Source organism: Pelophylax lessonae, assembly GCF_965119305.1.
Source record: "Pelophylax lessonae genome assembly, chromosome: 12".
Classification (NCBI taxonomy): Eukaryota; Metazoa; Chordata; class Amphibia; order Anura; family Ranidae; genus Pelophylax; species Pelophylax lessonae.
In genome coordinates this window covers 177,937,303-178,225,660 of record NC_138779.1, presented here as the reverse complement: position 1 = coordinate 178,225,660, position 288,358 = coordinate 177,937,303, and the positions used below count along the sequence as shown (strand labels likewise).

Below are 288,358 nucleotides of genomic sequence, written 5' to 3'. Positions count from 1 at the left end.
TGCAGAGACCAGCGTGCGTGCCCCCTTTAATGCAGAGATCAGCGTGCGTGCCCCCTTCAATGCAATGAACATTGGGCTGTGCCCCCTTCAATGCAATGAACACTGTGCTATGCCCGCTTCAATGCAATAAACACTGTGCTGTGCCCCCTTCAATGCATAAACACTGTGCCCCATTCAATGCAATGAACACTGTGCTGTGCCCCCACAATGCAGAGTTCAGCGTGCATGCCCCCTTCAATGCAACTGTGCTGTGCCCCCTTCAATGCAATGAACACTGTGCTGTGCCCCCACAATGCAGAGTTCAGCGTGCATGCCCCCTTCAATGCAACTGTGCTGTGCCCCCTTCAATGCAATGAACAATGTGCTGTGCCCCCTTCAATGCAATAAACACTGTTCTGTGCCCCCTTCAATGCAATGAACACTGTGCTGTGCCCCCACAATGCAGAGTTCAGCGTGCGAGCCCCTTTCAATGCAGAGCGCCACAGCATTGTCCCCAATCACTGCAGAGCGCCACAGCATTGTCCCCAATCACTGCAGAGCGCCACAGCATTGTCCCCAATGATTGCAGAGCGCCACAGCATTGTCCCCAATGATTGCAGAGTGCCACAGCATTGTCCCCAATGACTGCAGAGTGCCACAGCATTGTCCCCCAATGATTGTAGAAAGCCACAGCATTGTCCCCAATGATTGAAGAGTGCCCACAGCATCGTCCCCCAATGATTGCAGAGTGCCCACAGCATTGTCCCCCAATGATTGCAGAGTGCCACAGCATTGTACCCCAATGATTGCAGAGTGCCCACAGCATTGTCCCCCAATGATTGCAGAGTGCCCACAGCATTGTACCCCAAAGATTGCAGAGTGCCCACAGCATTGTCCCCAATGATTGCAGAGTGCCACAGCATTGTACCCCAATGATTGCAGAGTGCCCACAGCATTGTACCTCAATGATTGCAGAGTGCCACAGCATTGTACCCCAATGATTGCAGAGTGCCACAGCATTGTCCCCCAATGATTGCAGAGAGCCCACAGCATTGTACCCCAATGATTGCAGAGTGCCACAGCATTGTACCCCAATGATTGCAGAGTGCCCACAGCATTGTACCCCAATGATTGCAGAGTGCCACAGCATTGTACCCCAATGATTGCAGAGTGCCCACAGCATTGTACCCCAATGATTGCAGAGTGCCACAGCATGGTACCCCAATGATTGCAGAGTGCCCACAGCATTGTACCCCAATGATTGCAGAGTGCCACAGCATTGTACCCCAATGATTGCAGAGCGCCACAGCATTGTACCCCAATGATTGCAGAGTGCCCACAGCATTGTACCCCAATGATTGCAGAGTGCCACAGCATTGTACCCCAATGATTGCAGAGCGCCACAGCATTGTACCCCAATGATTGCAGAGTGCCCACAGCATTGTCCCCCAATCAATGCAGAGACCAGCGTGCGTGCTCCCTTCAATCCAATGCACTTACCTCTTCTTCGTCCTCTTCTGCGGCGGCGGGAAGGTGAGCGGCTTCTCCCTCGTCTCGGCCTCTCCTCTGCGGCGGGAACCGGCGGGAAGGTGAGCGGCGGTGACGGTGAGTGACCTGCGTACGCACCGGCACCGCCCCCATTGCGACGTCAGCGAGCGGATGTCCTGGATGATGATTGGTCCAGGCTGGAGACTGGACCAATTATAGCCAGGATATCACGAAGGTGGGGGTGGCCAAGCGCTCTTTCCTGCGCCCAGGTTACGCCCCCAGAAGGCAGCCAATCGGCGCCTCTTCTGGGTCGTAAACCCCACCCCCCCTTTAGCCACCACATAGGCCGGCGAACCAATTTTTTTTTCATAACTTTATTGTTCTTTTTGTCATTTTTTTTTTCCTTTTTTTTAGGGAGGGCAGCGCCCTGGCGCCCCCTATGCGCGGGCCGCCACTGGGTCTAACTATTTAGGGGTCATATTACTTGAATTGACTTATCTACAGAGTTCATATAGTTCTTTGGGACTGCGGTGTCAGGGTACAGAACAGAGTGGTATGACATAAAACTGGTCCCTTCTCTTGGCCTGTATCCATAGATCTCAAACCAAGCAGAGTTTGTGGGTTTTGTATGAGTGTGTGTATTATACTGCAATCAGTTGTCATTCACTTAACCACTTAAGCCCCGGAGGATTTGGCTGCTCAAAGACCAGGCCCTATTTTATGATTCGGCACTGCGTGATTGTAACGGACAATTGCGCGGTCCTGCGACGCTGTACACAAATTAAATTGATGTCCTTTTTTCCCCACAAACAGAGCTTTTTTTTTTTGGTGGTATTTGATCACCTCTGCGATTTTTACTTTTTTACCATGTCTCAAGAAAAAAGAACGTTCTATGCCACATTCCAATTAATACTAGAACAACAAAGACATTTCCTTCCAAATGTAATTCAGAACATACAGTAGTTATGTTAGTGATACAGATTCCACCCTTGAATACATGAATAGTGTTGAGCGAACACGGACTGTATTATTCGTGTTTGTACCGAATAATTGGATTTTTTGTACCCGAACACGGACACGGACACTTTACTGTATGTTCGGGTAAAAATCCGTGTTCGGTCGTTTTATTTCTGGGTTTTGCATGCTTTGGCGCTCTTTTCATGTCGGGCTTTCAACAGCCAATCAACAATCGTTTAACTGGTGTGCCTTAAGCCATCCCAGCCATGCCTGCAAATGTCTCAGTAGCTGTGATTGGCCGTCTGAAGCATGTGACCAAGTCTTTATAAGTTCCAGGCAGCCGCAGCGTCTTCATTCTGCTGCTTAGATCAGGGACAGAGCACACATCAACGTGCTGGCTGCTGATTAGGGAAAGACAGGCAGGAAAAAACCATTTGTGTCCGGATAGAATTGAGGGACAGGTCGGAGTGTTTAGGCAGGGCGAGTTGTAGGCATTTTAGGGATAGAGTCTGCTGAATTATAGGGTCAGTGTCTTCTACAAAGTACAATCGATATTGCTGTGTGGGGGGTGGGGTGACTCTGCACTCAATCCTGATCTACGATCTCTTCTCAATCCTGTTAGGGAGAGGCTGCTGCTGCTGAATTTTAGGGAAACTGTGTTCTACAAACTACAATCGATATTGCTGTGTGGTGTGGGATAGGAGATAGGCAGGTGTCAGTGATCCACATCCATTTTTCTGTGTGTGAGCTGCAGTGAACACAATCTTTTTGGGCTGCAGTGAACACAATCTTTTTGGGGTGCAGTGAACACAATCTTTTTGGGGTGCAGTGAACAACCTCCTTTTTGGGGTGCAGTGAACAAAATCTTTTTGGGGTGCAGTGAACAAAATCCTTTTTGGGGTGTAGTGAACAACATCCTTTTTGGGGTGCAGTGAACACAATCTTTTTGGGGTGCAGTGAACAAAATCCTTTGTGGGGTGCAGTGAACACAATCTTGGTGGGGTGCAGTGAACACAATCTTTTTGGGGTGCAGTGAACAACATCCTTTTTGGGGTGCAGTGAACACAATCTTTGTGGGGTGCAGTGAACACAATCTTTTTGGGGTGCAGTGAACAAAATCCTTTTTGGGGTGCAGTGAACACAATCTTTGTGGGGTGCAGTGAACACAATCTTTTTGGGGTGGAGTGAACAAAATCCTTTTTGGGGTGCAGTGAACAACATCCTTTTTGGGGTGCAGTGAACAAAATCCTTTTTGGGGTGCAGTGAACACAATATTTTTGGGGTGCAGTGAACAAAATCCTTTGTGGGGTGCAGTGAACACAATCTTTGTGGGGTGCAGTGAACACAATCTTTTTGGGGGGCAGTGAACAAAATCCTTTTTGGGGTGCAGTGAACAACATCCTTTTTGGGGTGCAGTGAACAAAATCCTTTTTGGGGTGCAGTGAACACAATCTTTTTGGGGTGCAGTGAACAAAATCCTTTGTGGGGTGCAGTGAACACAATCTTTGTGGGGTACAGTGAACAGAATCTTTGTGGGGTGCAGTGAACACAATCTTTGGGGGGTACAGTGAACACAATCTTTTTGGGGTGCAGTGAACAAAATCCTTTGTGGGGTGCAGTGAACACAATCTTTGGGGGGTACAGTGAACACAATCTTTTTGGGGTGCAGTGAACAAAATCCTTTGTGGGGTGCAGTGAACACAATCTTTGTGGGGTGCAGTGAACACAATCTTTTTGGGGTGCAGTGAACAAAATCCTTTTTGGGGTGCAGTGAACAACATCCTTTTTGGGGTGCAGTGAACACAATCTTTTTGGGGTGCAGTGAACAAAATCCTTTGTGGGGTGCAGTGAACACAATCTTTGTGGGGTACAGGGAACAGAATCTTTGTGGGGTGCAGTGAACACAATCTTTGGGGGGTACAGTGAACACAATCTTTTTGGGGTGCAGTGAACAAAATCCTCTTAGGGTGCAGTGAACACAATCTTTGTGGGGTGCAGTGAACAAAATCCTTTTTGACGTGCAGTGAACACAATCTTTGTGGGGTGCAGTGAACACAATCTTTGTGGGGTACAGTGAACACAATCTCATACTTCTGAAGATTTGAGGTTGCTGCCTGTTCCATACTCCTCCTCCTACTGCTCAACCATCCTTTTAGGGGTACAAACAATAGTAATTGGGGCCTAGTGTGGTGGTGTACGTGTGAGATACATACACTTTCTTTTTGATCATATTTTCTATTCCGCTATTCAATTAAAACCTTTGGGGATCAATTAAATTGCGTGATAGTCTGTGTCGGTACGTGTGAGATCCACCTTTCCAAGTTTTTGGGGTTCATCTCATACTTCTGAAGATTTGAGGGTGCTGCCTGTTCCATACTCCTCCTCCTACTGCTCAACCATCCTTTTAGGGGTACAAACAATAGTAATTGGGGCCTAGTGTGGTGGTGTACGTGTGAGATACATACACTTTCTTTTTGATCATATTTTCTATTCCGCTATTCAATTAAAACCTTTGGGGATCAATTAAATTGCGTTAAAGTCTGTGTCGGTACGTGTGAGATCCACCTTTCCAAGTTTTTGGGGTTCATCTCATACTTCTGAAGATTTGAGGGTGCTGCCTGTTCCATACTCCTCCTCCTACTGCTCAACCATCCTTTTAGGGGTACAAACAATAGTAATTGGGGCCTAGTGTGGTGGTGTACGTGTGAGATACATACACTTTCTTTTTGATCATATTTTCTATTCCGCTATTCAATTAAAACCTTTGGGGATCAATTAAATTGTGTGATAGTCTGTGTCGGTACGTGTGAGATCCACCTTTCCAAGTTTTTGGGGTTCATCTCATACTTCTGAAGATTTGAGGGTGCTGCCTGTTCCATACTCCTCCTCCTACTGCTCAACCATCCTTTTAGGGGTACAAACAATAGTAATTGGGGCCTAGTGTGGTGGTGTACGTGTGAGATACATACACTTTCTTTTTGATCATATTTTCTATTCCGCTATTCAATAAAAACCTTTGAGGTTCAATTGAATTGCGGGATAGTCTGTGTCGGTACGTGTGAGATCCACCTTTCCAAGTTTTTGAGGTTCATCTCATACTTCTGAAGATTTGAAGGTGCTGCCTGTTCCATACTCCTCCTCCTACTGCTCAACCATCCTTTTAGGGGTACAAACAATAGTAATTGGGGCCTAGTGTGGTGGTGTACGTGTGAGATACATACACTTTCTTTTTGATCATATTTTCTATTCCGCTATTCAATTAAAACCTTTGGGGATCAATTAAATTGCGTGATAGTCTGTGTCGGTACGTGTGAGATCCACCTTTCCAAGTTGTTGGGGTTCATCTCATACTTCTGAAGATTTGAGGGTGCTGCCTGTTCCATACTCCTCCTCCTACTGCTCAACCATCCTTTTAGGGGTACAAACAATAGTAATTGGGGCCTAGTGTGGTGGTGTACGTGTGAGATACATACACTTTCTTTTTGATCATATTTTCTATTCCGCTATTCAATTAAAACCTTTGGGGATCAATTAAATTGCGTGATAGTCTGTGTCGGTACGTGTGAGATCCACCTTTCCAAGTTTTTGGGGTTCATCTCATACTTCTGAAGATTTGAGGGTGCTGCCTGTTCCATACTCCTCCTCCTACTGCTCAACCATCCTTTTAGGGGTACAAACAATAGTAATTGGGGCCTAGTGTGGTGGTGTACGTGTGAGATACATACACTTTCTTTTTGATCATATTTTCTTTTCCGCTATTCAATTAAAACCTTTGGGGATCAATTAAATTGCGTGATAGTCTGTGTCGGTACGTGTGAGATCCACCTTTCCAAGTTTTTGGGGTTCATCTCATACTTCTGAAGATTTGAGGGTGCTGCCTGTTCCATACTCCTCCTCCTACTGCTCAACCATCCTTTTAGGGGTACAAACAATAGTAATTGGGGCCTAGTGTGGTGGTGTACGTGTGAGATACATACACTTTCTTTTTGATCATATTTTCTATTCCGCTATTCAATTAAAACCTTTGGGGATCAATTAAATTGCGTGATAGTCTGTGTCGGTACGTGTGAGATCCACCTTTCCAAGTTGTTGGGGTTCATCTCATACTTCTGAAGATTTGAGGGTGCTGCCTGTTCCATACTCCTCCTCCTACTGCTCAACCATCCTTTTAGGGGTACAAACAATAGTAATTGGGGCCTAGTGTGGTGGTGTACGTGTGAGATACATACACTTTCTTTTTGATCATATTTTCTATTCCGCTATTCAATTAAAACCTTTGGGGATCAATTAAATTGCGTGATAGTCTGTGTCGGTACGTGTGAGATCCACCTTTCCAAGTTTTTGGGGTTCATCTCATACTTCTGAAGATTTGAGGGTGCTGCCTGTTCCGTACTCCTCCTCCTACTGCTCAACCATCCTTTTAGGGGTACAAACAATAGTAATTGGGGCCTAGTGTGGTGGTGTACGTGTGAGATACATACACTTTCTTTTTGATCATATTTTCTATTCCGCTATTCAATTAAAACCTTTGGGGATCAATTAAATTGCGTGATAGTCTGTGTCGGTACGTGTGAGATCCACCTTTCCAAGTTTTTGGGGTTCATCTCATACTTCTGAAGATTTGAGGGTGCTGCCTGTTCCATACTCCTCCTCCTACTGCTCAACCATCCTTTTAGGGGTACAAACAATAGTAATTGGGGCCTAGTGTGGTGGTGTACGTGCGAGATACATACACTTTTTTTGATCATATTTCCTATTCCGCTATTCAATAAAAACCTTTGAGGATCAATTGAATTGCGGGATAGTCTGTGTCGGTACGTGTGAGATCCACCTTTCCAAGTTTTTGAGGTTCATCTCATACTTCTGAAGATTTGAGGGTGCTGCCTGTTCCATACTCCTCCTCCTACTGCTCAACCATCCTTTTAGGGGTACAAACAATAGTAATTGGGGCCTAGTGTGGTGGTGTACGTGTGAGATACATACACTTTCTTTTTGATCATATTTTCTTTTCCGCTATTCAATTAAAACCTTTGGGGATCAATTAAATTGCGTGATAGTCTGTGTCGGTACGTGTGAGATCCACCTTTCCAAGTTTTTGGGGTTCATCTCATACTTCTGAAGATTTGAGGGTGCTGCCTGTTCCATACTCCTCCTCCTACTGCTCAACCATCCTTTTAGGGGTACAAACAATAGTAATTGGGGCCTAGTGTGGTGGTGTACGTGTGAGATACATACACTTTCTTTTTGATCATATTTTCTATTCCGCTATTCAATTAAAACCTTTGGGGATCAATTAAATTGCGTGATAGTCTGTGTCGGTACGTGTGAGATCCACCTTTCCAAGTTGTTGGGGTTCATCTCATACTTCTGAAGATTTGAGGGTGCTGCCTGTTCCATACTCCTCCTCCTACTGCTCAACCATCCTTTTAGGGGTACAAACAATAGTAATTGGGGCCTAGTGTGGTGGTGTACGTGTGAGATACATACACTTTCTTTTTGATCATATTTTCTATTCCGCTATTCAATTAAAACCTTTGGGGATCAATTAAATTGCGTGATAGTCTGTGTCGGTACGTGTGAGATCCACCTTTCCAAGTTTTTGGGGTTCATCTCATACTTCTGAAGATTTGAGGGTGCTGCCTGTTCCGTACTCCTCCTCCTACTGCTCAACCATCCTTTTAGGGGTACAAACAATAGTAATTGGGGCCTAGTGTGGTGGTGTACGTGTGAGATACATACACTTTCTTTTTGATCATATTTTCTATTCCGCTATTCAATTAAAACCTTTGGGGATCAATTAAATTGCGTGATAGTCTGTGTCGGTACGTGTGAGATCCACCTTTCCAAGTTTTTGGGGTTCATCTCATACTTCTGAAGATTTGAGGGTGCTGCCTGTTCCATACTCCTCCTCCTACTGCTCAACCATCCTTTTAGGGGTACAAACAATAGTAATTGGGGCCTAGTGTGGTGGTGTACGTGCGAGATACATACACTTTTTTTGATCATATTTCCTATTCCGCTATTCAATAAAAACCTTTGAGGATCAATTGAATTGCGGGATAGTCTGTGTCGGTACGTGTGAGATCCACCTTTCCAAGTTTTTGAGGTTCATCTCATACTTCTGAAGATTTGAGGGTGCTGTCTGTTCCATACTCCTCCTACTCCTCATCCATCCTTTTAGGGGTAGAAACAATAGTAATTGGGGCCTAGTGTGGTTTTGTACGTGCGAGATACATACACTTTTTTGGATCATATTTCCTATTCCGCTATTCAATAAAAACCTTTCTAGGGCAAGATCTTAAATTACAGAAATATGAGGAGACCGTCAAATAAGGGCCGTGGCCTGGGTCGTGGTGCTGCTGGTAGAGCTCCTGTTGCAAGGAGAGGACGTGGTCGATCTGTGCCAGCTACACGCACAAGTGAAACACCTTCCTCAAGTGTGAGTAGGCGACAGAACCTGCATCAGTATTTGGTAGGGCATCATACGCCCCTAGAAGTGATGAGGCCAGAACAAGTGGAGGCGATAGTAGATTGGTTTGCTGCTGACAGTGCCTCCAGTTCCTTCACATTGTCTCCCACCCAGTCTACTGCAGAAAGGTCACAGTTGGCACCTGCAGCTGATGTCCAACCGTCTTTCACCTCACCCCCTTGCAAATCAGGCAAGCAGTCTGAGCCCCAAGCCATACAGCAGTCTCTTCTTCTTTTTGATGACTCTGTCAGCAGGGTTTCCCAGGGCCATCCACCTAGCCCTGCCCCAGAAGTGTAAGAGATTGAGTGCAGCGATGCCCAACCACTTATTTCTCAAGATGAGTACATGCAAGGATCATCGCAGCACGTCTCCGATGATGACGAAACGCAGGTGCCAACTGCTGCGGCGTTCAGCATTGTGGAGACCGACAAGGAGGGCAGGGGTGAAGACTGGGTGGAAGATGATGTGGAGGACGATGAGGTCCTCGACCCCACATGGAATGAACGTCATGCAGGTGAACTGAGTAGTTTGGAGGAAGAGGCGGTGGTCGCACAGAGCCACCAGCACAGCAGAAGAGGGAGCAGGGTGCAGAAGCGGAGCGGCCGTGCCCAAGACACTACGCCCGCTACTGCCCAACGCAGCAAGGGAACGAGCGCACCAAAGTCAGCTCAAAGGAGTTCTCTAGCGTGGAAGTTCTTTAGAAAATGTGCTGATGACAGGACACGAGTGGTTTGCACCCTGTGCAATCAGAGCTTGAAGCGAGGCATAAACCTTCTCAACCTGAGCACAACCTGCATGATCAGGCATCTAAGTGCAAAGCACGAGCTGCAGTGGAGTACACACCTTCAAAACCAAGAAACATCTCTGGCTCATCCTGCTTCCTCTTCTGCTGCAGTCTCGGCCGCTCCAGCCACATCTGTAGTGATACCGGCACCTGCCACCCCGCAAACAGACGATCTGTCAGCAACACCACCACCTGGGTCACCAACAACCATCTCCACAATGTCCCGTGGAAGCGTTCAGCTTTCCATCTCCCAAACACTTGAGAGGAAGAGGAAGTACCCCCCTACCCACCCGCGATCCCTGGCCCTGAATGCCAGCATTTCAAAATTATTGGCCTTTGAAATGCTGTCATTCCGTCTGGTGGAGACGCACAGTTTTAAAAACCTTATGTCGGTGGCTGTCCCACAGTACGTCGTGCCCAGCCGCCACTACTTTTCCAGGCAAGCCATCCCTTCCCTGCACAACCAAGTGGGGGAAAAAATCAGGTGTGCACTGCGCAACGCCATCTGTGCCAAGGTCCACCTAACTACCGATACGTGGACCAGTAAGCACGGTAAGGGGCGTTATATCTCCCTAACGGCACACTGGGTAAATGCAGTGGCGGATGGGCCTGAGGCGGATAGCAATTTGGCGCATGTCCTTCCACCACCGAGGATTGCAGGGCGCTTCAGTTTGCCTCCTGTTCCTAACTCCTCCTACTCCGCTTCCTCATCCTCTACCGCCTCCTCATCCGGACAGCGTAACACCTTCACCACCAACTTCAGCACGGCCAGGGGTAAACGACAGCAGGCAGTTTTACAACTTGCCTGTTTGGGGGACAAACCACACACCGCGCAGGAGTTGTGGAGGAGCATGGAACAGCAGACAAATGAGTGGTTGCTGCCAGCGAGCCTCAAGCCCGGCCTGGTGGTGTGCGATAACGGGCGAAATCTCATAGCAGCTCTGGGCCTAGCCGGTTTGACGCACATCCCTTGCCCGGCGCATGTGCTGAATTTGGTGGTGCAGAGGTTCCTTAAAAACTACCCCGATATGTCAGAGCTGCTGCAGAAAGTGCGGGCCGTTTGTGCGCACTTTCGGCGTTCTCACCCTGCTGCTGCTCGCCTGGCAGCGCTGCAGCGTAACTTCGGCCTTCCCGCTCACCGCCTCATATGTGACGTGCCCACAAGGTGGAACTCCACCTTGCACATGCTGGAAAGACTGTGCGAGCAGCAGCAGGCCATAGTGGAGTTTCAGCTGCAGCACGCACGCATGAGTCGCTCTGCGGAACAGCACCACTTCACCACCAATAACTGGGCCTCCATGCGAGACCTGTGTGCCTTGTTGCGCTGTTTTGAGTACTCCACCAACATGGCCAGTGGCAATGACGCCGTTCTCAGCTTAACTATCCCACTTCTATGCCTCCTTGAAAAAACAATTTGGGCGATGATGGAAGAGGATGTGGCACAGGATGAGGAGGAGGATGAAGAGGTAACATTTCCAAGGCTTTCAGGGCAGTCATTCGCAAGGGGCTCCGAGGGTGGGTTCCTGCACACACAAACGCCAGGGACACAATTGTCCAGCAGGGGCACAGTTCTGGAGGATGAGGAGGATGAGGAGGAGGAGGAGATGGAACCATGTTCACAGCAGGGTGGCACCCAGGCCAGCTCATGGCCATCACTGGTGCGTGGCTGGGGGGATACAGAGGACACGGACGATACACCTCCCACAGAGGACAGCCTTTCGTTGCCTCTGGGCAGCCTGGCACACATGAGCGATTACATGCTGCAGTGTCTCCACAACGACCGCCGAGTTGCCCACATTCTAACTTGTGCTGATTACTGGGTGGCCACGCTGCTGGATCCCCATTACAAGGACAACGTACCGTCCTTAATTCACTCACTGGAGCGCGATCGCAAGATGCGCGAGTACAAGCGCACGCTGGTAGACGCCATGCTGCTGGCATTCCCATCTGACAGCGGGGCCGCAGTGGAAGCACAAGGCAGAGGAGGAGGAGGAGGAGGAGGAGGAGGTCGCCAACGCAACCAGGGCACCGCCAGCACCTCAGAAGGCAGGGTTAGCATGGCCGAAATGTGGAAAAGCTTTGTCAGCACGCCACAACAAACAGCAGCACCAGCAGCTCAGATGGAACGTCTTAGCAGGAGGCAGCATTTTACCAACATGGTGGAGCAGTATGTGTGCACACGCCTACATGTAGTGAATGAGGGGTCTGCCCCCTTCAACTTCTGGGTCTCCAAATTGGGCACATGGCCTGAGCTTGCCCTTTACGCTGTGGAGGTGCTGGCGTGCCCTGCAGCCAGTGTATTATCTGAACGGGTATTTAGCACGGCTGGGGGCGTTATAACAGACGCAGCCGCCTGTCCAGAGACAATGTGGACAAGCTCACGTTCATTAAAATGAACCAGGCATGGATCCCACGGGACTTTTCCGTACCTTGTGCAGAATAGCAATGGATACCGACCTTACCCACCCATTGTTCCATTTTTGCTCTTTCTCACTCTTTTGGGGTGTACCCTCATTTAAAATTTGTGAAAAGAAGCAGTGTTGGCTACCTCGTCCTCCTCCTCAGGGCCAGATTAACTTAGGGGCTATTGGAGCTGCAGCTCCAGGCCCCTACCTTTTATATAGGCCCCGGGTTGGCCATATTCACTGTTACCGCTCTTCTGTCACTTGTAAACACAGAAGTCTGGCTTCTATGCTCGCTTCCCCAGGCAGCACCCTCAGAACCTCCCCACACAGCGCGAAGGCCGGACAAGGAGGGACAGTTGCCGATGCATGGATGTGTTTATGGGCTTCAGAGACAGCATCCCATGTTGAATTAGGCATGCATGGCTGCACTCTTCCTCCTCTGGGTGCATGGCAAGGCACGGCCCTTAAGGCCCTTCAAAATCCTCAGCACCAAGCCCATGATGCTCTTAATCCGGCCCTGGTCCTCCTCCACCGCCGCTTCCACCTACACCGCCCATAGGTGTGCGCAGCCTATTGCATTAAGGTGTGCACCCCAAAGTTGAAATACACATGCATGTGTTTGCCAGCAGGGAGAGTAATGTGTCGGGGCCATGTACCTGTAGGCAAAGAGAAATAGAGCAGAGCAGGTCCGAGGGAGATCTTTCCCATCTCCTCACTGGCAATGCTATGTGTCCTAGGTGATTAGGGTGTGCCCAGGCACACCCGGCACACCCTGTGCGCATGCCTATGTCACCGCCACATCCACCACCTCAACCTCCCTCCTACTCCATATGGGCCTCGTCCTTCAGAGATGAAGAAGAACATTGTTTTATTTTTCTGTTTTTTTTTTGTTGTTTTAAGTTATTTCCCTATCCACATTTGTTTGCAGAGCACTTGCCATGCTCTTAATTACGTTTTGCTGCCATTTGCAGCACTCTAGCCCTTTCCTTTGGTGTTTTAGAGCCATTTTAGTGCCTTAAAGTTCGGGTCCCCATTGACTTCAATGGGGTTCGGTGTCCGGGCAAAGTTCGGTAAAAGTCCGGGACACGGACCCGGACTTTTTTTTAAAGTTCGGCCGAACCCGTCGAACACGGACATCTAGGTGTCCGCTCAACCCTATACATGAATGGATATGTAAAAAATCATAAGGCATATATCACCACAATGTTTATTTATGTTATTCATATTTGTACAATTGTAACTTTATATGCATGTAACTTTTATGCAATGATTGTTTCACTCCACAGCGTTTTAATGTGATGTAATAAAATTTTGTTTTATCTAAAAATGTGTTATTGGTTATAGTGCAATGCCTTCAAAGTTCCCTATTTTCTGGAAAAACGTTTCTTAGTCCCAGGAATGCACTTTTTGTTTTTTTAATTAAGAAAAAAAAGAAAAAAAAAATCATCTTTGTGCTAATGCCTGGTAAAAACAATGAGAATATCAGACGAATGATCGTCTTTTTTTTTTTTTTTTTTGCATGCTAGTCTCATATTGAAAACAAAGTTTACTAAAGTTATGAAAATTTCCTTATGGCCGAATAAAAATTTGGAAGTAATGAAATGTGTTGTAGTGTATTTTCAAATCACAGCTGTACTGATTAAACTAAAATTGTACGATCTGGTATCGTACAAGAAAAAAATGTTGTGCTTGCCCCATTCGGATAATTGCACATGAATGGTGGGGACTGGCTTTTGAAAGCTGTGTACGAACAATCAGATTATAGTAACAATCGCTTTGAAAGCAGTATTTTTCATACAATTTTCTGATCATACTGTATATCAGATCCTTCGAGTCTATTGCATTAATGATCTGTAAAGTGGGACTGGCGCCATCTAGTGTATATAGACCTTATTTCAATATATAGTAATGTCAAAGATATAGACCAGGGATCTCCAAACTTCAGCCCTCCAGCTGTTGTGGAACTATACCTCCCATGAGGCATTGTAAAACTGACATTCTCAGACATGACTAGGCATGATGGGAATTGTAGTTCCTGAACAACTGGAGGGCCATAGTTTGGAGACCCCTCATATACCTTCCTTCTAAGACGGCTCTTTTGAAGATGAAAACAAATCATATGCTAGATAGAAAGGTCGGTTCACTACATCCGGGCCTCTGCCCATTTACAAATCACTGTATGATGTACATAAAAATGCACCTGTAGGGAAAAAAAAGTTAGGATATATTCTTACCTTTCCCCCCCAGCTTTTGCCGATTGCAGGTCGGTAAAAACATGCACCTTCATTCAAGCGAACAAGGCAATGCTGTAACTGCACGCATTGCAGATTGGTGGGTTGGAAATTTGAGGGTTAGAACAGGTGGTGACGTACATATCACCTCCTCACTGCCTGTCAAACAACCTCTAAAAAAGGTATCCACCACGATCTACAGCCTGAAGGACCTTTCCACTGAAAGATTGGTCTTGGCTGGACATGAAAACTATCCTGTAATATTTGGTAAGGGTACTGAAGCTCGACCAGGTTGCCACCTGGCAGATCTTGTCTGGCGTAACTCCTGCTTTCTCCACATATAAAGATGATGAGGCCCTTGTAGAATGGGCTGTGATCCCCGGTTGAGATTGGTAGATGTAAGAGATGCTAGTCTGATCTAACTGCCAGCTCTGGGGAGCTATTGAGGCGAACCACTTCCTCTGTCCATACTGATATCAAAGATTTAGGAAATGACCACTGACTCCACTGAGAGGTTCTACTTATAACTACGAGTAGCAGGAAACCCCTAATTAAATCGGTTTTATGAATCATACTGAAATTAATTACTCTGTGGGCCATTGGAATAATGCTCCATGCGCTTTAGACAATAGGGACCAAAAACCCCCTACAGCGGTGATCAGAATGCCACCCTGACAAAATGGCCACAAAAACCATAATTATGATGCCACTTGGTTTGCTAAGTGTCATTGGCCCCTGGACCACCCAGGCACCATCCAATGAGCAGCCAATCAGGCACTGTAAGCATGGATATGCTGCTTTCCATCCCTAGTTGGGTCTGAAAATAGCTAAGAGATCACCCATACCTGAATCAGAGTGAACTACTGTAAAGGCTATAGAGACTGGAGCATAAAACCGTATAGTAGAATTCCATGATACCTAGACCATAATTACCACTGCAACTCCTGATGTGTCCAAATAACTAACTAAAGCATGGACTAACAAACAACACTCTTGACCATCAGTGTAGAAAGGGATGACCAGGAAAACGCTCTGACCACAAAAGACACAGAAACTGCAAGACTGCCAATCAGTTACTACGGATATGAGCAATATGTAAGAACAATCAATCATTGCATATGCAATATAACTGTCCCCTCATCTGAATGCAAATGTCAGGTGTTCTTCCTGTGTATTAAGTCCGAGTCCAATGACTCTAGCACTAGTTATGATACTGGTATTGCACATGCTCAGTTGCTCCCCATTTTATGCATTTTTAGGGACTGCCGAGATTGTAGACCAATCTGCTGACAGCCTTAAAGCAGAATTAAACACCATTATCCTTTACCACCAAGGAAGCTGCTTCTGTCTGATCTATAATGGTCAGGCTGCACATACGATGTCATGACACCAGCCATTTGATGGTTTAACAGTTTGGTTGATGCAACCAGCACATGTGACAGTTAGCAATCCAGGCATTCCAGGAATGTACTTTTTAGAGATCTAAAAATCGATGGGATTTGCTCCGCTTTGGGCCTCTTTCACCCTTGTGCAACCTAAAAGTCGCATGATTTTGACTGGACTGAAGCAATGCTTGTGTAATCTTGAAGTCTATAGACCTCAAAACGCATCAAGGTCGGGCCACAGTAGTGCAGGGACTACTTTGAAGTTGCTGCAACTTGAAATTGCACAGATATGAATGGTACTCATTGGAAATAGAGTATGACTTGTCATGTGACTTGCAATCCCAAGTCACACAAGTGTGAAAGGGGTCCTATGATTCACTTCTGCTCAGGGGCCATATAAAAAGATTATGGATTGACTATATTTTAATCTAGTGCCATAACAACCCAAGCCAGGTATAAAGAGCAGCCTAAGCAGAGGGCCTACATGACTGGGTTTGACAGTCTAGGCTCAGCAGAACAGGGGTTAATTGGGAAGGAGTGAGAAAAATAGATAGGCCTTACCTGATTCATGGAGAATGGGGTGGGGCAGGGTGTGTCCCTGATGGTCTCTTGGTGGTTGGTGGTAGGTGGTGCTCAGGGCATCAGTTGCAAGGGGACAGCGCAGGTTAAAAAGATTCCTGCAGGAGAACAAGACACAGAAATCAATGAAAGAACTGGAGAGCATGTTGGTCAGCGTCAGAGCAGTGGCTGTCCCCAATGGCTGCGCGCCCACCTGTCGGGTATGCTGCATGGGTTGGGGCAGGTGACTGCTACATCTGCTCCTGAATGCCAACATGCTAGGAGGTCACGGTCTCCTGTGCGCTTAAACCCAGAAATGACCCTGAGGGGTGGCTGCCGAGTTGGGAGCCCCCTTAGGGACCCTTCAGGCCCCATCTGCTAAGAGAAGGCCTCCCTCTTCACCAGGTGGGGCTGGGAGGAATCCCCTTCACAGACTGGCCCCGGGTGGGAGAGTCATTTCTGCTTTAGTTTTCTTCCCTCAGTCACCATCCAGGCGGGACCATGCGGCCAGCTCAGCGGGTGTTCTGCCCGCTATCAGCTGGGCCCAGGGGGGGAGTGTGGTTGATTCCAGCCTTGGCCTTGAGTCTGGGGTGGCCAGGGCTGCTAGAGGGAGAAGCGGAGGTGCTGTGGAGCTGACCACCAGCGAGACTGCTCCAGAATGGGGCCCGGAGCACGGCTGCTGCGGGGGCCCAGGCAGAGAGCATGGCAGGGGCGGAAGAGTGATGCAGCGGCTTGGGCTAATGAGCCAGCCACTGCCGATGATATCATCAGACGGCACCTGGAGTCTGTACACCTGATTGTCAGCCAGGCTTCAGCGGTGAGAAGCGACAGGTCAGAAGGGAAGCTGACGGAATCGTAAGATTGGGAGGTGGCCACAGAAGAAGATTCCTTGCCAGTGCAGAATGCGGGGGGTTCAGGCATCCGGATATATGGCTGCGAGGACAGAGGTCTTGGGATAGCCTGGTAAGTCTGCTGTGGGCAATTGTTTAACTGTTCCTTTTCTTAACCACTTTACCACCGGAGGATTTTCCTGCTTTACATCCAGGTCACTTTTTGCAACTTTAACTGACAATTGCGCGGTCATGCAACGCCGTACCCAAACAAAATTTATGTCCTTTTTTTCCCACAAACAGAGCTTTCTTTTGGTGGTATTTGATCACCTCTGCGCATTTTATTTTTTTGCGATATTAATAAAAAAACAGCAAAAATTTTGAAAAAATAACAATATTTTTCTAATTTAAAAAAGTTATCGCAGCTACTAACTACGGGAAATTTATGTCATTTTTATTGTTTTTTTTTTTTAACTAGTAATGGCGGCGATCTGCGATTTTTTTTTGCGGGTCTGTTTTTTTGCGGGGATTTTTTTAGGCGGACGGATCGGACCCCTAACTGAAATTTTTGACACTTTTGGGGGTACCAGTGACATTACTACAATAATCAGTGCTATACATATGCACTGTTACTGTAATAATGACACTGACAGGGAAGGGGTTAACTTCATTGGTGATCAAGGGGTTAACTGTATGCCTGGTGCTTACTGACGTGTGTGGGGGGAGGGAATTGAGTGACACAGGCACAGATAACAGGTTCAGCTATGCTGAATCCTGTAATCTGTCCCTGCCTGTCACAGAGGAGATCCGCCTGCTTTGTTTACACAAGCGGGCGGATCTCCACACTCGATCCCTGACGATCAGGGAAGAGCGACATAGGTCTACGTCGCTGGACGATAACGAGCCGCTCAATGTGAGCGGTCGGCAAGTGGTTAATGTTTTGTCTCCACTCCAGTCTATAGGGGCGGGGGATGGAGAGATGGGGGGTGAGAGATCAGAACTTAGGGGGGTGCCTGCTCCTGGGGGGGGCCAGCAGGTGGTGTCAGTGTCAGCGGCCGCGGGGAGGGAGGGGCTTATGGTAAATGTACTGCACGCGTTTATGTCTGGCTTGAGTGAGGCATCGGCAAGCTGTGTTCCAGGTGCATCCTCGGAGGCATCAGGTTCCCGGACAGGAGCGTGGATAGGGTCTAGGGCCTCACCTGGTTGGTTAGGGAATGGGTCCTGCGTGGTATACACCCCAGGAACCCTGAGCCAGGATGGCGGGGTGCAGACGCATCACCCGCTTCGACAAAAGGCGGGCAGGTTCAGGTTCCAGCAGCTGGGGCGGTGGAGTTGCCACCCCCAGCAAAAGCAGTGGATACTAAGCAGGCTGCGGGGGACTCAGACAGTGTGCGTTTAATGGATTCAGCTCACTGCGAGGTGTACGTGTGCTTCGAGGGCCTGCAAGGTGCGCATCTTAAACAGGAGGGGAAAGAGAAGATATGGAAGGGTGAGTACGTGGAGATATTTTTGCTGTTGCCCCTGAAAAATTTAACTTAGATAAAATTAAGCGGGACAAGAGTATAAAAGAGGAAGAGGAGAAGCTGGCTTCAAGCTTTTAACTTTCCAGCCAGTGTGATAGGCGAAAATTTCCCAGAGCTTGCTACGCACTTTTCTATTACTTGGATTCCATTAGCGAGGCTCAGCGGGTGTATGGTGGCGTGGCCTGGCTGAGGTATGACAAGCAGTTCAGGCAGCGTAAGGCGGTTAGGCCCTCGTTAGGACATTAGCTTGTGGATGAAACTCATGACTCAGACATGGGCCCTTAGTGCTCCCTTTCAAGGGAGGGCCGGGGGTGGGACCTCAACCTCGTCATCCTCGGCCACAAAACGTAAATGGTTCTGTTGGCAAATTAACTAAGGGACTTGAAAGTTCGGGGGTCCTGTCGTTTCCGTCATGAATGCTCTGGATGCGGAGGTTTGCATTCCTTAGCCAAGAGCTTCAAGCAAGGAAAAGGTAAGTCCCATCGAGCCTGAGAGGAGGGAGAACTGCGGTGAAGGTGGAAAAGCTGTCATCCATCTCTAAGTAGGTATCCCAACCGTGAAGCGGCGAGCCTTTTGCTTCGGGGTTTTTCAGAGGAGTTCTTGATTCCTAGTGCGCTGGCCAACATCTCTCCAGTCCCGTGCAACTTGAAGTTGGTTTCTGAGAAATTGGCTAAGGTTTCTTTAGGGAGAGTGCCGGGTCCTTTCTCATTCCCGCCAGTGGATGATCTCGTTGTTTCTCAACTGGGGGTGGTTCCAAAAAAGGAAACCAATAAATTGAATCTCATACACCATCTCTCGTACCCCAAGGGTGATTTGGTCAACGATGCTATTGACAGGGAACTGTGCACAGTGTTCTATGCATCGTTTGATAGAGCAGTGGATTGGGTTTGCAAGTTTGGTGCGGGGGCCTTTTCACAAAAACTGACATCGAGACGGCCTTTAGATTTCTGCCGGTTCATCCGCACAGTTTCCGCCTGTTGGGATGCATCTGTGAGGGTCAAAATTTTGTGGATCTCTGCTTGCCCTCGGGCTGTTCGTTGTTTGAGTCGTTTAGCTCATTTTTGGAATGGGTAGTGAAAGACGTGTCGGGCTTGCATTCCGTTATTCATTACTTGGCTGATTTTCTGGTAATGGACCCTGCTGGTTCTAAGGTATGCTATACATTGTTGGCCATGTTTCAGCACGGTTTGAGGTATTTGGAGTACCATTGGCTGAGGACAAAACCGAAGGGCCTACCATGGAATTAAAACTTTTGGGTATTGTCCTCGATACGATGAGATTGGAATGTTGGCTGCCATTGGAAAAGGTGCAGGACTTCTGGGAGGCTGTCGCGCTTGCTATCAGTAGCAAAAAGATAAGCTCGAGTTTACTGCAAGTTGAACTTTGCCTGCCGCATCATGCCGATGGACAGTTTTTTGCAGAAGGCTGGCGTCGGCTACGTCAGGGATCAGGGCATCGCATCATTGTATCAGACTGAACAAGGAAAATCAGGAGGACCTCAGGGTGTGGCTCTTGTTTCTAGAGGACTACAATGGACGGTCCTTAGGGATAGAAGCGACTGTGTTGGATTACGATTTGGAGTTGTATATGGACGCGGCGGGTTCCAGTGGGTACGCTATGTTTTTTCAGGGTCGTTGGAGTACAGGCCATTGGGCGAATTCTTGGAAGGAGGGTTCTTTACTGGGCAATCTAGTGCTGCTGGAATTTTTTCTCATAGTGTTGGCAGTGGAATTGTGCCATTTGGAGTTCAAGAACAAGAGGATCCACCTTCATTGTGACGATATGGGGGTGGTGTAGGCTATTAATAACATTTCTGCGTCCTCTCGTCTGGTGGTTCGATTCCTTAGACATTTCGTTTTGAAGTGTCTGTGCCTAAATTGTTATGTCTGTGCTGTGCATGTGCCGGGGGTGGATAACGTTGTGGCTGATGGGTTATCTCGCTTTCAGTGGGACAAATTCTGTATGTCGGCATCAGAAGCGGAGCAACGTGGAATACCTTACCCGGACCGTCTGTGGCACATTTTGTAAGGAAGAATGGGCAAAGATACCTCAAACAAGAATTGAAAGACTCTCGGTTGGCTACAAAAAGCGTTTAAAAGCTGTGATACTTGCCAAAGGGGGCAGTACAAGATATTAACTCTGCAGGGTGCCCAAACTTTTGCAGACACAATTTTTTTGTTTTCTGTAATTTTGAAAGTGTCAATGATGGAAATAAAATCTAACTTTTGTTGACATATTATAAGAATGTCTAATCTGTAATTTGATGCCTTTTGGAGATTTTTCCATCTTTCCTTTGCTTCTTTAAGCACATTAATACAAATTTTTACCTGGGGTGCCCAAACTTTTGATCCCCACTGTATACAGCTGTGTAAATTTCTCTTCTCTGAGACCATATGGTTGCACACTCTGTGGGGGTCGGTTTCAAAAGAAATGGGAGATGTGAGGTGGGGGGGGTTGAGGAACAGGAAGTACTTGACCATAAATGGTAGTGTCTTAAAAGGAACCTCTTCCCCCCCCCCACTCTAAAGGTAGTGTCCCTACCTGGGTGGGTGGATGTGGGGCAATAAAAGAGGCCAGCTAGGGTCTCATTCTCTCTCTTTCCCTTCTAACCTTTGGACAAGATGGTAACGTAATGTACAGCTTCTCTGTGTGAGGTAATTATTTTGTCTTGTGTAGTGTATCTCTATTGTTCTGTGTAACGTTTGTCCATTTGCAACACTGTATTTATAAAGATCACTGTTTTTAAGATTTTACCATCTACGTTATATTTGATTATTGATGATTAATTCAAAGTACCTTTTCTGTAAAATAAATTAGATCTTTATTTTTTTAGCAGTTATCATTCATTATTGATTCTAATAGTAATAGCCTCAACAGCATTGGCTAGATTATTGTATAGACAAAAGGTTATAATCACTTATTAGATTTATTATAAAGTGAATAAGTGAAGTGGTAGAAAAATCACCATAACCGATGGTGCCCCGTCTGAGGACTTTCAATGTTTGTTTCTTATATGGAAGACAGAGCTGATTTATGAAGTGCTAACTCTATAGACGCTAAGCATTTTTTTATATCTTTGTTTGTTTTCACCTCTGTCTCCCTTATAACCCAGACTAGAAAGTTTTATAGAACTTTCATGTTTTTTCCTTTTGTCTGTAATAATACTTTGATGAGACTGATATGAACAGTATAATTAAAATAAAATTGTACTGAGAGTGAATGAGAAAACATCCTTACTGATCAGTTGTGCCTTATTGCAGGAGGGTGTAAGTGTGAATGATAAAAGCTCTGATTGAAGTCTTGGAGGCAGTGGCTATACAATCGGTGTTTTTCTGCCAAAAAGCAGTTTCAGTTGAGCCTTGAATGAGATTAGGTCAAGACACTTCCCAATCTTCGTGATTGAAACGCAACTGTGGGCCTAAGTCACACTGAATAAATGTATGGGTTGCTACAGTGCATTGCGAAAGTATTCAGCCCCCTTGAACTTTTCGACCTTTTGCCACATTTCAGGCTTCAAACATAAAGAACTGTAATTTCTTTTGAAGAATCAACAACAAGTGGGACACAATCATGAAGTGGAACGAAATTTATTGGATATTTCAAACTTATTTAACAAATAAAGAACTGAAAAATTGGGCGTTTGAACTATTAACAAGTTCGGGAAATGTCCAGGCTGATTTGAAGGACTATAGTCAGGATAGGGAAAATCCGGTTCTGACAAGTAGTAGAAAATCAGCAACGGTGACAGGGGCGGGGCCTGTCAACCCAGTCATTGGCCAGAGATAAGCTACCTCTTGGGGACAACCGCTTAAGGTTGGGAAATCAGTTCAGGGTCCAGTATCCATAAGGATGGTAAACAGTATTAACTCAACGAAGGAGTCTAAGTGTGGTAAACCCTACCAACTGACCCCAAGGGAAAAGATGATCAATAAATATGGACCCTGGGTGGTACGATATATTAATGATTGGGATTGCTGGACTGGAAAGAAGTATTCTAAAAGAGGTACATTTAAGGTTAAAGCATTAGAGGAGCTGTGGTATGCTCATCACAAAAAGATGACACACTCAAATGAAAGAGATGCTTGGAGTATATGGATGCTAGAGACATTGAACAGGGCAGAGGAAGTAAATGCTTTTGATTTGGGATTTAAGGAGAAATCTTTCCTAGCAACAATTCAATATAGGGACAAGCAGAAACTGTCACACAAGTCAAAACCCCAAGGTGGTGGCAGTTATGAACAGGGGGACAATAAGCAACTGGCAGGACTTGGGCCTTGTCATGCAATTGCCCAGTCCTTGTCAGCAAAGTGCTCAAGCGCTGATCTGAATTGTCACCTTTCAGTAGCTGACAAAAAGGAGAGCAACAAAAAAGAATTTCAAACTTACCAAACCGATTTTAAGGAATTGAAAGGAAGGAGTACAGGTTATAACAGAAAATATGGCGGTATTTGTGGTGTCTAGAGTTTGTCTTTAACCTAGCTAATTGTGAGAGTAAGTTTGGTCCTGAGATACTGTATATATGTTGTGTCGTCTGATATTCGTTGTCACAGGTGCTGACAGCCCACTGAACCCCCTCCTTTCTGGCCAGATCTGTGAGTATAAGGAGAACTGTATTGTCATGCAAATTAACTAAGCCTGGTAAATCATAAAAGTGAAGGGTGCGATCTCTGTAATAGTGAATTGAGATGTATATTCACTAACATGTGTTTGTTTTCCAGAGAAACAGTTCTGAAGAGTGTCATTGTGGTGAGGTATTATGATTTGTGAATAAATGGTATCACTTATATTTTTTTTTACGAGCTGCTAATTTTTGACCATGGTGAAAATGTTTTTTTTTTTTTGGAAGTTAATGGTATACCATAAACAAAATCCACATGGTAAATTATTAGTTTGAGCTCAAACAGTTTTTGGTCTTTGAAAAAGTGCACTGTTCCAAAATAACTAAGAAAAAAATGTTCAGAGTCTTTCTTTATGGAATGTAATGTATTGTATAATTGTGTGTTTCATATGCTAATGTTTTGTTACATGTACCTAACCATCAGTTTATTTTTAGGAGGAAGAAAAAAAAAAATAATAATTTAATGTTTGTTTCTAAATTTTATTGGTGTTTTATCCTTCAGATTCAATAATTGGGTTTCATGGCTTTCAGAACCAAAGGAGAGCACAGCCTTCAGAGGCAACTTTATATAAAAATGTTTTCTTCTTTTTCCTGGTTTGTCACATATAAATGTTTTAGTATTTCATCACCATTATTTAGATGGGGCTTCTGATGTCAGTCAGTTTGCCTGTGTTTGGTTCTAGACTGTGTGTGGTGTATGCCTTGATTTGACATATTTAGAGCCCTGGTATTAATGAGTTTCTTTCCTCAACTGACTAGCAAAACCAACTAGCTAAAGTCTGCAATTCCCTATTACCACTGACAATATGATTGGTCATCTCCAGTCTTACTTAGTTTCTACAGATGAAAATTGATTAGGACTGCAGTGGATAATTGTCACTCTAACACCTATATTAGGTTAAAGAAGTGTTCAGAATCTCTATCAGTGCATTTATTGGTAAGGGTGTTTTGGTATTGTCCAGCGTTTAAATTGGAACAGTATCAAAGATCTATCATAGATCAGTTTCCTTTATGCCCAAAGTTCAGCAGTCATGCTGGTACTTGTAGCTTCATTGCCTGTTATCCCACAAGACTTGTGTTTAAGACTTCAACCCCCACTGTTAATTTAATTAGACACACACCCAGACAGTTCTGTCTTTCCAAACTTCGCTCATTGCCTCAAGGTGTTGGGCTAATGTGACTTTGTGCCTAGCAATCTCTCTGTGTGTCCCCAAGTGTAATTCAATCCTTATTTCCTGCCCAGTATCTCTGTACAACTATCTGCTCTTAAAGTTTCCTGTTTGTCTGTTTTTACGTGGCTATTCGTTATTGGCCATCTGTGCCCAGTAGCAGAAGTTCCTTGAGTTGGAAACACACTATTCAATTTTTGTTGTTCAATTTCTTTTGGATTTTCCTTCAGATATGTAGTATGAGGGCCTACAAGGGGAACCACAGATGCCCTCAAGGAAGTGTCCATCAGGGGTAGGAGGGAGACATTAAAGTCACCTCCTAGAATCAATTGGCCTTCAGTAAAGTCCAGGAGGTTGTTTATAGCTTGAGTAATAGACATCCTGTTGACTATTAGGGGCATACATGGTAGCAAGCGTCACCAGAACTTCTCCTATCAGGCCTTTAGCATACAAGAAATGGCCTCTGGGGTTGCAAAGAGTGGCTTGGGAGGTCCACGGAAGATTGCTAGAAAGCAATATTGAGACCCCCTTCATCGCTAGTCGAGTGATATGCAACAGGGAAGAATCTGTTTTTAAGAGCGGGGATTTTATCACTCCTAAAATGAGTCTCTTGGATGAAAGTTATATCAGCATGAGAGTGTTTCAATCCAGTCCGGAGCACCTGCCATTTTTTGGGCGTATTGAGACCTTTCATATTTTGTGTTGCAATTTAGTGTATCGACCTATGTGGGGGAACGGTGGAAAAAAGGCCATCGAGCAGACCTCCCAATCCGTCTCCACCAACCCAGCTAGTAGCATAGACACATAATGAACCGTAATGGTGAAAGTGAAAGGTGCGCAAATTATGAGTGAAAAAAAGGGGAAAGCAGCACTAGATAAATACAAATAATGGTGAATAAAACAAATAAATAGTGCGCTAACAATATAAATTAATATAAATCAATAAATGTTTAAAGTGAATAGTCTCTTGCATGTGTCAATGTGAGTACAAACAATAAATAGTCCTTTAAGCAAGTCCGTATTTAAGTGAATTATCAATTAGACGAATGAGAATAACACAAGTCTCTCAAATGATGTGAAGCAAATAAAACTTCATAACTTGGGATAAGCAATCCGTGCCAAATGAACGTGCCACTGTGTGCAGGTGATCGTATTTCACTTAAAAAATACTTCTTATTACCAGGGTGGCCCCTTACCGCAAAAAACTTCTAGGTTGGCATTCAAATGGTGGACATTATGTGATTGTGAAGTGATGACACTCAATGGTAAAGATGGATGCTTACGAAGAAGGTACCCAATTAAAAAAAAAAAGGGGAGGAAGTCCCCCTTTTTTTATTGGGTACCTTCTTCATGGAATTTGCTCCTTGCAACATTGGAACCTCATCACTGCAAAGCGGATCAGCTTCCAGGATTCTTTGCTGGATTTCCTGTCTTATAGCAGTCCATGCTCATGTCTGGTAAGCATCCACCTTTACCATTGAGTGTCATCACTTCACCATCACATAATGTCCACCATTTGAATGCCAACCTAGAAGTTTTTTGCGGTAAGGAGCCACCCTGGTAATAAGAAGTATTTTTTATGTGAAATACGATCACCTGCACACAGTGGCACGTTCATTTGGCACGGATTACTTATCCCAAGTTTTGAAGTTTTAGTTGCAATTATTTTTATTGAGTTTTAAACAGAAACAAGCAAAAGCAAAACATATAAACAAAGCGAGTAATGGTCCAACTCACATAACAGTGGCATACAATACAACAGAGTGCCATACCCACACAAAATGTTCACGAGATGCAGGGAGGGGAGGTGAGAGAGGCAAGAGATCGGGAGGACCCCACCCAGCCAGGGCCCAGCACGAGCCGCCCCCCGGGTCTCTCACACATGGCCCATGGGCACCCCCACCAGACCCCTGGTGCAAAGCCCCCCAACCCCCGCCCCCCAGGCAATGACCTACCTTTCCCCATCCCCCACCAACCCGCTTTTGCCGCTACCAGGCATATCTGTCAGTTAGGCTAGGTGAGAGGACAAGATGACAAACCAATAGAAATAAAACATAGCATTTAGGTAAGCTTAATACTACGTCAGATTAAAGTGGAAGAGCATGTATATAGAAGAAAACATCAAAATTAACCGTATTGTTGTCCCCGATTAGAATACTAGGATAGCCATAGTTCCCATTTTTGGCAGACCTCGCCAGCTCTGTTCATGGAGGAGGCGAACAGCAGTTCATAGGTGGCGTGCATGTGGGTAGTGGAAATAACTTCTTTAATGTCAGGGGCAGTGGTTTGTCGCCAATGTCTAAGGATGGTAAGACGGGCAGCCAAAAGGATATGAATAATTGGGATCCTTGACTGTATACGAACCGTGTCAATCCCCAGCGAGCACAGAGCCACTGCGGGAGACAATGGCGAGGGAAACCACCCACCTGGGATAGGATATCCGAGATCTTGCTCCAGTACGTGTGCACCATTGGGAATGCCCATAAAATGTGAAACAGAGACCCCACTTCTCCACAACCCCTCCAGCACAAGGGGGAGGCGTGGGGGGGAAATCTAAATATACGCTGTGGAGTCATGTACCATCGCAGATTAATTTTTTGAGTCATCTCCCACAAGTTCGCACTCTTAGTGGCTGCAAACGTGAGGGAGATAGCCCGTTGCCATTGCTTATCCTGGAATGCCGTCCCAAAGTCCTTTTCCCAATCTGAGTAGGGAGTAGACTTGAGAAATCTATCCTTGTTATGTATTGCATTATAGAACAGGGATTTGCCTTTCATTACTGTTGTATCAGTTGTTAGGAACAAGTTTTGAAGTTTTATTTGCTTCACGTCATTTGAGAGACTTGTGTTATTCTCATTCGTCTAATTGATACTTCACTTAAATATGGACTTGCTTAAAGGACTATTTATTGTTTGTACTCACATTGACACGTGCAAGAGACTATTCACTTTAAACATTTATTGATTTTTATTAATTTATATTGTTAGCGCACTATTTATTTGTTTTATTCACATAATGAACCGTAATTAACAGAACAAAACAAGGTAGTAGCTTGAAATATGTCAGTCTGGGGAGACTACCCAACTCCATGCAAGTGCCGAGCTCTACTCGCCTATGGCCAGTCATCCCTAACCCCCCGGACAGAGGGAAGTGATGAAGGCCGTCTAATGGTTAGGCAAGACATTTAAACCCATACTTCATTTAAGCTAGCAGACAACATGAAAACACATAGGACATGCAGAGGCAACAAGTCTTGGGATCTGGTCAGGGACAGCAACTAAAACAGTCCCCAACCCTCTCCCAATGACACATCTAACCAGCCACATATGTGCAGGTAAAGCCAACCAAGTGTGCGGCACCCAATGGCTAACCCACCCGTAACCAGCAGGGTCTCCTCACCTCCCAAACCCACTGTCTCTGCCACAATGATACCCGCCCTCCCCTGCCATCCATCTTGGACGAGCTGTGAGAACTGGCCCCTAATAATATAAGCAGGGGGGCATTGAGATAATGCTAGGCCTATACTTTTTGATACATTTCTCCAGTTCTCTATACCAGCCTTTTTCAACCAGTGTGCCCAGGCACTCTGGGGTGCCTTGAGGTTTCTTCAGGGGTGCCTTGGCAAAATGCCTAAAAATTGCCCAAAAATGATATACCAGCCAGCAGGTGGATGAAGCCTGCCTTTTAGTTACATAAAGCCAAAGATTTTCATTGTACACCATTATAACCTTCTAGCTGCCGGTGTACTAATGACCAATAGCATCATCAGTTGATAAGGAGGATGTCAGTTGCCTGCATAGCATCCTTGTTTGGCCCTCCCCTGCCTCTCTCTGTCAGCTGTGGGGGTCACATTAGCTGAGTGATGGAGAAAAACTGAGGGAGAAGAGAAACATTGGAATACTAGTCAGTACCAGTGTGCAAAAGTGTATTTGCTTTGGAAGAATAAATCACCTCTAACATCGGGTGTCCTACTTTGACCTGTGGACATTGCTGCATTATGTAAAACTATTAGAACAATTTTTACATTTTAGAATGGGGTTCCTAAAGACTGTCTATAATTTTTAAAGGGTGCCTCAAGATTGTCCATAATTATTAAAGGGTGACTTGACTGAAAAAAGGTTGAGAAACACTGCTCTATACTGTAGATTAAAACCAGTAACAAATGCTACCTCATTCCTATTCTTTATACGTCTTGTGGGCTTAGGTAGCTCCTCTCTCTTTATAGAGAAAACTTTATTTCTGACCTCCACCAGATATTTCTCTTTGTACCTTTTATCTTGGAATCTCTGAATTAATTTATACGTTTGTGAAATGAAATCTTGATTATCACTACAATTCCTCTTGATGCATATACATTGGTCTTTGGGGATTGCTTTAACCCAACGGGAATAATGGCAACTGCCTGTGGAAATATAGCCATTACAATCCACCTCCTTGAAGTGAGTTCTGGTGTTAAACCTATTACCATTCCTGAATATTTCCAAATCTATAAATGGATGATCACCCTATCAGTATTTCCTGTAAGTTTGATTCCGTATGCATTACGGTTTAAACTATCTAGGAAGTCACCGAGTTCCTGTTGGTCACCCTCCCATATTATAAGGGTATCGTGAATATATCTTTTATAATATTTCAATTGTTGGGGTAGATTTGAGAAAATTTACATAGTTACATAGTTAGTCAGGTTGAAAAAAGACAAAAGTCCATCTGGCTCAACCAATAAAAAAAAAAAAAAAAAAAGACAACAGTTGTTTGCATTATTTTCTTTTTTCATCATATATCTTTTCTTAATAAAGTTGTTTTTTTTTTATATATATGAATAGGGGAATTTGTGCAACACTTTTTAGTAGATGTTTATCTATTTCATTTATCAACTAAGTATGAGATTTGTTGTAAGAGAGTCACGAGCCAGAGGGCTTAGATTGCATCCTGTAAAAAGATTACAATGATTTGTGGTATATAGGACCTGATGAATATATACAGTTGTGCTCATAAGTTTACATACCCTGGCAGAATTTATGATTTCTTGGCCATTTTTAGAGAATATGGATGATAACACAAAAACGTTTCTTTCACTCATGGTTAGTGTTTGGCTGAAGCCATTTATTATTAATCAACTGTGTTTACTCTTTTTATGTCATAATGACAACAGAAACTACCCAAATGACCCTGATCAAAAGTTTACATGCCCTATTTCTTAATACTGTGTGTTTGCCCCCTTTAACATCAATTACAGCTTGAAGTCTTTTGTGGTATTTGTGGATGAGGCTCTTTATCTTCTCAGATGGTAAAGCTGCCCATTCTTCCTGGCAAAAAGCCTCCAGTTCCTGTAAATTCTTGGGCTGTCTTGCATGAACTGCACGTTTGAGATCTCCCCAGAGTGGCTCAATGAGATTGAGGTCAGGAGACTGAGATGGCCACTCCAGAACCTTCACTTTATTCTGCTGTATCCAATGATAGGTCGACTTGGCCTTTTGTATAGGATCATTGTCATTTTGGAATGTCCAAGTACGTCCCATGCGCAGCTTCCGGGCTGATGTTAAGGGAACTCGCTATATGGATGAGGCACCCTTCATCGAATTTTTCCCCATTACACCTTGACACGCCAACACATCACGTGCAGTCCACACTATACTCAGGCAGCCTGAGTTCATCGGTCACAACCAAAGTATTTGTTAGCTATAAAAATGTTTGTACAAAATGTAGTAACACGAGTAAAGGCTCCTGTTTGTAATAGGGTGCAGGGCCAGACTACCCTTGGGCTGCTGGGGGATGTGGCCTTTAAGAATTTGGCAGTGGCGGGATGCAGATGCAGCCATAAGAGTGTACTCTCTTGGCCAATGTGATGCCGCCGGAAATCTCATATCCAGCATCTTTTTCCTTCTGAATGGTGCATGCAGGAGGCTGTTTGACATCCTCAGGCAAGTCCTGGGAGTGCAATCTAAATGCCAGGGTAAGTCTTGGGTGCAAGTCCTGTGAGTGCAATGGGGTAAGTGCTGGGGAAATCCTATGAGTGCAATCTCTTTGCTGATGTAAGTCCTGGGGCAAGTCCTGTGAATTGGTATAAAACTTGAACCGAGGCTGGTTTTTATCCCCCAGTCCAGCACTGGTATGGTGTGATGTCCCAGTGTTATGCTCATAAAAAGGTGCGATTTTATCAATGTTGTGTTTGTAATGAGGTGTAATGGCCTGTGTTGTGCTTATCATAAGGTTCGATGTGCCTCTACTATGCTTGCAATATGGTGACAAGCATTCCTCTGGCACGTCACCATCATCATCCCCAAGTCTAAATATGTTTACTGAGTTAATTTTCTGTTCTTACTCTACTTTATAATATAACGTTATACTATAATGTTTTTTTGTTAACCATTTTTTGCTTTTCCAATACCAACATTCTATGCTATTTTAAATGTAATGTTTTATTGTTAACCATTGTTTGCCTAGCAGGTTTCACCCATCAGCTGCAACACTGATTTATATATTTTGACTGCAACAGCATTTGCTCTCAGCATATATGGAAATCTATGATAGCAGCGCTGTAGGAGGTGATTTCACCAGCGCAGAGAGGAGAGAAGAAGAAAAGAAAAGAGAAGAAAAGAAAGACAAACCAAAAAAAAAAAAAAAGCATACAGTATCTCACAAAAGTGAGTACACCCCTCACATTTTTGTAAATATTTTATTATATCTTTTCATGTGACAACACTGAAGAAATGACACTTTGCTTCAATGTAAAGTTAGTGAGTGTACAGCTTGTATAACAGTGTAAATTTTCTGTCCTCTCAAAATAACTCAACACACAGCCGTTAATGTCTAAACCGCAGACAACAAAAGTGAGTACACCCCTAAATGAAAATGTCCAAATTGGGCCCAAAGTGTCAATATTTTGTGTGGCCCCATTTTCCAGCACTGCCTTAACCCTCTTGGGCACGGAATTCACCAGAGCTTCACAGGTTGCCACTGGAGTCCTCTTCCACTCTTCCATGATGACATCATGGAGCTAGTGGATGTTAGAGACCTTGCGTTGTTCCACCTTTCGTTTGAGGATGTCTCACAGATGCTCAATAGGGTTTAGGTCTGGAGACATGCTTGGCCAGTCTGTCTACCCTCAGCTTCTTTAGCAAGGCAGTGGTCATCTTGGAGGTGTGTTTGGGGTCATTATTATGTTGGAATACTGCAGCCCAGCCTCCGAAGGCAGGGGAATCATGCTCTGCTTAAGTATATCACAGTACATGTTGGCATTCATGGTTCCCTCAATGAACTGTAGCTCCCCAGTGCCAGAGGCCATTACACTCCCACCAACATGCTTGACTGTCAGCAAGACACACTTGTCTTTGTACTCCTCACCTGGTTGCTGCCACACATGCTTGACATCATCTGAACCAAATAAGTTTATTTTGGTCTCATAGGACCACAGGACATGGTTCCAGTAATCAATGTCCTTAGTCTGTTTGTTTTCAGCAAACTGTTTGCAGGCTTTCTTGTGCATCATCTTTAGAAGAGGCTTCCTTCTGGGACGACAGTTATGCAGACCAATTTGATGCAGTGTATGGTCTGAGCATGGACAGGCTGACTCCCCCACCGCTTCATCCTCTGCAGCAATGCTCACAGAACTCATACATCTATTTCCCAAAGACAACCTCTGGTTTCAACACAGAGCACGTGCACTCAACTTCTTTGGCCCACCATGGCAAGGCCTGTTCTGAGTGGAACCGGTCCTTTTAAACCGCTGTATGGTCTTGGCCACAGTGCTGCAGCTCAGGTTCTTTGCAATCTTCTTATAGCCTTGGCCATCTTTATGCAGAGCAACAATTATTTTTTTCAGATCCTTAGAGAGTTCTTTGCCATGAGGTGCCATGTTGAACTTACAGTGACCAGTATAAGAGAGTGATAACACCAAATTTTTTACACACCTGCTCCCCATTCCCACCTGAAACCTTGTAACACTATTGAGTCTCATGACACCAAGGAGGGGGAAATGGCTAATTGGGCATAATCTGGACATTTTCCCTTATGGGTGTACTCACTTTTTTGCCAGCAGTTTAGACATTAATGGCTGTGTGTTAAGATATTTTGAGGGGACAGCAAATTTACACTGTTATACACACTTTACATTGTAGCAAAGTGTCATTTCAGTGTTGTCACATGAAAAGGTATAATAAAATATTTACAAAAATGTGAGGGGTGTACTAACTTGCAAGATACTGTATATGGCATAGCATAGGTGGTGAGGTGTGGACACAGAGGGAGAATCTCAACAATGCTTTGACATAACACTTTTTCTTGGCAGAGATTTCTTCATCCACATCGATCAATGCAAATGGAGAAATCCGTTAGGATCCCTTTTGTTCAGCCCACAGGCTGCATGAAAGATGGGGAAAAACCTACTATATGCCCAACACACCGCCTTACGTGGTACACACACACACACCTTAGGATGTCTACTTTCCAAAGAAGGGGTAGTTTTGGGGGGGGGGGGGGGGGGATTTGTACTGCCCTGCCATTTTAGCATTTCAAGAAATGAGGCAGTCAGAAAGTAAAAGCTGCGTAAATTCCAGTATATACACCATAGTTTGTAGATGCTATAACTTGCACAAATAAAAAAAAAAAACGCTTCAGATTTTTTGTCAAAGACATGTAGATTAAATACATTTTGGCCTAAATGTATGATAAAATAGTTTTTTTTTTTTTTTTAAGTAGTAGAAGTGTTCTATCAAAAACCAGAAGTGATCAAATACCACCAAAAGAAAGCTCTATTTGTGGGAAAAAGGATGCAAAAATATTTTTTGGGTACAGCGTTGCATGACCACACAACGTAATAAAAGTCCCGCAATGTCAAATTGGAAAAAAATGGCCTGGTCATTAAGGGGCAAATCCTTCCAGTCCAGAAGTGGTTAAAATTTACATATTAAAGGAGATGTACAGCCAAAACTAGTTTGCCTGTACATCTCCCCCTCCCCCCCCCCATGGATCACAGGAGTGCAGTTTGTTCTGCACTCCTATGACCTGTTTTCAGCAGAGAGCAGGCTGAAGTCTGCTCTCTGCAGACATAAAATTGGTCCAGGCACCGCACCACCACAGAGTCGGGATCCGCCAGATCCCTGGACCGACACATGTAGGTGGGAACGCAGTGGACTCTGGTCACCAGAGACCCCCATATCAGTTCCCCTTTTAGAGCATGATCTGCAGAATTCCCCTTTATGTCAGAGTTCCCTTGTACTGTAAGGGGGAATCCTGCAGACTCTGATCTGATGTAAAGTAGAACTCTTTGCTGGCTGGGTTATATTAACTTGAAATTAGTGTAAATGGAGAAAAGTGATTTTAGCAATGTTTAAAGTTAAACCAAAGTCAAAAGCCATATCTACACATTTATAGTTTAAGTACTGATATTTACACAGAATACAGGCATTTTAGGTACTTTTTGCATGTCCAGGGGGGGGGGGGGTCTTGGGCGAGTTCCCACTATCCTCTGCCCCCCCCCCCCAGGACCCAACCCCTGCAGTACCCACATGACCAGCATTACCCACCAGCAGTAACTGTTAGGCTGCAAAATTAAGTAGAAAAGGTATGTGCATTAGCGTGTGTAAATTGTTGCAGTGTTTAACTAGTTGTGTTTTGTCATATGTCATCTCCTTGTTCATACATGAATAAGGACATGACATTTTCTGGCTAAGTCATATGTGCTAGGGGTGCAACTAGCCCCCAGCACATAACTAACTATCCCAGCATGTGCAGTGTTTCTGACTCCTACCACCATGACCACTTCAAATCACTGAAGTGGTCATGGTGGTTAGAGTGTTCCTTTAATATCTCAGTAGTATACTTATTCCATTTGATCATCCTCTAGTTTTGTTGTGCAGGGGGGGCACAGCAGCAAGTGCCACCTCCCTGAAATGAGGTTTTTGCAGGTTGGGATGGCCATCCACCTAGGCAAGTAGTATTAAAAAAGTAGAAACCCATACTAAATTCTACACCACACTTTAAAGATCATTATCTGATCGAAATACAGTAATCCCCCGCTACATCTCGGTTCAGTTTTTGCGGTCCCGGTAATTCGCGTTTTTTTTGTAATGTTATTTTACTATATAAATCATTAAAAATGAAAGATTTGTGTTTTTCATAGCTCTTGCTCTGTCTCTAAGTATCTTTTATGTGTTTAAATGAGTTTCTATTGTTTTAAAAGTGTGTTTAAAGACCTTAAAATGCTTCTACACATACAGTGACAGTAAAAAAATCATGCCTACAATGCATTTTAATAGGGTTTTTCTATTTCGCGGAATTTCACTTTTCGCGGCTGGGTCCGGAACGTAACCCCCGCAATGGAGGGGGGTTTACTGTAATGAGCCAACTAAGCAATTATGAAATTCGTTGCAACCCCAGATTTGAGGTTGATAATGCAGATTGGGAAAGCATTGTATATAGAGCTTTGCCATTTCATGTGTACAAGTTGAAGTGATTTCATATAGCACGGAGGGCTTTGAGTGACTGCTGGAAGCCTCAGAAACTTTCAATTCCCTTTTATACAATTTTTTTAATGGGACAGGGAGGCTTAGGAAACAAAATATGCTACACATGTTCTTAGTTTCCCTTTTTACAAGGTGGAGAACTTGTATATGGACATCACCTTTAAAAATTTACAAATTATGATTGAAATTGATTTAAACAAGCAAAAAAGTTTCTCATGTGGGGCGCCGATACAGCTCCTTACCAATGGCACTGGAGACCCTAGGTACGCCTCTGACCCCCACATAATACCAATGGGGGGGGGGGGGGGGGAACACTTTCTTTACACTCATGTTGAAGGAAAGTCATCTATGGGCTGCTTAAACTAAACGTAAAGTCTTGTCCCCCCCCTGTAAAAATACTTACCTGTTCTGTTGCAGTGGTTTTCCCAGATCCTCTTCTCTGGTCCCTCTTGTGCCCCCACAGCAAGCAGCTTGCTATGGGGCACCCGAGCCAAGTCACAGCTCCCCGTGTCCATTCAGACATTGAGCCCCAGCCCTGCTCCCATCTTCACTAGCTGACTGATTGACAGCAGTGTGAGCCAATGGCGCTGCTGTGGCTCAGCCAATCAGGAGGGAGAATCTTGGGACATCACTGGACAGAGGGACCTCAGGAAAGTGTTGGGTGGGCTGATGGGAGCTGCTGCACAAAGGCCTTTTATCTTAATGCATAGAAGTTCTCCTCCCTCCCCCTGCAGTCTTCTGGGACACCGACAGGTCCCAGAAGATGGTATCCACCAAGCCAGGATGTGCCGGGTGACTTGCATGTGTGCAGTGGGCACCCGGCTGTCAACCTGCAAGCTGTTAAGGCGGGTGCCCATAGTAAAGATGCTGACGCCGCTGAGGGAGGATGAAGACAGCTGGGATGAGCTCACCGCTGGACTGTGGGACAGGCGACTGGCGTTTTTTTAAAAAAAGTCAGCAGCTACACTTTGTAGTGCTGGAACTCTTCTTTAAACAAGGACAGTGTAATGTTGCTGTGTTCCAGTCTGACATCTTTAATACAAGAAATTCTAATCTCCCAAAGTGTAGTAGAAGTCCTAAATCTTTCAACTTGAACAATATCCCATCTCAACCCAAGTCCAATGGAAGCCAGCAGACAAGTGTTGAAGATCACATGACAGTGAAAGACTGGAGAACCATAGAGTATACCACCACTACAACTCCCCTTGGTTGGAAGATTTAACATGTACACAAGCAAAAAGACAATGAAAGTTGTATTCCTCTTTTATTGAGGCGAGATTTAAAAAGGGGGTAAAAATCTGACAATTAGGGTACCCATGTTTGTCAGGCCTGGGCCAAAAAAAAAAATGAATTAAAAAAAGATTAAACAAACGTTTACTACCACATTAGGAAGTGAACCAGTCTGCCTCCTAATGGGTGGCGAGTTTCCAATTTCAAGCTTCTTTTGCTGATTCTTCGATTCTTGTAAGAAAAAAAAAAAAAAGTTGTCTTTTTTTAGTAGTGTATCACACCATTGAGCAGGTGGGCTTCGGCTTCATTTAGTCTATAGTCTTAGTATTTCCGGTATTTTGCCTGGAAGTCACCGGTATTCAGGCGAGGACGAGGCAGATCCCCAAATGGCTGAGTGTTGTCATGAGCCAGAGCCCTCATGCTGGCAGCAATCCGGTCTAGATCTGGAGATGGAAACTGAAAAGAGAATTCAGTTAGTACAGCAGGTCTCCAATGTGGGCAACATTAGATGTTTTACAAGCAGAAAAGGGTTATGCATGATTACATATACCAATTCCACACCGATTGTGGAGCAACCATATGTGACCGAGGGAGAGAAAAAAAAAAAGTTTATCAAAATATGATCCTGCATTTGTAAAGCAAATCTTATGTAAAAAAGACTAACGAGGGTGGACATTACAGTAGCAATCACACTTAGATGTCTGTGCCAGTTACTCTACAAAAAAGGGACCTCAAGATCAGCAAAAAAGCAGGCAAGGTCTGCAAGCTTTGCTGTTAAGAGGTCTGACTTGCACAAAAACCCTACACACCACAAACTATTCTGCAAAGCCGGTGCAATACCAGGTGTAAAGGCCCGTACACACATACCGATCGTCGGCAGACGAACGATCTGCCGATTGTACGCTTGTTAGTATGATGCCTCCGACAGCTGTCAGCGCACATTCTGCCGACAAGAATCTGTCATGCAAGCATTAAAATTTTTGTATTGCCGACACCAGAGCGGCCGATTGTTCGCCAGTCAGTACAGAATTCAGCCGACAGACCACAGATTTGCAAGACTGGGCATGCTCAGAAAAGAAAAAAAAACAGGGAAGTTAACCATTACATGACATCACTTCTGCAGTCAGCTGTAGTCGGCGGACAAATTTCTTGTGCTGTCTTTGCACTTTTCAACAGACACCGACAGCCCGGGGACAAAAGACGGCCGATCGTTCGCCAACGATCGGTACGTGCCTTTACACTCATTTGTTCGGGGCAGTCAAGTGATTATCACATCATTTATAGGTGATCTGGTTCACAATTGGGTCAGGCTTCTGATCCATATGCCCCAGCCTTTTGTTAAGGTGCATCATGTACAGGCATGTCACTGCTGGCTATGCAGTGACAAAAAAATGAAGGTGAGGGCTTGTTCACATAATGCATTAGCATGTAAAGCACCATCTATCTTTTCAGGGCTGAGCTGTATGCAGGCAGCTTATTCGTGAATGGAAGGTGGGGCACATGCTCACCTGCAGCTCAATTCTAACATGCATGGGTACATACACATACCACTAATGCAGTCCATATGCCTCCAGGTTCATGCACCCATCCATTTACGCAAGCCTGCATCTCCATTGTCAAACATGCTGCCTGCAGCTCCATGCTACTTGGAATAGGATAGATGGCCCCTTTTAAAGGCGGCACAGTGGTGTAATGGGTAGCACTTTCACCTAGCAGCAAGAGGGTCACTGGTTTGAATCCCAACCACACTACCTGCCTGGAGTTTGCATGTTCTCCCATGTGCCTGCTTGGGTTTCCTCCAGGTACTCCGGTTTCCTCCCACTCCAAAGACATGCTGGTAGGTTAATTGGATCCTGTATAAAAAATTAATTTGTCCCTACTGTGTATGCATGCGAGTTAGGGACCTTAGATTGCAAGCTCCTTGAGGGCAGGGACTGATGTGAATGTACAACGTATATGTAAAGTGCTGCGTAAATTGACGGCGCTACACAAGTACCTGACATAAACTGATCCCTGAAAACGAGTCATGCACAAGCCTAATCATATATGTCAATTCTTGTTATAGACCATTTTAAAATGGAAAAAACTGCTTCCTGAGGCTTTGCATATTTGAGGTGGGAGAAATGCCCCCACACACCATCACCTTAGATCACACCTAAACCAAAAAAAAAGTCAAGTGAGGTCCTCCAACTGCCCAAGTACCAGGTGGTATTAGTGACAGGTTATTGATAATGGCTGCCCTAATGCATGAGCCAAGTTGAAGATTTATTTACCCATCCCTACAGCCCTTTCCCATATACAGGATAGAGGGGTTAAGCAGCTTTGAGAAGAGTACATATGGGATGATCTGAGGTTCACCAGGTTACTAATGGAAAGGTCATGGGAGGGAATGGTAAATGTCAAAACTACAGCAATCAATGCAAGCTTACGGCATGTGAAATAACTATTTCAGCCCTAGATGGGCATTGGCTTCTGTTAAAAATACATTCAAATGTTTAGACTTGACAGTAGATTACAGAATGTGTGTGACATCATTGTGCACTAGTACTTAAGCTAAAGACACCACCTTAGTGGTTAGTAAGGTTACAGAAGGTAAAGTGCAACAATGGTATCCAATATAACTCATCAACCCCAATCTTCTACACTGGTGCCAAATTGTAAGAAATACATTAAATATCATGGAACCATTAAATATCATGGAACCATTAAATATCATGGAACCATTAAATATCATGGAACCATTAAATATCATGGAACCATTAAATATCATGGAACTTGTCTTTACTCTCCACTTATACTGACCTTGGCATTTTCATCATCAGAAGATTTGTAAGTATGTCTTTTCTCTTTGAATCCCCACACAGGTACAGTGACTGGCAGAGACTTGGCATACTGCTGGAGATTGCGTTGTGGCAGAGGTTGCCCAGGGGCATCCTCAGTTAAACTTCCATCTGTAAAAAAAGACAAGATTTACACACCAAGTTATGAAACAATTTACACAGTGGTTTAAACCCTAGTGTAATAGCAAATATAATGAAAAGCTAGATTTTTTTTATAAGCCACCAGTTTAGATGACCCCGCATTTACAGAAACTTTTGGGGGGTGGGAAGACCTATCCAAGTAGGGAGCAGCATTACACATGCCCTTTTCAGAAGCTTCACTGTAGCAGAGCTCCTGGAACTGATCAAGATCTTGATGCTTGGACAAATACTTGGTCCCCTGTGATGGCTATCCTTCCACTGACCCCAGGTTTGTGCAGGACACTAGGGGGGGGTGGTGGTCAGGATATTGCTAGAGGGGAACTCCCTATTCTACACACCCAAAGCGTGTAGAATAGAATCATTAGCAGCCCGTAAAAAGATGGCCTGTCCTACATTTGACCCAACAGGTGTAAACGCCAACCTAGGACAAAGGATTCTGATGGAGGTCAAAAGGTTCTAGATTGGCAAGGCAATATACTTGGTAGTCTTGTCTCACGCAGAAGGACATTGTCACAGGCATTTAACCACCTGACAGTATTCCACCCCCCCCCACAATAGAGCCTTTTGGTGGCATTTAATCACCTTTGCCTATAGGTTTTTGCACTATAGGTCAATATGTATCCTGCTACATATGGTAAAAGAAATCAAGGAGCTTACTCCTGATTGGTTCATGCAAAAAAAGTATCTACAAACTATGGGATACATTTTTACTAGAAATGGCGACTTGGAGCAGGACTGCGATATTGTGGTGGACATTTTGGGGACCAGTGACCCCTATACTGACAGGCTGAGAAGGGGCTACAACTATTGATCGGCCAATTTTTACCGCCGATACTTTGGTCATCGGATATTGGCCGATTTGACATTTAAATGTCTACAGGTACTGTGATAGAGGACTCTGGGGGGGGGGGGGGGGGGGGGGTCTAAAACAGTGGTTCTCAACTCCGGTCCTCGGGACCCACCAACAGGCCAGGTTTGCAAAATAACTAAATTACATCACAGGTGATCTCATTTGCTGCTCAGTGATTGCAGTATTCTAGTCTGCATCCCCCAAGGTAATACTTAAAATCTGGCCTGTTAGTGGGTCCCGAGGACCGGAATTGAGAACCACTGGTCTAAAAGACCTCAACCCCTCTGCACTTAAAAGCATTCAAAAACGCCAAGTTTGGCTGTTTTGAATGCTGTACGTTTTTTAATTCGGCGCTGACAGTACCCAGAGGTGATGTCATGACATCACTTCCGGGTACTCGGCAGCACCGAATTCAAAGAAATGGGACACCCGTCAGACAGCGGCGGTGCAGATGGAGACCTGGTCAGATGGCGGCGGTGAAGGTAGGATGCCCGGGTCTCCCAGTGGGACAGGAGACCCGGGAGAGCTGTGGAAGGGAGGGGACGGGGGACATCCCCTCCCGCTCCTTGGGATTGACAGCTGAGCCGCATCGGTCGTTGGCTATGGACCCCGGTACAAGCACTTTGCCAAAATATCGGCAAATCAAAAAAAGGCAGATTCCGATATATTGGGCAAAGTGCATATCGGCCCTCAATATATTGGCTTGGCTGATAATCGGTCGATCACTAGTTATAACATCTAGGGCGATCAAAGGGTTAACTGTATGCCTAGCCAGTTTACTGTGGGGGGGGCACAACTTCCATCCCATACCAGTCAGAATGGCATTCTGCCTTGTTTACATGGGAAGATTGTGGATGTGCCTTTTCCTCCTTATGTGGCGGTGGACAGGTCCTGCACCCCCTACCCAAAGTGTTGGAACACCCCCCCAGCAGTAGAACTGCTATAGGGTAGACCTGAAGTGGTTAAGGTGTGCTGATAGACAGCACTTACATATGCTATACATTTACATCAGTCCCTGCTCTAGAAATAGTTATGTCCACCTCACATACACAAGCCAGAGCCAAAATGTACCTAATGGTGTCTGGAGGTGGGAGAAAACCCATAGAGCATGTCCTGGTTAGGCTTCAAACTGGCACTAGGAAGTGGCAACCACTAAGTTACTACGGTGCATACCCAATATTCATTAAAGGCACAGTATGAAATACTCAACCCCCCCCCCCCCCCCCAAGCCAATGCATTAGCCATTAACTCATGCAGAAAGAGTAAGCAATACCCTTTGCCAGATGGACACATCTTTAATCATGTTGGGCAATATAGGAGAGGACTTAACCCCCAAATTCTGCATTCCAGCCAATACAGTGGACAAATCAATAGATCAAAGCCTCTGCAGTCTTACCATCTGTACTTTCTTCTGGGTCAGATTCAAAGAAAGGTTCACAGTCTTGGCTGTTTTCTTCATCCATCATAAAGAGCCCTGCAGACACCAACAAACAAAAGTTATAAAATAGTGCCACCTAGTGGAGAACTAGTATATTACATTCAAGAAATTTTGCAATGATAGCAGAACACCTCAAATAGGACACTTCGCTTTCAGTAAACTAAATTGGTAAAATCTGTAATTTTTGCATCTCTCCACATAGGACTGTAACAAACATTCATGGACAGATGCAAAAGTTAGATTTAACAAAGTTAGTACGTTTTCTGAAATTAGACAACCCTGTTGGCGAGATCCTCATTCAGCAGATCAGCCTGCCTGGAACCAATTATCAGTTCTATGCAACATTTAGGTCCCATGTCTGAGGCTTACCACCACTTAACCAGACATGAAATCTGAACAAAGCATATCCCTCTAGTGTGTACTTATCAACCCAGAGCACCAAGTTCATTTCTGTCTGCTGCTTCATTCTGAATGAATCACTACCAATATTTTGGTGGGTGTCTGGGGAGGGAAATCAAGCTGATTGACAGCTTCAGCTCTGTTTGCAGGTGTCCCTTCCCTCCAATCAGCTCACCTCATTGAGCTCTCCACCCCCTTTCCTGTACTCAGACACGCTTCAAAACTCTATACTTTGAATGGATTTGAAGACAGCAGATAAACCGGTACAACTTCTAGGATTTGTTTAATCAACTGAGGCCAGTCACTTCACTAGTTATATGCAAGGTTTACAACCCCTTTACACCTCCCTGTCTGGCCTATAGCAGAATGTTGGCTGGGCAGTGGCTTTAAGATCCTGACTAAATGTCATCTGATGTCCTTCAAGTGTGTGCGCAGCACGTCGATTGCTGATGAGCTGTGTCACACAGACAGTGACATCAGAGTAAAGAGCTGATGTAGGCTCTACCATGTGATTGGGTGTGTCCAATCACATGTAAACAATGCTGTTTTTGGCATTTCCTTTCCTCTGAACTTTCAGTGTGAGGAAAGGGAAAGCAGATAACGCTTTCCAGTTACAGGGGGACATTTGCACTGACAGTATAGAAAAGTAAAAAAATAAAGCCGAGAAGTTTGTCTTTAGCAAAAAAATATAAAAAAACCTTTGGTATAGCCTGCTGGATTCACTTGTGATTGTCACTAGCAGCTGCTATACCTGCAAAAAGGGCCAGCCTGAAGGGATATAGTAGGACTAAATTTTCTGACTACAGTTCACTTCAACAAACCTGTTAAATTAATAGTGTAACATGCGCACACCTGCTAGAGCACAGGTACAAAGACACACCCTCTTGTAGCTGAGATGAGTCCGATCTCACTGTCACCAAATAGATTCCCTGTGTGCAATCCCATTAGATAACCTGCATAGCTTAGTTATCACAGTACAATAATGGCAGCGATGACACTGGAAACATTGTTACAAATCCTTTAACCCCTTTACAATCGCGCTATAGTCAAACCGCTACAACACTGCTACACATTGCTAGGAGCAGTGCTGCATCTTGGCTAGGCCAACAAGGCCCAGGCCTAGGGCGGCACTTTGTGCAAGGTGCAGCTTTTTTGCTGCCCCCTGTAAAGAAAAAAAAAAAAAAAAAAGCCTCCTCCTGGTTCCCACACAAAAAGGGTCTCCGCCGGCTTGCGCTACACTTTTAATATAGTGCCAGTCTTATCTGGTGAATTGGGCCAGAGGGCAGAGTCCAGGAGGCAAATCGGTGTGGCACCCCCATAAAGCGGTCAGTGATGAGGATGCACTGATGGGCAGTAATGAGGCTGCACAGATGGGCAGTAATGAGGCTGCACAGATGGGCAGTAATGAGGCTGCACAGATGGGCAGTAATGAGGCTGCACAGATGGGCAGTAATGAGGCTGCACAGATGGGCACTGATAAGACTTGTGGTCTGTGGTTCACAGATGATAGGGCGGGTCGTAAACAGTAAAGGGCATGGCCTTTACATGAAGGGGTGGGTCATACGTAAATTAGGGGGTGCACAAGTCTAGTCAGGCCTAGGGCAGCACAAAACCTAAATATGTCACTGGCTAGGAGGGAGTCATGGCTTACATTGGCAGATCTGTGATGGCCATGTCCTTCAGACACAGCCGATCACAAGTCGAGGTAAAGAGCCAATTACAGTGGCTCTTTATCATGTGACTGCAATATAAACAGGATTTACTGGTTATTGGCAATCTCTCCTTACGCTGACAGTGCATGAGTGGAGAGCCAAGTGGCAAGCCACAGGGGACATCTACACTAGGGATTGACCGATTATCAGCAAAGCTATAGAGGGCCGATATGCACTTCCAATATACAGGAATCGGCCACCGATATTGCAGGAAAGTGCTTGTACAGGAGTGATGCCTGCAGCTAGAGGCATCACCCCGGTACTGGTGTCCATAGCCAGTCTTGTAATGACAACCGATGCGTCTAAGAAGCCGCTAAGCTGTCATTACAAGGAGCGGGATGGGACCCAGATGAAGTCCTTGGGACACAATTCCTCCCAAATGCAATATACCCTACGTACAGATTCATGGGAATGGCTATAATAATGCTGGGTGCTGACCACCAGCTAGAAACCAAAGAATCTGAACGGAGAAATGTCATCAGCACACCAAGGATTCCTCAGAAGGGTCCAAAACTTTATTCACGTGGTCCATACATGGCAACGTTTTGAGCATGCAGGACCCCCCTTCGTCAGGCAAGTGACAGTCACTTGCTTGACAAAGCGGACCTGCATGGCTCCAAAACATGGTCATATGTGGACCTGTGACTAAAGCTTCAGACCTGAGGAATCCTTGGTGTGCGTTAACATTTCTCCATTCATTGCTCCCATTGATGGGGCATCATTCCTCCTGCTAAAACAGTCAGTCAGCATTTACTCCCAGTGATGCCAGGATGTTTTCTACTCACTGACCAGTGCGGCCCCCCTAAAGCATGAAGGACAGTAACTTGCCCTTTCTGTAAAATGTTTGGAGACTCCTGATCTAGAGTGAGGCAAGTACCATAGCAGAGGTGTTGCAAGTCTGCTAAAGGTTTGTAGAGAAGGTCCTTACCCAAGGCTGGAGAATAAGAGCTAGAGTAGCGCACCACTGATTACAGCTGCAATGCTTTGCAGGCTCAAATGCACCTTTTTTTGAATATGGACGCTTTATTGCAGAAGGTTGCATTCTCATTTCGGTTACTAACCTGGAAAAAGCCTACAGTGGGCACATCAAAACTTTTGGACCACATGGGGTGCACCCTTCAGTGATTTCATAGTTCACTAAAAGACGTTCCAGCTTTTCACCAGTTAAGTGACTTCTGTAAATGTTGCTGCCTAGTACTCCGTCTATTAAATTAAATGGCTTAACCACTTAAGCCCCAGGCCTGTTTTTCACACTCGGTGTTTACAAGTTAAAAATCATTTTTTTTTGCTTTGCTAGAAAACTACTTAAAACCCCCAAACATTTTTCCCCCAGAGAATAAAATGGAGATTGCAATATTTTTTATAACACTATTTGCGCAGCAGTCTTCCAAATGCCCATTTGGAAAAAAAAAAAAAACACTTTTTTTAATTAAAAAAGAAAGCAATAAAGTTAACCCAATTTTTTTCCATAATGTGAAAGATAATGTTACACCTTACACCGAGTAAATAGATGCCCAACATGTCATGCTTCAAAATTTCGCACGGAATGGCGACAAACTGGTACTTAAAAATTCCCATTGGCGACATTTAATTTCTACAGGTTGCCATCTTAGAGTTACAGAGGAGGTCTAGGTCTCAAATTATTGTTCTTGCTCCAATGATCATGGCGATATGCAACTTCACATATGCATTTATTTCTGCGTGTGAGCCAACAGGGACAGGGCACTTCAATTTTTTTTAAATAGTAAAAAAAAATTAATTTTTATTTCCATTACAAGGAATGTAAACATTCCTTTTAAAAGAAATAAGCATAACTGGACCTCATTATTGAGAGATATGGGGGTCAAAAAGTCCTCAGATCTCACAAGTACACTAAAAGATGGAAAGAAAAAGACCTTTAAACCGGTTGCTAGGCAACGTTTGCCGTTGCTCCGGTGTTCCGTGAAAAAAGCATACCCATAAAAATTCCATACCCTAGTCACTTCCGGTGCTCATATGTCAGCAAACAGCTGAGGAGCTTACTAGTGCGCATGCTCGGAGGGTATGGAATGTTCACGGTAGTGTGTTATAACGTTACACCGCATCTGCTGGTTACATTAACATCTCCGCTGCAACATGAATCATCTCCACTCCTACCTCTGTCACTTCCTCATCTTAGCTACTAAATGTAAAAGCGGATCACGGAGCCAAGTTCTCCGCAATTTAGATTTCATACACCCGCCGCCACTTTTACATTTAGTAGCCAAGATCAGGGAAGTGACAGGGGTAGGAGCGGGGATGATTCATGTAAGAGCTGATGCGGTGTAACATTACACACACTACCGTGAACATTCCATACCCTCCTCCGAGCATGCGCACTGCTCCATTTCCTTTGACAGGAAGTGACGTGGGTATGCAATTTTCACGAGGTATGGTTTTCTCACGCCACACCAGTCCTCCCAAGACCATAGAGTCGAGTGAAGGCAAGCTTGCCCTCCTCGACATCCTGTCTGAGGATCCGGGACCGGATTGTTTTCCCTGCTGCCGGCAGGTCCGGTAAGCGGGGAAAAAAGTACTGGAATGCGGCAGGAGGGGGGGCACGTCTTCCGCTGCCCCGGAAGGGTGATCCCGCTGTGATTACACTGCTGGGACCACCCTTATCAGAAAGCTGACTGCCCGCAGTTTAAAAAAATACCAGGGTTATGGCAGCTATCTGCTGCCATAACACCGGTATTTAGGTTTAAACTGCCAACGTAAATAGTCATTGGGCAGTTGTTTAAAGTGTTTAAGCCCCCCAATTGTTATTGAACAAAATCTGCCAGGTACTCAAAGCGGAGTTCCAGCCTCAAAGCGACTTTACACGATCTGCTTGCTGTACTGTCACTGAAAAATTGGATAATTACATTTTTTTGATTTACTTACCTTGTTAAAGAAAATATACTTCTCCTCGGCCTGCGCCATCTCTTCCTGCATGCATTGACTCCTGGGAGCCGAACGTCATCGTGCCTGCACCGACCCTGCTCGTCACTTCCGGTTCAGGCGCGTTATTCCCTGCTGAACAGCTTCTGGGCATGCCCAGAAGCTGTGCAGGGATGACGCGCCTGCACCGGAAGTGACGAGCGGGGCATTCTGGGAATCTGACATCACCGAAGAGGACGTTCGGCTTCAGCTGCCCACACGAGATGGCAGCGCTGGACAATAAATTTTCAAGGTAAGTATTTCTTCTAAAAAGGCAAGTGAAACCAGGGACAGTTCAGAGGCTATAGTTTCTGAAATGCACTAGCCCTGACTGTCCCGGGGGTATTTTTATCTAAAAAAATTTGAGGGCAGAAATCCGCTTTAACTCCAAGCAGGTAACAGTGCTTGCTGTTGAGCAAGCGCTGAGCACTGTTACCTGCTTAGAGTTTAGTACCTGGCAGATTCTCATTGTGTACCTTATTGGTTTACACAGCAGCTCAGTTTTTTGTATAAATTACTGTTTGGCATGAGTGGGTATATAATTACACACAACTTTTTCCCCAATTGTTATTACCAAAGTGTTATAATCTTCTTCGATTAAAGGGTCCAGTTCTCCAGTGGTCCTCAACTCCGGTCCTCAGGGCCCACTAACAAGCCAGATTTTAAGTATTACCTTGGAGAGATGCAGACTAGAATACTGCAACCACCGAGCAGCAAGTGATATCATCTGGGATGTATATCAGTTATCTTGCAAACCTGGCCTGTTAGTGGGCCCTGAGGGCCAGGGTTGGGGGGACCACTGCTCTAGCCCACTTAGATTTACTCCACCTCTGCCCAAAAGCTTTGCACAGCCATTGTGAATTCCTGTAATGTGTCCAACATGTATGGAAAGATTTTCTATGATATTCTGCACCAGCTTCTAGCGGTCAAAAAAGGTACACATTTTAGGGAATGGATCACTAGATTGAATCAAGGATCATAAATACACTTCACACATTACAAGCTTTACAACAGCTGTGTGAATGCTTAGACATTTGCACAGCATCTTTTATTACACCCAAGGCCCCTTTCACAATGGTTTGCTTTAAAACTGCCAGTAAAACACTGAGTGCTTTTGCTGTGCGGTTTTTAAAGGACACATGACTCAGACGCTGTTGAGGAGCTTCCCATTTCAATGGGAAGGCATGTTTAAGGCTCCCAAACATGCTGCAAGCAGGGATTTTTCACTGCAAGCACACCAGTGTGAAAGCATTTGAGCTTTTCAGGTGCTATTAAGGCAAAAGCACTCAAGTGTGAAAGGGGCCCAATACAGAGCTGCCGTTTTGAGATCAGCAACTCAAAAAGTACCAGAGCTACTGGACCAGAAAAAAGGATCACATTCATATCGAGTTTAGTAGCCCTGGTATTCCATGACAGCTTTCCTTTTGAACAACGCAGAGTCCTAGGCTACCATTGTTTAGCTTCACATTAGTCATAGCCTAGGGCAACCTCATCTATTGAGAAGCAGTGGTCTTCCATGCTGGGCTGTGCCTTTCCAAGCAGCTTCAAGGGTTATTGCCTTGGAACCATTTAGCAAAGGATGCCAATTAAGACACAAGACCCATGCCAGTTGAGTGAACAGCCAACCAGGTTTGCACACCTTGTGTAAATATTCAGCATCCTCCAGAGCCTCACCTGTTGAGTCACTTGGATCACTGTCTGCCTTTTGCAGGTGGCTCTGCTTGTTGTAATCATAATCATCTTCAGGTGGATTCAGAGGCGGCAGCGGCTCAGGCAGTTGAGCCGGGGGTTTGGGTTTCTCATTGTCCTCCAGTGCGGGGAAGCCCTCCTTGCCATAGATAGAAGGGTAGCTCTTAGAGTAAGAGTTCTGTCTACCACTAGTGGTCTCTGTGTTGCTCTTGCTGATTGGTAGTGGGCTGGTAAAAGAAGTGGTTTTATGCACTACAGCAATGTCATCAACGTACCGCTGAGTGGCCTCCAGGAGCACCCCATTGCCATGAACATGATAGCCATAAGGGGGCACAATCTTTGATTTATAAGCAGTTATTAGCACAATGTCATTTCCAGTCTGTCTACGGTATTTGTCCGCGGCATTAATCAAGGCTTCCCAGGCCTCCTTGTGGTTGTCAGCCATGTCAGTCATGATTGAGATCTATCAAACCCTGTGAATGGAGAACAGATAGTCTGTTATTCAATTGAAATATTCTAAAACAGGTACACAAAGCATGTATAAAAAGGTTTACACGTCAGCCACGATGCAACAAATTTCAAAGTGCACTAGCCAGCTGAAAGCTCTGTCAGGCTTTCAGTTTGGGATCATTGAGGGCCCAGAAACACTAAAAGACAACCCAGGGTTTCCAGTGTGCAGCAATATGGCACTTAAAGTACTCCTAGATTGGTATATTTGTAATCCACCCAACACCAGGCTGAAGACCTAGCAACTATTACTATCATGGGTATCAGTTTTAAACAGGTATAAGTGTCCCCATACAATTCTTTTCAGGTTCTCTGCTCCTCCCCTGATGGAAGCCCAATTTGTGGAAGATAGCCGTGACCTCAGTTGCCATAGCCTTTTTAGCATGTGTGCCTAGTACAGGGGCAGGTCAGCTAGGTTCCTACAAGGGTCCCTCCCCCGGTTATGCCACTGGTTGCTAGTCCACAGGCATCTGAGGCAGTCATTGGTTTCTAGGATGCAGGTGGACAGGCTACAGTCTTACTAGTTATGCTGCAGCGGCTGACTATATGGATTGGCCAACATGTACCCAATCAGGCAAGTCCTTGCACTACATAGATTTTACAGGGTGTGGCCAATTTGAATCCGTAAATTCCTCCATGAGATCTACTAAAACCTGTAGACTATAAGACCGTATACATATTTGATGTATTTAGTTTTGTCCTTGTATAGTTTTAGTAAATCTAAAGACTGTATTAAGGTTGAACAATCTGAATATATAGTGTATGGCCAGTTTTTATTGGGACCACATCATTTTGTTTGTGCAGCTTTAAGTTAGATCTCCCAGCAACTATGTAGTGCAAGAGCAGCTCCAATACAAATTAGTTTAGATTTGCTAGGTCTTGCGGTCACCCAACACATTACAGCCTGACTATACAATCTCTGTACAATCAACTTTAGACATATCAAAACATGAACACCTACCTAATCTGACCCATTTGTATTAATGAAACAGGTCCTTGCATGACAGTCTTCGTAAAGGTGCATATCCTCTAATAAATGTACAATCACCTTTTGATATAATTATGTAGTGGAAGGACTTACCTGATTGGATTGATTAGGTAGGTCCTCCTACTCCACAGCTTTGGTAAACCTAAAGTTGACTGCACAATATAAAGTTCTATTGATCATTTTGGGGATCCCAAGGAACGCCACACATTACAATCAACTTTAGCTCTACCCAATACAATAAACTAACGAGGGCATGTCTACCCACCCTATTAATTAAAATTCAATCATACTACAGTCCTCATTCGCACACTGAGCGCAACTTTGAAATTACCTTGCACGATTTGAACCAGTTCTGGACCGCCCACCGCAGGTATACTGTGGCAGGCAGCCCCTCCTGCGCAAAACAGCAGTGGTCGTGCGACAGGTGCTGGGGCGCGCTCATGCCCCCACTTGGCAGCAGGGACAGCGGTGCACAGGGCTGGCGGTCGCAAAAGCCGCCTGCCACTCGCGATCGCTCCCTGCTGAGAGAAGGATGGTCAGCTGTTATACACACAGCAGACCGTTCTCTCTGGAATGATCAGAGCGTCTGACCCTTCTATAGTAGGATCACAGGTCTCTATGGTCATTTCAAAAGCCCATCCCCAGGTTTAAATTTAACCCCTTCCCTGCCAGTGTCTTAGTAAGTGCATATTCTAATCACTGATTACTGTAGCAATGTCACTGGTCCCCCCCAAAAGTAAAAAATGTCAGGGGTCTGATCTGTCCGCCGCAATGTCGCAGTCCCGCTAAAAAAATGGCAGGCCACCGCCATTACTAGTAAAAAAAAGACAATTTTCCCCTAGTTCATAGACCCGATAACTTTTGCACAAACCAATCAAAATACGCTTTATTGCAAATTTATTTACCAAAAATAAATACAAATTGGGCCAAAAAGGATGAAAAAAATTAGATTTTTAAATTTTTTTTTTGAAAGGTTATACAGTATAGCAGAAAAAGTTTCAGAATTGTCGGTTTATAGCGCAAAAAAAAAAAACAGGAGATCAATACCCCAAAAGAAAGCTCTATTTCCGGGGAAAATTTATTTTGGTACAGCGTTGCACAACCATGCAATTTTCCATTCAACGCAGTGCCAAATCGCAAAAAAAAAAAAGCCTGGTCATTAAGGGGCAAATCCTTCCAGTCCAGAAGTGGTTAAAGTCACATTTCAGTCTGACTTGGGACACCTGTGCGGATTCATGCACAGATGAATATTGAAGATGCCCCTGAAGTCACTAAATGTTGTACAGGAACTACTTTTGGAAATCTGTGCGGTGCTGTAAAGTCAGCAACGCACAGATTGGGACTCATTGCCAGCAATAGGCTGCGATTTCACCTGTCAAATCGCACCGATGTGAACATGTGCTCATATTTGTTAGATCTAAAAGGATAATTTTACAATCAGATGTCAACAGGTGTTGTGAGTTTATGGCTGTCCAGAAGCTATGCAATCCAATTGTACAATCCCTTTTAAATCCACAGCTATGTTAGTGCAAGGTCCTGGGATTTGATTCAAGTCAAATGTATTGTCTAGATCAGTGGTCCTCAAGGCCCACTAACAGGCCAGATTTTAGGCATTACCTTGGGGAGATGCAGACTAGAGTACTGCAATCACTGAGCAGCAAATTATATCACCTGGGATGTATTTCAGTTTTCTTGCAAACCCGGCCTGTTAGTGGGCCCCGAGGATCAGGGTTGAGGACCACTGCTCTAGCACAGTGTTTCTCAACTCCGGTCCTAAGGGCCCACTAACAGGCCGGGTTTGCAAGAAAACTGAAATACATCCCAGGTGATTTGCTGATTGCAGTACTCTAGTCTGCATCTCCCCAAGGTAATACTTAAAATCTGGCCTGTTAGTGCAGTGTGCCCAGGAGGAAAAAAAAAAATCCACATTGCGATATCTCTCCCCCCCCCCCCCCCCCAACGACATATTGCGATATTTATACCCGCCTCTTCCTGGTGTACATGGTACAGTCTCCTCCCCCTTCGTATTAGGTACCTTAGCAGCCTCAGCCCAGGTGCACTCCCTCCGCCTCTTCTGTTTGTCCCTCACGATCGGGCTGTGAAGTCGGTTCTCCCGGAGGGAGGGGGAATCTCTCTGGATGAGGGCAGACGGACATGTGGGAAGTGGGGGCAACGCTGGGAGTTGTAGTCCTCTCCACCAGGCAGCTCCTTCGCACCGGAAGCACACTTCCAGTCCCCCACAATACAGCGAACCAATCACGTCGTGAGTAGCGGCACAGCAAACCAATCAGGTGTGCAGGCATGCGTGATTGGTTCCCTGTGCCGCTGCTCACCGCTCAGTCCGGAGAGCTGCAGGATGGATGTGGGGGCTGTATTCTACCTTCACTGAGTCCCCAATATCACATGATCCGGCGATGTGACTATCACCCACGGCACGATATTCAATGTTACATCATTCAGCCCTAATACACACTATACAACTTATTTTGGTAGATTTCCTTTAGATTTACCTTCAACTATGTAGTGAAGGGCCGGCCTGATTGCATATGAATTGAAAATGTCTGACCTTATATGGTTTTAGTAAATTATAGGAAAACAATCTAAAGAAAGTTGTATAGGGTGCATCCAGCTTAAGGCTGGGTTCACACTGGGGCAGCTTCAAAGTCACCCGACTCTAAAGCCACCCAGTGCAGCACAACTTCTCTAATAGAAGTCAATGCAAGTCACCCCCAAAGTAGTACAGGAACCTTTTTCTAAGTGGGAGCGGCTTGAGTTGCTCCAATTAGAATGGTTACATTGCACTGAATGGAGCGCGACTTGTCTGACAGCAAAGTCACCTGACAAGCTGCCCCAGTGTGAACCAGGACTCAAAGATTGAATTAGATTTCCCTGTGTATGGCCATCCTAAAGACCATACAATCTCAGTAATGAAACAGTAAAGTTGTTAAGGCAGAAGTATTCTACATAAGAGCAAAAACATTCTGCAATCAGCTCCCACTAAATACTTACCTGAGCCCACTCAATCCAGAACCTCTCATGAACACAGTGGCTCTCGCCCCATCAGCTCAGACAGCAGTGTGAGCCATTGGATCCTGCCAATCACAGCCAGGGAAAGGAGCAAGCATGCACAAGCCACCGCCATAGCTTGCTAAGGGGGGAGGGCCACCGCCATAGCTTGCTAAGGGGGGAGGGCCACCGCCATAGCTTGCTAAGGGGGGAGGGCCACCGCCATAGCTTGCTAAGGGGGGGAGGGCCACCGCCATAGATTGCTAAGGGGGGAGGGCCACCGCCATAGATTGCTAAGGGGGGAGGGCCACCGCCATAGATTGCTAAGGGGGGGGGGGAGGGCCACCGCCATAGATTGCTAAGGGGGGGGGGGAGGGCCACCGCCATAGATTGCTAAGGGGGGGGGGGGGAGGGCCACCGCCATAGATTGCTAAGGGGGGGGGGGGAGGGCCACCGCCATAGATTGCTAAGGGGGGGGGGGAGGGCCACCGCCATAGATTGCTAAGGGGGGGGGGGAGGGCCACCGCCATAGATTGCTAAGGGGGGGGGGGAGGGCCACCGCCATAGATTGCTAAGGGGGGGGAGGGCCACCGCCATAGATTGCTAAGGGGGGGGGGGAGGGCCACCGCCATAGATTGCTAAGGGGGGGGGAGGCCACCGCCATAGATTGCTAAGGGGGGGGGAGGCCACCGCCATAGATTGCTAAGGGGGGGGGAGGCCACCGCCATAGATTGCTAAGGGGGGGGGAGGCCACCGCCATAGATTGCTAAGGGGGGGGAGGCCACCGCCATAGATTGCTAAGGGGGGGGGAGGCCACCGCCATAGATTGCTAAGGGGGGGGGAGGCCACCGCCATAGATTGCTAAGGGGGGGGGAGGCCACCGCCATAGATTGCTAAGGGGGGGGGAGGCCACCGCCATAGATTGCTAAGGGGGGGGGGGGGGAGGCCACCGCCATAGATTGCTAAGGGGGGGGGGGGGGGAGGCCACCGCCATAGATTGCTAAGGGGGGGGGGGGAGGCCACCGCCATAGATTGCTAAGGGGGGGGGGGGAGGCCACCGCCATAGATTGCTAAGGGGGGGGGGGGGAGGCCACCGCCATAGATTGCTAAGATGGGGGGGGGAGACGACCGCCATAGATTGCTAAGGGGGGGGGGGAGGCCACCGCCATAGATTGCTAAGGGGGGGGGGGGGGGAGGCCACCGCCATAGATTGCTAAGGGGGGGAGGCCACCGCCATAGATTGCTAAGGGGGGGAGGCCACCGCCATAGATTGCTAAGGGGGGGGGAGGCCACCGCCATAGATTGCTAAGGGGGGGGGAGGCCACCGCCATAGATTGCTAAGGGGGGGGAGGCCACCGCCATAGATTGCTAAGGGGGGGGAGGCCACCGCCATAGATTGCTAAGGGGGGGAGGCCACCGCCATAGATTGCTAAGGGGGGGAGGCCACCGCCATAGATTGCTAAGGGTGGAGGCCACCGCCATAGATTGCTAAGGGGGGAGGGCACCGCCATAGATTGCTAAGGGGGGAGGACCACCGCCATAGATTGCTAAGGGGGGGAGGACCACCGCCATAGATTGCTAAGGGGGGAGGGCCACCGCCATAGATTGCTAAGGGGGCCAGATCAGGGCTGCTCTGTGCAACACTATTACATGTTAGGGCACCTTTACCAAAGTTGGAATGCAAGGACCTACCTGATCTATCCAATCAATCTCTAGTTAAGCTGGTCACTGCACTATATACACTACTTGGTAGATCTAAAGCAGATCAGATTGCAACAAGTGTTATGAGCTTCCAGCTGACCATCCAGTCTCCATTAGATCCACCATCACCTCTGGTAGTATGAAGGCCTGGCTGCTCCAATACCAATCTGTTGCAATAAGTTTATAGTCCTATTCCAAGCTAAACCAGAGAGAGATTGTACAGTGTATGGAGGGGCTAACACCAAGTTCACCCCACGTTACTCGTGCATTATAAAGTTTGGGCAAGTAATGCAACTAGAAACTCTTCTATTGCAGAACTAGAAGTCTTAGCATTCCCACCAACAAAGCGATCATGCAGCAATGTCTATAGACACAGATCGCCCGATATTAATCGATGGGAGATTAAGGCAACATCCCCCACAGTTGGAGGAGTGCAAAAACACAGCCAGGACTATGAGGGCTGTGCAGAACTACAAGCCCCAGCATGCCCCTAGGATAGCCGATCTGATCGGCCGCCACCATTACCAGTGCAATCAAACCTCCCCCATGCCCGGTAAGGCTGGTCGGTCCCCGTGCAGTACCTGGCTCTCTCCTGCAGTCCTCACTCTCAGCCCCCTGGGGTCGCACAGCTACAAACGTCACACCGCCCTGTCCTGTACACCGCGCACTCCCCCCCTTTAAACCCCCCTCAACTCCGCCCCCTTCATTTTAACCACGCCCCCTCACCCTGATAGCTGCTCGCTGCAGGTGATGAACACAGGTGTCAGAGCAATCAAGTTCTAATTCAAAGCCAAGTCTCCATGCAGCCAAGTTTTTCCCCAATTTCTTACATTGCCCATAACAAACATGGCGCCCGCTGCCTCCATTATTAAGCACGGCGTGAATGCAAAAAAATGCCACCGCCACGGGAGCGTTTGACGGCGGTGTTCCGTGAAAAATCCATACCCGTGAGAAAACCATACCCTCGTCACTTCCGGTTCCGCTACGGAGGGTATGGATTTCTCACGGTAGTTAAACTTGCGGCGCTTACATTAAAACATCTCATCTGAAACGTAAATCATCTCCGCTCTTCGCCCTGTCACTGCCCTCATCTCCGGTAATAAATATAAAAGCGGATCACGGAGCCGCGATCGCCGTCACATTTACATCTCATACACCCGCCACCGCTTTTATATTTATTACCGGAGATGAGGGCAGTGACAGGGCGAAGAGCGGAGATGATTTACGTTTCAGATGAGCTGTTTTAATGTAAGCGCCGCAAGTTTTACATTAGACACAGTGCCGTGAGAATTTCATGCCCACCGAGCATGCGCACTTGTCTAATTCTTTAATGTTCCATCACGTATCCGGGGCTCTGAGCATGCGCACTGCTGCGCTGCTCAGCTGTTTCAGCCCGGAAGTGACGAGGGTATGGTTTCTCCACGGGGTATGGTTTTTTAACGTTACAGCGGCACAGCACGCCTTGTGACAAGTAGTCAGTGTGCCCTTAGCTGTCGAGGTTACGTTTCAGAGATATTGGTGCACTAGAAGCAAGGGAGAAAGGGGTTGCCCTTAATAAAGATGGCGGCGCCAGGCAGCAGCTGTTCTTGCATGTGTGGGAGGTTGTTGACACTTTCCAATGCTGTGGTGTGACCAGCTTGTTTATTGCATAAAGTGTGTTAACAGAGGCAGAGCCATAGCAGACGTGTTTGGAGGCCGACCTGTCAGCGCACATGTTGCTCAGTCATTCTAGTTACCTCAGAGTTCCCTCACATTAATCACCTCACACACACCTGTTCACCAGGCCATTTTATTACTTTTTGCACACATGAGAAAATATGCAATTTTTGCTAGAGATTAAACCTTAAACATTATATATTTTCTAAAAGCAGAGACCCTGGAAAATAAAATGGTGGCAGTTGTCGTTTTTATGTCACATGATATTTCCGTAGCTATTTATCAAACATATATTTTGGGGAAAAATACACTTAAAGTGGTAGTATACTGATTTTTGTGACTTTTACCTACAGGTAAGCCTATAATAAGGCCTATAATAAGGCTTACCTGTAGGTACAATTAATATCTCCTAAGCCTGCACGGTTTAGGAGATATTTGCCCTGCATGCAGCCGCTGATGCTAGCGGCGAATGCGCTCTGAAGGTGCGGCGGACCTTCAGAGTTCCTTGCCGGAAAGTTAAATCGCGGCTCCGGTCACTCACAGTGCCGGAGCCGCCGAACCCGGAAGAGACGCAGAGGGATCATGTCCGCTCCCACAGCGGTGTCCGGGGGTCCGTGTCGGGGGTTCGTTTTAAGGTATTTCATAATGAGCTAGTATGCGATGCATACTAACTCATTATGCCTTTGTCTTGCAAGGTTTTTTTTTTTTTTTTGAGTATACTACCGCTATAAAGCGGAGTTCCACCCAAAAGTGGAACTTCCGCTTTAGGTAGTGCTAACCCCCTGACATGCCACATTTGGCATGTCATTTTTGGGGGGGGGGGGGAGCGGGTACCTAGTTTTGACAGGTACCTGCTCCCACTTCCGCTCGGAGCGCCGCGGCGCCCTGAGCCGAAGTTCTCCTCTCCCCCTCCCTCCCTGCAATCTTCTGGGACATGTCAGAGGTCCCAGAAGATTGCCGGCCAATCACGACGGGTAGCGCAACTCGCGCATGCGCAGTGCATACCCGGCTGTGAAGCCACAAACTGTCACAGCCGGGTGCCCACACTAGTGATGCCGGCGCCGGAGAGCAGAGAGGGAGAAGAGCGAGGCTTCGGTCGGCCGCATCGCTGGACCGTTGGACAGGTGAGTGTGTTAGGCTGGAACTCCACTTTAAAGAGGAGTTCCGGCCTCAGATGTCAAATTTAGATAAAAAATACCCCCGGAACAGTCAGGGCTAGTACATTCCATAATGGATAGCCTCTGAACTGTCCTGGGTCGCACTTACCTGTAAGAAGAAATACTTACTGAAAAGTTCTTCTCCAGCGCTGCCATCTCAGGTGTGGGCAGCTGAAGCCAACGCGATCCTCTTCTGCGGCCTCTTCGGTGACGTCGGAGTCCCACAATGCACTGCACCGGGCCCCGCTCTTCACTTCCGGTGCAAGCGCGGCATCCCTGCGGCATGCCCAGAAGCCGTTTAGCAGGGAATGCCGTGCCTGCTTCGAAAGTGACGTGCGGGGCCGGTGCAGGCGCATTGACTCCTGGGAGCGATGACGTCATTGCAAACCGGAAGTGACGGCGTGGGCCGCGGCCGCAGAGGGAGGTAGTGGAAGGAAGGTGAGTATATTTTCTTCCATATCAAGGTAAGTAAAGCAAAAAAAAATTATGATTATCCAATTCTTTTTCTGGTTACTTAGAGCAAGCGGATGTCAAATTTTAGTTTTGAGGCTAGAACTACCACTTTAATGTCTTGCCATGGCCCCATACATGGAGGGCGGGTACATTTCATGCCCCTCCCTCCATTTTCATTCCATTGCTTTTTTTAAGTCTGGGTTCGGTTTCGAGGTGTCGTTCATAGAATATAAGCTGGGTTCACACTGGTGAATGCTGAACACCGCATGTGATTTGCACCAAAAATGCACCGCATTCCTGTGCACGTCACATGTGATGTCTGTGCAATGCGATTTGATTTATTTTGTATGGCTCAAACTGTATCACATTTGCAAAATATAACTTGCACCGTTTAGGAGATATTTACATTGCATGCACCCGATGACGTCATCGGCGCGCCACCCGTGCCGTTTCTTCAGAGCCCTGGGCCGTGACGGGCGGCTTCCGCATGCATGCGTGGGAGTAACGTCATGTGGCTTCAGCCAGTCACAGAGCCGAAGTTCGCAGACCCAGAAGGAAGACGGGTGAAGATGGATGCGGCCTCCAGCGGGGACGACGCGGGCTTCGTTTGCAGGTAAGTGTCACATAATGTGCTAGTATGCAATGCATACTAGCACATTGTGCATTTGCTTTACAGTTAAACAAAAAGATTTACTTCAGCTTTAACTGGTTATCAGTTTAGAGGTAACCATGAAATATGGCTCGTCCTATGCTTCATATTTGAATTGAGGTTACAAGGGTGCTTTAAAAAAAAAAAAAAATATATATATATATATATATATATATATTTTTACCAATTTAATTTTTTCTTTAACAAGCCCTTGTGTGATAGCATTGGGCAGGGGATAGGTCCTCTTATTGGAGACTTCAGAGGTCTATGAGACCTCTAAGGTCTTTCCTGCTCTTCATTGCAGCCAATCAAGCAAAAACTGTGCTTGATTAGCTGCTTTCTTGGCTTTAGTAGCCAGGAGTTGACAGCTTAGTTGGAGGTGGGATCAGGGAATGGATGATCCTTATTCACCTCCTGCTGTTACTGTGAGAGCCATTTCCCATGGTCCCATAGCGGAGGGGGTGGGGGAGTGGGGCACACCTTCAGAGCCCCATTGAAGTGGTCTAGAGCCTCCTGGATTACTTTTCTCTGAAAGCCCTTCAACACGAGCCTGCTTTAGCATCTTGTATAATGCACTATTTATAAACGTATGTATTAGACAAGGGGGGAGTGAGAGAGGGGGAGGAGAGTGAGAGAGGGGGGGTGAGAGAGATGGGGGAGGAGAGAGAGAGAGAGGGGGGGGAGAGAGGGGGGAGAGGGGAGGGGGAGAGAGGGGGGAGAGGGGAGGGGGGTGAAAAAGGGATGGAGAGAGAGAGAGGGGGGAGGGGGAGAGAGAGGAGGGGGGAGGGAGTGGAGGGGGGAGAAAAAGGGATGGAGAGAGGGGGGAGGGGGAGAGAGGGGAGGGGGAGGGAGTGGAGGGGGGAGAAAAAGGGGAGGGAGGAGAGAGAGGGGTTGAAGGAGGAGAGAGAGGGGGATGGAGGAGAGAGATAGGGGGGGAGAGGGGGAGGGGGAGAGAGAGAGAGAGGGGGATGGAGGGGGGGAGAGAGAGAGAGGGATGGAGGGGGGAGAGAGAGAGGGATGGAGGGGGGGGGGAGAGGGAGGGGGAGAGAGAGAGGGGGGAGGGAGAGATAGAGAGAGAGGGGAGGAGAGAGAGAGGGGGATGGAGGGGGGAGACAGAGAGAGAGAGGGGAGGAGAGAGGGGGGAGAGAGGGAGAGGGGGGGAGGGAGGAGAGAGAGAGAGGGGAGGGAGAAGAGAGAGAGGGCAGGAGAGAGAGAGAGAGAGAGGGAAGGAGAGAGAGGGGAGGGAGGAGAGAGAGAGGGGGAGAATGTTAAATCCTCCTTCACTTTGAATTATGGGCAGGGCCAGGGAGTCACGTCCATAACATCACTGGTTGCTAGATGCCAGGCGGCTCTAACAACCAGTGGCCAATAGAGTCTTAGGTGGAGGCGGGAGGGGCTTTATTGCCGCCCCCCTTCTGCAAAGTGCCGCCCTAGGCCTGGGCCTTGTCAGCCTAGGCCAAAATACAGCACAGGACAGGGGTGATAGCTCTCCCTTACTCTTTCCAAAATTAAAAAAAAATATATATATATATATATATGCCTTTAGTTCAATTTTTTAAACACAATCATCATTCACACGTTTTGCACGACCATTCAGTGTTTTCACACGTGAGTCACAAGAAGACTGATGACACACAGAGAAGAATCATTCTTGGCAGACGTCTCTAGTTTCCAGTTTTGAAGCTGCATCCTTACAAAAATGTCTGTACCTGGAAATATCCCCAATTTCTATATTGGAGGAGCAGGGTCATGAAATCTGGAGAATCCCGGAACATTTGCCGTGTGGGATGTTCCGGCGAATATTCCGTATACTACGCCTTATAAACTGTCCAAGTGTACCCTGAAGACTCCTGTCTGTGTCCTACATACATTTCTAGTCATGAGGCCTCATTCACTCCAGGCAATTCTGCGCGTTCCTGTGCGATTCACATGCGGTTTAGTGCAGTACGATTCAAATCTATTCATTTCAATAGGCTCAAACTGCACTCCACTGCACAAAATGTAATGCTTGCACTACCTTTGGAAAGGCACTGCACCTGGAGGGCATGGTACTCCTATACATGCGATCCGGGGCAGACAAACGCCCTGCGCCTTTGGTCTGCATTTGGAGTGTTGTTAACGTAACTTTGATCCCCACTGCTGTTAAATGCAGGGTGGGAAACGCGCACTGAACGCAGGTTTCCCGCACCCCCGCTCTGGTGTGAACGGGGCCTTAAAGTAGCCCAGAAGTGCAACGTGTTTTTAAAATTTTGGAAAGAGTAACGCTGGACAGACACAAGTAGACTTTCCAACGAACATTCGTATGCAAATGTGTGTGAAAATGACATTCGATCACTTAATGAATCTCTGAATTTGCTTCAAAATTCCATTGCTTTTAACATCCAATTTTAGAGTAAAAAGAATTTACTGAATGAAAGCCACATTCACAATTAGAAATTTGTTTGCTCCTTCAAATTTTATTTTCAGCGCATGAAATGACCCTACTAATGATTCGAAAATCAAATGAATGTTCTTAAACCAAGAATTTCAAATCAAATCTTCAATTTTCGGGAAACGAGTCAGTGGGTTTAGTTCCACTTTAATTACGACAACCCTCTACCACAAGAGATTTCACTGGGGATCTGGGAAGAGAAAGACTACAAGTCCCATCTGCCACCATGGCAGAGAGATTCACAGATCACAATGGAACACAGGTGGCCAGGGCCGGGCCAAGCTAAGAGGTGGGCAGGAGGGGCGCTGTGGTATCATGTGAGGTGGAGGGGGCACCACAAGGAGGTTGAGGAGAGGGGATTTGTGTTGTGATGGGGAATTAGGGAGACAGCAGGGGATGAATTGTCCTAGGAGGGGAAATTTGGGGAGGAGTGCTAGGAATGGTAAATTGAAGGGATGTGTGTTGGGAGGGGGGATAGGGGAAGGCAAGTTGTGCTGGGAGAGGGAATTTTGGGGGGTTCATGCAAGAAAAGGCAATATGGTAGGGGGTATTTGTGCAAGGAGGGATTTTTTTTAAAATTTTATTTTGGGGGGGGCATTTTTGCTAGCAGGGATCATTGAGGGGGGGGGGGGTTGTTCTAGAAGGTGAAATTTGGGGGGATTTGTGTTCGGATGGGCGATTAGGGATAATTTGTGCTGGAAGGGGGGATTTGGAGTGGGGGGGAGAGGGTTTGTGGTCAGAGGGGAAATTTGAGGGGTAGAGGATTTTTACTAGGGGGAGGGATTTTTTTTGGAGGGGGGGGGGGGCATTTGTGTTAGCAGGGACGGCTGGGGGGGGGGGGTTTGGGGCAGAATTTGTGCTAGAAGGTGGAATTTGGTGGGATTTTGGTTCGGATGGGCGATTAGGGAGAATTTGTGCTGGGAGGGGGGATTTGGAGTGGGGGAGAGGGTTTGTGGTCAGAGGGGAAATGTGAGGGGTAGCGGATTTTCACTAGGAGGGGAGATTTTTTTTGGGGGGGTGGGATTTGTGCTGGGGGCATATGGGGAATGAGAGTATTTGAGGTGGGGGATTGGTGGGGAAAGATTTGTGTGGGGAGGGGGATTTCCGAGGGAGACAGATTTGTATTTGGAGGAGAGGGAATTAAGCATGCAGATTGGTGATTTTTTTTGTGGGGGGGGGGGGGGTGGTTTGCTGACACATGATGCTCATACATCTTGGGGGGAGCACAATTTGATATGTTCGCCCTGGGCTCTAGTTGACCTTGTCCTGGCATTGCAGGTGCTGTGACATCACTGTGCTTGTAGTCCAATGTTTGTTTCCTTCAGCAGACGATCCGCACAGACCTGGGGCTCACATGTAAACAATGTAGGAACTTGCATACTGCACCCGGGACGCACTGATCATGGTTGCAACGCTCTGCAGGCATCAATGCAAAAATATAATAAATGCACATTTATTTTTAGATCCCCGATGTATATGCATTTATTATTTTCCTCAGAAGGTGAACTATGTCTTTTAATAGAATTTACTGCAAAGTCCGGTTCACCGCATTTCAAAAAGGATTCGCCAAAATGCAGGTGAATTGAACCCAGGCAGATTCACTCATTATTATTTGGGTCCTTTCACATGTTTTTACTGTGTTATTACCTTAATACAAATACAAGAACAATATTTCCCTTTAAATCCTATCAGAGACTTAACTAGAACCTTCAGGGTCCCGGTGCAAGAAACCATGAAGGGGCCCCCGGACCGGGCCCTTCCCTTCAAGCCTGGGGCTCTTCCCACTGATCCTGGGGCCCTTTACTCTCATTGCGGGGCCCTTTATTACAGTCCCGCAGAGGAACCCTTTCAAAAGTTCTGCAGTGGGCCCCCTTCCTGCCATCTTGGGACCTCCCCACGGTGGTGGAATGCCAGGGCCCGGTTGCAAATGTGGCCTTTGCGATCCTGGAAGTTCACCCACTGGTGTCAGTAGTTTTTATTTTTTGGTATTTTATTTGTATTATTTTTTATCATTTAATTTTTTTTTTTACAATGTCACTGACTATGACTCTGTCCATGCAGAAAAGGAAGGAGCTGGTAAATTACATATTTACTGACCCCCTCCTAGTTCTTTATTGTGACACATCCCCTGTAGCTGCCAGCAGGAGAGGGAAAGGAGCACAGTGGGGAGGGGGGGAGCACACAGGGGCCCAGAGACATCAGTAAGTGAACTGGATAGGAGGAGTGGCGGGGGCAGCATACAGAGGAACCAATCTCCTCCATTTTCCTCCTGCAGCTACAGGGGGAAAAAGGAGGACAGTGATTTCTCTGCCCCCCGCCGCCCCTCCTATCCAGGTGTACAGGGGAGCCGCACAGGCCCCCTGGAGCATGGGGCCTGGTTGCAATTGCAACCTCTGCAACCCCTGTAGTTACGCCCCTGAATCCTATAAGACTCCTCACACCACTGTGCTGGGGGTGCGATTTGAAAAGTCCTGCATGCTGCATCTTTGGTGTGCTTTTAAAAACGGCACTAAAAACGCAGCTCCCCATTGAAATGAGTGGTAAAAAGTGTCAAAAATGCATTAACTACTTGCCGACCAGTCACGTTGACTGTACTGCGGCACAGTGGCTCGTTCCCGTCCAGCGGCGTAGACCTACGCCGCTGGACTCCTCCCATTGTGGGCAGCGCGTGCGCGCCGCCGGAGGCTCGCTCCCGCTGTATTCAGTCACAGCAGGAGTCGGGCCAGGGGAGGAGCGGCAGTGATCACCGCTGCTCTTCCCTGATCGTCGGGAAATCGAGTCTGGAGATCCGCCTGCTTGTGTAAACAAAGCGGGCGGATCTCCTAAGTGACAGATTGCAGGGTTTAGCATAGCTGAACATGCGATCTGTCCCTGTGTCACTCAGTCACCTCCCCCCACACACGTCAGTAAGCACCAGGCATACATTAACTCCTCCCTCTCCAATAAAATTAACCCCTTCCCTGCCAGTGTCATTTTTACAGTAACAGTGCATATGTATAGCACTGATTACTGTAGTAATGTCACTGGTACCCCCAAAAGTGTCAAAAATGTCAGTCAAGTGTCCGATCTGTCCGCCGCAATGTCGCAGTCCCGCCAAAAAAATCGCAGATCGCTGCCATTACTCGTTAAAAAAAAAACACCAAAAATGACAAAAATCTTTCCCTTAGTTAGTAAACGCAATAACTTTTGCGCAAACCAATCAAAATAAGCTTATTGTGATTTTATTTTTACCAAACATAGGTAGCAGAAAACAAATTGGCCAAAAATTTAAAAAAATTTTGATGGGGAATTTCATATAAAAAAACGTGAAAAATATTGTAATTTTTTCAGAATTTACGCTCTTTTTTTGTTTATAGCGCAAAAAGTAAAAATCGCACAGGTGATCAAATACCACCAAAAGAAAGCTCTGTTTGTGGGAAAAAAAGGACATAAATTTTGTTTGGGTACGGCGTCGCACGACCGCGCAATTGTCAGTTAAAGTCGCACAGCGCCGAATTGCAAAAAGTGGCCTGGACGAAAGACAGCAAAATCCTCCGGTGGTAAAGTGGTTAAAAAGTAAAAACATACCGCTGTTGCATTTTGTGAGTCACATGTCCATATTTCACAGCTGCATGCCAACCAGAAGATGCATCGGAAATACTTTAAAAATGCATGTCTGTGTTTTATATGTTTTTCCAGTGTGAAAGCAGCCTTAGGCTCTATTCAGATCTATGAGACCCACGTCCTGCGGGTAGGACAGCCCATTCATTTCAGTCGGCTGCCCTACCTGCAAACAAGTGGGGACAAAAGTCCCTGACCCTTTCTTTAAAATTGTGCCGTACTAAATCGCATGGTGGTCGGTGTTTTTCTGAAGTTTGGGGGAGGCTAGATTCACATATGAGCACCTATGTGCGATTATGCACGCGTTTCGGACCCACAGGTAAAACGCGCTGTTCTGTAGCAGACGCGCGGTGGTGGCACTAAGTCTTCATGGCACTCCTACACATCAGAGAACATGGAGGTTTTCATGTGCACAAAACCGAGAGTAAGAATAAATGGAACCCCTGCATGTCTAATAAATAGCAACGCGTTTCAGGAACGCCCACACAATAGTATGAATCTAATGAATAGATCAGAAATCTGAAAAGGAATTATGCAGAGAATGTTTTATTCGTTCTTATTCTGGACAGATCGCAGTCGGTGACACGGACTAATAGGGACACTGCTGCAAAAACGGGGACTGTGCATCTATGACAATCAGCGGCAACACGAGGGGGCGGGCTGTTTCCTGGGCAACGCTTATACTGGGTGGAGCGAGCTGTCAGGGGACCGGAAGTGACGTGTCAGACGCGGAAGTTTTGGTCTAGCTCGTCATGGAGTCAGATGCTTACAAGGTGAGTTGGGGGATTGCGGGTCCAGCGATCGGGGCCGGGAGGTCGGTGTGTGCTGGGTGACGGTATGTGATGGTGAGATGATCGGTGCATTCTAGAACGAGGGTTGGTTGTGGTGAGGAGAAGGCGCAGTGCCGCCACTAGGGGGAGCCGTAGAGTCCGGTGGGGTGTTGTAGTGATGATCAGGTGATCGGCGGTCTTGTGATTCCTCCCCAGTAATAAAAACAGAGAGTAGGGGGAGGGGAGAATCTCCATCTATCTGGGATAATTTATCCTCCCTGTGACACCATGAGGACCACAGAGAGAGATGGAGTCCCATCACCGGCGACAAATGTCCCCTATACACCCGACAACTCCACAGATGGGGAGATCACCCATCACTTCCTCCCCTCACATCAGATCTAAGCCCCTTATCTGTCTACAGCTGACCATACAATCTGATTGTACAATCCCTACACACTATACAATCTGATTGTACAATCCCTACACACTATACAATCTTCATACACCATACAATCTGATTGTAAAATCCCTATATACTATACAGTCCCCGTACAACATACAATGTGATTGTACATTCCATATAAATCATACAATCTGCTTGTACAGTCCCTATACACCATACAATCTGATTGTACAATCTCCTTTAGTTCTGATCAGACAGCAAGGTCTGATTATAGCTGACCATGCAATATACAATCTGGTTGTACAATCTCTATACACCATACAATCTCTGCAATATAAATAGACTGTAAATCCCTATACATCATACAATCTGATTGTACAATCTCCTTTAGCTTTACCAAAACTTTGGAATATGTGGGAACACCTAAACAAGCCATTCAATTAGTATCCAATCAGTCAGGCTCTTGTAGTACATAGATGATGGTGGATCTAAAGGACATTGTACAATCAGCTTGTACAGTGTATGGCCAGTCTTAGGTGTTACCAAAGCCATGTAATATGTGAACTGACCTAACCTACCAAACCTGTATTTAGATAGGGCAGGCCCTTGCATTACGTTGTTGATGGTACATATAAAGGAGATTGTTGAAAACAGATTGTATGCTGACCATACACTATACAATGTGATTGTACAATCTGCTTTAGATCTACCATTAGCTATGTAGTACAGGGACCTTTTTGATTGGATGCAGCTTGCACGGGTTGTCTAGGTCTGTCCTTATTGGGGATGATCTCAAGTATTGTCTGAACCTGGAAGGAAGCCGTCACTCCCACCGCTTCCTGTCACTCCCACCCACTGCCCGTCACTCCCACCCACTGCCCGTCACTCCCACCCACTGCCCGTCACTCCCACCCGCTTCCTGTCACTCCCACCCACTGCCCGTCACTCCCACCCACTGCCCGTCACTCCCACCCACTGCCCGTCACTCCCACCCACTGCCCGTCACTCCCACCCACTGTCTGTCACTCCCACCCACTGCCTGTCACTCCCACCCGCTTCCTGTCACTCCCACCCGCTTCCTGTCACTCCCACAACCCGCTTCCTGTCACTCCAACCCGCTTCCTGTCACTCCAACCCACTGCCTGTCACTCCAACCCACTGTCTGTCACTCCCACCCACTGTCTGTCACTCCCACCCACTGTCTGTCACTCCCACCCACTGCCCGTCACTCCCACCCACTGCCTGTCACTCCAACCCACTGCCTGTCACTCCCACCCACTGTCTGTCACTCCCACCCGCTTCCTGTCACTCCCACAACCCGCTTCCTGTCACTCCAACCCACTGCCTGTCACTCCAACCCACTGTCTGTCACTCCCACCCACTGTCTGTCACTCCCACCCACTGTCTGTCACTCCCACCCACTGCCCGTCACTCCCACCCACTGCCTGTCACTCCAACCCACTGCCTGTCACTCCCACCCACTGTCTGTCACTCCCACCCACTGTCTGTCACTCCCACCCACTGCCCGTCACTCCCACCCACTGTCTGTCACTCCCACCCACTGTCTGTCACTCCCACCCACTGTCTGTCACTCCCACCCGCTTCCTGTCACTCCAACCCACTGCCTGTCACTCCCACCCACTGTCTGTCACTCCCACCCACTGTCTGTCACTCCCACCCACTGTCTGTCACTCCCACCCACTGTCTGTCACTCCCACCCACTGTCTGTCACTCCCACCCACTGCCCGTCACTCCCACCCACTGCCTGTCACTCCAACCCACTGCCTGTCACTCCAACCCACTGCCTGTCACTCCCACCCACTGTCTGTCACTCCCACCCACTGTCTGTCACTCCCACCCACTGCCCGTCACTCCCACCCACTGCCTGTCACTCCAACCCACTGCCTGTCACTCCCACCCACTGGCTGTCACTCCCACCCACTGCCCGTCACTCCCACCCACTGCCCGTCACTCCCACCCACTGCCTGTCACTCCCACCCACTGTCTGTCACTCCCACCCACTGTCTGTCACTCCCACCCACTGCCCGTCACTCCCACCCGCTTCCTGTCACTCCCACCCGCTTCCTGTCACTCCAACCCACTGCCTGTCACTCCAACCCACTGCCTGTCACTCCCACCCACTGTCTGTCACTCCCACCCACTGCCCGTCACTCCCACCCACTGCCCGTCACTCCCACCCACTGTCTGTCACTCCCACCCACTGCCTGTCACTCCCACCCACTGCCCGTCACTCCCACCCACTGCCCGTCACTCCCACCCACTGTCTGTCACTCCCACCCACTGCCTGTCACTCCCACCCGCTTCCTGTCACTCCCACAACCCGCTTCCTGTCACTCCAACCCACTGCCTGTCACTCCAACCCACTGCCTGTCACTCCCACCCACTGTCTGTCACTCCCACCCACTGTCTGTCACTCCCACCCACTGCCCGTCACTCCCACCCACTGCCTGTCACTCCAACCCACTGCCTGTCACTCCCACCCACTGTCTGTCACTCCCACCCACTGCCCGTCACTCCCACCCACTGCCCGTCACTCCCACCCGCTTCCTGTCACTCCAACCCACTGCCTGTCACTCCAACCCACTGCCTGTCACTCCAACCCACTGCCTGTCACTCCCACCCACTGTCTGTCACTCCCACCCACTGCCCGTCACTCCCACCCACTGCCCGTCACTCCCACCCACTGCCTGTCACTCCCACCCGCTTCCTGTCACTCCCACAACCCGCTTCCTGTCACTCCCACAACCCGCTTCCTGTCACTCCAACCCACTGCCTGTCACTCCAACCCACTGCCTGTCACTCCCACCCACTGTCTGTCACTCCCACCCACTGTCTGTCACTCCCACCCACTGTCTGTCACTCCCACCCACTGCCCGTCACTCCCACCCACTGCCCGTCACTCCCACCCACTGCCCGTCACTCCCACCCGCTTCCTGTCACTCCCACAACCCGCTTCCTGTCACTCCAACCCACTGCCTGTCACTCCCACCCGCTGCCTGTCACTCCCACCCGCTGCCTGTCACTCCCACCCGCTGCCTGTCACTCCCACCCGCTGCCTGTCACTCCCACCCGCTGCCTGTCACTCCCACCCGCTGCCTGTCACTCCCACCCGCTGCCTGTCACTCCCACCGGCTGCCTGTCACTCCCACAACCCGCTTCCTGTCATTCCCACCCACTGCCTGTCACTCCAACCCACTGCCTGTCACTCCAACCCACTGCCTGTCATTCCCACCCACTGCCTGTCACTCCCACCCACTGCCCGTCACTTCCTTGTCCAGACAATTAAGGAAACCTACCGCAGGGACATACAGGGGGTTCAGACTGAGGTTCAGTCGCTGGAGGACCTCCTCACCTCTGAAGAGTCGACAACTGCTAGTCTGGAGCATCGGGTGGCAGAGCTGGAGGCAGCTCAGGACTCCCAGGCTGAGGTAGCGGTGGCTTTACAACTCCACCTGAAAGACCTGGAGTACAGGAGCCGCCGGAATAATCTGCGGCTTTGGGCCTCCCTGAGGCTACAGGCCCCGAGGACTTGTGGGACACTGTTACAGCCATTTTCCACAAGGTAATGGACACTGCTCCTCCTGCCAATCTGGAGATGGATAGGGCCCACAGAGCCCTGGGACCCAAATCCTCTGCATGGGGACTGCCTCTTCCCTCCCTGGTCTCCCCCCCCCCCCCCCTCGTCGCCCCCGAATCGTGCCGCTGCTCCCGGGCTCCTACTCCGGATGGCTCAAGGGAATCCTGACCTGTGGTTCCGAGGAGAGTGTTTTTTTTGTTGGGCTTGAGTCCAGAACCCTGCTAATGTGTTGCTGTGTTCTTGCACTTTTTTAGACTAATACCCTCTGTGGGGGCTCCCCCCCCCCCAGCTTTACCCCCTTTGCTTAACCGTTCATCACAATGTTAGTACAGGGCTTTGTCCCTTCGTTTTTTTCCTCATCTCCTTCCTCTCTCGTTTAGTTGAAAAGGTGGAGATGGCTATGTATATGATATGTATCTACTCTGGTGGGGTATGGAAGTTGGCATCCTCTAGTACCGGGGGGGGGGAGATGTTTGGGAGTTTTTTTTTTTTCTTCCCAGACTCCTGTTTTTGTATTACTATATTTTTTCATAATTTTTGACAAATGCCCGCACTCTATGGAGGCTCCTGGGGGGGATGGACAGACAGAGTGGTTAACCTAATCAAGCAGTACTGGATTTGCGATGCCTGTTCCTGGGTTATCGCATGTTTTCATCTAATGTATTTTGGTCTTCGTAAGATGTTTGTGTCTTTTTCACTGTTTGTTTATATTGACTGGTAGTGTTTGCCGGGAGCTCCTCTCCTGATCTGTGTTCACGCACCACCCTCATTTTAGGCCTACACTCAGGCAGTCCTGTGGCTCTGAGGAAGAGGCTAAGCCTCGAAACGCGTAAGCCTTTCTAGCATCGGAGGACGATACACCCTTTTGATTAGGGATAGACCGATATGTTTTTTTCAGGGCTGATACCGATATTTGGTCACAACGTATCAGTATTGGCCGATATGGGCCGATGTTTTGTACATTTAAAGTTTTGAAAAATAAAGACAATTTTTGACACAAATCTGGTACTGAACATGTTAATTTTTGTTTAATGCTTAATGGCTGGCTTGCTGGCACCCTGTGATGGGTGGGTGGCTGGCTGGCACCCTGTGGTAGGTGGCTGGCTGGTACAGGGCCAGTGGGCAGCTGGCTGGTACAGTGCCTGTGGCTGGCTGGTACAGGGCCTGTGGGTGGGTGGCTGGCTGGTACAGGGCCTGTGGGTGGGTGGCTGGCTGGCACAGGGGGTGTGGGTGGTTGGCTCGCACAGGGCATGTGGGTGGCTGGCTGGTACAGGGCCTGTGGGTGGGTGGCTGGCTGGCACAGGGGGTGTGGGTGGCTGGCTCGCACAGGGCATGTGGGTGGCTGGCTGGTACAGGGCCTGTGGGTGGCTGGCTGGTACAGGGCCTGTGGCTGGCTGGCTGGTACAGGGCCTGTGGATGTGGGTGGCTGGCTGGCATCGGGCGGCTGTGGGTGGGTGTATGGCTGTGATGCACTCCCGGGAGACTAGTCCTGACGACTCCAGACAAGGTGGCCTAAGAAGGCAGAATGACGTCCCAAAAATATCGGCACTATCAGCCAGTTCCGGGGCCGATACCGATATAACAGGGAAAGTGCAGATCAGCCTATCCCTACTTTTGATCTTGATGCTGATGGCAACATACCTATTTGATATGCGTGTATCAAGAACTCGTTTTTGAGTATTTTTATACCTTTTTATTCAATAAAACCTTTTTTAAGGGATAATGCAGTAGGCCGGTGCGCCCTTGTGTTTGTTTTCAGTGGTCCTGTTGCTGGGCCTAGCTTGAGTGCTACTGTGGTTTTCCACTAGGTGTCCTTGAGGGGGCTTCTGACTTGATTGTATGTATCCGATCTTTTGCTACTCCTACTCTTTACCTTATTCTTCCTTTGTACTTTTTCCCTCAACAACCCTCCATCCCCCCCCCCCCCCTCTTTTTTTTTTTTTTTTGTGTTGGCTGCGGAATGGGGTCCCTCAATATTGTTTCCTTGAGTGCCAAGGGGCTAAATACCCTGGAAAAGCGGCATATGCTCCTGCACGACCTGAGACGTCAGAGGGCGGACATTGCATTTCTCCAGGAAATATATTTCAGAGAGGACTGCCTTCCCTTGCTTAGAACTACCCTGTGACTTACCATGCCACCAATACTCTAGCGAAGTTCAATGGAGTTTCCGTTTTAATCTCAAGCAGGAGATTCTTTCCTGGATGCCGGGGGTTGTTTCTTGTTTCTTTTTAAAGGTACAATTAGTGGAATAGGAGTAAAGTTGGCCACGATCTATGCCCCCAATGCACAACAGGACCTCTTCCTTAGAAAAAAATCTTGACAGGCTTCTGGAGTTTGCCGAGGGTCAGTTGATTTTGGGTGGCAACCTAAATGTTCCCCTGGTACCAAATGTAGACCCCCTCCTCTGGCTCCTCTTTGACCCACCCAGGGTCTCGAAAGCACATCCCTAGATCCCTTCACGGAGCTCAATTGGTAGAAGTATGGCGATTATTTCATTCAGGAGAGAGGGGCTATACTTTCTACTCCTCACCTCATAAAATATACTCCCTGATTATATTATTTTTTCTTTCCTCATAACCAGCTACACTCGGTGGCCGATGCCTCCATCGACTCAATCACTTGGTCAGACCATGCTCCGGTCTTTTTGAAATACAACCTTAAAGATGTCAGATGCTCCAACACTGCCGCTTGGAAGTTGGATGAGAGCCTCCTGCAGGACCCCTCTATTTTTACGGACATCCTGCAGGAAATATCATGGTATTTCCAAAAGGAATGATACCCCTGACTGTGATCCAAGAGTGTTTTGGGAATCCCACAAATCGGTGATTCGGAGGGTTCTAATTAAACATGGTGCACGGGTGAAGTGGGAAAGGGAGGCTCTATTATCCTCTCTTCTAGCAGACATACATTGAGTTGAAACTCTCCACATACACGCCCCCTCTCCTGGGATAACGAGTGTAAACTTCTGAGCCTTCGTACCAAGGTCTCTGATCTTCTCTTTTATAAAGCTAGGGCTGCACTACAGAAGGGGAGAAAACACTTTTTTGAATTCGGTGACAAGTGTGGCAAACCTCTTGCTAGGTCCCTCCATGCCCACCGCTCATCCACATATGTTCCACAAATATCCCGTCCAACCAGAGGGAAGGCTACCCTTCCCAAACATATTGCGCAGTTCTTTAGTGACTTTTACTTACTTTACAATCTAGCCCTGGATACTTCGTCTCAGTCTAGCATAGGTGACTACTTAACAGCCTCTGGAATGCCGCGCCTCTCTTCCTCATTACAGTGGGATCTGGAGACCCCGGTCACACTGGAGGAGCTACAAGCAGAAGTCGGATCAGCAGAGCTTGGGAAAGCACCAGTCCCAGATGGCTTTACAGTACAATATTACAAACTTTTATATCTCCAACACTGGGCCCCTACTTGGCCAAGGTTCTGAATTTGTTGGGGGACTCAGCATCCTTCCATTCAGAAACTCTGAAAGCTACCATTTCGGTTTTACCCAAAGAAGGGAAAGAACCCATGCTATGCGGCAGTTATACGCCTATCTCTCTTTTAAACGCTGACCTGAAATTTTTCACCAAGCTATTAGCCACCTGCCTCCAACAACACCTGCCCTCGCTGGTTCATTTGGACCAAGTGGGCTTCATCCCGACACGGGAGGCGAGGGATAATACTATTAAAGCCCTTAACCTGGTACATGTAGCCTGCAAATCCCACGCACCGTGTCTACTATTAGGAACAGATGCGGAGAAAGCATCTGACAGAGAAAATTGGCGGTTCATATTTTCTGTCCTGAGACACATTGGCTTAGGGGATAACATGCTGCGCTGGATTTCCAGTATCTATACTTTACCGATGGCGCACGTTAAGGTGAACGGGGTGTTGTCTTCTTCTTTCCCTGTTACAAATGGTACCAGACAGGGATGTCCTTTTTTCACCCCTCCTTTTCGCTCTCTCACTAGAACTTTTCCTCTGTACTGTCCGGCTGAACCCTGACATACAGGGGTTAGGAGTGGGAAAGTCACAACATAAAGTCTCGGCGACAATCTTCTTTTTTTCTTTGACTAACCTGTTAATCTTCCTCTGAAATCTCAAAGATTTTGAAACTTATGGTTCCCTCTCCCTCCCTAAGATTAACTTCTCCAAATCGGAAGCTATGGGGCTACACATTCCTACTCCTCTGCTCCAAACTTTGCAGCTCAACTTTAACTTTATATGAACAGACAAGGCTCTGAAATATCTGGGGGACTTTCATTCCGGCTGACCTTTCTCGTACCTTTGACCCTAACTTCCCTCCCCTCTTGCGCACTCTGCAGACACTTTTAGATACATGGCACTTGGGATTACACACCTGTTTTGAAAAATGTAATATCATAAAGATGTGCGTCCTGCCCAAATATTTTATCTCTTCTGGGCTCTTCCAATAGCTATCCCTGAGGGGTACTTTACGCAAGCTCAGGCTCTTGTTATATGTTTTTATATGGGCACATAAATGTCCAAGGATGAATAGGTCCTTGTTATCACTTCCCAAACAGTTTGGGGGCCTTGTAGTCTCGGATCTTTATAAATATTACCAAGCTGTACACTTGGGATGTCTTATCGATTGGATCTGCCATGGAAACACTAAACTTTTGGCCACGTATAGAACAGGACCAATATCGGGTCCCATTGAGTAGATTCTTCTTGGTGCTTTGAGTTTCTACCCTCCCCTTTTAAAAAACACCCACTCATAGGGACAACTGCCCTTTTGTGCTACTGACTCATTTCTGCAGGCAGATGGTCCTCGTTGGATTCTCTGTTGGTCCCCATTTTGGATAGCCCTGGATTTACTCCGGGCCTGCGGGCGGGGCCCTTTGGCCCGTCGCTTGAGTCGGGATACTTCCAAGCCTCTCATTTTGTTTTCCGGGGGGACCTGGCCCTCAATACAGTCCCTGATGGCCTGGAATGGACCATTCCCCCTCGACTTCTTGCGAGCCTCACAGCTCTGCATCTTTCTACAGACTCTCCCTGCACCTGATAGTTTTTGTCGCACCTTGACACCCCTCGAGAGGTACTGCTCTGAAAGCGGCACCGTTCCGCATGTTCTCTCTACCTTGTACTCTCTTTCTTTTGGTCACCCCCACTGAGGACTATCTACTCCCCTACTTGTTGAAATGGTAATCAGAATTGGGTAGACCATTCTCGAATATGCAATGTCCTCACATATTTCGTTTCGCCCTCAAATCCTCCATCAGCTCGAAAAATACAATAAACCAATTTTAAGATCCTTTCCTGATTGGTATTGCACACCTGTACTACTACATAAGTTCTCTCCATCCACGTCTGCACTGTGCTGTCATTGTTTTGAGGTACCGGGGACTTTGCTACACATTTTTTTGGCCTGTCCCAAGATGGGGGGGGGGGGGGGTTTCTGGAAGGAGGTCCGTGCGATTATCCAAAAATTTACGGACTTCAGGGTTCCTCAGGATCCAGCGTTCTTTCTTTTGCATACATCTACGGTCTCTGTGAGCACTTATAGAAAATCTATCCTCAGACACCTTCTGAATGTGGCTAGGTGCTGCATACCACTCACCTGGAGACAGACACAACCCCCTACAGTTGGCATGTGGCTGAGGAAGGTGGAGGAATTGAATAAAATGGAGGACCTGATCCTGACCGCCCGGCAGACACGAGAGACCTATACAGAAACTTGGACATTTTAGAACATGTTTATCTGTTCTGAGGAAGAGAGGGCCCTCATTGGAGTTAACCCCCTCCTAGTGAGGGGACTACTGAACCTCTTTTTTTTCTCCTCCCCCTCCTCCCTCCTTCCCTTTCTCTTTCCTTTTCTTTTCCCCCGTGTTTTCTCTCACTTCCTTTATAAGTTCACTACTACTTCTCTACTTTTACCCTCTGGAAATGGTTACAATTGGAAGGTTTACAATACTGACGGGTTCCATATTGGAGGTCGTGCATATTAGGACAATTTCTTCACGGAATCAAAATACAATACACAAGTTGATGGCAGATTTTTCCTCTTACTTCAACGTAATACTGGTATGAATGTAACCTATTTCCATTGGAACTCTTAAACATTAACTTGTTTGTAATCTGTTTTACCATGCAATAAAACTTTAATATGCAAAATAACCGACTACCCCAATCATCCTGATGGCAGTTCCCGCTCTGATAAAGGTGGCGACCATTAATGTCAGCAGCATTAAATCTGCAAGAGCTCGTAATATTGCCTTTTCTCTTTCTTTCATTGATGGACACAGCTCCTGATTCTTCTTAACCATTGGTGGGTTTTACTGTCCCCCTACAGTAGGACACTAGGCAGGAAAAAGCTTGACTACGCCTATGGGCAGCCCCAGGGAGTATACACCCACACTCAGCTATAGGCACTCAGTTTTTTTTCTGCCTAGTCAGGAGTAAGGACCTAGTTCCTTGCTGGGATCTCTGGTCCTGGCAATTTTTTTCCTTTTTAAATAGATTTTTTCCTATATTTGTTATGTTGTTCCTGTGCAAATCTACTATCAGAGGCCAGACTGGGCGACGTACTGGATAAAATAGATTCAGAGGGTCCCCCCAGTCTGGTCGGCCGCGACATAGCCCTACTGGAGGGGGGCTGGCCTACGAGTTAAACCTCTCGCAAGGGCACATACGACCTGGCCTCAGCCTGATTCGCAGCGTTCCTCTTGGCCGACAGCCACCCACATCCCGATGGAACAGTGGTCTGTTAGGAGTGGTGCCCACCCTGTTCCTGGTATGGTAAGTGGCTGTACCCCCTCTACCCCTGGAGAGTTTTGGGGTCGACGTAAGCCCCTCTCTGGGATAGTGGGACCCCCAAGTTCCCCCCCAGCCCTCTAAAAATTTGGTGGTCACTGTGGGTCTTCAGGCCCCCCTCCCTGGGTGAGGTTATGAGCTGGCTTTTGCCACATGCTCTTAAGGGGGGCTTGTTTGGAGTTGCTGTTGACCATGTTTTTCGTGGTGTTAAAAAAGAATAGCGCGCAAATGCAAAAGAAATTACTACCAAATCTGAAGAGAGTCCATAAATAAAAATGGGGGTTTGGTCCCACCATATGGCCATATCGTGCTCAAGCCCACTACTGCGTCAAAGTACCCCATTATCAGTGGGTCCTACACTATCCATGAAAAAGAGATGAATCCAGCCCTTCTAACCCTTGGAGATAACACTCCTTGCTGGGAAAAATGTGCAAATGCACTACAGGGGACTCCTCCCATATCCACTTGATGGTGGTCTGTTAGGAGTGGTGCCCACCCTGTTCCTGGTATGGTAAGTGGCTGTACCCCCTCTACCCCTGGAGAGTTTTGGGGTCGACGTAAGCCCCTCTCTGGGATAGTGGGACCCCCGAGTTCCCCCCCAGCCCTCTAAAAATTTGGTGGTCACTGTGGGTCTTCAGGCCCCCCTCCCTGGGTGAGGTTATGAGCTGGCTTTTGCCACATGCTCTTAAGGGGGGCTTGTTTGGAGTTGCTGTTGACCATGTTTTTCGTGGTGTTAAAAAAGAATAGCGCGCAAATGCAAAAGAAATTACTACCAAATCTGAAGAGAGTCCATAAATAAAAATGGGGGTTTGGTCCCACCATATGGCCATATCGTGCTCAAGCCCACTACTGCGTCAAAGTACCCCATTATCAGTGGGTCCTACACTATCCATGAAAAAGAGATGAATCCAGCCCTTCTAACCCTTGGAGATAACACTCCTTGCTGGGAAAAATGTGCAAATGCACTACAGGGGACTCCTCCCATATCCACTTGATGGTGGACACTGATTGAGTACAGGTGTATGTGGGGGGTGGGGAGGGCTGCTCAACCTCGATAGTCTGGTCAGACCTAATACATAATAAACAGGCAAAAAATTTGGGGGAGCATACCCATGTATTTCCAAAGCTGCTGCAGCTATGAACCAAAAGACATGTATATTAAAAAAGAATAGCGCGCAAATGCAAAAGAAATTACTACCAAATCTGAAGAGAGTCCATAAATAAAAATGGGGGTTTGGTCCCACCATATGGCCATATCGTGCTCAAGCCCACTACTGCGTCAAAGTACCCCATTATCAGTGGGTCCTACACTATCCATGAAAAAGAGATGAATCCAGCCCTTCTAACCCTTTGCCTGTTTATTATGTATTCGGTCTGACCAGACTATCGAGGTTGAGCAGCCCTCCCCACCCCCCACACACACCTGTACTCAATCAGTGTCCACCATCAATTGGATATAGGAGGAGTCCCCTGTAGTGCATTTGCACATTTTTCCCAGCAAGGAGTTTTATCTCCAAGGGTTAGAAAGGTTGGATTCATCTCTTTTTCATGGATAGTGTAGGACCCACTGATAATGGGGTACTTTGACGCAGTAGTGGGCTTGAGCACGATATGGCCATATGGTGGGACCAAACCCCCATTTTTATTTATGGACTCTCTTCAGATTTGGTAGTAATTTCTTTTGCATTTGCGCGCTATTCTTTTTTAATATACATGTCTTTTGGTTCATAGCTGCAGCAGCTTTGGAAATACATGGGTATGCTCCCCCAAATTTTTTGCCTGTTTATCATGTTTTTCGTGGTGAACAGCGGGGGGTTGAGCAGGGTTCCCCTGCTACCCTGGTTGGTGACTAGGGCAGGGATGTCCTCTGGGCTCCCTGCTCCAGTTATTGGGCTGGGGAAGTGGATGGTTTGACATCACCCAGCCAGATTCGGGCCCTAAATTTAGGCCGCGGCTTTGCGGCCTACTGGTCGGGACCTATGTGGGGTGGCCCTAGTGAGGATGGCTGAAGCCTCTACCCTCCATTTGGGCATCTGCCCTCCGCTCCACTGCTCCTGGGTGGTCAGCTCTGCTGATTGTGCGCCCAGGCGGCTGGGCATCCACATAAGTTGGCCTCCATTGGGGGGGGGGGGGGGGCAGCTCCGGTGAGCCTGACTGGGATGAGTGCACTTGCAGCTGGGCCTGCACACAAATTGAGGCCGCAGCCTACTTGGCCATGCGGCCAGCTTGGCACCTCCCTTGGAAGTGGTTAATTTTTAATGGCAACCATGCCACCATTATTGTGGAGGGCACCTACCCCTTTTAGCACTGCGGGACCATCAGAATACTCTGCCTGCGCGTCTGCGTCACGGCGGGCGGACCCTTTTTTTTTTTTATTGTGTGGGCTTGGAGGACGACCCCTTGTCTTTTGCTAACTGGAGACACAAAGCCAAATTTAGTACTCCTAGATCGTACACAGAAAAAAAAAAAAACTATATCAGAATCAACGTATTTTTGAATTCTTCGCCTTTGGCATATCTCTCTAGACCTGATTTTCAATCCTGCACTATTCCCAGAATTAAAAACTCTGATGGAGTCGTAGTGGAGTAAACTAAAGAAATAGTAGAAGCTTTTGTCACATTTTATTCCACCTTGTACACTAGCAAAGCTCACTATACCATAGTTGGAAAATTGGAAAACTCAAAGTCCGACATTACTGCGATCGGTCTGTCTACTTCCTCTAGTAGGCCCCACCATGTCGTCCATTGTAGCCATGAAGTCATCTACTTTAGCCCTTTAAACAGCACAAGTCACCTCTAAAGAATCCTCTTTTTTTTTTTTTTTTGCGTATAACAAACGGAATCTGCCTTTCTCTGGGTATTTATCAGAGCTGGCTTGTGGTGTGATCAGATGAGTCTGTGTCATCGTGAAACCTCCTAACCCCTCAACTTCTCTGTTCTCTTTACTATGATGTTTACTACTAGGAGCATCTTCAAAACAGAATTTTTTTTAGCGGTGTTGTCAATGAATGTGTCAGATGAGTACCAATGATCTGTGTGAGGACTCATCCTGTGACCACATAAGCAAACCAACCGCTATAAACGTGACACAGATTCTTTCATTAGGTGATTTGACTTTAAGAGTTTGTTCACAAGTTACAGAAAAAATTAAATCTGGAAATAACACCGTACACAAATGCAGAGATTGCGGTGTAAACAAGGCCTAGGTTCACATATTTACAAGTTGGGAGCGCAAACCTTATCACGCATTCCCGACCCGCACTGAAATGCGCTACTCTTTAGCAGATGCACAGGGTGCAATTAATTCTTGCATGGTTTTAAATGCATGTGTGGTTTTTAATCACTTCAATGCTGTAGGATGTCCATGGATATCCTTAGGTTGAAGTGGTTATACCCGGATGATGTCTGCACCTGCAGGCATCATCCTGTCATCACAATTTGCAGCCAGCGTTTCCCTTTAAGGCAGAAGTGATTCAAGTGGCTGAAGAGCCACTCAATCACTTCTGCGGGTGGTGGAAGGGGGTCCCCCCCTTCCTGGGCTCTGCCGTCTGATTTCAGAGCCTGGTAGCGATAGGACCGGCGTCAATGGTGATACTACACATAGAGAGAGAGAGGAACGAACGTTGTTCCTCCCTCTCTGTGACCCCCAGAAACTAGAAGTGGCGAGGATTTTGTCACTTTTGGCTCTTTGTATTTCTGCCTGCCTTTGTTGACTGTTAGCGGCCAGGAAAGCAGCCGATCAGACCGATCTGTGTCTGACTGGTTGCATTGGAGGCCAGAGGAATGATTTGGGGTCTAATAGACCCCAGATCTCTCCACAAAAAGGACCTGTTGCGGCCCATGCTGTCACAAAGGATGTTGTTCATTCCTTGTGAAAGCAATAAGGTAATACACAAAAAAAAAAAAAGAAAGAGTAAAAAAAAAAAAAAAAAAAGTTTTGGTATAATAATAATAAAAAAAAAAGTAAAGCGCCCCTGTCCCCCCCCCCCCTATGCTTGCGCGCAAATGCGAATGCATACGTAAGTCCCTCACGCATATGTAAACATTGATCGCACCAAACCTGTGAGCTATTGTCGCGAATGTTAGAGTGAGAGCAATAATTCTAACTCCATACCTTCTGCGTGCCTCTAAACTGGTAACCTGTAAAGGGGTTTAAAGCGTCGCCTATTAAGAATTTTAAGTATTGTAGTTTGGTGCCATTCCTCGGGCGGATGTAATTTTAAAGGAGTTGTAATCAAGGTTTTTCACCTTAATGCATTTTATGCATTAAGGTGGAAAACCTTTGGTGCTGCAGCTGTCCCCCAGCGCCCCCCCCTCCCCCCCCCTTATTCTTACCTGAACCCAATCGTTCCAGCGACGAGCACAAACCCAGCTCTCGGGTCCTTATTGGATAGAGTGATGGCAGCAGAGGCCAATTGGCTCCCGCTGCTGTCAATTAAATCCAGTGACACGGGAGCGGGGGCGGCACCGAGTCCCGCTGTCAGTGTCAATAGATGCAGCAGCAGGACAAGTGGGCACTCTCGCAAGAGTTCCCCTGTGGAAAGCGGTTCTCCGTGGGGGCACCCGATGAAGAGGAGGAGCCAGGAGCGCCGCCGGGGGACTCCAGAAGAGGAGGATCTGGGCTTCTCCGTGCAAAATCCTTGCACAGAGCAGGTAAGTATAACATGTTTTTATTTTGGATTACAATCACGTTAAAGCATATTATGTTGGGTATCTATTTTATCAGGATAACATCATCTTTTATATTTAGCCAAGAAATTGGGTATTCTTTTGTGTTTGTATGCAATAAAATTATTGAAGGGTATTTTTTTCCCAAAAAATCATGTTTGAAAAACCACTGCACAAATATTGTGTAATACAATATTGCAACAGCAACCATTTTATTCTCTAGGGTCTTTCTTAAAAAAAAAAAGTAATTTCTAGCAAAAAAAAATGTAGTTTTTTACATGTATGTGAGAAATGTCAGAATTGGCTAGATTTTGAAGTGATAAACAAAGGGTTGGGGACTTTTTTTCTCCATGTTTCTCACAGGTGCATCAGCCAATTCAAAAGAAAGGGCTACTGTACCCGCAACATGCGTGCGCACACGTGTACCTACTGACAACCCTAGTTATATCAGACCAGAGAATCTTGCTTCTCACAGTCTGAGAGTCCTTCAGGTGCTTTATTCCAAACTCCAAGTGGGCTTTTATAAGTTTTGCACTGAGAAGAGGCTTCCATCTAGCCACTCTGCCATAAAGCCTACATTGGTGGAGGGTGGCAGTGATGGTTGACCTTCTGAAACTTTATCCCATCTTTACACAGGAACTCTGGAGCTCAATCAGAGTGTCCATCGGGGTCTTGGTCATGTGATGGTGTTCACCATCACTGGAATTTAAGGACAGATGGGTGATGGGTTTAATTGCTTCATATTTGTCAGCAAGGTCATTTGTTCCCTTTTGCCATGAGGTCTCTGAGCAGGAAGTCCAACTCCTAATATGGTCATTCCAGGAAGTTCAATGGGGAGACGGGCTGGCTAACAATGTTGCTTTTTGTCTGAGGTGGCTTTCCATTCACCTATTGTCAGGTGTGCTAATGACCTCACCTGTTGTCTGCTAAGGGATGTATTGACACTCAGAGTAATGTGTATTGAGGGCTCGTTAGGGAACCATTGTTCTGTGTCTGACTATTGTGTACATTGATTGCCCCCTGGGGCTTCTGTCTCCTTGCACATGGCAGTCCTTCTGGTCAAGCTATCTGACCAATCCCTGTTGACTCATTTTCAAGTCCTCATTTGCATGGCAGTCCTTCTGGTCAAGCTATCTGACCAATCACTGCTGACTCCTTTTCAATTCCTCATTTGCATGGCTAAAGAGGACCTGAATGGGAACTGCAGGTACTTTGCAATTGACCAATGGGAGGGCGGTTGTTGGGGGCAGGATGTACCAAATTCTGTATAAAAGTGTGCTGTGTCCTTCCAATAAATTGTCTTCCTGTTTGAACTTACATACAGCTTGCTTGGTGTTTGTTCTAATGGGTTCAGGACGGCACATAGCTGTAGTTCGGATCCCGGATCCTTGGTTGACGTTGCGATCTGCAAGCTGACTCACTAGAAATAGAGGAGTGTCGGGAGAGCGGAAGCAAGCGAGCAAGGGTCTCGTCACAGGTCACCTCTCTTATTAAGGCCCTTCTCCCCTGTTTGCTGTAGCTGAAAATTTTCCCAACACGTCCCTTAGGCCCCATTCACACGGGTGATCCAATCAGGTCCACCTGTCGGTTTTTCAGGCTAACCTGATCAGGTGTTCAATGAATCCCCCTGGACAGGAAGGTGTAAGCAGACTTGTGTCTGTTTTACCCCCGCCTACCTCCAGGTAAGATCTGATCCACTGGAAAAAAAAAAAGAAACAGAAAGGGATCTTACGTCTACTGTTTTATCCTCATTAAATCCGCACCGTCTGAAAGGGGCCTTTGACAGAAGTCAATCAAACGATCAGCTTCTGTTGAGCAGGGATGGCCTGTCTCTGCTGAACCAACTGAATTCCAATCAGTATGGCCAGCTTTACCCCTGCCTCTATGTCCTCATCAGTAATGCCTGTTCGGATCCTGGATCAAAACTCTGAGCTATCCCGCCAGTAGAGATGGGCTCAGGCATGTTAGGGATCCTAGTCCCAACCCACCTGCCCGATCCCGCCCGGAAGCCGACACTGTACACCGCTAATCACCGGCATTGAGACATTTACTGATCCGCAGCTGCACAGACCGGGAAATGCCTCACTGCCAGTGATCCCGAACACGCCAGAGCCCGTCTCTACCACCAGGCTGTCACTGCCCCCTGCCAATAATAAGTAGCTGAAGTATGTTTGTGTGCAGCTGTGGGGGCAGGTAGTGCCGCTTGGCCGCTGATGATTGGCGGTCCACATTGACCGCTTCATGGTAGGATAGCTCAGGTGGTTTTGGATTAGGATCTAAACATGCCTGACCTCTTCCGTGCAGATAAATGAACAGTTTTGCATTGTATGCCTCCTCCACACCAGGCATCTCTCACTATGTGCTTAGTAGACCCGTTACTGACTTCATAGAGGAAAGCCCCGGCCTGCCACACAATGATGAGGAAGCCCAGAGGGAGGAAGTGCTTTGTGACCTTAGTGGCTGTATGTGTAGATTAGAGATGAGTCAGATAATATCTCTGAATATCTCACACTCGCCTTTTCTGCCCTCTGTATATTCCCATGCAGTTCTTCTTTAAAGAAGATGTACAGCCAAAGCTTGTTTGGCTGTACATCTATAGACCACAGGACTGCAGTTAGTTCTGTACTCCTGTTACCCGTTTTCAGCAGAGAGTGGGCTCTCTTCATACATCAGAGAAGTTAGTCCAGGTACCGCGTCATCGCAACAATGGAGGTCGGGATCCGCCAGGGGCCTGGACTGACACCTGGCTCAGCCTCTCAGCTGAGCCGGCTGCTCTGCCTCCTCCATAGCCCAGCGCTCCAATGAGCGAGGATAGGACAGTCAGCAGCTCTCTGCTTGGGGGGCTGTCAGAACTGAACAATCGGCGGTATTCGATCGCTCGGTTCTCAGTGTAGAGGTGTCGGGAGTCAGATGCAGCATCGGACCTAGGTAAATCAAAATCTAAAAAAAAAAAAAATAAACCCCATACATCTCTCTTAAAGAAAAAAAAAACACATTTTTAATTTCTTTAACCACTAGCGGTCCAGAGCAATTTTCCAATTTTTTTAGAACCCACAAACATTATATGTTTTCTAGAAGCCTCAGAGCATAAAATGGTGGTTGTTAAAATGTGTGTGTCATATTAAATTTGCGTAGTTGTTTATCAAATGCAAATTTAAAAAAAAAAAAATAAATGATAGTGCTTACAAATTCAGTATAAGGCAGGGCATTAGAAAAAAACGAGCTGCAGAGCCACTACCAACTCCAGAAATTAGCAGCTGTAAAAACATGTTTTTAGTAGCTTTTTCCATTGGCGCAATGCGCGTTTAGCCACGTTAGTCTTTAGCAGCATTTTTCTGCCTCTATTCAAAATCAATGGTTGCCTATGAGCCATCTTTGATACGGCTTTACGCCCATTGATTTGAATGGAAGTCGCATCCAAGTCGGTTCAGGATGATCCGACATGTGATGCGACTTGTGCTCTGAGAAACTTGAGGGAGAACGCAGAAATGGAAAAAAAAACGAGGTAGGGAAAGAGGAGGGGATGAGCGAGCAGCTCTGCACCTCCCACCCCAAAGCACCTTGTCCCCATGTTGATGAGGAGGACAAGGGCCTCTTCCCGACAACCCTGGGCGGTGGTTGTGGGGGTCTGCGGTCAGGGGGGCTTATCGGAATCTGGACATCCCCTGTAACAAGGGGGCTCCCCAGATCCTGGACCACCCCCATGTGAATGAAAATGGCCACGACATAGCCCCACTGGACTGGGGCTGGCCTGCGAATTAAACCCCTTGCGAGGTCACATATGACCGGGTTTCCGCCTGAGTCGCAGCGTTCCTCTTGGCCGACAGCCCCACCATTTTCATAGAGTGGGGTTCTGTCTGGAGCAGTGCCCGTCTGGTTCCTGGTATGGTGAGTAGCTGCCCCCCTTCTCCCCCTGGAGGGTTTTGGGGTGGACGTGGGCCCCTCGTTGGGACTGTTGGTCCCCCGGGTTCCCCTCCTTTCCAATGTCCCCTTGTACCCCCCTTTCCAATGTCCCCCATCCTACCCCCCTCCACATATGCTGGGGCTGTTTGGGTGGTCTGGTCCACCTCCTGGGGTGGGGGCAGGTCGCTAGCTGGCGATGGGGGCCGGAGGAGTGTGCCACCGGCGACCGGACGATCGACTGTGCGGAAGGGTTGTATCTGGTGGGGGCTCCTGCCAGGACCCCCGTCCTGCCTGGATCTGTCCTTAAGGCCTGGGTACCCTCCTGGGTCCCTGTAAGCCTTGTGGTGCTGCGTGGGGCCGCCATTTTGTTGTAGCCTATGTGTTTCTATGCACGGCGGCCATGTTTGTGTAGTCCAGCGGCCATTTTACTGTGGTTTGCCATTGAAAATAGCAGCGGCCATGACAGTGGAGCCCTGTAGGTGATTTTTCCACGGTGGCAGCCCCTCCTCATCCCCTGGTGCTGACTCCTAGGTCCTTTCACAATCGCCGCAAGTGTAGTGCAGATTATCCTCATGGCTACAGGTGCCTGTTTCTGCTGGGTGGTAAGTCTGGTGAGGTCCTCTCCCTCTCTGCTGGGGATTGCTTAGTGCTTGTGTCTGGCGACCGAGTGGTGGTGCGGCCAGCACAGTGGGTGTTGTCCCTTTGCAGTGTTTTTACAGTTTTTGTGGGGCCCCTCCGGGTCCTGACTATCCTTCAATGTGCTGACAACTGTCCTGGAATCCTTGGTGTCCCAGGTGGAGGTGGCTTTCGGGTGACGGGCTGGGAAAAAGTGCTCCCCTGCCTTCCCCTGCCTCATCTGTCTCATCAGATCCTGAATCTGATTTGGCCACTGCGGACTTAGGTCACCCTGCTGCGTCTGCAACCTTGCGCCCGGGATCCTCCTATAGTGAGGATGATTCCTCCACGTCTGCAACCGCACACGAAAGGCGCTGGTGGAGGCACTGATTGTATCTGTACATGAGACCCTGAAGATGGAGGATGCAGCTGCGATGGAGGCACAGATTCCCTTTGGCACTCACAAGCCATCCAGCACGGCAAAGGTGTTTCCTTTCCCTGCTTAATTTGACAGAATTGTCGCTCAAGAGTAGGGGAATGACCAAAGCGTCCCTGGGGGGTCCCTAAGCGCTCTATTAGGAGTTACCTCTTTGAGGAGTCCCTTCTTAAGAAGTGGACTGTTCCACCAATGGTGGACCCTCCGGTTTCCAGATTAAACAAGGCAACCATGATTCCTGTTGAAGAGTCCCTGGCCTTTAAGGATCCGGCTGACAGGAAGCTGGAGGCTCTTGTCCGCAATATGTACACTCTGGCTGATTCGGCAATGAGGCTGGTATTCACCAATGCCCTGGTGTCTCAAACTCCGACCGAGTGGGCTAAGCTCTTACGACGTGACCTGGATGGAGAACAGCTCCCCCCTGCCTTTTCCATGCTGGCGGACCAGCTGGTCCAGGGGCTGCAGTTTACCTGTGATGCCTCTTTGAATGCGGCTCTTCTAGTGGCTCGGCTCTCTGTTTTGGAGGTGGTCTTTCGGCATGTCTTTTGGCTCAAGTGCTGGTCTGCGGTCCAGAGTTCTAAAAAGGCCTTGACTGATCTTCCTTTTCAAGGAGATGGCCTGTTTGGAGTTTCCCTGGATGACATCATTAAAGGTCTCACGGGGGGGGGGGGGGGGGGGGGAAGAGTATTTATTTTTCTTTCGCAGGCTACTAAGGGCAAGGAACCTCATCGTAGACCTGGGCCTTCCTTCTCGGCTTATAAGAAGTTTTTTTTCATCCCTCAGGGTCGACTGACAAGGGCTCGAAGCCTTTCAGAGTCTCCCCTGGAGGATCCAAATGAACCTGGTCTGGCAAGCTGAGAGCCCTGGTGCAAGACAAGTGGGTCCACAAAGTCATTCGGGCCAGCTATAAAATGGAGTTTTACTGTTGTTCCCCGACAAGGTTCTTTCCTCCCCAGACCGCTTGCAAGGCCTGTTTGGGGCGGTATAAGAACTGTTACTTCTAGGGGTGATTGTCCCAGTTCCTACTTCGTAAAATTTTCATGGGTTATACTCAAACCTGTTCACAGTTCCCACGAAGGATGGCAAAGTGCGCACAATCCTGGACCTCAAGGTGCTAAACTGATTTGTGTGGGCGCAGAAGTTCAGAATGGATTTCATTTGAACAGTGGTGGAATCCCTGCATCAGGGGGATTTCCTTGCCTCTATAAACATCAGGGATGCCTACCTTCACATTCCAATATGTGTCAGTCACCAGGGTTTTCTCTGCTTTGTTGTGGGGGAGGAGCATTATCAGTTTGTGACGTTACCCTATGGTCCCACCTCTGCTTCTCCGGTTTTCACAAAAGTGCTAGCCTTGTTACGACGGTGGAGGATTGCGGTACTGGGCTACTTGGATGATCTCCCATGAGCGGAGTCTCCTTCTGCTCTGGTGGAGATTACAATGCAAAGTCTGTGGGAGTTCGGCTGGATTCTGAATTTTCAGAAGTGTGCTCTGGTTCCATCTACGAAGCTGGACTATCTGGGCCTGACTCTGTGACTCTGGGCTCGACCTTAGCCAGAGTGCTCCTTCCTCTGGACAAACTCCAGAAATTGCAGGCTGCAATTCATCTCCTGTTGTCCAGCAGATGGTCTTCCCTCCGGAATTGCATGCGGGTGCTGGGCCTTTGAGGCGGGTGCTGGGCCTTTGAGGCGGTTCCGTTTGCACAGTTCCATACGAGGTCCCGGCAAAGGGAGATTCTGACCAAATGGGACAAGACTCCGCAGTCTCTGGACAGTCAGACCTGGAGTCAGGGAACGAGGGAGTCCCTAATATGGTGGCGTTGTTCTCCGGCGCTTCGGCTGGGTAGATCCTTCCTCCCCTTGTATTGAACAGTGGTAACCACTGAGGCCAGCCTGTCTGGCTGGGAAGGCCTCCTCGGCAAAAATTCTGCTATGGGCATCTGGATGCTAAGAGTCCAGATTACCGATCAATGTCATGGAACTCAGAGCGATTAGACTCTGTCTGGACCATTGGACGAATCGTCTTCAGGGTTGTCCAGTGCACATTCATTCAGACAATGCCACAGCCGTGGTTTATGTCAATCACCAAGGTGGCACAAGAAGTATCCTGGTGGCTTTGGAGATTGCCAGCATTCTAAGGTGGGCAGAATGGTTTGTTCCAGCCCTCTCCGCCGTACACTTTCCTGGGGTGGAAAATTTGCAGGCAGATTACCTCGATTGAAAGACATTGGACCAAGGGGGATGGACCCTTCATCCGGAGGTGTTTCATCAACTGTGTCTCCGGTGGGGCACCCCCAAGGTGGATCTATTGGCATCTCAGCTCAACAGAAAGGTGCAGAGCTTTGTGGCCTGGTCAAGGGATCCTCTGGCGGACGCCACAGATGGGCTGGAGGCCCCGTGGGGTCAGTATCATCTGTTTTTACGCCTTCCCTCCTCTAAGCTTCTGCCAAGTCTTCTCCGCAGGATCGAGGCAGAAGGAATTCCGGTCATCTTAGTGGTTCCGGACTGGCCCCACTGGGCTTGGAATGACAATCTGGTGCGGCAGGTCGCCGACGTTCTTTGGAAGCTTCCTCTAAGGGAGGATCTGCTGTCCCAAGGACCGATCTTTCATCCTGCTTTACAGTCACTTGCTTTGATGGCTTGGCTGTTGAACGCCAGGTGCTGAAGAATAGGGGTTTATCTGAGTCGGTAAATCCTACCCTGTTGAAAGCTAAGAAATCTTCTTCTAGGAAGATCTATGATCGTACGTGGAAGATGTACATTGCGTGGTGTGAGTCTCTTGAGATTCATCCTCACTCCTTCTCGGTGACTCGGATCTTGAACTTCTTTTAACGGGGGGGGGGTGAACAGAAATTGGCCTTGAGTACCATCAAGGGCCAGTTGTCGGCTTTGGTGCTCTTCTTCCAATGACCTTTGGCCACACACTCCCTGGTGCGTACCTTTCTTCAGGGTGTCCGACATTGGTTCCTCCAGTGCAGGCTCTGTTGCCACCTTGGGATCTAAATTTGGTGCTTTTTGTTCTCTAGAAGCCAATCTTCGGGGGATTCCCTTGCTTACGCTGTCCCAGAAGGTAGCCTTTTTGGTGGCTATATCCCCTGTGCGCAAGGTTTCGGAACTGGCGCTGTTTTTTTCTGTCATTCACCTTACCTGGCGATTCACAGGGATAAGGTGGTTCTTTGCCGCTGTCTGTCATTCCTTCCAAAGGTTGTCTCTGTTTTTCATTTGAATGAAAACATTGTGTTGCCTTTCCTGTGTCCCAGGCCTCAACACCCAAAGGAAATTGTCTTGCTTGCCCTGGATGTGGTCCGGGCAATTAGGGTGTACCTGGCAGCTACGGAGTCTTTCAGGAAGTCACACTCTCTATTTGTGCTCACGGATGGACCTCGTGAAGGGTTGTCTGCTTCCTCTGCAACCATTTCCAGATGGATCAGACAGATGGTAGGTAATGCAGGCCTATTCCATCAGGGGTCAGGTTCCTCCTTTCCCTGTCAAGGCGCACTCTTCTAGGGTGCTTAATGCCTCCCAGGCTTTCTGTCATCAGGTGTCAGTGACACAGGTTTGCAAGGCAGCCATCTGGTCGTCGGTGAAGACTTTCACAAAGTTCTGTAAAATGATTGTGTTGGCATCTGCGGATGCTTCTTTTAACCGCAAGGTTTTGCAGGTTGCTGTTTAGAGGACCTGATCCTCTTTGAAGGTGTATTGTTTTTTTTCAGGTGGGCTCCAGTTGGTTTGGTTGAGCTCCTGTTCACCTGGTTGGCTATAGTTTAGCCTTGGGAATTTATTTTTCGCTGTTCCCACCCTTCATGTTTTACACTGCTTTGGGACGTCCCAATGGTTAAGAATATCAGGAGCTGTGTTCATCAATGAACGAAAAAGAGAAAATATGATTTTTGACTTACCGCAAAATCCATTTCTCTGATGTTCATTTAAATAGGGTTGTAAACCCATATATATACAGTATGTATGTGTATATATATATATATATATTTTTTTTTTTTTTTGTAACCGGAAAGAGAAACACATAATGAGCTAGTATGCATCGCATACTAGCCCATTATGAAATACCTTAGAACGAGCCCCCGCCGCGCCGCCCGCTCACCTGTATGACGGGCGACATGTCCAGTCGCCCGTCTTCCGGGATCGCGGCATCCGGCTATCTGATTGGCCGGAGCCGCGGTGACGTCACTCCGGCGCACGGGAGCCGACGGTCACGGAACGGGACTCTGAAGGAACGGCACCAGCGGCCGTTCCTTCAGAGCGCATGCGCCAATGACGTCACTGGCTACATGTAAGGTAAATATCTCCTAAACGGTACATGTTTAGGAGATATTTACAGTACCTATAGGTAAGCCTTATCATAGGCTTACCTATAGGTAAGAATGTCAGAGGAGGGTTTACTTCCTCTTTAACCACTTGCCGACCGCCGCACGACTATCTACGTCGGCGGTCAGCCCCTCACAGGCAAACTAACGTAGGGCTACGTTGCTTGCTTGTGAGGGTCTAGGGAGCGAGCGCGCGCCCCCGCTCCCGCGTGGTCACGGACCCCCCCGCGCGTGTGACCAGCGGACCCGATGTCCGCCGGTCACTCGGCGATCGGCGGGGGAGAGGGAGAATGTCAGGCAGCTTGTGTAAACAAACTGCCTGTCATTCTCCTCGCTGCAAAGACACTGATAAAACGGATCTGGTATGTAGATCCGTTGATCAGTGTCCTTACAGCTAGAGCCACAGCCAATCACAGTAGAAACCACGCCCCTAGGGACACACACAGCCCCTCCCTTCCAAATAAAGTTAACCCCTTCACTACCAGTGTATTTTAACAGTAACAGTGCATATGTATAGCACTGATTACTGTAGAAATGTCACTGGTAACCCCAAAAGTGTCAAAAATGTCAGTCAAGGGTCCGATCTGTCCGCCGCAATGTCGCAGTACCGCAAAAAAAATCGCAGATCGCCGCCATTACGCGTTAAAAAAAAAAACAACAAAAATGACAAAAATCTTTCCCTTTGTTAGTAAACGCGATAACTTTTGCGCAAACCAATCAAAATACGCTTTTTGCGATTTTTTTTTTTTACCAAACATATGTAGCATAAAACAAATTGGCCGAAAATTTTTAAAAATTTTGATTTTTACATTTTTTTTGGGGGAATTTCATATAAAAAAAATGTGAAAAATATTGCTATTTTTGCAAAATTGACGCTCTTTTTTTGTTTATAGCGCGTGATCAAAAAATCGCACAGGTGATCAAATACCACCAAAAGAAAGCTCTGTTTGTGGGAAAAAAAGGACGTCAAATTCGTTTAGGTACAGCGTCGCACGACCGCGCAATTGTGCGTTAAATTCACGCAGTGCCGAATCGCAAAATACCCCCTGGTCGGAATGGGGGTAAAATCTTCCGGGGCTTAAGTGGTTAAGGACACCGCACCCACCCCTCTGTGGAGTTGTAATTCTTCTGACACTGCTTGTAACTAAATGGAGTTCCCAAAGCAGAGAGAGGGAGTATATCCCCTCGGATTGCCTATGGGCGTAGCCAGACTTTTTTCTGCCTAGTGTCCTACTCTTGTAGGGGGCAGTATAACCCAATCAGAGAAATGGATTTTACGGTAAGCCGAAAATCCCATTTTATTTTTTGCTCGGAGATGAGCTTTAAGAATCCAATCAATTTTGTATATAGAACCTATGGCCATGTTGTTTTTTTTTTTTTTTGCAAGCTCTAATGAGGGATAATCAGTTGTCCCACAAGTGCAGATTTATTAATGATGGTTGATAAGCTGCCTACAGAGGTCCTACTACAAAGTAAAACATGAAGAAATCATCTCCAGCATTTCTAGAGACGTTCTTGCTTCCATCATTTAATCTCCTGCAGTGGTTAGCAAGGTGTAGAGACATCCATAGGGATAGCGGAGATCCCTTTCATCATAGCAGACTGCTCTGCAGGCTTCCTTCTCCCCGGAATTTCCTTCTTGTAGCTGCTTAATTGATGATCACTGCTGCTTCTGGGGACTTTCTAAAACATGATTTAGATTTCAGGACTGCAAGATTCTCAGAGCGGATTACCTAGATATTGTGAGCAATGTGACAATGCAGTAGTGAAGGGAATGTAAGGCCCCGTTCACACTGGGGCGATGCTACTTGCCGGGGCGACCTCATAGGTGGCGGCGCGCTGCTCGCACCGCGACCTCGGAGCGGCCGGCACGGACTTCATAACATTGAAGTCTATGCAGGTCGCTCCGGGTCGCCCCAAAGAAGCTCCGGACCCTTTTTCTAAGTCGGAGCGACTTGTGTCGCTCCTATTAGAACGGGTCCGCAGCTTCTCTATGGAAGGCGACCTACGGCACCTGTCAGGCGACCAGGTCGCCTGGCAGGCCGCCCCAGTGTGAACGGGGGCTAAATATACAGTATCTCAGAAAAGTGAGTAAATCCCTCAAATTTTTGTAAATATTTTGTTTTATCTTTTCATGTGACATGCTACAATGTAAAGTAATGAGAGTACAGCTTGTATAAGAGCCGGCTCACACTGAGGCGATCCGACTTCGGGGGGCGACCTATGAAGTCGCGTGCACCGCTACTTCGGCGCGACTTGCAGGGACTTCACATAATTGAAGTCTATGCAAGTCGCTCCCAGGTCGCCCCAAAGTAGTACAGGACCCTTTTTCTAAGTCGGAGTGACTTGTGTCGCTCCTATTAGAACGGGTCCTGTACTACTCAATGGACCGCCACCGACCACAACTTGTCAGGCTGACAAGTCGCGCTAGTCTGAATGGGCTCTAACAGTATAAATTTGCTGTCCCCTCAAAATAACTCAACACACAGCCATTAATGTCTAATGTGCTGGCAACAAAAGTGAGTACACCCCTAAGTAAAAAATGTCCACATTGGGCCAAAAGTGTCACTATTTTGTGTGGCCACCATTATTTTCTAGCACTGCCTTAACCCTCTTGGGCATGGAGTTAACTAGAGCTTCACAGGTTTCCACTGGAGTCCTCTTCCACTCATGACTACATCACGGAGCTGGTGGATGTTAGAGACCTTGCATTACAAGACAGCCGACCGTCGGCTATGGACGCCGGTACCGGGGTGATGCCTCTAGCTGCAGGCATCACCCTGGTACAAGCACTTTCCCGAATTATCGGTAATATCGGTAACCTCCGGGGCCGATTCCGATATATCGGGAAAGTGCATATCGGCCCTCAATATATCGGCTGATCTCAAATCAATAGATAAATATATACACATATATGGAACGGAAGGTAAAGACACATAACCACATCATGTCTGTCCCACCACGGCAGTTGGAGCCTTTACATGAATTTAAAGTGATTGTAAAATATCACCTTGTAAAACAACCAATTCAGTTTAAAATCCAAATATAGGCAAAACTAAGGTTTTTTTTCAGCTGGAACTTGGTGGAACTCAGTTCCACCACCTTTGGTTCGGGCCCTCTGTTCCCTGCTCACCACTATCATTCATAAACACAGAGAACTGGCTTCCTGTAGTATGGGGACAAAGGAGATGCCAGTGCCTGGGTTGCAGTGCGAATGCTGACACCCCCACTGGATGTGTGAGGGGAGGTACTAGAGAAGAAGAGGGGTAAAAGTGAGATGTGGATGGGGGAGGCAGAACTAAGCAGCTGTGGAAGAAGGCTGAACCCTGTGCACTGTGTGTAGTGCACCTCTGAACCCTGTACTCTGTGTGTAGTGAACCTCTGAACCCTGTACTCTGTTTGTTGTGCACCTCTGAACGCTGTACTTTGTGTGTAGTGCACCTATGAACGCTGTACTCTGTGTGTAGTGCACCTCTGAACCCTGTACTCTGTGTGTAGTGCACCTCTGAACCCTGTACTCTGTGTGTAGTGCACCTCTGAACCCTGTACTCTGTGTGCAGTGCACCTCTGAACCCTGTGCACTGTGTGTAGTGCACCTCTGAACCCTGTGCACTGTGTGTAGTGTACCTCTGCACCCTGTGCACTGTGTGTAGTGTACCTCTGAACCCTGTACTCTGTGTGTAGTGCACCTCTGAACCCTGTACTCTGTGTGTAGTGCACCTCTGAACCCTGTGCACTGTGTGTGATGCACCTCTGAACCCTGTGCAGTGCACTGTGTGTAGTGCACCTCTGAACCCTGTGCACTGTGTGTAGTGCACCTCTGAACCCTGTACTCTGTGTGTAGTGCACCTCTGAACCCTGTACTCTGTTTGTTGTGCACCCCTGAACGCTGTACTCTGTTTGTTGTGCACCTCTGAACCCTGTACTCTGTTTGTTGTGCACCCCTGAACGCTGTACTCTGTGTGTAGTGCACCTCTGAACCCTGTACTCTGTGTGTAGTGCACCTCTGAACCCTGTACTCTGTGTGTAGTGCACCTCTGAACTCTGTACGCAGCACACTCCCAAACTCTGCACGTAGCACACCCCTGAACTCTGCATTCTATGTGCAACCCCACCAAACTCTGTACATAATGCACTCCTGGTATTTGATGCCCCGTTAAGACCCTCCCACTGTTAGTGAAAATTTGACCAGTTTTTTTTTTTTTTTGGGGGGGGGGGTTTAAATAAATTTTTTCTCTTCTTTTTTTTTTTTTTTTAAATGATCACATTTCCGTTCTCAGCTGCATAAGAGATGGGGGAGGAGAAGCAGCAGCACACTGAGCTTCCCAGTGAATGGCTGTGCGGTTTGTCATGTTAGGACAAGTTTGATCATTAGAGGAGCGCACACTAAGTTCCCAGCATGGCTTGAGAACTGACCATGATGTGCTCTTCTGCTTAGTGTGGTCAGTTTTCAATAGGAAAGCAGAGGGACTGGCAGAAACGCCAGGGATTTCACATAATGGAAGCAATACAAAGAGAACTGGATACTTTCTCATACAAGTACATTGTACAGCAGGCACATATCAGGAATATGAGGTGTTGGGGTAACAAACGCTTGAAAGTTCTCTAGGGCGCTGCCCTGTGACTGAGTACTAAAGGAGCACTCTAACTCACATCACTCAGAGGTAAACTTAGTAGATTTCATGCTTTAGCACACCGGCAGTTTTCACTGGATAGCATCACTTTTTCTCCCTTTTGTGAATAATCTGTTTTGCAGTGTTATTAGATGGAAATGTGTACCTTTGCCAGGTTTGTTGCTGTCTTAGTGGCATGATTGGTGCTGCTTTGCCACATTAATAAAGGATTTCTGCTTCTTTTTCTAGGTGGCATTTGAGAAACAAGGCGTGTTCTTACATACCAGTGCTAAAAGGCAGAATGATCACGATTCGATGATCCCTGGTGTCATCCGCATTATTGAGAAGGTAAATATTCTTAGAAGTCAAATGATCCCTGTTGAGGACAGAAATAAAAGACACGAATGCAGCTCTGTATTCATTATTAAATCCCTAAAGTATTTTATTTTTTCACACCCAGTGTATGTAGCTGAATCTGACTTGGTATTAGTCTCTTGTATACAAAGACAAGGAAGACTCACTGCTCCAGGTGGATTCAGAAGCCTGATGATGTACAGGTGCACGCCTCGGCTCGCCTCCGCAGATAATCAATATGGAAGAAATGGCTGCACTCCAAGTATCATCAAAATTCTGGTTTATTTAACCGAACATCCCAATGTGGCTAACAGGTAGATGCGTTTCACACACTAGCAAGTGTGCTTAAAGCGGAGTTCCACCCATTTTTAATATGTTGGATTACATAGATGTATGTAATCCCCTTTAAAACGACTTTTACCAATGGAAACTTTTTTTTTGCTACTAAATACCTTATTTTCTTGTTTATTCCTCCTCTCCTCACTTCCGGGTCCGATCGGCGATGACATCATTCGGCGATTCACAGTGTGTGCTGGGATGTATTCCATGCCAGAAATCTCGCAGTATTACCCAGGAGCTGAGCTGTACTGTGTGTATTGAGGCCGTGACCTGCCCCGCCTCCGCCCCGCCTCCGTCCCGCCTCCTCACAGTGAGTTGTACTGTATGCATTGTATTCAGGCCGTTCTCTGCCCCGCCTCCGCCCCGCCTCCTCTCAGTGAGCGAGGACTGAAAGCATTATATCCTCACTGAGCTCACTGAGAGGAGGCAGGGCGGAGGCGGGGCAGAGAACGGCCTGAATACAATGTAGTACTGGGTAGTACTGCGAGATTTCTGGCATGGAATACATCCCAGCACACACTGCGAATCGCCGAATGACGTCATCGCCGATTGGACCCGTAAGTGAGGAGAGGAGGAATAAACAAGAAAATAAGGTATTTACTAGCAAAAAAAAAAGTTTCCATTGGTAAAAGTCGTTTTAAAGGGGATTACATACATCTAAAGTTACGAAAATGGGTGGAACTCCACTTTAATCATTAGGGCTCTTTCACACAGGATGTCCGTCAGACGGACTCCGTTTATCTCAGCGGGGGATCGATCCGCCGATCCCTCGCTGAGCAGGAGAATGACAGCTGTTCTCCGCGCTGTGTGCGGAGACGCAGCTGTCAGAGCCCCATACATCTCTATGGGGGAATCGGATGGGAACGGACTGTCGGTCCATTCTCATCCGATCCGCTGGACGGATGGAAAATAGGGTTTCCATCTGTTCAGATTTGACGGATCGGATCGGATGTCAGCGGAAATGTCTCCGCTGACATCCGATGCCCCATAGAGATGCATGGGGGGACCGTTCAGATCCGCCAAAAAAAACGAAAAGGCGGATCTGAACGGTCCGCCTGTGTGAAAGGGCTCTTACAAAGAAAGGTCGGCATCACATTTCTATATATATACACACACACACAGGTATCTAAATTGACAGCAGATGATACAGATAAAGAGTGGGACCACTTTCTTAATTGCGGGTCATGCACATGCACCATAAAAATGTCCAAATATCTGTGAACAAGAAACAAAAAATAAAATAAAAAATCTTCCCACATCTATACAAATAATCTTATACATATAGTCTTGTAAACATATGTGTAATTTGCAATATATAAAAAAATCAGTGTTAAAAAATGTATATTATCCTGGAATCGCAAAAAAAAGACTAGAACATACATATAGAGAAAAGTAGATTGTATGGTGTATGGAGGTGAAAATTGTACAATCAGATTAAAAACAACAACTTAAAGCGGAGTTCGGGGGTCATTTTTACCTTAAAATACCCCCGGGACAGTCAGGGCTAGTACATTCCACAATGGATAGCCTCTGAACTATCCCGGATCTCACTTACCTGTAAGAAGAAATACTTACCTTGAAAATTTCTTCTCCAGCGCTGCCATCTCAGGTGTGGGCAGCTGAAGCCAGCGTGTCCTCTTCGTGTCCTCTTCCGTGACGTCGGAATCCCACAATGCACTGCACCGGCCCCGCTCAACACTTCCGATGCAGGCGCGGCATCCCTGCACAGCTTCTGGGCATGCCCAGAAGCTGTTTAGCAGGGAATGCCGCACCTGAACCGGAACTGACGTCGGGGTCGGTGCAGGCGCATTGACTCCTGGGAGCGATGACGTTCAGCTCCCAGGAATCATCGCAAACCGGAATAGATGGCGCGGGCCGCGGCCGCAGAGGGAGGAAGTGTAAGGAAGGTGAGTATATTTTCTTCTAAGGCTAAGTTCACATCTAGGCGTTTTGGGGAGTTTTTGGGGAGTTTTTCTGCTCTAGGATCAGCTCAAAAAACCCCAACAAGACAAATCCTATTCATTTCAATGGCCCCTGTTCACATCTGAGCGTTTTGACGTTTTAAGCAAAACGCCCAACGCTCAAAAAAGTACATGAGCTTCTTTTTGGGCAGATTACAGGTGTTTTTATTTTTTTCCATTGGTTATTAGTCAACCTAAAAACGCCTGCACAAAAACGCCTGAAAAAACGCCCATAAAAACACCTGAAAAAACGCCTGTAAATAGCAACGCCAAGATGTGAACGTAGCCTAAAACAAGGTAAGTGACCAAAAAAAAAAAAAATCGGCAGTATCCATTTCTTTTTCAGGTTGCACTCAGCAAGCGGATGGCCCAAAATCGTTTTTTTTTTTTTCGATTTTGAGGCCGGAACTCCGCTTTAAGTTGTAGGAACTTTCAGAACGACAAAAAGTATGTGTCCTAGGTATATTGTACAATGTTCTGACACCCCTATGTATCCACAGAACCAACCACACCCCCATAAAAACAAAGTTAAAGATCAAAAATCTATGTGGTGGCTGGAAATGTGCATACCAGGAAAAATAGAAATTATACGTGTTTATATAAACACGGACTCAGAGCAAGACAAGAAAAGATATATATATGCCACATGTCACGGATCTTAATGTCCAAAAAATAGTTTATGTTGATTAATCCAATATTACTAGATTGTGTGGCATAGATTGCAATTGATGTGTACTGAATCTATAGAGCAGAGCAGAGACTGGAATACAGCACACAAGAGGCTATGGGTAGAGAAGCACTGGATGTTGTAGTTAGTTATTGTAATATGTATCAATTGCATAAATCGCTCCGACATCTTATATAGCAAGTGATACAATACAAGGTATCAAATGTCTAACAAACGTCCCAGCCTTATCTGTCTTAAATATAAAAGAGGGGGTGGAGGTACTAATACATTTAGTGACATGGATATATATATGTCATAGTGACATGTCTCACATTGGAGTGTACATATATCACTAGCACATTTGATTCTATACACATTACTAGTCGTGTACTGCTCTCCATGTCACTAAATGTATTAATACCTCCACCCCCTCTTTTATATTTACATAGTTACATAGTTACATAGTTAGTGAGGTTGAAAAAAGACATGAGTCCATCCAGTTCAACCTATGATGTGTGTGTGTGTTTGCTTTTAACCGTACATTGTATACCCCTGTATGTTGTGGTCTTTAAGGTGTCCATCTAATAGTTTTTTGAAACTATCAATGCTCCCTGCTGTTACGACTGCTTGTGGAAGAGAATTCCACATCCTTACCGCTCTTACAGTGAAGAACCCCTTACGCACTTTAAGGTTAAACCGCCTTTCCTCTAGTTTTAGTGAGTGGCCACGTGTCTTATTGTATCTCCTTTCTCTGAATAGTTTGTTCCTTATGCTCGGGTCGCCAGTACAGTATTTGTACATTGATATCATATCCCCCCTCAATCGTCTCTTCTCCAGAGAGAATAAGTTCAGGGCTTGTAGTCTTTCCTCATAGCTGATGTCCTCCATCCCCCTAATTATTTTTGTTGCCGTTCTCTGGACTTTCTCCAGTTCCAGCACATCCTTTCTGAGGACCGGTGCCCAGAACTGGACAGCATACTCCAGATGTGGCCGGACCAGAGTCTTGTAGAGCGGGAGAATAATCTCTTTATTTCTGGAGTGAATCCCCTTTTTTATACATCCCAGTATTCTGTTGGCTTTGCTTGCTGCGGCCTGGCATTGCATGCCACTGCCAAGCCTGTTGTCTACCAGTACCCCTAAGTCCTTTTCCATCCTAGACTCACCCAGAGGTTCCCCCCCTAGCGAGTAGCTTGCTTTCTGGTTTCTGGCCCCCAAGTGCATTACTTTACATTTTTCAACATTAAATCTCATCTGCCATGTAGTTGCCCACTCCGTTATTTTGTTCAGGTCCGCTTGCAAGGTTTCCACATCCTGCATAGAAGATATTGGCATGCCTAATTTAGTATCATCCGCAAATACTGAGATTGTACTAGATATCCCCTCCTCTAGATCATTTATGAATAAATTAAACAGGATTGGTCCCAGGACAGAACCCTGGGGGACCCCACTTTCCACACCCGCCCAATCCGAGTACTCCCCATTAATCACCACCCTCTGTACTCTCCCCTGGAGCCAGTTCTCTATCCAGGTACTCACCTTATGGTCCATACCTATCTTCCTTAGTTTGTACAGTAATCGTTTGTGGGGAACGGTGTCGAAGGCCTTTGCAAAGTCCAGATACACCACATCCACAGGCTTACCTTTATCTAGGTGGCAGCTCACTTCATCATAGAAAATAAAAAACAAAACACAGAGCGCTACGAAGACCTCCAGCATATGAAGGGTGGATGAACAGAACTAATAAGCAGCTGAATCCAGGGAGGGGGGGGGAGGGGAGGGAAAAAAAAAAAAAAAAAAAACAAAAAAAAAACAGGCAATAAAAAAGGTTGTAGCTGCAAATAGACATAGGCATAAAATGGTACCATACAATAGGGGACAATGGGATACCATAAATAGGTTGATGATGATCCTAAAAGGGATAAAGTCCGTGGGCACTGAGCTGCTCTTCCACAGATGAGGAGGAAGAATCTGTATAGACAAAAAGAAGAGGGGAGAAGCGCTCTAAGTGCAGACAATTTATTGCAGATAACAAGGCAGGTGATATACACTCACTAGACATGAAGACTGAAAAGCTGTATGTGTCAAAGCAATCCTGCAGCCATCCTCTGGAGGGTGTCCTCTGGACTCTGGTCACAGGAAGCCGTATGCAGTACTGTCACTGGCGGTGGGAGGGAAGAAAGCCGGCTGTCTCCCACAACATCAGCGGTGAGCGGTCAAGCGGCTCGGATCTGCGGTTCCGTGTTGCGAGTGATGGATGGAGGCACTCTCACCCACAGGGATGGTGGGATCTGTCCGATGAGTTACGGCATGCACGACGCGTTTCTGAGCATGCCCGGGTCCTCTGCACCCGGCGCGCTCTTTCATCAGGTGCTAGCCGCTAGCCGGCTTTCTTCCCTCCCACCGCCAGTGACAGTACTGCATACGGCTTCCTGTGACCAGAGTCCAGAGGACACCCTCCAGAGGATGGCTGCAGGATTGCTTTGACACATACAGCTTTTCAGTCTTCATGTCTAGTGAGTGTATATCACCTGCCTTGTTATCTGCAATAAATTGTCTGCACTTAGAGCGCTTCTCCCCTCTTCTTTTTCACTTCATCATAGAAGGTTAATAGATTGGTTTGGCACGAACGATTTTTCATGAATCCGTGCTGATTAATACTTATAATACCGTTTTCATTACTAAAGTCTTGTATGTGGTCCCTTAACATCCCCTCCAATATTTTGCAGACTACAGATGTTAGGCTGATCGGCCTATAGTTACCCGGGATATATCTCGGCCCCTTTTTAAATATTGGTACCACGTTGGCTTTTTTCCAATCAGCTGGCACCATACCCGTCTGTAAACTATCCTTAAAGATCAAGAATAATGGTCTGGCAATCACCTGGCTGAGCTCTTTAAGAACCCTCGGGTGCAAGCCATCCGGTCCCGGGGATTTATTTATGTTAAGCTTCTCTAGTTTAGCTCTAAGTCTATCTTCTGTTAGCCATGGCGGCACTTCCTGAGGTGTATTATTTAGTTCGGCCTTACAAGCTGGGTTCGTGTAGCCCCCCGATTCCTTTGTGAAGACTGAAGAAAAGAAATTATTTAACACTTCCGCCTTTTCTCTGTCCTCAGTGGCCATTTTTCCTTTATCATCTTTTATGGGGCCAATGTGTTCTGGCCTCGCTTTCTTACTGTTTATATACTTAAAGAACTTCTTGGGGTTCTTTTTACTCTCCTCTGCTATATGTCTCTCGTGTTCTATTTTAGCCGCCCTGATTTCATCTTTACATTTCTTATTACACTCTTTATAATGCTTAAATGCTGCCACTGACCCCTCAGTCTTGTATTTTTTGAAGGCCTTTTCTTTAGCTCTAATATACATTTTTATGTTGGAGTTTAGCCACCCAGGGTTTAGTTTTGTTCTTTTAAATTTATTTCCCAGTGGAATGCACTGGCCCACCCCCTTGTTAAGTATGCTCTTGAAGCACTCCCATTTTTCCTCCGTGTTCTTTGTTCCCAGGGTTCTATCCCATTTGATATTTTCTAGCAGCGAGCGCAGTTTAGGGAAATTGGCTCTTTTGAAATTCAGCGTCTTAATATTACCCTTGTGTTTCCTATTATTGTAATTAATACTGAAACCAATTGACCTATGGTCACTGCTCCCTAAGTTTTCCCGTATTTCTATATCCGTGAGCAGGTCTGTATTGTTGGTAATCAGTAGGTCAAGTACCGCATTGTTTCTTGTCGGTGCATTCACCATCTGACCCATGAAATTGTCCTGCAAAATATTTAGGAACTGCCTAGCCTTGGCTGAGTGCGCGGTTCCTTCTGCCCAGTCTATATCCAGATAATTAAAGTCCCCCATTATAATGACATTTCCCATCCTTGCTGCCAATCCTATCTGTAACATGAGGTCCGCCTCCCCCTCCTCACTCTGGTTGGGGGGCCTATAGCATACGCCCAATATTACCTTCCCCACCGTGCCTTCCCTTTGAAGCTCTACCCATAGGGATTCTGCCTCGTCCATAGCTCCATTATTAATATCATCCCTCATATTTACCTGTATACTGTTCTTAATATACAGACATACCCCTCCCCCTTTTTTACCCTCTCTATCCCTGCGATAAAGGGAATACCCCTGAATGGTCGCCATCCAATCATGAGAGCTGTCGAACCAAGTCTCAGTTATCCCCACAAAATCTAAGTCCTCCTCAAACATCAGCAGCTCCAGCTCTCCCATCTTGTTGGCCAGGCTTCTGGCATTGGTATACAAGCCTCGTAATTTAGATCGGTTACATTTATCCTCATTTGATGTTTTTAGTTTTTAGTCCCGGTTCACATTTGTGTGATGCGGGAACGCTGCGAATATGCAGCGTGATCCCGCATCGCATCCGCACCCCTGCCAGTTTACACTGCCATATGCGATACGCAGGGGTTAAAAGTCAAATTAAAAAACGACACCCCCAGTTGCGATCGCATATCGCAGTGCGATCTGCAAGTTCACAAAGAATCAGATCGCACTAGTGTGAACCACTATGCGATCCGATTCTGCTGCGGATAAAAAAAAAAGGGTTAGGTGCGTGTTTAGTATGGATGCAGTGCGAATTCAGCCATACAAAGTGTATAGCTGAAATTTGCACCGCACATGAGATGGCATGTAATTTAGGAGCAGTGCGCTCCGAATTACATGCGATCTCCGTGATTGCACTAATGTGAACCGGGGGCTAAAGACAGATAAGGCTGGGACATTTGTTAGACATTTGATACCTTGTATTGTATCACTTGCTCTAGAACAGGGGTCTTCAAACTATGGCCCTCCAGTTGTTAAACTACAATTGCCATCATGCCCAATCATGTCTGTGAAAGTCAGAGTTTTACAATGCCTCATGGGATGTGTAGTTCCACAACAGCTGGAGGGCCTTAGTTTGAGGATCCCTGATCTATAAGATGTCGGAACGATTTATGCAATTGATACATATTATTATAATTAACTACAACATCCAGTGCTTCTCTACCCGTAGCCTCTTTTGGGCTCTTTCACACGGCCGCTCCGATTTTTTTATTTCGCTGCGGCACTTTTTTTTTTTTTCACGGACACGGATGACACTTGTGTCATCCGCTCCGTATGTCCGCATATCATCCCATCCGGATATACGGACATAATGTATGTCTATGGGGATTGCGGATGACACCGCTGACATCCGATTTTGCATCCGTTACGTTTTTTAAACGGAAGAAAAATAGGGTTCTGTTCCCTTCCAAAAAACGGAACAGAACTGAAAGGACGAAAATCGGATGTCAGCGGATGGTCAAAAAAATGGGATGAAATACGGACATAGGGAGCGCCCGTGTGAAAGAGCCCTTGCTGTATTCCAGTCTCTGCTCTATAGATTCAGTACACATCGATTGGAATCTATGCCACACAGTCTATTAATATTGGATTAATCAACATAAACTATTTTTTGGACATTTAGATCCGTGACATGTGGCAGATATACGTCTTTTCTTGTCTTGCTCTGAGTCCGTGTTTTATATAAACATGTATAATTTTCTGTGGATACATAGGGGTGTCATAACATTGTACAATATACCTATGACACATACTTTATGTCGTTCTGAAAGTTCCTACAACTTAAATTGTTGTTTTTATCTGATTGTACGATTTTCACCTCCATACACCATACAATCTACTTTTCTCTATATGTATGTTCTAGTCTTTTTTTTTTTTTTTTTTTTTATTGTGATTCTAGGATAATATACATTTTGTAACACTGATTTTTTTATATATTGCAAATTACACACATGTTTACAAGACTATATGTATAAGATTATTTGTATAGATGTGTGAAGATATTTTTTATTTTATTTTATTTTTTGTTTCTTGTTCACGGATATTTGGACATTTTTATGGTGCATGTGCATCACCTGCAATTAAGAAAGTGGTCCGCCTCTTATCTGTATCACCTGCTGTCAATTTAGATACTTGTGTATATATAGAAATGTGATGCGGACCTTTCTTTGTTATGATTAAGCACACTTGCTAGTGTGTGAAACGCGTCTACCTGGTGTTTGCCACATTGGGATGTTCGGTTAAATAAACCAGGATTTTGATGATACTTGGAGTGCAGCCATTTCTTCTATATTGATTAGTCTCTTGTAATCTGCTGTATTGCAGAGCTCAGACTGGGGGAGGGAGAAGTAGCACGTGGAGCCCAGGAAGAGAGAACAGAGAGATGGCCGTGTTCTGCTTCTCACAGGTTGGGGAGGAAAAAAGCTTGTAAGGGTTTAACTACAACAGAGGAAAATCCATTTTGCTTTGCTGTCCCTGGTGTGCAGGGGTGTTTTATACGTCAAAGCTCTGTAAATCTTCCATTCCTGTGGGGGTTAATATGAAGGCTGGACCTATCACAGGCATTCCTCAAGAGTGCTGACTATGCCCGTCCTTTCTGCCCCCCTCCTCCAATTATTGAAGTTGTACGATACCTTCCATAAATGAAAAGTGTTCTATGAATGGAGGATCAGTGCATGAATGAAAGACTAAACAAATTAAAAAGTTAGCGCTACACCCAAAATCAAACTAGAAACCTAAAAGTGAAGCTGCTAGCAAAGCAAAAAGGAATTTCTCTTACGTCCTCCGACAGTCGCCGCCCACTTCATATTCATCACCAATGGGGTTATGTCCTTTATTCCGTAGGAGTAGCTAGGCAATAGAATATGTTAGTACAAAGACTTTTAACATATCCCACCCCCAGGGGGTGGTCCCCTCAGTACATAACCCTCCACTTCCTGTATCCAACTCAGTTTCATTTGTCTAGCTGTCAGGAGTAGCTGGAAGTTTCTGTGCTGGGGCACCTTGTCTCAGCTCTCTTTCCTTTCTTTGGATTTTATTTGAGTTTTTTTCTCTCTTTCTTGTTAGCTGTTATTTTACCAGCGTTAGTTAGTTCTTCTGATGAAGAGGATCATGCGGGCTGCGTCTCGGGCTGACCCCCCTGGTAGCAGGCTGTGGGTCAGTGGCTTCTCAGCCCGCCATCGAGCGTTCAGTCAGGTATCGCTCCTGAGTTATCTGAACGACCCATCCCTGTTCCGTGCAGGGATGCTAGGTGAGGTGGCTACCTCACTGGACGCTGTGCGGTTTCTCAACCCACCTTCTGATGCGTCCTGGATGCGACTCTCCCTGCCTCATGTGCAGCGGTTTGTTCGCCTGTGCGGGTCCCCCACGCCATGTGAGAGGTAAGTGCATTTATGTGGGGACCTGTCTGTCTGGGGGGTGTCAGTCTGGGACTGTGTACCTTGCCCTGTGTTCACACTATTACGTTTTCCCTATCTCTCACATTGCAAGCTGTGGGCTGCAGGAGGGGGGGCTGGCTGCACTCTGTGTCAGTTTTCTGTCTGTGTGAACGGCTGTGTGCTGTGGGGCTTGAGTTCTCATGCTTGGGGCACATTACAGCGCCGCTGTGGCGGTTTACCATGTTCCTTTTTTGGGCAGATGGTGTGTTTTACTTCTCCCTCATGGGGTGTGGGAGCGGCAGTTTCGGCGCCAAACGGCGCCATTTTGACTGCGATCGCTCCGGCCGCATGTTTTACATGCATGGCGGCCATTTTCTTGTAGCCTCCATAGGCTTTCATAGAGCGCCCTGTATGCCAGCATTTCCGTTCCTTCAGGAGCACCGCAGGCAGCAGCAGCAGCACCGATCTCTCCAGGTTCATTTCTTTTTATTCCCTGTATCCTGCCTTGGTATACTTGTCCCTGTGGGGGTCCCTTGTGTGGGATGCTTAGTGTGAGTGGGCTACGATCGCAGCGCTCTCTTAAAGGGGCGGTCACCCATTTATTTTTGCTGCTACAAGGGCATGGATTTTCAGGAATGCTAGTTTCCTGCCAATTTAGGGGGAAGCCAGGGGACTGCGGTTTCCCCCCCCCCGGGGGGGGATTTGGCTGCGATTGTGGCTAGCCTTGCGACTCAGGTGCAAATGCTGGTGGTTGCTCAATCCTCTAAAAGGCCCAGAGTTTTCAATTTCCTCTGTTTCAAGAGGGTACTGGGGCTGCTGGGGCAGAGATCTCCTTATCGGGGTCTCGTTCCTCCCGGGACCTTATAGGGTCAGTAATGGAGGCTGAGGTAGAGGGGGTTGATAATTCTCCCCCTGGCTCGTCTGAAGAGCTTTCGCTCATGGATGAATTGGTTGCTTCTATCAAGCAAACTCTGCGTTTGGAGGAGGAAACATGTCTTCCTGCTGCCTTGGCGGCTTATGGGACGCAGAAAAGGCGCATATCATCGCAGATGTTTCCATGCACTGATGATTTTCAGCGCGCTGTGAAAGAACGATGGCGTAATATACGCAAACCTTTTGCTGTACCAAGTAGGTTTAAGCTGCGCTATCCTTTTACGCCCGCTACTGATGGCCGTTGGTGTGTCCCACCTCCGGTGGACCAGGCGTTAGCAGTTTTGAACAAGTCCACTGCGATTCCTGCTGCAGACACCCCGGTGTTCCGGGATGCCACGGACAAGAGGATGGAGTCCTTTGCCCGTCGTACCTATTCTATTATGGGTTCTGTGTTGAAAGCTTTATTGCTTCACTTATGGCGGCCCAGGCGGTCGCGAACTGGACGCAGGTGCTTAGGCGTGTCCTGGTGGCTGATTCTGCCCCCCAGGCGACTTTGGATATGGTGGATCAAATCCACCAGGGTGTCATGTATTTGTGTGATGCGGACCTGGATATGGTTCCGTTGGCTGCACGTGTACACAGTGTGGCGGTGTTATCTCGCCGCCTGGTTTGGTTGAAGTGTTGGTCTGTGGATCAATCTTCACGTAAGACCTTGGCCAATCTGCCGTTTGATGGTTCTCACCTTTTTGGCGAATCCCTGGATGCCCTAATTAAAGGGGTCATGGGGGGTAAGAGCACGCTCTTACCTCAATCCCACTAGACTAAGACGGCTCCTGGAAAACAGAATGGTTTCTTTCGGCCCCCTCAGGGGTCCTTTCGTGCCTTTCGGTCACATTTTGGGACAAGCCGTCCAAGGGTCAAGGCTCCCGCAAGAAGCCGTGGGCAGGTAGGCAAAAGTCCGGCCATTCCGGTTCTGCGGCCCACAACAGTGCGGCCTGAAGGGGCGCCCTCACCCACTTCACAGGAAATCGTTCGATCTGGCCACTAGATCGAGTTTCTCTCTCGGCCGGAGAGCAGGTTTTTTCCCTCAAGTCTTCTGTTATCCCCGGAGCGTTTGCGGGACCTGCATCTAGTGGTGCAGGACCTGAGGGCTCAGGGAGTGGTGGTCCCGGTGTCTCATCGGGACAGATTTCGGGGGTTCTATTCCAATCTGCTCACCATGCCCAGGAAGGAGGGCAAGGTGCGTCCGATTCTGGACTTGAAGGCGCTGAACCGCCTTGTGCGGGTGCGCAAGTTCCGCATTGAATCCCTGCGGTCGGTGGTGGCTGCCCTGGTTCCGGGGGAGTTCATGGCTTCCATCGACTTGCAAGATGCGTATCTTCACATCCCGATTTTCGAGGGTCACCAGAGGTACCTTCGATTCGCCATAGCGGAAGATCATTGCCGATTTGTGGCGTTGCCTTTTGGTCTCGCCTCTGCTCCAAGGGTGTTCACCAAAGTGCTGGCACCGGTTCTGGCTTTGTTGGGGGCCCAGGGCATTTCGGTTCTGGGGTATCTGGACGATATTCTGGTTCGGTCTGCGACCAGCCAGAGTCTGGAGAAGGATCTGTCCGTCACGTTGCAGACTCTGCAGGAGTTTGGTTGGACGATCAATTTTCCAAAGTCGACATTGTGCCCATCGGTTCGGATTTCTTGCCTGAGTATGATTCTGGACTCTGTCCAGGCGTAGGTCTTCCTGCCGGAAGAAAAACTCGCAGCTCTTCAGGAGGCAGTCAGGTCCCTCAGGGACGTTCCATCTTCGTCCATTCGGACGTGCATGCGGTGTCTGGGATTGATGGTCTCTGCTTTCGAGGCGATTTCCCTTCGCCCAGTTTCACACGCGGGATCTCCAAGCGGAGATATTGTCCAAGTGGGACGGGCGTCCGCAGTCTCTGGATCTCCAGATGTCATTGAGTTCTCAGACCAGAAGGGATCTTCTGTGGTGGCTTCTATCCCCCTCAGTATCGGGGGGCAAGTCTTTTCGTCCCCTTTCGTGGACGGTGATCACCACGGACGCCAGCCTGTCGGGCTGGGGTGGTGTTCTGGGTGTTCTGTCCACCCAGGGTGTTTGGTCGACGGAGGAATCCTCCCTTCCGATCAACGTTCTGGAACTGCGAGCGACGGACAATGCCACGGCGGTGACTTACATCAATCACCAAGGGGGCACCAGGAGTGCCCGGGCGGCTCGAGAAGTGGCCGCGATTCTGTCTTGGGCCGAGACGCATGTCCCGGCAATATCGGCAGGTCACATTCCGGGGGTGAAAATTTGGCAGGCGGATTATCTGAGCCGTCGAACCCTGGACCAGGGAGAATGGTCCCTTCACCCGGCTGTCTTCCAGATGTTGTGCGCGAGGTGGGGTCTTGCGGAGGTAGACCTGTTCGCGTCTCGTCTGAACTACAAAGTACCACGGTTCGTGGCAAGGAGTGCGATCCTCGGGCAGACGCGTCGGACGCGTTGGTTGCCCCGTGGCATCAGTACCAACTGATGTATGCGTTCCCGCCGATTCAATTGCTGTCCAGGTTCCTTCGCGGAACCGACCACGGTGATTCTTGTGGCACCGGACTGGCCTCGCCGGTCCTGGGACGCAGACCTCGTAAGTCTGGCAATCGACGCCCCGTGGCGTCTGCCTCTTCCAGAAGATCTTCTGTCGCAAGGACCGATCTTCCATCCTGCTTTACAGTCGCTGGCCTTGACGGCCTGGCTGTTAAAACCGAGGTCCTGAAGAACAGGGGTCTTTCCCCTGAGTTCTTTAACACCTTAATAAATGCGAGGAAGTCTTCCTCGGGGAAGGTTTATTACCGTACTTGGAAGGCGTATTTTGCCTGGTGCGTATCCAGGGGTTTCTCTCCTGACACTTATCGGTGTCTAGGGTGTTGCCCTTCCTTCAGACGGGTGTTGACCAGCGTCTGGCGCTGGCCACGATCAAGGGTCAGGTGTCTGCTTTGGCCGTTCTTTTTCGACGGCCTGTGGCATCTGATTCTTTGGTTAGCACTTTTGTGCGGGGGGTACGTCATCTGATCCCTCCTAGGAGGGACCCTCTTACCCCTTGGGACTTGAATCTAGTTCTATCAGTATTGCAGCGTGCTCCTTTTGAAAGGTTCAGGGAGATCTCGCTGTCTTTGTTATCCAAGAAGGTCGCCTTTTTGGTGGCTATCACCTCGACTCGTCGAGTGTCGGGGCTGGCAGCCTTGTCCTACAAGTCTCCGTGTCTGGTTGTGCATTTGGACAAGGGGGTCTTGCGACCTAACCCTTCTTTTCTTCCAAAATGGGTTTCGGACTTTCATCTCAATGTGGACATTGTCAAACCTTCGCTTTGCGCGAAGCCGAAGCATCCGACGGAGGTGTTGCTTCACTCCTTGGATGTTGTCCGGGCGATTAGAGTCTATTTCACATCGACTGAGTCTTCTCGCAAGTCGGATGCCTTGTTTGTCCTTCCCGGGAGGTCCTCGGAAGGGCATGGCGGCGTCGGCTTCTACAATCGCCAAAATGGATCAGACGGACCATTGATCAGGCCTATGCTTGGAGGGGGAAAGTTCCCCCTGTACCTGTGAAGGCGCACTCTACCAGATCTCTGAGTACGTCTTGGGCCTGTCGTCATGGGGCCTCTGTGGCCCAGGTGTGTGAGGCGGCGACTTGGTCGACCGTACACACTTTCACGATATTCTACAGAGTAGATGTTCAGGCATCGGCTGATGCTTCCTTTGGCCACAAGGTTCTTAGTGCGGCAGTTTCCTAGAGCCCTTGTTACGGGTTCTTTGGCTTTTTGGGATTTTTGTTTTTTCCCTGGGTTTTCTTGCTCCTGTTGAGCGAGTGTTTTGTTCTTATGCCCAACTGGTTTCCTTCCTTTGGTAAGGTTCCTTTCTCTGATGGGGAGACAGCGTTGCCTTGGGCGCGGCTGTGTTCTTCCCACCCCTCATGTTTACACTGCTTTGGGACATCCCCATTGGTGATGAATATGAAGTGGGCGGCGACTGTCGGAGGACGTAAGAGAAAACGGAATTTTTGTAAAATCTTACCTGTAAAATTCCTTTCTCTGAGTCCTCCGACAGTCGCCGCCCCCGCCCCTCTTTTGGGGTTTTGATGTACTCTCTACTGCTATTCCACTGAAACTGAGTTGGATACAGGAAGTGGAGGGTTATGTACTGAGGGGACCACCCCCTGGGGGTGGGATATGTTAAAAGTCTTTGTACTAACATATTCTATTGCCTAGCTACTCCTACGGAATAAAGGACATAACCCCATTGGTGATGAATATGAAGTGGGCGGCGACTGTCGGAGGACTCAGAGAAAGGAATTTTACAGGTAAGATTTTACAAAATTCCGTTATACAATCCTCACAAGATCTCAAAATAAAATAAGCTTGCATCGCTCCAAGAACCATTCAGAAAGTCCATATAAAAAATCAATAATTCATAAGTGTTTCTAGAGTTTTAATCGTGAAAAACAAGTGGCAACCTACCCTGACCAGAGGCTGTCCCAACCAAGAGAACAGCACAGACTCTTAAATCTAGTTCCTAGGTAAGGTCATCAGGGTCCAGTGTTTGAAATGTCTCCTACAAGTGCCACGAAATACAGCATGGCGTCTTAAAGTCCCGTAGATAGCTCCTACGTCACGTAGGGCAGAGCGAGCTACGTAACGTCCCGTAGGGTGGAGCTAGCTTTGTGACGGCACGTAGGGTGGAGCTAGCTTTGTGACGTCCCGTAGGGTGGAGCTAGCTTTGGGACATCACGTAGGGTGGCGCTAGCTACGTGACATCACGTAGGGTGGTGCTAGCTACGTGACGTCATGTAGGGTGGCGCTAGCTACGTGACGTCGCGTAGGGTTGCGCTAGCTACGTGACGTCGCGTAGGGTTGCGCTAGCTACGTGACGTTGCGTAGGGTTGCGCTAGCTACGTGACGTCGCGTAGGGTTGCGCTAGCTATGTGACGTCGCGTAGGGTGGCGCTAGCTACTTGAGGTCGCGTAGGGTGGCGCTAGCTCTGTGCTGGCGGCGTTTTAATGAAAGTGATTTAGCTGCATTTTTTATTCTAATACTGGCTGATCAATACTTTGTGAATGGTTATTGCTGCTACATTCGGTTCCATAAAAACTACTACACTATGATCCATTATTTTTGTTGTCTTGGTGGTACTGTCTGACCGAATGAGCTGCTAGAGTGTCACCTAAAAGAAGATTCAGGAGAGGAGTTCATACTGGAGGAGATTGTTTGTTTGGCTTGAATCCATCCATTTATCCATCCTGTTTAAAGACGAGTGTCACCTGGGGAAAAAAAAAAAAAAAGAAAAGTCAGCAGGTATAAATACTGTAGCTGCTGACTTTTAATATATAGACACTTACCTGTCCAGGGAGCCCGCGGTTTTTGCACCCCAGCCGATTTTTAGATTGGCTGTCAGGTGCTGCCGCTGCCATTCGTCATAAGAGAAACTGTCAGTAAAGCCTTTCGCTTCACAGCCGGTTCCCTACTACACATGCGCGAAGCATGATGTGCTTTCTAATTGGCCCGGCGGTCGGAGAAGGAGGAGGGAGGCCACACTTCCTGAGGGACGGCTCTGCGGCGCTGTCTCCTGGAAGTGGGGAAGGTTATCTGTCAAAAACAGGTACCCGCTCCCCCCTCCCCCTGAAAGGTGCCAAATGTGTCACTGGAGGGGGGGAGGAAGAACTTTTGGGTGGAACTCCGCTTTAAGTGTGGTAGCTGCGCCCTTTATGGCAGCACAATATGTTTGGTGAGTGTGCATTGCATGAGGGGGAAGAATCTCAGTTCACGATTTAATGTGCGATTTCCATTCACTACTATACTTCCCTCCTAAGACCTGTTTAGTTGCGTGACAGCGCAATATTTTTGGTGAAAGTGCATTGCATGCGGAGAAGGAATTTTGGATCAAGTGTAGACTTTTATCTACTACCTGCACAGGTGTTTCAAATTACTACACTATACATTTTTTTTGGTAATATTAAATGCTGTATTTCGATGGCACTTGGAGGAGACATTTCAAACACTGGACCCTGATGACCTTATTACGGAGGGAATAGATTCAAGCCTTCGTGCTGTTCTCTTGGTCGAGACAGCCTCTGGTTCTCTTCTTCTATCAGACACATTTGGAGAAGTTTTTTCACGATTAAGACTCTTGAAACACTTATGAATTATTGATTATTTATATGGACTTTCGTAATGGTTCTTGGAGTGCTACAAGCTTGTTGTAATATATGTAGCACCCTCCTAGATAGGTGCTAGAGAGTGAGTATAGTTTTTGGCTCTGTCTTCCTATCAAAGGATTCTATAATCTCTCTGCTTAACAGAGAGCAGGATCTGTGAATTAGGTCTGCTCAGTGTGCCCAGTGTGTGATTCATGTGGTCTGGGGGAGTGTCCCCATTGTGCCCAATGGAGAGGAACATTGGACAGTGGAGGAAACCTGGCGAATGAGGACACGGGATTTTGATACAGCCCCAGGGATTGGTGTCTTGGTGCATTGTGGGGCTGTCTTGGTGCATTGTGGGGTTGGGTATAAAAATCCAGGGGCACGTTTGCACAAGGTCTTTGGCAGGAAGCAGAGTCCTAGAAGGGGGGTGGTGGCTGCCTCCTCCTCTGAAGTAGTTGGTGTATGGTTACAGGCAGTCGGCCTGGTGAGCCAGAGGATTGGAGATGAGCCCAGAGGTCCAGGCGAGCTGACTAGATGAGTCAAGGCACTGCAAGAATCTGGAAAGCAGTATCGTGAGTGCAGAGGATCTTTCCTAAGGGTCTGCCCAGGAAGGGGATCACTCCGGAGTAGTGTAGTCAGTGGACGGGTGTCAGCTGGTGGAGGTAAGGGGGTACTAGGTGAGTGCCCTGAAGAGAAATACCAGAAGGAATATTTACTTCAGATTCATCCAGTGGCAGGATGAAGTAGCGGCCTTGCCGCATTCTCAAGTTAGAAGTCCTCAGAATTGTGAATAGTTTGAGCGTTGGAGTATCTCATTCATCCCTTCTCCCATCCCAATATACAATAAAAACAACAAAAACATCAACCCCTAGACTAATCATTGACTGAGCCGAACGTAAAGTGTTAAGATTTTTGCAAGCACTTGCTATGGGTACCCCAGGGGAATACAAAAGTGTTAAAAACCAGCAACCCCTAAGGGGGCAGTGCTAAATATGAATAAAAGACTGCCAATCAAGCTGCTAACAAGGCCTGGGCTTGGGATTCACACTGGAAAATACAACTGTAGGTCAAGTTCACTTCTGATTTGTTCATTGTTGCTAGTCAAGCCCTATAAAAGGGGCGCTTGGACCCCAGAAATGCGTTTGGATACTTTTTTGGATTGAACCCCTGACTTTTAATGGAATAAAGTTTTACCTCTTAGCAGTGGTGTGATGCTTAAATGTCAATTCTCTTCCATTCCTAGAACACTTTTCATTCTTTAAGCTATAGTGCAGTATCTATAAATGAAGGGGAAGGGGGAAAGGACAGACATAGTTGGCACTTATGACGAGTGCCTATGACAGGTGTAGTGGCATTATCAAGCCCTGCCGCACCAGGAGAAAATCACTGTAGGGGTATCGGCAAGCCATTGATCAGGGGTCTCCAAACTTTCTAAACAAAGGGCCAGTTTATTATCATTCAGGCTTTAAAGGGGCTGAACTGTGACCAGTGGGAGTAAAATAATGTCCTGACATCTGTAACAGTGCCCCATTGTTGGTGTCACAGGGAGGAATAGTGCCCCATTGTTGGTGTCAGTGGGCAGAATACATCTGTTTTGTACTGGTAAATGCACAAAGTGCATGTTCTTAGATGCAGATTTTTGGATTCTGTGTTACAGATCTGAATGCAGTGCATGTTCATGCACCTGTGTGAATGGCTCCATTGCAAACAATGCAAATGTGTTCAGATATGTATTTAAGAAACACTTCTATATCCATTTTTTTTTTTTTTTTAAAGAAATATTTATTGATTTTTCAGCAATTTACAAATTATACAACAGTCCACTCAAAACACGAGTGTAAAAGTTCAACAGTAGAACATGTTTGGTATACAGTGGGTGGAGTAATGGCCCATACAAATGAAATCAAAGCAAATGAACCAAGGTGTCAAGAGACCAAAACTAATGTCAGCCAAGAGAGAAGGGAGGGAGGGGGGAAGGAGGGGGGAGTGGGAAAAGGCGAGAGCAGAGTGAATGCCCTGTGGGGAGAGGGAACAAGCGGGGTAGAGCAGTAGAACTGGAAGAGGGGGGAAAGGAAGGAGGAGGAACATGGGGGGTAAGGAAGGGAGGGAGGGGTGACCAGGTTAGCAGACATATCAGTATCAAAGAACTATCTAGGTATATCACATATGTTTGATGACCAACTACAGCCAAAGGGGTGGAAAGAAGGGGGGGGGGGGAACAAGGACAAGGCCTGATGATCTTTCAGCAGGTAGTAATAGTATAGGGCAATTCAATCCATCTACATAATCCAGGAGGAGAGGGGGGAAGAGAAGTGGGAGTCAAGGGAGTACTCTAGTGAGCTGTATCAGCCTCTGTGGTAAATGGGGGTGGAGAAGTGTTCGGGTGGAAAAGCATCAGATACGCCTGCCATTTCCTCCAGAACTTAATTGGGTTGGACTTGAAGACAGACAGGTCCAGACGATCCTTGGTAAGCAGGCTATCCAAGTCCGATTGTAGCTCTTTCACAGTGGGTGGGGAGGGGGATATCCAGTGTCTGAGAATGGTCCTACGGGCAAGCATTAGGCACGTAGAGATCCAGGCTTTATGAGCAAGCAGTATAGACGCCTGGGTTTTGTCATGTGTGACATAAGCAAGCGGAGGTTTATTGTCCAAAAGTCCAAACAACAGTGGAAGGGGATTTTTCGTGGGTTGGAGGCCCGTGACCCTATGTATCAGAAGTTCCACGCTGTTCCAGAAGGATGACACAATCGGGCAACTCCACAGCCGGTGGTGTAACGTAGGGCGGTGCGCTGAGCACCAGGAACATCCTTGGAATGGAACATGCAGGGGAGAGGACGAAAAAGGAGAGTAGGCATGATGGAGTATTTTCAATTGCTGCTCCCTCCATAATTCGTTAGTGTTGAAGGCACATGTGGTGATATACCCCGATATCAGGAGCCGCTTGGAGCCAGTAATATTCAGGGCCTTGTCCCATGAAGATTTGGTGAAGTCCAGTCGTGTGTCCAGTATTGTGGCCTGAAGAGGACGGTAGACGTGGGCGAGTTTAGTATGTTCCACAGATAGGATGGTATCCAAGATGGAAGGCAGGAATCGCTTTGATCTGTCTCTGCACAAAGCCATGGCATGGGTGGTGACCTGATGTATATGCAGGAAATGGTGAACAGGGAGTTTATAAAGGTGTTGCAGGTCTTCGAAGGGGAGAGGTGCACCCGTTGTCGAGTCAAATAATTGAGCAAAAGTCCTTAGTCCTTCCTGGGCCCAGGTGGAGTAGATGCTTTCCAGTTCCATTGAACACAGGGACGGGTTTCCCGCTATAGGGAGATGTTGGGATATGTACTGCGGTAGACCCAACTTTTTCCTAATCTCCCTCCAAGCCACAAGAGTATCTCTGAACAAGATATTCGACCTGAGATTTGGGGGGAGATCCTTTAGTTTGCTATGCAGGAGCCCTGCTAGGGAAAAAGGGACCGGGATTTGTGATTCCAAAGAAAAATTTGAGAACCTAGAAGACCCCTTTAGCCAATCCATACCCACTCTCAACAGGCAAGATAAATTGTACAGTCTAATATCGGGTAGGTTTGCGCCCCCAAGTGACTTGGGGGGGTATAGTTTGGGGAGAGAGATCCTTGACCTTTTGGTTTTCCACAAGAACCTGGAAAGGGATTTGTGTAAGGTGTTAATGTCAGTGTGTTTAATAAGCAGGGGAAGTGTCTGCATAAGGTATAACAATTTAGGGAACGTGACCATTTTATAGAGGTGACACCTGCCTAGGAGAGACAGCGGAAGGGAGACCCAATTGTCCAGTTCTACAGCCAGTTTCGCTATCAATGGGGTATAGTTTAATTGGTACAGGGAGTCGGGAGATTTACCTATATGAATACCCAAGTACTTAATACTGGATTTGGCAATGGCAAAGGGGGATTGCGAGGTCCACTCTAGAGAGCGCGGTTGGCCGAGAGGAAGTATTTCACTCTTCGTATAGTTGATGCGCAGACCTGAGCACAATTTAAATCTGTCGAAATACATCCTTGACATGGTGCATGTCTCGTTCCGGGTCGGAGGTCAACAGTAGAATATCATCTGCGAATAGGGTAGACTTAATTTCCTCTCGACCAATCCGAATGCCCTTCAGGGGGGAAGTGAAGGATAAGTGTCTGGAGAGGGGTTCTAAAGCTAAATTGAATAATAGTGGGGAGAGGGGGCAGCCCTGCCTAGTCCCCTTGTGCAGGGGGATGGGTTCTGATATAACATTAGAAGTTACAACATTAGCCGTAGGGGATGCATACATCGCCGATATGAGGTGGAGGAAGGGGCCTGAGAAGCCGAATTTTTGGAGGGCCAGGCGTAGCCACTGAAAACTAACATTGTCGAATGCCTTTTCGGCATCCAACGTGATAATGGCATAGTTGTTAGAGGGGTCGGCTCGTGCTTGCGCCAATACTGCCAGGACCTTGCGAATGTTAGACGTCGCGGAGCGCCCCTTGGTAAAACCCGCCTGCGATGGATGGAGGAGAGATGGCATGATCACGGCCAATCTGGAGGCTATAATTTTCGATAAAAGTTTAGCATCTAGGTTGATGAGTGAAATCGGACGATAGGAGCCCGGCTCCGTAGCATCCTTTCCAGGTTTCGGGATGAGCTTTATGAAGGCCTGCGAGCCCGTGGGCATGTACCTCCCTCCATCCATGATATGTTGAAAGACATTAGTCAGCGTGGGGGTAAGCAAGGATTTGGTCAGCTTGTAATACTCGGACGTGTACCCATCCGGTCCGGGGGCCTTGCCAGGAGATAGGGATGTAATGGAAGACATTACCTCCTCAGTGGTGAGAGGCGCATTCAGGGCAGATAATTGATCTGTCGTTACCCGTGGAAGATGGACCTCCTCCAGAAATTTATTGGCTTCCACGACATTTATCGGATCAGGGCCATACAGTTTAGCATAAAATTGCTGCATGACAGAGTTAATCCCTTTCGGGGTGTCAGTTAATGCCCCCGACTGGTCTTTGAGGGAGGTGATATGGGTTGGAGTGAAGGGGCCCCTGCACAAACGGGCCAGAAGTTTGCCAGACTTATTGCCGTACTTATGGTACTGAAGATCTTGGACAGAGCGATGGAATTGTTCGTGTGCCATTGCCCACTCATCAAAGCATCGCTGAGCTTCCTTCCAGTGGGCTCTGCGGGCAGGAGTATCTTGCTGCAGGAGCTCAGAATGGGCAAAGCGCAAGTTGGCGATAGCGGTCTGATATTTAGTCTCCGCATTCCTCTTGTAAGCCGATGCAAAAGCGGTGATTCTGCCCCTAAGGACAGCTTTTCCGGTCTCCCACAGCAAGATAGGGTCAGATGAGTGAGATTCATTATCACGCAGGAATTCTTCCCAGGTGCGGGTCAGGATCGATAAGAGGTCAGCGTTATTAGCAAGGTAAGACGGAAATCTCCAGGGTGTACGGGCAGAGGGCGATTCTGGCAAGGACAGGTCGACCAAAAGGGGGGAGTGGTCAGAGATTACCAGATCGGAGATTGAAGGGTCGTGTAGCGTAGGAAGGAGGGGTGCGGTGCAAAGGAAATAATTTATGCGTGAGAACGTGCCATGGGGGGAGGAATAGAAGGTATATTCTCTGTCTGTGGGGTGCGCTAGGCGCCACACATCAGTCAAGTGAAGACTGTCAGCAAACGCCGACAGCGTAATGCCTGTGGAATGGGCATGGGGGACACCTGCAGGTGACTTCAGTGACCTGTCTTCTGTAGGGTTCATGACCACGTTGAAGTCGCCACCAACCAACAGGGGGAGGTGGGCGTATGGGGCCAGTACGCCCGTGAGGGTATGGAAGAAGGCGTGCGTCGGAGGTGTGGGGGCATACACGTTGGACAGGATGATGTCCTTAGGGCCATGGGATAATTTAAGGACCTGTATCCTGCCCTGGTCATCGGTGTATAGGGGGGTGCAATCATGTGTAAGGCGTTTATGTATCAGTATGAGAACACCAGCTTTGCCTTTGGGCGCAGCCGAGCCATAGACTCGGCCCACCCAAAGCTTGCGCATACGGTCAATATCGGCTGAGGAAAGGTGGGTTTCCTGCAACATGGCGATGTCGGCTTTGAGACGTTTTAACTGCCTAAGGATAGCCATGCGTTTATTAGGCGATCGAAGGCCCTTGACATTCCAGGAGACTATCCGGAGATTAAGGGGGATCATAAGGAAGAGGCCTTACAATATGGATTGATAAGGTGAGGGGAGGGGAGAGGGTAAGCCACTGGCTGTATGTGGCAGCACAAAAGCACTTAGGGGTGACATACCAGGTCCCTGGTGAGGTGAGTATGGATACGGCCCTAACCTGGCCTAAAGAAGCTGAAACAGGGGTAAACCAGCAATAACATAGTGAATAGTATTAAATCATAACACACAAGAGTATAAGCATTGACTTCTCTTTTTTCCACATGAGACTCACATAGCCCGCAGCGTTACCGGCGTTGAGGCTGGTTCCACTCGCCATCGGAGAAATGGTATAGTCGCTCCCAGGAAAAAGAAAAAAAAAACACACTCGGAGGACACTAATAAACGGAAACCCTTCACCCATAGCGAGAGGACCAGTGCTCCGATAAGGCTGGGGAAACAGAGAAAAAACATAGATTAAAGCATCACGACAAGTCGAGAGCAAACCAGTGAGCAAAGTGACAGGAACATGTCAGGCATCAGCGGCTTGCTAACGATCACTGAGATCAAAAGCAGGAACAAACAGTACAATATAAAAAAATACCAGACCTGTTAGAACTGAGCAGGGCCCCTGATAGCAAACCCAATTGGTAAGTTAGAACATGATACAAACCGTAGGCGCATTTCAGTGCGGTCTGCCCTGGCGGGAATTGTATGACACACGGGGTCTTTTAGGCGAGTTTCTGCCGGGGCCCAGGAGGTCATTTGCGGAGGGGGATAGGGAGGGAGCAGCAGGGGTGTCCAAGTTGAGATGCAGGTGAGATTTGATGTAATCAGCCGCCTCATCGGGATGGGAGAACGATAACGCTTCTCCATGCGGGTCAGTGAACCGCAGAATTGCGGGGTAAGCCAGCGTGAATTTTATGCCTTTGTGAAACAATGCGTTGCAGGAAGGCTGGAAAGCTTTGCGCCGACGGGCGACTTCTTGGGAGTAGTCGGCAAATAACAGTAGCTTATGACCATCCAGAATAAGTGACTTTGCATTCTTGAAAGATTTAAGGATAGCCAGTCTGTCCGAGTAGTTGAGGTATCTTACGATAACCGGGCGGGGGGTCATTAGAGGGGGCACCCAAACGGTGTGCCCGTTCTATCGTGCAGTTGGCGGTAATGCCCAGAGCGCGCGGGATCTGAGTGGCACATACCTCTGTAAGCATGCCGGTGTTAACGGATTCTGGCAGCCCGATTATTCTAAGGTTATTCCTTCTTGACCTGTTCTCAAGGTCATCCAGCTTGTCAAGGATATAATGTTGAGTTTGAGCAAGTTTGGCTTCCTTGGTGAAGGACGATTGGAGCTCATCCTCAATGTCAGAGACCCTGTGCTCCACCTCTGTGAGGCGTTTGGCATGATCCGCAATGTCCATGCGGAGCTGTGTAATGCCCGCTGCCACCGCCTTCTCCACAGCCTCCGCTATAGTGGGAGACAGGAGTGCTGCTACTGCCTGAGCCATCTTGTGGCATTGTGCATCCTCCGGAGTGTCAGGAAGAGGAGCCGGCAAGGAGGGGGAGACCGCGCCATCCATGGGCTCAGCAGCGGCCATGATGCCTGGGGAGGAGGGCGCTCTCTGCTGTGAGATGTCCTGGCGCGGCTGAGTGGCGGCTCCGGTCCCGGTGTGGACCACAAAGCGGTCCATTCATACGGGCAGTGATAGCGGATCCTCTAGGGGTGGTTGGGGCTGGTCGCCGAGGCGATTTGAGCGGTATAGTTACGTCTTTATATGCCGATTATGCCGGAGCCGCTGCCCTTCACTCCTTCCTCATGTGGCGCCGGAACCGGAAGTCCTCTATATGCATTTTATTTTTCACACCCATGTATGGTTCAACTTGTCATGTAGAGAGATACTGTTAGAATAAAAATCATTTTCTGCTTTAATAAGTTGCTCCTTGTCCTTGTTGGAGTTGGACTGTATGTATATGCAGTGGTGGGACAAGGGACCAGGTCAGTCGGTGCCCAGGGCGAAGATGGCAAATTGCTCCCCCCCCCCCCCTTCCTGGACACAAGAATTATCCCCAGCATTAATGTCAGCGGGTTATCGGACACTATAATAACTCCCAGCATTGATGTCAGTGGACGCATTAATAACCCAAAGCATTGATGTCAGTGGACGCATTAATAACCCCCAGCATTGATGTCAGTGGACGCATTAATAACCCCCAGCATTGATGTCAGTGGACGCATTGATAACCCCCAGCATTGATGTCAGTGGACGCATTAATAACCCCCAGCATTGATGTCAGTGGACGCATTGAAAACCCCCAGCATTGATGTCAGTGGATACATTAATAACTCCCAGCATTGATGTCAGTGGACGCATTAATAACCCCCAGCATTGATGTCAGTGGACGCATTGATAACCCCCAGCATTGATGTCAGTTGACGCATTAATAACCCCCCAGCATTGGTGTCAGTGGACACATTAATAACCCCCAGCATTGATGTCAGTGGACGCATTAATAACCCCCAGCATTGATGTCAGTGGATGCATTAATAACCCCCAGCATTGATGTCAGTGGACGCATTAATAACCCCCAGCATTGATGTCAGTGGACGCATTGATAACCCCCAGCATTGATGTCAGTGGACGCATTAATAACCCCCAGCATTGATGTCAGTGGACGCATTGATAACCCCCAGCATTGATGTCAATGGACGCATTAATAACCCCCAGCATTGATGTCAGTGGACGCATTAATAACCCAAAGCATTGATGTCAGTGGATGCATTAATAACCCCCAGCATTGATGTCAGTGGATGCATTAATAACCCCCAGCATTGATGTCAGTGGATGCATTAATAACCCCCAGCATTGATGTCAGTGGACGCATTAATAACCCAAAGAATTGATGTCAGTGGATGCATTAATAACCCCCAGCATTGATGTCAGTGGACGCATTAATAACCCAAAGCATTGATGTCAGTGGACGCATTAATAACCCCCCAGTTCAGTAATATAACTAGCATTTAAGTCTGAACTCCAGGAACCTTGAAAATTCTCCCTTGCAGTGGGGTCTGCGCCTGCACTGTAAGGGTTAACTGCTGATTTAGGTCTGGGAAACATGAAATAGTAGTTCTGTTCTGCTAGACCAGTCCCTGCAGCGTCTTCTCCTCCACACTCCAGCAGTCTAAGGATCTGATGTCATCAAGACCGCTGCAAAGTTCATATCCGTGCATTGAACATGAGGGCGCTGAGGGACATTCCACCCTGGAGTGTAGGGGAGCGCCGTTGGCTAGAGGAGAAGAGGATCGGGTAGGTAAAAGTGCTTTTACTTTCCCCTAAACGAAATGAGCAGTTAACCCTTGCAATGTGAGCGCAGGGTGGGTAAATTCTACATTTTTGACAAGTAAATCTGGCTAGACTCCCTTCTGATGAACCAGTCAAAACTGGCTTTGTGGGTGGCCCTCTTGGCACCCACAAAGCCCGCCGGACATCCTTCAATAACAAATTGATGGAGCCGAGTGTAAAATTGTTGGCTTAACGGTGGCTGCCTCCAATCAGACGCAGCCTCTGTTTGGCCATTCCGATAGCCATTGGAGCTGGCCATCAGAATACAGTAGCCACAATGGAAGATTCATCTTGGTGCTTAGTGTGAATGGAGGAATCTGTAAGTTTTTTTTTTTTTTTTTTTTTTTTTTTTTTTTACGTGTGTGTATGGCCAGCTCAGGCCTGAATATTTGTAATAATTTAGGCAAAGTAAAAATAGCAACCACCCAGGTTGGTTTATAGGCTTTGTGTAAAGAAAAAAAAAAAAATCATTAAAAAGGGGGTCACGGGCCTAGTTTACAGAACTATTGCATCATAATCGGGAGCTTGCATGAAACCCAGTTATGACCGGTCCTCTTCTCTTTGGGTTGGGAAGTGTCAATGGGGAAAAGTAGGAACGCTATATTTAGGTGCTTTCTTCTATTGTCATCTGGTGATCCAGACAGTATTTCTTGTTTTTTAAAAGAACAATCTTTCCAGCAGAATGTATCCGTTACATAGATGAACGAAAAAAAATATTAAGGGTCCTTTCACACGGGCGGTGCGCCCAATGGAGTCTGTTCTTTTCAGCGGGGGGATCGATCCGCCGATCCCCACTGAGCAGGCGGATGACAGCTCCATCTCCGCTCTGTGTGCAGAGACGGAGCTGTCAGATCCCCGGTCTCCTATATGGGAGATCGGATGAAAAGGGACCACCTGTCTGTTCTCATCCGATCCGATCCTCCAGACGGATAGAAAATAGGGTTTCCATCCGCCTGGATTTCACAGACAGGATCGGATTGGATAGCAGCGGATGTCAGCGGAGATGTCTCCGCTGACATCCGCTGCTCCATAGGGATGCATTGAGCATCCGATCCGGTCCTCCTGAAAAACTGACAGGCGGATCGGATCAGAAAGCCCGTGTGAAAGGGGCCTAACAGCGATTGCTAAAAAACTGTGTAAATAATAAATACAAAGGGACTAAAGTGAAATAAAGTGCTAAATGCATGAAATCCACATAAGAATATATGAGCAAAAATGTATATCGAAAAGTGCAAAAATGCAATACGTGTATATCAATTTATTAATGATGCAATAATTAAATAGAAAAGTCCATAACCATGTCCAATAACACGTACAAAAGTGCTCAAACTGTGCTTGTGTTCCTTTAATTTCTGGAGAAAGTGCTCATAAGTGCTCGTTTGTGAGTATATTTGCCTACTTTGTAATATTAATATTAAACTAATTTTATGCAGTACTTCACTATGATTCCTTTATTCTAATTGGGCTGAGGCTGTCAAGAAAATACCATTTGTCATCTGAAGGGAGCGTTTTTTTCTGGATGGTACCCAGGATCTTATACTCCCCCCTAAAGCTACCTTCGACCCAAAGAGGGTCTTTATTTTTGGTGAGTAGGGGTGCAAGAGGGGAGTGTGGCACCTTGGCATTGATGAGCACTTTTTTCAAGAAATTACAGCGGTAGTATCCCCATACAAAAAAAAAAAAACCCTGCAAGACAATGGCATAATGTGCTAGTATGCATCGCATACTAGCACATTATAAAATACCTACCTTTTGGGTTCGGCGGCTCTGGTGCTGTGAGTGGCCAGAGCCGCGATGACGTTGCTCCCGTGCATGCGCACGGGAGTTCACTTTCCGGCTAGCATGCTCTGAAGGTCAGCCGTACCTTCAGAGCGCATGCGCCGCTGGTGTCAGCGGCTGCATGCAGGGTGAATATATCCTAAACTGTGCAGGTTTAGGAGATATTAATTGTACCTACAGGTAAGCTTTATTATAGGTATACTACCGCTTTAAAGGAACACAAGCACAGTTTGAGCATGTGTTGTTTGACATTGTTATGGACTTTTTTATTTAATGACTGCATTACTGATGAATTGATATACACGTATTGCATTTTTGCACATATATTCTTATGTGGATTTCATGCATTTAGCACTTTATTTCACTTTAGTCACTTTTTGTATTTATTATTTACACAGTTATTTAGCAAGCGCTGTTAATATTTTTTTAGTCCATTTTCCCTTTTGGGTGAACAGCAGCTGCGTTTTTGTTTTCCTTACACTATCCAAGCGACGTTTTTTTTATTAATAGTTACATAGATGAGCCAAGCCATTTAACACTGGCAGAGGTGCTTACAATGATCTCTTTTTTATTTATTTTTTTATTTAGGCAAAACCTTTAGCCCCCGTTCACACAGGGGCGATCCGACTTCGGGTGGCGACCTCCGAGGTCGCGGTGCGAGCATTGCGCCGCGACCTCGGAGCGGCCGCCACGGACTTCATAACATTGAAGTCTATGGCGGTCGCCTCCGGGTCGCCCCAAAGAAGCTCCGGACCCTTTTTCTAAGTCGGAGTGACTTGTGTCGCTCCTATTAGAACGGGTCCGCAGCTTCCCTATGGAAGGCGACCTGCGGCGACCTGTGAGGCGACCAGGTCGCCTCACAGGTCGCCCTAGTGTGAACGGGGGCTTATTCTAAAAAGAAAAAAATGGTTTGCTGTAACTTTGCGCTTTAGTTTGTTAGCAAATCTAAATTTCCTAGCACATCTAACACCCCCCCCCCTCCAGACTGATAATGCTACGGTGCTAAAGTGCCCCTGTGCTCTCTTATCCAGAGTGGAGGCACTTAAATACAGGAGGTGTGTTACTGGCCAGATCTTCAGGTGAAAACAGAGGAAAAAAAGCCCCCAAAAAAATAAATAAATAATAAAAAAAACGAATGCAGCCACCAAATCTGATGATTGATCAGCCATAATATATTACAATTTTGGTTTGGGGTTTATTATTCTGGCTCTAGCATGATTGTAATACTTTCTGGATAGCAATATCATTTTACTGAAATATTTTTCCTAAGTTGCTGTTTACTAGGGACAGAGGATAATGCTGGATCTCTCTTTTCAGCCATCAGATGTTCTGCTTCAGTGGATCCCTGTGGAAGAAGATGGAGACACCGCACAAATTCACTTCTCTAAAAAGGTAAAGTCATACTTTTCTTATGCTGACCTCATTCCTAATAATACACAGTGTTTTGGGGAAATTGCCTCCCCTTCTTCAGGGCTGTGTTTCTTGGAGGGTGGTTAGACTCTGATAGGGATAAATATATTCGATCAGCGACTCTGCAGTATTCCAGTGTTGTCACTGTAGAGTCACTGATTGATTGAATATATTTAGCCCTCTCAGAGTCTAACCCCCCCCCCTCCAAGAAATATACAGCCCTGAAGAAGGGGGGAGGCAATTCTCCCGAAACGCGTTGGCTCTACTACTTTACTTTTATCTTCAATAAACAACTATACAATTTCATCAAGTGAGACTTTTTTGGAATCGGGCACTTCTCTCCATTCACCCAAGAGTTCCCTGCAGTAACGCCTCCATTGTTATCAGAAAAGTAGCAGCCCTAGACCCCAGCGGAGTCTATCATCTACCACCTACAATTGGGATACAACCCATTGGAAGCAATTCCCTCTATGCAGTAACCTGCCACTAGGCAGCCTCTAACGGCATCAGTCCAGTGCTGTCTTTCACCCAAACCTATACAGTAACCTGCCGCTAGGCAGCCTCCAATGGAATCAGTCCAGTGCTGTCTTCCACCCAAACCTAATAATTCACAGAGAAATTTCCCCTCCGCATTTTAGGCAATGCTTGACTGTGCAGACTAACATTGTATTGGGAGCTGCGCAATATGTGTTTTGTGCGCATCACGCTGCTTTTTTTTTTTTTTCAAAGTTTATTTGAAGTGTCACATAATGACCCTTCATTCATGTGACTGCACAGCAGCAGACATGATACATTGTTCTGCACAGCAGTTCTCTGCACATCACACCACCATTATGGTGCAAACAGGCACATAGAGAACAATTGTTGTCTATGTGCCCTAGTGGTGATTTGCGTATATCCAGTGTGGAAAAATGCAGGTCACTGCAGATGGCGTGAATGAACACCTAGAAATCAAGAAAGGCAATTATAATAGAAAGATTATTTGGACTCATTCACTCTGTGCGCAGAGGCCTGCATTTAACCACTTCTGGACCGGAAGGATTTGCCCCCTTAATGACCAGGCTCTATTTTGTGATTCGGCACTGCGTTATTTTAACAGACAATTGCACAGTCGTGTGACGCTGTACCCAAATAAAATTGATGTCCTTTTTTTCCCCACAAATAGAGCTTTCTTTTGGTGGTATTTGATCACCCGTGCAATTTTTTATTTTTTGCGCTATAAACAAAAAAAGCAACGATTCTAAAAAAAAAAAAAAAACAATATTTTTCACTTTCTGCTATATAACATTCCCAAAAAAAAAATAAAAAAATCTAAATTTTTTAACATTTTAGGCCAATTTGTTTTCTGCTACATATTTTTGGTAAAAGAAACCCACAATAAGCGTATTTTGATTGGTTTTGTGCAAAATTTATCGCGTCTACTAACTACGGGAAAGATTTAGGTCATTTTTATTGTTGTTTTTTTTTTTTTTTAATAGTAATGGCCGCAATCTGAGTTTTTTTGCGGGACTGCGACATTGCAGCGGACAGATCGGACCCCTGACTGACACTTTTGGGGTTACCAGTGACATTACTACAGTAATCAGTGCTAAAAATATGCACTGTTACTGTAATAATAACACTGACAGGGAAGGGGTTAACACAGTAAGTGATCAAGGGGTTAAATGTGTACCTAGGGGCGTGTTTCTAACTGTATGGGGAAGGGGCTTGTGAAATAATCATAGAGACTTGTGATCCTATATAGAAGAATCACAGGCGCTCTGTGATCATTCCAGAGAGAAGAACGGTCAGCTGTGTTTACAACAGCTGAACGTTGTTCTCTCTCAGCGGGGAACGATCGTGGGTGTCAGGCGGCAATTGGAGCCGCCTGCCCCGTGCATTGGAGTCTCCACTGACGAGTGGGGGCGGGAACGTGCGACCGACATACCTATATCACGCAGAAGGGCCGCCCTGCCACAGTATAACTGCGGTGGGAGGTCGGGAAGCGGTTAAAAAACACAGACATGTTGGACATGGAACACGCTTGGCTTTACTCTGTAAGTGACGGTTCACACTCTTGTGGATGCGGCGATCGCATGTAATATCAGAGCGCACTGCTCCTTCATTACATGCGATCGGCTGTGCGGTGCAAATTCATCCATACACTTTGTATGGCTGAATTCGCACTGTACCCGCAGCAAAGACGCACAGGACCCTTTTTTTCAGCCGCATCAGGATCGGATCGCACAGTGGTTCACACTTGTGCGATCCGATCCTGTGCGAACTGTAAAGATCACACTGCAATGTGCGATCAAACTGGGGGTGTCGTTATTTCATTGACACCCCCAGCGTATCGCATATGGCAGTGTGAACTGCCAGGGGTGCGTTTGCGATGGGGGAACAGGCTGCAAATTCGCAGCCTTCCCGCATCGCATAAGTGTGACCCGGACCTAAAAGAATAAAACAAAGCCACATAATGTGCAAATTGCAGTAGCCCCTAATAGACAAACCATTATATCAAAAATACAAAGAAAATGTATTACTGTTGAATATATGGGATGATCTTAAAGTATATGTAAAAGAACCCATTTAGTTTAAGTCCCGGTTCACATATGTGCGATGACAGACATCGCATGTGATTTGTAGCGCACAGCTCTGCAAATCACAAGCGATTTTCTGTGCGATGCAAATTCAGCCATACAGATTGTATGGCTGAATTTGCATCACATTCGGACACAACTCGCACAGGACCCTTTTTTTGGGTCCACACCAGAATCGGATCGCATGGGTGTTCACACCTATGCGATCCGATTCATGTGCGAACTGACAGTTCGCACTGAGATATGCGAACTGATCTGGGGGTGTCGTTAACTCTGTATTAATACCCCCAGCGATTTGCATATGGCAGTGTGAACTGCCTGCGAGTTGAATGCGATGCAGGAAGCCACAGTGGATTTGCAGGATTCCCGCATCGCATGTGTGTGAACCGGCACTAAAATAGAAATGAAAGGCAAAACATTTTTATATAGGCAGGTGGTGAGCGTACGAAATACAGAGGGCTTGGGCAGCCCAGGACCGTTGGTCCACCTAATTGGAATATATGCTTATATAGGCCTCCTTTCCTGCCTGGAGCACTCTTTAGACTGAGGAGAGGTCAACTCTGTCGCCATCAAGGACCCTTAGGCTAGGGATATACTTCCGATAAACTGCATAGAGAAAGGTGCTTTGCGCCCAGCTCAAACTATTGCAATATAAATACTAGATTTATTATATCTGGAGGTGATTGCACATATAAGGACGAATAAACCAGGGAGAGGACATCCACCTTTTGAGGGGTAACCTACCCCAAGAGGCTACAGTGGAGCTATCCCCAGAAGCCCTGCCCTTGATGACACAGTTGGGACCCAATATACCGGATCCAGTGCAAGAAATATGTCTTTGATGTTTATATAGATTTTGTATGGTGAATACGGAAGCAATATCTTCCGGACAGCCTCTGTATCGCTACAGCCCTGTCGCTTAACACAAGTCACTGCTAAGAAGGAAACATCGGTCTGTTATGGTCTCTCAGGCCCTGAGGAAGCCTTGAGCGAAACGCGTCGGCTTGCTGGGGACCTTCCGTGACCGAATCCAGCTTGAGACCCATCTTCCACCTTATACAGGCTTTGTTTTGGCTATAATCCCTTTATGGGATATGTTTCTATATTACCAGTGACGTTACATGTTTGATTTTATTATTGTATGTCAGTCTGTTACCAGTATATATGCATGGTAGCCCATGCTTGTTTTTTACTCTTTATATCAATAAAATGTATTTTTTGGTTTTACAATTGGTTTTGTTTCTGATCCTTCTACTCCCACTGGCCCGTAAAGCCCCATCTTTTTTCTATCCCAATGTTTTTTAACATTTTTATATAGTTGTAAAAAAAATTCTAAATACCACTCCCTCTGTTTTCAGCTGCCTACAGTGGGGAAATTGATTATTTGATCCCCTGCAGATTGTGTAAGTTTGCCTACTTACAAAGAAATGAAGGGTCTATCATTTTTATCATAGAGGTATTTTAAATGATAGAGACAGAATATCGACCAAAAATCCAGAAAAAACACATAAAACAAATGTTATAAATTTAATTGCAGTTCAGTGAGTAAAATAATTATTTGATCCCCAAGTGAAACATGACTTAGTACTTGGTGGAGAAACCCTTGTTGGCAAGCACAGGTAAGACGTTTCTTGTAGTTGGTTACCAGGTTTGCACACATCTCTGGAGGGATTTTGGTTCACTCTTATTTACAGATCTTCTCTAAATCCTTAGAGCCGGTTCACACTACCGCGACCAGAAAGTCGCCCCATGAAGGAGCGACTTTTTAGGATGGCTTTAAAGAGACTGTTTAGAGACTTGAAAGAGACTTGTGCACTACTTTGAAGAGACTTACATGATAGGCGACTTTGTTAGTGGGGAATACCGACTTTGTCTGTGGCTAATCTTTTTCTTCTTCCTGGAAAGTCTTATAACAAGTAGCTTGAAAATAGATAAGGATCCGAATTAGAGGCGACTCTCATTGAAGTCCATGTGCACAAGTCGGATAGAGGTAGCCTTGAAGTAGTACAGGAACCTTTTTTGAAGTCGGATCGACTTCAGTAGTGCATATTAAGATGGCTCTCATTCATTTACATTGAATTTGTGATGACAAGAGACTTGGGGCGACTTAAGGGGAAAAAAGTCGTGTCCCAAGTCGGAGTAGTGTGAACCGGCTCTTAAAGAGGAAGTAAACCCTCCTCTGTTACTTGTTCCTATAGGTAAGCCTATGATAAGGCTTACCTATAGGTACTGTAAATATTTCCTAAACATGTACCGTTTAGGAGATATTTACCTTACATGCAGCCAGTGATATCACTGGCGCATGCGCTCTGAAGGAACGGCCGCTGGTGCCATTCCTTCACAGCCCCGTGCCGTGACCATCGGCTCCCGTGCGGGAGTGATGTCACCGTGGCTCCGGCCAATCAGATGGCCGGATGCCATGATCCCGGAAGACGGGCGACTGTACATGTCGCCCGTCATACAGGTAAGTGGGTGGCACAGCGGGGGCTCTTTCTAAGGTAAGTATTTCATAATGAGCTAGTATGCGGTGCATACTGTGCTGGTCATAGGTAGGAGGCGTGACTTTGTATGACAGCGGCTGCGCCGGGTAAACAGAGGAACCCGCTCTGTGTGTAATCAGGTAATCAGGAGGTCCTCCCCTTCCCCTCTGGAGGCAGCCCAATGGCAGGGCCGGATCAGATGGCTTTGGGGGCCATAGGTTCCCCACCCCTGGTCTAGACGCTATTTAACTCCATGACCTTAAAGTGGTTTTAAAGTCTTGTGAGGTTTTTTTTTTTTTTTTTTTTTATAATAAACATTCTTCTTTCCTCCTCTGTGCATTTGGTTTTGCACAGAGCAGCCCAGATCCTCCTCTTCTCGGCTCCCTCTTTTCTGCTCCTGGCCTCTCCCTCCTATTGAGTGCCTCCACAGCAAGCAGCTTGCTATAAGGGCACCCGAGCTGAGCTGCATCTCCGTGTGTCCATTCAGACACGGAGCTGCAGTTCTGCCCTGCCCCTTCTCTCTCCTGATTGGCTCACTGACTTTGACAGCTGTGGGAGCCAATGGTGCCACTGCTGTATCTTAGCCAATCAGGAGGGAGAGTCCCGGATGGCCGAGCGATGTGCTGGATAGAGAGGGGGCACAGGTAAGTATTAGGGGGTGCTGGGGAGAATTCTACACACAGAAGACTTTTTATCCTAATGCATATAATGCATTCAAATAAAAAACCTTCCTGCCTTTTCAACTCCTTTCAATGTGCTTCTTCTTCGGTCTTGGCGGTATGTTTTGGGTCATTCATTGTCATTCTGGAAGACCCATCCACGACGCATCCAGTGTTCTGGCTGAAGCAAGAAGGTTCTCATTCCAGATTTTACAATACATGGCCCCATCCATTGGCCCCTCAATGCAGCAAAGTCGGCCTGTACCTTTAGCAGAGAACGGCCTCGACGCATAATGTTTCCACCACCGTGCTTGATTGTAGGGATGGTGTCCTTGGCGTCATAGCATTATTCTTCCTCCAAACACGGCGAGACGAGTTCATGCCAAAGAGCACAATTTTGGTCTCAACTGACCTCAGCACTTTCTCCCAATCCTACTGAATCATTTAGATGATCCTTTGTTAGCCGTCTTGAGGAGGGGAGCCTGCAGGATTTCAGTCCATGGCGGCGTATTGTGTTACCAATGGTTTGTTTGGTGACTGGTCCCAACTGCCTTGAGATAATTCACAAGCTCCTCCTATATGTAGTTCTGGGCTGATCCCGCTCTTTTCTCATGATCTTCCTTACCACATGAGGTGAAAACTTGCATGGAGCTCCATGTAACGGAACAGGGCACCCCTGAGCAGGTACCTCCGTTGACAGATGCTCCTAGTGCTTCCCGAGGGCTCCAAGCACTCCACCAGACACCGTAAGCACTTCAGACTCCACGAACCGCCGCAGCTTGGTTAGGGTCTTGGCATCTCCTACCCACCCTGGACGTACGACAAGGCTCCAGGTTCCTGTGGGTGAACCTCTCTTTCCCCAGAGAGTGCAGCACAAACAAGCTCTTACACAAGCTCCTACAAGAGCTCAGTGATTCTCTAAGGGAGTATGGAAGACCATAGCAATCCCTTGCAGCAGATTCCCCCAATAAGAGACCGAACTCTAGATTGAGGTGAAGGAACTCAAAACAACTTTATTGAACAAGACTTGTATACAGAATTTGGAACATCCCGTCCCCAACAACCGCTTTCCTATTGGTCAATTGTAAAGTACCTGCCGTTCCCCTTCAGGTCCTCCTTAGCCATGCAAATGAGGAATTGAAAATGAGTCAGCAGTGATTGGTCAGATAGCTTGACCAGAAGGACTGCCATGTGCAAGGAGACAGAAGCCCCCAGGGGGCAATCAATGTACACAATAGCCAGACACAGAACAATGGGAGATCATTAGCACTTACAATGAGACAGGGCAATCCACATTCCCAATACACAAACAAAAGGAAAACCTTGCTGACATTGAAAGATATGTAATATACACAGCATTTAGGAATTACAGATTTCATGGCAAATGGGAATAAATCTTAATATTTCTATATGGAGATATTGCTGGCAAATATGAAGCAATCCAAACCATTACTTATCTGTCTTTAAATTCCAGTGATGGTGAATACCGTCACACTCCAGACCAATGGCGATTGATGGTTAAACAGCTCTTTGGTCTTGCCCATTAGGCCCCTTTCACACATGCTGTCCGTTTGTCTGTTTTTCATCTGTTGACGGATGAAAAACAGACATCAATGCATCTCTATGGAAAAACGAATGTAAATGGATGATTAGCCATTTACATCAGTTTACATCCGCATCCGTCATCATTTGTTTTTTTTTTAAGTGATCAAAGCTGTATTTTTCTTCCGGATCAGACGATAAACAGTTGTACAATGACAAATGATCAGTTTTTCAGCCGTTTTTTGCATTGGTAATGGATGTAAAAAAACTGAGGAAAACTGATGACCACTGATGAAAAACTGATGATGAATGCTTCATCCATTTTGGCGTGACAGAACTGATGAAATGAACGGTCCGCATGTGTGAAAGGGGCCTCATGGTGAGGTTTAAATGGAAGACAGAGATTCTGTGGGCAGGTGTCTTTATACACATAACGAGTTGTCATTAGGAGTACTGTACCTTCTTAAATTGACAGGGCGAATCTGTGTACCACATGTGCACATACGTGTAGCCAGTCTGTGGGAGCCAGAATTATTGCTGGTTGGTAGGGGATCAAATACCTATTTTACTTATGCCTCGTTTCCACTGAGCGGTACGGTTCGGTTTGGTACAGTTCAGTACAGTTCGAGAACGGTACACCTTGATCAGGCTTGCGTTTTCCGTCACCAACAGTACCCTTACATTATAGACGTGGTGTAGCCGGAAAGTAGTGATCGACGTCACTTACGATAGGAGTGGTGATAGGCCAATCAACCAATCAATGTTCTGCAGAGTGTAGCTCCACCTTGTTGGTACGGTACTAATGTGCTTGGTACCCCAACTAAAGGGTCCCAAAAAAGTGGTACGGTACGGTTCGGAATTAGGGTACCATTCACAACCTTTGACAATGAAAACGGCAAAAATTGCGTACCGTACCGAACCGTACCGCTCAGTGGAAACGAGGCATTACTGAACTGCAACTCAATTTATAAGATTTATATCATATGTGTTTTTTTTTTTTGGATTTTTGGTTGATATTCTGTCTCTATCATTTAAAATACACTTGTGATAAAAATGATAGACCCTTCATTTCTTTGTTAGTGGGCAAACTCACAAAGTCTGCAGGGGAACCAATAAATATTTTCCCCACTGTAAGAGCTGGGGGAGAAGAAACAGCAGCACACTGAGCTTCCCAGTGAATGGCTGTGCAGGTGGGCGTAGCAGAACAAGTCTGATCATTGGAGGAGAGCAGGCTAGGTTACCAGCACAGCTAGAGAACTGACCATGCCTTGTGCTCTCATGCCTAGTGTGGTCAGTTTTTAATGGGAAAGCAGAGGAACTGACCAGAACACCAGGGATTGCACACAAAGGAAGCAATAGAAAGAGAACAGGAGACTTTCCCATACGAGTACATAGTACAGCAGGCACATATTGGGAATATGAAATGCTGGATTTAAATATTTTTTAAAGTTCATGCAAATCCTACAGTAAGGCCTCATGCACACAAGATGTATGACCATCTCTCCTATACAGCTGTCGTCCTGGCAGCAGCAAAAAAAAAAAAAAGCATGATACTTGTATATGCGTTTAACACATTTAGGCGCATTTATTAGTGTCAAGCGCTTAAGCATTAGCTCGTTTAATTGGCCAGAATAATAATTTATTCCAGTCATTGAAATTAATTAAAGTGGTCGTTAAGCCACTTTTATTTAAATTGATCTAATTCCCTCTGTAATAGAACACGAAGTGCTCCTGTGTCTGTGTTATAGAAAAAAATATGCATATCTGTACCTAAATCCGAGCGTCTCCTGGCGATCAGCTGACTCCTCAGATCTCTCCTCTGGGAGAGGGGAGAGAGAGCCAATCGGTCACGTGATCACCAGGAGCCGCTCGGAATTAGGTACAGATCACATATTTTTTGTGTAACACAGACACATGGGCAGTTAGAGTTCTATTACAGAGGGGATAGGATCATTTTAAAATAATTATGAGAGTAGCAGGAGGGAAGGGGGTGGGCACTGATGAGCAGGGAGGGGAAGGGGGAGAGGAGGACAGAGAGGACAGTGCAGGGCTGCAGATGATGGAGACACATACGCTGACCATGGTGTCAGGGCTCAGCAGCCTTGATACACCGTGGTCAGTGTAGGGAGGAGGGCAGAAACTGGCAGGATCAGCCAGGTTTTTTAGGTGTTACAGGGGGACAAATGAAACCGCACAAGCACTGTGCGGTATAACATGCTTTAAGGGAACAGGATCTTTTTTTTTTTTTTTTAGGGTAACAAACGCTTTAACTTCCAGGCACTACCTTTCCTGCTCATTTAGATGCATTCATACACACAGGCATTTTTTCTGCCGAAATCTCATTGCTTCTGGGCGCTATGGCTTTGGGTTTTTTTTTTTCCTGCCGTTAAACTCTGAACGCCTATGTGTGCTTGGACACATAGACTATCATGCAGGAGTCTTTACAGGCAGAAAAAAATGCCAGAGGCTCCTAACGACCATGTTAAAAACGTCCAGTGTGCATGAGTCCTTGTTATTCAGTATGTTATATCATGCCTCCTCATAAGCAAATATTTTTTGTCAATTTGTTGAACGTTTCTTAGTTGATGATCCTGCCAGTAACAGCACTGTTGCAGGCTGACACCATTAAGTCACTGCTTGGTTATTCGCATTAGTTGGCCCTTAGGTTGTCTGTCAAGTCTGTACATCTGTACTGCCGACCTGAAAAGGAAGCCTTATAGCCAACTAAAATGGTGCAAATGATAGGTTGACAACAATGCCGCTACCTGCGCAAGGCAGAATGACAACAATGCCTCTACCTGCGCATGGCAGAATGACAACAATGCCTCTACCTGCGCAAGGCAGAATGACAACAATGCCTCTACCTGCGCATGGCAGAATGACAACAATGCCTCTACCTGCGCATGGCAGAATGACAACAATGCCTCTACCTGCGCATGGCAGAATGACAACAATGCCTCTACCTGCGCATGGCAGAATGACAACAATGCCTCTACCTGCGCATGGCAGAATGACAACAATGCCTCTACCTGCGCATGGCAGATTAACAATGCCTCTACCTAAGCATGGCAGAATGACAACAATGCCGCTGCCTGTGCATGGCAGAATGACAACAGTGCCTCTACCTGCACATGGCAGAATGACAACAATGCCGCTGCCTGCGCATGGCAGAATAGCACCATTGCAAGGAATCAACTTACTTTTGCTAACCTGCAACAGGAAGTGCTGCTGCTGGTGGGATTTTCAGAAAAGAAAATTGTAATTTGCAGTAAATAAAATAAAATTGCAAAGGTGGCATCTCTAAAGCATATATTTGATAGAAAAACCTAAGCTAATCTAAAAAGAAGAAAAAATATGCCTGTGGTCAGCATTAGATTACCCACAGATGTAAGATACCTGGTACTACCACATAATTTCTAAAATGGCCGTAGTAATAAAATGCAGGCCTGTGGTGGAGCCTGTGCATATCTCTTCTATACTTGCCTTCAGTGTCAAGGCCTGGCCTGCAGAAGGTTGGGGGAGACAGACCAGCCCCTGGCCACTGCAGGGGAGTATAAATCTGGCCATCATGCATGGATCGAAATTTGGCTGGTCCAGCAGGGACTGGCTGAGATTTAATCCATCTGTGGGCAGGCTGATTGTGCTCCAGTCGATTCAGCAATTGACTTGGGTACAACCAGCCTATCAGATTTTCCATGCGATTACTGCCGGTGCTTACAGTCGCTGGCAGTAATCGTGTTCTGTTGGCCAGGAAAGCTCCCTGCGCCCACCCGCTAGTATAACACAATAGTGCTGTGGGAGGGATTCCCTTATCAACATATAAAGGGGCATCCAACGATTTTCTTTCCTTCCATCCGTGGTGGCTTTAGAACACATTTGAAAGTATGTATGGCTGGCTATACTAAGTGCTTACCTTTTTGTACTCTGATTTTTGAAAGCCATTTTCTGAAATTGCATCGGGGTTATGGTATAGGTCTTATTTTTTTAATTTTATTTACATTTCACTAACAGGAATCTCCAGGCAGTGCAGCATGTCGTGCAGAAGAAGAACTGTATGACCCCGGTTATGAGCCAGACTGGGCCGTCATCAGCACAGTAGGACCTAAAGTTCGCCCCCAAGAACTGTCAGGTATGTATTAGATGGTCCAAACGGCTAACTTCTGTCGAAAGAGCATGACCGAAAAAGTTAATGCCCCTGGTGTATACAAGGCTTAAAGCGTAACTCCCCTTTTGGGTGATCTATGTACATTACAAGGATTTTACCAAACTTTGTTGCAGATTCCTACCTTTTTGGGGAAGAAATTCCTGTGTGTTCCTATTTGCCCCTGTGCTGAGTGGGTCTAATGGGAGTGGTTTCATAATTATTAATCAGCTGTGCAGCTGCAGAACACTAATAAAATCTGCTGGGCTTGCATCCCTTTAGACGTGTTCCTATTGGGAGTGATATTTTTGTTGCAGGGGATGCCGGAAATCTGACTTGTATCTTAGGCAGACTTCTGGGAAAATTGGAGAGCCAATTTTGGGGGTTGGAGATGGGTTTTGCTGTGTGTTAGTACCAGGTTGCGGTTCTAAGGTTCGCCCCAAACAGGAGGTAAGCAAGCTGGGGTCCAGTAGCAGATAGGGGTCAAGCAGAAGCATAGTCAGTAAACAAGCCAAAGGTCAGTAACAAGTGGTCACAGTTTGGGATTAAGCAGAAGTGTAGTCGAGGAACAAGGCATTAGTTGGTAACGAGTGGTAGCAAAGATACCGATGGCAGCAGGAGTGGCTAGAATGAGATATTGGTCGGAGAGCGCACAATAATCTGGCAAACAGGAAGTGCAAAGGCATGGCTTAAAGGGGAGCTCCAGTCTGTAAAAAAAAAAAAATAATATATGTCAGACTCAGCAGCTACAAATGCTGTAGCTGTTGACTTTTAATATAAGGACACTTACCTATCCAGGGATCCTGCAATGTCAGCACCCCGAGCTGATTCGTCAATCGACTATGGGTGCAGGCGTTGGCATTGTAAGTAAGGGAAACCGGCAGTGAAACCTTCAGGCTTCACAGCCGGCCTCCAACTGCGCATGCGCGATTTGAGCTGTGGTTTCTGAATGATCTCGCCGTCTTCTGGGACCTGTGTTTCTTCCAAAAGGCAGCAGGTGGAAGGAAGAGGGGCCGGAAATTTCGTAGAACGGCGAGTCCTGCCTGTCAAAACCAGATACCTGCTCCCCCCCTCCCAAAAAAAGTGCCAAATGTGGCAGTGGAGAAGGGGAGGGTGTGAATAAATAGGAAGTTCATGAGGGGTGCAACAAGTTCAAGATTCAGCAAAAACAAGGTACAAAGCTGGATTGTCCAAGGGATCAGACGAAACTGTCCAGCATCTCAGGTGGCCGAGCAAGAGACATTACCAGATACAGCAGAAGTCACAGGTTCAGACCCGGGTCCTGATAGGCGCTTCTAGAAATAAGGGAGCATGTCACCTCCCCATCTGACAACAAAGCTTACTTAGGGAAAACTTGCAGTGGTGGGGTCTGTGAGGAAACTTGGATCGGTGAGTGCGATCAAGAAAACCCTATCATACACTATAGTGACGAAAGTATTGGTACACCTGCCTTTACACACACATGAACTTTAATGGCATCCCAGTCTTAGTCCGTAGGGTTCAATTTTGAGTTGGCCCACCCTTTGCAGCTATAACAGCTTCAACTCTTCTGGGAAGGCTGTCCACAAGGTTTAGGAGTGTCTATGGGAATGTTTGACTATTCTTCCAGAAGCGCATTTGTGAGATCAGACACTAATGTTGGACGAGAAGGCCTGGCTCACAGTCTCCGCTCTAATTTATCCCAAAGGTGTTTTATCCAGTTGAGGTCAGGACTCTGTGCAGGCCACTCAAGTTCCTCCACCCCAAACTCGCTCATCCGTGTTTTCATGGACCTTGCTTTGTGCACTGGTCTAAATCATTTGGTGGAGGGGGGATTATGGTGTGGGGTTGTTTTTCAGGGCTTGGCCTTGGCCCCTTAGTTTCAGTGAAGAGAACTCTTAAGGCATCAGCATACAAGACATTTTGGACAATTTCATGCTCCCAACTTTGTGGGAACAGTTTGGGGCTTGCCTCTTCCCGTTCCAACATGACTGAGCACCAGTGCACAAAGCAAGGTCTATAAAGACATGGGTCACATATATAAAAATCACGGCCATGGTGGCCATGTAAGAAGCAGAATTAGAACTCTGTGGGGAGATTTACTAAAACTGGAGAGTGCAAAATCTGGTGCAGCTCTGGATGGAAACCAATCCGCTTCCAGGTTTTATTGTCAAAGCTTCATTTAACGAACTGAAGTTAGAAGGCTACCATGCTCAGCTGCACCAGATTGTGCACTCTCCAGTTTCAGTAAATCTCCGTGTGTCTCTGATCTGCACTCTATGGAGGCATCAGAGGCGTAAAAATCTTTTTGGCATTCAAAACAGTTAAAAATGTATTATTCATAAACTGCTGCATGGCAAAACTTCTTGAACCTTAAGGAGTTAACCCAATTTTTTTGGAAACCTCCGTGTTTTGCTGATGCATGTGCCCACCTTGGGTTGATTTCCCTGCCCTGGTGATAATCTTCCACAACCGCTTCTGAAGTTTTATTTTAATCATGATTGTCCCTTTTTATCCTACAGCTGCAAAGCCTGGTAATCGGGAGAAATGGGCATTTTCATTGAGTTTATCAGAACTAAAGTCCATTCGCAAGAGCAAACCTGGCCTGAGCTGGTCCTACCTCATATTTATTACCAAGGAGGGGGTCTCCTTTCAAGCTCTGCATTTTCATCTGGGTGGGACAAGAGCTCTGCTGAAAGCCCTACGGAAATACATCATATTGGCAACGTAAGTACTGGAGACCTCTACTAATCCTTCACAGACTGAATGTATCTTCGAGGCCACTTCAGTTCCAGTTCACATTAGTGCGATGCGGGAACACTGCGAATCTACTGCGTGTTCCTGTATCGCATCTGCATCACAGGCAGTTCACACTGGCATATGCGATACGCTGGGGGGGTCAATTTAAAGTTAACGACACCCCCAGATCAGATCGCATATCGCAGTGCGATCTGACAGTTCGCACAGGAATTGGATCGCACTAGCGTGAACCACCATGCGATACGATTCTGCTGCAGACCAAAAAAATTGCACTTTTCCACTGCAAGTACCGGCTCGGCTCTACTCGGCCCTGCTTGGCCCGGTTTGCTTTTCCACTGCTGGTACCGCATGGTACGGTGTTGGAACGGTTCGGTACGGTACGGTATGGTTTGCTTTTCCACTAAAGTAGTACTAAAGTTAAGTGGGTGGGATAACAACGATTCTCTGACCAATCAGTGGCTAGTAGTGACTGCATGCAAAGGATTGTGGGATATGGTACCGGGTATGGTACCTCTTGGAACCACAATCGAGGTGGTACTGTTTTTGAGAGCTGTACCGTTCGGTTCCATGCAGTGGAAAAGCGCCGCCGTACCGTACCGTACCGAACCGTTCCTACACCGTACCATGCGGTACCAGCAGTGGAAAAGCACAAAAGCGAGCCGAACCGTTCGGTTCCATGCAGTGGAAAAGCGCCAAATGAGTCCTGTGCGAGTTCAGTGCGATTGCGGTGCAAATTCAGACATAAAAACTGTATGGCTGAATTCGCAGTGCACAGACCTCGCATGTGATTTTAGGAGCAGTGCGCTCCGATTCGTATGCGATGTCTGTGAACGCATCACTGTGAACCGGCACTTAAAGAGTAACTCCACTTATGTTGAAAAAAAAAAAAAAATTCCCCTCTATGTACATTGCAAGGATTTCAGCAAACTTTTTGTTATTCTGAAGAAATAGCTGATTGTATGAATGTGCAAAGTGAATGTGAAAGGGGGTGACTTTTTCATTATTGATCAGCTGCTGCACTTGCAGTGTTTTAATAAGCAATATAGCAGGGTCTGCATCCATTTAGATGTGATTTCACTTTAGGAGTATCTTAAAGAGGAGTTCCACCCATTTTAACCACTTTAAGACCGGAAGGATTTGCCCTCTTCCCGACCAGGCCCTATTTTGCGATTCGGCACTGTGTTACTTTAACGACAATTGCGCGGTCGTGCGACGCTATATCCAAATAAAATTGATGTCCTTTTTCCCCACAAATAGAGCTTTCTTTTGGTGGTATTTGATCACCTGTGCGTTTTTTTTTTTTTTTTTTTTTTTTTAATTTTTTGCGCTATAAACTAAAAATGAGCAAGAATTTTGAAAAAAAAAAAAAACTATTTTTCACATTCTGCAAAGTGACATTCCAAAAAAAAAAAAAAAAATTTAAAAATCAAAATTTTTTAACATTTTAGGCCAATTTGTTTTCTGCTACATATTTTTGGTAAAAAAAATCGCAATAAGCGTATTTTGATTGGTTTGCGCAAAAGTTATTGCGTCTACTAACTACGGGAAAGATTTATGTCATTTGTATTTTTTTTTTTTACTAGTCATGGTGGCGATCTGCGATTTTTTTTCCAGGACTGTGACATTGCGGTGGACAGATCGGACCCCCAACTGACCTTTTTGACACTTTTGGGGTTACCAGTGACATTACTACAGTAATCAGTGCTAAAAATATGCACTGTTACTATAATAATGACACTGGCAGGGAAGGGGTTAACATTGTGGGTGATCAAGGGGTTAAATGTGAGCCTAGGGAAGTAATTCTAACTGTGGGGGGGCGTGGCTTGTGAAATGACCATAGAGACATGCGATCCTATATAGAAGGATCACATGGGCTCTGTGATCATTCCAGAGAGAAGAACGGTCAGCTGTGTTTACAACAGCTGAATGTTCTCTCTCAGCGGAGAACGATCGCGGGTGTCAGGTGGCAATCAGAGCTGCCTGCCCGCTGCATCAGCTTCCCCGCTGACGGGCGGGAGCCGGAGCGTGCTGCTGTTAGCGCCCGCTTGCCCCCTAGCCTCCTGCTCGCGACCGACGTACAGTTACGGCAGTTTGCACAGGAGCGGCTGCCTGCCGCATTATATCTGCTGCGGGCGGTCGTAAAGAGGTTAAAGAGTAACTCCACTTATATTGAAAATAAAACATTCCCCTCTATGTACATTGCAAGGATTTCAGCAAACTTTGTTGCAGATTCCTACTTTTTGTTATTCTGAAGAAATAGTGGATGGTTTGTCTGTATCAATGTGCAAAGTGAATGTGAAAGGGAGTGACTTTTTCATTATTGATCAGCTGCTGCACTTGCAGGGTTCTAATGAGGAAAGTAGCAGGGTCTGCATACATTTTGGTGTGATTTCACTTTAGGAGTATCTTAAAGCGGAGTTCCACCCATTTTAAATAATTGTGAAGTACGTAATCCCCTTTAAAAATGCTTTTACCAATGTAATTTTTTTTTTACTAGAACGTGCGCTCACTGGGGTGGACGTGCCCTTACTGCCACGTGTATTTGCACTGGGGTAGATTTACTAAAACTGGATCACACAGAATCTAGTGCAGCTGTCCATAGTAACCAATCAGCTTCTAGGTTTTAGCCCTGTGCACACCGGTGCGACTTTGAAATTGCGTTACTTTAGCACGATTTCAAAGCTGCACATCAATGCAATTTGCACTGCCGATTTCATTGTGGCTTGCGACTTCATTTAACAGAAGCCTTGCAAGCCGCAATGAAATTGGCAAAAAGTAGTGCAGGAACCTTTTTCATTATCGCTGCGACATGAATGGTTCCATTGCCGGCAATGGAATGCGACTTGTCATGCGATTTGACAGTTCCAAATCGTATGACAAGTCACAGTGGTGTAAATGGGGGGGCTCATTGTCAAAGCTTAATTGCACAAGTTGAAGTTAGAAGCTGATTGGTTACTGTGCTCAGCTGCACCAGATTCAGTGTGCTCCCGTTTTAGTAAATCAATCCCACTGTGTCAAAAATGGCTAAATGACATAACACTGTTACATCTTTAGAACAAATGCAGCCCTTTCTCTGAAAGATACTTTCGCGATATCACTATGTCGGTGTAACGTTAAAAAACCATACCTCGTGAAAATTCCCTACCCTCGTCACTTCCTGTCACATACGTCATGGAACAGCTGAGCAGCTTACCACTGCGCATGCTCACAGCTCGGATACGTCATTGAACAGCTGAGCAGCTTACCACTGCGCATGCTCACAGCTCCGGATACGTCATGGAACAGCTGAGCAGCTTACCACTGCGCATGCTCACAGCTCCGGATACATCATTGAACAGCTGAGCAGCTTACCATTGTGCATGCTCACAGCTCCGGATACGTCATGGAACAGCTGAGCAGCTTACCACTGCGCATGCTCACAGCTCCGGATACGTCATGGAACAGCTGAGCAGCTTACCACTGCGCATGCTCACAGCTCCGGATACGTCATGGAACAGCTGAGCAGCTTACCACTGCGCATGCTCACAGCTCTGGATACGTCATGGAACAGCTGAGCAGCTTACCACTGCGCATGCTCACAGCTCCTGATACGTCATTGAACAGCTGAGCAGCTTACCACTGCGCATGCTCACAGCTCGGATACGTCATGGAACAGCTGAGCAGCTTAGCAGTGCGCATGCTCACAGCTCCGGATACGTCATGGAACAGCTGAGCAGCTTACCACTGCGCATGCTCACAGCTCCGGATACGTCATGGAACGGCTGAGCAGCTTAGCAGTGCGCATGCTCACAGCTCCGGATACGTCATGGAACGGCTGAGCAGCTTAGCAGTGCACATGCTCACAGCTCCGGATACGTCATTGAACAGCTGAGCAGCTTAGCATTGCGCATGCTCACAGCTCCGGATATGTCATGGAACAGCTGAGCAGCTTAGCACTGCGCATGCTCACAGCTCCGGATACGTCATGGAACGGCTGAGCAGCTTAGCAGTGCGCATGCTCACAGCTCCGGATACGTCATGGAACAGCTGAGCAGCTTACCACTGCGCATGCTCACAGCTCCGGATACGTCATGGAACGGCTGAGCAGCTTAGCAGTGCACATGCTCACAGCTCCGGATACGTCATTGAACAGCTGAGCAGCTTAGCATTGCGCATGCTCACAGCTCCGGATATGTCATGGAACAGCTGAGCAGCTTAGCACTGCGCATGCTCACAGCTCCGGATACGTCATGGAACGGCTGAGCAGCTTAGCAGTGCACATGCTCACAGCTCCGGATACGTCATTGAACAGCTGAGCAGCTTAGCATTGCACATGCTCACAGCTCCGGATATGTCATGGAACAGCTGAGCAGCTTAGCACTGCGCATGCTCACAGCTCCGGAGGGTAGGGAATTTTCACGGTAGTGTGTTGTAACGTTACACCGCATCAGCTGTTGCTGCGGTTACATTAAAACATCTCGGCTGCAACATGAAATCATCTCCGCTCCTACCCCTGTGACTTCCCTGATCTCGGCTACTAAATATAAAAGCGGCGGGTGTATGAAAATATAAATCACGGAGATCTCGGCTCCGTGATTTATATTTTGATAGCCCCGCCGCCGCCGCTTTTACATTTAGTAGCCAAGATCAGGGAAGTCCCAGGGGTAGGAGCGGAGATGATTTCATGTTGCAGCCGAGATGTTTTAATGTAACCGCGGCAACAGCTGATGTGGTGTAACGTTAAAAAACCCTACCCGTGAAAATTCCCTACCCTCCGGAGCTTCGAGCATGCGCACTGCTAAGCTGCTCAGCTGTTCAATGACGTAGGTGCACCTGAAGTAACGAGGGTAGGGAATTTTCACGGTTAGGGTTTTTTCACAGAACACCGGGTACATACACTTTATAACCAAAAGTATTGGGACACCTGCCTTTTACACGCACATGAACTTTAATGGCATCCCAGTCTTGAGCCCTAGGGTTCAATATTAAGTTGGCCCATCCTTTGCAGCTATAACAGCTTCAACTCTTCTGGGAAGGCTGTCCACAAGGTTTAGGAGTGTGTCTATGGGAATGTTTGACCATTCTTCCAGAAACGCATTTGTGAGGTCAGGCACTGATGTTGGACAAGAATGCCTGGATCGCTGTTTGTGCTCTAATTCATCCCAAAGGTGTTTCGGGCGGGTTGAGGTCAGGACTCTGTGCAGGTCAGTCAAATCAAGCATAATATAAATGGGTACTAATATTTAGGGTACGGCTGCTTCATACTTGGAGCCCCACTACAGCTTCTTGAATGAAACTGAATCTATGAATGGAAGAACAGTGAATGATTGATAGCTCTGTCCCCTCCATTCATAGATTATGTTCATTGATAGAAGGTGTAGCACAGCTTCTATGGAAGAATTATCTGGGCACAAAGGGTGGGCATATTTGGGCTCTTTTGATGAAAGCCTGTGAAATCCCATTAGTTGTATTAACCCCCTCCACACTGGAAGATAACAGGGGTAGGGGGTGGGTAGGGTAAGTTCACCTTTCTACAATAAAAATTAAAAAATAAAACAAAAAAAAAAGACAAAAAAAAATGCACATATTTTTTTCAGGTAAAAAAATTTTCATTTATTATTTTTATTTTTTGTTTACTAGGATCCTGCAAAGCATTGCACCCGCGATCAGCAAATCGCAGTTGCTATGCAGGACTCTTGCAGACTTGTCAGACATGGAAGCTCTCTGCTTGTTCCTTGTATGGGCAGGCAGTTACACACTGACAGGGAGAAACGATTATCAGCACACTGGTAGTTCAGTAAGAACTACAAGCCGAAAGCCACAAAGGCTGTTGGTACGTGTAGTTCTCCCTCTGTGAATTATTGATGCAGCGGGACAGCTTTTTTAGAAAAAAAAAAAATTGTGACAGCGAGTTCAGGGAGAAGATCCCCAGCTCACAGTCACTAGAGGTCAGGGAGAAGATCCCCAGCTCACAGTCACTAGAGGTCAGGGAGAAGATCCCCAGCTCACAGTCACTAGAGGTCAGGGAGAAGATCCCCAGCTCACAGTCACTAGAGGTCAGGGAGAAGATCCCCAGCTCACAGTCACTAGAGGTCAGGGAGAGGCTGCAGCAGTGGGGACATGGTTAATGTTCCACCCTAAAAATGGATGGAACATGAAACCTATTCCCAAAGGTGAACTTATCCTTTAGGAAGGAGGAGGATTTTCAATAACAGAAGGGGAATCAAAACAAGGGATACATCCTACTGACTGTAAGTTATGTCGCTTTTGATGATTTTTCTGTTTGTGATTTTGCCTGTGTAGTAAAATTTTCCTCAACCGCGTTACTTCCAGTGTGGCTGCGTCATTCAACAGCTGGTGTCGCGTCACCAGTGCGCATGGGCAGCATATATTTGCGGGTCGAAATTTTTTTTACTGCAAATCGGAAAGCTGACTGAGAGGAGGCGGGGCGGAGCGCTGAGAGGAGGCGGGGCGAAGCAGAGGAAAATTTTTCTGCAGATCGGAGAGCTGACTAAGAGGAGGCGGGGCTTTATGCAAACAATTCAGGGCTTCCAGCCATTGGGGAAAGCATCTCCTTCCGATCAGTGTGTGCAATGGCTATACATCCCTGTGCAGATCAATGGAGGGCTGTTCTCCTGATCAAATATATAACCTGCTGTGGGTGGCTGGCTGGCTGGCTGGCACCCTGCTGTGGGTGGCTTGCTGGCTGGCACCCTGCTGTGGGTTGGTGGTTCGCTAGCTGGCACCCTGCTGTGGATGGCTGGCGAACACTGGGCTGTGGGTAGCTGGCTGATCCCTTGCTGTGGCTGGCTGGCACAGGTGCTGTGGGTGGGTGGCTGGCTGGCACAGGTGCTGTGGGTGGCTGGCTGGCACAGGTGCTGTGGGTGGCTGGCTGGCACAGGGGCTGTGGTGGCTGGCACCCTGCTGTGGGTGGCTGGCTGGCACCCTGTTGTGGGTGGCTTGCTGGCTGGCACCCTGCTGTGGCTGACTGGCACCCTGCTGTGGATGGCTGGCTGACAACGGGCTATGGGTGGCTGGCTGGCACCCTGCTGTGGGTTGGTGGCTGGCTAGCTGGCACCCTGCTGTGGGTGGCTGGCTGACACTGGGCTGCGGCTGGCTGGCACCCTGCTGTGGGTTGGTGGCTGGCTAGCTGACACCGGGCTTTGGCTGGCAGGCACCCTGCTGTGGCTGGCTGGCTGGCAGGCACCGGGCTGTGGGTGACTGGCTGGCTGGCACAGGGGCTGTGGGTGTGTGGATGGCTGCTGGCCTGCTGTTGTTTCCTTCGTGGCATGCTCTGTCTGAGGTGAGGGAGGCGGCCTAAGAAACCAGAAATTGCAGGCCCAGTACGCAGAGGCGTGTCGCGTAATATACACAATGACGTGTGCTCCGCGCACAATATCGGTCATATCAGTAAGTTTTGTGACCGATACTGATACTTTAAAAAAAAAGAAAGTGAATATCGGCCTCCGATAATTGGCCCCACCAGTAATCGGTCGATCCCTAGCTGGGGTGTCTAAACGTTTTTATATCCATTGTATTTGAAATCAAATCTTTATTGTTTTTGTCAAAAACATGGTGTGGGGGAATTTCAGCCTGTGCTGTGTCATGCCCCTCCAGCCTGTGTCTTAGAATAAGTGGGAGGTGAAGCCTCTATTATTCTACATGCAATTTCCCACCCCCCATTGTGTTTTTAACTGGTTAGTGGGCATGGAGTGAGCTGTCATTTACCACTGTGTATACACCCACATGTGTGACTCTATAGTCACAGGGACTGCACAAATGTGATGGGGAGGAAATGCTCAGCGTAGAAACTCACTGAAAACTGAGCATGTGCAGAGTTGCCAACACTGCTCTGCAAAATCGCCAACTGAATTGGGGACATGGATAGAAGGTGGAGATAGAGAGCAGCAGGATCAAGCAGGTTTTTTTCAGAATACAGAAAATGAATTTCAGAGTTATTATGAACAGCATGTACAACACCATTTATTAAGTTTTTTTATGATGAGATTTAGTGACACTTTAACCACTTCTGGACCGGAAGGATTTGCCCACTTAAATGACCAGGCCATTTTTTTGCTATTAGGCAATGCGTTACTTTACCTGACAACTGCACGGTCGTGCGACACTGTATCCAAATAAAATTGATGTCCTTTTTTTCCCCACAAACCGGGCTTTCTTTTGGTGGTATTTGATCACCTCTGCGGTTTTTGATCATGCGCTATGAACAAAAAAAGAGCGACAATTTTGAAAAAAAAAAAAAGCAGTATTTTTCACTTTCTGCTATATAACATTCTCAATAAAAAAAAAAAAAAAAAATTAAAAATTTCATTTTTGGCCAATTTGTATTCTGCTGCATATTTTTGGTAAAAAATATCCCAATAAGTGTATTTTGATTGGTTTGCGCAAAAGTTATCGCGTCTACAAACTAGGGGAAAGATTTATGTCATATTTATTTATTTATTTTTTACTAGTAATGGCGGAGATCTGCGATTTTTAGGGGGACTGCAACAGACAGATCGGACCCCTAACTGACATTTTTGACACTCTTGGGGGGGGTCCAGTGACATTACTACAGTAATCAGTGCTAAAAATATGCACTGTTTCTGTAAAAATGACACTGGCAGGGAAGGGGCGATCAAAGGGTTAATTGTGTACCTAGGGAGTGATTCTAACTGTGTGGGGCCCAGACTTGGTGGATGGAAACAGGGCTCCTGTGTTTTCCAAGATAACAGGAACACAGGAGCCCTGTTTTCAATCAGTGACAGATGAGCGGTGTGCCGTGTTTACAGTGGCACACCGCCTTCTGTCAGTCCCTGCAGAGAGCGGGCGCATGATCGCGCTGCCTGCGGCACGCGCCCGAGATCTGCTCCTGTGAACCGACGTACCTCCTACGTCGGTTGGCACAGGAGAGCCAGCCTACCACAGTATATCTGTGGTGGCTTGTCTTTTAAACTATAGGAAAAACCTTTTTCTCTCATTTTGGATAGCGTAAGGCCCCTTTCACACATGCTGTCCGTTTGTCTGTTTTTCATCCATCTGTTGACGGATAAAAAATGGACATTAATGCATCTTTATGGAAAAACTGATGTAAAGGTTGATCATCCATTTACATCCGCAGTTTACATCCACATCCGTCAACATCCGTTTTTTTTTTTTTTTTTCTAACTGATTAAAGCTCTATTTTTCTTCCGTTTAAAAAAAATGGATCAGGACGAAAAATGGATGTAAACTGACAAATGGTTAATTCTTCATCCATTTTTGCATTGGTAGTGGATGTAAAAAAAAACTGATGAATACTTCATCCGTTTTGAAGTGACTGAACTGATAAAATGAATGGTCCGCATATGTGAAAGGGGCCTAAGGCCGCTATCACACGGGCTTTCCGATCCGGTCCACCTGTCAGTTTTTCAGGTGGATTGGATGCTCCATGCAGCCCTATGGAGCAGCGGATGTCAGCGGTGACATCGCTGCTGACACTCACTGCTATCCGATCCGATCCTGTCCGTGAAATCCGTACAGATGGAAACCCTATTTTCTATCCGTCTGGAGGATCGGATTGGATAAGATCGAATTAAAACGGATAGGTGTCCCATTTTTATCCGATCTCCCATAGAGGAGAGCGGGGATCTGACAGCTCCATCTCTGCAAAGTAAGCTGTCATCCGCCTGCTCAGCGGGGATTGATTCCGCTGAGCAAAATTGAGTCCGTCGGGCGCCCCGCCATGTGAAAGAACCCTAATGGAGGTTTCTAACCGATGTCTGAATTTTTTTTTTTTTTCCACCATCTAATCTTGTCCCATTTAACTAGTTCCAGTCCGCGCTATAGCCGAAAGACGGCTGCAGTGCGGACTCACATTTTCGGGAGGCCGTCTTTAAACGGCCTCCCAGACACAGGCTCCCCGCGCGCTCCTGCAAACGCGCATCGGGGAAAATCTGTGTCGGCCGTGTCCCTTGGCCAATCACAGATCGTGGTAAATGGCCAATCACAGCGGCCATTTACCACGTGATCGGCCCATGCAATGAGAGATGATCTCATATGTAAACATATGAGATCCTCTCTCATCGCCAGCGCTCCTTCCTCACGCAGAGACTGCAGTGTGAGGAAGGAGCAGAGCCGATCAGCCGCCGGGGACACAGAAGAATGTAATCAGGGCACTGATCACCAGTGCCCTGATTACATAAGGTAAAAAACATACACAAAGTGCCCACCATCAGTGCCCGCCATCAGTGCCCACAATCAGTGCCCATAGTGCTGCCAGTCAGTGCCCATCAGTGCCTGCTCATCTAGGCACTGATAAGCACTGACTGGCAGCATTATGGGCACTGAGTGTGGGCACTGATGGTGCTGCCCATCAGTGCTCATCAGTGCCATCCGCCAGTGTCCATCAGTGCCATCCGCCAGTGCCCATCAGTGCCGCCTCTCAGTGCCCAGCAGTGCCACCTCGCAGTGCCACCTCTCGGTGCCCAGCAGTGCCGCCTATCAGTGCCGCCTATCAGTGCTCATCAGTGCGGCATATTAGTACCTCCTCATCAGTGCCCATAAGGGCCACCTCATCAGTGCCCATAAGTGCCCCCTAATCAGTGCCCATCAGTGCAGCCTATCAGTGCCCATCAGTGCCGCCTCATCAGCGCACATCAGTGAAGGAGAAAAATTTATTTATTTTCAAAATTTACTCGCAGAAAATAAGAAAAACTTTTTTTTTTTTCAAAATTTTCTGTCTTTTTTCTTTTTTTTTGTAAAAAATAAAAAACCCAGAGGTGATTAAATACCACCAAAAGAAAGCTCTATTTGTGTGAAAAAAATGCTTAAAATGTCATATGGGTACAGTGTAGCATGACCGCGCAATTGTCATTCAAAGTGTGAGAGCGCTGAAAGCTAAAAATTGGTCTGGATGGGAAGGGGGTTTAAGTGCACAGAAGGCAAGTGGTTAAGAGATTTCCCTTCACTTCCTGTCCCATAGCCAAAAAGGAAGTGAGAGGAAATCCCTGGAAATTAAGGGGATTCCTTGGGGACCCCCAGGTCACCAGAACTAGTGTTCCTATTGGACGATTTCCCCCTCTATTACTTTTCTTTACCTTTCACTTTCAATGATCATGGTAAACAGGACACATAGAGAGGATGATTCTAATTAACAGGGACACAACTAGCAATAAAAATTGCCAGGTGTTCTAATCATTCTCCACTGCATCCAAAACCAAAAAAAAAAAAAAAAAAAAGATTTTGCCTTTAGTCATACATTAAAGCGGTGTTCCAGCCTCCCCCTCCAAAAATTAAGTCAGCAGCTACACATACTGTACACATACTGTACCTGCTGACTTTTAATATTAGGTCACTTACCTGTCCTGGAGTCCAGCGTGGTCGGCACCGCAGCCAATGTTTCAATCGGTTGTCGGATGCTGTCGCCGCCATTGCCAATAAAGGAACCCAGTAGTGAAGCCTTGCGACTTTACAGGCGGGTCCCTACTGCGCATGCGCGAAGCGCGCTGCGCATTTGGATTGGCTTGGCGGCGGAGGGAAGGAGGAGGGGACCAAACTTCTGAGGGATGGTGCTGCCGTCTCCCAGGAGTGGGGAAGGGTACCTGTCAAAATCAGGTACCCGTTCCCTCCCCTCCCCCTGAAAGGTGCCAAATGTGGCATCAGAGGGGGGGGAACGAAGAAAATAAGCGGAAGTTCCACTTTTGGGTGGAACTCCCCTTTAAGCTCTCCAGCATAATGTATCAGTTTACATGGATTAGGTAAATCACTGACAAAGCTTTCATGCAAAACCTTTATTCTAAATGGATAAAAGAAAAAAGGGGCAGAACAGAACGCCGCTGACTGCCACGGCTTTCTGCTCAAAACGTAGGGGAGAACTGAGCGATCAGCGGTGTTTTGTCGCTCAGTTCTCAGTGCAGAGCCGGCAGGGGACAGATGAAGCCTTGGACCTGCTTCCTCCACCTGGGTGAGTAATAATGTTTATTTTTCTTTTTTTATAAGCCCCGTGTCTCTTTTAATTTCACTTTGACTTTGTGTTCTAGAAAAAAATTAAAGCCCACAGATGTAAAATGTTGCACCTCTTTGCATTTTATCCACAACGTGGCAGAGAATGATGATCTTGCGCTCTTTACCTGCTTGTCCAAGCTTGTATTTTGCATACGGATATATTGACTGTTCTCAGTTCCGCACAGCTCCCATTGAAAAGCCAGATTTCAGGTCCATCAATACTGGAACTGACTAGACAGCATAACCATTAATAGACATTCCTGCTTTGAAAGAATTATTGAGTGGCCTCTTTGTTTTCCTATGTATTATGTATGAGGCTCATCTTGTCATAACTGCTAGAGTTTCACTTACTTTCTTGTAATACAGCAGCCGCCGGAATCTGTGCGATTCTGACAAGTGCTGAGTCAGGCTATTAAGGCGGCCTGGGTATTTCTCAATGAGCTTATCAGAGTAATGGGGTAGGATTACCTGTAGCCCAAACTTTATTTAAAGAGGCACTGTTACCTTGCCTGTGTAGGAAAATGGGACCGCGTCTGTCTAGCGGGCCCCCAAGAAAACCTTAAGGCTACGTTCACATGTGGGCGTAATAGATCAAGGGAAGAATCACTGCGATTCTGCCCGATATCCGGAATCATTGCAAATCGCGGGACGCCTGTGCGATGCCCGTGATTTGCAATGGCACCCCAAACGCTGTGCAATGTTGCCGCGATTTTCGCCTGCCGAATCGCAGTAACAATGCGCAAACAGAATCGTGGGACGCATAACGCACAAAAAGGTACAGGAGCTTCTCCCCTGTCACCCATTATCATTGTATTAGTGTCACTAGCAATGGCCTTGTTCTTCCCAGCCAGTGTCCCCACCAGATTGCTCGGCACACTATCACAGTCGCTGATCACCGCCATTACTAATATAGCGTCTATACCTGCGTAAATTTGAGTATATATACCATAGTTTGTAGACTATTACTTTCACACAAACCAATTAATATACACGATTTTTACCAAAGACTTGTAGCAGAATACATTTTGACCTAAATTTATGAAGACATTTTATAGCTATAGCTATATCTATATATATATATATATATATATATATATATATATATATATATATATATATATATATATATATATATATATATATATATATATATATATATATATATATATATATTTTTTTTTTTTTTTTTTTACATATATATTTATGTGTTTTATAACAGAAAGTAGAAAATATTGTTTGTGTTATTTTTTCAAAATTTTCTGTCTTTTTTCATTTATATATAAATGAAAGCTCTATTTGTGTTTAAAAAAACAAAAGTGTATATATATATATATATATATATATGTGTGTGTATGTATGGATATATATAATATATATGTGTGTGTGTATATAATATATATATAAAATATAATTCAGGTACAGTGTAGCATGACCGTGCAGTTGCTGGTTAAAGTAGCACAGTGCTGAATAGCACAAAATGGCCTGGTCATGAAGGGGGTAAATCCTTCCGTAGGTCAAGTGGTTGAAAATAAATTTTTTTTGCAAACCACTAAATATGCGGTTGAAATACGCGCAAACAATAACAATCTTATTTGCAAAAATATTTATAATTCTATTTAGCCCCTTTTAAACACTCCTTCCAGACAGTATAACAAGGCCCTTGACCTTACTTTCCTTGACTGCAGTCAAGCAATACAGATTGTTTACTACCTGGGCCTGCTGATTGGACAATGAAGGGAACAGCACACTGATGAGATCATCCCTCTGTTCTCTTTATTCATGATCAGGAAGAGGCTCTGATGGCACTGCTTTGTGCCTTTGTAGACAAAGTTTTTGTGGTTTAAAGTTTCAATAAATTAGTGTAAGGCAGCCCATAGATGATTCATTGTTTTTCATTCAACGGGTTGAATGGGAAAAAAAAAAAAAAAGCCTTAATTTCCCATTCGATGTGGATGGGGAATCCTCCCTCTGTGCCTTTGTATTCTGACAGCAAGGAGACTTCCCTACCACCAGAATACACCAATCAGTGCTGCGGGCTTAAGCCAGCAGCGCTGATCGAGCGGAAATTTTCCACCAGGGTGGTTTTTATGAACGTTGATCAGTAGACCGACTTCTGTACAACCACCTTGCCCATGCATGGATCAGAATTTGGCTGGTACCTGCTGAACCGCCTGAATTTGGATCTGTGTATGGCCAGCTTCAGTACCAGAAAAGGAGCTGCATCAGTTTCCCTCCTGCAATTCTGAACAGCAGGCTGCCATTAATAATAATTAAAAAAAAAAACAGTGAATCAAGGGAAGATAAATGTGGCACCATTATGTTATTAGGACTAGATCTTCATCTTCTGGCCACAAAATTGCTACAGAGGAGAAAAGGGGGGCCCCTTCCCACCAATATCCTTTGAGATGGTCTGACGGAAAATTGTCACCCAGACAGCAGCTACATCCAATCAGAATACAAAAACCCTGCAGTGGGGGATTCATCCATCTGCCCTGTTAGTGTGGGGGGGCCTCCGTGACCTGAGAATACGAAGCTTAGAGGCAATACTGGTGACCAGTCATTTGCACCTCTGCTTGCTCTTTTGGGCACAGCTCCCGGTCCTCTTTAATGAGCCCCATTGTCAAGATTAAATACATGTCATACTGTGTACTCAGAAAGTCACAGCTTTTTTAAAGTGTTAAAAAAACCCAAAACCACAAAATGTAATATATTACAGCTTACTAATCATTAGAAGTGGTGGCTTGCATTAGTTTTTTCTTTTTTTTTTTTTTTTTTTAGGTTTTTTCCCTCTATTTATACCAGGTGATCTGACTAGTAACACACCTCCTGTATTGGAATTGGAGTATCTACACTCTGGATGAAGGAGCACAGGGGGTACCTTTGGACAGTAGCATTGTTAAAGAGGAGCTCCAGCCCCCCCCCCCCCCTCCAATATTAAAAGTTAGCAGCTACAAATACTGTAGCTGCTGACTTTTAATGTTAGGGCAATTACCTGTCCAGCCAATCTAGCCGCGTCCTCACCCGAGCCGGTTCTTCATTTGGCTATTGGGTGCTGGCGCTGCCATTTTGACTAAGGGAATATCTGGCAGTGAAGCAATGTGGCTTCAAAGCCGGTTTCCTACTGCGCATGTTGGAAGTGTGCTGCACTTTATGAATGGGCTGCAGTCTTCTGGGACCTGTGAAGTGTCCCAGAAGGCTGTGGGGGTAAGAGGGGTGTTTTGGGGCAAACTTCTGGCTTAGTTCGCCGTGGCAAACTGAGCCAGAAGTGGGAGCGGGTACCTGTCTAAACCAGGTTTCAGGTTCCCCCCACAAGGTGCCAATTATGGCAGCTGGGGTGTGGGGTGGGGGGAGGCGGATAAATGGAGCTTCCCCTTTTGGGTGGAGCTCAGCTTTAATCTGAAAAGAATGGAGTGTTAGATGTATTAGCAAATTTAGATACACTAAAAAATTGAAGCCAAACTCCAACTCGGTATCAGGACAATATCCCCCCGGAAAACATCCCCCTGGACATAATCCCCCCCCCGGATAATATCCCCCCCCGGGACAACATCTCCCGGGCAATATCCCCCCGGAAAACATCCCCCTGGACATAGGGTTAGAGGGGGGATATTGTCCAAGGAGGATATTGTCCAGGTGGGATATTGTCCAGGGGGGATATTGTCTGGGGGATATTGTCCAGGGGGGATATTGTCTGGGGGATATTGTCCAAGGGGGATATTGTCCAGGGGGGATATTGTCTGGGGGATATTGTCCAAGGGGGATATTGTCCAGGGGGGATATTGTCCAGGGGGGATATTGTCCGGGGGGGATATTGTCCAAGGAGGATATTGTCCAAGGAGGATATTGTCCAGGGGGGATATTGTCCAGGGGGGATATTGTCCAGGGGGGATATTGTCCGGGGGATATTGTCCAAGGAGGATATGGTCCAGGGGGGATATGGTCCAGGGGGGATATTGTCCAGGGGGGATATTGTCCAGGGAGGATATTGTCCAGGGAGGATATTGTCCAGGGAGGATATTGTCCAGGGAGGATATTGTCCAGGGAGGATATTGTCTGGGGGATATTGTCCAGGGAGGATATTGTCTGGGGGATATTGTCCTAGAATCCTCCAACTCACACTTTATAAGCAGTTACAGCATGGAGAGAGTGACCTAGTAATCAAAAGTTTGTACGCTGCTCAAGCCAATGGGTGATCGCTTCCCCGGACCCCCTGACAGACAAGATGCTGGCATATCAAAAGTATCGCTCAAGGAGGCTAATTGATGTCATTAGAAAGGATCAACGTTCTCCCAATCAGCCATGTCAACAAGAGTGAAAGTCAGCCTGAGCCTGCATGTCTCTGCCAAAACCATGCTCCACTGACGCGTTTGCTCAGGGGGGCGTGGTTTTGTCAGACACATGCAGGCTGAGGCCCCCTTTCACTCTTGTTGACATGGCTGATCAGGAGAGCGGCGATCCTCTTTCTAATGACTGTTACAGCATACACTTTTTTTCCTTTGTGATAGTGGTTTTACATAACAAAAAGCTGATCCTTGTAAGCATCCCTGTCAGTGGTAAATGGTTTGTTAACTCTCTAACTGCTACATCTGAAGGACAGCTTGTTCTGTTGAAAAACAAAAGACTTACTGGCAGGACCACCAGGTGAAAATAAGGGAAAGAAAACGAATGAAGCCATCACCTCTAAGGTAGGCCATAGATTAGAAAATTTCTTTCCTTCAACCATGAGATGAAGGAAAGAAAATCTCTCAATTCCCACATCAACACTGCATTATTGTATTCTGACAGCGGGAGGCTTCCCCACCATGATCACTGCTGCCGGCTATAGCCAGTGGCAATAATTGTATGGAAAAAAACTGGCAGGCTGGTTGTACTGAAGTTGATCAGCTTGACTAGTACAATCAGCTTGACTATAAGCCCCCGTTCACATTTGGTCGCTCCGACCTAGGTGGCGACCTGTGAAGTTGCGTGCACCGTGACTTCGGCGCGACTTGCACGGACTTCATAAAATGAATGTCTATGCAAGTCGTCTCCAGGTCGCCCCGAAGTAGTACAGGACCCTTTTTCTAAGTCCGAGAGACTTGTGTCGCTCCTATTAGAACCGGTCCTGTACTACTCAATGGACCCGGCGGTGCGCGACTTGCCAGGCTGACCAAGTCGCCTGGCAAGTCGTAATAGTGTGAACCGGCTCTAAGTGGATTGAAATTGAGCTGGTCTATCAGGAATTTTGGTCTGTCTATGGCCCTCATTAGAATCCCTAACCTACAATATAATAAATGTTTGTTTTTGGGTTTATTCTGCTTTAAGAAGACGGAACCATATGAGGTCAAACACTAGGAGCCGGATTCATAAACAGGACAAAGCCAAAAGCGATGAGTCAAATGTCTTGTTCTGTGATACTGCCGGGCAGTGGAGGTTGTGTACTTTTTCATTGGGTTACTATTCGTTTTCTTTCAGTCAGCAAACAGTAAGTAAAATAAGTCAGGCTTTGACTTTGACAGTTAGCGTACTGTGCGTCATCAAAAAGCGTAACTGCTAGCGAGGACATAACAGTCCTTCCTGTGTCTGGTTCAAGAAATGGAGAGGAGAACAGCCAGCGAACAGCCAACAGTAAATAAAGTCTCCATTACATTGCATGTGTTTTCCCAAAGAGACACTAGAGAATCATTTTATGTGTGTGGTGCGTTCAGATCACTGTGTGGGTTGTAGTGGGGTGAAAAAAAGTCATTGCTATTTTCTATGCAGTAACATACAGTATGTGACAGTAGTCTATAGCAGTGGACTCCAAACTGCGGCCCGGGGGGCCATATGCAACCCTTTGCTTGCCTTTATCTGGCCCTTGAGGCACTTTTCTTCCCACTGACCCCAAAAATGGGGTATAATTCCTGCTACTGACGTCGATAGGGCACTATTCCCCAAACTTACACCAACAATGGGCACTATTTCTTCCACTGACACCAACAATTGGACACTATTTCTACCACTGACACCAATGATGGGGCACTAGTCCTCCCACTGACACCAATGATGGGGCACTAGTCCTCCCACTGACACCAATGATGGGGCACTATTCCTCCCACTGACACCAACGATGGGGCACTAGTCCTCCCACTGACACCAATGATGGGGCACTATGCCTTCCACTGACACCAACGATGGGGCACTATGCCTTCCACTGACACCAACGATGGGGCACTATGCCTCCCACTGACACCAACGATGGGGCACTATGCCTCCCACTGACACCAACGATGGGGCACTATGCCTCCCACTGACACCAACGATGGGGCACTATGCCTCCCACTGACACCAACTCTGGGGCACTATGCCTCCCGCTGACACCAACTCTGGGGCACCATGCCTCCCGCTGACACCAACTCTGGGGCACCATGCCTCCCACTGGCACCAACTCTCGGGCACCATGCCTCCCACTGGCACCAACTCTGGGGCACCATGCCTCCCGCTGACACTAACTCTAAGGCACCATGCCTCCCGCTGACACCAACTTTGGGGCACCATGCCTCCCGCTGACACCAACGATGGCACCATGCCTCCCCATAGTACCAATGATGCATTGTTTACTCCCTCTGATGCTAAGACAATTTCTACTTCCAATGCACACAGTCCAGCCCATCTAAAGAACAGTAAACTGGCCCTTTGTTTAGAACGTTTGGAGACCCCTGGTTCGTTAGGATAGAAATGTAGCATATAGAAGGTAAAAGAAAAGGAGCCAGCAAAACTGTGTTGCTAAAGGAGGGCAGTGACATTGAATGCCATGACGCTTTGTAGATTGCAATTCCAAGTGAGGAACCCTGCAGCAGGAAGGGGGTAGGGTTTTCTGTAAAGATGTTTTCTACCATTGTAAACGTGGTGAATCATTTGGGATCAGATGATCAGATTTTTGGTGTTCAGATTTTGGTGTCTACAGTCACTATTAAACTAATTAAGTCTCTCTCTTTTTTTTTTTTTTTTTTTTTTAACATACCAAACATGTTATACTTACCTCCTCTGTGGAGTTGGTTTTGAACAGAGCAGCCTGGATCCTCCTCCTCTCTGGTCCCTCATTGCTGCTTCTAGCCCCTCCCTCCTGTCGAGTGCCCCCACACCAAGCAGCTTGCTATGGGGGCACCTGAGCTGAGCTGCAGCTCCGTGTGTCCATTTAGACAAGGAGCTGTCATTCAGGTCCGCCCCCTTTCTCTCCTGATTGGCTAACTGACTTTGACAGCTGCTGGAGCCAATGGCACCGTGTCTGTGTCTCAGTCAATCAGGGGGGGGAGAGTCCCAGATGTTGAGGTACTCGTGGACATTGCTGAAGAGAGAGGGGGCTCAGTATTAGGTATTAGGGGATGCTGGGGAGGCTGCTACACCCAGAAGGTTTTTTTATCCTAATGCATAGAATGCATTAAGATAATAAAACCTTCTGACTTTACTACTCCTTTAACACATGATATATATATATATATATATATATATATATATATATATATATATATATATATCTATTTATCAGCCATACCATTCAGAGCATCCACTATAACCTGTCAAGGCATGGCCTCCACTAAACATCTGAAGGTATACTGTGGTATCTGGCAACAAGCCATGAGCAGCAGATCTGTTAATTTCTGTAAGGCTCCGTTCACATCTAGGCGTTTTGGGGCGTTTTGGGGGAGTTTTTCTGCTCTAGGATCAGCTCTCAAAACGCCCAACAAGACAAATCCTATTCATTTCAATGGCCCCTGTTCACATCTGAGCGTTTTGACGCTGTAAGCAAAACGCCCAACGCTCAAAAAAGTACATGAGCTTCTTTTTGGGCAGATTACAGGTGTTTTCCATTGGTCTCTATTCAATCTAAAAACGCCTGCACAAAAAACGCCTGTAAAAACGCCTGTAAATCGCGGTAAAAAAACGCACGAAAACGCTACACTCAGGTGTGAATGTAGCCTAAGTTGTGAGGTGGGGCCTCCATGGATCGGACTTGATTTTCCAGCACATCACACAGCTTCTCTACATTGGATTGAGATCTGGAGAATTGGGAGGCCACATCCACACCTCAAACATGTTGTGGTTCTCAAACCAATCATCAGACCAGGCCGCCTTCTCTGCATTGCTCTGTGGTCCAGTTCTGATGCTCACATGCCCATTGTAGATGCTTTTGGCTGTGGGCATTGGTCAGCATAGACATCCTGACCAGTCTGCGTCTGTGCAGCCCTGTAAACAACAAACTGGGATACACGGTGTGTTCTGACAAATTTCGATCAGAACCAACATGAACTTTTTCAGCAATTTGCTCTCCAGTAGCTCTTCCATTGGATCAGAGTACCCGAGCCAAGCATTGCTCCCCATGTGCATCAGGGAGTCTTGGCTGCCCATGATCCTATCACTGGTTCGCTGGCATTCCTTCCTTGGACCACTTTTGGTCAGTCCTGACCATTGAACACAGAGAACATCCCACAATAGCTGCAGTTTTATAGACATTCTGATCCAGTCATCTAGCCATTATAACTTGGCCCTTGTCAATGTTGCTCAAACCCATCCACTTGCCCATTTTTATCTGTTTCAGTAAATCAACTTCAGGAACATGTTCACTTTCTGCCTAATGCATCTCACCCATTTTCAGATGCCATTTTAACGAGATAACCAATGTTCTTCCCTTTAACCACTTGCCGACTGCCGCACGACTATTTACGTCGGCAGTCAGCCCCTCACAGGCAGAGTGACGTAGATCTACGTCGCTAGCCTGTGAGGGTCTAGGGAGCGAGCGCGCGCCCCATCGTGGTCACGGACCCCCCCCCCCCCCGCACGTGTGACCGGCGGACCCGATGTCCGTTTGTCACTCGGCGATCATCGCTGCAGAGGGAGAGAGGCAGGCGGCTGATGTAAACAAGCCGCCTGTCATTCTCCCCTGTGTAGAAACAGTGATCATACGGTTCTACTATGTAGGACCGTTGATCACTGTTTCTACAGCTCAAGCCACAGCCAATCACAGTTAGAATCACGCCCCTAGGGACACACATAACCCCTCCCTCTCAAAAAAAGTTAACCCCTTCACTGCCAGTGTAATTTTACAGTAACAGTGCATATGTATAGCACTGATTACTGTAGAAATGTCACTGGTAACCCCAAAAGTGTCAAGGGTCCGATCTGTCCGCCGCAATGTCGCAGTACTGCAAAAAAAATCGCAGATCGCCGCCATTACGCGTAAAAAAAAAAAAACAACAAAAATGACAAAAATCTTTCCCTTTGTTAGTAAACGCGATAACTTTTGCGCAAACCAATCAAAATACGCTTTTTGCGATTTTTTTTTTTTTTTTAACCAAACATATGTAGCATAAAACAAATTGGCCGAAAATGTTAAAAATTTTTGATTTTTACATTTTTTTGGGGGGAATTTCATATAAAAAAATTTGAAAAATATTGTTATTTTTGCAAAATTGACGCTCTTTTTTGGTTTATAGCGCATGATCAAAAAATCGCACAGGTGATCAAATACCACCAAAAGAAGGCTCTGTTTGTGGGAAAAAAAGGATGTCAAATTCGTATAGGTACAGCGTCGCACGACCGTGCAATTGTCAGTTAAAGTCACGCAGTGCCGAATCGCAAAATACCCCCTGGTCAGGAAAGGGGTAAAATCTTCCGGGGCTTAAGTGGTTAACTGGTAGTGGTCAAGATGTTATGACAGATTGATGTGTATGTATGTATGTGTATTTATATAATTATTATTTTTTTTTCATTATTCACATGAATATTGTGTTCTGTTTGTTCCCAGTTTCTCCACAACAACAGCTAGTAAACTAAAATCTCCCTGTTGTGCACAGTGGATATTACATATATCTAAAGTAGTATTATAGAGCATGACTTTTATTATAGGTCATTTATTTATTACATTAGTTGCCATTTATTGTCACAGTTTACGCAGCATTTTAGATTTGAACATTCACATCATCAAAGATCTGAATACTGTTTGCTTGTTTTGCTGCTCCTCCTAACAATATTCTATTTGCCACAAGGATGGTATTGCACTTTAAGGAAAGGACATGTGAAGCTTGTATCCTTCAGTGATCTTACAGTAAGGATTGACAGTAGTATTCTGTTTTTTAATTATACTGTATTTTATCCTTACAGTTCTCCAAAGGATTCCCGTCTGTTCTTGGTCTATCCTCATGACTCTCAAGCTCTGTCCCACTCTTTCGATGAGCTTCAGATGTTTGACGATGGTTCCTCCGACCTGGTGTCTGTAAGCAGTGACCTTTTTATATACCTTTTTTTAAAACAACAGGGGGGATTTACTAAAACTGGTGCACGCAAAATCTGGTGACCAATCAGCTTCTAGGTTTAGGCCCCCATTCACATTGGCACAATTTGACAGGTGCAATCGCATGTCAAATTGCAGCCGATTGCCGGCAATGGGAGAGTCCCAATCAATGGAACGCCGACTTTTTGGCACTGCGCCGATTTCCAAAATTAGTTCTTGCACAAATTTTTGCGACTTCAGGGGCGATTTCGGTTGACCTCTGTGCATGAAGCTGCACAGATGTCTTTCAAGTCACCCCCAAAGTCGGACTGAAATGTGGCTTTGAAATTGTTCGAGTTCAGATAAAGTCATGCGATTTCAAAGCTGCATTCAATGTGAATGAGGGCTTATTGTTAAAGCTTAGCTGAACAAGTTGATTGGTTACTATGCACAGCTGCACCAGATTCTGTGTGCACCCGTTTTAGTAAATCTCCCCCATTGTATTGTTGAAAATTTGAATGAAGGGTAAATCGGGGGGGTGTGGGGGGGGGGGGTTGACAGCTGGCGACAGGCCATAGTTGTCTATGTTGCCTACAGATTTTCATTTTTAAAATCCAACTCCTCATAGGGTGCCGTGGGGGCGCACAGATCGGCGATCGTGGCCGCCCGCGTTGCTAGGATACGGCGGTGACCACGATCTTGGTAAAGAGCCAATGACTTGGCTCTTTACCCATGTAATCGGCTGTGTCCTATCACAGCCGGTCACATGTAAATGAGGAAGTGCCGTTTATCGGCTCTACTCGCCTCACACAGTCAGAGTGTGTGGCGAGGAGAGCCGATCAGCGGCTCCTCCTCAAAGGGGAACACAGAAAAGGTAATCAGGGCACTGAATTAAAAGCTCAAAGTGTCCACCATCAGTGCCCACAGTGCCCACAATCTGTGCCCATAGTGTTGCCAGTCAGTGCCTGTTCATCTATGTTGCTCATCTATGGTGCCCATCAGTGCTCATCAGTGCCGACTTTCAGTGCTCATCAGTGCCGCCTATCAGTGCCCATCAGTGCGGCATATTAGTACCTCTTCATCAGTGCCCAAACGCCACCTCATCAGTGCCCATCAGTGCAGCCTGTCAGTGCACATCAGTGAAGGACAAAAATTACTTATTTTCAAAATTTACTGACAGAAAATAAGAAAACCTTTTTTTTTTTTTTTTCAAAATTTTCTGTCTTTTTTTCTTTTTTTTTTTTTAGTAAGAAATAAAAAACCCAGCAGTGATTAAATCCCACCAAAAGAAAGCTCTATTTTTGTAAAAAAAAAAAAATGATAAAGATTTAATTTGGGTACAGTGTAGCATGACCGCGCAATTGTCGTTCAAAGTGTGAGGGCGCTGAAAGCTGAAAATTGGCCTGGGCAGGAAGGGGGTGAGAGTGCACGGTATTGAAGTGATTAAGGTCATGTCCCCGTGTTCTTGATTTTGGTTTCATATTGAAAAAACTGCCCTTCTGAACTTTGCTCACTCCCTTGATGTGTTTAGAGGTTTCAACCATGCAAGAACCTAAGTTGCCATGAACCACAAGAAAAGAGAAAGTGAAGCTTCATTCACTCTGGCCTTTGTGATGCTTTGTCCAGATCCCTACATATTACATTACTGGACACATAACTCTGGGCTATGGGCACAAGTTGTAGTTCAATCTGAAAAGATGATCTGAATACACAAATGCAATGTAAGGATAGAATAAAGGAATATTCCATGTTGTTCTTAACACGCACCCAGCTTTATCTTCTCACTTGCCAGATGGCAGCTTCAGAGTGTTTCCCGGTATCAGCAATTCTACTACTGTCCAATCACAGCCCAAAGTTAAAGTGGTTGTAAACTCTTCCATATACCCAGTGAGGTGACTGTCCTCAGATGATACACAGCGATGAAACAAATCTTTCTATATAAGTTGTACTTGTTTATCTACAGTCTTCTCTTCTCTACATCTGTTCAAAAAATTTTAACGCTTGTCTGGGCGGTCAGAAAACAGGGGGTGGGGGGCCTAAATTACACACTGCTGTGTGAAGAGGGACACCCCTCTTCACACAGCACATGGGAACAGAGTTAAGGCTGTCAATCAGTCTGTGTGCTGAAGATCCCTCCTCTGTCACCTTTTTTTTTTTGCGGTCAAGAAAACCTGTTGAAAATGTCTTCAAAGAGATAGCATAGGAAGGCGGCAGCAGTCAGAAATTACACTTGGTGCTCCAGATTGAGACAAGCACTCACTATAGAGCAGGGCTTGACAAACCCCAGGCGCCAGGTCGCATTGGCGACTAGAATAAGCGGCCTGGCGCCTGGGCTACACTGCGACAGGTGTCCTGTCCCCATGCGGCCCCCGCCTGCGGGTGCGCAGACGAAGATGCCATGTTGGCCAGTAATTAAGGCCGCGGCTATGCGGCATGCTGGAACGAGACACAAACTGGCGCCCTCTTGTGGTGGGCAGGGCTGCAACAAGCAGTCACTGGCGGTGCTGAGGGTTTCCCCTGCCTGTTCCCACTGCCCGCCCATCTCTTTGCCAAGAAGAGGTTGGAGATGTTGAGGGCTTAATCTATCGCCCTGTCCTTACCGGTGGGTTGACAGGGAATGTGGGGCAGCTGGTCAGAACGAACTCCGTTCCATTTACAACCCCATTAAAATTAATTTTTCATTATTTTTCATTCTCTCCCTGTCATGCCACACAGCTGAAGGCCCCTTTCACACAGGCTGTCTGATCAGGTCCGCCAGTTAACACATATGTGATGACAGACATCGCATGTGATTCGCAGCGCACTGTTCTGCAAATCACATGCGATGTCTGTGCGTTTCTAATTCAGCCATACATATTGCATGGCTGAATTGGCATCACATTCGGACCGAACTTGCGCAGGACCCTTTTTTTGGTCTGCACCAGAAACGGATCGCATGGGTGTTCACACCTATGCGATCTGATTCCTGTCCGAACTGACAGTTCGCACTGCTATATTTTTTTATTTATTTTGTTTATTTCAGGTACTTATATAGCGCTGTCAATTTACGCAGCGCTTTACATATACATTACACATTTACATCAGTCCCTGCCCTCAAGGAGCTTACAATCTAAGGTCCCTAACTCACATTCATACACAGTAGGGCCAATTTTTTTTATACATGATCCAATTAACCTTCCATATGCTGGAAAGAAGCCAGAGGTGTGAACCTGAAACTGCTGAGCCTACATCCCGATAATAATTGAAGAGAAAGAAAAGAGATGACCCTCTATGGGAATTTATGGGGCTCTACTATAACAATCCTTATGTCAATTGTGTAATTATGTAATTATTGTATAATAAAATTGTTCATTTACATCATTGACATATGGATTATTATAGTAGAGCCCCATAGAGGGTCATCTCTTTTCTTGCATTGCGATATGCGAACTGATCTGGGGGTGTCGTTAACTTTGTATTGACACCCCCAGCGATTCGCATATGGCGGTGTGAACTACCTGTGAGTTGAGTGTGCTGCAGGAACCTGCAGTGGAGTTGCAGGGTTCCCGCATCGCATATGTGTGAACTGGGACTCAGTGTTTTAGGTGGACCAGATCGTACCCTCCAGTCTCCTCTATGGAGTGGAGGATGCACGCTGACAACCGCCACCATCCAGTCCTGTCCGCCAAAAACGGAGGGATCATGGTCCTACTTTCCATCCGTCAGGCGGCATCGGATGGAAATGGACAGGCAGTTCATTTCCATCTGACTGCCCCATAGAGGAGAGTGGGACTGTGTCCATGTTTGATCTGCATAGCGGAGCGGACAAGACCTATCATCCGCCTGCTAAGCGGGGATTAGCCGAGAAATCCCCGCTAAATAAGCAGATTTTGCTTAGCGGATGTGCCCGTGTAAAAGGGGCCTAAGGGGGGACGAGTTGCTGGATCTCCTATCGCCTCCACCTTTCTGCACTGTCCTTTCCTAGCGAGCCCCTGCCCATCACACCATCAAGCCAAGTACCCCTGGGCCGAATGCCGGGCAACATCAGCCCGTTCATTAAAGACTGGCCGCCATTTGGCCCTTGTGTATGGCAGCCGGTCAGACAGGAGCCAGCCATTTGGCATGCTTGGAAAAAAAACTGGCTTCTAACTTTTTTAGCTGGCTCCTAGATTGTCAAGCCCTGCCATAGAGGGATATGCTTTGTTCATATTTCATTTCTGAGGTTTACAGCACTTTAATATACCGCGTCACTATAATAGAGCTGGAGCCAGTAGCAAAGAGTCCCGGTCACAGTCTACCCCCTCATGTTTTGTCAGCATCTGCCTTGGGGACATAAGGATATTGAAATGGGCATTTTCGATGCTCCACTGTCTTTGTAGAAATAGAGAGGAGCAGAAGAGATGGTTAGCGTAGTGAGGGATACATTTTGCCTAAGTCAGAAGAGCATTTCCCAAATCGAATCCCCAATGTGTGCAGTGGGAGCGCAGTGGCTCCCGCCCCTTTAGGGCCTATGTGCATCACCTGCACTGCACACAATAGGAATATGACAATGGGTGAAAGCCATTTCCCATACATGTATGTTTGCTGATTGTAGGAGCAAACTGGAACAACAGAAAGAAACTCCCACCAAGACCAGGGAGACGTACATCCTCCATGCAGACGATGTCCTTTTCTTTTCATCAAAATATCTTAAGAAAATCTCAGTCTGTGTTTTTTTTAAATAGGTCTTTATAGTCTGTTATTTCAAAGCAGACATTTCCAACTTTTAGGGACTTGTTAAGTACTGGAATAGTACCACTGGATTGGCGAAGGGCCAATGTGGTGCCTATATTTAAGAAGGGATCAAAGTCTTTGCCAAGTAACTATAGACCTGTTAGTTTAACTTCTATAGTCAGGAGGATATTGGAGATTTTAATAAAAGACCACATAGATGAGTTCTTGCTGAAAAAAAATATTTTAAGCAACAGACAGCATGGATTCTTGAAAGACAGAAGTTGTCAAACAAATCTGATTTCTTTTTATGAGGAGGTAAGTAAAACCTTGGACAGAGGGGTGACTGTGAAAGTAGTATACTTGGATTTTGCAAAAGCGTTTGACACAGTTCCCCACACACAGCTAATGTGTAAGGTAAAGTCTACAGGCTTGGAAAGATCGGTTTGTAATTGGATAGAAAATTGGCTAAAAGATAGAATTCAGAGAGTAGTATTTTTAAAGCGGAGTTCCGGGCTAAAAAATATTTTTAAGCAAATACCCCCGGGACAGTCACGGCTAGTGCATTTAAGCAATGATAGCCTCTGAACTGTACCAGTAAGAAGAAATACTTACCTTGAAAATGTCTTGTCCAGAGCTGCCATCTCAGGTGTGGGCAGCTGAAGCCGGAGCGTCCTCTTCGGTGTCCTCTCGATGACGCCGGAGTCCCAGAATGCCATGCTCGTCATTTCCGGTGCAGGCGCGTCATCCCTGAACAGCTTCTGCGCATGGCCAGAAGCTGTACAGCAGGGAATGACGCACCTGCACCAGAAGTGACGAGTGACTCCGGTGCAGGCGCATTGACTCTTGGGATCGATGACGCTCATCTCCCAGGAGTCAATGCAAGGAGGAAGTGACGTTATGGGTCGCGGCCGCAGAGGTAGGAAGAGGAAGGAAGGGAAGTATATTTTAATTGAAAACAAGATAAGTGAAACAAAAAAAACATTTTAATTATCCAATTCTTTTTCAGGTTCATCTAAGCTAGCGGATGTGCAAAGATAGTTTTTAGGGTGAAACTCTGCTTTAATGATTCTTACTCTGAATGGTCTAAGGTTATCAGTGGTGTACCCCAAGGTTCAGTGTTGGGACCCTTACTTTTAAATATCTTTTTAAATCATATAGGGTCTAGGATTTAAAGTACCATTTCAGTCTTTGCAGATGACACCAAGCTTTGCAGTGGAATAACTTCCTTACAGGATGTCTCCAACTTACAAGCCGACCTCAATGCACTGTTTAATATGGCAACTATGTGGCAAATGAGGTTTAATGTTGATAAATGTAAAGTTATGCACTTGGGGGCTAAAAATATGCATGCATCATACATACTAGGTGGAGTAGAACTGGGGGAATCCATAGCGGAGAAGGATCTGGGTGTTCTGGTAGATCATAAGCTTAATAATAGCATGCAATGCCAAGCTGCAGTTTCCAAAGCAAGCAAAGTCCTTTCTTGTATTAACAGAGGCATGGACTCCAGAGAGAGAGATATCATTTTTCCCCTGTACAAATCATTAGTAAGACCTCATCTGGAATATGCAGTTCAGTTTTGGGCACCAGTTCTCAAAAAGGATATCGGGGAACTGGAGAAAGTGCAGAGAAGGGCAACCAAACTGATAAGAGGCATGGAGGAGCTCAGCTATGAGGAAAGATTAGAGGAATTGAATTTATTCTCTCTTGAGAAGAGGAGATTAAGGGGGGATATGATCAACATGTATAAATACATAAGGGGTCCATATAGTGAACTAGTGTTTAATTAATTCACTTTAAGGTAATCACAGAGGACAAAGGGGCACTCTTTAGGTCTGGAGGAAATGACATTTCATCTCCAAATACAGAAAACCACCTTCGCAAAATGTGGAATATACTCCCTCAAGAGGTGGTTCTGGCCAACTCAGTAGATTGATTTAAGAAAGACCTGGATTCTTTCCCAGATACACATAAACTGGATACTAATATTTATGGGTAAAGTTGATCCAGGGAACGTACGATTTGCCTCTTCGGGGATCGGGAAGGAATTTCTTCCCCTGTTGGAGCAAATTGGATCATGCTTTATTGGGTTTGTTGCCTTCCTCTGGATCAACTGTGGGTATAGGATTGTGTATTTAGGATTGTATAATTTTTTGTTTGTTTTTTTAGATTTTTTATTCCCCTTTTATTGGTTGAGCTAGATGGACTTGTGTTTTTTTTTTTTCTTTATTGTTTTCAACCAGACTAACTATGTAACTATGTAACTATGTAGAGATTTTTCCAGGATCCGTACTCTGCCACATTTGGGGGGTTTTCCAAAGTGACCAACTTTTTCCGAGGAGCTCTGCGGCCCCATGATGTTCCTCACCAGAGACCCTTATCAGAAATGGCCATCGGCCTGGAGGATGAACCAGGTTTTGAAGTCATCACCTGTGTAAGTTTTGCATGTGTTGGCTTTATTGTTTGCTTAGTGGATGGTCTGATTTTAAACTTAGATACTTCTAAATCAGGGGTCTCCAAACTGTCAAAACAAAGGGCCAGTTTACTTTGTTTTTTAGGGGGGTCAAACTGTGGCCAGCGGGAGTAGAAAATGCCCTCTACTTGGTTTTAGTGGAAGGAATAGCTCCCTAGTGTTGGTATTAATGGGAGAAAAAGCACCCAATCATTGGTGTCTATGGGAGGAATAGTGCCCCATAATTAGTGTCGGTTGTGGATAGAATAGTGCCCCAAGGGCCGGATAGATGCAAGCAAAGGGCATCTGGCCCGAGGGCTGCAGTTTGGAGACCACTGTTCTCGAGCATATTTGAAAATCTCCTAAATTAAAGTGGTTTTAAGGCAGAAGGTTTTTTACACGAATGCATTCCATGTATTCAGGTAAAAAACCTTCTCTATGCTGCTCCAACCCCTAACCCCCCCCCTGCCTTATGCTCACCTGAGCCCCATCTCTGCAGCTCCAACCCCTAACCCTCCCCCCGTTATGTTCACCTGAGCCCCATCCCTATCCAGCGATGTGCACGAGAGCAATGGCTCTCTCACTTCTCATTGGCTCAGGCACAACAAAGCTGGAGCCATTAGTTCCTGCTGCTGTCAATCACAGCCAGTGAGGAGAGGGCAGGGCCGAGCCATAATCTGTGTGTCTATGGACACACACAGCCGACTCAGGAGCAAGCAGTTGGCAGGGGGAGGAGCCAGAAATGGTAGGGGACCAGAGAGGAGACAGATTGGGGCTACCCTGTGCAAAACCATTGCACAGAGCAGGTAAGTATGACATGTTTGTAACTAAAAAAAAAAAAAATGTTTATATACAATGACTATGAAGAATGAGTGCACATTTGTGACCAAAAAAAATGTAGATGTATGCAAACCACTAAACGCATATATGAAATACATGTGTGTACTGTCTTACCTGCCAAAAATGTGTTCTTCTGTTTAGCCAGTTTTCTAATTCAGACATCTCTGGCAGACACTATGCAAATCTCCTCATTTACATTTTTCAGTCCAGTCAAAACAATACAGCTTGGTCAAGACCTAGTGATAAGCCAAACATATGCTGAACATACCTGGTTTGGTTCGGGTCAGGTTTGGCTATTATTACTTATATTCGGGGGTTAAATCCAAACCCCAGAGAAGTTAATGGGAGCCGAATGTTAAAAAAGAGTAATGGCCATTTTCTAGGCAAGGAGTTGTCAAACAAGTGGAATCGGGGACCGAACACTGTGCAAGGGAACGTGTACCAAAGTAAAAATAATGAAAAAAAAAAAATTCTGTTTGACAGGGAGCAACAACTTTAGTAATGCTTAGCATGCACCATTAACCACTTGCCGACTGCCTAACGACTATTTACGTCGGCGGTCAGCCCCTCACAGGCAAAGCGACGTAGTACTAGTAGTACTACGTCGCTAGCCTGTGAGGCTCTAGGTAGCGAGCGATCGCCGCTGGAGGCGCGCTCCCGGACCCCCCCCCCCCACCGCGCGAGTGACCGGCAGACCAGATGTCCGCCAGTTGCGATCGTCGGTTACACCGGGAGAAAGGCAGGCGGCTAATGTAAACAAAGCCGCCTGTCATTCTCCCCTGTGTAACAGCAGAGATCATACGGTCCTGCTATGTAGGACCGTAGATCTGTGCTGTTACACACACAGCCACATCCAATCACAGTTAGAATCACGCCCCTAGGGACACACTTAACCCCTCCTTCTCCAATAAAGTTAACCCCTTCCCTGCCAGTGTCATTTTTACAGTAACAGTGCATATGTATAGCTGTCACTGGCAACCCCAAAAGTGTAAAAAATGTCAGTCAAGGGTCCGATCTGTCCGCCGCAATGTCGCAGTCCCGCAAAAAAAATCGCAGATCGCCGCCATTACTCGTTAAAAAAAAAACCAACAAAAATGACAAAAATCTTTCCCTTTGTTAGTAAACGCGATAACTTTTGCGCAAACCAATCAAAATACGCTTTTTGCGACTTTGTTTACCAAACATATGTAGCATAAAACAAATTGGCCTAAAATGTTAAAAAATTTTGATTTTTACATATTTTTTGGGGGGAATTTCATATAAAAAAATTTGAAAAATATTGTTATTTTTGCAAAATTGTCGCTCTTTTTTTGTTTATAGCGCATGATCAAAAAATCGCACAGGTGATCAAATACCACCAAAAGAAAGCTCTGTTTGTGGGAAAAAAGGACGTGAAATTCGTTTGGGTACAGCGTCGCACGACCGCGCAATTGTCCGTTAAAGTCACGCAGTGCCGAATCGCAAAATAGGCCCTGGTCAGGAAGGGGGTAAAATCTTCCGGGGGGGATGCCCTTACTGTGTCTGTGAAGTGGTACATCTATGCACTGTATACAATCTACTACAGTTAAACTGACTTTCTGTGTTTAAAGCAGTATTAAACCCAAAAGCAAACCTTTTATTACACAGCACCTTACCAGTTGTTGGATGTAATGGCTGCATTTGTTTCCTTTTTAGGCTTTCTTTCTTCTATTCCCATCTGGTAATCCAGTTAGTAAGTGTGATGTGTTAAACAGAAAAGCTCTCTTGCAGTTACAGGGATGGGACACACTATTGGCAGGGGTGCTTAAAATGATCAACCTTTATTCCAAAAGGGAAAATAAAACAAAACAGTTTGCTGTAACTGATTATAAAATATTAGCTGGAGTTTGGCTTCAATTTTTTACTGTATTTAAATCTGCTATTACTTCTAACACTCCCCTCCCCACAGACTGACAATGTTGCACAGGGGATAATCTAGATCCAGTGGTCGCCCCAGCCCAGCCAGCGAGCGCGTGCAGACCGCAGCTATACGCTAGGTCGGAGGTGACATAGCCTCACGGACTCCCATCTGTCTGTACCTAGAGTCTGGTGGGGTCACAGGGCAGAGAATGCAGCAGAGACCCCTGGGGTCTCTCCCGCTCTCCCCACTCGGTAAGGGTCCTGGGATAGTTTGTGTCCCGCCCTGGTAGTCTGGAGGGGTCCCAGTCTAGGAGACCTCTAGGTGCATGCCCTGCTGTCTGCAGTGTGGGTATAGTGCAGGGGGTCCCAGTGCAGAGACCGGGGCAAAGTGCACAGCAGAGTCTCCCCTAAACGTGTGTCCTACCTTCAGGGGGGGGTCCCCTTGCAGAAGGTACAGCATTGCAGAGGGTACAGGAAAGATCCTGGCAGCATGCTTCAGTGTTTGTAGCTGATGATGGCCATTTTCCCTTAGTCTGGTTGGCAGTTATGTTTGTGTAGCTGGATGATGTCACAGGGGCCATTTTCTCTTAGTCTGGGAGATGCTGGAGACAACTGAAGCCTTGTGGGGAAGCCGAAGCTCCTCCTCCTCCTCTTTAGTTTCCTTTACCTGTGCCCGGGTCAAATGAACAGGGATAGGGTCCATGATGATGCTCGGTTCGAATTCTCGGAGCTCCTCCGGTCAGTAGGGTGAGTCTTTGGGGGTCCCTGTTATCTCTCTCTTTGCTGATTGGTACCCTGAGCCTTGAGGGGATCCTTTTAGTGGTGCCAACAGATCGTTTTTGTACTGCAAGGTCTTCCTTTCCCTATGGCGCCTCAGAGTCACATCTCCCCAGCTGATCCTCTCATGGAGGTGGCAGGTCCCTCGAAACCCCAGCTTCCCATGGTTGCACTGATGGTGGTCCTGCAGTCCCTAGTGTCCCGGGTGGGAGTGACGTGTGGGCAAAGGCGCAGGAAGAAGCGTCTGTTTCATCTAATTCTGAGCTGGATGCCGCTGTGGACACGGCCTTTCCAGGGGGACTTAATATCACCCCCTGATCCATCCAATAGTGAGGATGATTCCTCTATGGTCTCGGCAGCGAATGAAAAGATGGAGGATGTGGCTGATGTAGCCACGGACGTAGCTGTGCCATTTGGTACGCATGAGCCGCATCGTACTCCAAAGGTGTTTCCTTATGTGCCTTATATTGACAGGTTTTCCTGTAAGGAATGGGAACAACCAAAATCCTGTGCATTACCCTTTTGTCGAGTCACTTTTAAAAAAGTGGACTAGTCCACCAGTGGTGGACCCTCCTGTTTCCAGGTTGAATAAAGCAACCATGATCCCAGTAGAGGAATCACCATCCTTTAAGGAGCCGGCTGACAAGAAAGCAGAGGCTGTGGCACGCAGCATGTTTACTATGGCTGCATTGCGGCCAGTCTTTGCTTCAGCCCTGGTGTCTCAGACCCTAACTGAATGGGCCAAGCTTTTGTGCCAGGGCCGGGGGGGGGGGGGGGGGGGGGGGGATGAGCAGGTCCCACCTGCTTATGTTGATTTAGCAGACCAGGTGGCTTAAGAATTAGTCTGCAGACCAAGCATCTAAGAAAGCTCTCATTGATCTTCCCTTTCAAGGTGACCCCTTGTTTGAAGCTACCCTAGATGACATCATTAAGGGTATCACGGGAGGGAAGAGTACCTTCCTGTCACAGTCAAGGAAAGGGAAGGCGCCTTGCCACAAACTGGGCCCCCCTTCTCAGCCCAAAGAAAATAGATCTTTTTAATCTTCCTCGGGAGGTTTCAAGAAACCTTGGTCTAGTAATCCTAGAGCTAGCTTCCCCGGACCAGCAGACAAGACTCCTTTAGCCTTAAGGTCTGCCCTCACCCATTATTGGGGTGGGGGGACATCGTCGCTGGTTTCCGGCCCTGTGGACTTCTTTGGTGAGCGTCAAGGAGATCCGCAAAATGTTTCTTTTGGGGGTACCCAGAAAGGGGGACAAAGCTTGTCCTTTTCAGGTTTTTTTTAGGTCCTGTGTCTCCTTGTATGGATTTAATTCCTGCAAAGATTTAGGTGATGTCTGAGCTACCTAAGGTCCCCCCTATCCCTGTCCAGGGAATTACCTATGTCTGATTCTATTTCTGACCAGGGTGGTCCTTCCTCTGCACAAACTTCAGGGACCACAGGCCGTTATTCACCTGCTGCTGATAGTTCTCTTTCCCTTTTTGCATACAAGTTCTGAGTCTGGTGGTATCCACCTTCAAGACAGTTCTGTTTGCACAGTCTTTCATGCAGCTCCTTTAGCAGGTTCAGCTCCACAGGAGGATACCGAAGTTCGTGACGAGGTCATGGGGTCCTCTGACAGACGCCACAGGCGTCCAAGGGCCACGGTAAGGCCAGTATTATCCTCAGCTAAGGCTTCTTCCGCGGTTCCTGCGAGGAATCAAGAGCGAGGATCTTGCAATCATCCTGGTAGTTGTAAACATCCCTTGAGGGCTTCCTTTTAGAGAAGACCAGTCGTCTTAAGGGCTGATCTACCATCCTGCTTTACAGTCACTGGTTTTAATGGCTTATCTATTGAAAGCCAGGTACTGAGGTATAGAGGTCTGTCTGGATCAGTGATCCCTACTATGTTGAAGGTGAGGAAGTCGTCATCCAGCAAGATATACCATTGTACGTGGAAAGCATACATTTCTTGGTGTGAGTCAATTGGTGCTCATCCTCAATCCTTTTCTGTGGCTCGGATCATAACCTTTCTTCAACAGGGCGTTGATCAGAAGTTGGCCTTAAAGCGGAGTTCCACCCAAAAGTGGAACTTCCGCTTTAGGGAGTCCTGACCCCCCGACATGCCACATTTGGCATGTCATTTTTGGGGGGGGGGGGAGCGGGTACCTAGTTTTGACAGGTGCCCGCTCCCACTTCCGCTCGGAGCGCCGCGGCGCCCTGAGCGGAAGTTCTCCTCTCCCCCTCCCTCCCTGCAATCTTCTGGGACACGTCAGAGGTCCCAGAAGATTGCCGGCCAATCACGGCGCGCAGCGCGACTCGCGCATGCGCAGTGGGCACCCGGCTGTGAAGCCGCAAACTGTAACAGCCGGGTGCCCACAGCAGTGATGCCGGCGCCGTGGGAGAGGATCGAGGCTTCCGGCGGCCGCATCGCTGGACCGTTGGACAGGTGAGTAAATGGCTGGAACTCCGCTTTAAGTACCATCAAGGGCCTGATGTCTGCCCTGGCAATCTTTTTCCAGCGACCCCCAGCTACGCACTCTTTAGTTCGTACCTTCATTCAGGGGGTTCGACATGTGGCCCCACCTATACAGTCTCCTTTGTCGCCGTAGGATTTAAATTTAGTGCTTTCGGTTCTCCAGAAACCTCCATTTGAGAATGTTCAGGAGATTTCCTTGCCTACGTTATCCCAGAAGGTGACATTCTTTGTGGCTATTACCTCGGCCCGCAGGGTATCGGAATTGGCAGCATTATCCTGTCGCAGTCCCTATTTAGTGGTCTGTAGGGATAAAGTGGTTCTTCGTCCCTGTCCATCATTCCTGCCCAAAGTTGTCTCTGACTTCCATTTGAATGAGGACATTGTGTTGCCTTCCTTGTGGCCCAAGCCGGCTTATATCAAGAAATTTGCTTTGCATACCCTGGATGTGGTTCGTGCAATTCGAGTGTATCTGGCAGCTAAGGAGTCTTTTCGGAGGTCAGACTCGCTTTTTGTGGTTACGAACGGACCAAGAAAAGGGCTGGCCGCTTCTTCTGCTACCATATACAGATGGATCAGACAGATGATGACTTAGGCCTATTCCATTAAAGCTCAGGTTCCACCTTTCCCTGTCGCGGCGCATTCTACACGGGCGCTGAGTGCTTCTTGGGCCTTCCGTCAGGCTTTAATGTGGCAAGTTTGCAAGGCGACCACTTAGCCTTTCCGTGCATACGTTCACGAAATTCTATAAGGTAGATACTTTGGCATCTGCGGACGCTTCTTTGGCCCCAAAGTTTTGCAGGCTGCTGTTTAAGAGGGCCATTCCCTCTTGAGGGGTGTTTTTTCTTTAAACCTTTATTTTGCGGACGGGACAGGTAAGGCTCCTGTGTCCTGGTTAGGGCTACTATATTTAGCCTTGGGTTAATTTCCCCACCCCTCATTTTCCTTTTGGCACGGCTTTTGGACGTCCCACTAGTTATGATTTATGGAGCGCTGTGTCCGTTGATGAATGAAAGAGAAAATGGGATTTTTTGTTCATCAACGGATACAGCACCCACCCCTCTATGGAGTTCTGATACTTCTAATACTGCTTGCTACTAAACTGATTACCTAGAGCAGAGACGGGGGTTATATACCAGCTGAGGATGGCCCATGGGCGTAGCCAGGTGTTTTTTGTTCTACCTAGTCCTACTCCTAGAGGAGGCAAAATAGCCCACTAGTTATGATTTATGGAGCGTTGTGTCCGTTGAACTCGGAAACAGATTTTACGGTAAGTACAAACATCCAATTTTTTCTGCCACACATAGCGATTTGCTTTTAGGCCAAAAAGTTCAATTTTGGTTCTTATCTGACCAGAGCACCTTCTGCCACATTTGCCGTGTCCCCCACATGGCTTCTCTCAAACTGCAAACGGGACTTCTTATGGCTTTCTTTCAACAAAGGCTTTCTTCTTGCCACCCTTCCATAAAGGCCAGATTTGTGGAGTGCAGGACTAGGGCTCCTTTCACACACTCCGTCCGATCGATCCCCCGCTGAGCAGGAGGATGCCAGCTGTGTCTCTGCGCTGTGTGTGGAGACACAGCTGTCAATTCCCCATGCATCTCTATGGGGGAAATCGGATGGGAATGGACCGTCGGTCCGTTCTCATCCGATCCCATCCGATCTGATCCGCTGGACGGATGGAAAATAGGGTTTCCATCCTTCCAGATTTGAAGAATTGGATCGGATGTCAGCGGACATGTCTCCGCTGACATCCGATGCCCCATAGGAATGCATGGGGGGACCGTTCAGATCTGCCAAAAAAACGGACAGGTGGATCTGAACGGTCCGCCTGTGTGAAAGGGGCCTAATAGTTGTCCTGTGGACAGATTCTCCCACCTGAGCTGTTGATCTCTGCAGCTCCTCCAGAGTTACCAACGGGCCTCTTGGCTGCTTCTCTGATTAATGCTCTCCTTGCCCGGCCTGTCAGATTGGGTGGACGGCCATGTCTTGGTAGGTTTGCAGTTATGCCATACTCTTTCCATTTTCGGATGATGGATTGAACGAACTCTGCTCTGTGAGATGTTCAAAGCTTGAGATATTTTTTTATAACCTAATCCTGATTTAAACTTCTCCACAACTTTATCCCTGACCTGTCTGGTGTATTCCTTGACCTTCACGATTCTGTTTGTTCACTAAGGTTCTCTAAAAAAAAACCTCTAGGAGCTTCATAGAATAGCTGTATTTGTATTTATACGAAGATTAAATTGCACACTGGTGGACTCTATTTACTAATTGGGTAACTTCTGAAGGCAATCGGTTTCACTAGATTTTAGTTAGGGGTATCAGAGTAAAGGGGGCTGAATACAAATGCATGCCACACTTTTCAGCTATTTATTTGTAAAAAATCTTGAAACCACTTATTATTTTCCTTTCACTTCACAATTATGTGCCACATTGTGTTGGTCTAGCCCATAAAATCCCAATAAAATACAATTAAATGTGGAACATTTCAACGGATATGAATACTTTCAAGGCACTTTATTTAAACCCAAAGAAATGCTAAGTTTATTTAGGCCAAGTACATTCCAGGTGCATCAAAACAAAAGGTGTTCATTATCTTGAAGTCCATTTTCTTTCTAAAGCCGCTATAGTCTGAGTAGAAAAGCCTGCCCCTGCCTGCATCTGACACTTGACTAAGGAGTGCGCATGTCCAGGACAGGACATTGGCGCATGCTCCGAAACGCGTTGTGATGCCCAGACTGCCCACACCACCCTGTGACGTCAGGCGCTACCGCCGTCCGTCGGCCGACGCACCGGTCTCCATCGCTGTACGGCAAACCCGTAAGGCTAGAGCGGGTCTCTCTCAGTTGCCCGGACATCAAGCTGACGCCTGGACACCTGGATGCAACCCACATCAGTCACCCTCGGAGTGCTATGCACTGACTAGCTTACCTACATGTAAGTCACTACATTGTTTTGTATTAAAATCTGCTTTTACCACACTCAAGAAGGCGCTTCCCTCTTTTTCTTTATGCATCTGCAGAGGTGGAACTCTTGCTTTCTGTGGGAAAAGCAATGTTCTCCTGCTTAGTCAGAGCTGCACTGTGATCCTCGGTTAGAATCCAGGCTAGGACACTATGGCCTCTTTCACACGGGCAGCCTGGGGGGGCAGCCACCAACCTAAAGTAATGCAGGAAGTTTGATACTGGTCATATCACCAGGTGAAAACAGAGGGGAAAAAGCCTTAAAAAAAAAAGGAAAACTAATTCAGCCACCACATCCAATGATTGGTAAGCTGCAATATATTCATTTTTTTGTTTTGGGCTTTAATAGAAACCAAAGGAAATTTAAACAGGCAGGACACTTGATAATGGCTCTCGAAAGACAGCAAAAAAGGGAAAAATAAAGAGTTGTGTTGTCAAGCTTTCTTTATTTGTCTTGGTCTAGTAAAGGAGATGATGTGTTTTTGAATGTGCACTTATCCTTGAAAGGGATTTTGTAATTACAGTTGCATTTGCCGCAGTTCAGTATGTTAAGTGTTATTGAGAGTCTTGGGGATTGTCATTGTGGGTTTCAGGCAGTACGCTAACAACCAAAAAAAAAAATCTATTGCAGCAAGTGGATTTGGGCGAACGGCCAGTCATACAGCGCCAGGCACCTGTCAGCGAACAGGAATGGGAATCTTGCATCGATTCTGAAGGACGAGTGATAGATGTGGAGAGTCTGAAGAAGAGGATATTTTCTGGGGTGAGTCCTGCTGGAGAGAAGAGATTAGGTCTTAACACTGCAGCATCCACTGCAGACCCTGCACTTCCATTATTGCCCACAAGATGGGGCTGACTCCCTGCAGAGAAAGAGAATAAAGCTCATTGCAGATATATTGAAGCACATGGGGATCTATTCAATTAAAGATGTGTTATTTGTTTGATTTTTAGGGCTTATGTTCGGCAGTACGGAAAGATGCCTGGAAGTTTCTTCTGGGTTATTATCCATGGGACAGCACAGCAGAAGAGAGAAAAGCTTTAGTCCGTAGGAAAACGTAAGCATGTTTGCATACTGCATAATTGTGTAAGCCCTCTGGTGGATAACTTTGTAACTACAGCATTTATCCCGCTCAACTGTCCTTACGTTTTTTGCATACCCTAAACAAAGCTGACATATGGTGATAGGTCCGGTGATGCAAATTTTTTGGCAGAAAAAGGGGGGGGGGTTACAACAGTGATGGAAATACTTTTCATCCTACACAGATTTCAATACACTCACTAAAACCAGTGTGAAAACAGATAAAGAGAAAATGTGGCTGGTGACTGAAGGCAAATCCCATCTTGGTTTTTATCCCCGTAAATTATTGATATTTTTGCTTTCAGTGGTTGGAGGTCAGCAATAGTAGTTTTCAGCACAAGGCTTCCACCACAAAGAACTAGTGTGAATGCTGAATACTCTACAACAGGGATTCCCAAACTACAGCCCTGCAGCTGTTGCAGGACTACACATCCCATGAGGCATTGTAAAACTCTGAAATTCACAGCCGTGACTAGGCATGATGGGAATTGTAGTTCCTGAACAACTGCAGGGCCTTAGTTTTGGAATTCCTGCTCTAGAACACATATGTCAAACACAATGTCAACTTTGTCATGTGGCCCCTACACCCAGTTTTTCAGCCATAACGTGGCGCCCTCCACTCCCGCACCCCGCTGTCACATGTAAACACAAAAGCCTTCTGTGTTTACAAGGGATAGCTTTACTCTCAGCGTTTCCTGGATGTAACAGATCCCAGCACGCCCTCACGGCAGGAACAGATCTCCAGAGAGAGAGAGAAAACTATCCTCCTGCAAGGTAAGAAAACCCTGAACTCTCTACACAGCGCACCCCTGAACTTTGCATTCTATAGGTAGCGCACCTCTAAACCCTGCACTGTGTACTTAGTGCACCCCTGAACTCTGCACTGTATACATAGTGCACCCCTGAGCTCTGCACTGTATACATAGTGCACCCCTGAACTCTGCACTGTATACCTAGCGCACCCCTGAACTCTGCCCTGTATACATAGTCCACCCCTGAGCTCTGCACTGTATACATAGCGCACCCCTGAACTCTGCACTGTATACATAGCGCACCCCTGAACTCTGCACTGTATACAAATAGCGCACCCCTGAGCTTTGCACTGTATACATAGTGCACCCCTGAGCTCTGCACTGTATACATAGTGCACCCTGGAGCTCTGCACTGTATACATAGTGCACCCTGGAGCTCTGCACTGTATACATAGTGCACCCCGGAGCTCTGCACTGTATACATAGTGCACCCCTGAACTCTGCACTGTGTACATAGGGCACCCCTGAGCTCAGCACTCTGTGCATAGGGGAACCCGTAAACCCTGCACTCTGTACATAGTGCATCCCTGAGCTCTGCACTCTGTGCATAGGGGAACCCGTAAACCATGCACTCTGTACATAATGCACCCCTGAGCTCTGCACTCTGTACATAGCATACTTCAGAACTCTGCACTCTATGCATAGGGCACCCCTAAAACCTGCACTCTGTATGTAACGGAGCCCTGAACTTTGCACTCTGTATGTAACGCAATCATGAACCCTGCAGTATGTACGTAGCTCACCCCAGATACAACTGGCCCTTAAAGGCAACCATAAACCCTGCACTCTGTACATAATGCACCCCTGAGCTCTGCACTCTGTACATAGCATACTTCAGAACTCTGCACTCTATGCATAGGGCACCCCTAAATACTGCACTCTGTATGTAACGTAGCCCTGAACTTTGCACTCTGTATGTAACGCAATCATGAACCCTGCAGTATGTACGTAGCTCACCCCAGATACAACTGGCCCTTAAAGGCAACCATAATGCTGATGCGTCCCGCAATGAAATTGAGTTTTGACTTCCAAACACTTGACCCTCCCCTAGCTAAAAATGTAAAACGGAATTAAACTTAAAATTTAAAAACCACACCTGACAGGTAGGATTTTTATGACCGCACAAACCCTACTTTCTATTCTGCCATAACTGCTTTTCCATGCACAGCTTAGCAGATGGGGGATTGGTAAATATTCCTTATTGGCCTGGCACAAACCCTACCTTCTTATCTTCACTTTAAGATCTAGATTCATGCCCCTTTTTCACATTACCAAAGGACTACTTACAAACTGTCCCCTGACCCCTTGTACAGGACAGCTGGTGAGAGCGTAAATAAATCTATAACTGAATGGATCTATATCTAAGTGCTCCTAAAGGCAGAAGGTTTATTTACCTTATTCTCTGTATTAATGTAAAAAACCTTTTGCATGCAGCTACATCTGACACCCCCCCCCCCCCCCAATGTTGCTCATTCAGATCTCGAACCATTGGCTCCTACTGCAGTCAATCACAGCCAGGGATGAGAGAGTGGGGGGTTGGGGCTTAACAGCACTGTAGCAGTCCATTGATGCACAGAGCTGACTCGGGAGCGAGCATGCACGAGTGCCCCCGAAGCATTGGGCTTGCTATAGGGGGCACTCTGCAGGGGGAGAGGAGCCCAGAGTGCCGGCAGGGGACCCGAGAAGAGGAGAATCTGGGCTGCTCTGTACAAACCCATTGCATAGATCAGGTAAGTATGACATGTTTGTCATTTTAAAGAAAAAAAAAATTAGGTTTAGAATCACTTTGTCTGGTGAAAAGCTCTCCTTCAGGGCTGCAAACACAATATGGCCAGTAGCAGGATGGTTATAGATTTATTTGGGCTAACTCAAACTTATGTCATTTTCTAAGCCCTGATGAAGGAGGAGGGTTGCAGCCCCCAGAAACATGTTGGCTTCTTTTTCCTTTTTATGGTCGAAGTGTGAACCATTAGAATTCTTGGTCTCATTGACTCTATGGTCTGGTACACATTTGTGTATGCTTATATTTGGATTCATTCTCTGGCATCGGTTGAGGGAGGCTGACCAAGTCAATAAACTTCTTTGAAAACATTTTACATTTGTTTAAATAAGCGTAGGAATCCCTCTTTTCTTCCATAGTATTTTACCTGTCTGTTAAGTGGATGCTGGATATCTTGCTTCCAGCCACTCCATTTTCATTCAAAATATTTTTTTCTTCTGATAATCTGAAAGTTTTCCATATCGTTCTACTAGAATTATTAAAGCTGCAGCACAGTGGCTAAGTGGTTAGCACTTCCACCTGGCAGCACTAGGGTCATCTGTTTACAGTAAAGCGGAGTTCCACCCAAAAGTGGAACTTCCGCTCTTTTGTTTCCATCCCCCTTCGGTGCCACATTTGGCCCCTGTTCAGGGGAGAGGCGGGGAACGGGTACCTGTTTTTGACAGGTACCCTTAACCACTTCCGGGATACTATGCTGCGGCGCTGTCCCTCAGAAACTCGGCTCCCTCCTCCGCCGCAGATCCAGTAGGAATGCGCAGCGCACTTCGTGCATGCGCACTAGGGACCCGCCCATGAAGCCGCAAGGCTTCACTGCCGGACTCCCTGACCGGCAATGGCGGCAGCACCCGACAGCCGATGGAAACATCGGCTTCAGTGCCGACATTGCTGGACTCCAGGACAGGTAAGTGTCCTAATATAAAAGTCAGCAGCTACAGTATGTGTACAGTATGTGTAACTGCTGACTTTTAAATTTTGGAGGGGGAGGCGGAACTCCGCTTTAAATCCCAACAAGGGCACTACCTTCCTAGAGTTAGCATGTTCTCCCTGTGTCTGCGTGAGTTTCCTCCCACACTCCAAAGACAGGCTGCTTGGGTAATTGGCTCCTGTCTAAATTGGCCCTTAGTATGTGTATGTATGAATGTGAGTTAGGGACCTTATATTGTAAGCTCCTTGAGGCCAGGGACTTATGTGAATCTACACTATAAATGCATAAATTGACACCTGTAATAAATAAAATACCACTCCACGATGATTATGTAATCTGTGTTTGGTGTCTCTTGCACTAAGCATGGAGGGGTTAATGCAATCCCACCCACGCATCTTGCAAGTTGTAAACTGTGACAGAACCAAACAAGCGGGCAGATAGCATGGGCCCGGTGCCATCTCCGTGGGACACTGTTCAACACATGTTCTTGCTGTTTGCAGGGATGAGTATTTCCGTATGAAGCTGCAGTGGAAATCTGTGAGCGAAGATCAAGAGAAGAGGAATTCTCTGCTGCGCGGATATCGCAGCCTAATAGGTTGGTAAACACGATGGATTCATGCTGGCTTTGCTGCAGGTTGGTCAGGAAGCTCCTGTGTGATGTACAGGTGTCACCTAGGAGGACTGTATTCTATATAAAGAGATTAGATGAAGGGATATTGTAGAATCCTGGTTATTGACCTCTAGTCTGAGTACTACAGCTAAGAAAAATCTACTGATGATCCGAGTATATTATAAGACTGCTAGAAAAGCACAATTACTGTAAAACCGAATGGCACCTTTTTATAGGTTAAGTCCACCAATGCAAAGCATTACAACCGCGATCATTGGTGGTAAGAGGTTGGTATTTACATACAGTTGTGCTCAAAAATTTGCATACCCTTGGAGAATTGGTAATATACAGTATGTACCATTTTAAAATAAAACATGAGTGAGCGGGCAAAACACATTTCTTTTATTTCTTATGGGATTCATATTCTGTAACTGTAGGTCATACCAGAATGGCCCAATCCTAAAGCAAAACAGGGCAACAAGTAAACACATAAAAAATGCCCCATGTTCAAAAGTCTGCACCCCTTTAGTTCCTAATACTATGTATTTCCCCCTATAGCATCAATGAAAGTGTGCAGTCTTTTGTAATAGTTGTCCCAAATGTTTTCCGATGGTATAGCTGCCCATTCGTCTTGGCAAAATGCCTCTAGGTATTAATAGGGGGGGGACCTCTGGGTGAGTCTAGGATGGAAAAGGACTTGGGGGTACTGGTAGACAACAGGCTTGGCAGTGGCATGCAATGCCAAGCCGCAGCAAGCAAAGCCAACAGAATACTGGGATGTATAAAAAAGGGATTCACTCCAGAAATAAAGAGATTATTTTCCCGCTCTACAAGACTCTGGTCCGGCCACATCTGGAGTACGCTGTCCAGTTCTGGGCACCGGTCCTCAGGAAGGATGTGCTGGAACTGGAGAGAGTCCAGAGAAGGGCAACAAAAATAATTAGGGGAATGGAGGACATCGGCTATGAGGAAAGACTACAAGCACTGAACTTATTCTCTCTGGAGAAGAGACGATTGAGGGGGGATATGATATCAATGTACAAATACTGTACTGGCGACCCTAGCATAAGAAACAAACTATTCAGAGAAAGGAGATACAATAAGACACGTGGCCACTCACTAAAACTAGAGGAAAGGCGGTTTAACCTTAAAGTACGTAGGGGGTTCTTCACTGTCAGAGCAGTAAGGATGTGGAATTCTCTTCCACAAGCAGTCGTATCAGCAGGGAGCATCGATTGTTTCAAAAAACTATTAGATGGGCACCTTAAAGACCACAACATACAGGGGTATACAATGTACGGTTAACAGCAAACACACACACACATCATAGGTTGAACTGGATGGACTGGTGTCTTTTTTCCACCTCACTATGTAACTATGTAGGTCATGCAAAGTCTTTGGTCAGCTTGCATGAACGGCATGTTTGCGATCTCCCCAGAGTGGCTCAAAGATATGAAGGTCAGGAGACTATGATGGCCACTCCAGGTCCTTCACCTTTTTCTTCTGTAAAGCGCATCCATGCAAAGCTTTTGTGGGGAAGAATGCAAATTTTCTGCCAGTATTTTCTGATAACATGCTGCATTCATCTTGCCATCAATTTTCACAAGATTCCCCGTGCCTTTTAGAGTTCACACACCCCCAAAACCTCCAAGTGAGCCACCACCATGCTTCACAGTGGGGATGGTATTCTTGTCATTGTTGACCCCTCTACAAACATAGCGCTTATGGTTATAACCTTAATCCTCTATTTTGGGATTGTCACTCCAGATTAGTGTGCCAGAAGCTGTGAGGCATGTTCTTTTTGTGCATATTGTAACCGGGCATGTTTGTGGCATTGGTGTAGTAAAGGCTTCTTTCTGGCAACTCTATCATGCAGCTCATTTTGTTCAAGTATCGTCATATTGTCGTAAGAAGAAAAGTGCAATGCCCAGACAGATTCCCCTCGGAGGTGGACTGACGGTGCTCCTCTTCAGAATGTCTTCCCAACACTAATTTTAACATGGAGGTATAAGGTAGAGAGCCGGCAACCTGTCCTTCTGGAAAAAGTCACTTTATTGCATCGAGTGGAGTGTACAGAATACAGTGGCTTACGCGTTTCGGCAAAAAGCCTTAATCATAGCCTGGCTATGATTAAGAGAGGATAAACGGGGGCGCCAGCCTGGGTGTAGCAGTTTAAAACACAAATTGAATGTAAAAAAGTACTAAGCTACTCATAAAAGTGGTTCTATAACAGGCATTTGGTGCAACTAGTTGTCTACGCCTAATGGAGGTGTCCCCGGCATTTGGGGCAGGTGGTGTAACACTGTGTAGCTGGGAATATCCGTCCGGATCGGAACCGTCAGCAGACAAGCTGAAACCCACACAGCGGCGTGTGCCGGAGTTGCCGTCCAATCGGAGACATCGGAATAGTCAGGTGACACATTTCAAAGCATCCTCTTCCTCTTTAGACCTGATGTCTTTTTCCAGAGCAGCCTGTATTTCTCCTGAGGTTACCTGTGAGTATTTCTTTGTATCCCAAATAAGTCTTCTGGCAGTTGTGGCTGCAATCTTTTTTGGTCTACCTGACCTTGACTTGGTAGCAAGATCCCCAAATTTTTCACTTCCTAATTTGTGATTGAACAGTGCTAAATGGCAGATTCAAGGCTTTGAAAATCTTGTTATATCATTTTCCATCCATTTAAAGTCCCATTACCTTGTTACGCAAGTCTTTTGGCAGTTCTTTTCTGCTCCTTATGGCTCAGTATCTAGCCTGCTCAGTGCATCCACATGATGGCTAACAAACTGATTGGCTACAGTATTTTTACACAGACACTAATTGCAATTTAAAAAACCACAGATGTGGTGGGAAATTAGGCCCCTTTTACACCAGCGGAAAGATCAGACCACAAATTGTCCTCTGTGAGGTGTTGGATGTCAGTGTACATGTGTCCGCTGACACCTGTCAGGCATCCAAACCAACTAAGTCTGCTGAAAACAGACGTATGGCGATATGGTTTCCATCCGTCCAACGGATCAGCTGACAATCGGATAGAAATGGACATGCAGTCTGTTTCCATCTGACTGCCCCATAGAGGAGTGTGGGCCATGTCCGCTCTGCAAGGCGGAGCAGACACGAACATTTAATTCCGCCTGCTCAGTGGGGATTAACAAAGAGATCCCTCGCTGACCAAGTGGGTTCTGCTTGGATGGTTCCGTCCCGTGTGAAAGGGGCCTTAACCTTTTAATTGCCATTTTATCTGTGTGTCACCTTCTATGTCTGTACCAAAGGCAAACATGTATGTAAACTTTTGATCAGAGCCATTTGGGCTCTGCTATCATTCTGATTTTTAAAAAGAAGTCCAATAACTATGGGATAATAAATGGTTTCCTATGATCACTATCCTTAAAAGAAAAAAATACTGTTCTTTGGCATGATCAATCATTTTTTCAATATCAATGCCAACATTTCTGCCAGGGTATGCACATTTTTTGAGAACTGTGGTTCAATGAAAATAGAACAATGTGCACATAAATTAACAAAGCTTAACACGAAGCATACAATATATGCTAGCATGCCATAAACATTAGTGCTTTTTTATGCATGTAGTATCTAGGCCTACAAGCCTATTAGGAGGTATCTTGAAAAGTTGGGGTTAAGATTGGGGATGAGGTTGGGTTCAGTTTGAACCCAGAAGGCAGCTGTCCGTGTCAGACCAATCAGCTGCAGGGAGGAGATTTCCTTGCCCCACAGCTGCACATACACAAAGAGGCGGAGATATTGGTGACACATCATTGACCTAGTATGGTCACATATTAGGCCAAAGATGTCCCTTCCTGGCAGCTGATTGGCCCAGCACTGGCAGCTGCCTTCTGGGTTCAGCCAAACTTGGGTTGGGACCAAACCTGGCACACCCAAGCTCATCTCAAGCTAAGGCCCTGGAAGGATGTAGGGGAGGGGAGATTTTGATAGCAGAGAAGGTAGGATAAGATAGGAGAGGTGAAGGTGCGAAGGGAAGAAACAAATGGGCAGAGGGAAGAAGAATGGGGAAGGGGGGGGGGTCTCTCTGTTTCATTTAGTTAACAACTCCAGGCAACAGTTACAGTATCTCACAAAAGTGAGTACACCCACCTTTTTGTAAATATTTTCTTATATCTTTTCATGTGGCAACACTTTGCTACAATGTAACGTAGTGAGTGTACAGCTTGTATAACAGCGTAAATTTGCTGTCCCCTCAAAATAACTCAACACACAGCCATTAATGTCTAAACTGCTGGCAACAAACGTGAGTACACCCCTAAGTGACAATGTCCAATCTGGGCCCAATTAGCCATTTTCCCTCCCCGGTCTCATGTGATTCGTTAGTGTAGTGTCACAAGGTCTCAGGTGTGTTAAATTTGGTGTTATCGCTCTCATTTTCTCATACTGGCCACTGGAAGTTCAACATGGCACCTCGTGTCAAAGAACTCTCTGAGGATCTGAAAAAAAGAATTGTTGCTCTACATAAAGATGGCATAGGCTAAAGGAAGATTACCAAGACCCTTAACTGAGCTGCAGCACGGTGGCCAAGACCATACAGCGGCTTAACAGGACAGGTTCCACTCAGAACAGGCCTCGCCATGGTTGACCAAAGAAGTTGAGTGCATGTGCTCCGCGTCCTATCCAGAGGCTGTCTTTAAGAAATAGACGTTTGAGTACTGCCAGCATTGCTGCAGAGGTTGAAGGGGTGGGGGGTCAGCCTGTCAGTTCTCAGACCATACGCCGTACACTGCATCAAATTGGTCTGCACTGCATGGCTGTCGTCCCAGAAGGAAGCCTCTTCTAAAGATGATGAACAAGAAAGCCTGCAAACAGTTTGCTGAAGACAAGCAGACTAAGGACATGGATTACTGGAACCATGTCCTGTGGTCTGATAAGACCAAGATAAACTTATTTGGTTCAGATGGTGTCAAGCGTGTGTGGCGGCAACCTGGTGAGGAGTACAAAGAAAAGTGTGTCTTGTCTACAGTCAAGCATGGAGGTGGGAATGTCATGGTCTGGAGCTGCATGAGTGCTGCCGGCACTGGGGAGCTACAGTTCATTGAGGGAACCATGAATGCCATGTACTGTGACATACTGAAGCAGAGCATGATCCCCTCTCTTTGGAGACTTGGCCGCAGGACAGAATTCCAACATGATAACGACCCCAAACACACCTCCAAGGTGACCACTGCCTTGCTAAAGAAGCTGAGGGTAAAGGTGATGGACTGGCCAAGCATGTCTCCAGACCTAAACCCCTTTGAGCATCTGTGGGGCATCCTCAAAAAGAAGGTGGAGGAGTGCAAGGTCTCTAACATCCACCAGATTCGTGATGTCGTCATGGAGGAGTGGCAACCTGTGAAGCTCTGGTGAACTCCGTTCCCAAGAGGGTTAAGGCAGTGCTGGAAAATAATGGTGGCCACACAAATTATTGACACTTTGGGCCCAGTTTGGACATTTTCACTTAGGGGTGTACTCACTTTTGTTGCCAGAGGTTTAGACATTAATGGCTGTGTGTTGAGTTATTTTGAGGGGACAGCAATTTTACACTGTTATACAAGCTGTACACTCACTACTTTACATTGTAGCAAAGTGCCATTTCTTCAGTGTTGTCACATGAAAAGATATAATAAAATGTTTACAAAAATGTGAGGGGTGTACTCACTTTAGTGAGATACTGTATAATCAGTCAGTGAACTGCTGCCTGGAAGCACACTGCATTTGCCCATCGACACAAGCCCAAAACCTGTCAACACTGGCTTTTAGGCTGATCACTGTTTCCTGTATATCTTAATGTGGCACTTTAGTCAGAAAATTAAGTCCTGCTAGATCACTTCAGGTTGGCCCCTTATGCAAGTAAAGCTATGTAAAACATTAAAAATAAGTGCCTGTGCTGTTTTTTTAAAATACACTGTCTTACCGTGCTTTGCACATGTTCAGTTGCTATTTATTTTTTGTCAATTTGCCGAAAATCAGAGCCACTAGAGGCCGATCTGCTGACAACCTAAAGATTTACTGCTGCATAGGGGCTCTGGGCTTCAGCAAAATGGCAGCCTCCAGGAGGAAGGAACAGGTGCGATGCTGGAGGCAATTTACAGCACACACTTTTACAGCACAATTTAGAATTTACAGCACACTTTTGGTAGCATCATTTTTAATGTGGAATGTATGTTTCTTTAAAAAGAACATTATTTTTTATCAAGTTGTTATGGATAAATTTTGGCTTTAAGAAACAAAAATATCAGATTTGCATGAATAATTTTTTTGTTTTTATATTTTCTACAGAGAGAGATGTCAGCCGTACTGACCGAAACAATAAGTTTTACGAAGGGAATGATAACCCAGGCCTGGGTCTTCTCAATGACGTCTTGATGACATACTGCATGTTAAATTTCGATTTGGGTATGATGCTTTGAGTTGTCTTTCTTGAGCCCCTTTTCCTGTAGCCATTTCACTTATGGAGTCTGTTTCTGTTCAGGCTATGTCCAGGGAATGAGCGATCTTCTGTCCCCTATCCTCTATGTCACACAGAACGAGGTGGATGCCTTCTGGTGCTTCGCTGGATTCATGGAGTTGGTGGTCAGTAGTAAATGTCTGCTTATAAGAATTTTGGTCTAAATAAAAAGTAAAAAGATTGTGTTAACCACTTTACCACCGGAGGATTTTGCTGTCCAGGCCACTTTTTGCAATTCGGCACTGTGCAACTTTAACTGACAATTGTGCAGTCGTGCGACGCTGTACCCAAACAAAATTTACGTCCTTTTTTTCCCACAAACAGAGCTTTCTTTTGGTGGTATTTGATCACCTGTGCGATTTTTACTTTTTGCGCTATAAACAAAAAAATACGTAAATTTTGAAAAAATAACAATATTTTTCACATTTTTTTTATATGAAATTCCCCCCAAAAAAATGTAAAAATCAAAATTTTTTTTAATTTTTGGCCAATTTGTTTTCTGCTACCTATGTTTGGTAAACAAAATCACAATAAGCGTATTTTGATTGGTTTGCGCAAAAGTTATTGCGTTTACTAACTAAGGGAAAGATTTCTGTCATTTCTGGTGTTTTTTTTTTTTTAACGAGTAATGACGGCGATCTGCGATTTTTTTTTTTTTTTTTTTTGCGGGACTGCGACATTGCGGCGGACAGATCGGACCCCTAACTGACATTTTTGACACTTTTGGGAGTACCAGTGACATTACTGCAGTAATCAGTGCTATAAATATGCACTGTTACTGTAAAAATGATACTGGCAGGGAAGGGGTTAATTTTATTGGAGAGGGAGGGGTTAATGTATGCCTGGTGCTTACTAACGTTTGTGGGGGGAGGTGACTGAGTGACACAGGGACAGATCGCAGGTTCAGCTTTGCTGAACCCTGCAATCTGTCACTGTCTGTCACTTAGGAGATCCGCGCACTTTGTTTACACAAGCGGGCGGATCTCCAAACTCGATTCCCCGACGATCGGGGAAGAGCAGCGGTGATCGCCGCTGCTCCTCCCCTGGCCCGACTCCCGCTGTGAATGAATACAGCGGGAGCGAGCCTCCGGCGGCGCGTGAGCGCCGCCCACAAGGGGAGGAGTCCAGCGACATAGGTCTACGTCGCTGGACGATTACGAGCCACTGTGCCGCAGTGGAGGCATAGTGAGCAGGGCTAAAGTGGTTAAAATGAGAAGCTGCTGAAATGCGTACAGCCATTTCACACTTTATTTACTGAATCCTTTTGGAGAGTTGGTGACACCTTCACAGGCACCTAAGACAGCCTTTCTCAACCAGGCTTCCATGGAACAGTTGGTTCCTCCAGAGGATGGTCTTTGAGTAATCAGCAATTTCTGCCTCTCTGGTAACTTCCCACTGACACCATTGATCCTTTTAGCGATCTGTATGGGGGGAATTCTTCCCAATCTCCGCAAGTGTAAGGAGCATTCTTCCCACTGACCATCACACTAATGTACCATGAGTTGAAGATATAGTAATTTTTAGCAGGGGTTCCCCAAGACCAGAAAGTTATTTCACAGGTTCCTCTATGTCCATGTTGAGAAGGTTGAGAAAGGCTGCTCTAAGATATTCTCTGAGGCCACATTCACTTCTCTGCATTTTGTGCTAAAAGATGTACTGCATTTTTGGTTTCAGTTTCCAGAAAGGCATATTTACCATAGAGTTGAATAATGTGAACGCCTTCTGTTTAAAGAATGCTTTGCTGTGCTATTAAATGATTCAGTTGAAGGGCTTTTTGATTGCTTTAATCCTTTCTCACCATAACCCATTTGGTTATACAGCCTTGTTGAGCAGATCCTACTCCATAGAAGCAATGGTTTCAATACACTGCACTGATGGCCAAAAGGTCTGAAACAGCTGTATATAGTTTGGAATAAATGGCTCAGTAATATTGGGCTATATTTGCACTACACACCAGCAGTTCTGGATGTGAAGCTGGCTGATGGTGTGTAAAGCAATTTGTGTGACCTCACAAACTGTACTGAAAGCGGAGTTCTGGCCACGAAAACATTTTTTAATTAAAATACCCCCCGGACAGTCAAGGCTAGTACATTCCACAATGGATAACCTCTGAACTGTCACGGGTCGCACTTACATTTTAGAAGAAATACTTTCATTAAAAATTTCTTCTCCAGCGCTGCCATCTCGGATGTGGGCAGCTGAAGCCAGCGCGTCCTCTTCTGCGTCCTCTTCTGCGTCCTCTTCTGCGTCCTCTTCTGCGTCCTCTTCTGTGTCCTCTTCTGCGTCCTCTTCTCCCAGAATGCGCCTGCACCGGCCCCGCTCGTCACTTCCGGTGCGCGTGCGTCATCCCTCCACAGCTTCTGGGCATGCCCAGAAGCTGTTTAGCAGGGAATGAGGCGCCGCACCGGAAGTGACAAGCGGGGCCGGTGCAGGCGCATGGATTCCTGGGAGCGATGACGTTCAGCTCCCAGGAATCAATGCAAAGAGGAAGTGACGGCGCGGGCCGCGGCCGCAGAGGGAGGAAGTGGAAGAAAGGTGAGTATATTTTTCTGCAGTAACAAGGTAAGTAATATGTGATGGGATAAGACGTAGACACCTTCTGTTTTAACCACTTCCAGCCCGTGCTATAGCCGAAGTACGGCTACAGCGCGGACTCAAATTTCTGGGAGGCCGTCTTTAAACGGCCTCCCAGTAACAGGCTCCCCGCGCGCTCCCGCGAGCGTGCATCGGGGAAAATCTGTGTTGGCCGTGTCCCTTGGACACAGCCAATTACAGATCGTGGCAAATGGCCAATCACAGTGGCCATTTACCACGTGATCGGACCGTGCAATGAGAGATGATCTCAAATGTAAACATATAAGATCATCTCTCATCGCCAGCTCTCTTCCTCACACGGAGACTGCAGTGTGAGGAAGAGGAGAGCTCGATCACCAGTAAGGGGACACAAAGGAATGTAATCAGGGCACTGATCACCAGTGCCCTGATTACAGAAGAGGGGAAAAAAATGCCACAACTGCCCACAGTGCCCGCCATCAGTGCCCCCCATCAGTGCCCACAGTCAGTGCCCATAGTGCTGCCAGTCAGTGCCCATCAGTTCCTGCTCATCTAGGCACTGATGGTGCTGCCCATCAGTGCTGATCAGTGCCACCCGTCAGTATCCATCAGTGCCACCCATCAGTGTCGCCCATCAGTGCCGCCTATCAGTGCCGTCTCTCAGTGCCCAGCAGTGCCGCCTCTCAGTTCCCAGTAGTGCCACCTCTCAGTGCTCATCAGTGCCCATCAGTGCCACCTCATCAGTGCCCATCAGTGCAGCCTATCAGTGCCCATCAGTGCCGCCTCATCAGCGCACATCAGTGAAGGAGAAAAATTTATTTATTTTCAAAATTTACTCACAGAAAATAAGAAAAACTTTTTTTTTTTTTAAATTTTCTGTCTTTTTTTTTGTAAGAAATAAAAAAGCCAGATGTGATGAAATACCACCAAAAGAAAGCTCTATTTGTGTGAAAAAAATGATAAAAATTTCATATGGGTACAGTGTAGCATGACCGCGCAATTGTCATTCAAAGCGTGACAGAGCTGAAAGCTGAAAATTGGCCTGGACAGGAAGGGGGTGAAAGTGCCCAGTAGGCAAGTGGTTAAGAAGGCTTTACAGTGCTACACACTGATTTGGTTGGAGGGCTATTTGATTGCTTTAGTCCCTTCTCCCCATAACAAGTTCTAACTTTTCCTCACTCCACCCAAAACCTGGATTCATTTATGAACTAAACTTTAGTAACAAATACACATAAAAAAACTTGCTTAAAGCGGAGTACTAGTACTTTAGACACTCCCCTCCTTGTTCCAGCAATGCTACCATTTCGATCCCTCGCCAGCTTCTGATGTTTTATCCATGGGATTCTTTTCGGTGTCGGTTCTATGGCCTCTTGATTGGCTAGCAGGGGATAACTATACTCCCGCACATGTGATGGTAGCCATTCGTTCAAGCCGGGAATGTCCCCTGATTGGCACAGCTCTGTACATTCAATAGAAGATAGCGAACAGGCAGGTAAGTTTGCCTTTTTGTGGAAGAGACACAACATGTATTTTCTGCAATCAAGAGCCACTTTCTTTTTTCAATTGTAGGTTTGGTTCCACTTTAAAGTGGAACTATACTCACCTTGGCTCTAGCAATGGACAACCTGGAGCTCCCTGCCGGACGCTGACAACTTGGAGTGGCCGGCTTCTGGGTATCGACTACTTTCATAGGACAGGCCAATATGACGTCACTCCCATGGAAGTGCAGTCGGCTTTGAGATTGTAGAGGGGCGGATAGGCAGGAAGGTAACTTTAATTCAGATGAGACAAATCATGTCTCTTCTGCATTAAAAATCCTGCCTATTTCTATTTCTTGCATAAAGTTCCGCTCTAAGAATATATTTGGAAGCCTTTGGGATATTATAGTTGAGCCTTCAAGGTGAGCTAGGGTCAAAGCTCTTTTTTGGCCCTACTTTTCGTGTGAGTCACAGGAGTGCACTTAGTTCTGCACTCCTGTGACCCAGATTTAGCTGGCAGCAGGCTAAAGTCCGCTGTTGGTTGATGTCTCTCAGCCTGTCCAGGCTCTGGAGGGATCCCAACTTTAATAACGGGATCGACCCAGATGCCTAAGTGGCAGCTGGCTCAGCCTCTCGCTGCTGAGAGTCGGAGCTAGCTGTTTCTGGTCCCTCCCCCCCACCACAGCCTGGTGCTCCAGTGAGCACTGAAGGGACAGAGCCATTGACTGACAGTCACCACTCACTGAAGAACCAAGAACTTGAGTGATCAGCGGTCTTTGATCGCTCCATTCTCGGTGTAGAGGCGGAGGGGGACAGATGCAGCATTGGATTAATGCTGCATCCACCTAGGTAAGTATATATATATGTTTGTTAGTTTGAAATCCCACGCTTCTCTTTTAACTCTTGCAAAGATGTTAGCAAGTGATGTGTTCAGTTTATAAGCTTTGCTTGTGAATGTCAGTCCATATATGTAAACCTTGCATTGGAACCCGTAGTAATCTAAATTCTGTATGAATGAAGAGGCACGTTTATCATTTTGCTGACAGCAGCTGTAACCTATCAAAGCTTGCATTGTTTGGATAGAGCAGACTGATCAATGCATTGATCTGCTTCGCCTGCATTCCAGCACCACAACTTTGAGGAAAGCCAGGAGAGTATGAAGAAACAGCTCGCCCAACTGAACCTCCTCCTCCGTGTACTAGACTCGGCGCTCTGCGATTTCCTAGGTATTTATATCTGTTACAGTTCTGTGTTGAAGCAAGCTTGGTCATTATGAAGAAACATATCTTGCTGCAGTATCGAGTCTGTCTATCTCATATAAGTAAGATACAGATACTGGGGTTGATTTACTAAAACTGAAGTGCAAAATCTGGTGCAGCTCTGCATCAAAACCACAATCAGCTTCTAACTTCAGCTTGTTCAATTAAGCTTTGACAAAAAAAAAAAAAAAACCTGGAAGCTAATTGGTTTCTGGCAGAGCTGCACCAGCTTTTGCGCTCTCCAGTTTTAGTAAATCACCCCTACTGTCAATTTTAAAGAATAACTTAAGGCACAACTTTTTTTATTTAGCTTTGGATAGAGTGTAGAGGGATTAGACCCCCTGTCAGACCCCCCCCCCCCCCTATTTAGGTGACTACATGCCTCTCCTTGATGGTGGCGATCTCCCCTGGTGTATACAGCCTAATGCCCAAAATCTTGTCCCATACCACCTGCTCAGTAACTGCACCTAGACTTGAATGGGAGCATAATCTACCACTACAGGTACAGCCCCATTCAAGTCTATGGGGTAGACTCCCATCATGGGAGTAAACACCCTGGTGGGGAAAGTTGAGACTTAAGCCTCGTACACACGATCAGATTATCGGACAAATCTTCTTTCGTTTTTTTGTTGCATGATAATCTCCTATGGAAAGTGAAGAGGTTACTTTCTTACAAAAATTCTCGTATGACAGAATTTAGCTTCAGAAGTGATGTCATGTGTTGAATTGTTTTGTATGTATTCTTTAGTTTCCAAGCATGCGTAGTCTTGCTTTTATGACTTTTTTCGGACGAAAACTGTACTAATTAAATGAAAATCGGACGTTGTGTTCACGTACGATAAAAATTTTATAGCCTGCACATCCAGTTTTTGTCGTCCGAAAACTCGCAATCGGCTGTCGAAAGCACCATACTAACAATCCGAAAATCGGCAGATCGTCCGTCGGACAAAATTTTACTTTGATTTTCTTATCGTGTATACGGGCCTTTAGGTCGCGTCAGGGAGCCAGGAAACCAGACTACATGGGGATGCAGGTAAAATAAAGCAATTTATTGGAGCAAACCACAATAAACACACAGGAAGAGTGAGGAAGTGGGAGCAGGAATAAGCCAAGGTCAAGTCCAGAAGCAGGTAGTCATCCAAGCCGGGTCGAGTCCAGAAGTGGGTAATCATCCAAGCCAGGGTCGAGTCCAGAAGCGGGTAGTCATCCAAGCCAGGGTCGAGTCCAGAAGCGGGTAGTCTACTCATGCCAGCTTGAGAGCCAGGAAAGTCGTCAGCCAAGCCAGGTCATACATGGAGAACAGGGGCAAGGACTGCAAACCATTAGGTGATATAATCAGGTGTGCAGTATCATTACTGTGCGATGCCCAGGCAGCAGGCAAGTGATGATGCAATCAGAGTCTATAAGAGGCAGCAGTCTACACATGGCCAAGATGGCTGCCAACAGGAGGGCAAGGTAAGACCTTGACAGGCCGCCATGCATGGATTGAAGTTCAGCAGGGACCAGCCGAAATCCGATCCATCTTTGGGCGGGCTGATTGTACCCAAGCCTGTTGGATTTTTCACATGCGATTACTGCCAGTGGCTATAGCTGCTAGCAGTAATTATGGTGTTCTGCCGGCCACGAAGGCTCCCCACCCCCCTCTGCCTGCAGATCACAATAGGGATTCCCCCAGCAACACAGTAAGTGTTGATGTGGGGAAACAAGCAAAAATTGAAACATCTATGGCCTGCTTTAGAATACATTGGGTCTAGGGAGGAGGTCCGGAGAGCTTTTAAGTAAATATGTCCCTTTAAGGCTATTAATAAACAGAGACTGACATCTTAAAGTGGGGGTAGAGTAGACTTTTAATAGGAAAAGTTGAGACTCGCGTAGAATGTCAGCTGCCTATAAATCTAAATCTACTGATTATTTTGATATGCTTTTTTTGATTATCGTACATTACGATTGGATTACCCAGGTTTGTGACCATTTTTGCTATAAGGAACTGTAGTGTAGATGGTTTCCTCCTAATGAATGTCTATATTTTTTCTCCTGGCAGATTCCAAAGATTCAGGCAATCTAAGTTTTTGCTTCAGGTGGATCCTCATCTGGTTCAAACGTGAATTTTCTTTCCAGGATATTCTTCTGCTGTGGGAGGTAAGTGCCAGTTATTAATTTTAGATCTTTTCTCCAAAATGCTTATAGCAGCAAATCTGTTGAAAATGTTCTTTTATTATTGAGGTCAAACCTAACTAGTGGGCCAGTCCTGTACAAATGTACCCTGAATATTCTAGTTCCTTGTTGTGCATTGTTTTTTTTTTTTTTTTTACAGCAATATTGTGCACCTCTGATGCTATTCATATAGGAGGAGATTTAATAAAACTGGTGCACACAGAATCTGGTGCAGCTGCCCATAGTAACAAATTGGCTTCTAGGTTCTCAAAGCTTAATTGAACAAGCTGAACATAGAAGCTGATTGGTTACTATGCGCAGCTGCACCAGATTCTATGTGCACCAGTTTTAGTAAGTCTCCCCCATAGTGTAAGACTCCTTTCACACGGGCGATCCAATCCGCCTGTCAGTTTTTCAGGCGGACCTGATCGGATGCCCCATGCATCCCTATGGGCAGTGCTGTATTTTGGCCTAGGCCAACAAGGCCCAGGCCTAGGGCGGCACTTTGCAGGGGGGCAGCAAAAAAGCCACATCCCCCCTCTACCTGAGACTCTATTGGCCACTGGTTGCTAGAGCTGCCTCTCTCACCCCCCCTCTCTCTCATTTACCCCCTCTTTATCACCCCTCCTCTCTCTTATCCCCCGCTCTCTCTCTCTCTCTCTCATCTCTCTCATCACCCCTCTCTCTATCATCACCCCTCTCTCTATCACCCCCCCCTCTCTCTCATCCCCTCTCTCTCTCACTCCCCTCTCTTTCATTTCTCCTCTCTCTCTCACTCCCCTCTCTTTCATCCCCTCCTCTCTCTCCCCCTCTCTCTCTCACCCCCCCTCTCTCTCCCCCCCCCCCCCCTCTCGTGAGATCTCAGGGGTTCATGCTGGGACTTGTAGTCCTTCAATTGGAGGGAGTCACATCCGTTAAAAAAGGATTGGGGCAAATTTACATAGGAGGGGGGGGGCAGGGCGCCCAATTTTAGTCTTGCCTAGGGCAGCACAAAACCAAAATACACCTCTGCCTATGGGGCAGCGGGTGTCAGGGGAGACATCCTTGCTGACACCTGCTGCTATCCGATCCTGTCCGTAAAATCCAGACGGATGAAAACCCTATTTTCCATCCGTCTGGAGGATCGGATCGGATGAGAACGGACAGGCGGCCCGTTCTCATCCGATCTCCCCATAGAGGACAGCAGGGATCTGCCAGCTCTATCTCTGCACACACAGTGGAGACGGAGCTGTCATTCACCTGCTCAGCAGGGATCGGCGGATTGATCCCCCGCTGAGCAGAACCGAGTCCATCGGGCAGTGCGCCCGTGTGAAAGGAGCCTCATGCTGCTGTATAGGCTGTGCCTGTATTTTAGTTTGGTGCTAGAACACTTTGCCCATGTCATGTGCTGATCCCTGATGTTGCCGTCTGTGTTGTACATCCAGAAAAAAAGAGATGGATGGAAGTTCTTTTGATGGTTTAATAACCCAGTATCAAAGGAATATTACCAAAATCAATCCATAGGTATAAGTCTATGTCCTATAAATATAGTCCAAAAAGAAGTCCCAGGGCTAACTGTCAAACAGAAGGAAAGCGCCTCTAAGTGAAGATTTCTGTATTTATTGTGACGCTAAAATAGCCAATTGGCCACTTATAGGATATACAAAACAAGACAGGCTCATCTGTTAGTGGGGAGTCTGGGATTCAAAACATGGAAGCTGCTGAGGGACCGCCCTACTGATAAATACATCCTACATGGCCTTGAAATGTTTTGCTGACACGGTTAGTGATGTGATCTCTTCAATAAATGTTTGGAACATTGATTATGGATCCATGGTGTGCTGGTGACATATGTTCTTATTCGCATACTGATACCAGCTGGCTTGCTGACAGTTCCTACAGGAACCCTCGTTACCGACCTTGTCCGTGTGCAATGAGAATAGATTGTATCATTCCTAGTTGCAGGTATGTCAGACTTGTTTTTTTTTAGCCACCTACAGTCCTTCTCTTGTTTCTTTGCAATCCTAAGGGCTTGTTTAGAGCAGTGTTAGCCCATGCTGGATCGCTTTTCAGAAGGCGTTTGACAAGGCGGTGAGGAAGTGTTATGTCATTGCATGCAGGTCAGTTAAAGAAGCTGAATGCGATAACGGGGATAGTTTTTGTACAACACCACCCCTGTCCACTGCCTTTGCAGCTTAAAAAAATACACATATTTTTGCAGGTAAAAAAAAATGTAAGTTTATTATTATTTTTTACTTGGAGCCTGGAAAGCATGGCACCTGCGATAAGCAAATCACTGGTGCCATGCAGGACTCCTGCAGACTTGTCAGTGTATCTGTCTGCTCGTACAGAAAGAGACAATGAACTACCAGAGTGCTCAACAGGACATGGTAGTTCATTAAGAACTACAAGCCGACAGCTGCAGAGTAGTTTCCCATTCACAGAACTCTGTGAATGAATGACAGGGTCGGGCTGGCGGAGCATTTTGTTTTAAATAGTAGCAGCAAGCTGGGGGAGAAGACCCCCCCACTTGCTGTCATTAGAGGCAGAGGAGTGAATGGCGGCTGAAGGAATGGGAACCTGTTCCTTCTGAAAAACGAGTGGAACGTGTAATATGTTCCCAAAGGTGAACTTATCCTTTAAGTGGTGGGATGGGGGTAAAACATGGCTCAACCCTGGTTTTTTTTTACCATCGCCCAAACACAAACGTAAATGAGGCCTTAGTGATTTCAAAATCGATTTCAGGGCAACGACTTGGCAAATGAGGTTTAATGTGGAGAAGTGTAAGGTTTTGCACTTGGGGACTAGAAACATAAAAGCACAATACACTTTAGGAGGGGAACCCTTGGGGAAATCAAAAATGGAGAAAGATCTGGGAGTCTTGGTAGATGATAGACTAAGCAACAGCATGCAATGTCAAGCGGCAGCTGCCAAAGCTAGCAGAATATTAGCATGCATAAAGAAAGGGATGTATTCCAGAGATAAGACTATAATCCTTCCACTTTATAAAACTCTGGTCCGACCGCATCTGGAGTATTCCGTCCAGTTCTGGTCGCCAGCCCTAAGAAGGGATGTGTTGGAGCTGGAGAGAGTCCAGAGAAGGGCAACTAAACTAATTAGGGGATTGGAGGACCTTGATTATGAAGAGCGTCTGCAATCGCTTGATTTATTCTCCCTGGAGAAGAGACGCCTGAGGGGGGACATGATAGCAATTTTTAAATATCTCAATGGGGATCTCAGCTTAGAAAAAAAGCTGTTCAGTCGAAGGGATTGCATGAGGACTCGGGGGCACACAATGCGATTAGAGGAGAAGCGTTTTAACCTCAGGCAACGTGGGGGGTTCTTTACTGTTAGGGCTACAAGATTGTGGAATTCTCTACCACAAGAGGTGGTTTCTGCAAGTAGTATGGTGGCTTTCAAAAGACTATTGGACGTGCATCTCAAGGATCAGAACATTCAGGGGTATGTGAGATGATTACAGCCACACACACCTACACAGGTTGAACTGGATGGACTATTGTCTTTATTCAACCTCATCTACTATGTAACTATGTAAGAATTTCAATTAAATAAGACCCCAGACTGTTCTCCAGGCTACACTTCCCTACATATTATTTCAGCCAAAATGTTTTATGACCTGTCCTCGTGGGATAAAGTGTTGTAAATTGAAATAACCTAAAACAAATATGCAGGTAAGGACTTCTAACATCCTGATCTGCATACTTGTTCTGACAACTGCTCCCAAACAGAAAGCAAGGGTCCTTCTCTGCATCTTCTAGCAAAGGACAGGCTTTTCTACTCTTTAAAAAAACAAACTGCAAGCCTTTGCAAACAAGTTTAGTTGGGTTTCATGTGGTCTCTAGTTTAATCTGACATTTCCTGTAATTTTCTATTATATCCTGTTTTGTGACTCTGGTGTATATGCAGAAGTATTTTTATTAAGTGTACATTAACAAGTTATGTAGATATGATGATTGTTGCTTAAAGTGTATGTAAAGCCATATCTTTTAACCACTTTACCACCGGAGGATTTTCCTGCTAAAAGACCAGGGTTTTTTTTGCGATTTTTTACTGCGTGACTTTAACGGACAATTGCGCGGTCGTGCGACGCTGTACCTAAACGAATTTCACGTCCTTTTTTTTCCACAAACAGAGCTTTCTTTTGGTGGTATTTGATCACCTGTGCGATTTTTTTGATCACGCGCTATAAACAAAAAAAGAGCGTAATTTTTGCAAAAACAACAATATTTTTCACTTTTTTTTATATGAAATTCCCCCAAAAAAAAATGTAAAAATCAAAATTTTTTAACATTTTCGGCCAATTTGTTTTACGCTACCTATGTTTGGTAAAAAAAATCGCAAAAAGCGTATTTTGATTGGTTTGCGCAAAAGTTATCGCGTTTACTAACAAAGGGAAAGATTTTTGTCATTTTTGGTGTTTTTTTTTTTAACGAGTAATGGCGGCGATCTGCGATTTTTTTTTTTTGCGGTACTGCGACATTGCGGCGGACAGATCGGACCCTTGACTGACATTTTTGACACTTTTGGGGGTACCAGTGACATTACTGCAGTAATCAGTGCTATATATATGCACTGTTACTGCAAAAATGACACTGGCAGGGAAGGGGTTAACAGTATTGGACAGGGAGGGGTTAAGTGTGTCCTAGGGGCGTGATTCTAACTGTGCAGGGACAGGGCTACTAGTGTAAAAACAAAGATCAACAGTTCTACATAGTAGAACTGTCTGATCTTCACTTTTACACAGGGAGAACTGACAGGCGGCTTGTTTACATAAGCCGCTCTGTCTTTCTCCCGCTGTACCGGCGATCGTAGTGTGACCGGCGGCATCGGGTCCGCCAGTCACACTCCCGCACTCCTCCGTGAACGAGCCGAGGCGGGCGCGCGCCCGCCCGCTATTGGCTCTAGAAGGAGTGACAGGCGAGCGAAGTAGACCTACGTCACTCTGCCTGGCCGGGGCCGACTGCCGCAGTAAATATACTGTGCGCAGTCGGCAACCGGTTAAGAGAGAAGTGTGGGCTTTCAAAAAGAACAAACATTATTTGTTGTAGAGGGATCTGGGGGTCTAAAAGACCCCAAACCCATCCTCTGCACTTAAAAGCATTCAAAGCGCTAAGTTTGGCTGTTTTGAATGCTGTATTTTTTTTTTTTAATTTGGCGCCGAGTACCCAGAAGTGAAGTCATGACATCACTTCCGGGTTTTTACATGGAGACCCAACCAGAGCCGAATGCAGCTTTGATCGGGTCTTCTCTTCGGCGGCCGTGCAGGATGGTTGCCCGGGTCTCCCGGTGGGATGGGAGACCTGGGTGAGCCGTGGAAGGCGTCGGGAGGGGGGGACGTCCCCTCCCGCTCCTTGTAATGACAGCCAAGCGGCTTCTCAGCTGCATCGGTTGTCATTACAAGACAGCCGACTGTCGGCTATGGATGTCGGTACCGGGGTGATGGTTCTAGCTGCAGGCATCGCTCCGGTACAGCACTTTCCCGAATATCGGCAATATCGGTAACCTCAGGGGCCGATTCCGATATATCTGGGAAAGTGCATATTGGCCCTCGATATATCGGCTTTGCCGATAATCGTTTGATCACTATCCCAAAGGCTTCCCAATATATTCTTAAAGTGGAACGTTGGTCATACTTCTCATTTAAGTTTCAGATATAGTAGGGAAGGTTGAAACCCCAATCAGGTTATTTTTCCTCCTGTGTCCTGCTGGGGAAATTTCCCTTCACTTGCTGTCCTGGAGGTGGAACAATAAATGAGAGGAAATCTCCCCAAAGTGAATTGGATTCCCATGTGAGAGAATTGGCACAGGAACAACAGACACATTGGAGGATTTTCCCTAATCCATTGCTCAAAACTGGATTTTCTCAATTTCTTCTTGTGACAATGATCACGGGGATAAATTGAGAAGGTGAATCTGTTGGCGACGCTGACAGCAAAAAAGACTAGACAAACGGTCTAACCGTTTCCTAATTATTGGATAAAATTGTCCTTCACATATGTTTTAATCCTGCCAAAATCATTTGGGACAGCAAACCATCATCTAATGACAAGGGGCACCTGCAGACCTCGTGCAGAAGCAAGATGAAAGGTCATTCATTACCATAAAAGAACTCCGGGCCTATTGTTGATCACTAGACTATTAAATCCCATTTTCTATGAGCATTGCTCTAAACAGCTTCAGGCTGCCCACATATCAGATGTTCGGTGTGAAATTCTACAGACGTCTCCTATTATGCCAAATACCATTGTGATTCAGATCCATCAAAATAAACACGCACAGAAATACTCTGATTTGTTTATTTGTTTCAATCAAGGTGTTATGGACAGGTCTTCCATGCCCCAATTTCCACCTTCTCATTGGCTGCGGGATCCTCGACCTGGAGAGAGATGCGCTCATGCATTCAGACTACGGCTTCAACGAGATCCTAAAGGTACGGGTTTTTGCAGTGTAAACAGCACATCTTCTCTTTGTAATGGTCCTACAAACTACTTTTCATCCCATTATGGTATAGGGCAGGGATCCTCAAACTACGGCCCTCCAGCTGTTGCAGAACTACACATCCCATGAGGCATTGTAAAACTCTGACATTCACAGACATGACTAGGCATGATGGGAATTGTAGTTCCTGAACAACTGGAGGGCCATAGTTTGAAGACCCCTAGTATAGGGAAAGGGTCTCCAAACGACGGCCTACAGGCAACAACCGGCCCACTTCTGCATTTTGTCCGTCCACAGCTAGGGTCAGTGGTGTATTCTCAGACTTGGTGCATAGACTGAGACTACAGATGAGTTGGTCTCCACTTCTGACGGGTACCCTGATGTAAGGGGGACCCTAAAAAATGGGGGAACTCTGATAGGAACCCTAATGTAAGGGGGCTCTAAAATGATGGGGGTTTCTGATGTTATGGTATCTGGTTATGGTTATCTGATGTGAAAGAGGGTACTTCTGATGTGATGGAGGGCTTCTGATATGAAGCTTTTTTGGAGTATGTTTATTATCTTATTTAAATTTTATAAATCCTTAAAAAAAAAAATGTGTACCCCAAAAAAAAAAAAAAAAGTATACCGTGTGACCCTCTACTGGAAAGTTTAGAGAACCCTGATATACAGGACCAGAAAATCCTCTTTACTTGCTTGACCATCAGTTATTTACAATCAGTTTCACTTGTTACCACCTTCACCATGTTGTGTAATCTCTTGGAATTGGCTGTACGCATATATATGTGGCCGCTCAGTGGGTGGGCATTTGATACCCCAACACTTTATATTTCTTATTTGTGTCTGCTGTAAAAGGAAAAAATAAGTGCAGTGCTAAAAAGATAAATGTGTGTGACCATGATAGTAACACAAGATAAACATGATAATAGGACCAATTAAATGAATCAAATAAAGTTGTGTCTGCTGTACCATGTACTTGTATGAGAAAGTATCTTGTTCTCTTTGTATTACTTCCTTTGTGTGAAATCCCTGGTGTTCCTGCTTTCCTATTAAAAACTGACCACACTAAGCAGGAGAACACACTGTGGTCAGTTCTCTAGCTATGCTGGGAACTCGGTGTACTCTCCTCCAATGATCAGACATGTCCTGACACGCCCTCGCTGCACAGAAATTCACTGGCAAGCTCAGTGTACTGCTGCTTCAGCCAATCACAGCGGTCACATAACCCGAATGCCCACCTCCGACTCCCCGCTTTGAGAACCCTTAAAGGGGCGGGGAGATGGTCGAGGCGAAGGGGTTAAAGTAGAACGCTGGTCTAAACATATTTTATTTATTTTTTATTGACAGAACTATTCTGATCTCCCTGTCCCCATCGCTCTTCATCTTAAGCTGGCCATACAGCCAGCCTGGTGGGCGCAACAAACAAAAAAATCTAACAGATTACTCCATCCACTCTATAAAGCACAGCTGGATGAATCTTCCTCTGCGGCTATTGTATTCTGACAGTTGGCACCAGCAGCTGGCAGAATACCCAAACAGCGGCTGCATTTGATTGGATGCAATCGCTGTTAAGCGGACAAAAACAAAACTGAAGGGGGTCAAGCAGGAGGATGGCATGTGTAATTTCTGAAAGGTTATACTGACTCCAGGTAATCACTGATCACTGGGAAGTGGGCCTGCAGCACACAGCAAGTGATTGACAGCCTCAGCTGAGCATGTTTCCCTATGGGACTGTGTAAAGAGGGGTGTGGCCTTTCCCTCCACTCAGATTACACCCTCCTTCCTGCTCTATGCTGTGCAGTGTGTGATGTCAGATCCCCGCTCCCTGCCTCTGGAAGTTCAGAAATGCTGCTGTGTAAAATGCATGCTTTTGGAGGCTATAAAGGAGAGAGTGCTGCAGATAAACTGGTACAACTTATCTAGGGAAATTTGTTTCATCTCTGTGTGTCATTTGAAGGCAGTCACTTCACTGGGTATGCAGCCACTTTAAGCTGACTACCCCCTAAGCTGACTGTGCTAAGGAATTTACTACCAGGTTCAAAGGCATTTTGCAGGTGAATAAAAATAATCTATAACAAAGAAAAACATTGCAAGTACGCATTTTAAATACCCGATTTTTCTGTGCTTCTACTTGGAATTTTTGGTGTCCCCTCTACTGCCTGTGTTCCCTACAACTTGAACATTGTCCTACACTCTGACAATCAGCTCCCCTCCATGTGTGTCCCCTCTGCTGCCTCTGTCCCCAATCACCGCCACAGTACACCCAGCTCTGACAATCTGCTCCCCTCTGTGTGTCCCCTCTGCTGCCTGTGTCCCAAATCACCAGCGCACTACACCCAACTCTGACAATCCACTCCATGTGTGTCCCCTCTGCTGGCTGTGTCCTCAGTCACCGCCGCACTACACTCAGCTCTGACAAACAGCTCCCCTTCATGTGTGTCCCCTCTGCTGCCTCTGTCCCCAATCACTGCCACACTACACCCAACTCTGACAATCTGCTCCCCTCCATGTGTGTCCCCTCTGCTGGCTGTGTCCTCAGTCACCGCCACACTACACTGAGCTGGGACAATTAGCTCCCCTCTGTTGCCTGTGTCTCCAATAAACGGCACACTACACTCCACTCTGACCATCTGCTCCCCTCCATGTGTGTCCCCTCTGCTGCCTGTGTCCCCAATCACCGGAACGCTACACTCAGCTCTGACAATCTGCTCCCCTTCGTGTGTGTCTCCTTTGCTGCCTGTGTCCCCAATCACCAGCACACTACACCCAGCTCTGACAGACCACTCCCCTCTTTTTGTGTCCCTTCTGCTGCCTGTGTGCCCATCAGCAGAATACTACACTCATCTCTGGCAATTAGCTCCACTCCATGTGTGTCCCCTCTGCTGCATGTGTCCCCAATCACCAGCACACTACACTCAGCTCAGACAATCTGCTCCCCTCCATGTGTGTCCCCTCTGCTGCCTGTGTCCCCAATCACCAGCACACTACACCCAGCACTGGCAATTAGCTCTCCTCCATGTGTGACCCCTCTGCTGCCTGTGTCCCCAATCACCGACACACTACACTCAGCTAGGACAATTAGCTCCCCTTCATGTGTGTCCCCTGAGCTGCCTGTGTCCCCAATCACTGGCACACTACACCGAGCTCTGACAATCCACTCCCCTCCATGTGTGTCCCCTCTGCTGCTGGGTCCCAAATCACTGGCACACTACACTCTGCTCTGACAATCAGCTCCCCTCCCTTTGTATCCCCTCTGCTGCCTGTGTCCCCAATCACCGGCACACTACACCCAGTTCTGATAATTTCCTCCCCTCCATGTGTGCCACCTCTACTGCCTGTGTTCCCAATCACAAGTACCTTACACCCAGCTCTGACAGTCGGCTCCCCTCCATGTGTGTCCCCTCTGCTGCCTCTGTCCCCAATAACCAGCATACTACACCCATCTCTGATAATCTGCTCCCCTGCATGTTTGTCCTCTCTGGTTCCTCTGTCCCCAGTCACTGGCACACTACTCTCAGTTCTAATAATCTGCTCCCCTCCATGTGTGTCCCCTCTGCTGGCCTTGTCCCCAATCACCAGCACGCTACACCCATCTCTGATAATCTGCTCCCCTGCATGTTTATCCTCTCTGGTTCCTCTGTCCCCAGTTACCAGCACACTACTCTCAGTTCTGACAATCAGCTTCCCTCTATATGTGTCCCCTCTGCTGCCTCTGTCCCCAATCACCAGCAGACTACACTCAGCTCGTACAATCCACTTCCCTCCATGTGTCTCCTCTCTGTTGCCCTTGTCCCCAATCACCGACACACTTCACCCAGCTCTGACAATCCGCTCTCCTCTATATGTGTCCCCTCTGCTGCCTGTGCCCCCCAATCACCGGGACACTACACACAGCTCTGATAATCGGCTCCCCTCTGTGTGTCCCCTCTGCTGCCTCTGTCCCCAATCACCAGGACACTCTGACAATTTCATTCACTCTGTGAACTTACTGTTCTGGGACAGGAACACTTTTACTAGTTTAAAATACTGTAAATACCCAAATCCAAGAGCATGGAGATACCTTGTAATGGCCTCCCCGCTGTATGCATATAGGGGCTATTTATCGCAGAAGAGAAGTTAAATATCTCTTTTGTAATAAAATACATCTATGTACCTGCTTGGAGTTTTCTGTAGCATGTAAACTGAGCGGCGCATGCACAGATCAGTTTACATCGCATACTCGATATACTGAAATGACTGACTCTGGCCAATGAAGTCGGCCGATAACGAAGCCTGAAGAACAGCACTCTGAAACAGTCGGGGAGAAAATGCAGACACAGAGGAAGCACCCCTCGGGACTTTGTACAGTTAGAGAAGATGTAAGTATAGTGGGTTTAGTTCTGCAGTAAAAAAAAAAGAAAAACTGTAATATCAGTTTTGGATGGGATGACCCTTTAAATGTCAAAGAGATACGATAAGACTCAATTTAGAAAAAAAATGAGTTTTGCATCGAAACAACAAAAAATTAATTATGCGCTACTTTTTCTGCTTATCCTGTGATTCTAGTGTTTTTTGTATTACTTCCCATACAGTATGTTTCTGCAGACCTTATTTATCTGTTGCTTTGCCTCTGTTCAGCACATTAACGAGCTGACCATGAAGATGAGCGTGGAGGACATTCTGTGTCGTGCTGAAGCTCTGAATCAGCAGCTGGCACACTGTCAGGTGAGTGCCGGGGTTGTGGCTGTTAACACTGCAGCACCGCCAATGCTTTGTGACCTAACCATTGCCTCCTATTTGACAGCCAGTATGTGGTTTCATCAGTATAGGTAGCAGTGTTTATTTTTTTTCTGTTTAAAGTGAATCTGTCAATCAAAAAAGCACAAAACCTAATGAAATTTAAAAAAAATAAAAATAAATATATATATATATATATATATATATATATATATATATATATAAATATAATATATATCTATAGCTTTCAAAACCAAGCAACTGACATATTCATATTGTGACTTCCCCATCATGGCAGTGATGTAGGGTGGGGATTGAGCCAGCCTCTGATTTAGCACCAGTTCTCACTTGAACGCAATGGAGGAAACCCGCAATCTGTGTTCAAAATGCACTGGCCTTGCGATCGGCAGCGGGTATCAGCGCAATGTTAATGACACCCCAAACGCTGGTCGCAAGCATAGTGCATTTGCCTGCACCGGATTGCATGGTACAAAACTACCATGCGATCTGCGTGCGGTGCCTTTCCAAAAATTGTGCATGCACCGCTTTGGGGCAATTTGAGCCCTTTCAAAATTTGTTAAACCATCCCGTTGAGCCTCATTATTGGCACCCCTCAACCGTTCCCTCTTTTGCTGCAAAACCAGTTTCCAGAGGTGTACATATGCTTAGCTTTGTGACCCTGGCAGTAATTCCACACCCTTTTGCATTTGGCAAGCGCTGCCACTTGCCAAACCCAACCCATTCAAGTGAATATAAAAAAAGCTTGTAGCACCGCTCAAAGCCTAGGCTCAAAAGTCCCCCCCTGCCGGTGCTCAGAAAATGGAAGCAAGTGTTTAGTTCAACAAACCAGGAGTGTCAGCTTGTCATGCAATGAATGCCGCTCAGACTGAACTGGTGCTCGTAAAGTGTATGGCCTCAGCCATCGCTGCTCCTGCCATGCACTGACGCATTTCACCCCATCAATCGAGGCTTTATTGAAACGCACCAGCCGCGTGACCGGAGCAGCACCGGCTGAGGCCATACACTTCACAAGCACTGGGTCAGTCAGAGCAGGGTCTTTTGCTTACCATTCAAGTGAATGAGGCTGCGCTGCAACTGCACGCAATACATGCGGTTGTGGCACGATGGTTCAGCATTTAGGGTACTAAAACGGGTGGTGAGGCAATGTTGAATGCCAGTCAAATGCTCTCTGAAGAGCGATCCCATCGCTAGTGTAAACTAGCCCTAACTGTGCGCATCATAATGCCAGGTTGGCTTCAGAATACAAATTCCCTTTAGTGCCTGCTAATAGCAGCTGGCATTAAAATTGGCAAGCTTTCATGCATAGCTGTCCTTTACTTATATAGAAATATAGCAATACAAGTTGCGCTAAAAAATGATGAAAGGTGATATGCGAACTGCAAAAAGTAACACAAATGACCAATGTGCACAAACCTAAATTAGATATGCATATAAATATATATAATTGAATGTCCGTGTCAATAATAGTGAATAAACGTAATCAAAAGTCCCAAAACGTGAAGAATCATTATATTGAGTGAAGTATGACAATACTTTAAATTAATAAACACGTGCTGTGTTATACTCCACCACTTGTGCATCGATCCACCACCGCATGCAAATCTGCTTATCAGATAGCACAGGTAATGGAACCAAGCAGCCAATAAGGTGGTATGCCGATGTTCAACGGGCTCAGCAGGACTACCGACAAGATGGAGATATAGGGAATATCCCAGAGGAGTACCCACTACCAGAGGAGGGAAGGCAGTATGTATCACCAATAGGCCAGCACTCGTCCCACGCTCACGGATCCAGAGGGCTCCAGACATCTGCCATATAAAGAAACAATAGGGGCTCCATTTTGTAAACCAGTTAAAACATTTATTGGAAATTAAAAGAAATCCACTTACAAATTGCAGATCAGTAAGTGCCAAAAGAAATAAGCCGGCCGGCTTAACGCTCTGCCCATCCTTCCTGGTAACGCTGGTGACGTCAGCATGCTGTGACCCGACGCGTTTTGTCACAAACGACGTCTTCCTGGGGTGCCAATTTTTACTTGTCCTTTGCATACATCCTTAAGTAGGGTACACACTATAAGAAAATGGGAAAAAAGAATTCCACACAAGGAACGATAGGTCGATTTTCGTATAGTGTGTTCCTAACTTTCAACATCCAATTCGGACTTTCCAATCCAAAATTTCCAAAGGGACAAATTTCCCAAATGTTTCTTGTACGTGAACAGAACTAATGATTTTTGTTTAATGTGTACTGTTTTCGTACATTTTCCTATGGAAAAAATATGATACGAAAGACTGCGCATGATCAATAAACAACAAAAAAAGCCTTTGTCATACGAGAATTTTCGTACATGATTTCCATCCTCGGTTTTGACTTGCTGTGAAGCATCAAAGAAAACCGGATGATCATTTGCTCAATTTTCTTAGTGTGATACCAGGAGAGAGAATGTGAACAGCAGACGTACATCTGCCTCATTACGGGGTATATTGGTGTATGGAATTGGGCACACCAAGAAGCCTTATGGGCCCCAACGTGGCACAATATTTTTTTTATTACAGCTGTCCATGTGACCATTGAAGAGTGGATGTAGGAGGATACAGGGGGTAATTTCCCTTTTAAATATCACCCTGCTCTTATCACAATACTTTAAATATGTTAATAGTGCAATAGCCGAGCAGGTAATTCTCATTTGCCCTTGCCAGAGTATTTTTCCCTTCTTGAATCCACCAAAAATAGAGGAATGAAATATCCTTGAAGAGATTGCAATGCGAACAAGATAGCAAGGACGTTGTAGTGGAAAATGCAGTGTAGTGAGATTTATCCTAAACATAGATCCTGCTCTATGTATCTAGGTTTCTGTTAGACAAAGGGCAGGATTTCACCTCTGTTGCGATCCTCTGCAGTAATTTGAGATTTGTGTTGTTTTCCATATATAATTATTTAGACTAGCTTACCCGTATTCTGCAAAGAACTTGATTATAAAGAAATAAGATAAGGCTTAAAGGTACATCCCAGGCAAACTTAAATCTGAATTCCAGTTGTGGATTTTATAGCACAGTTACAACCTGACCCATGTAAATAAGCATATTCCATACCTGTGGGATTTCTTTGGAAGCTGGAAATCACTGTAGTAATCGCCACTATCTTCATGGTCCCGTGCAAAGCGGCTGCCCTGCTGCATAGTGGCCACAGGGGGTCGCCCTATTGGCACTGGTGACATTTACATTCACGGAGAAAAATGCAAGGCAACATAATCGGTACCATAAGGTGCAATATCTTGCCTAGGCAATTCTCTTTTGCCTAGAAATTCTATTTTAACTACCACCAGGACCCTACAGAAGCATATAAGGAACATAGTATTGCCTCCATAAATAAGAAGGCTGTACCAAAAGCAATGCCATAGTTCACAGAACATGAAAACGCAATTATTTTAGTAAATATAAACTTCTAAATACCTTTTCTCATCAGCAGTATATAGCAGTCATGTGACTTCTATCAGTGTTTGGTTAAAAGCTAATCCAAAAAAGTGCAGCGCCACTTAAGGCTCTTTCACACGGGTGATCCGATCAGATCCGCCTGTCAGTTTTTTAGGCGGATCTGATCGGATCCTCCATGCAGCTCTATGGGGCAGCGGATGTCAGCGGAGACACCTCCGCTGACGCCCGCTGCCATCCGTATCCGATCCTGCCTGTGAAATCTGGACGGATGGAAACCCTATATTTCCATCCGTTCAGGGATCGGATCGGATTGGATGAGAGCGGACAGGCGGTCCGCTCTCATCCGATCCCCCATAGAGAGCAGCGGGGGCTGAGTCACCTCCCTCAACGCTCTGCAAGCGGAGACGGAGCTGTCATCCGCCGGCTCAGCGGGAATCGCGTATCGATCCCTGCTGAGCAGCACGGATCTGCCTACTGAGGCGGACCGCGTGAAAGAGCCCTTAAATAAATAAATGCAAAATTCATGAATATTACAAAAAAGTGTCTGGTTAAAGCTTGTAGAAGGAGTTTTTATTCTCCACTGACTGTCCTCTGAGGCTGCATGACTTCTGACCCTCTGTCTGGACAGTGCTGATTGGCCCTGTGCTGTTTACATGCACCCTCCCAAAAAAAAAAAAACAGCTCTGTAGAAATACATACTGAGCATGTGCAGAGTGCCTCCTAAGGCTCTGTGCTATCAGCAGATGGATTGGGGACTGTGGAAGAAGGGGAGTATCAGAGAAGACCAGATAAGACAGTCTTTTTACACAATGCAGGGGATTAACCCCTTAGGTTCCTCAGTGAATATAACAAGCATGCTTTACTGCAGATACAGACTTATTTTACTGCTGTGGGTTTAATAAAATTTTAACTTGCACTGGTGAACCTGAAAAAAAGCTTTGGATCTCTGGATACTGCTGTAGGCGCAAGCTAGATACATAATATAAGAGCATTAGGGTCCTTTTACACGGCGCACCGCCCGACGAGGTCCGTTCTCTGCTCAGCAAGGGATCGATCAGCTGAGCAGGCGGATGGCTGCTCCGTCTCTGCTCCGTGTGCGGAGATGGAGTTGTCAGATCCCCGTTGTCCTCTATGGGGTGATCGGATGAAAACGGTCCGCCTGTCCATTCTCATCCGATCCCATCTGCCAGATGGATGCAAAATAGGGTTTCCATCCGTCTGCATTTCACGGACAGGATTGGAATCAGATAGCAGCGGGTGTCAGTGGAGATGTCTCCGCTGACATCCGCTGCCCCATAGGGATGCATGGAGCATCCGGTCCGCCTGAAAAACTGACAGGCAGATCAGATCGCCTGTGTGAAAGGGGCCTAAGATATATCTCAGACCGCACACCGTGCAAAGCTGTGTGTCGTAAGGATGATAGCCGCCTCGTCAGACTCTGTCCAAGCCACAGCCCCAACGCGTTTGGCCCCGTCCCAGGGATTAAACATGGGGGTGACCATGATTAAGCCCCAGGGGCGGGGCAAAACATGTTGGGGGGCGTGGCTTGTACGGAGTCTGCTGAGGCAGCTATCATCCTTATGACCCACGGTTTTTGCATAGTAAGCGGTCTGAGATATCTCCGATAACTTACACAGGTCATTCAAATTATACAAGTTGGTAGAGTAACTCTTCTATATTAACTCCTCTTTTTCATTTTAGGTAAATTATGGACTCCAAACACAAGCAAAGTGCCGTCATTGAGTTCTGGAGGATGGTGGGATGCAGGCTGTCCAACATCCACAGGAGGCTACAGAATGTTTATGGAGATGACATCACTGGCCAGAGTTACCAATGACAAGACATTGCTTTTGTCAATGATGTCATCTTCATAAACATTCTGTAGTCTGCTGTGATGTGGGACAGCCTGCACCTTTAATTCATCAAGAACTCAATGGCGGCATGTTGCTTCTGCTTGGAATCCATTATTTACCTGCAGTGAAAAAGAGGAAGAGTTACTCTACCAACATGTGAAATTTGAACAAACTATGTTAATGAATAGAAGAGTTATGCCTACTTTTGCATTACTTTGAGTACAACCCTTTTGTACAAGTGGCAACTTTCAGAAAGTCAACATAGAATCTTCTTGGAGGCTCTAATGCAGGGTGTCAAACTCACATCATCGCGGGCCGCATCAGCATTATGGTTTCCCTCAAAGGGCCGGTTATATCTTTAAGATTAGATGTCCAGAGCACTCCACGCCCCCTTACACCCTTACATGAGATGTCAAGAGTCACCCACCCTTCCTTACATCACAATGCACCCCCTTACCTTGTGCTGCTGCCAAGAAAAAGATGCGGGTGGATCTAGGCAGAAGTGCAGGGTCTGGAGGAGAACCAGAGGAGGGCTGGAGTCGGCTTCCAGAGTCTGCTGAATGCTGAGACCAGGGGAGGCAGAGGCAAGGTGGTGTTGTGGCTGCACAGAGAGGTGCAGGATCTGTAGGCGGAGTTCTGCCCTCCTCTCTGATGCGAACTACTGAGAAGGAGGGGTGGCAAATACAAGCCTTTCTGCAGCTGCACAGAGTAGTGCAGGATCTGGCAAAGGAGTTCTGTCCTCTCTGCTACCGACTACAGAGAAAAGGTGGGGGCAGAGACAAGGGGGTGCCGCAGCTCAGTGGTGTATTTTGGTTTTGTGCTGCCCTAGGCAAGACTAAAATTGGGCGCCCCCCCCTCCTATGTAAATTTGCTCCACTCCTCTTTTAACGGATGTGACTCCCTCCAAATTTGAAAGACTACGAGAGTCCCAGCATGAACCCCTGAGATCTCACGAGAGGGGGCTGAGAGGGGATGAGAGAGAGAGGGGGGATCAAAGCGAGAGAGAGAGATAGGTGGGGTGAGAGAGAGAGAGGGGGGGATGTGAGAGGGGGGGAGGGAGGGAGAGAGAGAGGGGGGGATCAAAGCGAGAGGGGGGAGAGAGGGGGGAGAGAGGGAGGAGAGAGAGGGGGGATCAAAGCGAGAGAGAAAGAATGTGAGAGAGGGGGATGAGAGAGAGGGGGAAATGAGAGAGAGAGAGCAAGAGAGAGGGGGAATGAGAGAGAGCCAGAGAAAGGGGGGATGGGAGAGAGAGAGAGAGAGGGGGTAAGAGAGAGGCGGCTCTAGTAACCAGTGACCAATAGAGTCTCAGGTGGAGGGGAGGGGCGGCTTTTTTGCTGCCCCCCTGTAAAGTGCCGCCCTAGGCCTGGGCCTTATTGGCCTAGGCTAAAAAACAGCACTGCCGCAGCTACAGGAGAGGTGCGAGGGCCACATTAAATGGTCTGGGGAGCTGCATTCGGCGTGCGGGCCTTGTGTTTGACACCTGTGCTCTAGTGCTTTGAAGAGGATTCCTGTAACACTGATGGTGCCTATTACTTTCATTTCCATTTTTGACTGCAGTTACCTTTATTACACACGGCAGGTTGCAGATGTTATTTCTATAGTCAGAGTATTCGTTTCAGCACAATTGCGATTTTAAACCTAAGCATCTCCACATGAACTTGAGGTTGACTGTTCATGCTGCAATTTTGTTCTTATTCTGCAGGAGTTGCCTCTTAATGTTAAAGAGCTGCTTGGCCTGATCGAGGTGAAGAGCCCAGCACCCAGCACAGACACTGCCAGTTCTCCCCAGCCACTTTCTCCAAGCCAAGTCCAGGAATTAGACCTCACGGAAAGTGTATCCCCAAGCCAGCCTGACAGTAGCATTGAGATCCTGCCAACAGAGGACACCACGACGTCACAGAGCCTGTCTCCCTGACCTGGACCGTGTTTGAAGGCCCACATTTGTAAGCAGGCTCCTGTCTAGAACTTCAGCCTTAATATGGTTCCGCACAGTCATGTGATCACACGCACACATCCATCGATGGTTACTAAAAACCTTTTATTGAAAATTGAAGGATTCTGTTGTCGGCAATAGAAGAGTTTTCAAAGTCTATATACTGACAAGTGTATAAACACACAGTCCCCCCTCCACCCATGTCTTGGGAGCATGCAAGTACATAAAGACCCGTGAAAAATCATTGTACAAAAAAATACCATTGTATAAAATATTTGAATATTCCAGGATTGTAATTTTTACCGTTGTTAACTACGTGCTTGCATTCTTATGATTTGTTTGATATGCCTAGCTTTCAACAGGGCTGCAGAATTTTAATGGCTCGCTTTGTCCGTTAGAAAGTAGGAAACCAGTCATTAAATTGGGACTGGGGTTTTTAATGCTCCATTTATAACTACAAAATTAGCATCCGGTGAGATACGGTGTGTCAGATTGCACAAACAGATTTTATCTGGTGCCAACGAGATTTTTATTCAAGCAGTATGTAGCTTTGTTGCATCACCTAAATTTCCTCTATTTAATCTGAAAAATGAGAATACAAAAGCCTTGGCTCCCTTGTTTAGCTAGATCATGGTCCAAATCATAAATGGGCATTTGGCATGGTCCACCTTTAATGTTCCTCGTTTTGTTTTGGTGCTGAGGATTTCAGTCCACAGAAAACTTTTAACACTCCAGCGCTCAAACATTCGTACATCCGATGGTGTCTCAGCCCGTAATGCTCTGTCCAATGCAGGGAGTCTAAAAAAACTGTGAAAAAACACACAGGAGGTTGCCTAGTGCATTACGACCAACGTTTATTACATTCAAAGGCCAAAAACATACTCACAAACATGAGAAGGAATAAGCGCATCAACACAACTCCAGCTATAGCCAATGTCCTTTAACCATGTATGCCACGGTTGGAAGCCTAACGCGTTTTGAGAGATGTGCCCCCATCTTCAGAGCGTTGAAGGGGCACGTCCATAGAAACACATTAGCCTTCTAAACAGCATGCATGGTTAGAGGACATCGCCTATGGCTGGAGTTGTGTTGATGTGCTTATTCCTTCTCATGTTTGTGAGTATGTTTTTGGCTTTTGAATTAAATAAACGTTGGCGGTAATGCACTAGCCCAGGAATCCTCAAACTGCGGCCCTCCAGCTGTTGTGGTACTACACATCCCATGAGGCATTGTAAAACTCTGAGATTAACAGACATGACGGCATGATGGGAATTGTAGTTCCTGAACAACTGGAGGGCCATAGTTTAAAGACCCCTGCACTAGGCGTTTGCATCCTCCTGTGTGTTTTCACAGCTGAGGATTTCAGCATTAGTGTATTAAGCTCGTCATAGATGAAAGTTTGGCCAGTTCAGCAGGGACGGACCACATTTTGATCTATGTAAGGGTCCTTTCACACAGGCATCTCCATGTTACAGATTCTGCATGCTCGGCAGGGGATTGCTCCACTGATCCCCACTGAGCAGATGGGTGATAGGTCTGTGTCTGCTCACTGTGCAGAATGAACACTGACACAGTCTTGCTCACCTCTATGGGGAAATGGGATGGAAACTGGCCACCTGTCCATTTCCACCTGATCCGCCAGACGGATGGAAAATAGGACCACCATCTGTCTGGTTTTTGTGAGCAGGATCGGATGTTGGTGGTTATCAGCGGACGTGTCCGCTGACATCCGTCCCTTCATAAAGGAGACTAGAGGGTCGGGCATGTACGCCTGAAAAAACTGACAGGTGGACCTCATCGGACAGCCTGTGTGAAGGGACCCTAAGGACTCTTTCACACACTCCGCTCCGTCTGCGGACTCCGTTTATCTCCGCCGATCCCCCGCTGAGCAGGAGAATGACAGCTGTTCTCCGCACTGTGTGCGGAGACACAACTGTCAGAGCCCCATACATCTCTATGGGGGAATCGGATGAGAACGGACCGTTGGCCCGTTCTCATCCGATCCGCCGGACGGATGGAAAATAGGGTTTCCATCCGTCCAGATTTGATGGATCATGGACATGTCTCCGCTGACATCCGATGCCCCATAGAGATGCATGGGGGGACCGTTCAGATCCGCCAAAAAAACTGACAGGCGGATCTGAACGGTCCACCTGTGTGAAAGGGGCCTTAGGCTGTTGCTGTTGAAGAGGAGTCAATCTAACAACTGGACTGTTGGGTACATTTTCATTTGATCACTGCTGCAGCTCTTCGGCTTGAACACTGATCAATGTTTTCTGACAGTGGAGGGGTCCTTACTGTCAGAACACAATAGTGAAGCGGGGAATATTTGTTCAGTTTCCTATGATCAGCCTGCCGGCTGTTTAAAGAAAAAAAAAAAAACAGTATTCTTTGGCCAGTTTTAGGCATAGATTTGTTTAGGCGCTTTAAAGTTGCAACTGCAGTATTATTATTGATAATGCTATGATTTTGTTATGATATTCATTGTGACAGCATAGTCCGAGAAATACGTATGGATGGACTTGAGATTTAAAGGTAGATTTAGGTTGGGATTTATGTTTAGGGCAACTATGTGCTGCAGTAATGCTTAGTAAATGTGCATTTTATCGCACTGCGTTGTGTTTCAACAAACTAATATAATGCACCCACACTGTTGTGGCTTTCTAAACATCATGACCTGCAGCCTCCTGTGGTCTGTTTCCAACCTACTTTGCTGAGGAGAAAGCCGATTTCTGTTCCTGTTAGGGGAAGAAGGAGATGGAAGAGGGGCTTACCACTGGGATCAATGGGCAGCTTGTCTTCTAAATGTGCCTTTATAGAAGCTCACCCTGCGGTAAAAGTAACACAAACGGAGGCTGCAGGCCTTGGTATATCCAGAATACCAGTCCAGGCAAGAAAAGTAGTTCCTAGATTATAGGGACAATGCCATTTAAAGGATGTACTCTTATAAGGTCCTGTTAAAAGGAATCAAAATGCATTTTGGGAATAAATCATTTTTAAATCTGAACTCCAGGTATGATCTTAAATGCATTCAAGTTTGACCAATATACGTTTGTATATCTCATACCCAAGGACCTGCTGTGGAAGCTGACAAACACTGTAGTAGTCAGTGATTCTACAGTGATCACCTGATCTTCTGGGTGCTGTTTTGAGTGGTGGCCCCACTGCGCACTGACTGGTCACTGCCGCTAGTCAAGCAAGACCAATATTATGCCTTGTTTCCACTGAGCGTAACGGTTCGGGTCGGTACAGTTTGGAAGGGTTAGAATGGTCCGGCCTATTCAGATGAGCGTTTCCACTGCAAGTGGAAGTGACCGCCAGGGGCCATGCGGGGTTTACACCAAACGTGGTGTTTGTTTTGTGCATTGAAGTTTTCCTGTCCACCTATCAGTGGAATGTATTGTGTGACGCCAGTAGCGCCACCCTAACCCTACCATACCATTTCCTATGGCCCTACATCTGAAGGAGGACCAGGAATGGTGCGGTTTGGTTCGGTTGTATGGGCCACTTTCATAATGGAAACACTCAAAATAGCGTACCATACCAATCTGACCCGGACGATCCGCTCAGTGGAAACGAGGCATAAGTATGTATTTTGCAATGAATACAAGGTTTTCTCTGATTAGATGAGGAGGAGTAGTGAAGTATGTTCATCTTGTCCAGTCAAAGAACTTCTTATATACATTGAAAACAATGCAAGACCTTCTGTGAATGGTGGTGGCGTTGAGAGAAGGAGTGACCCATAATATTGCAGTGATCACTGTGGTAGCTCCAACTACTACAGTGATTGTCCGCTTCCACATAAGTCTCTCATGTATGGAAGTATACATACTTTGGTTCAAGCTAGACCAATGTACACATGCAATTAAGAGAACACCTGGAGTTCAGCCTTCATTTTGGCAATACATTTATAGTGATGCATATACAGTGCTTTAGGATCCACCTGTTATAGCATATATTTTCCATAAAAGTAGGAGAGAATTTTTGAACTGGGATTGGCAAATGTAAAATGGCGGTGTTCATGATCCCTCTGCAGTAACAGAGATTCACCACTCCTGTAGGTCCTCGGTTTTCTTAGGAAAGGCAGAGTCAATTCCAAGCTTCACTTACCAGTCAGTTGTAGTGTTATGGCTCGTTTCCACTGAGATTTCTGGTTCGGTTCGGTACGGTACGCTATTTATGCCATTTCCATTATGAATGGTACCCTAATTCTTAACCGTACCGTACCACTTTTTGGTACCCTTTCGTTGGGGTACCAAGCACATTAGTACCGTACCAACAGGGTGGAGCTACACTCTGCAGAACTTTGATTGGTTGACAGAGCAACGTCTATCACAGCTTTCCTGCTACACCACGCCTATCATGAAAGGGTACTATTGGCAGTGGAAACGCAATGTGTACCGTTCCGAACCGTACCATACCACTCAGTGGAAACGAGGCATTAGAGTATGTTTTTAAATATAATTTCCCGTGGGAACTTGCAACCAATTGTCTAGGCCAAATTCATACTTTTGGGGTGCATTACTACATGCACTTTACCAATGTGTTGCAGGAAGAGAGCTGATTCATTTTGAATGGACGGCCAGCGTATCACAATGGAACTTTTTAATGCACATGCACTTTTTCCAGCACACCACAATGCACAGATGGCCATAGCTGTGCCTTGTGGTTTGTTAAATATGAAGACCTTGCAGAATAAGTTACAGGACTATATCTTTAATAGAGATCTGGGAGAGATGTTCTTATTTTTAGGGGCCTTTCCATTTGACAGATTTTGTACCATTAAATAGTTTAATGAAAATAGCAGTGTTAAAGTTTCTTTTGTTAGCATTTTGTGCAGTGGTGTGCGCACAGAAGTAGCAGAACTTTGGAGCATGCTGTCTGTTTACTCAGCAACAATAAGAACTAATTGTTAAATTGTAGGTAGGAGCAATGGTTTTTGTTTACAGCGACTTGTCAATTTCTATTTTTGTTTCATTGTTTTTTAGTACGATTTGGGGGAAGAAGTGGCAGAAACCAATTGTCTATGGGCAACTCATACCTTATTGTTATGGCATAAATTCTTGCCTGCTTTCCGCTGACCAACCAAAATGGCTCATAGGTTCATGGCACCATAAGCAAATAGGAACTCATTATATGTCCTGCTTTTTTTATTTTTTTAACATTACATTAGAGATAATTTTTTTAATCCTGACAGAGCATGGGTGAGTTTTAAGCAGTGCACATACTCTGAAATGTATGTGGAACTAGAGCAGGCATGTCCAACCTGCGGCCCGGGGGCAACATGCGGCCCGGAACCCCAGGCAATGCGGCCCACTGCCTCCTGACAATTTTTTTTTTGCTGGGGAGGAAGGAAGTCAGGTCTGGGGCACGGCCACAGCGGCTTCCAACTAACGGTAGGCAGAGGTTGCCTCGGAGGGAAGGGGAGGCGCGCATGTGCAGTGTTTCTGACTCCTACCACCATGACCACTGCTTCAAATCACTGAAGTGGTCATGGTGGTTAGAGTGTTCCTTTAATATCTCTCAGAAGAAGTAAATCTCTGTATACTGATTCCATTTCATTTGATCATCCTCTAGTTGTGTTAAATTAGTGCGGCGGCGCGGGAAGGGCACGGCAGCATTTTATTTCTTATATGCCCTAACTATAGTATATATTTTATATGCGGCCCAAAAAAATTTCTCTACACTCAATGTGGCCCAGAGAAGCCAAAAGGTTGGACACCCATGAACTAAAGGGTTGGCATTAAACAGCGGCATGTTATGCTGCCATAACCAGAAAAGACATCAGATTGTCAGAGGTACCGACATGACAGAAAGGTGACATGTAGTCAACGAGGAGCTGTGTTGCTCGTGGAATGCCTATAAATGGGAACGCCATGTTGCCGCACTGGCTGCATGTTGCCAATATGGTGCTGCATTACTAGAGCCCAGTGGGAATCCATGTTACCAGAAGACAGGGAAAGTCATGTTACTATGAAGGAGATATATCACTGGGGGTGCTCATTGCATGGCCAGCAGCCAGTGGAATGCCCTGGTATAACGTATGCCAATAACCAGATAAGGAAAATGTTAAAGGAGGTGCATCATGTTTCTGAGGTTACTCTCATCCATAGTAGGGGGGCTCATAAACCCCACCTTTCTGTGATCCAGGAACTGGATGGGGAATAGATGTGCTCAGGAGAAGGGCCCCTCTTGCATGCAGAAAGCCATGGGACTCTGCCATTGAGCAGGTTATATATGTCTAAGATCCGCTCTAGCTAATGCAGTGAGAAAAATTGAAGGATTTATGTTCCCTTTTAACAGTTTGTAAACAATATGATATATTCTATGTTTTTGCCTATAATTTAATACATCGTTTAAAGCCGATCTGCTACCGAAATAAAGTAATGCATTACATTTTTATCTAAACTAATAATTCAATTTACACTAAAAATTGCTTATTGCTGTTCAGTTCCTCCAGATCCAGACTTTGATTGTCAGTATAAATTTGCCATCTTCTAGGTTGATAGAAACATTATTATTCAAGACCATATAAACCAGCCGAAAACCAAACTTTTTACCCCAGGGAACCCCTTTAAATAATTTTTCAGGTCTCAGGGATTCCTTGCAAAAACGAGCATCAGTAAGAAAAATGCCCCATTCCATTGGTGGCCTGTGGGAATAATGCCTCCCTTGTAGTGGTTGACCGATTGCCAACCTTACAGTTAAATGAAAAAATGGGTTCATGCAGGTTACTCTGCGAAGTGGCATTGACTCTGAAACTATCCAGGCACCATCAAATGGGAGGTCAATTGTCCACAGTTCAAGGAACCCCTAGCAACCTCTGGAGGAATCCAAGGGTTCAATAGAACCCTGGTTGAGAATGGCTGGTATAAATAGTCTTTTCCTGGCACAGATCATCCTCACTTTGCTTGGACAGGGCTATCCCAGTATGCATCACAGCCTCCTGATTGGTTCAAACCGGCACCTTAGAGTTTATATTAAGCCAAAAACTATTAGATAGAGAGGGAAGCACTAGAACACTTTTGGGTTTTTACTGCTCATGAAAGGGTGGAAGCGAGCAGCTGGACACAAATCTTAGGTCAATAGAAAAAAGTCATCATTTGAGCTTTATGGCTCGGGGTCAGCAGGCCTCCACCAAAACAGGGGTCCCTAGAAGTCAAATGTCTAAAAGAACCAATAAGAGCCCCCCAGCACAACGTCTTAGGAATCCAAAGCCTTATTAAAGAGGTTGTAAACTCAATTGTTTTTTTTTTTTTTTTTCTTTTTCACCCTGAAAGAGAAACGCATAATGAGCTAGTATGCATCGCATACTAGCTCATTATGCAATACTTACCTTAGAACGAGCCCCCGCCCTGCCGCCCGCTCACCTCTATGATGGGTGACATGTTCAGTCACCCGTCTTCCGGGATCGCGGCATCCGGCCATCTGATTGGCCGGAGCCGCGGTGACGTCACTCCCGCACGCGGGAGCCGACGGTCACGGCACGGGACTCTGAAGGAACGGCACCAGCGGCCATTCCTTCAGAGCGCATGCGCCAGTGATGTCACTGGCTGCATGTTAGGTAAATATCTCCTAAACGGTACATGTTTAGGAGATATTTACAGTACCTATAGATACAACTTGCAGAGGAGGGTTTACTTCCTCTTTAATTCCACCAAAAAGCAACAGTCACCCCACGAGTTTCAAGGGTAAAAATTCCTTTTTCATTAGGGCCTAGACAATGTGTTAAAATGTATAATGGACTCAACACAAAGCTCCTGAGCAATCAAACCTGTGACAGGAGATATGCTGGAAAACAACCAGTGAGTGCCAGTAAGGGGGGAGAGCAAACTGGCGCAAAGGCACCAGCATAGTATTAAAAACAAACACTTTATTAACAGATTGTAAGCTGCACTTGCAAGAGCGAGTATGAGAGAGGCGGAAGTGACAGAATTCGCAGCACCGTGGCTCAGCATCTAACCAGGGTTGGGACAAGGGGTGGGCAGGAGGGTCGGCTGCCCTGGACACTGCGGTATCATGTGAGGTGTGTGTGTTGGGGGGGGGGGTGGATTTGAGTTGGTAGGGGGCATCAGGGGGTAAGAATTGTTTTGTTCTAGAAGGGGAATTTTGGGGAGATGTGCTAGGAGAGGTAATATTGGGGGTTTGTGCTAGAAAAGGTAGTATAGTAGGAGAGAAGGGATTTGTGCTTGGAGGGATTTTGTTTTCCAGGATGGAGATTGTGCTAGTAGGGATGATTGAGGGAAATTGTGCTAGGAGGGGAAAGTTTTTTTGTGGGGGATTTGTGCTAAGATGAGAGAAGGGAACTTGTGGTGGTGGGGGGGGGGGGATTTGGAGTTCAAGGGAGGGGATTTGTGCTAGGAAGTAAATGTGAGGGGCAACGGATTTGTGCAAAGAAGGAGACTTTATTGAGGGGAGGGGGGGGGAGCGGGGTTAAGATGGGGACATATGGAGAGAGAGAGTTTGAGCTGGGAGGGAAAAAAATTGTACTGGGAGGGGGGAGGGGATTTCAGGAGGGGCAGATTTGTACTGGGAAGAATGGGAATGTATGCTTAGGGGGATAAGCATGCAGATTACTGCTTGATTTGTTTTGGGGAGGTGGGGTGAGGGAATTTTTGCTGACACATAATGTGATGGGGGGGGGGGGGCGCAATTGCCCATGTTCGCCCTGGACTCTAGATCAGGGGTCCTCAACCCTGGCCTACAGGACCCACTAACAGGCCAGATTTGCAAGATAACTGAAATACATCCCAGGTGATATCATTTGCTGCTCAGTGATTGCAGTACTCTAGTCTGCATCTCCCCAAGGCAATACCTAAAACCTGGCCTGTTAGTGGGCCCTGTAGGCCAGGGTTGAGGACCACTGCTCTAGATGACCTTGTCCCAGCACTGCATCCAACCGTGAGGCAGGACAGCTTCCTGTCAGCCGCATTCGCAGCACTGGGGCTCAGCTTCCGACTTGGATAGCAGTAAAAACCGGACAGATGTTCCATTATCCTTTCCCACGCTATCCAAATGTAACAAAGCTTTGCTGACCGTGCACTTTTATGTTTTGTGTAAGAGCTCTTGCCTTACCATTTTATATATGAGCAAGGAGGGAGGAAATTATGGCTGACATCAATTGTAAATGCATATGCGGCAGCAGCTAGCTTACAATTCTACTCTTACCCATGCTGTAATTAAAACAGGCTCTTATTTATTAACAGTCCAGAGCAATAATTGTTCTAGCTGCCAATGGCATCCATTTTTTTCCATCACTCACACTACGTCAGGAGAATAAAAGGGACATTTTCAGCTTCACATGCGTTATATAAGCTAGCCTTTTGATAAAATATTCAGCCCTAAAATGGATTACAAATCCCTGAGACTTTTGCTATGTAAAAATAAGGCCTAAAACAGCTGTTTGGATTAAGTGAGATTATTTGTACTGCTCTTTTTACGTACATGTAGTCATTAGTCCTATATGGATCCAATGTAAGCACTGGCTGTATTAGGGAGGGGGTTGGGGGGGAGGGGGGGCACGTTATGGTCTGCAACACAATAAATCCCAGGAGGGAGCTCATTCCTCACTCATCTGTTTGTATCAGAGGCGTAACTAGAACCTTCAGGGCCCCGGTGCAAGAAACCATGAAGGGCCCCCCTGGACCCCTGGCCTGGGGCCCTTCCCTTCAAGCCTGGGGCTCTTCCCACTGATCCTGGGGCCCTTTACTCTCATTGTGGGGCCCTTTATTATGGTCCCACAGCGGGATCCTTTCACAAGTTTTGCAGTGGGCCCCCCTCCTGCCATCTTGGGGCCTCCCCACAGTGGTGGAATGCCAGGGCCCCATCACAAGTGTGACCTTTGCGATCCTTGAAGTTCACCCACTGGTGTCAGTAGTTTTTATTTTTTTGGTATTTTAATTGTATTATATTTTATCATTTTATTTTATTTTTTTCCAATGTCACTGACTATGACTCTGTCCATTCAGAAAAGGAAGGAGCTGGAAAATTAAATTTTTACCGACCCCTTCCTGGTTCTCTATTGTGACTCATCCCCTGCAGCAGCCGGCAGGAGAGGGAGCCCCTCCTATCCAGGTGTACAGGGGAGCCGCACAGGCCCCCTGGAGGATGGGGCCCGGTAGCAATTGCAACCCCTGCAACCCCTGTAGTTACGCCCCTGGTTTGTATGCTTGTCTGCAGTGAAAAAACAAAATGGAAGAGCTTCGGCTAATGGATGGGGATGGGGACGGGCAGTTTCTTGTCCCGAAAAAGGTTTTACAGTTATGAAGCTTTGCACTTTTTATACCTCTATGTAACTATCTTCTAAATGTATGATAACTGTTTGTATTTGTATTCTGTACTTAACACACATTTCTATATTTGCATAGATTGGTGAAGGTCAACGGGGAAAGTCCCTGTAGAGAACTATATCGGCGTAAATGCTAATGCAGTTTGTTTGTTACCGCTCGTTGTAAAAGGGAAAACTGGCTAGTGCGGGATTCAGTCATTTAATTTTCCGTGCTGCCTTTCCCGCTCGCCACATGCCAACTTTGTTCACCTTGTGAGTTGAGAAATAAAATTACTGCTCTGAATACCCTTGTGTAATGACATAAAACACTTACTTTTGGCATGCTGTCTACCTCTTTGGTTAATGGCTTCCTTTACTTAAAATGCATTAAATGTAAAGCAATTTTTGCCAGATATTCTCTGTGTTTTTAATACAGACTTGGGTGTGAGGTGACATTGTGATTTTTTTCTTTCTTTTTGTCTTGAAGGAAAACACCACCAATCTTTTTTTCCCATAATCCCCCATTAGGCTATCCATATACCTGTAACAGCATGGATGGGGGGAACTCTGCCGGCTATTGTATTCTGACATCAGCCTTTTTCAACCAGGGTGCCCAGCCACACTGGGGCGCCTTCAGATGTCTTCAGGGGTGCCTTGGCAAAATGCCTAGAAACTGCCCAGAAAATTGTATACAAGTCAGCGGGTGGATCAAGCCTACCTATTCAGTACACAAAGCCACAGGTTTTCATTGTGCACCATTACAAGCTTCTAGTCGCCAGTGTCCTATCATCACTAAATGAGCAAATTGCGCAACCAATACAGCAGCACAGTATGGGCGCAACGAAATTAAGGGAAAGTGTGCCACATCCTTAATGGTTACATAGTTACATAGTTACATAGTAGGCGAGGTTGAATAAAGACAATAGTCCATCCAGTTCAACCTGTGTAGGTGTGTGTGACTGTAATCATCTAACATAGCCCTCAATCTCCTGATCCTTGAGATGTAAGTCTAAGAGTCTTTTGAAAGTCACCATACTACCCGCAGAAACCACCTCTTGTGGTAGACAATTCCACAATCTTGTAGCCCTAACAGTAAAGAACCCCCCACGTTGCCTGAGGTTAAAACGCTTCTCCTCTAATCGCATTGTATGTCCTCGAGTCCTCATGCAATTCCTTCGAATGAACAGCTTTTCTTCTAAGCTGAGATCCCCATTAAGATATTTATAAATTGCTATCATGTCCCCTCTCAGACGTCTTTTCTCCAGGGAAAATAAATCGAGCGATTGCAGCCGCTCTTCATAGGTAAGGTCCTCCAACCCCCTAATCAGTTTAGTTGCCCTTCTCTGGACTTTCTCCAGCTCCAACACATCCCTCCTGAGGACTGGCGACCAGAACTGGACAGAATACTCCAGATGCGGTCGGACCAGAGTTTTATAAAGTGGAAGGATTATAGTCTTATCTCTGGAATACATCCCTTTCTTTATGCATGCTAATATTCTGTTGGCTTTGGAAGCTGCCGCTTGGCATTGCATGCTGTTGCCTAATCTATCATCAACTAAGACTCCCAAATCTTTCTCCATTTTTGATTCCCCCAAGGGTTCCCCTCCTAACGTGTATTGTGTTTTTATGTTTTTGGTCCCCAAGTGCAAAACCTTACACTTCTCCACATTAAACCTCATTTGCCATGTCGTTGCCCACTCCGTAATTTTGTCCAGGTCATTCTGTAGGATATCTGCTTCATGCTGTGCAGTTATTGCCCTGGCCAATTTTGTGTCATCTGCAAAAACTGATAACGAACTACTGATCCCTTCCTCAATGCTGTTTATGAATAAATTGAACAAGGTTGGTCCCAGGACTGAGCCCTGGGGCACCCCGCTTACTACCTCAGACCAGTCTGAGTATGCGCTGTTTATTACTACCCTTTGGACACGGCCTTTTAGCCAATTCCGTATCCAAGAGCAAACCCTGCTGTCGATACCTGCAGACCTTATTTTATAAATTAAGCGCTTGTGGGGAACTGTATCAAACGCCTTAGCGAAATCCAAGTATACCACATCCACTGGTCTCCCCCTATCTAGCTCACAGCTCACTTCCTCGTAGAATGCTAAGAGATTGGTTTGACAAGAACGCCCATTTGTAAACCCGTGCTGGTTACTACTGATGATGTTGTTATCTTTAGCATACTCTACGATATAGTCCCTTATCATCCCCTCCAAAAGTTTACATATTATTGATGTCAGACTGACAGGCCTATAATTTCCCGGGATATGTCTCTGGCCCTTTTTGAATATCGGAATCACGTTAGCCTTCCTCCAATCCCCTGGTACATCTCCTGTCCTAATACTGTCAGCAAAGATCAGGAACAGTGGTCTAGATATAACCATACTGAGTTCCTTGAGCACTCTCGGATGTACGCCATCCGGGCCTGGTGATTTGTTTGTGTTAAGTTTATCCAGTCTTTCCCTGATTTCCCCCTCTGTTAGCCATAGTGGCAAGTCCTGTGTATTACTACTAACCATACAGTCATGGTCAGTGTACCCTTCCTTTTCCTGCGTAAAGACTGACGAGAAAAAAGAATTCAGCACGGTTGCTTTTTCAGTGTCCTCTGTAACCATCCTCCCATCATCGTTAATTATGTGTGCAATATGCTCTGCCCTAGTTTTTTTGCTGTTGATATATTTAAAGAATTTCTTTGGGTTTTTTTTTACTATCCTCCGCTATTTGTCTCTCAAAGTTGATTTTAGCCATCTTGATTTCGTGTTTACACTTCTTATTTTCCTCCTTGTATTGCTGGAAGGCCGATACTGTGCCCTCTGATTTATATTTCTTGAAGGCCAATTTTTTTCCCCTAATAAGTTTTTTAACGCTACGGTTTAGCCAGCCAGGTTTGGCTTTGTCTCTTCTAAATTTATTCCCCATAGGAATGCACTGCAAGATGCCTTTGCTTAATATTGTTCTAAAGCATTCCCATTTTTCCTCTGTGGTCAGTGATCCCAGGGTTTGGTCCCAGTTTACCCTTTCCATCAATGAGTACAATTTTGGAAAGTCTGCCCTTCTGAAGTTTAGGGTTCTTATGTTCCCCACTTGCCTTTTTATATTGTTATTTATACTAAATGTGATCATCCTGTGATCGCTAGAGCCCAGGTTGTCCTGGACTCCTACCTCCGAGATTATGTCTGGGTCATTAGTGATCAATAGATCCAGGATAGCATTCTCTCTAGTAGGGGAATCCACCAACTGCGACATGTAGTTATCCTGTAAGGTTTCCGTGAATAGCCGGGCCTTATGCGAGTGTGCAGTCCCCTCTTCCCAGTCAATGTCGGGATAATTGAAGTCCCCCAATATGATGACTGATCCTAGTTTTGCCGCTTTACCTATTAGTGCTAAAAATTCCAGCTCTACCTCCTCCCCTTGGTTAGGTGGCCTATAGCAAACCCCCACAACTACTTTTCCCTTATCTTCTTCCCTATCGAGTTCAACCCACACAGATTCTAAATCCATGCTCATCCCATCCGTAATGTCACTCCTTTCTAGCACCTTTATATTGTTCTTGACATAGAGACATACCCCTCCCCCTCTTTTACCAACCCTGTCCTTCCGGTACACCGAATACCCTTGGATATTGGCCAGCCAGTCATGTGAGGGGTCGAACCAAGTCTCCGCTATTCCCACAAGGTCTATGTCTTCCTCATGTACTAACATTTCCAACTCATCCATCTTATTAGCTAGGCTCCTGGCATTAGCATATACCCCTCTTAGTTTTACGGAAGTTAAACGTGATTGGCGGTTTTGTTTATTTCTGTTTGGTCTGCTGTTCTCCCGCACAGACCCGCCAATTGATGTTGTTGACCTACTGTCGCTGTTGACCCTACAACTGCCTTCAGTCCTCTGCTCCCTCCTGACTGATTCTACTTCTGAGCCCTCCCCCCCGTCTCCTAGTTTAAAAGCCCCTCCAACTCGGTGGCCATCTTTCTCCCCAAAAGAGCTGTACCGTCCCCATTAAGGTGCAGCCCATCCTTACTAAAGAGCCGGTAGCCGACTGAGAAGTCAGCCCAGTTCTCCAGGAACCCAAACCCCTCCTTCCTACACCAATTCCTCAGCCACTTGTTAACTTCCCTAAGCTCCTTCTGCCTCTCCTGTGTGGCTCGAGGTACCGGCAGTATTTCAGAGAAAACCACCTTGGAGGTCCTTTTCCTCAATCTATTACCTAAGTCCCTGAAATCGTTCTTAAGGATCCTCCACCTACCTTTAACTTTGTCATTAGTGCCCACATGCACCATGACCGCTGGGTCATCCCCAGCCCCGCCCAACAATCTGTCTGCCAGATCTGCGATGTGCCGAACTCGGGCGCCCGGTAAACAACAAACTGTTCGGTTCACGAGATCTTTTTTACAGATTTCCCTCTCTGTCCTCTTGATAATTGAGTCCCCAACTACCACAACCTTTCTAACCTTTCCTGAGTTACGGCCCCCCTTCTTCCTGGAGCCGTCCCTCCCCTGGCAGCTGGGGGAGGGCGCATGCTCCAGCTCTGCCACCCCTGAGTTGATATCCCCCTCAACCTGCAACTCAGCAAACATGTTAGGGTGTACCAACTCAGGACTGGCCTCCCTGACTCTCCTCCCCCTAACATTCCTAACAGTCACCCAGCTGCGTACCTCTGCTGCTTGCGTCTCCTCTATTCCTCCCTCCTCTATGCTGACCCCTGCCAGCGCCTGCTGGGTAATGTCCAAGCTCCTTTTCAGGTTGTAGATGCCACGCAGTCTTGTCACTGTGTTCTCTAGATCCACAATGTGGGCTTCCAGAGCAACAAGTCGCTCACATCTTGCACAGCAGTATTCGTCCTCGATTGTTTCATCAAGGAACGCATACATGCCGCAAGAAGTGCACTGAGTGGCATCCCCAATCCTGTCGGACATTATTACCCACTACTCTATGGGGATAATATTAACGACCTGCTCTTCCTTACCTACACTACCTCTAACTTCCCTGGTACAAAACCTGGGGTACCCACCAGTCGCTAATACCCTCACCAGTCACTAGATACTCACCAGTCGCAAGGATCCTCACCAGTCGCAAGGATCCTCACCAGTCGCAAGATACTCACCAGTCGCAAGATACTCACCAGTCGCAAGATACTCACCAGTCGCAAGATACTCACCAGTCGCAAGCTACTTCACCAGTCGCAAGGGTACTCACCAGTCGCAAGGATACTCACCAGTCGCAAGGATACTCACCAGTCGCAAGGATACTCACCAGTCGCAAGATACTCACCCGTCGCAAAGATACTCACCAGTCGCAAAGATACTCACCAGTCGCAAAGACACTCACCAGTCGCAAGGACACTCACCAGTCGCAAGGACACTCACCAGTCGCAAAGATACTTCCAGTCGCAAAGCTACTCACCAGTCGCAATGATACTCACCAGTCGCAAAGATACTCACCAGTCGCAAAGATACTCACCAGTCGCAAAGATACTCACCAGTCGCAAGGATACTCACCAGTCGCAAGGATACTCACCAGTCGCAAGGACACTCACCAGTCGCAAAGATACTCACCAGTCGCAAAGATACTCACCAGTCGCAAAGATACTCACCAGTCGCAAGTTACTTCACCAGTCGCAAGGATACTCACCAGTGCAAGGATATTCACCAGTTGCAAGGATACTCACCAGTTGCACGGATACTCACCCGTCACAAGGTACTCACCAGTCGCAAGGATACTCACCAGTCGCAAGGATACTCACCAGTCGCAAGGATACTCACCAGTCGCAAGGATACTCACCAGTCGCAAGGATACTCACCAGTCGCAAAGATACTCACCAGTCGCAAAGATACTCACCAGTCGCAAGGACACTCACCAGTCGCAAAGCTACTCACCAGTCGCAAAGCTACTCACCAGTCGCAAAGCTACTCACCAGTCGCAGGGATACTCACCAGTCGCAAGGATGCTCACCAGTCGCAAGGATGCTCACCAGTCGCAAGGATGCTCACCAGTCGCAAGGATACTCACCAGTCGCAAGGATACTCACCAGTCGCAAGGACACTCACCAGTCGCAAAGATACTCACCAGTCGCAAGATACTCACCAGTCGCAAGGATACTCACCTGTCGCAAGGATACTCACCAGTCGCAAGGACACTCACCAGTCGCAAAGATACTCACCAGTCGCAAGGACACTCACCAGTCGCAAAGATACTCACCAGTCGCAAGGACACTCACCAGTCGCAAAGATACTCACCAGTCGCAAGGACACTCACCAGTCGCAAGGATACTCACCAGTCGCAAGGATACTCACCAGTCGCAAGGATACTCACCAGTCGCAATGATACTCACCAGTCGCAAAGATACTCACCAGTCGCAAAGATACTCACCAGTCGCAAGGACACTCACCAGTCGCAAAGATACTCACCAGTCGCAAAGCTACTCACCAGTCGCAATGATACTCACCAGTCGCAAAGATACTCACCAGTCGCAGGGATACTCACCAGTCGCAAGGATACTCACCAGTCGCAAGGATACTCACCAGTCGCAAGGACACTCACCAGTCGCAAAGATACTCACCAGTCGCAAGGACACTCACCAGTCGCAAAGATACTCACCAGTCGCAAGGACACTCACCAGTCGCAAAGATACTCACCAGTCGCAAGGACACTCACCAGTCGCAAGGATACTCACCAGTCGCAAGGATACTCACCAGTCGCAAGGATACTCACCAGTCGCAAGGACACTCACCAGTCGCAAGATACTCACCAGTCGCAAGGATACTCACCAGTCGCAAGGATACTCACCAGTCGCAGGGACACTCACCAGTCGCAAGGACACTCACCAGTCGCAAGATACTCACCAGTCGCAAGGATACTTACCAGTCGCAAGGATACTTACCAGGTACTCAGTTGCAGAGACAGTCACACAGCAGTCAGTCGCAGTACAGACAAACAGCTATTGATTTCTTACAGAGTACAGTCACACAGCTTTCCCCCTGTTTGCAGCTGCTGCTCTACTCACAGCTGCTGACACACACACACACACACACACACTGGGACGGATGTCTCCTCCTCCTCACTGGGCACGGACGGTCCTCCTCCTCTTCTTCCAGGCACTAAGGAAGGCGGGTTCTGACCTCCGCCGCCGCCGCCGCCGCCGCCGCTCTCTGCCTCGGCTCCCGTCCTCCACCTCCGCTCAGTTGCTGGTCCCTGCACGGTGCACCCGCACCCCTTGTGCGGCTTCCCCCGCACGTGTCCCCGCAGCTCCTCTTCCTTCCTCCTCTCTCCCTTGCCGCACGAACCGCACGAACCCTCGTGGTTGGTTGTATCAAATCATTGGAAGAAATTTGGTGGACTTTAAAGGCACAGATAAGGGTAAGATAAAAAAACTTTTTTATTGATTGACATATAAAAACAAAGGAAACTCCTAACAAAAGGGGAATACTTTTTGCTAGGGATGCACCGAATGTTCGGCGGCCGAACATTATTCGGCCGAAAATAGAAAAAATAGCACTTTCGGTGTTCGGCAGAATAAGTAAAAAGGCCGAATAAATTTGTGCCAAACAATGTCAGCGGCGGTCACTAAATGGCGGCCCGCGCGATGCTTCCGCCCGGACCGCGAGCCCGCTACCTAGGAGTACTTCAGTCCCCTTCCTCATTGCGGCTCCCGGCTCCCTGCTCACATGCCGCTGGTGTCCTGTCCGGCCGTGAGTAGGGGGTGTGACGTCACGCGCGCGTCCCGCCCCCTGCTCCTGACTGCGGCTCCTTCACACTAGGTCCAGCGAGCGTGACACTATGTGCACGCCTCGCCCCCCTGTTCGCGGCTTTTGGCTCCGACCTGGCTGCAGTTCAGGTATGGGGGAGAATACGGTAGCTGCACAAGCATTAGTGTGCAGACTGGCATATTTTGCCATATGTTGCCACTTGCCATGCTCATTAGAGTGCCCTATAAAGTGCCCCTTAAAAAAAAAAAAAGAAAAAAATGTGCCCAACAGAGTGCTCCCTTGACATAAAATGTGGCCATCAGCGTGCCCCTTATTTTATGCTAAGGGACATGCTGATGAGCATATTTTATGTTAAGGGGCACTCTGATGGGCATATTTTATGTTAAGGGGCACGCTAATGGGCATATTTTATGTTAAGGGGCACGCTAATGGGCATATTTTATGTTAAGAGCAACGCTGATTCAAATGTTTTGTTTTGCCCATCAGAGTGCCCCCTAACATAAAATGTGCCCATCAGCGTGCCCCCTAACATAAAATGTGCCCATCAGCGTGCCCCCTAAAAATTGGCAAAATAAATGGAAAAAATGTGAAACACCGCGTTCGGTATTCGGCCTTCGGCCAAGCATTTCATTATTATTCGGCTTCGGCCAAGAATTTCATTTCGGTGCATCCCTACTTTTTGCACATACAAAATATACATAGAGAGTACCAGAGTGTACTTAAACAAAAAGACTTACATATGTATCAATAATAGAAAGACAAACTAATAATCATTACATAATGCATAAGACATAGTGGTATCACCATACTATACATTAGATCCTACAAACTCGAAGATAGTGCTGAGGAGTGGCGCTATGTAGATCCTCGAGTGTAGTTGGTACAGCCCTTGAATGGGGAATACTTCATGTAGCCAGATGCCCTACATGTTTTGCTTGGAAAGTCAAGCTTCTTCTGGAGCTACTGGTGTACAGACTCTCTGTAGAGACAGATAGTAGTTCACAATGGCCGATGTATTTTGGCACAACAAGTGTATAGATCATGGATAATAACGGGGGGGGGGGGGGTATTAACGGCTGTAGCGAGTTTGTCAGCTGGTGTCAGTTCAGAACAGAATAGACGAGGCATGTGTCTGTTTAAGACAGATACCAATGGTTATAACCAATTGGCAGAAAAAGCCAAAATAAATTGGGTACAAAAGTATCCAGGATATAAACGGTCCCTCAGAAGGGAGACACCAGCAGGTTCAACTCAGGGAAACAGCGACCGAATCCCCCGGATGGGGATAAACCACCAAGAGTGTCCTATCATCATCAGTTGATAAGAAGGACATTGGGCACCTGCACAATACCCTTATTTGCCCTTCTCCTGCCCCTCTCCATCAGCGCTGAGGTCACATTAGCTGAGTGAGGGAGAGAAACTGAGGGAGAAAAGAAACACTGGAATTAGGGATGCACTGAAATGAAAATTCTGGGCCGAAACCGAAAATGCAGGATGCCCTTGGCCGAAAACCGAAACCGAACATGACTTTTCCCCCCCCCCAAATAATTTAAAAATAGATAGAAGAGGGGCATACACCAAAAGCAGGCAGCGACGTACACCTGTCGCAGCCACCCTGTCACAGTATATGTACTGTGACGGGTTGGCAAGAGGTTAATTTAATTACCAATGGTATTAGTATTAAGCAGCATGAGGGGCAGGGGCGTAACTAGAGCATTTGGCACCCGGGGCGGATCCTATATCTGGCACCCCCCGGCGTGCAGGCGACGAACCACACATTGACCCGGCGACCAGACCCCTCCTCCTCTGCAAAAACTGCGCCGATTGACTTGAGGCGCCAGACAGAAATACATGTAACTGGCAGTGGCATACTTACTGTGTGCTACTGCCAGTGGTGTCACTAGGGTTGGTGTCACCTGGTGCAGTAAACCATGGTGTCGCTCCCCCCCAAAAAATGATTTTCCTGTTTTCTGAAAGCGCACCAAAGATGCAGCATGCAAGACTTTTGGTGCGCTTTCAGAAAATGCAGAAAAAATATCTATAGGACTGCAGTAATAACTGCGAGTAAAATGTAGGAAGACCCCCTCTTCATTACACAGCCCCCGTACCCCTGGACCCCTTTACATTACACAGCCCCCCCATTGGAACCCTTTACATTACATAGCCCCCCCCCCCCATTGGAACCCTTTACATTACACAGCCCCCGTACCCCTGGACTCCTTTACATTACACAGCCCCCCCATTGGAACCCTTTACATTACACAGCCCCCCATTGGAACCCTTTACATTACACAGCCCCCCCATTGGAACCCTTTACATTACACAGCCCACACCCCCCTCATGGAAACCTTTATGTTACACAGCTCCCGCCCCCCATAGAACCTTTTCCATTATACAGCCCCCGTCCCCCAATAGAACCCCTTACTTTACACAGCCCCCATCCCCCATGGAACCCTTCACATTACACAGCCCCTGCCCCCCAAAAGAACCCCTTACATTACACAGCCCCCACCCCCCCATAGAACCCTTTACATTACACAGTTTCCGCACCCCCCCAATAGAACCCTTTACATGACATAGCCCTCGCCCACCCTCAATAGAACCCTTTACATTATACAGCCCCCCAATAGAACCCCTTAACAATACAAAGCCCCCGCCAATAGAACCCCTTGACAATACAAACCCCCCCAATAGAACCCCTCTACAATGCAAACCCCCCAATAGAACCCCTTTACATAAAAACACCCCCAATAGTACCCCTTTACAATGCAGACCCCCCCAATAGAACCCCTTTACAATACAAACCCCCCATTAGTACCCCTTTAAAATACAAACCCCCCCCCAATAGAACCCTTTACAATACAAACCTCCCCCCCCATAGAACCCCTCTAAAATGCAGACCCCCCCAATAGAACCACTTTACAATACAAGCCCCCCAATAAAACCCCTTTACAATGCAGACAACTCCCCCCCAATAAAACCCCTCTACAATGCAGACCCCCCCCCCATAAAACCCCTCTACAATGCAGACACCCCCCCCCAATAAAACCCCTCTACAATGCAGACACCCCCCCCAATAAAACCCCTCTACAATGCAGACACCCCCCCCCCAATAAAACCCCTCTACAATGCAGACCCCCCCCCAATAGAACGACTGTCTTTACAATACAATTGTCCCCCGCCCCCCTACCTTTATTAGGAGAGCAGAGAGGGAGGAACGGAAGCAGAGAATGGGAGAGAGGCTCACGAGCCCTGCATACACAGCGGTCAGCGCCGGGAAATGCCAAAGTTTACAGTGCTAGTTAATGAGCCTGTGATTGGTTGCTAGGCGGTCCTAGCAATCAATCGCCTTCTCATTATCTAGCAGAGTTAACTTCTGCATTTCCCGGCGCTGTGTATGCAGGGCTCGTGAGTCTCTCTCCCATTCTCTGCTATACAGTTTCTCCTCCTCTGCGCTCCTGTGTCAGTGAGCGGCGGAAGCAGTCCGGCGGCCGGCCCCGGGTGTCACCCTGGTGCTCGCTGACACCCCCCTGATGTGTGGCACCCGGGGCGGACCGCCCCCCCTATTGGTACGCCACTGATGAGGGGGTTAATTTATTGCCACTGCTGGTCACTCATCTATTAGTGACCGACCAGTGGCAGTTAATTAACCCCTTTGTGCTGCATTAGTGCAACCAGTATCAGTGTTAATTAACACTGGTTGCACTAATGCAGCACATAACCGTTAATTAACTGCCACTGGTCGGTCACTAATGCATCAGTGACCAGTAGTGACAATACATTAACCCCCTCATGCTGCATAATACTAATACCATTGGTAAGCTGCCTCAGCGTCCCCCTCGGCAGTACACCCCCCCCCCCCCCACTGCCTCAGCGTCCCTCCCCATCCCAACGATTCAATCTCCTTACTCTCACTCTGCTGAGTGCTCCTCCGGTGTCCTTCTTTCAAAAGACGCGCCTCTGGCTAGCGGCCCGCCTCCCGGTGATGTCACTACTACTACGATCTGTGTATGAATAAACTGACACACCGGGCGGGAGGGCGGGGGGAGCGGCCGCTAATAGCTGTAACTATGTGAGTCTTCACTTCCCTGTCAGAGGAGATACCCGCATGACAGGGAAGTGAAGGCTCACATAGTTATTAGCGGCCGCTCCCCCTGCCCTCCCGCCCGGTGTGTCAGTTCATTTATACACACAGTCCCGCTGACAGGGAAATAAAGCTCACATAGTTACAGCTATAAGCGGCCGCTCGTCTGTCCTCCCGCCCGGTGTCAGGTCAGTTCATACACATCGTCCCGCTGACAGGGAAATGAAGCTCACATAGTTTTAGCTATTAGCGGCCGCTCACCTGCCCTCCCGCCCGGTGTGTCCCTTCATTAATACACCGATCGTAGTAGTAGGGACATCATTGAGAGGCGGGCGGCCGGCCAGAGGCGGGACTTTTCAAACCTGCGCTGCGCCCTCCTCCTTCCTCACGGCAGCCATTCATTTCGGCATTGTTAACCCATTTTCGGCCGATAATTTCGGTGGCCGAAATTTCGGTGCATCCCTAACTGGAATACTAGTCAGTACCAGTGTGCAAAGTGTTTGCTTTGGAAGAATAAATCACTATTAATGTTGGGTGTCCTACACATATGGGTGTCCTGCATTATGTAAAATTATTAATTTCATTTTTTAACCACTTAAGCCCCGGAGGATTTGGCTGCTCAAAGACCAGGGCCTATTTTGCGATTCGGCACTGCGTGAATTTAACGGACAATTGCGGGCTCGTGCGATGCTGTACCCAAATGAAACTGACGTCCTTTTTTTCCCCACAAACAGAGCTTTCTTTTGGTGGTTTTTGATCACCTGTGCGATTTTTACTTTTTGCGCTATAAATAAAAAAAGAGCGACAATTTTGAAAAAATAACAATATTTTTCACATTATTTTTGTATGAAATTCCCCCCCAAAAAATGTAAAAATCAACATTTTTTAACATTTTAGGCCAATTTGTTTTCTGCTACATATTTTTGGTGAAGAAAATCGCAAAAAGGCGTATTTTGATTGGTTTGCGCAAAAGTTATTGCGTTTACTAACTACAGGAAAGATTATGTCATTTTTATTGTTTTTTTTTTAACTAGTAATGGCGGCGATCTGCATTTTTTTTTTTTTTTTGCGGGACTGCGACATTGCGGCGGACAGATCGGACCCTTGACTGACATTTTTTACACTTTTGGGTATACCAGTGACATTACTACAGTAATCAGTGCTATACATATGCACTGTTACTGTAAAAATGACACTGGCAGGGAAGGGGTTAACTTTATTAGACATCCAGGGGTTAAGTGTGTCCCTAGGGGCGGGCATCTAACTGTGGGGGGTGTGGCTTTTGATGTAACCACAGAGACATACAATCCTACATAGCAGGATCGTATGATCTCTGCAGTTACACCAGGGAGAATGACAGGCGGCTTTGTTTACATCAGCCGTCTGCCTTTCTCCCTCTCCAGCGGGAGATTGCGAGTGACCGGCGGACATCGGAGCTGCCGGTCACTCGCGCTGGGATGGCAGTGAACGAGCGTGGGCGGGAGCGCGCCTCCAGCGGCGTGCGCTCGGGGCCTATTGGCTCACAGGCGAGTGACGTACCTATACGTCACTTTGTCCAGGGGGGCCTGACCGCCACAAGTACATATACTGGTATAGAGGTTAAATTTTAGAATGAGGTGTGGAATTGTAAAGGGTGCCTTGACTCAAAAAAGGCTGAGAAACACTGTGCTAGAGTACCTAAACAGCAGCTGCATCCCTTCAGTTGCAGTCACTGTTTGACTAAGAATTTTCCACCTGGCTCTTGATTTTCAGATCAACCTTTATCGAGCTCAGAATGGCGAACATCTGGCTTCTGTCCAAGGGGCATGCTAGAAAAACATCTGCCGGTAGGCATTCGATCAGCGCTCTCAGTCAATAGCTGCAAGCGCTGACTCGTGTGTTCTGGTGAGGGGGGAAGGGAAAGTCCCCCTGTCAGAACACAATAGCTCAGAGGGGAGATCGCTGTACCAACATTGGATAGTTGGTAGTTTAGTATAAGGAACTGTCACGCTGTGGTGAAGATGGCTGTGAAAATATTAAAAAAAAAAAAGTGCACGCATTTTTTTAAGAACCCTTGTTATTTTAATACCAGACTTTAAGCATTTTTCCTAGAGTAACCCTTAAAATAATTTTCAGGTCCAGAGAACAACTGCTAAAAAAAATAATCAGGATCATTGGGAAATTGCCCCTTACAGTGGTGGTCATTGGGAAAAATGCACCTTCTAGTGGTGGCCTTTGGGAAGAATGCCCCTTATAGCGGTGGCCTTTGGGAAGAATGCTCCTTACAGTGGTGGTCTTTGGGAAGAATGCTCCTTACAATGGTGGTCTATGGTAAGAATGCCCCTTACAGTGGTGGTCTTTGGTAAGAATGCCCCTTACAGTGGTGGTCATTGGGAAGAATGCACCTTCTAGTGGTGGCCTTTGGGAAGAATGCCCCTTATAGCGGTGGCCTTTGGGAAGAATGCTCCTTATAGTGGTGGTCTTTGGGAAGAATGCTCCTTACAGTGGTGGTCTTTGGGAAGAATGCTCCTTACAGTGGTGGTCATTGGGAAGAATGCTCCTTACAATGGTGGTCTTTGGTAAGAATGCCCCTTACAGTGGTGGTCATTGGGAAGAATGCACCTTCTAGTGGTGGCCTTTGGGAAGAATGCTCCTTATGGTGGTGGTCTTTGGTAAGAATGCCCCTTACAGTGGTGGTCATTGGGAAGAATGCACCTTCTAGTGGTGGCCTTTGGGAAGAATGCTCCTTACAGTGGTGGTCTTTGGTAAGAATGCCCCTTACAGTGGTGGTCTTTGGGAAGAATGCTCCTTACAATGGTGGACTTTGGTAAGAATGCCCCTTACAGCGGTGGTCTTTGGGAAGAATGCTCCTTACAATGGTGGTCTTTGGTAAGAATGCCCCTTACAGTGGTGGTCATTGGGAAGAATGCCACCTTTACAGACACATAAAAATATCATCGGTGTCATGCTACTGGCTCCGCCAAGTGGTGCTGGACTTGGGACTATGTGGACATCATCAAATAGGTCAATCAGCTACAGTTCAAGAAACCCCTAGCAACCTCTGGAGAAACCCAAGGGTTCCACAGAACCCGGGTTGGCAATGGCTGATTTAGTCAGGAACACCTATTTAATAACGTGTCGCACTCCCTTTTCCTTTAGAAAACACATGAATTCTTGACACTGTATTCAACAAGGTGGCAGATATGTTCCTCAGGGATGGATGATGCTAGCTCGATATCATCATTTGGTTTCTGCACATTTGTTGGTCAAACATTCATGCCACAAACCTCTGATTCTTCTTCATCCCAAAGGATTCTGACCTTACCATCTACACATCTCAACAACAATCAAGATTAATCATACCAGATGTTTTTCTAATTTCCAGTCGTTGTGTCTTGGCAATCCTGTACCCACTATGGCATCATTTTCCTCTTCTGAGCTGACAGGAGAGGTGCTCGGCATTATTTTCTGCTGCTGTAGGCCAGCCACTTTAAGCTTTGATGTGTTTAGCATTCAGAGATATGACAGCACTTGGTTCTGATGATAGGTTATGCGACGAGCCAGAACCGCAGGGGCGACACGTGAGGTGCACGGTGGGCCGATGAGAGACAGCAATAATACAGTTCATCGGTTTACTCACGGTTAGCAGAAAGCCTCCCTGGGCTGGTCGCACAGTGAAGAGGAAGACAGCACGAAATCCTCCGGGGCACGCTCTGTGATAGGGAAACGCCAGCCAAGATGGTGGTTGAGGTGCCCATGATGACAGGGGTGTTTAGAGTGCTTGTGGTGGCTGGGTCCCTTGATGGTATTTGTCGTGACGCCAGTACCGTTAATGGTGGTACAACCAGTTGTAGTAGCAATAGTGAAGAATGAGGTAGACAGTGGTAGGATACAACTCACAACTTTTACTGTGACTGGTTTTGATTGCAGTACAAACATCCAGATAGAATACAGTCTCTGGGTAAATAGAGGAATTCTGCTGATCCACTGTTAATAGGTTTTGGTAGGTCTTGTCTCAGGCTGTGGTTCAGTATAATGCTTACTTGTTCCTGGTCCCTTTAGAATCCAGTGAAATTTGGTGAGGTTGCCAGTGGCTAAGAAATCCTTCACCTTTATTCTCAAAGGTCTTGCTGCCGTTTGGTGGCTTTTACCCTTTGATTTAAGCAGTTCCAATTTGTCCCTTCTCTGGACTGACCTTCTGTCACCTTCACATTCTCCTCTGTACACTCACTTCCTGAACTGAACACTGACCACAGATAAACCTGAGCTGGGATAGATATCCCAAAGTGGTGCTATCCCCATCTTGTGGTGGGAAGTATGAAGCACACTTGACCAGCCTATGAACAGGGATTAACAAATGTCAAATGCAAAATGACATGCAATACAGCGATGACAAAGAAATAATACATTTGCAGTTCCCACGTGTCATGAGTGGGACGCTGCATACCCCCATGGTAAAACGTGTGTCGACCTCGACACACTTTTGACTCGATGTTGTGTCTTCCTGTAAGATATAAGAGAAAGGGAAAAGCATGCATGCATAGGAAATAACAACATAACCCCATTCTTGTACTTCTTGTATCTGCAAGTAAAATGGGTTAGGCAAACATATCTCAGGCAACAACGAAATGTGACAAAAGGTGACGAAAAGGGGTGTAGCTTTTCCTCTGAAGACTGGTGATGTATGGCAAAACCAGAATAGTCCACGATGAGATGGAAAAAGGAAAAACAAAACAAAAATAACATCTCAGGAGGCTCACAGGGTATGAATCCGTTCCCTGGGCACAGGAAAATGTCAACAGACGAATATCACGGAGGCTCAGGTACGTGAAAGTCTATCTCCGGGTGCAGGCTTGAACGTTGCAAAACAGTAGGTAAGTAGTCCTTTTAAAAAGTCCTTTAAAGGAAATGAACATGACATCACAAGTAAGTCTTCTTCTCACTTTGGAACTTCAGACGATGTAAGGATGCATTCAACGAGAAGATGGCAGGGCTGGTAGTTGTCTTCTCGGCTGCTGGTGTAGGAAATCCTTAAAACGGACAGGTGGTTGTCCTCTTGTAGTCCTGTCAGATCTTCGTAGCGGCTGAGTTTCTACAGGTCTTGTTTCAAGGGAACTTGGTGTCTCTTGAGCTGTAGTAGACACTTCTTGAGATAGCTCCTCTGGTTGAAGTGCGGTTGTATTGGTCTTGGCAGGCACTAAGATATTGAGCCATGGTGTAAGGAACCACTGTAAAGGATCAGAGTCTAATAATGCTTTTCCAAAAGACTGTAGTGGATTCTCTGAATCAGATGATTTTGTAGGCTCTGGTTCTATGGATTGAGTTTCCTCTTGGACAGTTTCTTCTTGAAGAGTTTCTTCTTGAGTACTTTCCTTGAGACATAACTTAAGGCGATTGCGATGTACTACACGTGATTTGTTTTCTTTGGTGATCTCATAAGTATGAGTCTCTGGATTGAGAATAGCTGTAATGGTGTAAGGTTCTCTCTCCCATTTGCTATCTAACTTGCTGGTGCGATGGTCGTTTTTTAACCATACATGGTCACCAATTTTGAGAGGTTCTGCTTTGGCAGATTGGTTATAATCTTTTTGTTGCTTTTCATGAGCATGTTCCATGCGATGTTGAACAATTTCTTGTGCATCAATTAGACGTCTTTGGTGCTCACTCACCCAATCAGTCTTTGGTAGAGGGTTGATTGCATCAGGCACTTGTACGCCCAAAGTATGGTCAGCAGGTAGTTTACCTTGTCGGCCAAACATGAGATAGTAAGGTGTATACCCAGTAGAACAGTGAATGGTGTTATTGTAGGTGTACATCAATTGAGGCAATAGAGTAGGCCAATCACTTCTTGTAGCAGGTGGTACTGCTCTTAACATCTCAATTAAAGTTTGGTTCATTTTTTCGCAAAGTCCATTCCCTTGGGGGTGGTAGGCTGTGGTCCTGATTTTCTGACAATTGTGAAGTGTACACAGTTCTTTGAAGAGTTGCGACTCAAAGGCAGATCCCTGATCTGTAAGGATTCTTTCTGGGCATCCATATGGCAATAGGAAATGTTCCCAGAAGGCATCTGCAGTTGTCTTAGCGGTCAAGTCCTTGACAGGTACGGCTACAACAAATTTGGTATAGTGATCAATGATGGTCATGGCGTATGTGTAACCTGAGCGACTTGGTTCCAGCTTCACATGGTCAATTGCAACTATTTCTAGCGGTGTTCTGCTTACAATGGGATGTAAGGGTGCTTTTTGGTCATGTTTTTCATTTCTTCCAACAGCACAGGTGGAACATTCTCGACACCACTTTTCAATGTCTCCTCTCATCCCAATCCAATAGAATCTTCTACGGATGGTAGCTTCTGTCTTCTGCACACCAAAGTGTCCCGATTGATCATGATACATCTCAAGAATGATTCTTGCATCTCGGCGTGGTATTAAGATTTGGTATAGACGATCCCAGGTAATTGGGTCTAAAGTTCTTCTTAATAGTAGGCCCTTCTGTAGGAAGAGATGTTTTCTGTGTCTCCAAAGTTTTGACAATTCTGGATCAGCATTTCTTCTGCGAATTCTTTCAGGTGTTCTTCCGCTGGTGAAGAAATCTTGCAGTTCTCCCAACACTCTGCTTTCATTTTGCAGCTTGATCCACCTTTCTTTGTCCTCTTGGGATCTTGGATCCACTTGTTGTTGAAGGTTAAGGACTTTTCTTCCTTTGATGGTGATAATGTCTTGTTGCGCAAAATTTTTGTAAAAAGCTGGCATTTCTACCTCTTCCCAAACATCTTCCTGTGTAGTAGGGTCTTCTTGGGTAGGCAGACGAGATAATGCATCCGCATTTTCATTTGCTTTTCCTGTTCTGTATTTTATGGTGAAATCGTAGTTGGCTAGGCGTGAGGCCCATCTTTGTTCCAATGCTCCCAACTTAGCGGTATTAAGATGTGCTAGCGGGTTGTTATCTGTGAAGGCCACAAATGGTGTTGCGGCAAGGTAATCTTTAAATTTTTCTGTAACAGCCCACACGAGTGCGAGGAATTCCAATTTGAAGGAACTATAGTTTTGGTCGTTTCTTTCAGTACCTCTAAGAGATCTACTAGCGTAGGAAATAACTCTTTCTTTACCTTCTTGTACTTGCGACAGGACAGCTCCCAGACCTTTCTTACTAGCATCTGTGTAAAGATGAAATGGCTGCTGGTAATCTGGATAGCCTAGGATTGGTGGTTCTGTTAACTTCTTCTTCAGGATCTGGAAGGCAATTTCTCTTTCTGTGTTCCATTCAACTGGTATTGGAGACTTTTGGTACCTCTTAGGATGTCCTCTCAGAAGTTCTAGTATTGGCCCCGCAATTTGGGCAAAATGAGGAATAAAGCGTCTGTAGTATCCTGCGAAACTGAGAAAACTCCTCACTTCTTTCACTGTAGTAGGAGTAGGCCAATTTCGGACTGCGGCTATCTTCTCTGGATCCGGTTTAACACCTTCAGAGCTTACAATATGCCCTAAGTATTTGACTTCTGACTTCAGTAGATAGCACTTAGATGGTTTGACTTTGAGTCCATGTTTAATGAGGACTTGAAAAACTTCGGCCAAATGTTTCAAGTGATCTTCATAAGATTTGGAGTAGATGATGACATCGTCTAAGTACAACAGGACGGTTTCGAAATTTTTGTGTCCTAAGCAACGCTCCATTAATCTTTGAAAAGTTCCGGGTGCATTGCAAAGTCCAAAAGGCATGCAGTTGAACTCAAATAGGCCCATAGGGGTGGTAAATGCAGTCTTCTCACGATCTTCAGGTGCCATTGGTACTTGCCAGTATCCACTGGTTAAATCAAGGGTAGAGAAGTAGGCTGAAGATCCTAAAGCTGTCAAAGATTCCTCTATGCGTGGTAAAGGGTAAGCATCCTTGTGGGTGATTTGGTTAATTTTTCTGTAATCCACACAGAATCTGATGTTACCATCCTTTTTACGGACAAGGACTAGAGGTGCAGCCCATGGACTATGGCTGTCTCTAATGACATTGGAGTCCTTCATCTCTTGGATCATTTGCTTTACAGATTGGTACATAGTTGGTGGTATAGGCCGATATCCTTCCTTGATCGGTGGGTGTGAACCTGTAGGGATGGAGTGCTTGATGATATCCACTTCTCCATAGTCTGTAGAATGCTTACTGAAGGCATGGTGAAGCTCCTTCACAATTTTTAGTACTCCCTCAATTTGGTTTGCTGGTGTGGAAGCATCTCCCACATGAAGTTCTTTCCACCAGGATGTGTTCACATGTTGGTCCTGTGGGTTCTGTCTCTTGGTAATTTGCTCTGTGGTAGCTGTAGCCACACTGATGACATCTTGAAAAGTGACTTGGATTAGCTGTGCGATAGGACGGTGTTTTGTTAGTGTTACACTGCTATCACTCAAGTTTAGGAGTCGAATAGGCACTTTACCTTCAGAGACGGTCACTAGGCTCCTTGCAGCTCTAACTAGAGGATAGTCTTCCAAAACAACAGGCTCTACCAGGGCTTGGTAGTCTTGACCTTGAATTCCGACTACAGCTCGGCACCACAAGAGAGTTTCGGTGTTGGGTTTGAGGATCACAGGTTGCTTATCCCGGATGCGGACACAGCAAATTTCTCCTTTTTCGTTGGTGAATCTCTGTTGCGCATTTAGTACACGGATGGTTTGTTGGATCACCTTCTTAGAATCAAGAGAGGCAGTAGGCACTAACTGGTGCAAGGCTTCTAGCATCTCAACATAACAGTTCCTGAGGACATTCATTCCTAGGACTATTGGAGGGTTAGGGTTATTGCTTTTGACTCGTACCACAATAAGGCCTTGTCGAGGTAGTGTAGTTCCTCCTACTTGAATGGTAGGTTCCCAATAACCATGGACTGGTATGGGTTTGCCGTTACTGGCTATGAGACTCAGCCAGGATTCTGGAGGCTGGGTAAGCTGATTTTGATCCCAGTATTTTTCAAAGGCTGCTTGTTGGATAGTGGTGACTTGGGATCCGGTGTCAACTAGGGCAACAAAAGGAACACCGTTTATTTGAAGTGCCACTTCAGGACGGGATCCAACGTATCTTGGCATCCAGTGGGGATCTTCTGGACCTATTGGTTTAACTCCCGAGGGGTGGTCCTTGGCCTCGGGGGTTTCCCTGTTTAACTGCCAGCAGGTTGCTTCTGTATGGCCTGGCTTGTGACAGTACGTGCAGATAGGCCGCTTAGGGGTACTAGTGCGGTCAGGGGGGCGTCCGCCAGAATTTCTGGAATAAGTCTCTCTATAATTAGAGGGGAAGAGTCTTCTGGATACAGGTTTCTCATCCTCTAGCATTAATGGTTTCTCCCATTGTTCCAACTTTTGGTGGACTTTCTCCAGACTTTTAGTCAGGAAATGGACTTGCTCAGTCAAGGCGGCAACTGCGTCAGTAACTGGAGCTTGGGTTGCCTGACTGACTATAGGTAAAGACTTTACAGGGGTAACCAGCTGTGATACAGGCACTTCAACAGATCTAACAGGTTCTGTTGGTGGGTTTTTTCCCAGTATGCTGATAGCTAATTCTTTGAAATCTAAGAAGGTAGCTCTTGGATGTTGGGCGGCTAACATTCTTAGTTGGCTCTTTACATTGTCTGTATTGACGCCTTCAATAAATTGTTCTTTCAGGGTTTTGTCCTGATTCTCTGCCTCACGGGGGTCTACTTGGACAACAGCTCTAAGGGATTCCTGCAAAGATAATGCAAAGTCTCTGAGTGACTCACCAGATTGCTGTTTCTTGCTGAAGAACCTCATCTTGACCTCTGACACGGTTCTGGGTTCAAAGGTGGTGTAGAGACGTTCAAAAATCTGCTCAATGGTCTTTCTCTCTGAGCTCGGCCAAGATTTCACTTCTCTGAGCGCAGCTCCTTCCAATTGCGCAAGAAGAATCTCCATCTGTTGCTCTGAGGATACAGGGTACAATCTGAACACAGCAAGAATTTTTTCTTTAAAGTCCCTTAAAGTATGAATTTCTCCAGAATATCGTGGGAACCAGGGGGCCCCAAAATAATAAGGCATGGTTAAAGGCATTAAGCTTGGTGCTGCAGCGGTTGGGATTGTACTGGGACCGACTGCGGCTGCTGCAGGGGGTCTGCTGAGGTCAGGCTGCACGTCATCTTCATGCACAGACATGGTAACAGTAGGTGAATTCTAGTTAGGTAAGTCAAATGCGTTTTTAGACACTTTTTGTGCAGTGTTGCTATGGGCAACCGCTGTCTTGCGGGTGTATGGCCCTTTAAGAATTTTATGTCAGCTGAATACAATGCTGCAGCAATGTTGATTTTGGGTCTCTGGCAGAGTTCCTGCTATTAGTGCTCCTTATGGTTAGTAGAGGCAACTGCCAGGTTGCGATTACTGCTCGGACGGCAAGCAATGCGATTATTTTTTCTTCTTTTGCTCGCATGCGAAGTCTCGCGACTTCTGGGGCGTGCGCTTGTCACACTCTCCACCCAGGATTGACACAGCAAAGGTAAGGCTGGCTGGCCGGACAATTTTGCATAAATGGGTGGCAACAAAATTTCCCGCTCTTCAGGGCGTGTCACTAACTTATCCACAGTGATGGCACAGACATTTTTGAACAGGAAGGCCTCCGGCAGCCATTTTAAGTGAATAGAAACAGTCAATTCAAATACAGCAAGCAGTTTTGTTGACACACAAATGTCTGATTTCCTCTCTTTGGATGCTGCGATTTTTATGCTGATAACTGGGATAACACTTCCATGCGACTTTGAAACAGTTTAAACAGTTCTGTGGCCCCACACAGCGTGCAATAAGTAAACAGTCTCTCAATAAAGCAAGGGGCTTATTCTGATGCGACAGTCTTTTAGATAAGGCGCAGGGGTTAATATCCTGTTCGTGACGCCAAATTTTTATGTGACGAGCCAGAACCGCAGGGGCGACACGTGAGGTGCACGGTGGGCCGATGAGAGACAGCAATAATACAGTTCATCGGTTTACTCACGGTTAGCAGAAAGCCTCCCTGGGCTGGTCGCACAGTGAAGAGGAAGACAGCACGAAATTCTCCGGGGCACGCTCTGTGATAGGGAAACGCCAGCCAAGATGGTGGTTGAGGTGCCCATGATGACAGGGGTGTTTAGAGTGCTTGTGGTGGCTGGGTCCCTTGATGGTATTTGTCGTGACGCCAGTACCGTTAATGGTGGTACAACCAGTTGTAGTAGCAATAGTGAAGAATGAGGTAGACAGTGGTAGGATACAACTCACAACTTTTACTGTGACTGGTTTTGATTGCAGTACAAACATCCAGATAGAATACAGTCTCTGGGTAAATAGAGGAATTCTGCTGATCCACTGTTAATAGGTTTTGGTAGGTCTTGTCTCAGGCTGTGGTTCAGTATAATGCTTACTTGTTCCTGGTCCCTTTAGAATCCAGTGAAATTTGGTGAGGTTGCCAGTGGCTAAGAAATCCTTCACCTTTATTCTCAAAGGTCTTGCTGCCGTTTGGTGGCTTTTACCCTTTGATTTAAGCAGTTCCAATTTGTCCCTTCTCTGGACTGACCTTCTGTCACCTTCACATTCTCCTCTGTACACTCACTTCCTGAACTGAACACTGACCACAGATAAACCTGAGCTGGGATAGATATCCCAAAGTGGTGCTATCCCCATCTTGTGGTGGGAAGTATGAAGCACACTTGACCAGCCTATGAACAGGGATTAACAAATGTCAAATGCAAAATGACATGCAATACAGCGATGACAAAGAAATAATACATTTGCAGTTCCCACGTGTCATGAGTGGGACGCTGCAGTTACACAGACACATAGCACTGCATTGTAGGAAATGGAGGGGGGTGTACAAGTCCCCTATCTGTAGGTCTGAGTTTCCTAAAGAGCTCCAGTAGTGCTGCATGTTACTTTGTTTCTGTTCAAGCAATTAAAGACCTAATATTAATTGGACCTATGCTCAAATATTAACATAGTGTTAATAATCACCTAGGACAAATTGATAATAGGCTACTAATTTACCTGGTAAAAATGCTGCTTCTGGCTCTATTTAGTGCTGGTCGCATGTTAAGATTTGTTTGTGTGATCTCTGCTGGTAGGAAAGATCATAATTCAGACTGACTGTTCTTCCCTTAAGCAGAGATCACATGACTAATGCCTCGTACACACGCAACGATTATCGGCCGACCGATCGGCCGTCTTTTGTCCAAGTGTTGTTGTGTTGGTTGAAATGTGCTCTAGACTGTACACAAATTTTATCGGCCAACAAAAACCAACTTTAGAAGTGATGTCATGTTCTGTTCTACTTTTCGTGTGTTTTTCTTCTCTGAGCATCCCCAGTCTTGCTCATCAGATTTTTGTCTGCCGAAATCTGTACTGACTGACGGAAAATCGGCCGTTGTGTTGACGGCCAACAAAAATTTTATAGCCTGCACACCAGATTTTATTTGGCTGAAAAGTCGGAGTCGGTTGTCGAAAGCATCATACTAACAAGCCGAAAATCGGCCGATTGGACATTGGCCGAAAATTCACGGCCAACTATCGACGCCTGTGTACGGGGCATTAGTGCCTAGGCCAGCTATTCTCACCCAAGGTTCCATGGAACCTTTGAGTTCCTCCAGAGGTTGCTAGGGGTTCATTGAGCTGTGGCTGATTGACTCTTCATTTGATGGTGCTTATCTAGCTCGGGGACCAATACCCCTTGGCAGAGCCAGTAGCATAACACCAACAATCTTTGTAGCCTTCTGTTCGGGTGGCATTCTGGCCACCACGGTAAAGGGCATACTTCTCACTGGCCACCAGTGAACTGGTTTTAGCAGGGGGTTCCCTAGGATCTAAACATTTTATTCAAGGGTTCCTCTGAGGGAAAAAGGTTTATAAAGGCAGGCCTAGGCCCTCCAGAAAGAATAGTATGTAGGCCCTGCTATTACTGTTTTTTTTTTTTTGTTCTACTGACCCTACAGGTAACTACTAGTTGAGTCTTTACTAAATTTACAAGAATTTAAAAAGGTTACATTTCCCCTAGTTGTAATTCATTTTGGACTGAAAGGGTCAGTTGATATTTAACCACTTACCGCAAAGTGACGTAGGACTACGTCAGCAGACTTTGCGGGGGTATACCGGGATGATGCCTCTAGCTAGAGGCACCATCCCGGTACCGTGGTTTACAGCCGACGGTCGGCTTTCCGTTAGTAGTGACCAATGCGGCTCGGGAGCTGTTTGATCGTTACCCCGGTGAGCGGGAGGGGACATCCCCCCCTCCCGCCGCCTTCTGTGACTTTGCTCGGGGCTCCCGTCCCACCGGGAACCCCGAGCACCCAGCCGGCATGTCCGCGGGCTGGATGGAGTCCCGATCAAAGCCGGAAACGGCTTTGATCGGGTCTCCGATGACGTAACCCGGAGGCGGCGTCCATGACGTCACTTCCGGGTTACTGTGCTGCAAAAGGCGGCAAATTTAAAAAACAGCTGTATGCAAAAACGCCGTTTTCTGCGTTTTGCATACATGGAAGTGTAGTGGAGGGGTCTAGGGTCTTTTAGACCCCCGATCCCTCCATAAAGAGTACCTGTCACTGCATATTGGTGTCACAAGGGATGTTTACATTGCTTGTGACAACAATAAAAGTGATCAGATTTTTTTTTTTTTAAAACCTGTAATAAAGTTAAAAAAAAAATAAAATAAATAGGAAAAAAAAAAAATTTTAGCTGCCCCCGTCACCGTTAGCTCGGCATGACATCATCTTTCACAATATACAAAAAAATGGGCTAACTTTACTGTTTAGTTTTTTTTTAAATGCAGTGAAATGTGATTTTTCAAAATTTTTCCCAAAAAAATGGCGTTTTAAAGACCGCTGCGCAAATACCGCGTGACAAAAAATATTGCAATGACCGACATTTTATTCTCCAGAGTCTTTGCTAAAAAAATATATATAATGTTTGGGGATTCTAAGTAGTTTTCTAGGAAAAAATACTGGTTTTAACTTGTAAACAAAAAGTGTCCGAAATAGGGCTGGGGCTTAAGTGGTTAAAGTGTTAATAAACGAACAACAGAAAAATCAGTCTATATATGCAGTATAGCATGCTTGTTATACTCACTGTGGAACCTAAGGGGTTTATCTTCTGCATTGTGTATAAAAAGCTGTGTGATCCTCTTCTTCCACTGACTCCAGACCATTTCCTGATAGCACAGAGTATTAGGAGTCAGGCTGCACATGCTCAGTTTTTTCTTGGGAGAGTGCATATGATCAGCACAGGGCCAATCAGCACTGTCCAGAGGGTCAGGGGAAAATTAAAAGTCCTACAAGCTTTAGGCAGACACTGATAGGAGTCACAAGACTGCTCTAACTGCTGATTAGAAAAGGTATTTAGAAGTTTAGATTTAGTAAAAGAAATTGCATTTCCATGTTCTGTGTACTGTGGGAGACCAGATATAGTGAATGCAGGGTCCTGGGATTATTAACCCTTTAATAGAGGGTCCAGTTTCACATACATTTGGTATTATTATACTATGTTTTTTGTTTACTCTGCTTAGGCCAACTGCTGTACATGGCTAAAGTGGAAGTGAGGGTTGTTCAGCGCATTATTCACCCGACCACAGAGGGCCATCCACGGTCAAGAAGGAGCGCATTTCTGCGCCTAGAAGTCACAGGTGTGTCTGTAGCCATAGCCAGTAGCCTGTAAAAAGTCAGTGACCGGCTGACAGATGAATGTAGCCGATCATCCTCCAAGCAGTTACATACAGGGAGAGATGATGTGCCTTGGACGCAGACATGGTGTCTGTCACCCTGTCATTGATTTATACAGGCTGCTGGCCAGTGTTGGGGTAGTTACTCAAAAAATGTAACTACCGTATAACACGCACCTAAATTTTAGGGCAGAAATTTCAGGAAAAAAAGCTGAAATTTAAAATAAACAGCTTTGAACTCAGAACATTTTTTTTAAATTAAATGTAGTCTTACCAGTGTCCACAAATGCAGCCTCATCAGCGCAGTGTCCTTAAATGCAGCCTCGCCAGTGCAGTGCCCATACATGCAGCCTCGTCACTGCAGTACACATTCATGCAGCCTTGCCAGTGCCCATACATGCAGCCTCGCCAGCGCAGTGCCCATAATTGCAGCCTCGCCAGCGCCAGTCCCCATAATTGCAGCCTCACCAGCGCCAGTGCCCAGACATGCAGCCTTCGCCAGTTCCCACACATGCAGCCTTCGCCAGTGCCCATAATTGCAGCCTCGCCAGTGCCCATAATTTCAGCCTCGCCAGTGCCCATACAGGCAGCCTTCGCCAGTGCCCATACATGCAGCCTTCGCCAGTGCAAATAATTGCAGCCTTCGCCAGCACCAATTGCAGCCTCGCCAGCGCCACTATACACATCACTTTTAAAAAACTCCAGAAAGCAGCGGCGAGAGGTGGAAGGGGGCGGGCGGCGCAGAGGAGAAGGAAGGATGCGCTCTTATCAGAAGTCCCGGCGCCTATGATTGACGTCGGCATAGGAGGCAGGACTTCCGATGACAGCGCGTCCTTCCTTCTCCTCGGCGCCGCCCGCCCCCTTCCACATCTCGGCGCCGCCCGCCCCCTTCTACCGCTTGCCGCTGCTTTCTGGGCATTTTTTTTTTATATCGGCGTATAACACGCACAGCTACTTTTTCCTCCATTTTTAGGAGGAAAAAGTGCGTGTTATACGCCAATAAATACGGTAGTTACTAGTTACTTCTGTAAATTGTAATGAGATTACTTTACTAGTTACTGCATTTGAAAAGTAACTTCACTACTTATTACTTTACTTTCCTCTTTCTTAGCCTAGTAAAGTAGTGTAGTTACTTTCTATAGCCTAGTAAAGTAGTGTAGTTACCAATATTAGTAGTATTGTAACTAGTTACGTTACTTCGTTACCAAAAAAAATAATGTAGTTACTGTAATCCGTTACTTTGTAACTCGTTACCCCCAACACTGCTGCTGGCAATGGCTGAATGCAAACACCAGTTACTCCCAGGCACCAAAATACACTTTTCTGCAGCCGTGCGAATGAGGCCTTAGAGGAAAATTTTGCTAAAAACTCCTAAAGTCAGCCAATGACTGATCAAATCAAGACCGGTTTAGCAGGGACCAGCTGAGATTTGATCCATCTATTGGCAGGCTGGTTGTACCCAAGTTGATCAGTCTTTACACAGACATGTAAAATGCTCTTCCTATTTTCTAATGGAGAAGGGTTGGAAGTGTTCACTGTCTGATCACAGTTGCATTATTATGAACCATGGAAGAGTTTAAGGCATCACAAAAGCTACTTTTTACCTTTTTCTTCTTTGCACTTTGAAATTTCAATTGGAACTCACTTTGGAATTTTCAATTCAACCTCCAATTCAATTGGAGGTCAAAATTGTTCTCCCGCAGGGGTACTTTGCTGATTATGTCCATATTGACTGCTCCTAAAACCAAAAAAGTCATCCAAATGTTGTTTACCCATCCCCTGGAAAAACACACACATGAGGGTGCAAATGCCCTAGCACATTACCACCATAACCATGTATTAAAAGCAAAAAACAAAACAAACAAAAATAAAATCAGGCTTATCGCACACACAGCTTAGTTACATAGTTACATAGTTAGTGAGGTTGAAAAAAGACATCAGTCCATCCAGTTCAACCTATGATGTGTGCGTGTGTGTTTGCTTTTAACTGTACATTGTATACCCCTGTATGTTGTGGTCTTTAAGGTGTCCATCTAATAGTTTTTTGAAACTATCAATGCTCCCTGCTGATACGACTGCTTGTGGAAGAGAATTCCACATCCTTACCGCTCTTACAGTGAAGAACCCCTTACGCACTTTAAGGTTAAACCGCCTTTCCTCAAGTTTTAGTGAGTGGTCACGTGTCTTATTGTATCTCCTCTCTCTGAATAGTTTGTTCCTTATGCTAGGGTCGCCAGTACAGTATTTGTACATTGATATCATATCCCCCCTCAATTGTCTCTTCTTCAGAGAGAATAGGTTCAGTGCTTGTAGTCTTTCCTCATAGCTGATGTCCTCCATTCCCCTAATTATTTTTGTTGCCCTTCTCTGGACTTTCTCCAGTTCCAGCACATCCTTCCTGAAGACCGGTGCCCAGAACTGGACAGCATACTCCAGATGTGGCCGGACCAGAGTCTTGTAGAGCGGGAGAATAATCTCTTTATTTCTGGAGTGAATCCCCTTTTTTATACATCCCAGTATTCTGTTGGCTTTGCTTGCGGCGGCTTGGCATTGCATGCCACTGCCAAGCCTGTTGTCTACCAGTACCCCCAGGTCCCTTTCCATCCTAGACTCACCCAGAGGTTCCCCCCCTAGTGAGTAGCTTGCTTTCTGGTTTCTGGCCCCCAAGTGCATTACTTTACATTTTTCAACATTAAATCTCATCTGCCCTGTAGTTGCCCACCCCGTTATTTTGTTCAGGTCCGCTTGCAAGGTTTCCACATCCTGCATAGAAGATATTGGCAAGCCTAATTTAGTATCATCTGCAAATACTGAGATTGTACTAGATATCCCCTCCTCTAGATCATTTATGAATAAATTAAACAGGATTGGTCCCAGGACAGAACCCTGGGGGACCCCACTTTCCACACCCGCCCAATCCGAGTACTCCCCATTAATCACCACCCTCTGTACTCTCCCCTGGAGCCAGTTCTCTATCCAGGTACTCACCTTATGGTCCATACCTACCTTCCTTAGTTTGTACAGTAAGCGTTTGTGGGGAACGGTGTCAAAGGCCTTTGCAAAGTCCAGATACACCACATCCACAGGCTTACCTTTATCTAGGTGGCAGCTCACTTCATCGTAGAAGGTTAATAGATTGGTTTGGCACGAACGATTTTTCATGAATCCATGCTGATTACTACTAATAATACCATTTTCATTACTAAAGTCTTGTATGTGGTCCCTTATCATCCCCTCCAAAGTTTTGCAGACTACAGATGTTAGGCTGACCGGCCTATAGTTACCCGGGATATATCTCGGCCCCTTTTTAAATATCGGTACCACGTTGGCTTTTTTCCAATCAGCTGGCACCATACCCGTCTGTAAACTATCCTTAAAGATCAAGAATAATGGTCTGGCAATCACCTGGCTGAGCTCATTAAGAACCCTCGGGTGCAAGCCATCCGGTCCCGGGGATTTATTTATGTTAAGTTTCTCTAGTTTAGCTCTAAGTCTATCCTCTGTTAGCCATGGCGGCACTTCCTGAGGTGTATTATTTAGTTCGGCCTTACAAGCAAGGTTCGTGTAGCCCCCCGCAGGTAGGACGGGTCTCCTGTTCCAATGACACATGGTTGGGAGGCTTACGCATTGTGGGAGACAAGCCCTTCCTCAGCACTAACCCAACCATATGATGAGCCACAGTTTAAATGTTCATACATCGAAAGACACACTGAACGAGCGGATGGACGGGGATCATCGCTGACCATGTAGACTGAACATCTAGTCGGTAAGGATAACATGAGTTGGCTGCCAGTGAGTATTATTGGGGTGTTAAGCGCTTGATGAGAGATGATCATCATGGGCTGCTTTGATGATTGATTTTGGATTTCACTGGAGTATATGTATAACATTATACATCGCCCATATACATGAGGCTCTGCGGTGTTGTGTGTGTCTGTGCTGGTGATCCACACAAGGGACCTCTGTTTAGGTTATGTTTTTTCTTTTTGTGCTCTTTCATGTTTGTGTATGCTTCTTTTCTTTCTTTTTTGGGGTGGTATTTACGAGGGATGTTCAAGTCAAACTGGGGCTTTTGAGATTATATAGTATAGAAGTATATATAGTATAGAACAGATTTCAAGGAGTGGAGATTGCATTTATTTTTCAACATACTCCCCTGCTACATTTTACACTTATTCCAAGGTTTAACTAATGCCTGGAAAGCTTCGGTATAGAAAGATTTGTCAGTACACATGAACCATCCTAGGGCATACCTCCCAACAGTCCAGGATTGGGCGGGACTTTCCTGCATCTTCACCTTTGTTCCGCAGGCACGTTGTGTAGGGGTTTGTCCTGCATGATTGTTTTGCAGCCTGGGTTAGCCCTGTGCTCCCAACTCAGCACTTTCACTTTAAAACACAGAAGCCTGGCTTTTGGATGGGGCTAAAGATTAGCTCAGAGGAGACTTTAAAATTTTTGTTGGCCGTCACCAGAACGGCCGATTGTTCGCTAGTCAGTACAGATTTCGGCCAACAGACAGCAGATTAGCAAGACTGGGCATGCTCAGAAAAGAAAAAAGACAAGGAAAGTTAACCATCACATAAAATCACTTCTGCAGTCGGCTGTTGTTGGCCGACAAAATTCGTGTGCAGTCTTTTGCAGTTTTCAGCAGACACGCCCTGGACAAAAGACGGCCGATCGTTCGGCCGACGATCAGTACGTGTGTACGGGGCTTTAATCAGCATCTGTAATGCTGATTGAGTTAAAAAAGCAGACTTGAAGCTCTAAAAGAAGGGTGGTGCTTGAAATCATTGTTCTTCCTCTGTTAACTGTGGTTACCTGCAAGGAAACACATAAAGTCATCATTGGTTTGCACTATAAGGGATTCACAGGCAAGGATATTGCTGCTACTAAGATTGCACCTGAATCAACTATTTATCGGATCATAAACAACTTTAAGAAGAGAGGTCCAATTGTGAAGAAGGCTTTAGGGTGCTCAAGAAAATCCATCAACTGTTAGGACCGTTTCCTACAGCTGATTCAGCTGTGGTATCGGGGCACCACCAGTGCAGAGCTTGTTCAGGAATGACAGCAAGCAGGTGTGAGTGTACATCTGCATGCACAGTGAGGAGAAGACTTTTGGAGGAGGCCTGGTGTCAAGAAGGGCAGCAAAGAAGCCACTTCTCTCCAGGAAAAACATCAGGGACAGACTGATATTCTGCAAAAGGTACAGGGATTGCACTGCTGAGGACTGGGGTAAAGTAATTTTCTCTGATGAATACCCTTTCCAATTGTTTGGGGTATCCAGGAAAAACTTTGGCCGGAGAAGAAACGGTGAGTGCTACTATCAGTGCTGTGTCATGTCAACAGTAAGGCTGGGTTCACATATGGGCAGCTGTGGGTTCCCATTATGGGATCCAGGGTGTGTCTGTTCACCGGTTCAGCTGTGATTCAGGCCCAAATTTTTGCTTAAATTTGCACCTGAACTTGACCCAAAGATGCACAGGACCCTTCTGCAATCTGGACCATGGCCGCCCCAGACCCGTGTGAACTGGCTCCATTGAGAGCCGGTCACAATCGCCTGTCAAGTAAATTGGATGTGGGGAAACCTGCATCCAATTCGCATATAAGTGAACCCAGCCTAAACCATCCTGAGACTATTCATGTGTGGGGATGCTTCTCAGCCAAGGAAGTGGGCTCACTCACAATTTTGCCTAAGAACACAACTATGAATAAAGAATGATACAAAAACATCCTCCGAGAGCAACTTCTCCCTACCGTCCAAGAAAAGTTTGGTGAGGAACAATGCCCTTTCCAGCATGATAGAGCCCCTTACCATAAGGCAAAAGTGATAACTACGTGGCTTGGGTAACAAAACATCAAAATTTTGGGTCCATGGCCAGGAAGCTCCGCATACCTTAATTCCATTGAGAACTTGTGGTCAGTCCTCAAGAGGCGGGTAAACAAAAAAAAAAAAACCTCACAAATTCTGGCAAACTCCAAGCATTGATTATGCAAAAATGGGCTGCCATCAGTCAGGATGTGGCCCAGAAGTTGACAGCATGCCAGGGCGGATTGCAGAGGTCTTAAAAAAGAAGGGTCAACACTGCAAATATTGACTCTGCATAAACTTAATGTAATTGCCAATAAAAGCCTTTGACACTCATGAAATACTTGTAATTGTACTTCAGTATACCATAGTAACATCTGACAAAAAAAATCTAAAAACACTGAAGCACCAGACTTTGTGAAAATAATTTTTTGTGTCATTCTCAAAACGTTAAGCCAGGGCTGTACTTACATTCGTTCAAGCGGGTCTGTAAAAATATCCATACCTGGAACCACTTGCCGTCAAATCACTATATGTCATTGGCTTCAAGTGGTTGTACCAGGGTGATGTCTGCAGTTGCATTCATCAACCCGGTACCATTTTTTTAAAGCTGATGATCAGCTCTCTAATAATAACAACTGATGCGGCTAAGCAGCCGCTCAGCTGTTATTACAGGCAGTGGTGGGGGGACGTCCTCCGCCTTCCGCCACTCACCTGGGCTCTCCTGTCCCAACGGGAGACCTGAGCGACCAGCCGTCACATCCACCAGCTGAACAAACCGAACAAAGCAGGAATTTGGTCCTGGATGAAATAACCCAGAAGCAACATCACAACGTCACTTTCAGTTTACTTTGGCGCCAACGGCATCAGTTTTCAAAAATCTAAAGTATTTAAAAAAGCCGATCTTGGCGTTTTGAATACTTTCAAGTGCAGAGGAGGGGTTTGGGGTCTTATAGACTCCCAGATCCCTCCATAGATAGAACCTGTCACTGCCTAATACTGTCACAAGGGATGTTTGCATTCCTTGTGACAATAAAAGTGATAAAAAAAAAATTAAAGGGATAGTGCATAAAATAAAAAGAAAACTTTTTTTTTTTCTTTTTTTGCACCCCATTCCAAAGCGACTGCATATGTAAGTCATACCTGCAAATGTAAACAGTGTTCAGATCACACATGTGAGGTATAGGCGTGATCGTTGGAGCGAGAGCAATAATTCTAGCACTTGGCCTTCTCTGTAACTCTAAATAGGTAAACGGTACATTTTTTAAAGCATCGCCCAAGGAGATTTTTAGATACCGTAGTTTGTCACCATTCCATGAGTGTGCGCAATATTAAAGCATGACATGTTTGATATCTATTTACTTGGTGTAACGTTATCTTTTGCTTTATGCAAAATAAAAAATTATAAATTATTGAATTGTTTTTTTCCAAAAAATTGCATTTAAAAGACCGCTGTGCCACAGTGTGACATAAAATATTGCAAGGGACGCCATTTTATTCTCTAGACCAGGGTTTCTTAAACAGGGGTTCCGTGGAACCCTAGGGTTCCTCCTGAGGTTGTTAGGGGTTCCTTGAGCAATGGGCAATTTCTGCCTCTAGGATAAGCTCCCAATGACACCATTGTTCCTTTTAGCCATCTGTAAGGGGGTAATTCTTCCCAATGATGACCAAAGTAAGGAGCATTCTTCCCACTGACTGTCACACTAATGTGTCATGAGTTGTAGATTTTTAATTTTTATTAGGGGTTCCCCGAGACCAGAAATTTATTTCAAGGGTTCCTCTCTGTTGAAAAGGTTGAGAAAGGCTGTTCTAGGGTCTCTGCTAAATATATATATATAATGTTTGGGGGTTCTAAGTAGGGATAGACCAATAATGGTTTTTTCAGGACCAATACCGATATTTTGGTCACAACGTATTGGTATCGGCCGATATTTATACATTTAAAGTTTTGAAAAATAAAGACAATTTTTGACACAAATCTGGTACTGATTGAACGTGTTAATTTTTGTTTAATGCTTAATGGCTGGCTGTCTGGCACCCTGTTGTGGGTGGCTGGCTTGCTGGCACCCTGTGGTGGATGACTGGCTGGCACCCTGTGGTGGATGACTGGCTGGCACCCTTTGGTAGATGACTGGCTGTCTGGCACCCTGTTGTGGCTGGCTGGCACCCTGTGGTGGATGGCTGGCTGTCTGGCACCCTGTGGTGGATGGCTGGCTGTCTGGCACTCTGTGGTGGGTGGCTGTCTGGTACCCTGTGGTGGGTGGCTGGCTGGCACCCTGTTGAGGGTGGCTGTCTGGCACAGGGGCTATGGGTGGCTGGCTGGTACAGGGCCTGTGGGTGACTGGCTGTCTGGCACCCTGTCTGTGGGTGGCTGGCTGTCTGGCACCCTGTGGTGGGTGGCTGTCTGGCATCCTGTGGTGGGTGGCTGTCTGGCACAGAGGCTTTGGTGGCTGGCTGGTACAGGGCCTGTGGGTGGCTGGCTGGCTGGTACAGGGCCTGTGGGTGGGTGGGCGGCTTGCTGGCTGGTACAGGGCCTGTGGATGTGGGTGGCTGGCTGGCACCGGGCTGCTGTGGGTGGGTGTATGGCTGTGATACACTCCTGCGAGACTAGTCCAGACTCCAGATGAGGCTGTCCAAGGTGAGGGAGGCGGCCTAAGAAGGCAAAATGATACCGATATATTGGGGAAAGTGCATATCGGACCCCAATATATCGGCCTTGCCAATAATCGGTCTATCCCTAGTTCTAAGTAATGTTCTAGCAAAAAATACTGATTTTAACTTGTAGGCAACAAATGTCAAAAAAAGGCCTGGTCTTCAAGTGGTTAAATAGGCTATATGGCTCCAAGATTGGAACTGAGCTGACACCTGTATGAGTGTACATTAATGCATTAGTCTGTCCATGTGTTTATGTGTGCCCATGTAAATTAGCAGGCTTATGCAAACACGCATGCACATGTAACCAGCTGAAAATGACCCTTTTCTGTGCATTAGTGCATACACATTTCTTTTATTTCTTAATTTTTTTTCATGCTGTTTGGGTGCTTATTTTAGTTTTTAGTGATAGTATGCAGTGTCAGAGGAGGCACGCTTTTACTTTCAGACAAAGGACATTAAATACTTATGGCACATATCAGGCCTGGTACCCGGGCCACTTGGCATGCACCCTGGAAACCAAGACCCAGCAACCGCAATGCGAACAGTAGTTATTTCCACATTCTGCCGGATAAGGACTTCATTCAAATCTAGATTCCAATTATAGAATGTTCTGTGCCACCAGATGTGGAATTCCATCTGGTCATTTATCTTCAATACATTTATTTGTTCTGTTCTTCATAGAACCTTGAAGTTTAGTGATGTAAAAACCAGCGTTACACGGTAGCAAAAGAGAACATTCGTATGCTACTAATTTTATCAAACTCCACATTAGCACCTGTGTTCTTTATAAGGAACCTTTGTGAAGCCAAAGATGCAAGCCTCTGAAAATAGGATAATACTGATTACCATAATGAGTTCATGGCCGGGTTTTCTGACATGTCGAACTGAAAAAAAAAACCAAAAACTGTAAGGCCCCTTTCACATGGGCTTTCTGATCGGGTCCGCCTGTCAGTTCGGATCGGATGCTCCATGCAGCCCTATGGGGCAGCAGATGTCAGCTGTGACATCTCCACTGACACCCGCTGCTATCCGATCCGATCCTGTCCGTGAAGATGGAAACCCTCTTTTCTATCCGTCTGGAGGATCGATGAGAACGGACAGGCGGTCCGTTCTCATCCGGTCTCCCATAGAGAAGAGCAGTGATCTGACAGCTCCGTCCCTGCACATAGAGCGGAGACAGAGCTGTCATCAGCCTGCTCAGCGGGGATCAGCAGATCGATTCCCGCTGAGCAAAACATGCGTCCACCACGTGGAAAGTCCGTGTGAAAGAACCCTAACTCTATTGGCGTCAAAAAGTTCACATTTGATTTAATCAGAGGTTTATATGGCCCATTGCAGCCACATTAATCAAGTTTCTCACACGTGTTTCCTGGTCTGAGTAGGACTGTAGATTCCTATATCTTATTCTTACATCTGTGTTGTTCAGCTTTCAATTCCATGTTAGTTTAAATTTACCAAAATCTGTAGCTTAAACCAAACTGTGCTGTTCTGACCAAAGTTAAATAACGCCCTTGCTATAAGTGTAGGTCATTTATGTACCTTCTGAAGCAGTGGCGGCCCGTCCAATGGGGGCGCAGTGGCACTGCCCCCCCCCCCCTATTCATGCACCCGGCCCCCTAATCTACATGCAGGGTGCCAGATGCATGGATTCCAATAGGGTTTTTTTTTTTAAGCACCTGATTAGAGCCAAAGGCTCTAATAGGCTTCAAAAAAGGGTGGGCTCGGGGCGCAGAGCACTGTGCCCTGAGCCCACCCCAGTTGTATGACAATAGCGAATAATTATTCACTATTATCACATTGATTCTCCTCCCAGTCAATCAGGAAGCGAGTCGTAAGACCCCTTTCCCGATTGGCTGAAAAGAGAAGCGATTTTACTGGCCATTGGCCAGGAAGAGGGAGGAGACGCACGTCCGGAGGAGGTAAGAATGCTGCCAGCCATCTGTCCCGCTGAAGAGGTGGTGTATTTGCCAGCCGGCCATCCTTCCTCTGGGGGGGGGGGGGTTGTGGTGGATTTGACCACCCCATCCCCCCCCCCCCAAATTATCATCATGCACCAGCCGCCACTGTTCTAAAGCCTGATCGACAAAATCTCAGAGATGATATCAGCCCAATCTGCCTTTTTGCTAGAATGCTGCTTGGAGTTTGTCCACCTGCTCCCGCAGCCTCTGGTTTCTTGCTCTCCACCCCATTCCTGAACTCCTCCATCTTGGCTTCCAGCCCCTGCATGGTCCCCTATAGCAGACATTCCCTCTCCTCCTCCTGTATACCCCTGCAGACCAGCCCCACCAAAACCCCAACCCCCGGTCTCCATGCTGGCCGGTGAGAACAGTTAGAGATTGGGGCTTTGGGCTGAAGTCAGCTGCAGCAAGCGGTGATCACCATCATCCAGTGAATGATTCTGTGCGATGCCAAGATCTTAGCTCACTTCTGCTGTGTGCAGGTGCACCATTGTGTGCGAGGGAGGGATGGCGGCTCCAGAGGTGACTTCCACTGGGGATGAGAATGTGACAGGCCCTGACTGTGCCCTAGGTGGCTGCCTAGTGGTAGTGGCGCCCCTGGCTACAAGGCAGGATGGGTTGATGCCACCTCTTGTAGTTTTTCACTCAGGCTTTGGGAGGTATGTAAATGTCTTACACCTATAACAAGGAAATTATACAACCTTAGTCAGAGATTATACCATTTGTTTTTATCTACAGGCGCCCCTTACATACATACGCAGTTTTTTGATAACCCTTTAAGTCTATTTCACATGGATGGTCAGGAGACAGTAAAAACAAGTGCCTGAGAGTCTACTGCTTCCCTGGCCACCTGCCTGAAGTATGAATAACAGGGTAATGCTGTTCACATGCAGCGGCCTCAATGCTTTGTGTTGTAGCTGCTGATAATTTAATGCAGCACACTGATTTCACAGGTGGCCACCTGTAAACCTCAACCATTCAAATCCATGTGACAACCGCTAGGCAAATGCCTGGATTGCATTTATGCCGCAATAAACTCATTATAAACTGCCATTCTGAAAAGGAAAAAAAAAACAAAATATAAAACAGACATCCAGAAGGCCGCAGGATCGTCTCATGCCTGCCTGACACCAGCTGCTTAGCCGCTATCTGAAAATATATATGGCTCTGAGGAAGAGGGTCCTCTCTCGAAACGCGTTAGCCCCATCTATATGGACACTTTCAAGTTCGCTTGTCACTATTAAGGAATATGGTCCTGAGGTCTCTGGATAGCCGAAGGAATTCTTTGGTTCTATGCTTATACACAGCGTACTTTTGTGAGTATAATGTATACTTTTGTGAGTATAATGTATGTTGTGACTTTTAACCATTTCCAATAAATGTTTTATGGTATTGCAGTAGGTCGGTGCGCCCTTCTCTTGTTTTTTATGTTTTCAGTTTGTGTGTATACCCATCATCCTGAGAGGGCAGCAAGACCTTCGATGCCAACTGTTTACTCAATACCTCTTTGGATTTCTCGCAACATTTAGGCTACGTTCACATGTGGGCATATCGAAACGCGGGCAGAATCACCGCGATTCTGCCCACGATCCGGAAATCATTGCAAATAACGGGACACCTGTGCGATGCCCGTGATTTGCAATGGCACTCCAAACGCTGTGCGATGTTGCCGCGATTTCCACCTGCCGAATTGCGGTAACATCAGACAGACAGGCAAACAGAATCGCGGGACACATGACGCCCAAAAAGGTATAAGAGCTTCTTTTGTACGTCATGCGTCCCGCGATTCTGTTTGCGCAATGTTACCGCGATTCGGCAGGCGTAAATCGCGGCAACATCGCACAGCGTTTGGGGTGCCATTGCAAATCACGGGCATCGCACAGGCGTCCCGCGATTTACAATGATTTCCGGATCGCCGTGATTCTGCCCGCGATCCGCTATGCCCACATGTGAACGTAGCCTTAAGACCTTTACTTGTCTTTTGTGTGAATAAAAGTTCACAGTGAAAATATACCCTTAGCACCTTGGATGGGCCAAACTCATCCCCACCCCTCCATTTTATAATGCAGAAACTGCCCCCCGGATACTTATTGGTAATCCTCAGCGCGATCACATTCCTATCGCTATGCAAATACCGATATGAGGAAAAGTTGCAAAGGATCTAGGTTCCACCCCATTCGTCTCCAAAAACTACAAGTGTTCTTTAATCCAATTTATGAGTTGGATAGCGGTGGAATGATTTGTGTATTAGCACTGGGGGGCACGGGGACCGCTCTCTCCTGTCGGAGTGTCTGATAATGAAGCCTTGTGTTTGCACAGTTGTTATAGTGCTGTATTTATACTGTGAAATCGCTGCAGATGCTCCCTGTCCTCTATAAACCTATACACTGGAAAAAAGACATTTGCACAACATGCTGTGTAATCAGGATAAAGAGCCCTGGAGATTTCATCTGCTGGAATCTGTGTAAAACAGCATTTCCTGACTTGGAATTGTATTGCCACCTTTACTGCAGGTTTGGTGTAACCGGTGCTCAGTGCAGCGTGCCGACTCTACAATGCAGCAAACACATTCCGTCCAATGAATAAATGTTCATCCCTGGTGGTGGTGCAGGAAGGAAAAGGATTCACTTTATGTAGTGTGCTGCAATGCTGCTTTATTAAACTCTTATATAGTGAAGGCCAACAATGGCACAAAAGCTTGCACTTTGTATGGGGCATTTATAGGGTTATAAAAGGGCATCCTAACTTAAAGTGTTATGAAATACAAAACCAAAAATGTCATTTATTGCAGCTTAGCAATCATTATATGTGATCATAACTCCCAATTGTCCCTGATTTGGAGGGACTGTCCCTGATTTGGAACAAAGTCCTTCTGTCCTTCCTTCCTCCTCATTTGTCCCTCATTTTGGTCTGATCTACTGTATATAGTTGTATATAAAATTAACATTTTATCTTTCAGAAAGTGTTAAACCTTTCATCCAATGTCTAAATGGCTGCATTTGTAAATGTCAAAAGCCAATATAAAGGAATAGTAGTTGTAAAAAAGCACTTGTGGGTTTAACCAATCAATTTTTTTTGTACAATTCCCCTTTAAGGGGGGGGGGGGGGGCGTGGCAGGGTGTGCCCTATGCCTATATACTTTTGCTTATAGGCGTCCCTCATTCCTGTCTTTAGAAAGTTGGGAGGTATGCATTAGGGATCGACCGATATATCGAGGGCCGATATGCACTTTCCCCGATATATCAGAATCGGCCCCGGAAGTTATCAATATTGCCGATATTTCGCAAAGTGCTTGTACCGGAGTGATGGCTGCAGCTAGAGGCATCACCCTGATACAGGCGTCCATAGGCGTCCATAGCTGATGGTCTTGAATGACAACCGTTGCGGCTGAGAAGCCGGCTTGGCTGTCATTACAAGGAGCGGAAGGGGAAAAGGAGCAGGAGGGGACATCCCACCCCCCTGCCGCCTTCCGCGGCTCGCCCAACTGGGGGACCCGGGCAACCAGCCAAATGGCCGCCGAAGACCCGATCAAAGCCACATTCAGCTCTGATCGGGTCTCCGTGTAAAAACCCGGAAGTGATGTCATGACATCACTTCCGGGTACTCGGCAACAAATTCAAAAAATGACAGCATTCAAAACAGCCAAACTTGGCGTTTTGAATGCTTTTAAGTGCAGAGGAGGGGCTTGGGGTATTTTAGACCCCCAGATCCCTCTACAAAAGTACCTGTCAAAAAAAAAAAAATCATTTTTTTAATGTACGAAAAATATCGGCCGAAACCGATATGCGATGACAAAAATATCGGTATCGGTATCAACAATAAAAAAATTATATTGGTCAATCACTAGTATGCATGTGTTGACTATGAGTTTTTTTTTTTTTTTCTTTGGCCTTTCCTTTTCTGTTTTCACCTGGTGATCTGGCCAGTCACACACCTCCTGTATTGGGGAGGAATGAACACAGGAGGCACATCAGACAGTGGCATTGTCAGTTTGGGGTGGGGGAGTAGTGTTAAATGTATTCGTAAATTTAGATACCGCTAACAAACTGAAGCCAAACTCCAGCTCACACTTTAAAAACAGAGGAAACTTTTTTTTTCCTATTGGATGAAGGTTTTGCATTAATAAATAAAAGCTGATCATTTTAAGAACCTCTGCCAGTATTAGGAGGTTTGTCTCATCCATGTAAACTGATGCATTCCGCTAGGGGGGGCTTGAACTTGAAAAAGAACAGACTTGCTGGCTGGAACACCAGATGAAAATGCAGAAAGAAAACCTAAAATAGAAAACGAATGCAGCCATCACATCTAAGAATTGGCAAGCTGCAATATAATAAATGTTTGCTTTTGAGTTTAATACTGCTTTAAAGGGTCAGTTCACCTTTACCAATAAACTGTCTATGCGGGTAAGGGGCACCTGTAAATAAATCAAAGTGCAGCTTTGAATAAAATTGATGTAGGCCACAGGTGTCAAACACAAGGCCCGCGGGTCGAATGCGGCCCCCCAGGCCATTTCATGTGGCCCTCGCACCTCTCCTGCAGGTGCAGCACCCCCCTTGTCTCTGCCCCACCTTGTCTCAGTAGTCAGCAGCAGAGGGGACAGAACTCCTTTTCCAGATCCAGTGCTTCTCTGTGCAGCTGCAGAAAGGCTCGTCTTTGCTCACCCCCTCCCCCCCTTCTCAGCAGTCCACAGCAGAAAGGAGGGCAGAACTCCTCCTACAGAACCTGCACCTCTCTGTGCAGCCACAACACCACCTTGTCTCTGCCTCCCCTGGAAGCTGACTCCAGCCCTCCGCTGGTCCTCCTCCAGACCCTGTACTTTCTTCCTCCCAGATCCACCTGCATATTCTTTCTGGCAGCAGCACAAGGTAAGGGGGTGCATTGTGATATAGGGTGGGTGACTCTTGACTTCTGATGGTGGGGGGGGCTCTTGACATCTCATGTAAGGGTGTAAGGCGGTGTGGGGTGCTCTGGACATCTAATCTTACAGATATAACCGGCCCTTTGAGGGCAACCATAATGCTGATCTGGCCCGCAATGAAATTGACTTTGACAAGCCCTGATGTAAGCCATTTACGAACCTCCTGATGCCTGGCCAGAAAATTTCCAGTGATGGAATCATCCCACTCAAAGCTTAGTGAGGTCATCACTCCACCAGGAAGGAGCTGCCAGGCATAGGGCCCAACTTAGCTCTCCCTATCAGCACCATCCTCCATCCATTGCCACTTGCCAGCCCAGTGAGCCCACACTAGCCCAGTACAGCCAAGGGCAGGCCCAACTTAGCTCTCCCTGTGCACAGTGCATGCACCTCCGAGTCCCGCCGCCGCTCCCATACAGTCCCGGTGCCTTGAAGCCTCCTCTTACCGTCGGTCGGAGACAAACGTTTCGGTCCTCCAGATGGTCACAGTCAGTGTCACTCCAGGACAGGACTCTTGCGGCCGAGCAACGGCGGATACGAATCCCAGCAGACTCCTCAGTCCTCACGCGGGCACGGCTCTCCTCTCTCTGCGGCTGCGCGGGCGGGGCGGGCGGGAAGGACGTGACGCCGGGGCAGTGCACCGCCCCCACGCATCACATGACCACAGGACCGTCCCGGGATGTCCTCCTGTGATTGGTACAGGCTGGAGTCTGGACCAATCACAGCCAGGAATCCAGTGAAGTGGGGAGTGTCGGGGCGCATTGCTCTGTGCCCCGATGACCCCCAGAAGGCCGCCTATCGGCGCCTCTGTTAGGCTCACGCGGGGTCAAAAACCCCACCCCCCCCATACCCAGCACTAGGTCCGGCACCCCTAATGGGCAGAAAATGGATACATTTTTTTTTTTCAATCTTTCTTTCTTCTTCGTTTTTTTTTTGGGGGGGGGGGGCGGCACCCCTCGCCCCCAATCGGCTGGCCACCACTGATCACTGTATTAGTGTCACTTGTGACTTCAGTTAGTGTGAGAGGCAGTTAGAGGCAGTCCCAAATAGGTTTAGGGTAACCACCATTTATCCCCTAATAAAGATTTAACCCCCTGATCAACCCCAAGTTAACCCCTTCATTGCCCTGTCACAGTGTCACTATTATAGTGTACAGATCTTTTTTCTGATCACTGTATTAGTGTCACAGGTGACATCAGTTAACGTCAATCCAGGATAGCGTCAGATTGCCCGCTGCATATTTAGTGATACATTTTAACCCTTTGATTGCCAGCGACACACACACACTAAACACCTCCATTACTAGTATAGTGTCTGAACGGATCAATATCTTTGATCTGATCAGAACTATACTAGCATCTCCAATAGTTAAGTATAGTGTTCCCAACACGCAGTGTTAGCAGGATCAGCCCTGACACCTGCCAGCACCTGCGTTTAGCCCCTCCCCTCCCCCAAGAAGTGCAGAATCAGCAAATGACTGTAATTTCCAATACACAGCACACTAAACCGCAGTGTTAACAGAGTCAGCCCTGATCTCTGCTAGTACTAGCAGTTACATTTTTTGGCAGGGGTTCAAACAGTCCTTGACAACCAGGTGCTTTTTTACCTGTGAGTCACACTAGGTACCTATAAATTTATTGGCCAAAATGTCCAAATAGAGGTACACTAGTGAAAAGGCCTACACGATGCTTAACATGACAGATGAGAGCGATGGGGAAGCCTCACTGTCAGAATAAGGCTCAGTATACACACCTGTAGAGAGCAGCGGCACCCTGACAGATAGCTCTGATGATGGAGTAGTGGTTCCTGCTAAGGTCAAGCGTACCCGACCCCGTTCTTCTGTTGTTTAGGTGCAGTAACCGCAGAGTTCTCGTATGCAGCAGAGTGTCGACACTAGTGCCGTTCAATCTTCTAGTGAACTGGCCAGTACCAGCGGCCTAGTACATCCTGGTCATAGTCAAACCAGCACTGCAGTATCACTTGGTGACGTGGCGAGTCCCATAAGTGCAGTTCAAACTGGTGCGGTGGCTAGCACAGGTAGTGTCCCGCAGCCACCAATAATTCGAAGACAGGTCCGTAGAGCCCATAGTGTCCTTCCTGATGTGCTTGCAAATCCTGATTGGGAGCCCACTACTTCTGCAGCTTCCGTACCTCCCCCATTCACTGGCAAACCCAAAATTCAGGTGGAAACAGCGATTTTACTCCCCTTGGTTTTTTATGAGCTGTTTTTCATGGAAGATCTGTACAGTTCTATTGTGGAATAAAGCAATTTATATACCGATCAAATCCAAATTTATCCCTTACCAGAGAATTTGCATGGAAACTTATCACTGTTTCTAAATTTAAAACCTTTCTGGGCCTATCCCTCCTCAGGGGCATTACTAAAAAGAGTGAGTTGCGGTCATAATGGTCCACTGACCCAATTCATTATATGCCCGTGTTCTCTGCTGCCATGGCCAGGACTAGATAAGAGCAAATCTTGCGGTTCATGTACTTCAGTGACAATGAACTCTGTCGTACTCGGGGTGACCCTGGATATGACTGGCTCCACAAAATTCGGCCCCTCGTAAATCACTTCAATCAGAAGTTTTCAGCCCCAACAAGCTGTCTGCGTTGAGGAGTCCCTCATTAAATTTCTGGCCACCTTGCTTTTCAACAGTTTCTCCCCAGCAAGCGTGCCAAATATGGGGTCAAGATGTATAAGCTCTGTGATAGGGCAACAGGCTATAAATGTACTTTCCGGATTTACAAGGGAAAAGATAGCAATGTGGATCCCCCCAACTGCCCAGACTACATGGGGAGCAGCGGCAAGATTATTTGGGACTTGGTCCCCCCCTTTTTGGAAAGGGGTACCATTTATACTTTAACAATCATTACACAAGCGTTCCACTTTTTAGTCACCTTTTTGATTTTGAAATTGGCGCATGTGGCACCGTGTGACCTAATTACCGTGCTTCCCCCAACAGCTTGTAGATTCCTGACTTAGACAGGGGGGGGGGGGAGAGAGTCTGCTTTAAGTGTAATAAATTGCTTGCAGTGAAGTGGAGGGACACGTAGAATGTTTTCATTCTGTCCTCCATTCACGCAGATACGACAGTCCAAATTGCAAAGGCGACTGGTGTTGTTGAGAAGCCCCTCTGTGTCCACAAATAAAATCTTAACATGGGAGGAGTTGACTTCAATGACCAAATGATGGCGCTGTACTTAATTGCCCATAAGGCCAGATGCTGGTACAAAAAGTGTCTGTATACTTATTCCAATTGGCTCTGCTGGATGCTTGTTTGCTATACAAAGCAACAGGAAGAAGTGGATCCTTCCTAAAATTCCAGGAAAAGATAATCACAGCCCTTAGTTATCCAGGAGGTGCTGTGGCCCAAATTCACAATCCAGAGGCAGTGAGCCGGGTGCATGAGAGGCATTTACAGATGTCCTCCTTGGTACCCCTACCCAAAGAGCACCCCAAAGAAGATGTAGTGTCTGTAGAAAATGCGAATATAGGTGTGACACCCGTTATTTTTGTCCCTCCTTTTCTGGCCAACCTGGTCTCTGCATCGGGGACTGTTTCTGTCGCTACCACACACTAGTGGAGTATTAGTATAGGGTACAGCATGGCACAGTCTAGGGCACACTTTCACACAGGGTCTCGAAAGATGTTAGATGGCATCCGTTTTGAAAAAAAAAAACATTTTGAAAAAAGTGTATAAAAAAGCCAAAAATAGTTGTCGTTTTATTGAGTTAATTTTTTGTTCTTACTCTACTTTTCCATTCTTTCTACTTTTACTGTACTGTACTTTTACTGTATTTTATAATGTACTGTTATACTGTAATGTTTTATTGTTACTGTTTTTCATTGTTAACCATAGTTTTCTTTGCAGATACCACCATTCTACTGTTTTACTGCACTGTATACTATTATATTGTAATGTTTTATTGTTACTGTGTTTTATTGTTAACAATTGTTTGCTTTGCAGGTACACCCATCAGCTGCAGCACTGATTTGTTTATTCTGACAGCAACAGCATTTGCTCTCAGCATATACGTAAGTCAATGATGGCAGCGCTGTAGGAGTTGATTTCACCACCACAGTTAAAAAAAAAAGAACATATATGGTGAAGCATAGGGGATGGGGTGGACACAGAGGGCGGATCTCCCCCTATGCTTTGCCATATATTTTTAACACTTTTCTTGGCAGAGATTTCTTCATCCACATTGATCGATATGAACGGATTAGTCTGCTTTGGCCTGAACGAAAAAAAAAAGAACATTGCATGTATGCCCATCATTAGAAGTGGGTGGAGGCTGGGAGGTCTATTGGTGGGCATACCACACACTTTTTGGTATTGTTTTTCACAGCCAGTGGTCAGCTTTCATGTAAAAGCAATCCTAGCAGATAATTAGCCACTAGACTGCTTTTACAAGTACTAGAAGGGGACCCCCAAACCCCCTCCCCCGCCGCCTTCCATGTTTTTCTCAGACTCTCCTATCCCACTGGGTAACCAGAGACTGCAACTGGTGGTTCCGTCAGCTGGCCATAGAGCTCATTGGAGACCAGAATGGCTCCAATCGTCTCCTTGGACTAAGATACCAGAAGCTACAAGCATTTCATGACTTCGGTTTTACCAGATATAAACAGTGCCATTGGGAAATTGGGAAAGCATCTTATCACACCAATCTTGGTGTGGTCAGATGCTTTAAGGGCAGAGGAGAGATCTAGAGTCTAATTGACCCCATTTTTTTTTTTTTTTTAAAGAGTACCTGTCACACTACTTATTGCTATCATAGGGGATATTTAAATTCCCTGTGATAACAATAAAAATGATATAAAAAACTAAAAAATATAAATAAAAAAATAAAAAAGCAAAATAAATAATAAAAAAATTCAAGAACCCCTGTCCCCCCGTGTTTGCACGCAAAGGTGAATGCAAGCATCGGTCTGGTGTCAAATGTAAACAGGAATTTCAGCATGCATGTGAACGCAAACGTCAGATCAAGGGTAGTAATTCTTGCAGTGGACCTCCTCTGTAAATCTAAAGTGGTAAACTGTAAAGGCTTTTAAAGCCTTTTAAAAATGTACGTAGTTTGTTGCAGTGGCACGGGCATGTGCAATTTTAAAGCATGTCATGTTTTGGTATGTACTCTTCATAAGATCATCTTTTATATTTTATTAAACAATTGGGCAATATACAGAGCATTTATGAATTAAATTTAAAAAAAGTGTTTTTTCCCCCCAAAAAATTGCGTTTGGAAAATCTCTGCGCAAATACCGTGTGGCAAAAAAAAAATTTGCAACACCTACCTTTAGGGTCTCTGCTTTAAAAAAAATATATAATATTGGGGTTCAAAGTAATTTTCTAGTAAAAAAATAATAATTTTCTTCCTGTAAACAAAAAGTGTCAGAAAAGGCTTGGTGTTCAAGTGGTTAGAAGAGTGGGTGATGTGTGGCATATGCTTCTAATATTGGGCATAAAATGCAAGGGCAGTTCAAACACCCCCCAAATGACCCCTTTTTGAAAAGTAGACACCCCAAGCTATGTGCTGAGAGGCATGTTGAGTCCATGGAAATTTATATTGTATTTTGCCACAATTGTTGGGAAAATTTTAGTTTAAAATTACATAAAAAATTTTTTACACAAAGTTGTCACTAAATGATATATTGCTCACACATGCCATGGGTATATGTGGAATGACAACCCAAAATACATTCTGCTGCTTATCCTGAGTACAGGGATACCACATGTGTGAGACTTTTTGGGAGCCTAGCTGTGTACAGGAGTCCCCATAGCTCCCAACTGTCCCTGATTTGGAGGGACTGTCCCTGATTTGGAACAAAGTCCATCTTTCTTCCTCTTTTGCCCCTAATTTTGTGTCTGATCTACAAACCCGATTCCAAAAAAGTTGGGACACTGTACAAATTGTGAATAAAAACAGAATGCAATGATGTGGAAGTTTCAGATATCAATATTTTATTCAGAATACAACATAGATGACATATCAAATGTTTAAACTGAGGAAATGTATCATTTTAAGGGAAAAATAAAATGATTTTAAATTTTATGGCATCAACACATCTCAAAAAAGTTAGGACGAGGCCACGTTTACCACTATGTGGCATCCCCTCTTCATTCTATAACAGTCTGCAAACGTCTGGGGACTGAGGAGACAAGTTACCCAAGTTTAGGAATAGGAATGTTGTCCCATTCTTGTCTAATACAAGTTTTTATTTGCTCAACTGTCTTAGGTCTTCTTTGTTGCATCTTCCTCTTTATGATGCGCCAAATTGTTCTATGGGTGAAAGATCTGGACTGCAGGCTGGCCATTTCAGCACCCGGATCCTTCTTCTACGCAGCCATGATGTTGTAATTGATGCAGTATGTGGTCTGGCATTGTTATGTTGGAAAATGCAAGGTCTTCCCTGAAAGAGACGACGTCTGGATGGAGGCATATGTTGTTTTAGAACTTGGATATACCATTCAGCATTGATGGTGCCTTTCCAGATGTGTAAGCTGCCCATGCCACACGCATTCATGCAACCCCATGCCATCAGAGATGCAGGCTTCTGAACTGACCGCTGATAACAACTTGGGTTGTCCTTGCCCTCTTTAGTCCGGATGACATGGCTTCCCAGTTTTCCAAAAAGAACTTCAAATTTTGTTTCATCTGACCACAGAACAGTTTTCCACTTTGCCACAGTCCATTTTAAATGAGCCTTGGCACAGAGAAAACGCCTGTGCTTCTGGATCATGTTTAGATTTGGCTTCTTTTTTGGCCTATAGAGTTTTAGCTGGCAACGACGAATGGCACAGTGGATTGTGTTCACCGACAATGTTTTCTGGAAGTATTCCTGAGCCCATGTTGTGATTTCCATTACAGTAGCATTCCTGTATGTGATGCAGTGCCGTCTAAGGGCCCAAAGATCACGGGCATCCAGAATGGATTTTCGGCCTTGACCCTTACGCACAGAGATTGTTCCAGATTCTCTGAATCTTTGGATGATATCATGCACTGTATATGATGATAACTTCAAACTCTTTGCAATTTTTCTCTGAGAAACCCCTTTCTGATATTGCTCCACTATTTTTCGCAGCAGCATTGGGGGAATTGGTGATTCTCTGCCCATCTTGACTTCTGAGAGACACTGCCACTCTGAGAGGCTCTTTTTATACCCAATCATGTTGCCAATTAACCTAATAAGTTGCAAATTGGTCCTCCAGCTGCTCTTTATATGTACATTTAACTTTTCCGGCCTTTTATTGCTACCTGTCCCAACTTTTTTGGAATGTGTAGCTCTCATGAAATCCAAAAGGAGCCAATATTTGACATGACATTTCAAAATGTCTCACTTTCAACATTCGATATGTTATCTATATTATATTGTGAATAAAATATAAGTTTATGAGATTTGTAAATTAGTCCATTCCTTTTTTACTCACAATTTGTACAGTGTCCCAACTTTTTTGGAATTGGGTTTGTATATAGTTGTATATAAAATGCACTTTTTATCTTTTAAAAGGTGTTTCCCAGTGCTGAACGTTTCATCCCGTTTCCAAATTCTTGCATTTGTAAATTTCAAAAGCACTTGTGAGTTTAACTAATAACTGTTTTTGTATAATTCTCCTATAAGGGGGCCGTGGCAGGGGGTGTGTCCTATGCCTTCATACTTTTGCTAATAGCTGTCCCTCATTCCCATCTCAAAAAGTTGGGAGGTATGCAGGACCCCGAAAACCAATCACGACTTCCGGTTTTCTAAGGGCATAAATTGATTATTTTACTTCCTCACTACCCATCAGTTTCAGAGGCCCTGAAATGTCGAGATAGCACAAAACTCCCCCAAATAACCCCATTTTGGAAAGTAGATACTCCAAGCTATTTGCTGAGAGGCATGTTGAGTTAATGGAATATTTCACATTTTGCTGCAAGTTTTGGGAAAATTACAAAATTTTTCTTTTTGTAATTTTTCAAAAACCTGTGACAAAAAAATTAAATATTCAATGGGATCAAAATGCCTCTCAGGAAATTATTTTGGGTGTCTGTTTTATAAGAAAAAGTAGAAAATGTAATTTTTTATCATAATTTTCAATCTTTTTTCGTTCATATCGCAAAAAATAAAAAACCGCAGAGGTAATCAAATGCCACCAAAAGAAAGCTCTATTTATGGGAAAAAAGGACATAAATTTCATTTGGGTACAGCATTGCATGACTGCGCAATTACCAGTTAGAGTCACACAGTGCTAAATTGCAAAAAAAATGGCTTGGTTATTAAGGGGGGGAGGGGTTAAATTGGGCCTTTAAACTCATATTATGTACTTTGGACAAAAGTTGGAGGATATACCTGTGACTATGATCTTATCTCCAGGTCTCCAGCATAAAGGCAAACAGTGAATCATCCTCAGGAGACCCTGCAACTGGACTTTGCTGCAACATTCATCAGGAGGTATCTCTATTTATAACTACTCTATATTGTCAAAAGTATTGGGACGCCTGCCTTTACACACACATGAACTTTAATGGCATCCCAGTCTTAGTCTGTAGGGTTCTTTATTGAGTTGGCCCACCCTTTTCAGCTATACCAGCTTCAACTCTTCTGGGAAGGCTGTACACAAGGTTTAGGAGTGTGCCTGTAGGAATGTTTGGCCATTCTTCCAGAAGCGCATTTGTGAGGTCAGGCACTGATGTTGGAGGGAAGGCTTGGCTTGCAGTTTCCGCTCTAATTTATCCCCAAGTGTTCTATCAGGTTGTGGTCAGAACTTTGTGCAGGCAAGTCAAGTTCCTCCACCCCAAACTCACTCATTTATGGACCTTGCTTTGTGCACAGGTGTGCACTGCAGTCATGTAGGATCAGGAAGGGCCAATCCCCAAACTATTCCCACAAAGTTGGGGGCATGAAATTATCCAAAATGTCTTGGTATGCTGACGCTTTAAGAGTTCCCTTCACTGGAACTAAGGGGCCAAGCCCAACCCCTGAAAAACAACCCCACACCATAATCCCCCCTCCACCAAATGTTTTGAACCAGTGCACAAAGCAAGGTCCATAAAGACATGGATGAGCAAGTTTGGGGTGGAGGAACTTGACTGGTCTGCACAAAGTTCTGACCTCAACCCAATAGAACACCTTTGGAATAAATTAGAGCAGAGACTGCGAGCCAGGTCTTCTTGTCCCACATCAGTGCCTGACCTCACAAATGCGTTTCTGGAAGAATGGTAAAATATTCCCATAGACACACTCCTAAACAGCTTTCCCAGAAGATTTGAAGCTGTTATAGCTGCAAAGGGTGGGCCAACTCAATTTTGAACCCTATGGACTAAGACTGTGATGCCATTAAAGTTCATGTGCCTGTAAAAGGGGCCTGATACTTTTGACAATATAGTTTATGTGCTGATAATACCTGTTTGTACACTGGATGTATGTATGGTTATTAAGCACTTCTGGACCGCCCGCCGCAGTTATACGTGGCTAATTTAACGTTAAATACTGGGGTTTTGGCAGCAGATAGCACAAGTGCGGTATTACCGTGATCGTTAGAGCGAGAGCAATAATTCTAGCCCTAGACCTCCTCTGTAACTCTAAACTGGTAACCTGTAGAAATGTTTAAAACTTCTCCTATGTAGATTTTTAAGTACCAAAGTTTGTCGCCATTCCACGAGCATGTGCAATTTTGAAGCATGACATGTTGGGTATCTGTTTACTTGGCGTAACATTATATTTCACATTCTAGAAAAAAATTGGGCTAACTTTACTGTTTAGTTTTTTTTAAATGCAGTGAAATGTATTTTTAACAAAAAAAAAATTGCGTTTGAAAGACCGCTGCGCAGATACCGCGTGACAAAAAAATATTGCAATGACCATTTTATTCTCCAAAGTCTTTGCTAAAAAAATATATATATATATGATGCTTGGGGGTTCTAAGTCATTTTCTAGCATAAACACTGATTTTAACTTGAAAACAACAAGTGTCAGAAATAGGCCTGGTCCTTAAGTGGTTAATCTCTTCTTTTATAAAGCCTGTAATTTTTTTTATACTGGTGTGCATCTACAGGATCTCATAAAAGTGAGTATAGCCCTCACATTTTTGTATGTGACAACACTGAAGAAATGACACTTTGCTACAATGTAAAGTAGAGAGTGTACAGCTTGTATAACAGTGTAAACTTACTGTCTAATTAGCCATTTTCCCTCCCCGTTGTCATGTGACTCGTTAGTGTTACAAGGTCTTAGGTGTGAATGGGGAGCAGGTGTGTTAAATTTGGTGTAATCGCTGTCACTCTCATACTGGTCACTGGAAGTTCAGCATGGCACCTCAAGGCAAAAACTCTCTGAGGATCTGAAAAAAATAATTGTTGCTCTACATAAAGATGGCCTAGGCTATATGAAGATTGCCAAGACCCTGAAACTGAGCTGCAGCATGGTGGCCAAGACCATACAGCGGTTTAACAGGACAGGTTTCACTCAGAACAGGCCTTGCCATGGTCAACCAAAGCAGTTGAGTGCACATGCTCAGAGTCATATCCAGAGGTTGTCTTTGGGAAATAGATATATGAGTGCTGCCAGCATTGTTTCAGAGGTCATATGAGTGCTGCCAGCATTGCTCCAGAGGTTGAAGGGGTGGGGGGTCAGCCTGTCAGTGCTCAGACCATATGCCACACACTGCATCAAAGTGGTCTGCATGGCTGTTGTCACAGAAGGAAGCCTCTTCTAAGGATGATGCACAAGAAAGCCCGCGAACAGTTTGCTGAAGACAAGCAGACTAAGGACATGGGTTACTGGAACCATGTCCTGTGGTCTGATGAGACCAAGGTAAACTCAGATGGTCTCAAGTGTGTGTGACGGCAACCAGGTGAGAAGTACAAAGACAAATGTGTCTTGCCTACAGTCAAGCATGGTGGTGGGAGTGTCATGGTCTGGGGCTGCATGAGTGCTGCTGGCACTGGGGAGCTACAGTTCATTGGTGGAACCATGAATGCCAACATGTACTGTGACATTCTGAAGCACAGCATGATCCAAGATGATAATGACCCCAAACACACCTCCAAGATGACCACTGCCTTGCTAAAGAAGCTGAGGGTAAAGGTGATGGACTGGCCAAGCATGTCTCCAGACCTAAACCCTATTGAGCATCTGTGGGGCATCCTCAAATGGAAGGTGGAGGAGCGCAAGGTCTCTAACATCCACCAGCTCAGTGATGTCATCATGGAGGAGTAGAAAAGGACTCCAGTGGCAACATGTGAAGCTCTGGTAAACTCCATGCCCAAGAGTAGGGGGTCTTCAAAGTATGGCCCTCCATTTGTTTGTGAACTACAATTCCCATCATGCCTAGTCATGTCTGTGAATGTCACAGTTTGCCTCGTGGGATGTATAGTTCCGCAACAGCTGGAGGGCCATTGTTTGAAGATCCCTGCCCAAGAGGGTTAAGGCAGTGCTGGAAAATAATGGCGGCCAGACAAAATATTGACACTTTGGGCCCAATTTAGACATTTTTAATTGAAGTATACTCACTTTTGTTGCCAGCGGTTTAGACATCAAGGGCTGTGTGTTGAGTTATTTTGAGGGGACAGCAAACTTACACTGTTATACAAGCTGTGCACTCACTAACTTTACATTGTAGCAAAGTTTCATTTCTTCAGTGTTGTCACATGAAAATATATAATAAAATATTCACAAAAATGTGAGGGGTGTACTTACCTTTGTGAGATACTGTGTATTGGTTGCAGTAGTCCCTCTGTTCCCAATTATTTTGATTAGGTTATTGGTTTATTTCCCAGGATGGTAATCCCTTCTGTTCACAGAGGCCCTGTCCTGGGTGGAGACACTATCAACTTTATTATCAATCCCACCCTTCCACTTAAAGAGGAAGTAAACCCTCCTCTGACACTTTTACCTATAGGTAAGCCTATGATAAGGCTTACCTATAGGTACTGTAAATATCTCCTAAACATGTACCGTTTAGGAGATATTTACCTTACATGCAGCCAGTGACGTCACTGGCGCATGCGCTCTGAAGGAACGGCCGCTGGTGCCGTTTCTTCAGAGCCCCGTGCCATGACTGTCGGGGCCGGATCCCGCGATCCCGGAAGACGGGCGACTGGACATGTCGCCCGTCATACAGGTAAGCGGGCTGCACGGCGGGGGCTCGTTCTAAGGTAAGTATTGCATAATGAGCTAGTATGCGATGCATACTAGCTCATTATGTGTTTCTCTTACAGGTTGGCAAAAAAAAAGTTGTACGGGTTTACAACCTCTTTAAGCTGGCCATAAACGGAGTGAACCACGGGTTGCAGGAAGGAAATTTGCTTGATTCCCCCATCAACACAGTGTTAATGAAGGAATACCTCCTGCCGGGCCATTGTCTCCTCCTGGCGAGGGGGTCAGGGGAAGCATCCTGGTTGTACCAAAGTTGATCGATTGTTCAACTGGGTACATTTAGCCTGCCCATACACGGTTCGAATCTCAGTCGGTTCAGCAAGATTTGAACTCTGTATGGCCTGCCTTAGCGAAGGTTCTGGTTCTCTCTACTTACAGGTAAATAACAAATCTTCTGTTTGGGAAGGGTAATTTCTCATACTCCCTCTACAAGAGGGTTACGTATACAATAAAATCCATACCTAGATTCCACATTAACTCTCCAACAACAAAACAATATCAGTTCTGACCCACAGTGGACTCTATAATAAAGTGGGGCCAAGAGAATGATGATGTGTAAAGTAACCCAAAACAACCAATCAGATACTACCTATCATTAAATAAGAACAGTCAGCACAATAAAAGCTTATTGTCAGTTGGTTGGTGTGGGTTACTGCACTTTGCTCCTTGCCTTATTAAATAAGCCGCTTTGTGTACAGAAGGTTTTTTTTCGTGCTCCCGATGAGACTGGCGAACTAATTAAGACAACAGTTATCAGAGTGAGATACTGGATGTGACACAATTAAGAATATATTAATGTAAATCGGAAATGCTGCATTGTTAACCCATTCCTGCCATGGGAGAGCGGACCATCACCTTTGTAGGGCTGAGCGTTTTCTTAAAGCGGCCACTTGGTGGCGTCCTAAACAAAAGGATTCTGGGAGCTGCGGTCAGGAAGAAGTCATTTCTTTTATTGCTGGGATTTAGAGTCTGCACCAGATTTACTACCCTGTACAGTCACTGAATGATGGGTATTATGTCAGCGCTACAAATAAAAATCAAATTCCTCCAGCTGGCCAAGTCTCAGCACTAGGGGATGCTAACACGCAGTGTGCACAGTACACGTGAGTGTTTGGATGACCTCTGCATGCGTTACAATGTTATAAAAATATAAAAATACGTTCACAATTATGCATAGTAATGTTGCAGAGGGAAGCAAAAGAAGAGCTTTTGCTATAAGGAACCTTGTCAGCATAGAGATATGGAAACTGGCTTTGCAAGTACTGTGGCTGTCATCCTTATCCTTGCTTTACTACCTATTGAGTCACTTACCTGAAAACAAGCATGCAGGCAATGAAGCCCTAAGGCTAAAATGTAGGCAAACAGCTCAATGCGCTGATAGAATGCGCGTAATGAAGCTGTTTAAGCTGCCAAAGGATTTGTAGTTTTGTCCTTCCAGTCTTGAGATTCACATAGCTTTGCCAATGAGCAGAGCTCTGTATGGCAAGGCAGAAGATTTGTCTGCTAAGGTAAAGCTAAACTCCAGGAAACCTAAAAAATTTGCTTTGAAGTGGAGTTGCATCCACACTGCAAGAGTTAACCGCTCTAGGGCAGGGGGCCCCAACCTGGCCTGCTGATAAGCGGGCCGTCGCTGCACAGCAAAAGATGAGTGGCAGCCGCGTTCTGTGACAGTTCTGTCAAAGACCATGGCCATGCCATTTAGCAGTCTGTGTGTACTTCTCCGTGTCTCCTGCCCCACCATCAATGACATCCTATCAGCAGGGCAGGGGGTGGAAGAGAGCGGCAGACTTTTCATATTAAGAAGGGGGTAATCACCCTCTTGTTAATATGATAAGTTGGGCAGCTCCTGCCCTCCATCGGCGGTGGGGCAGGAGACCCGGGAGAGAAGACACAGGCTGCTAAATGGCATGGCCAGAGTCTATGACAGGACTGTCATGGAACACGGTGGCCACTCACCTGCCTGACTGCAAGGGGGACTGTGACAGGGGGGTCTATGACTGCAAGGGACACTTTGATGGGGTCTATGACTGCAAGGGGGGACTGTGATCTGGGGGGCCATGACTACAAGGGGGACTGTGATGGGGAGCCATGACTGCAAGGGGGACTGTGATGGGGGGCCATGACTGCAAGGGGGACTGTGATAGGGGGGGCCATGACTGCAAGGGGTACTGTGATGGGGGGGGGCATGACTGCAAGGGGGACTGTAATGAGGGGGCCATGACTGCAAGGGAGACTGATGGGGGGGCCATGACTGCAAGGGAGACTGTGATAGGGGGGCTATGACTGCAAGGGGGACTGTGATAGGGGGGCCATGACTGCAAGGGGGACTGTAATGGGGAGACATGACTGCAAGGAGGACTGTAATGAGGGGGCAGTGACTGCAAGGGAGACTGTAAAAGGGGAGGCATGACTGCACTGGGGACTGTAAAAGGGGGGTCAATGATTGCAAGTGGGACTGTAAAAGGGGGGTCAATAAATGCAAGTGGGACTGTGATGGGGGGTCCATGGCTGCAAGGGGCAATGTGATGGGGGGGAGCTGTGATTGCTAGGGGCACTGTAATCATTACAATGCAGCCCCCTACATATCACAGTGCCCCTTTACAGGGCTTTAAATGGGGTACTGTAAAGCAGTGGTCCTCAACTCCGGTCCTCGGGGCCCACTAACAGGCCAGGTTTGCAAGATAACTAAATTACATCACAGGTGATCTAATTTGCTGCTCAGTGATTGCAGCATTCTAGTCTGCATCTCCCCAATGTAATACTTAAAATCTGGCCTGTTAGTGGGCCCCGAGGACCGGAGTTGTGGACCACTGCTGTAAAGTAATAGGAAACTGTGGACACTGATATAAAGGCGGATGAGGACTCACTCGGTGAATCCCTCCACCCTCCCAACTGGAAAAATTGGCTACACCAAAACTGATCCCTGGTGTAAAAAAAGTTGGGGACCGGTGCTCTAGGGGATGGAAAACACTTTTCCTGACTCTATAGCAGCATACATATAGGTTAACCCCGCCTCCACTCCTCCCCTATAGGACCCCACTCCCATAAATATTTTCTCTGAGCCAGATGCCGCGTTCCTTTTTGTCCTCCTCCTAAAGACCAGAATGGTTGAAGTCTTACCTTGGATGAAGTGTCTACGATCGAGGCCTGGTTGTTCGGAAGCTGGTCCCTGGAAGAAGTGTGGAGTCTCCAGCAGTCCCCAGCTATTAGCGGAGTGGAGAAGGGCGATGGATTCGGTGCCATGTGGAGTCCCCAGCTATTAGCGGGGTGGAGAAGGGTGATGTATTCAGTGCCATTTGGAGTCTCCAGCAGTCCCCAGCTATTAGCAGGGTGGAGAAGGACGATGAATGATGAGCAAAAGCTTGGCCATTGGCAAGCAAAGTGGCAGTATGGCCTAAGAGCCTAGCTATTAGCAGGTGGCCATTAACGCCCTGGGCCCATGCAGCAGCGTCTTCTGGATACAGGCGTGGTTGTGGGGGATGCCGTGTGCGGTGATGTATACTTTTATATTGCATATTCCATGACAGGAGTTGTGTGTGTTTGTCTGTTTTTTCTTCCCTGACTCTAGTGTCTTCCAGTCTATGGCGGCTAAAGTGCATTTGCATTCCAAATCGCTGCTCTCTTCTCCGGCCTGGCATCTCTGGGTTAATCCTGCCCAGGCACTCAGCGCATGCGTGCTGTGGGCATCGGTGGCGTCATTACAGTGGAGAAATTCAATCAGCGGTCAGTACTGTTGAAATTGGGTTTTCTCTGTGGTCAGCTTGCAGCAGTTTCCCTAAATTCTGTGTGCAGTCATCATCACAGGTATATGCTCTGCGTTAACACCCTTGTATGCTGCCTGTGTGTGTTCCTGCATTGGTTCTCATCTGTGCAGGTTGGCCGTCTGTGCAGTTTCCACACTACAGATGTATCACTTGTGGCCTGCCCGGAGTAAGGAGTATTATAGGGTGTGTTTAACCCTTTCCTTTCCTCGTTTGCCTGGGCACTCCTTTGGGTTTTTTTTTTTCAAGAATCTTTATTTTATTTTAAAACACAGAAAAAGTAACAGTAGTATGCAGAAATAAAAAACAGGGATAAGGCCAAACAGTGCCAAACATACAAAAACATAACAGAGAAAGCCTGAATACCCAGACATACGCTTAGTGTTTATAGTTGCTTAGACTTCATAAAACATAGAACAGTAGATGGAAGGCGGGCCGCCGGCACACAAAATCACAGACTAGCAGCGGGCGTCCATGATGTAGGCTGCGAAACAGAGCCAGCCCCGAGGGACCCCAGGCCGGGGCCCCCCCCTCCCAGTTACGTCTCCGCCTCCGGCGCCCAAGGTGGGCAGCAGGGGAGGGCCCGGCAACAGCCAAGCTCCCAGCGGAGAAACAGGCCTTCACCAGGTCGTCCCGCACAGTATAAGGGGAGGATAACTGTAACATCAGCAGTCCGCCCAGCGGAGCTGTAGTGATGCATTGTCTACAGTTTGCATAAACAGCATGCGAAAAAGAGAGAAGGAAAGGGGAAGGAAGAGAGGAGGAAAAGGAGAAAGAAATGAGTAAGAAAAAGAGGAAGATATAAGTATCGTACCTCTCATCGTCCAGAACTCCCTGACTGCCGTACCGCACCATAGCCACCTCCATACCCCCAGAGGCTCAGGGCATCCGTACACCCACTACTCTAGATAAGGGTGGAGAGGGCCCCAGGGTCTCACAACCCACCCAGGGATTGGTCGGCCAGCACCAGTAGGGCGCGGTCCAGGCTCGAAGGCACCAGGGACAGATCACCCCCATAGTCCAGCCACGGCCTCCATTTCACATCATTGCGCTCCCACACCCCTCTACATTTGGCAATCCATTCCTCTGCATCCCTGACTCTGTCCGCTGCACCTCTCCACTCCAACCTGCCCAGGACCTGCGGCCGCTTCCAATAGATTGGAATCAACCTCCTAGCAGCGTTGAGGAGGGGAGGCAATATGCTTCGCTTGTAGCGGCTGAGCGGTATGCAGGGAACGTGCAACAAGAAGTGGAGGGGGCTGAATGGGACATCTATGTCTAAAACAGATTTAATCTGGTCTCTTATATCCCGCCAGAAGGGGGCAAGAACTGGGCATTCCCACCACAGGTACAGTAAGGTACCGCGTCGCCCACAGTCTCTCCAACAAGCATCGGTGGTGGAAGGGTAAATACGAGCCAGGTCCGCAGGCACCCGGTACCAACGCGTCAATAATTTATAATACGTCTCCTGCATTTTAGAATCTACCTAGCTTGAGTGGGTAAGTTGATATAAGTGAGTCAGCTGAGCGTCAGTGAGCTCCAGCCCCAGGTCCCTTTCCCAAACCTGAACATAGGCGGGTTTAGAGACGGATGACACCTCTCCTAGTAACTGATATAGTTCTGATACCATGAGTGGGATTGGGGCGTCCTGTATGAACAGACGTTCGAAAGGCTTAAGTGATGCAGGCGGGCGAATAGAGGAGCCATGGACCATAAAGAAATGATGCAGTTGTCTATATTTCCAAAAGTTCATGGGGGAACCCCTGTGGTGGTCTCTCAGGTTCTCATAAGGTGGTAGCTTACCTCCTTCGAACAATTTGCCACAGCTGGCATTTCGATCCTCCACCCAAGAACCAAAGAAGGTCATCTGTTCTCCTGGGGGGAACCAAAGGTAACCTCCCAGCGGTGCCAGCAGAGAGACAGGGGGTGCCAGGCGTAAGAGCCAGTTCCCCCAATCCCACACTGCAAGCGCATGGGTCGTGAAGGGAGAAGCATACTCTGTCAGCCCCTTGTACTCTCGAGCCAGCCATGGAGCATAAGACAGGTTCCTACACGCCATATACTTCTCCATTGAGACCCAGAGCTTGGAATGGGTGTGGAAGCTCCAGTTCAAAATCCGTTGGAGGACAATCACCCTATAGTATCTTTGCACATCTGGCAGACCCAAACCTCCCAGATGTTTCGGACGTTTCAGCGTCGCCACAGCTATGCGTGGGCGCCTTGCATTCCAAACGAAAGTCAATAACAAGCTATTGAGGTGGGTAAAAAAACCTTGGGGCAGGGGAACAGGCAGCATCTGCAGGTAGAATAGCACACGTGGGAAGACGTTCATTTTAACTATGTTCACCTTCCCCTTAGTTCAGTGGAGAAGGCCCTTTTTAATGGCACCCAGCAACTGGGGATAATTAGCCGTGTATAGCGTGTCAAAGCAGTCGGTAAGCTGGACACCTAGATATGACAATGAGGAGGTGGTCCAGGTGAAGGGGAACGCTGCTCGGAGGGGCCCAGACAGGGATGAGGGCATACGGATGGGGAGAATCTCTGATTTTGTGAGGTTGATTTTAAAGTTGGAAACTCCGCCAAACTGTTCCAGTTCCCGCATCAGGACCGGCAAAGAGATCAGGGGGTCTGTAAGATGAAACATCACATCATCTGCATAAGCAGAGAGTTTGTGTTCTGTTGCGCCAATTGTCACGCCTCTGATATCCACGTTTGCACGCACTTTGCTTAAGAAGGGTTCCAATACCAGGGCGAAGAGTAAAGGCGAGAGTGGACACCCCTGTCTGGTGCCATTCGGCAATCTGGTGATCTTATCAGTCTCAGCAGCATGTGAGACTGATAAGACCCTGCTTTTCTGCTAATATTAGGAGGCAGCCATAGCTAACAAAGAAATACCTTTAATTTGTGCTTTTGGGCAGTTACAAGCTATAAACTGCATTGAAATACCCAAAGTCTGTGCAGTCCCCCCTCTTTTCATTTGTGGGGTATACCTGCATACCGGGGCAAAGTTTTCACCTCTACGGGACAACAGGAAGCCAAAACTGGAGGAACATCCATTACAGACACAGTTGATGGTGAAAGGATATCCAGTGGTTATTTACATCCATGCCTTAATCAGATCTGGTAAGAGTATTCACTCTTGACTGTTCATGAGGTGGGCAGAGCTGGTCTATCTTTATCACTGCACTTATGCTCGTTTGGAGATTATATTGCACCTTATTTTCACCCGTCTGGTAAGGGGAACACCTGCACTTTTCAAAGCAAGCACCTTTTGTTGTTGAGTTTACCTGTTGAAGTGGGATCCTTCATATAAGCACTGATGTGATTTATTGCACCTTAGGACTTTATGAACTTTTTTATGGACTGTTGTCGTTCAAGATCGCACTTTTTCACTTTATTTAATCATTTGGTTTTTACACTTATTGTATGCACTGTTTTAAATTTATAGATGACATCTATCCACGTATAGACCTCATGCATAGAGGAGTGGTAGCTGAAGTCTTTCTCCTGGGTTTGTAAAACCCTCCAGGAGTCCACCAGTAGGTTGGATTGCAGGGTCTTACAATAATGCTTAAGGAAGGCAAAGGAGTGGGAGGATCTACCATGGGAAGTGTCCACCAAGGGGCCAAAGCAAACATTAAAATCACCCCTGACAACCAGCGACCCTTCCCAGAATTCCGCCTAGCGCTCAAGCGTCGCGTCTAGGAAAGTAAGCTGACAGGCGTTGGGGGCATAGACAGAGGCAAATGTGAACATCTTACCCATGATCGTTCCTTTCAGAAACACATAGCGACCCTGAGGGTCTACCAAGTGGTCAGTGGGCTGGAAAGGGCATGCCCTATGAATAGCTATAGTTGTACCTCGCGATTTACTGACTGGGGAAAGAGGTGGGCGGAAGGGATGGGGGGGGGGGGTGAAATGTGTCTCCTGCAGGAGAACTACCTGTGCTCTAAGCTTCTTCAATTCCCACCATAACCTATTGCATTTTTGTGGGGAGCATAGGCCCCGCACATTGTAGGGTATTACCTTAAGTGTTGCCATCAGCAGTCCAGTAGGTAGGCAGGATACTCAGGTGGCAGCAGGCATGGCACGAGCAGCCGAGAGGATAACACACATCCAGACGAGCAGGCACAATGGAAAGAAAAAGGAAGAGAGGGAGAAGAGGTGTAAGAGATGCAGTACATGTAAGAAGAAAACCATACATTGACAAATAAACAGAGCGAGCCACCAAAGGTGGCAAGCACATCTCAGCCCAAAGGGAGAGAGCCTAAGGGCCGGGCCAAGTATGTCACCCCAATGGAGTGGCACCCTGGGTCACGGCCTCGGTCCCACAAAGGGGACAAAACCCATATAGGTATGGCCTCCTGGGGGAAACGTGGACCAACCACAGAGGGGGGGGAAGCACACAAAATTTTTGTCTTAAAAAAACAATAAAAAGGGGAGGAACAAAGGGGAAACCCTCCCCGCACCCGCCAACCCAGCTCACGAATAAAGTGCTGCAAAAACCCGGGGAGCAGAGACAAACTGTCATGGCAGAAAGGCAATGTCCAGGCCTCCAGGTGAGGGCCCTCCAGCCAGCTAATCGAGGACAGAAAAAGGTGAAGAAGGGGGGGACAGAGGGATCCTAAGGCCACCATCAAGTGCATAGATCAATCGGGAAGGTGCATGTAGGAGACAGACTCAGCAGTCAATCAGGGTCATGAGGTGGAGGCAGCAGGAAGAGGCTCTTCTGCAGGATTCCGCCTGCGTTGTTTACGAGAGACCGACTGCCACATCTTCGGGAGATCCGGCAAAGTTCTCCAATCAGGAAAGTGTTAAGTCTCTGCATTATGTGGCTCCCACCACTCTCATTTAACCACTTGCCTACTGGGCACTTAAACCCCCCCCCCCCCCCCCTCCTGCCCAGGCCAATTTTCATCTTTCAGCGCTGTCGCATTTTGAAAGACAATTGCGCGGTCATGCAACACTGTACCCAAATGAAATTCTTATCATTTTTTTTCAAACAAATACAGATTTCTTTTTGGTGGTATTTAATTACTACTGGGGTTTTCATTTTTTTGCTGAACAAACAAAAAAAGACCGAAAATTGTGAAAAAAAAAAAAAAACAACAGTTTTTATAATTTGTTATAAAATTTTGCAAACAGTTAATTTTTCTCCTTCATTGATGTGTGCTGATGAGGCAGCACTGATAGGCACTGATAGTTGGCACTGATGGGCACTGATAGGCTGCACTGTTGGGCACTGATAGGTGACACTGATGGGCACTGATAAGGCGGCACTGATGGGAACTAATAAGGTGGCACTAATATAGGCTGCACTGATGGGCACTGATAAGGTGGCACTGATGGGAACTAATAAGGTGGCACTAATAGTTACATATTACATAGTTAGTGAGGTTGAAAAAAGACATCGGTCCATCCAGTTCAACCTATGATGTGTGTGTGTGTTTGCTGTTAACCGTACATTGTATACCCCTGTATGTTGTGGTCTTTAAGGTGCCCATCTAATAGTTTTTTGAAACTATCGATGCTCCCTGCTGATACCACTGCTTTTGGAAGACAATACCACATCCTTACTGCTCTTACAGTGAAGAACCCCCTACGTATTTTAAGGTTAAAGCGCCTTTCCTCTAGTTTTAGTGAGTGGCCACGTGTCTTACTGTATTCCCTTTCTCTGAATAGTTTGTTCCTTATGCTAGAATCGCTAGTACAGTATTTGTACATTGATATCATATCCCCCCTCAATCGTCTCTTCTCCAGAGAGAATAAGTTCAGTGCTTGTAGTCTTTCCTCATAGCTGATGTCCTCCATTCCCCTAATTATTTTTGTTGCCCTTCTCTGGACTCTTTCCAGTTCCAGCACATCCTTCCTGAGGACCGGTGCCCAGAACTGGACAGCATACTCCATATGTGGCTGGACCAGAGTCTTGTAGAGTGGGAGAATAATCTCTT

General features: G+C 46.5%; 2 protein-coding genes and 1 long non-coding RNA gene across 4 annotated transcripts; 1 reads left to right on the top strand and 2 right to left on the bottom strand.

Annotated features, from left to right (window-relative positions):
• Positions 1–36,104: 36,104 nt before the first annotated feature.
• AKT1S1 (AKT1 substrate 1) lies at positions 36,105–54,984 on the bottom strand. Its single transcript, XM_082273733.1, has 5 exons — positions 54,879–54,984; positions 48,081–48,568; positions 41,317–41,394; positions 38,892–39,040; positions 36,105–36,545 (listed from the first exon to the last, which is right to left on the bottom strand). Exons 2-5 carry the CDS (start codon positions 48,547–48,549, stop codon positions 36,411–36,413), a joined length of 831 nt encoding a protein of 276 aa, XP_082129859.1. The 5' UTR covers positions 48,550–48,568; positions 54,879–54,984; the 3' UTR covers positions 36,105–36,410.
• A 9,963-nt stretch (positions 54,985–64,947) lies between these two features.
• On the top strand, positions 64,948–214,843 carry TBC1D17 (TBC1 domain family member 17). 2 transcript variants are annotated; one of them, XM_082273566.1, is made up of 17 exons: positions 64,948–65,016; positions 94,591–94,689; positions 124,512–124,586; positions 135,876–135,993; positions 138,507–138,711; positions 160,825–160,936; positions 167,910–168,059; positions 177,624–177,755; positions 177,944–178,047; positions 182,088–182,182; positions 188,478–188,594; positions 188,671–188,771; positions 193,804–193,903; positions 195,978–196,075; positions 202,404–202,520; positions 207,146–207,232; positions 214,255–214,843. In XM_082273566.1, exons 1-17 carry the CDS (start codon positions 64,996–64,998, stop codon positions 214,465–214,467), a joined length of 1,944 nt encoding a protein of 647 aa, XP_082129692.1. In that variant the 5' UTR covers positions 64,948–64,995; the 3' UTR covers positions 214,468–214,843. The 2 variants fall into 2 exon arrangements, with proteins under 2 accessions (XP_082129692.1, XP_082129691.1); XM_082273565.1 differs by having other exon boundaries at positions 167,898–168,059.
• Positions 214,844–223,816: 8,973 nt separating this feature from the next.
• Positions 223,817–225,196, bottom strand: LOC309568591. The gene is made up of 2 exons (XR_014226032.1): positions 224,638–225,196; positions 223,817–224,054 (listed from the first exon to the last, which is right to left on the bottom strand). It is a non-coding gene; the product is annotated as an uncharacterized lncRNA (long non-coding RNA).
• Between the last annotated feature and the right edge of the window lie 63,162 nt (positions 225,197–288,358).

Coding starts and splice junctions, on each gene's coding strand:
- TBC1D17 (XM_082273565.1), top strand. CDS start 64,996: ATGGAGTCAGATGCTTACAAG. Junction 65,017..94,590: donor TGGAGTCAGATGCTTACAAG/GTGAGTTGGGGG, acceptor TTCTTTTTCTAG/GTGGCATTTGAGAAACAAGG. Junction 193,904..195,977: donor GGCGCTCTGCGATTTCCTAG/GTATTTATATCT, acceptor TTCTCCTGGCAG/ATTCCAAAGATTCAGGCAAT.
- AKT1S1 (XM_082273733.1), bottom strand. CDS start 48,549: ATGACTGACATGGCTGACAACCACAAGGAGGCCTGGGAAGCCTTGATT. Junction 41,395..48,080: donor TGATCCAAGTGACTCAACAG/GTGAGGCTCTGG, acceptor TGGTGTCTGCAG/GGCTCTTTATGATGGATGAA. Junction 36,546..38,891: donor CTGATGATGAAAATGCCAAG/GTCAGTATAAGT, acceptor TTCTCTTTTCAG/TTTCCATCTCCAGATCTAGA.